Source organism: Chionomys nivalis, chromosome 19 (assembly GCF_950005125.1).
Source record: "Chionomys nivalis chromosome 19, mChiNiv1.1, whole genome shotgun sequence".
Lineage (NCBI taxonomy): Eukaryota > Metazoa > Chordata > Mammalia > Rodentia > Cricetidae > Chionomys > Chionomys nivalis.
This window is the reverse complement of record NC_080104.1, coordinates 6,679,904-6,968,261: the sequence shown is the minus strand read 5'-3', so window position 1 is coordinate 6,968,261 and position 288,358 is coordinate 6,679,904. Positions and strand designations below refer to the sequence as shown.

At 42.6% G+C, this 288,358-nt stretch overlaps 1 protein-coding gene and 1 pseudogene across 2 annotated transcripts; one reads left to right on the top strand and one right to left on the bottom strand.

Annotated features, from left to right (window-relative positions):
* The first annotated feature begins 89,148 nt into the window (after positions 1-89,148).
* On the top strand, positions 89,149-268,220 carry Plcl2 (phospholipase C like 2). Of its 2 annotated transcripts, XM_057794697.1 has the most exons (7): positions 89,149-89,252; positions 89,617-90,182; positions 202,610-205,096; positions 207,510-207,713; positions 230,198-230,273; positions 252,123-252,232; positions 267,463-268,220. In XM_057794697.1, the coding sequence occupies exons 2-7, from the start codon at positions 89,856-89,858 to the stop codon at positions 267,640-267,642; spliced, it is 3,384 nt and encodes a 1,127-aa protein (XP_057650680.1). In that variant the 5' UTR covers positions 89,149-89,252; positions 89,617-89,855; the 3' UTR covers positions 267,643-268,220. The 2 variants fall into 2 exon arrangements, with proteins under 2 accessions (XP_057650680.1, XP_057650679.1); XM_057794696.1 differs by lacking the exon at positions 89,149-89,252 and having other exon boundaries at positions 89,381-90,182.
* LOC130861958 (importin subunit alpha-1-like) lies at positions 214,398-222,216 on the bottom strand (annotated as a pseudogene).
* Positions 268,221-288,358: the final 20,138 nt, after the last annotated feature.

The window sequence follows — 288,358 nt, the reverse complement described above, 5'->3', positions numbered from 1 at the left end:
GGAAAGGATGACTTTATTTTCCTCATTCATAAAATATTTACCTATAGGGTATTGGCAGGATTAGAGTATGCTGTGCATAGAAAATATGTGGCCCAGTGTGGTGCTTTGAATTACAATGGCTCCCATTGGCTCATATGTTTGAATTTGGGTCTCAGTTAGTGGAACTGCTTAGGAAGGATTAGGAGGTGTGGCGGCTTTTTGGAGGAGGTGTGTCACTGGGGTCAACTTTGAGGATTCAGAAGATTCCTGTGTGTTCTCTGCCTCCACTTTATAAACCCAGATGTGAGCTCCCAGCTGTCTCTGTCTCCATCATGAATTCTAACACTTGGGAAATTTAAACTTAATTAAATGCTTTATTTCATCAGATGCCTTGAACTTTGTGTTTTGTTACAGCAGGAGAACAGTCACTAAGACACACAGAGCCTGGCAGGAATAGATCTTTTGTTATAAGTTGGAGTTACTATTCTTGCTAATATTATCCTGTTAAATCAGTGTTTCTCAAATCTAATAATTAGGTTATTGACAGGCTACATAATTTCGGTAGTGAATTAATTGACTTTTTAAAAATTATGTGTGCTATGACAAATACTGGATTTGTGAATATCATTTTTGTTTTGGTATTTATTGCTAGACAACAAACTGCACCTAAACGTAGTGGCTTACCCAATGATGATGTGCCATTCTTTTGGTTTTGATATGAGCTGGACTCACCAGCATAGCTCTGCTCTTCTGCACTCACATGCCCCAAGCTTCTGAGCTTGGTTGACTGAGACCACTGGGTACCTGGGCATTTCCATGGTGACCCAGGGCTCCAGAAACAAGGGTTCTAAGGAGAGATCTCATATGCAATTGTACATTTCTGTTGAATGGAGCTGCGGGCTGCTGCCTGGCTCCTGGCCGTCTGGCTTATGCCCCAAAATAATGACACACAAACTGTATTCATATAAACACTGCTTGGCCCATTTCTATTAATGTGTGTAGCACCATGAGGTGTGCTTACCAGGGAGATTCTAGCCTATGTCCATCTTGGGCTGGAGCTTCATTGCATCTGCCTCAGAGAGGAGAGCTATGGAGTCTGAGCTCACTTCCTTTCCTCCCAGCATTCTGTTCTGTTTACTCCACCCACCTATGTTCTAACCTATCACGCCAAGCAGTTTCTTTATTAATTAACCAATGAAAGCAATGGATATATGACACTCCCACCTCCGTCAAGACTGCCTGCAACACAATTGCTGTTGGCTTTTGGTTTCTTCTGTCAGAGGGGACTTTGTTGTCTCGTGGTTGCTAAGGATCACAAGCAAGGGCAATACACAAAAGAGAAGCAAGCAGAGTTCACTGAGAAATAAAGAAACAGCTCCCTGTAGCCAGAGGGGAGACTTGAAGATGAGTTACCAAGTAGCATGCCAAAGCAGAGTTTTATGTCTTGGGAATGAGGCAGTTTGGTACCATATATAAATTAGGCATCAAACTGGGATGAGTCTGATTGGTTAATTTGAATGCATGTGGGGAATTCTGCTTTGCTGATGGGTCATGGGAAAGGATCCGGTGTAGAAAGTGAAAGCTGGCAGTCAGCTGACATCTTGAGGGTTCAGGGCCTTTTGGATTTTAGTTCTTTGGCCCACCAAATGTGTTGGATATTTTTACATAAGTTACAGTCTTTTTAGAACAGGAAACATCAATTGAGAAAATGCCCCCACCAGATTGGTCTCTAGGCACACCCATGGTACATTTTCTTGATTGATGAATGATGTGGGAGGGTCCCCTGGACTGGTGGTCCAAGGTGCTGTAAGAAAGCAGACTGAAGCTGGGCTGTAGTGGCGCACGCCTTTAATCCCAGCACTTGGGAGGCAGAGGCAGGCAGATCTCTGAGTTCTAGGCCAGCCTGGTCTATAGAGCAAGTTCCAGGATAGGCTCCAAAGCTACAGAGAAACCCTGTCTTGAAAGCAAACAAACAAAAAAAAACCCCAATAAACCAAAACCAAACAAACAAGAAACCAAAAAAGCAGGCTGAGCTAGTTATAAGGAATGAGCCAATAAGCAGCACTCCTTCATGGCCTCTGCTTCAGTTCCTGCCTGGAGTTCCTGCCCTGACTCCCCTGAATGATGAACAAGCTGTAAGCTGAAATAAATGAAATTTCATCCCATGCTCGTTTGGTCATTGTGTTTTATCACAACAGTAGAATCCTCAGACACTGAGTGTGTAGAAGCTATTGTAAATCCTCTGTGTTCTCAGCTCTGGCTAGCACTCTGCCAGAATGTGTCAATATTTGTTTTCCTCGGGACCGCCCCCTCAGTGCTGATAGGATAGGGTCGGGACCGCCCCCTCAGTGCTGATAGGATAGGAATGCCTTGCTTCTGATTTGTATTAATACTCATATCCCATTGGCCAAAGAAAGTCACACGGTCAAGTCAATGGTAGTGGAAGGAGCTGCAGAAAGTGTAACTTTAAGAACCATGGTTATTTGAGGGCTGCCAGTGTATTAAAAAGATCTACCTTAGTTATAACTGACCCAGGCCTCAGAGTTGATAATGGTATAGGCGAAATCAGGGTCTCTTTCAAGGGTTTTTAGTCTCATTAATAAAATGTCTTTAAGTGGACTCAAATGAAAGCAAAAACTTTTTTTTAGAGTTTAAAAGAAAAACCCAGGCAGGCCAACTGTCAAATCCGAGCAGCTACCCAGAGGAAGAGAATGGAGAAGACAAGGGGACACCATGCCGGTTCAGTCACACAGCTGGGAAGGAGTAAGGGAGACCAAAATGTTGAAGTGGGGGTCCCAGAGTGTTAAGGAATGCCTGCTTAGGAAAGACATGGAAGAAAATGGAAAGTTTTCTTATGCAGTAGCTTTCTTCAGAGAGCCCAGTGGAACCCCACAGGCCTCCTACAGCAAGGCTCAGAGCTGCCGCCCCTGCCGCATTCTGAACAAGTCGCAGGCCAGCCTGTATTTGAGGGAAGGAGAAAAACACTAAGATGAGACAAACCGTGAGCATGTAGGAAAGGCGGAATCAATGTGGCTTTCTTTGCAGGCATTCTGCTGTAATACACTTATGTATTAAACCAGCACTGACTTAAGGTATAAGACAGACAGAGAGACAGACAGATACACACACAGTCCCACATACCCCAGCCTAGTCAGGAACTTGCATTGTATCCCAGGATGACCTTGAGTTTCTGACCCTCTTTGGGGTGCTGGAGAGGGAGCAGAGCAGATCACCCAAGCTAGACAAGCACTGTGCTGATTGGCCACATCCCCAGACCTTATTTATTTTAGAGAAGCTTTAGGCTCACAGCTATATGGAGAGGAAAGTGTAGAGATTTCCCACATCTCCCCTGTCCTCACTCATTCATGGCCTCCCCATTATCAACATCTCCACCAGCATGGTAAACATCTTCCAGTTCACGAACATCATTATCATCAAGGAACATCTTTCACAGCAGGGCTCCTCGTTTGCCAGGGACCAGCCTCAACAAAAGCACTACCTGCCAGGGTAGGGGTGTAGGGATTTAAAAAAATTAGTAAAGAATATGAAGACGCATTTAAAAATAATAAAACCATAGAATAGTACTGGGAGGGCATTCCAGGGAATACTGAAATCGTTCACTTTTAATTTTCCATACGGTTTTATACCCCAATAAAAAAGGGGGAGATGGCAACAGACTTCTTTAACATGATACAAAGGATAACTCTAACAGTTAATTGCTCTAACACTTTAAGATATCAAGTCATTAGCACTCTGTTGTTTAGGCAGTGAAGCCACACTAGACCAAGTATCCTGAAGGCAGTCACTCCCCAGGTAACCTCCTATTACAAAAGAAGGAGCAAAATTACGTTTGCACATCCTGACCATTTGTCAGGATGGAATGGATCTACCTGTATGAGCCTTCTTAATGTCAAAAGAACCAAGTAACCACATCCTCAGTCAGGATGCGTAGCTATACTTGCTGTCAACAATTTTGATTTTGAGTAACTTAAAGCTCTCTGACCATCAGAAAAGGTGGAAATAGGCTCACACATTTGGCCTCCACACTCGTTAGGAATGTATATCCCATGAGTTTCACAAGAGACTGTAGAGTTACATAGTTGACCATAACTGTAACAGACAAGCTTTACCGTTCTGAGAACATCTGTGTTCATTTTTTTTGTTTGTTTTTTGGTTTTTGGTTTGTTTTTTTGTTTTGTTTTTGTTTTTTTGGTTTTTCGAGACAGGGTTTCTCTGTAGCTTTGGAGCCTGTCCTGGAACTAGCTCTTGTAGACCAGGCTGGCCTCGAACTCCCAGAGATCCGCCTGCCTCTGCCTCCCGAGTGCTGGGATTAAAGGCGTGCGCCACCACTGCCCGGCCTGTGTTCATCTCCCTTAGAATCTCTGATGGCCACTGATGTCTTTGTTATTTCTAAAGTTTTTACCTTTCCCATATTGTCATGTAGTTGGAATCACACAGTAGGGCATTTTTTCCTGGATAGGCTCTCGGCTTCTTTCACTCAGATGTGTGTATATATTTCCTTTATGTCGTTCCTGGCCTGTAGGTTTTAGAGCCTAGTAGTATCCCATTGTCTGGATACACCTACCAAAGCACATCTTGGTTGCTTTCAGGTCTAGGAAATGATGAGAATAATTGCTAGAAACATTTATTTCAGGTTTTGATGGGCAAACATTTTTAGATCCTTTGGATAAATATAAAAAGACAGTTGTCAACTGAAATTTAAAGGTATTCAAGCAAGGGAAAAAGTAAATAATATTAATAATAATAATATATTATTAAATATATTAATATATTACTAATAATATTAGAGCCATATGAAATTTTTTATTCTACAGATTATATCCAAATATTGGTATTTACAACATTCCATCTACTAGGACAGTGGTTTTAGAATATACGGCAGTTGTGAGGTAGATAACAGTTTAGGACACATGTTTGAATTAAATTACTGGTGCTGCCTCATGTACAATTTAGTTACATCTCAATAAACTCAATACATATTGAAAGTATATCAGAATCGCACCCATAACGCTAGCCCTGGCTTCCCTATTGTGATTGTGTGGCAGATGCAGAGCTGTGGTTTTATTACAACTGCCCGGGCTCTAGAAAAGGTTTTCCATTGCACATCATGGGCTTGGGAAAAAATGAACCATCCAAAGCTGGGAACTATCTGTGCTGTATGTTCCAGCAACTTCCATTGCCTCATGTGTTTCTGTTTTATTAGTATGTAGAAGATGCCTTTCTGAACAGCTTGTTTTGTGGTTTGGAAAAAAAAAAATGGTATGTTCTATACCATTTCAGGAGCCTGTGGATGTAGCCTTCATCAAAGCATCTTTGGCCCAAGGGACCACAAGCTGCCAGAGAATATCTGTGTTTCTTCTCACAGGAATCTTATCAGCTTAGTGGGACCTTGAAACCATTTTCTGAGAGAAGATGGTGCAAGAAATTAGAAAACAAAGAAAATGAGCATTTGTTTCTAAGAAGTTGGCCTCAAAGGAAAGCAGTTCAAGACATTTTTTGTAAATTGATTTTTATTGAGCTCTACATTTTTCTCTGCTCCCCTCCCTGAGTTTTTTGTATATTTTGTAGATCAGACCTCTGATATGGGGTTAGTGAAGATCTTTTCCCATTCTGTAGACTGTCGTTTTGTTTTGTTGACCATGTCTTTTGCTTTACAGAAGCTTTTCAGTTTCAGGAGGGCCCATTTATTAACTGTTTCTCTCAGTGTCTGTACTGCTGGGGTTATATTTAGGAAGTGGTCTCCTGTGCCAATGTGTTCAAGTGTACTTCCTACTTTTTCTTCTATGAGGTTCAGTGTGGCTGGCTTTATGTTGGGGTCTTTGATCCATTTGGACTTGAGTTTTGTGCATGATGATAGATATGGCTCTATCTTCATTCTTCTACATGTTGTTATCCAGTTATGCCAGCACCATTTGTTAAATATGCTTTCTTTTTTCCATTTGATATTTTTTGCTTCTTTGTCAAAAGTCAGGTGTTCTTTTTTTTTTTTTTTTTTTTTTTTTTTTTTCTGAGACAGGGTTTCTCTGTGGTTTTGGAGCCTGTCCTGGAACTAGCTCTTGTAGACCAGGCTGGACTTGAACTCACAGAGATTCGCCTGCCTCTGCCTCCCGAGTGCTGGGATTAAAGGCGTGCGCCACCAATGCCCGGCCAAAAGTCAGGTGTTCGAAGGTGTGTGGATTGATATCCGGGTCTTCAATTTGGTTCCATTGGTTCTCCTGTCTGTTTTTATGCCAATACCAGGCTGTTTTCAGTACTCTAGCTCTTTAGTAGAGTTTGAAGTCAGGGATTGTGATGCCTCCAGAAGTTCTTTTATTGTACAGGATTGTTTTGACTATCCTGGGTTTTTTGTTTTCTATATAAAGTTGAGTACCTTTCTTTTGAGGTCTGTGGTGAATTTTGCTGGGATTTTGAAGGGCATTGCATTGAATCTATATATTGCTTTTGGTAAAATTATCATTATTACTATATTAATTCTACCTACCCAAGAGCACGGGAGAGTTCTCACTTTCTGGTGTCTTCTTCATTTTCTTTCTTCAAAGATTTAAAGTTCTTGTCATACAAGTCTTCTACTTGTTTGGTTGGAATTACTCCGAGATTTTCTCATTTCCTCTTTAAGAATCTCAAACATTCTCCTGAAGTTATACTTTAGGTCATTTTCTTCTGCTTCATCTATGTTTGGTTGTTCCAGTCTTGCTGTTGTAAGGTCACTAGATTTTACTGGTGTTGTGTTGCTCTTTGTGGTGTTGTATCTGTTCTTACCGTGTCTACTCATCTTTTCTTCTAATTGGTGTAGTTGGGGCTGTCTGTGACTCTGGTGATTAATCTTCCAGGTGCCAGTGGACCCAAGGCTCAGATGGTTGTTCCTCGTGGTACAGTCAGTGCCACAGTTCCAGTTACCCCATTGTTTACTCTGTGTTTCTGGAGGTCACTCAGCATTCCTGGGGATTGCTCCATTCCTGTGGAGTTTGCTGTCTCAGGCCTGCTCTAGCCTAGGTTGCCTGCTCAGACCTGTTTTTGTAAATGTACCTGGTCTGGATATGCTCCTGCTCCCATGGAGTTCATCGTCCTAGGCCTGCTCTTGCCTCAAGACAATTCTTAAACTGGGCCTTTGTTTGACTGTGTATTTGAGACAAGGTCTCCTACAACTCAATTGCTAAGGATGACCTTGAACCTTTGATTCTCCTGCCTTTACCTTCCAAGTGCTGGGTTTATAGGTTTCTAACACCCTGGCCCTTCTTAGATGGGGTCTTATAGTGAGACAGACCTTTAGCGATTATAAAAATATACTGTTGACACTTCACAGACTCTGTCTTTCACTACTCTCTACCTTAGCACATACACTCACCCCTATACTTACTTGTTTTTAAATCTGGCAGCCCTGTATAGTAAAAAGAAAGATTGTTACCAAATTGTGTAATGTTGCTATGTGGATTTCCAGAGAAATATCTCAATGTCATTTGAAGGTTTGAGAGTAATAAAAATAATCTTTGGATCTTTGGACTCCTTTAATTTCAACTCTCAGTGACATTTGTAAGAGAATTTTTTTGTTCAAAAACATCATTTAAAAAGATTTAAATATTTCAACTGAACTATGAACCATGTCCAAAAAGCAAAAAGCCAAACCTTTTTTTCTGGTAAAATTCCCTGAAGGAATATTTAAAAGGCCTAAATGTATTCAAGGGGGCTTAAGCCACATGGAACTCCAGTCTCAATAACATATTTGCTTTGCCTTCTCCAATCATTTGATGGCTCATCTGACAGTTGAGTAAAACTTGGTGATAGAGGAGGTTCGTTATGGTTTGGATATATTTTCTTCAGCTAATCAGTGATGGACAGATCTAGAATCATTTAGAGGCCTAAAATAGCACTGCCCTCATCAGCTGGGTCTGCGACCATGTCACTAGCCTTCATCAGGCAGGTTGATGCATAGCCTTCCCATAAGCAACGATTAACACAGAGAATCATGTTTTAAATAAGCGGCCATCTGCTTCTCTTGCTCCCATCTGTGTTTACCTGGGCTTCGTTCTCTGGGGAACACCCCTGAAGATGTTGCCATCGCTGGCCAATGGCTCTGACACTCTTTTCTCCAATGGCATCTCAAGAGCATAAGTCAGCCTCACACTGTGTTGTGTGCTCAATGATCACCAGCAATGTGTTGTATTTAATATGTTTGTTTTCTTCCTATTTGGATACCCTAAAATATAAGTGATTCTATTTAAGAATAATCTTTTCGGGAACAGAAATTTCTTTTGTTCTCAGCCAATCATGTGTGAGGGCTGGTGCATGGTATGCTTGTGAACACACACGTGTGTGCCAGAGGTGTCTGCTGTTCCTCAGGAGCTATCTACCCTGTTTCCGGAACAGGGTCCCACTGGAACCTGGGGCTGATTGATTAGGCAGGCTGCCTGGCCACTGAGTCCCAGGGACCTATCTGTCTGTCTACCTCACTAGTGTTGGGAGTGCTAGAGTTCACCATCACACCCAGTGTTTTAGGTGAGGAGGGAATCAAACTTGGGTCCTCATGCTTGCTTGGAAACCACTTCATCCTCTGACCCATCTTACCAGTCTCTGAGTACAACAATTCTCAGTTCTCTCTTCTTTCCTTCTCAATGTCATTTTGTTTTTATTCTTGCTGTCAAACAGGTTCTCTTGTCTAGACTCAGTTGGCCTCCAGCTAGTGCCCCTCCTGCTCTGACTCCTGAATTATATATTATAGACAAGCACTGCCACAGTCAGCTTAAGTTTTTATGCAAGTTATATCTAGATGACAGATTTGTTTAAGTGATTCCCTGTTGGAATGGCCTGTGATTTAACACTTCCTTCATTCATATGTTGTCCAGACATATTTACTTAATAATCAAAGTGATAGTGTCGGGTAACGCAGACGCTCCTCAAACACGCACATGACCAGCTTTTCCCAAATAGAGCTGAAATTATCTGGCAATCCGTGGATTTCCTGTGGCGTCAGGTTAATTGCCAAACCTTAAAAACCCAGAGAGGAAAATAATACCTGTGGTTTCTAATCATAAACATACAGGTGGGGTGACCTTGAATGATAAATTTCCAATAAGAAACACAAATAAGTAGTGATATCAGGTTTCACAACCAGCCATTGTTCCCTAACCCTGGGTCTTCTTCTCTTGAGAGGCCGTTAAATGAGAGAGAGTGGCCCGTGTCTCTAGATGTCTCAGCACATCTATTTTAACAGTTCCAATTTTCTTGTAAGAAAATGTAATTGCTTCTCCAAAAACAGTTGCCAAGTGTTCTCTGTTTGCTGTTGAGAAATGTGCAAAGCAGGAAGTGAGAGTCCCATGGTCTCTCCCTCTCACCCTTCCTCAGCAGCGACATTCTGGACTTTAGCGTGGATGTACGCACGTGGGGTTAGTATACACTTTGCATTTATTATAGGAAACTATTTTTCATGTCCTGTGCTTGTTTGAAAAGATGAATTATCCTTTCCTTTTTGATTTCTAAGAGTTCTTTGTATGTGATGTTTAGCTGCATTGGATTTGTAAGGGTGAGGGATAAGTAAGTCCTGTGTGCACAGGCATAAGAATAAACCCGCTACTGAGTTTGCTCAAGACATTCTCCACGTGCTGCTTAGAGAAGCCTGTCGTGAGGATACTGTGAGGATGTCCCTTTCACAAGCTGGATGTGGGACGCCACTTCCTTGGCTCAGCTTATGGGACAGTCAGGTCTGGAGCTGAAACCTGTTTCCCAGCAGGCATTGCTTTGTGTAGCTGTGCTTCATCAAGGAGGTGGAGGATAAGACCCATCCTAGGACGGGTTTAGTGCCTGGGACTAAATGGAGAAAAATGTGACTTCCCTGAGGAGAAGTCTGATTTCAGCAGTGTTCAATGGTGTTGGTGATGCACGCTCCTGTATGACTGGGTTCTTCCTCCCCAAACCACTGACCACGGTCTGTGAGCAAAAACTATCCACAAGAACCCAGGCTGAAGAGCAAATATTTGGCAGGTACTTCTCAAAACTATTGTAGTCATTGTCAAAACCAAGAAAAGTTAGAGGAACTGTTACAGCCTGGAAAAGACTAAAATAACATGACTATTGAATGTCACTGTGAAGTTATAGTACACAAAAAGGTGAGGTAAAAGCAAAAGAAATAGAAATAAGTTCAAAGCTTAGTTTAAAATGTGCCCTTATTGAATTATTAGTTGAGTCGGACATTTCCTAGTATAAGACGTTGTTAATAAAGGGTCTGGATGTGGGATGTGTGAGGACACCACCCCTGCCCTAAAGCCATTTGTCATGACTTTCTTTCTTTCTTTTTTTTTTTTAAATATGTATTTATTTATTATGTATACAATATTCTGTCTGTGCGTATGCCTGCAGGCCAGAAGAGGGCACCAGACCTCATTACAGATGGTTGTGAGCACCATGTGGTTGCTGGGAATTGAACTCAGGACCTTTGGAAGAGCAGGCAATGCTCTTAACCTCTGAGCCATCTCTCCAGCCCCCATGACTTGCTTTCTATAGCTATAATAAACACCATAACCAAAAACAACCTGGGGACGAAAGGGTTTATTCCTTCTTATAACATCCAGTACATCAGGACATGAAGTCATGACCGGAGCTTAAGATAGGAATCTGGAGGCAGAAACTGAAGCAGAGGTCATGGAGGACAGCTGCTTACTGGCTTGCTCCTGGACAGTGCCTGGGGCGACACCAATCACACTGAACTGGTCCCTCCCACATCAGTCCTCTTCACAGATGACCCTGCTGGTCAGGCTGACAAATAACTGTTAACAAAAGAAAGAAGACAAGAAAGAGGGAGGGAAAGAGCAAAAGAAAGGAAGAAGACAGATAGAAAGAAAGGAAGGAAGGAAGGAAGGAAGGAAGGAAGGAAGGAAGGAAGGAAGGGCAACCATTTGTTTGAAGCCTTTCCCTAGGCAAACTGTTTAGATGGTTCTGACAAAAGCATCCCCAGTGCTGTCCTTGAGAACAAATTCTGATTCGGAGGTGATTTTCCAGGCGGCAAGGTTAGTGGCCTTCGCGGTTTATGGCCAGTCCAGGATCAGTGTTGTGTTGGTGGAGAGCAGAGGGCGGATCCCATTAAACTATCCCATTTTATAGGTGGTAAAGCTGGCTGAAAGGAGCCTGTGGACATCCATACTTTTCGCCTTCTAAGCCAGCGCTCCTTCTCGCTCTCCATGCTTCTCCACAAGCCATTTCGTTTAACATTTGTCCAGTGCTTTGGTTTTCCTCCTGTTTTTCCAGAGAGCTATGGAGGTGACACGTATTCTAAAGAGACAGAAGAGAGAGACAGAGAACTGTTGCAGTTTGGGTTAAATTGAGTTAGATCGAGAAACTGTGCTCTCTGGGCCTAATGGTCTCTGGGTCTCAGTTTGTTTCTCTAAAGAGCCTAGTCTCTTGGGAGGTGATTCTGCACTTAAAATCCATAAGCATGGTGCAATACACCTATGATCATCTCCGTACTTGGGAAGCTGAGGCAAAAGGATTGTGGTTTGAGGCCAGCGTGGGCCGCATAGTAAGAACCTGTCTCCATAAACAACAAACGGCAACAACGAAAGCACAGTGCAGTCCTGGTCCGACTGCCTTAGTGACATAGGAACACATTTTGGGGTTTTCCAGTAGAAAAGCAGGATTTCTTCATCCTAAATAGAGCAGTGAATTGCACACCAGCTGTGTTTGTCCATGCGCTTTTCTGACCAGGCTCTCCCCTAGAGCTGACACTTCTGTGGGTCTTCATCTTTATCACACACTGATCTCCAGGAGAGCCAAAGCTAATGGGGGGGGGAGCAGTTTACATGGCAAACTAGGTCATGGGATTGGGATTCAAGAGCGAGTCCCCTCCCATGGGGCTGGTGAGACAGAGGCTTCAATCAATCCATCTTAAATCCTAGACAATGATGAATATAATTTGGAGCCTCGAAACATTCAGCTTGGTCTCCGAATATTACATTGAGATGATTGTCTCTTTTTCCCAAAGCTAATAAAAACAGAGATCCACGTTTTAATGGTATTTAATAAGGATAATGTCTGTCTTTTGTTTACATTTTAAATCAAAGGCAGGGCAGGGGAAACAGAGTACGGATGGTCTTATAGTCAGCCTTTGTCACTCTAGCTATTACAGAGGCAAACACATAAAAAATGGGGAAATACAAACCATTATTATATATTTGGGCAGAAAGAGTTCTAAAATGTGATGAGTTAGTAGCTTTCATTGTGGCATTTTTTAGATTTGCATATTCATAGAAAGTTTTATTGGGCCGTATTAGAGAATAGCTTTCTGGGGCTCTTCATTCAGGTCTGTAGGTTCCTGGTAAGTTTGTCTCAGCTGATTATCTATCTGAGTCAGAATAGGCTGTGTGTTGCTGCAGTAACAACCGCCAGATATTAGCAGTGTCAAACAATACAATTCGGCCCTTTGCTTGCATAACATGTCAAACATAGGATTCAGACTGAGAAGGGACTCTGGCCCTGAGAGAGGAAAAGAAAACTCTGTTCCTCTTTTACCAATACCTAACACCAAACCATAAATTATTTCATTTCCAACCATAGCTTATTGTCCAAAACAAGCCATAAAATTCCAGTAAGAGAACCAAAAGATTCCTGGAAACAACATCCAAGAGCCTGTCTGTTGATGCAATAACTTATATACTTCCTTGTGTAATCATGAAACAGATACTTGAATATATGCAAGGCATGGCTGGAAGCCCCGGGCATATGGAAATGACCAAGTAGGCATGATTCTTCTTACAGAGCTTTCTGACCGTCTGCCACGCAGAGCAAATGAAGAAGGATGGATGTTCTGATAAGGAAAGAACACGATGCTCCTGTGTTAGCAAAACAGGGAGTGTTTGTGCTCATCAGAGAGAGCTAGGATGGGAAGGATTTGTCCTCACAAAAGGGACTGGGACAAGCACAGAGGGGGAGGGTCTGGGATAGCCACTGGGAGGGAAAAGAGTCTGGGACAAACAGTACTGAGTGGGGGGATCTGGGGCCAGCGCTGGGTCGGGGGGGTCTGGGGCCAGCGCTGGGTCAGGGGGGTCTGGGACCAGCACTGGGTCAGGGGGACCTGGGACCAGCGCTGGGTCAGGGGGGTCTGGGACCAGCGCTGGGTCAGGGGGGTCTGGGACCAGCACTTGGGGGGAGGGGCCTGGGACCAGCACTGGGTCAGGGGATCTGGGACCAGCACTGGGTCAGGGGGGCCTGGGACCAGCGCTGGGTCAGGGGGGTCTGGGACCAGCGCTGGGTCAGGGGGGCCTGGGACCAGCGCTGGGTCAGGGGGGTCTGGGACCAGCGCTGGGTCAGGGGGGCCTGGGACCAGCGCTGGGTCAGGGGGGTCTGGGACCAGCGCTGGGTCAGGGGGGTCTGGGACCAGCACTTGGGGGGAGGGGCCTGGGACCAGCACTGGGTCAGGGGATCTGGGACCAGCACTGGGTCAGGGGATCTGGGACCAGCACTGGGTCAGGGGATCTGGGACCAGCACTGGACCAGCACTTGGGGGGAGGGGCCTGGGACCAGCACTGGGTCAGGGGGGTCTGGGACCAGCGCTGGGTCAGGGGGACCTGGGACCAGCACTGGATCAGGGGGACCTGGGACCAGCTCTGGGTCAGGGGGGTCTGGGACCAGCGCTGGGTCAGGGGGACCTGGGATCAGCACTGGGTCAGGGGGTTTAGGTCCAGCACTGGGTCAGGGGCATGTGGACAACCACTTGCGGTGAGAAGTCTGGGACCAGCGCTGAGCTGGAGAGTCTGCAGCAAGCACAGGGGGAGAGGACCTGGGACAGTCACTGAAAGGGGTGGCTGGCTCTCTTTATGACTCTTATCCATTTGTATGTGCGCTTGTTTCTTAAAACAGCCATAGCTCCTGGGCAGTGGGGGCACACACTGCCACCTTTAATTCCAGCCCTTGGGAGGCAGAGATGGGGATCTCTGTGAGTTTGAGCTTAGTCAACAAAGCAATCCAGGATTGGCCCCAAAGCTACAAAGAAACCCTGCCTCAAAACAAACAAATAACAACAACAAAAGACAGCCATAGAAGAGCATCCAGTTAGTTCCTGGACGCGGTCATTGCAGTCAGGTCATTGCAGTCATCCTCACTACGCAGTTACTCGCAGGCCATCAGCGTGGGTATCTTTGTGGACACATTGGCTCAAGTTCCCAGAACTCACTTGGCATTGGTATTCCGGATACAGAGTCCAAACTGGCAGTAGGCCGGGAGCCAGCAGACCTCTGGAGATCACCGTAAGGAGGTCACACCAGGGCAGCCAAGAATCCAAGGCCACCTCAACAGCCCTCAGTGGCACTGAGTGGAAGCAGGAATTCAGACAAGGATCCACGGCATGGCTCCCGCCACTTGATTCCAGGGTCTCTGTGGGCATCTTCACTAACCCCTTCTGATGACGCTCGTTCTCAGAGCAGGATGTGTGGCTGAGTGTCAAAGATCACTTCCCGCCATCTTGGCACAAATATTTGGAATCCCCATTTCAGTGATATAATTATTTTTCCTCAATAAAAATCATTCAAAATGGTGTGCTGGGTTTCAGGCCAGCTTTGTAGGCAGGGAGATGGGCTTCTGAATGAGAACTGTGGGGCCAAGCTTTCTGAGTTTGCTTGCCAGCTCTGCGGCTCCCACCTGGGTACCTAGGCCAGTGGCTCTGCCATCCTCTCCCCGCTCTCTCATTTGTGTGTTATGCTCAGATCACGGAGTCCCCCAAAAACCAACTAGGAGACCGAGTCCTGTATGTAAAACCAAAAAGCCTTTATTCTTATTCAAGTTTGAACTCGGTCTCTCTGTGTATCAAAAGTATTGGCGTGATGGAAGAGGTTCAAACTCAGTTGGGGTGTGGTAGGAGGCTGTTTGTCTCCTGGCCACCCAGCAGTTCAGACCCAAAATAATCACACAGAAACTGTATTATTTAAATCATTACTTGGCCCATTAGCTCTAGCTTCTTATTTGCTAACTCTTACATCTTAATTTAACCCATCTCCATTAATCTGTGTATCACCAGGAGGTCATGGCCCACCAGCAAAGTTTCAGCACATCAGGTATTGGTTTAGGATAAACTTCTTTGTCATGGCTGGGTCCTGTAGTGAAGTGGTGATAGTTGTGGTGCCAAAACCAATGGTGGTATGGACACCACTTGCTAAAAGCAAAGAGCTTTGATAGATGCCTTGTAAGTAAGCCAGCAGGGTCCCCACTGTGCCATTGTCAGGCATCACCATTCCTGGAACCCTACTGAAATGTTCAGAGCACACTCCTTTGTGTGAGGGCCAGGGAGGACGAGCAGTTATGTTGCTGGGTGCTTAAGACAGGAGTTCAGTGAGCCTGAACTTCAGACCTGACTTTGGATTTGGTCTTGCCCTAACTATATGGTTTTAGATGAATTACGAAGCTCTCCAGGCTTCATCTCTAAGGGGTGGCTAAGGATTGTAGGAATTCTGGTGGGGAGCAGATGCACACACTCCAGAGCTTAGTACCTAGTGAGTGCTCAGCATCAGCTGGCTGTAAACTGAAAACCAGGACCCAGGAGCCCATGAGTCTGGGAGAGGGCTGTGTATGGGGATTCTGGGGAGTGGAAGCAGGGTCTGAGGAGCAGTCATAGAAGGCACTATGGAACCTGTACCCTGACAAATGGATATGCCATATAACCTCTCTGGCTTTCTTTCATTTGTAAAGAGGAGCTAGCTCCCTGCCTCACAGGGCTCTTGCTATTGCTAGTATAACTGCTGTGCTTGGTTCTCCTGCGTTGGCCGAGCTATTTTTACTGAGGCGCAGCTGATGTAGAAAGAACTGCAGATTTCATATATACAATTGGAATATAGACACATATCTGTGAGACTACCACCATGCCCAACAGCGAGGTAATAAATGTCTCTACTCTAATACCTCCCAAAGTGTTATGTCCCTGAGTGGTAGTTTTTTGCTATTGCTGTTGTTATTGGTGATGGTGGTGGCAGTGGTGATGTGTGTGTGTGCGTGTGTTAGGAATTGAACCTGGAACCTTGTGCACAAGAGGCAAGCACCCTACCTCTAAATTACACTCTAGTCCCTGTATTTTTATTTTATGCATACAGTAAGAGCACTTCATATGAGATCTAGCTCATCAGTAGCTTTGAAGTGCACAGTACCATGCTGTCAGCCATAAGTACTCTATCGCACAGCACTCTGAAGATTGACACCTGGTGAACTTCATTCCCCTCCCCCTAGGGATGGTGTTGTCATTGTGTGCATTGCTTCTGAGTTGACTCTAACAGATAGCTCATGCAAGTAGGGCTGTTGCCAGCAAATTTGATAGCCAGGACAGAGAAAGGGCAGAGTATTGGCTGGTGGCCTGGACTTTTCTGAACCAGTCCTGCAACCTTGTGGCTGGAGTCCAGAGGAAAACACGATGCTTCAACCTGGAAAACAGAGAAAACAAATCGACTTTTTGTCCACTGACTCCTTCCTTCCGAGTGGCAAATTCCTCAGTCGCTAAGGGCTTCACAAATCTACCATGAGAACAGATGTATCGTTGAATAGAATGCTTGCTAAAACACCCGGCCCAGGGAATGCTCAGAGGATAACAAAAAAGCAGCAGCTGCCACCACCTCTGCAAGGCTTTGGTTGCCATAAAAACCTTACCACTCAGTTTCCCATTTCGGGGCAGATGTCATCACACTGACTTCTCAACTGTCCACTATCCATCACCCTCACTTCAGTGATACTAGCGGGTCATCAGCAGAGACATTTATTTGGACAGGTCACTTGAGAGCACAGCTATCACAACAGAGTAAATAAAACCCACATGACTCTGGTCTCATTGACCAGCAGCCCGAGCTGCATTCATGAGGGCAGGGCTATTAATGCATCCTTAGGAAGCAGTTCAGCTGATAAACTCACCGTCAGCTCTGACCTTTCAGACTCAATCTGCCAGCACCTCCGAGGACGTGACTTCTGAGGGAGCACCTTTTAAAGCTGGGAACCGTACGTGAATCTCCTGGTCCCCTATCAGCCTGGATCCTGGAATTGTAATGTGCCAGGGAGTGGAGAAGTCATCTCCTCCCTCCCAACACTGGTTATACCTCCACAAGCACATTTTACTGACTTAAGAGTATTGGGACTTAAAAACACCCTATCACCTTATGATAATTCTTGCTTTTGCTGACTACCATCTGGCTGAATCAGAGACTCAGAGGGCTCCTGCATGTCTTGACACAGACATAGGAGACGTGAGAAGAATGCTAGAAGATGGGGAACGTTCACGGAAGCATGTCGTCACTGACAGATGACCATTCTAGAAACTTCCTGGTGGATCACGAAAACACACTTAAGACAGCATTTCTAGATTTTAAAGAACCAATCGTTCTGAGAACACCTTGTTTATTTCCAAGCTCCTTTCTAGGAGACGTGTGCATTGAAGTCACCAGAGTGGATGTAAAGACTCATGTGACATCAGTTGAACCTGCTCTCAGGTGACTGCAGGTGCAGCTGGCATACATAGCACCTTGCAGGTGCCCATGCACAGGAGCTCACTGAGTCCTCACGACATGTTTCTCACACTGAATAATTGAAGAGGTGGTGGCATAGTGCACTCCCAAGTCGTGCCTGAGATCACCTGCTGCTAGGTTTCCAGGTGCTGATGTGAATCCAGGCCATTTGGCTCCAGAGACTACACTCTTAGCCAAAGGGTTAATTTCCCCCTGAAACATGGGAAACACGAGTCTGTGGCAAAGGTCCAAACTGTAAAACAGCCATGGGGGCCCTCTACACAGAGGCCCGTTAACGCTTCCTGGAAACAGCCTTCCCAGGCAAAACCTTACAAAAAATATTCCCCTAGAAAGTGAAGACGGGTCTCACTCCTCCACGGGCGTCCTGAAGGTAAGAGTTCCCACCTTTCTTCCCATACGCATCCGAACTGAGTGGAGTACTTGACTGTGCCTGAGACGAAGGGCAGGAAGTGGACGCCGGAGCCTTCTGTTTGGCACGCAGCTGAGGCTAGTTGATTGACATGTGTGCATGGGTAGGAAGGGTCAGCCCATGTCTGAAGTAAGATGCTGCTGTGTTAAATGTTTGTTACTACGCTGGGCAAAGAGGGGCAGCTGGAAGGGGACCGCGGTCCTCTGACTCCAACCCCGGGACCCCATACAAGTGACCCCACTCCCCTCTGATCCTTGGCTGCCTCTGTAAAATCAAGAGAGTTGGATTTTTACTTGAGGCCACGTCTCAGTTCAGCCAAGAGGCATGTTTGGTTTGGAACTCATAATGCCTTCATGTTTTACATTAATTGCCAACATATAAAACTGGAACCATTTGCATACAAATGTGTATTTGAAGTCTTTGGAAACCAGCTAGGATCTGTTCTTACTCTGTTGTTGCAGGGACGGGCTGAGAGGCTGCTGATCTCACTGGGGGGTGGGGTCCTTCCAGGTTGTACATCCCCTGACCAAGGTGACATTACAACGTCTCTTCTAGAATGTGACATCTTAAAACCTGTGAGGTAAGGAGCAAGCCTTAGAGAAGAGGCTCGGCCCATGTTTTCATGTAAAGAAAGACAGATCAAAGTACACACAGTGAATGGTGATGTTCTCTGTTAGTTATTTGCCTCCGTTTTATCTTTACCCTTGACACGTACAATTACAGCCTTGGCATTGTCTCACTGCATTTTTATATTCTGGCTCACATAGGCAGAGACAAAATCCATAAAGATGATGAAGATGTTGCTCTATCAAGGAGAAAGAGGTCCCAGGATAATGTGTTCTCTGAAGTCTGGCCTGAAATGGCACAAGCACTACCTGTCCATCCAAACAACGTATCTGAGATAAATTCCAGGAAAAGGAAACGTGTCCGAGATTTCTGTCCAAAGAAACTCTTTTGTTTTGTTTTATTTTTGTTTTCTGAGTCAAGGTTTTTCTATACAACAGTCCTGGAACTCACACTGTAGACCGGGCTGACCTTGAACTCAGATCCACCTGCCTCTGCCTCCTGAGTGCTGGTACTAAAGGTGTGCACCACCACTACCTGGCTTATTTGGACACTTTCAATTATCGTAAGGAAAGTGTTATTGACCCTCATGGCTCTTCAAATAGGACATCCATAACATGCATGCCAATGATAAGTGATTTTAATGTCATCTCATATTTTTGGCATTAATTTTAGTTTTATTGAGCTAGATGCAAAACAAACCCTCAGTTTGTAAAAACACTGAATAGAATAGGGAGGTAAGGAATGAGAAGTAATTACCATTCTCCTTTTCGTTTTAAAAATCATTTTAATTTTTTTTAAGTTTTGAAGGATGAAGGGGCTGGTATGTAGTCTACGCGAGTGTGTGCACGTGTGTGTGCGCGCATGTGTGAGTGTGCGCGCATGTGTGTGTGTGTGTACATCCATGCATATGAAGGGAAAGGAGGAAAGTGTGGGGTGTCCTCTTCTGATGCTCTCTGCTTTATTCCCTCATGACAGCTTCTCTCGTGGGGCCTGAAGCTCATTTCTGCTAGGCTGTCTGACCAGCACGCTTTCAGGACCCACCTGTCACTGCTTTCCAATGCAAGAGTTTATAGGCCCATGGGTCTTCTGCCTCGCTTTTACGTGAGTTCTGGGGATTCACACTCTGGTCCTTGTTCTTCTTAAGCAGTGCTCTTTCTCACAGAGCCTCTCCCCAGTCCTGCTTTCACCTTTGAGTCACTGTGGTGAAACAGATGCAGTGTAACACGGACAGTCTTGATTGCGCTGAGCGCGCAGTGCGCGGACAGTTTTGATCGCGCTGAGGGCGCAGTGCGGTGATGCTCACTGAACTTTCAGTTCACGCTGTTGTTTCCTATCTTGACCCCAATATTCGCCAGACCTACAGCCCCCTGTATCCTTTCTGGAAGTTATAAGCATGCTATTTATTATTTTTACCACTGTAGTTTTTCATATCCTCCAAAGCTTCCACAGCACCACAGACAAGGGTTCTCAGCTTGTGGGTCACAACCCCTTTGGGGTTGTCTGAGTTGGGTTTCTGTTGCTGCAAACAAACATCATGACCAAAAAGGAGTTTGGGCAGAAAGGGTTAACTTGGCTTACACTTCAGCATTGCTGTGCAACACTGAAGGAAGTCAGGACAGGAGCTCAAACAGGGCAGGATCCCAGAAGCAGGAGCTGATGCAGAGGCCATGGAGAAGTGCTGCTTACTGGCTTATTTCCCCTGGCTTACTCAGCCCACCTTCTTCTAGAACCCAGGACCAGCAGCCCAGGAATGGCACCATGCACTATGGGTCCTCCCACATTGGTCACTAGTTAAGCTAGCCTTATAGCTGGATCTCACTGAGACATTTCCTCAAATGAGACTCCTTTCTCTGATGACTCTAGCTTGTGCTGAGTGGACACATAAGCCAGGTGGTGGCGGCACACCTTTAATCCCAGCGTTATGCCCAGATCACGGAGTCCCCCCAAAACCAACTAGAAGACCGAGTTCTGTATGTTAAAGCAAAGAGCCTTTATTCTTGTGCAAGTTTGCAAACTCATACTCTTCATGTGTCTATCATATTGGAGTGGTTGGAGAACCCTGACCTCAGCTGAGGTTGGGTTTTTGTAGTAGCAAAAGTGGGGGTAAGGGATTTCTAAGGGTCAGGACCCCTGATTGGCTGTTTGTCTGTGAGCGTCCCGGTAAAAAGTGACGGGTATGTCCTGGTAGGGGAGTAGTTTCAGTTTGTGGTCTTTCTTGCAACCAGGGTAAACTACTGAGACTCGGGCCTCTTTTGAGCTTGTCGTGACTGGGTCCTACACCCAGTACTTGGGAGACAGAGGCAGGCGGATCTCTGTGAGTTCCAGGCCAGCCTGGTCTACAAGAGCTAGTTCCAGGAAAGCTAGAAACCCTGTCTCAAAAAAAACCAAAGACCAAAACCAAACCAAACAAACAAAGAAAAAAAGTAGACACAGAAAACAGCCTGTACAGGGGTCAAATGATCCTTTCACGGGGTCACGTAAGACCACCAAAAAACAGAGACACTGACATCACAACTTATAACAGTAGCAAAAATACAGTTATGAGTTGTATTCGTGGGTCTCAGGGTCGGGAAGGTTAGAGCCACGGCCATAGACTGACCTTGTGATCCTGTCAGCGTCTGTCATGAATTCCACTCCCGTTCGCAATCCGCAAACCACATTTTGTCTCACCAGTTCTTTATTATTGGATGCTTGAGCAGTTTTGTTGTTGTTGTTTTGTTTTGTTTTTTGTTCTTTTGTTTTTCAAAACAGGGTTTTACTGTAGCTATGGAGCCTGTCCTGGACCTATTTCTTTTAGACCAGGCTGGCCTTGAATTCACAGAGGTCTGCCTGCCTCTGCCTCCCGAGTGCTGGGGCTAAAGGCATGCGCCACCACCATCCGGCATACTTGAACAGTTTTAAAATTTTGATATTTTATAAAAAAACAAAAGCCCCTTTTTGATGGACACATTTGGTACATATACCTTGGGCTGTGTATAAAGATACCTTTTGGGTAATTTTTCAGCATCTCATAGCCTGAGACATTGATTATAACTTTTCCGTCTTATGGTGGCCATAACTCCATTGGGAATTTTCAGACAGAGTAGAATCATCATCACAAACTGTGGAGACAGAGAAAACAAAATGGAATGATGACTCTGAAATCGGATGTCCTCAGTCCTAGAGCCGGCATTGTCAGACTACTCTCTGTGCAGCATGCTTATAGCAATGACCCGCCAAAGTGGGCCAGGAGCTGTGCCTGCTTCTGAGGAAGCAGGAAGAGATACTGACGAACAACAGGCACCATGTACACACTGAGCGCTACACTTACGGCTGAGCGCTACGCTTGCTTATGACTGAGCGCTACATGCATTCAAGTCTCTTCTCAGAACCATGAAACCTGAGGTAGATGCTTGAATGTAAGAACATTCCAGATACTTTCAACTAAAACCCACAGCATTTTATTCTGTAATCCTGTTGCCAAAGCATTTGCAAAGCAGACAGCCTGTTGCTGCTGAGAACCACCCTATAAAGAGCTATGCACTTGGCCATGGGCGCTTGTCCTCTACACGTCTCCGGGAAACCTTGGGCTTCCCTTCCCTTCTCTTTATACATGATATGGGAGCTCCCCTAATTTTTCTGACTTCCCCTGGGACAAAGGAAGCCAGAGCCTAGGCTGAGTTTCTAACTCTTCTTTACCATAAATACCTGAAATCTTTGAAAATTTCTCTTGTACTTTACTCAACAATCTTGACTTTGCTTTGTTGGGTCATCTGACACTTTTCTTTTTTAAATAAATGAGAATATAGTCAAAAGGTCACCAAAGGGGAGCATGTAATTTTGTGAATAATCTTCAGTGTTCTCAGGATCTTGGTTTGTATTGAGGAGCACAAACCAACCCTTCCTGTCCCAAACTGGTTTGTGGCTAGTTCTTTTTGACGTACAGAGGCCCCTTTCCCCATTATGTCTTCATTGCTCTGATCATCAATCTTTTTAAAGTGACAAAAGATGGCTTCGGTGAAGCCACAGGGGCTGGACAGGGAGACATTGTTGGCAGGGGAGAGGCCAGGTGTTGTACAACTTTGGACAGGGCAAAGCCACACAGCACCCTGGATGTAGTAAGTCTAGATGTGTCTTCAACCTGGAGCTCAGTAGCTGCTCAAAAAGCCCCTTAGTGCCTGCTGTAGCCTCGTGACCACGAGGGGGTGCAGTCACCAAGGTTGGAGGGGCAGTAAGGGATCTTGCAGGTTCCCTTAGAGCATGTGCTGCAGCTTGAGTTGCTGTGGAAAGTTACAAATCGTCAGCAAATCTGAGACAAATGCTGGGAAGCACGTGGACAGAGGGAGCCGTATTCGCCATTGGTGGAGGTGCAAATTAATACGGCCGTTGTGGAAACCAGCTGGGAGAGTCCTCCAAAGCCTAAAAATAGAACTGCCATGTGTCCCAGCTATTTTACTCCCGGCATATACCCAAAGAAACCTGTACTCCACCACAGAGATATTTACACCTTCATGTTTACTGCTGCTTCGCAGCTGGAGTTCTCTGTCAGATGAATAGATAACAAAATTTCGTCACTTGGGTATCTATCATGTCATCAGTGAATAGGAGAGTTTGACTTCTTTTCTAATGTGTATCTCCTTGATCTTTTTTTGTTGTCTTATTGCTCTAGCTAGAACCAACCGTTTGAGTACTGCCTTGAATAGGTATGGACAGAGTAGACAGCCTTGTCTCATTCCTGATTTTAGTGAAATCGCTGTGGTGGATATTGCAGTGCAGGTGTGTGAGGAATGAAGTCTCAGAGACACTTGACATTGAGCTTAGTCTTTCCGCGGCCACAGGGGTCCCCAGCCTTGGTGGACTGAAGCACTTTCCCTTCGCCCATGGCGCTTTCATGTTTCCTATATTACACCTCTGCCAGTCGATTTCCATATGTTCAAAATAATCTGAATGAAGCTTCCAAAAGCACAGTGCCCAATGCAAATACCTGATTCAGAAGGTGCTAAGGTTTCCTGGGCTACTCCTAACCAAGTTTTAGATAGACTTTGTATCCATAGGAAACTCCCAGAGATGTTTAGGGTGACAAAAGGTGTCTGTAACACAAAGGATGGATTCGAGCTGTGTGCTAACTCCCGGCTAGGCCAGGTGTGGTAACCCTAAATTCCTGGCAGCAAGGATCACTCCCCTAGCCAAGCCGTGGTGGTACACACCTTTAAACCCAGCACTTATGAGGCAGAGGCAGGAAGATCTCTTAGTATGAGGCCAGCCTGATCTACAGAGTGAATTCCACGAGAGCCAGGACTAAACAGAGAAACCCTGTCTTTAAAAACAAAACAAAAACAAACAAACAAACAAAAAACTCACTCCCCTAAGCAAGTCAAATTTTCTCATACTTTTCATACTTTTCCAAGTACAGTGTATACCACACATCACTTTTTGGATAAGAATATCTGAAAATTGGCCATCCCTGTCAGTGGTGATTTTTCTTGTGATTGTTGACATCCTGGAGGGTGAGGTGGCTGATACTGTGTATTTATACGTTCTCATCACAATGGTATCATGTAATATACCATTACAATATCATGTAATATTCCATAATGTCTAGGAAGTCAGTGTGGTTGCACTCAAGCCTCTTGAAGTTAATGGAGACAGCTGTCAAATGGTAGTAAATCAAGCTGGACCTTCTCCCATGGTTCTCCCCATAAATGGAGGCAAAAACGTGAAATCTTCATTCAGCTGGGAAAGGGGTTGGCAGCTGTTTGTAGAGCTGATCCTTGGCTGAGCTCCGTAGTGATGTTCTCTGTTTGTTCTCTGTTTGTCCGTTCTCTCCTTATCCTGCCTACTCAACTGATTTCTTGCTGACCGGAAACTGTTCTGTGGGATCTAGACATAAAATGAGGGGAGGATGATGAAGACCATGCTTTGCTCTCAGCCCTCAGCCAGCAAATCCGCCCTTTCCCCAGCCCTCAGCTAGCAAATCTGTTTCCCCATTATGTCTTGATTAATAGAACACTTAGAGCGTGGCAATAAAAAGGCTGGTGTTAGCAGGATGCTTGCCCTGGTGGACTCGGTTCCACTGGTGTTAGCGGGACGCTCGCCCTAGTGGACTAGGCTCCACTGGTGTTAGCAGGACGCTCTCCCTGGTGGGCTTGGTTCGGCTCCTGGGAATGGTACGAGCTCCTTACTCGGCTCTGTTTCTTCAGTCGCAGTACTCCGGATGACGGAAATAATATAATACATACAGCTAATGTTTTTGAAAATCTATATGTCAAAGCCACTCAGTCCCTCAGTTCCTAAGGGATCAGTGATCACTGGAGTTGATTGACCCAGGAGGCCATGCTGGTTGACCCCAAGAGTGTCTCCAAGGCCCAGAAGAGAGCTGTAGGTTTCCTTCCTCATCCCTGCAATATGTTTTAAGCTGTGGTCAGCTCCTGAGCTCTGGACTTCTGCTCCACTCACAGTACAGATTTTCTGTGATCTGAAGTCTTGGAGGCTGGCACAGTGCTTCCCTGAGCAGGAAACTAGGAGTCACAAGGACGAGCACTTACTTCAAATCCCTCGGACAGCCACTAAGGGGTCACAAGGATGAGCACTTGCTCCAAGTCCCTCGGACAGCCACTAAGGCTCACTAACCACTCTGGCTTGCAGCTGCTGATTCTCACTTTGCTTTTTGGCTGGGGTTGGGGTGGGGTGCAAACTTTGGCAGGGAGGCTGTGGGGGAAGACTGGTTGCCCCTCCTCATAGCCTTCCTCTTGCCCAACTTCCCACCAGCTGCAGAGCGTCTGGCTTCTCCACATGCATCCTCCCTTCCATGAGGTCTTTGGTAAAAGTTAACTTCCATTGCTAAGATAAAATTGGTGAGGCATAGTGTGCCCCGGGTTCAAACCTAGCAATCACTCATGCTCCCCGGTCATTGCCTGGCTCCTTCACTAAGAGATGAGCTCATATCTTGTGCCCTACCCCAATCCTGTCAAGATTTGATTCACGCAGTAAATATTTTCTGTTGTTGTTTGTTTTCTGTTTGATACTGTGGTAGGAATAGCTGGGGCCACAGAAGCTTCTTCAGCATGGAACTGTCCACATCTGGAATCAAGAGCAGTGTCCCAAGCTAGTGACACTCGCCTGTGATCCTAGCACTCTTCTGCCTGCCAGCAGAAGAACCAGGAGTTCAAGGTTCAGCTATAAGTTTGATGCAAGAGACCCTTTCTTAAACAAAACAACGCAAAAATGTGTTCCTCTGTGATGGCCAGCTTCATGTGTTACTGTGAGTAAGGAAACAACATCACATGACTCAACAGCTCGCCCAGGTGTAGCGGAGATGTGTTCTGTAGACACAGCTCAAGTCCCTTGTCAGTCAGAATTCCCTGATTCTGATCCAATCAATCCAAAGCCTCAGAAGCAGCTCAGGGGCTTCACTGACTATGGAAAGATCCTGTCTGCAGCCTGTGACTGCTAACTCTGGAGCCAGTCTCTGCACTCAAGGGCCGGAGTCACACAGAGCAATGCTCACAGTAACTTATGGCGACTGTTCTGCTGTTCCTGGTAACCCCAAGAGAACCATTCTCCTTAATGCATTGTCCATGTTCGTCTCAGTCACAGTTTGTCAGCTGTTGGCTGCATGTCAGGATGGCAAGCAGTTCGGTGACCCTCATTGGTCACCATAACACTGTGGGAACTGAGGGGCGTCACCATTTTAGGGGACTTGACAGTGTCTGGAATGGGTGGGACCTGGAGCTAGAGCTCAGGATGAGGAATTGAGATGTCAAGCTGTGCTGGCCAGGTTTGGAAAGCCACTGGAAGGCCATTGGCCTTGATGGAAGTCCTAGGGAAGTCATGATTCCATCAATAGAGCAAAACCTATGTTACCAAGTGTGGAATCTCTCCGTTCTAGAGGTCAGGGGTGCCTGAACTACACAAATATGCTTAGAAGGAAAACAACTGCCTGGGGGTGGGGCCAGCAGTCCTTCTGTTGGTGTGTAAAAATGGAGGAATGAACTTTTCCCCAGGTTTTTTTCCTCCTCAAGCTGGAACTCTTCTGCTTTCCTTTGATGAAATTATCAACTTCTACTACTAGTTAGAAAGGTCCTCAAGATAAAAAACTGTCTTCCTGCCATGCGGTGGTGGCGCACACCTTTAATCCCAGCACTCAGGAGGCAGAAGCAGGTGGATTTCTGTGAGTTCGAGGCCAGCCTGGTCTATGGAGCAAGTTCCAGGACTGGCCCCATAGCTACTAGGAAACCCTGTATTGGGGGGGGGGGTTGCTCATAGCTTTCATTGGGCTTTCCTGAGAATCTGTATTGTGGAGAGTCAGCCTTACCAGGAGGCCCACCATTTTCCTGTAACTTTGCAACTCTATCTTTTGAGACACATTTGTGCAATTGGAAAATTCTGCCAACTACTGTGTATCACACCTTCTCCATTTGCCTTCCCAGTACCAGGCTGTGAGAGGAACACCGTCGTTGCTGAGATAATGTTGCTTTTCTCAGAATCTCTGGATAGTGACCTGAGATGTGGGGCCAAAGCTATAAAACCTGCTAGAAAAGGAAGAAAGAAAGTGGTCTTGAGCAATGGGAAGACTGGATCCTCTAAGTTCGACAGAGGTTAATCTGACTGAATAATGAAACACAAGCAGAGTGCAAAGCCTGGTGGCTCATGCCGCTAATCCAGAGCTCGGAACGTGGAGGCAGGAGCATCAAGGCGTTCAAGACCAGTCTAGAAAAATAACAGTCACAAAAAATCCCCTCAAGCAAATACCCCCACCTCTGAAAAATAAAACAAAAAGAAAAACAACCAAGAAATGTCTTGTCAAATGTCCCCGTGGAGGCAGACGCTGATAAACAAACTCACTAGGCCCCCACCGGAAGTGCTGCAAGTCCCGGGTGCATCCAGCGTGTGCCCTAGGGTGGACGGCTTTGAGGCAAGGGTGTCCGACCCAGAGTCCTGCTGTTTCTGAGATGCCCAGGGACTGCTAATCCACCTGTAGACTGAAAGCAGTGATTTGTCTCGCAGACTTTATAGGACTAGCCCTTCAGTCTACACAGATGGGGTGATGCGGGACCCAGGGGCTTTCAGTCTCTCAAGCCTCAAAGTATAACCACTTGCTTATCAAGAGTGGCTTTTAAATTTGAAAGAACTAGATGGATGGACACACACACACACACACCTGCTTCCTGGAGCCTCACCAGGTCCACACCTGCTGGTTCTGTCCGCTTGTTCCTGTCCCAGTTGTCAGCCCTGGAGGACATGCCCAGCTGTCTCTAGGGAAAGGAGGTTCAGACTGGAGGCTCCTGGGCCCGCTCATATTTGCACCTCAGCCTTTGGAAGGGCGGCATGTGTAACAATGGAACAGTTTAAGTCTCTCTGCAATTGTACTCAGTTTATTTCATAGTTCTGTTGTCCTTTCCTTTCTTCTTGGCGTGTTTGCATTTTACCCAGAGTGTATGAATGCGTGCAGAGTCTCCTCCAACAGAGCATCCATAACCCAGCGTGGCATTGCACTTCTGCCCTTTGTCTGTGGTGACATGTATGTGTCTGTGGCGACATATGTGTCTGTGGCGACATGCATGTCTGTGGGTGACATATATGTGTCTGAGGGTGACACATATGTGTCGGTGGGTGACATGTGTCCGTGGTAACATATGTGTTCGTGGTGACATATGTGTGTCCGTAGTGACATATGTGTGTCTGTGGTGACATATGTGTGCCTGTAGTGACATATGTGTGTCTATGGGTGATATATATATGTGGCTGCGGGTGACATATATGTGTCTGTGATGACATATATGTGTCTGTGGGTGACATATATGTGTCTGTGGTGACATATATGTGTCTGTGATGACATATATGTGGCTTCTGGTGACATATATGTGTCTGTGATGACATATATGTGTCTGTGGGTGACATATATGTGTCTGTGGTGACATATATGTGTCTGTGCTGACATACATGTCTGTGGGTGACATATATGTGTCTGAGGGTGACATATGTGTGTCTGTGGGTGACATATGTGTGTCTGTGGGTGACATATGTGTGTCTGTGGGTGATTTATATGGGCACTGGGCCCTAGAACACAAGGGAAGTCTCTTTCCAATGCAGCATTTTAATATAACTCAGCCCATACACAGAAGACCAAAACACTCAGGCACGGGGTTTATCTCTAACATGAAATATTGAAGGGGTTATTTTGTATTACATGAAGCAGAATCATGAACTTGCATCATTTTCAGTGTGGAAAAGCTTGGCTTTGTGTTTTGGATTTGCTTTCCTATTTTCTTAAGCAAACTCTAACAGTTGTTGTCTGTCAAACCTGGAGGACTTTACATTTGGATAGCCTCAGGCTATCATGACTTCATCTTCAATCCAGAGCTATTCTAGAATTCATGAAAACACCATCACTTCTGGCTGCAGATGCCTCGCGCTGGCACACGCTCTTCTTAGACTTGGTGCTTTTCCATTCTCAGGCTTCGTCCTGGTGCTCAAGGTTCTGCTGTTTCAGCCGGGCTTCCTTGATTGCTGGATCAAGTACTTTGCTCGCTTTATGGCATTGGGCTTCTATTTATAACCAGAAGCCAGCATCAAGGACAGTTGTTGTTTGGTCAGGCCCAGCTGTTGGATACTGATTGGTAACTGGCAAGGTGTGGCAGCTGCCATCTGGCATGCCCGGGTCCTGATAGCATTGCTAGCATTTGCTTAGCTCAAGCAAAAGGGGTCTATTTCAGCCGTCTCTGCAGAAGCAAGCTGTGCTGGACACCTGGCCAGTCCAGCTGATTTCTGTTCAGATGGCTTTGGAATGAAAAGCAGCGTTGTCATGGGGTCTAAGCGGACACACGGCTGGCTTCCCTCCCCTGGTTAGAGTCAGTAACAGAGTGTGTGCATCTCCATTCCTTCCTGAAGGGAGCAGTTTAGGAAGGATTAGTATTTTCATATATCTACAGGTTCTTGGAGAGACCGAGAGCTGTAGTAAATCAGTCTACAAATTAGTATAGCGCCACGGATCACCACCTCCCAGAAATTAAGTCAGCCCTAGAAACAAAGCCCAGAATAAGTTACATATGCGTTTCAAGAGGGGAGTTTAAGTTGCTGGCCTTAAAAGGTGCATTATGGGTAATGCCATTGAGTAACTGAGCTTACAGCACTAAAGGCTGGTGGGGAAAGTGTTCACTTTGATACTGACATGACTGATACTCAGAACTCCTGGCAAGATTAGTGGCAACCTGTCTTTGTGTTCACAAACAACATTCACGGTGATCTGTCACTAATCGGCAGGCGTGTGTAGATGGTGACACCGCTCTGTCACTGAGAAGCTATTCCTCAGGACCATCCAGGACCAGCCAAGCTCAGCACTTTCATGTTTCCCAACAGAGGAAACTTTAGGGAGGCCCTCAGAAGTGAAGGAGCCAGGCAGGTGGCATGTTGGGGATCCTTCTCACAGGGAAGTAGAGCACCCTTCCTGGAGACAGATATTTGACATAGAGACAAAAATGGACAAGATGCTGTTTGTTAGTGGCGCCTCTCAATGCTTTGAAGATATCTGTCAGAGGCAACCTAAGCAAACACTTTATTTTGTCTCTCTATTTAAAGCCGTGGTGCACAGCTACCGTACAGGCAGCTCCATGGTGGTGTGTAGGTGGATTTTTCTGTCCCACCTGCCAGCTTCCAAATAACCACACAGAGACTTACTAATTAGGAAAGGTCTCCTGATAGCTTGGGCTTGTTGCTAGCTAGCTCTGACTACTTTAGCCAGTGTTATTCGTTTACTTGCTGCCTCATGGCTTTCTTCCCTTTACTCTGTGCTGCCGTGCTGCTTCCTCTCTCTCTGATTAGCAACTCTCTGTGTCTCCACCTTTCTTCTTCCCAGTGTTCTCTCTGCAACCAAAATTCTGTCTAGCTATTGACAGTTTTATTAAACTACTCTGAGGCACAAATCTTCACAGCGTACCAGAAGGTTATTCCACAACAGTGGTAGACGCCTGTGGCTGGGTCTCCTCACGGCCTTACAGGAACAGGAAGCAGCAAAAAGGGATGCTGGCACAATGGCTGACTCTTTTTCCTTCTTTTATTTAGTCTGGGGCTCCAGATCATAGACAGTGAGGTCCACGTTCAGCGTGGGTCTTCCCTCCTTGGCTGATCCTCTCTGGAAGCACCCTTTCAGGTCCCGAGTTGTGTCTCTTAGGTAATTCCACACCTGGTCTAGTTGACAATGAAGATAACCACCACAGGTATGTTTAAAACTCTCAGAACATAAGCTTTTCATAGTCTCAATCAGCAGCCCTCTTCCTAAGGGTATTTGTATGCTCTGCAGCCAGGGACTTGCAGCATGAGATCCATAAGGCCTGACCTGGAATCCAGGCGCTGCCAGTCGCCCTGTGGCTGGATGCCTGTGGGGAGAGTTGGGTCTTTGCCCTTCAGGCCTTTGCCTCGAGTGAGCTCAAGCTTATTAGGAGGCTCCAAGCAGACAGATTGGGTTAGGGGTCCATCCCATGCCTGAACGCTGCTGTAGTCTGCCCTTGCTCCCCCACTTATCCAGGACAGAATCTGCAGTTAAGCACCATTGTGTGGGCCCTGGCCTGTGCTAAATAGTTATCATTTATGGAATTCAATTTAAAGACATCACTAACAAAATGTCAAATAGTGTTTATTATGCTAGCCTTCCCAGCCACATGTAGAAAGTAGTTCCATTTCTTTTCTTAATTATTTGTTTTTGTATTTTATGTGCATTGGTATTCTGCCTGCAGGCATGTCTGTGTGCGGGTGTCAGATCCCCTGGAACTGGACTTACAGGCAGTCATACACTGCCATGTGGGTGCTGGGAATTGAACCCAGGTCCTCTGGAAGGGCAGCCAGTGCCCTTAAGCACTGAGTCATCTCTGACATAGTTCTGTTTCTAACGGGCTTCGATTTGAGGAATTCCACAGGCAAGAGAAAAATGTATTTGCATTGACTCTTCCACAGCCATCCTAGTTATTTACTCTAGGGTTTGTGCGTATATGTTTAGTGAGAAATTTACCAAAATGGTAAGGGTGCTTTCTCTACACTGTGGCCTCATGGGTAATGAATGCTTTCTGCATTTTCCCAGCTTTCAGCATCCAGCATATAGACATGTTGCATTTTAAAACAGCACTTTCTGAAAAGTGTTTTTCTTTTTTTTAATAAAAAAGGTATTTGTTGTTCTCATGCTTTTTATAGGTGGACAGCTTCCTCTTTATAGTTTCTTCAGACCTGACGGCTTAGTCAACTGGGCAGGGAAGGGGAAAAGCAAAGCCCAGTGGTCACAGAGAAATAAGAGGCGGGGCTCCCTGTCCACAGCAGCCGGGGTCACATGATGCTTGTGGCAGCATCTGCGGTCACCAGTGAAAAAAACATTCCAACGAAGTTGGCAAAGCTGGAGGCATTACCCAACCTAACTGTGTTGGTGCAACTCAGCAGGGAAGACTACCCCAGGGGCTGTTCTGGTAAGAGGCTGGAAGCTGACCCATCAGTCCTGCTGGGTGCAAACCTAGAGGACTAACCAGGCTCGCATGGAGTCTTGGTAGCTGGCTGCCTCCACTGCGCTGAGAGGCAGTCCAGGCAGCCAGGGGAAGGTGGTGGGGAGTCCTGTGTGGGGACTGAGACCAGGCACAAGACTGGGCCCTGCAGGAAACACCCAGCTATTGCTGAAGCGGCTGTGCAAATGGCATTTGCAGGGACTTCCCCACCTGGTTTAGTCATGAGGTGGCTAAAAGCAGGAGGCTCAAAGTACCCCAGTCCCTGGACATGAAGACCGAAGTCAGTGTGTCTGGAGAAGTTGTTCTCCCATGTAGTTGCATTGGCAGCAATAGGTGGGGCTTGGGAAAAGGTGACAGGGTGGTATTCTATAGACTGTTTTCTCCTTTCTCTGGTGCAGCTGCTCCGGTGCTTCTATTGGCCTGCATGAGTCTGTATCCCACGGGCACCAGGGAGGACGCAGACAATCAGCAAACCTATTCTAGTGCTTCACAGGGAGTTCCCAGCACCGACGTTGCCCCTGAGAAGGAGCCTCACCTAGGCTCAAGGAAGCAATGGTGCTGAGTTCTGTCTCGCTGCAGAGCTTCTGACTGCAGACACCACCAGTCACCCAGCGAACATGCAAGCCTGAGTCAGTAGGTCTAGGTGTGCCTGAGAATCTGTATTCCTTCAAGCTCCCAGGGGAAGCTAAGGCTGCTGGTCTGAGGCCCACCTTGCAGAGTGGAGTCAGTTCTCAGAGTCTAAGAGGAAGGAGGCAAGTAGGAAATGAGGAAAGTCAGAGAGGGTGCAGGATGGATCACCGTGTGACCCTGGGAGTGTGGGGGGTTAAACCTTGAGGAAGCTGTGTAACCAACTGCACTGGACTTGTCCCCTCACCCCCGCCCGGTTTCCTTTCCTCTTCTAAGACAGTCTTTCCATTCAGCCCAGGCTAGCTTTAGCTTCCTGGGTGTTACAGTCTTGTGCTGTGACACGCAGCTTGTCACTTGATTGTGTTAGGAGTCTTGGTGGCTGACCTCATCCCTTGAGACTTGGGCTGTTACTCACCTGAGGTGTCTTTTGTGGCTTTTACTCCTCTAGTCAACTTTTCCCACCATGTAGATGATAAGGTCACCAGGGCAAACCTAGTGTATGTCAGGTCCCAAAGAAACTCAGGACAAATTGTGCCTATGAGCACACCAAAGTGTCTGCTTGCCTTTAGGCTCACTCAGTACCTGTGACTCTCTCTGCTTCTCACCCTGCCCCCACCTTAAACTTCCCCAGCCCATGGGGAAGCTCCTGGTCTGTACCTAACCCTGCCGTTTCAGCTACATATTTTCTTGGTTCTCTCTCTTGGTTTGCTCCTGAATCTCTTGGTCCACTTGCCCCACACACCGCCCGCATTCTCTTCCTCTCCTGCTCTCCCCCACTCCTCCACTTGTGGTCCGGTTCAGTCTTGACCCTTCCAGGTGCCTCTGGCTGTTCTCTCCCTCATAGCGACAATAAAAACCTTGTCCTCAACCACAGTGTGTAGCAATCATGCCCTCATTTTCATTCAGTTTAGTAGCTGTCAATACATAAACATGGCTCTCAATTCAATGGGAATACGAGAGCAAAAATGGGAGTGACCATGGCCTGGGAACACAGACAGTAAGTTTGATTTTTATAATATTCTTAGAGTATACATTCATCTTAATGTTATTATTGTTATTATGAAATTTAGAAGATAATTTTAATGAGTTAATTTTAATTGAAAACTCAGGAGGTTGTATATAAAATATAGAAAAAATACGGTTCCTTAGATGTCTAATAGGTAAAATATATGACTAGCTTCTGTTAGAAAAAAGAGAACATTACTTTTTATTTCTGTTTGTGAGGCCTCTGAAGCAGGATATAGTTTGACATTTGTGATTTTATTTCTTTTGATTCACCTGTTTATCTTTGTATAAAGTGTGTTAATCATTCAGCATGTGTTTTATGTGTATGGGTGTTTTGTTTGCATGTATGTCTGTGTACTATGTGCATGAAGATACCAGCTGAGGTGTGGAGAGGGAGTCAGATGCCCTGGAACTGGAGTTGCAGGTGGGTGCTGGGATGTGAGCCCAGGTCCTCTGGAAGAGCAGCAGACAGTGCTCTTAACTACTGAGCCATCTCTCCAGCCCCTACTTTGTCTTTTGTTTTGAACTAAAAATAAAGAAGAATTATTGTCCCAAATATGTCATTATGATATAACATTGAGATTAGCTGCAAACTTCAAGATGTCTTTGTGAGCCTTTGAAGTAGGATTTAAAACGACAATTTTAAAAAATGTTTAGAGTTGTCTTTTGCATAGTTATAGCCAAGATATGGATCTTGAAATATCTGTTTATTCATTTGTTTTTAAAGAGGCGGTAGTGGGAAAAAATCCTTAAAATACTATGCTTCCTCACATACAAATGAAACATGGCTAAAACCAAAGATATAATTCATCCTTTTAATCCTAATCCTAGGAATAAACAGTTTAGTATCTCAGGGGCACCTAGCCACAAGAAAATATTATATCCTGGCATCAGAGTAATCGCCTCTTAAAATTAATTTATATTCTCAAGCAATAGGTTCTATATTGTAGAGCCAGAACTGAGATTCAGATCAAGGAGATAACATTTTAACTAGAACTTAAAAACTATAGAAAATTTAAACTTAAAACTCATGTGAATTGTCCCCAATGAAGATCTGGGACCACATTCTATCCATCTCTGCTTTACCTCAGTGGTCACATGGTTCACTGCTTAAATATATGCTGCCCTTTGATATTATTTTGCCCCTTTAATTTGGACATGTTAGCTTAGTTTCTTAGGGCAACCAGAGTTGGCACATTTTTCTTTCTTTTTTTTAAAATTGTGCAAATAAACTTATTTATTTTAAACATGGTGTATTTGAAAGACAAGGAAAGGATCTAAGGCACCAAAATATTTTTTAAAACAGGCTATCTTAGTTAAGATTTCTATTGCTGTAAAAAAGACACCATGATCACTTCAACTTTTATAAAGGAAAACATTTATTTGATGCCGGCTTACATTTCCAAGAGGTTTAGACCATTACTGTCACGGCAGGAAGCATGGTGCTGGAGAGGAGCTGAGAGTTCTGCATCTGGATCCACAGGCAGCAGGAGGAGACTGTGAGCCTCTAGGTCTGGTTTGATCGTCTGAGACCTCAAAGCCAGCCCCAAGGGACACACTTCCTCCAACAAGGGCACACCTCCCAATAGTGCCACGCCCTAGGAGCCTAGGAGTCCCTTTTCTTTCAAACTACCAATGCTGTTTGTGCTGGTGAGCAGCAAGGTGGCCTGCAACAACTGTGTTCTCTCATGCAAGCCACAGGCCACAACAGTCTTTTGTTTTATGCAACAGTGAAAAAGAGGAAGACAAAAACAAAAGCAAAACAGAACATATGATAATCTCCATCAAGTTTAAGGATGCTAAAATAAGCAACAAAGCAGCTTTAGAATTTTAGTGGCTTTTTAAAGTTTATTTATTTATTTAAACTTCAAGCCATACAGAAGCTGGGCCGATTTAACAACTTGAGTCTATATAAACACTTACTTCCATACCGCTTTGTACAAAGTAAATTATGTAAAAAAACATAGCCACGGGAAGACAGACAGTGCATATATACATATTTATACATAGGATAGACTGTTCTAAGATAAGATTGTCAATGATATTGTTTTGGAGGGGATTATGACTCCTATAATCTTCACTGTGAAAAGGAAGCAACACAAACATCTTCAATAAATTTATATGTTTATTAATTTAAGGAAAAGCTTTACACTTAATAGTTTTTTATCAAAACTATTTTGAAAAAGAAATCATATGATTTTATGTTACCAATTATTATTAAATTAAATAAAAATTTAAAGTGTGTATGTATTTGTATTTAGAACCTGCTTTGAAAGGAAATCCTTACCAAAATCTGTGAATACAACATTAGGTTTTATAACTTGATGGGATCTTTACCTTATAACTCTAATGAATGTTGTTTTCTATAAACAAATAGCATCTTAAGATTTTATGAAACCTTAATAGGTTTGAAGGTGTTTAGAGCACTCAAGTTTAAAAGGTAGTATATATTTTTTAGGCCTTATAATACATAATCACAATACTCAAATTTATAAATCTGAGTGCAGGTTTAATTGGGCATGCAAAATAAAATTATAATTTTAGCACAAAACAAAGGTAAATTTAATAAAAACTGAAGTGGCCATAGATTTTTAAATTTTTTTTGACACAAACAGCATATGAAAACAACCAAAAATATATGAAAAACATTATTATAGGCACATATAATACAATTACATGAAATGTAAGTATGCACACTTGAATAAAAAGGTAAAGATCTCTTTAAAATGTGTGAGAAAGGCTTAGTAACAGAAAAAGTGAAGTTTGTCCTATAAATACAAGTAATGTGTGTTTGTGTGTCTGTCTCTCTATGTCTCTGTCTCTGCCTGTGTCTCTCTGTCTCCATCTCTCTATGTGTATTTCTGTCTCTCTCTCTTTTTCTCTGTGTATTTCTCTGTGTCTCTATCTCTGTGTTTCTGTCTGTCTCTCTGTTTCTTTCTCTCTGTATTTCTCTGTGTCTCTGTCTCTGTGTTTCTGTCTGTCTCTCTGTCTGTTTCTCTGTGTGTATTTCTCTGTGTCTCTGTCTATGTGTTTCTGTCCCTCTGTCTCTCTCTATTTTTCTCTGTGTATTTCTCTGTGTCTCTGTGTTTCTGTCTGTCTCTCTATCTGTCTCTCTCTCTCTCTGTCTTTCTCAGGAGTGGTTTTCCACTGTGCCTCTGGCAGCTTTCTTGGAGGTAAAAGATGGACTAGGAACAGATATGTGACTGGTACAGATGGGCCTAGAAGATGTGGTGTGTGTGTGTGTCAGTGGCACTCAAATATTTAGCAGGTCTCAGATCAGAAAAAGCAGGAAAAATTCCAAGGAAACAGGTAAACCATGTTTAACAGGGTCAGCCAGCCAAGCATCTTTGGGAGGACTCAACAACAATGCTTATGGGTGGAACTCAGCACAATCCTTAGGAATGCTGGCCGTGAGGAGACAGGGACATGCTCCATCTTGGTCCTAAGAAGAGCCTCTCCACTGACACAAAATAACTCCAATTAGACCATGATTGAGGAAGGTCATTGGTTAAAAAATAAAGAAACTGCTTGGCCCTCATAGGTTAGAACATAGATGGGTGGAGTAAACAGAACAGAATGCTGGGAGGAAGAGGAAGTGAGCTCAGACTTGATAGCTGTCCTCTCTGGGGCAGACGCGATGCAGCCAGTCGCCAGGTCAGACATGCTGAATCTTTCCGGGTAAGACTAGTGCTACACAGATTATTAGAGATGGGTTGATCGGGATATGAGAATTAGCCAGTAAGGGCTAGAGCTAATGGGCCAAGCAGTGTTTAAAAGAATACAGTTTGTGTGTCGTTATTTTGGGACATAAGCTAGCCAGGTGACCAGGAGCTGGGACGGCAAGAACACAGCCCTCAGCTCCCACAACAAGACCAGATTAGACCAAATCAAAATGCCCATGTTTAATAAATGCATTGCTAGCCGGGTGGTGGTGGCGCACGCCTTTAATCCCAGCACTTGGGAGGCAGAGGCAGGTGGATCTCTGTGAGTTCGAGGCCAGCCTGGTCTACAAGAGCTAGTTCCAGTACAGGAACCAAAAATTACGGAGAAACCCTGTCTCAAAAATCCAAATAAATAAATAAATAAATAAATAAATAAATAAATAAATAAATGCGGTGCCCCCCCACCACGTGGCCAGGACCATGGGGGGGTGGCAGGGAACAGAGAGAGAGAGCACAGGCAAAGCCCCAAAACCATGTGTTCCTTTTTCCAGAGTGAACCCAAATAGCCTGTGGGAGTGGTCCTGACCCTCGCTGGGGAGGGGTCAGCATTTGGCAGTCTGGGAGTTGGAGTCTGACCAAGCCAACTCCCAGGCCAGGGGCTGGGGTGACACTTCCAACTCAATATTACATTCCAGACTCTTTGGATTTAGGGGTGTTCGAGGGCTGGGGTCTCACTTTTGACCAAACATTCCAGAGTCCTTGAATATAGGGGCATCAACTCAAGTCTGGCTACTTCCTGCGAGCATGGGGGCGATGTGGGAGAGAGGAGAGCTCACACTCAGCGAGAGGTGTGGCTGGAGCAGCATCTGGTTTGCTGTCATCCTGGAGTCCTCGGGCAGCTGTTTTTTGAGAGAGATGAGAATGCACATGGCTAGGAGAAAAAATATTATTATTGGCCCTATGAAATGGGGCTAGCCATGGGATGGGACAAAATAGCAGATAAAACCAAATTTTAGTTGGCAGGTGTTCTTGATCCAGAAGAGTTGGTACCAATGGTGAATATCATCTGTGCTGGAGGGAGACTTTCTAGTGTGGCTGCTTAGGCTCCGGTACTTTCCTGCCGGTAACCCTTCATTCTTGCTCTCCGTGTGTAAGCCCAATAAACAAACAACCGACCCACAAAACCGTAGTCAACGTTATCGTCTGAAAGTGACCCAGACTTGCCTTTTACGGCCCCCACTTTTCATGTTCAGTTCTGTAACATCCTCATCACCCAAGTTCTGGATTTTGCTGTCATTTATGTCCTAAGGGCCCACACTTTAGTCCCGTAACTAACCTGTGCCTGCCAGCTGTAGCTGTCTGCGGAGGAGCATTGCTATTTATATTCCTAACTAGAACTTCAGAAGTCCAGTTCAGGCGATTTCACAGGAAGACAGAGTAAAAGTCTCCTTGTCACTACCATAATAACTAGATGTTGTCTCATAAAACTAGCTCAGACCAAGGGCATGCCCTGCCAAGCCCCCGTATTTTCATATTTTGGCTCATAAGAAAAATTTAACAGAAAAGATATTCAGCATTATGCATGTTGGTGAAGAGCAGATTCAGCAAAGGTGAACGAACACTGTAGGGTCAAAGGGTCAAGGGAAGAGCACCCTGCTGCTGAATTGACCCCACGCCCAAGACCAGGGCCAAGAAAAAGAATCTCACCAATCCCTGAGCACAAAAATCCCATCAGTCCTTGAGTTTATCCCAGAGTCTGACCACAGAATCCCACTAATCCCTAAGCTTTCCCCAAGATCAGGCCACAAAAATTCTACCAATCCCAACCACCCTTGTAAACCTCCCCACCAAGAAACCCTATATAAACCCTGCCCAGCCACCCTCCTGGGTCTTATGTGAGGTGTGGGGTAACTTTGTGGTATTTCTTGGCTCCTGGGTGTCAGGATACTTTTGACTTCCCCCACTGGAGGAGAGCTGTGACACAAATTAGTTCAGTTATAAGCCCTACCCTTGCCACACAGTCCAGTACTTACCAAATGCTGCTGTGCTGACTTCAGCCTTTCACAAAAGTAAGAGTTATTGAAAGTCCACAGAATGGATGAGAAAACCCCAGTGGAGTGGCCTGTGACCAGCATAAGTCAGATGAAGGAGCTGATGCTTGACTTGACTTTGGCATGATGGAAGGCAACAACTGAGTGGAGACAGGAGGGAGAAATGTCGGGAATCCTGGGAGTAGGGATGAGGAATTCACAACAAATTGGTCAGGATCAATTAGCCATCTTTGTAGAGATCCCATTCCACAACTGTGAGAAAAGTCCAGAGAGTACTGATCAAGACGTAAGAAACGTCAATTAAAGCAGAAGCATAAGAAGGGGACAGAAGCCAAACCCAGCAGGTTAGGGCTGCCTTGACAGCAGTGTAGATAAAGGTGGCTGACCTACTTAGTGTGGGATTCAAAACTATCTGTTGATTTGGAACTTTGGAGCTGGTGTGGGAGGGACCAGCTCACTGTGGGGCCACCCCTGGGCAGGTGGTCCTGGGTGACAGAAGAAGCCATGAAGAGCAAGCCAGTAAGCAATGCTCCACCATGGCCTCTGCAGCAATTCGGGCCTCCAGGTGCCAGAGCTTCCCCGATGGTGGACTTTCCTACCCAGGTTGTTTTTTTGGGGTTTTCGAGACAGGGTTTCTCTGTAGCTTTTGGTGCTTGTCCTGGAACTAGCTCTTGTAGACCAGGCTGGCCTCAAACTCACAGAGATCCACCTGCCTCTGCCTCCCGAGTGCTGGGATTAAAGGCATGTGCCACCACCGCCCGGCTGGTGAAGAGAGATGAACACCTAAAAACATGTCTGTCTGAAAACTAGGGATGCAAATACCTACCTCACGAAGGGCTGAGGAGTAAGTGAGGGGCAGGCTATCCACCTGCAATGCTGACATAACCAGTAAATCCAACCAGACTATCCAGGAAGTTGTTAAATGCCCTCCATTTCCTGGGTGTCATAAATGGGGGAAGTTGCGGAGTTATTCCAGGACACTATTGGAAGAACTCTTAAATATCTTGTTTGTTCCTTGAGGCTGAAAGCCAGGGAGGGATGGAGCCTCAGAAATAATTGCACATGTAGGTTTCTGGTCTGTATTTCCTTGTTCCTGCTTCTTTTACTTCTTTAGGAGTAGGACCGCTCTTAGCAATCATCAGAGGGAATGAAATATAACAATATTCCAATATAACAATAGGGGATCCCTAAAAAGCAACGATCCAGCCCTTTTGTATTGTCTTAGTTTTGTTTCTGTTCTTGTGATAAAGTGTCCTAACCAAAGCCACTTAGGAGGCAAGGGTTCTTTCAGTTCACAAGTCCAGGCTATAGCTGATCACTGCAGAGAAGCCAGGCCCACAGGAGCTTGAAGAAGTCACATTCACAACCAAGAGCAGAGCTAAACAAACAGGCATGCTCCTGCTCAGTTTCCTCTGTGTGCTTTATGTTGTATCCAGGATCCCTTGCCTAGGGAATGGTACCACAGCAGACTGGTCTTCCCACATCAATTAACAATCAAGACACGCTCCTACAGACAGCCTACAGGTTAACCTGGTCTGGAATCCCTCACAGAGACTCTGACAGGTAATTCTAAGTGTTAGCAAGTTGGCACTATGTGTTGTGAGCAGCATGCACAGGAGAACTACTGTTATCTAACCCAAGTTCACGTGCTCGCTGACTGCCGTCAGACCACCGCAGACTGGGCTGCTTGGCCTCCACTTAGCTGACTGCCGTCAGACCACCGCAGACTGGGCTGCTTGACCTCCATTTAGCTGACTGCTGTCAGACTACTGCAGACTGGGCTGCGTACCCCAGACTGGGCTGCGTGACCTCCACTTAGCTGACTGCCATCAGACTACTGCAGACTGGGCTGCGTACCCCAGACTGGGCTGCGTGACCTCCACTTAGCTGACTGCCATCAGACTACTGCAGACTGGGCTGCGTACCCCAGACTGGGCTGTGTGACCTCCACTTAGCTGACTGCCGCCAGACTACCCCAGACTGGGCTGTTGACCTTCACTTAGCTGAGGCCACAGAATCGTCCTTTGCTGGCTCTGCCTCACTCCTCCTTCTGTGTCACAATTGTGAGTAGCAAAACATTTGATAGCGACCTTCTGCTTGTCAGGAGCTCTCAGCGACCCCTGCTTTGTTTCCACGTAGACACCTAGCATTATGTTGATGGCACAGCTTCTTTATTCTCTAGGGGCCTCCAGTTGGAAAGGTGGGCACTGTTCACTGTTCCCCAAACTTCCCCCTGGCTCCCTTCTGTGCTTTGGCTAAATACTACACTCTCCTCTGCTAAATCTCAGGCAGCTTCAGGACAGCTAAGGCCCACTCCTCCGTGGAGTCCTCTCTGATCGCCCTACCCTGTAAGCGTCCCCCTTGGCCCTCTACTTCCCTACTTGTTGACAGTGACGAGAAAATTGCCACTTTCCAGCTGTCGACTTTATATTGACGGTTTCAACCAGACCTTACATCTTGCCCTTCAAATCACACCAACAAAACTGAAAGTGAAGGCTCTGACATTTCAAAATCCTAACTCCTGAGGTTTTTGGAGAAAAACCTAAGACTTACGCATAAGGCAGAGGCTTTCCCTCCTCCCATACCTACTCCCAGGCCTGGCTTCTAGAATCCAACCCTTTCTGTACACATTGCACACCCAAACAAGCTTATATTTGGAGGAAGAATCCCTATCTTCGATGTTGTTCTATCACTGTGAAGAGACACCCCATGCTGGTCTTGTAAGAGAAGGCATTTAATAGGGGCCTTGCTTACAGTCATACAGGGTTAGTCCATGATCATCATGGCAGGAAGCAGACAGACAGGACGCTCGAGCAGTAGCTGAGAGCTTTGCATCCTGGCCCAAAGGCAGCGGGGGGGGGGGGGGGGGGGAGGAGGATGAGAGAGAGAGAAGAAGAAGAGAGGAGAGAGAGAGAGAGAGAGAGAGAAGAGGGAGAGAAGGAGAGGAGAGGAGAGAGAGAGGAGAGAGAGAGAAGAGGAGAGAGGAGAGGAGAGAGAGAGAGAGAGAGAGAGAGAGAGAGAGAGAGAGAGAGAGAGAGAGAGAAGAGGGGAAGAGGAGAGGGGGGAGAGAGAGATGAGGGGAGAGAGAGAGAGAGAGAGAGAGAGAGAGAGGAGGAGAGGAGAGGAGAGAGAGAGAGAGGAGAGAGGAGAGGAGAGAGAGAGGAGAGAGAGAGAGACAGAGAGAGAGAGAAGAGAGAGAGAGAGAGAGAGAGAGAGAGAGAGAGAGAGAGAGAAGAGGAGGAGAGAGAGAGGAGAGAGAGAGAGAGGAGAGAAAGAGAGCCAGTTACCTCTTCGGAAAAGGGGAGGGAAGAGAGAGAGCACAGGCTGGATGAGGCCAAAGATCTGCTTACCTTGGTGGAGGCAGTGGAAAGGGGTAGTGGGCGGGGCTTGTCTCTTAAAGGGACAGGGTACCCAGGCCAGCAGAGTGTAGGCTTGGGAGCCTACCCCCATAGGAAGGGTGCTTCTTTCCTTGCCATAAAGCTGGGAATGCAGTAAAGTGCAAAGAAAATAAGAATCATCGTACCACCCCGAAAATAACCTTGTCCTGTGATTTTCAGTTTTCCACGGAACACGCGTGACTAGAGCTTGTCACAATTGAGAGCATTCTGTATGTTAAACTTGGTGTCCCTCTTTGATACGCAATTATAATACAGTCTGCTACTTGTTGTAGGTAGCAATGGGACTGTTGACAGTGGAGCATCCGAAGGCAAGGAATATCATAGTATTATCAACAGATTTCCCTGAGGGATAACACAGCCTTTGGGGACGCTGTTATGGTTTCCACAGGCAGATGGGAAACTAGTGTCCCCGGAAAGCAGACTCTGCGCTGAGATACAGATCTGGGTGGGCCGTGTTTGGAATGCGTCCTTAGACCTAAACATATGCCGAAAGGAAGAACAGGAAGCAAGGGCAGACTCTTCTGCTAGAGTGGCCTGCAGTGTACTAGGCCACAGTGAAAGGGCTGGGGCTATATATTCTGAGTGAACCATTCATTGGTTTTAGGCTCTTTCTACATGAATATATAAATTTTGGCAAAGCCGTCTCTAAAGTGGGCTCATAGCTAATGGTCATCTTGGGTCAGCAATCCTGTAGCTGGGAGACATATTCAGTTTATTCCTGGAGGAGGATCCAGACAGTACATAATAATGCCCACTACAGAGAATAATACTATTAAATCAATGACCAAGAATGGTGGAAATTGTCTATTTACTATTTGACAACATTGAGCTAGGTGACCTTAGACTTCACAAATCTGCAAAGAGACGATTGGTGAATTTTTGTTTTTTCAAGACAGGGGTTCTCTGTGTAGCCCTGGCTGTCCTGGAACTAGCTCTTGTAGACCAGGCTGGCCGTGAACTCAGAATATGCCTGCCTCTGCCTCCCTCCCAAGTGCTGGGATTAAAGGTGTGCGCCACCACCGCCTGGTCAAACAGGTGATTGTTAATGGTGTTTCCTTTCACCAATGAACTGAAAGGTCAGATGTCTAAAGGGGTCCGCCCTACAGGCAGCTATCAGAGGAGTGGGGTTTGAACACTAAACAAGCCTTAGAATTACCAGCTGTGGAGAATGCTGAGGGAGTGTGGTTGGTGAGAACTCAGTTGTCCAACAGCATCTTAGCACACACTGAAATAAAAGAGGGGGCACCACGCTTTCTTCTCATCCTCTGATGTAGCCGGACCAGGGGAAACGAGCAAGCCTGAAATCCTGAGAGCTCATTTCTAAAAGTGTGCACAGGGGACAATAGGGACACTGAGGTGCTCTTTCCGGTTTGCTCAGGTCCTGCTGTTGGACTCACACACGAGTGAGCTGCCAAGAAACCTGGGGTAGGCTGCCTTTCCCTTTCTGCCACATGTGTGAAGGTGATGCTGGGGTTCTGTGTGGTCTATTATGATCTACATTGACTGTTAACTCTCATTTTGAAAAGGTTGTCCAAAAAATAAGAATTGACATTTCATTTTTTTTATATTTTCATAGATTTTAGAATTACTTTGTTGAGTTGAATTTCCATTGTCATCTACATATAGCAATTGTGATATTTGAAAATAAGCTTACCCAGATTTTTTATACTTTTTAACACAATGTTCCAGAAAAGAGAAAGACCACAAAAATAGAATATTTTAAATTGTCTTTGCTAGCCTACAGTCTGCAGTTGTAGCTTGCTTATCAAAATGAATGCTCTTTCAGGGTGGTTGTGTTTATTTATTTATTTAGCCCACTTCAGCATCAACACAAATATTAAAATTCAGGGTCAGTTATTGCTGGGGAATGTGCTCAGCGATGTAATTTGGTTGCTAGGCAACCTGTGGGTGGGTATTACTGAGAGGAAGGGAGAGAGCCTCAGCTTGCCTTCAATAGCAGTGTTGCCTTTCATTGCAAATGTGCTAAATAATAGGGCCCTGCAATTTGCCTCCCTCACCCGTGCTGCTTCCTTTCCTTCTTGAATGGAGAATTAATCTGGTTTAGTGCCGGTAACATTCACAATCGTACTTCCTCTGCCAAGCACTAAAGGGGTTGGGGGTGATTCATTCATATTGACTATAAAAGATGAAAACTACTGGATCCTCGTGGCTTTTATTTTCTCCTTACCTTTCCATCTTTGTCCTTTTCTTCTTTTTTTGTTGTTGTTGTTGAGAAAATGCATCATTAACAACCTTTTTATGTAGGGTGGAGAAAGAGCAGAAGAGAAGCCAGGATAGGACTTTATTTGCAGGGTGCAGCATTGAGCCTGGTGGTCATGAGGTCCTCTCAAGTCTGAGAAGACAAAGACGGCGGGTAACAGGCAGTGATTGGGGAACCTGGGTAAAGATCAAAGCCAACGCTTTCATCATCAGCTGGTGCTGGACCTGCTCTTAACAGAGCACCTTGAGGTGTTCCACAACCACACAGAAACCAATATTCTGAGGTGCCTGGCCTGGAAACAGAAGGTTTTTCTCAGAACAACTACACGCTATCATAGTGTTCAGAGCCTCACGTCATTTCCTGTCTTAACAATGAAGAAGAAGGGAAAAAAAAACCCACCAAGAAACCAAATTGTAGCAAAGGCTGTGAAGCTGTTCTGGCAGCAAATGGACCAGACTCGGGTTTTCCACAGCTGCTCTCCTGTGCTCCGCCTCCTCTGAGGAACTCAGTTCTGAGAGGCTGCTGAGAGGCGGCAGGAATTCTTGCTTCCTTCAAAAGAGATTTAACAGGGGGCCCAGGGCTCAGTAAATCTGTTGACCATGGTCCTGGGCTGAGCATATGAAGATACCAACTTGAGAATCTTGTTGAGAAATCCCTATTCTCACCTCTCATCTTCTCTGCTCTAGACAGTCTAGAGGCTTCCTGTTTCAGGCCTGGCCTGGATCCAGTCTACTGTCTGGCCTCCTGCTGGTAAACTTCCGGCTCCTCCTGTCTCCCACTGTGTCCTTCCACACCACACTGCTTGCAGAATCTTCTCCAATTGCTTGTCAAGGTTTCTTCAATTCCACCTCCACCCACTCTTGATTCCTAGAATCCTATCAGTTCTTCCCACAGGCACAGGCAAGGACGCTAACCCAGGCCAGCGCTTAACAGTGAGAGCTAGGCCACACTGGTGGCCTTCAGAGTTTTCTTCCAGGGTCTAGAAGCCCTTAGAGTCTGAGAAACAGTAACCTTATAAATTGTACCCAAACAGCTCCTCTTCCATTGTGCTGTGCACTTGAGTTCTTTAAGTCCACACCTTAGAGGTTGGGCATCCCAGGGAAAGAGGACTGGGGATGCAGGAGCCAGCTAAGGTCCTCAAGAGGGTCTTAGAGATCTCAGAGAACAAAAGGCACCTTTAGATGACTGAGACGTGACAAGCAGCTGAGTCCAGGAACCGGAAGTGTGACAAGGAAGACGGCAGGAGCAGGGAGGCCAGGAGGGCATGTGGAAGTACAGGCACTGAGCAGGCCAAGACAGAAGACAAGAACCAGCTTTCCCTTCTCACTCGCCTGTGGGACACTTCCTCTCTTTTTCTTTTTGATTTCTCATGTTTCCTATTTTCATTCCTGAAGCCATCAGTCTCCCTCTTCTCCAAAATTTCCTGTCTTATCTTTCAAGTGTTTTGTGAATACTAGGTCTTGACCTATACACAGGTGGTGTAATAAATACTGTAAGTAGTCACAAGCATTTTCAAAGCATTTAAGGACAACTGGATAATACAGGGTTGAAAACAGAGCTCCAAGGCACAGCATTTACCCAGTACGTGCAAGGTCTTTGGCTTGATCCCCAACACCACAGAACAAAACAAACAATTACAGACATGGGAAGGATAGGATGATTTAAACTAGAATGTGCAGAATAATATACAATAGATTAGGAAACATTTGGGCTTGTCTAACCATGAGGGTAGGCTTTCGCTTCTCTCAGGTGAGTGGATACAGATGTCGTGTGTGTGTGTGTGTGTGTGTGTGTGTGTGTGTGTGTGTGTGTGTGTGTATGTGTGTGTGTTTGAACTGTGGCTCACAGTTAAACATTTGAAGAGGGCCAGAAAGATGATGGCTCAGCAGTCAGGAGCACTGCTGCTCTCTCAGAAGACCCGGATTTAGATTCTGACAGCCACATGTTATCTCACAGCCCGCCTGTAACTCCAGTTTCAAGGGATCGGACACCCCCTTTCTGGTCTCCAGGAACATCGGGCACACAGGTGGTACATATATATATATATATATATATATATATATATATATATATATATATGTAGGCAAAACACTCATGCATATAAAAAAGTTAAACAATTTTTTTTTCAAGTTTGAAGATCATAAAATTGCATATTTAGAACTGGAGAAACTGCATTAGCGTAGCTGGTGACGCTTCTCTCAAAGAACCTTTAAGGGAATCATACCGATAAAGTTTTAATATTTCTTTATCTTAACATCTATCCCAAACAAAAATATTCTTGAATTTAACACTCTGCTTTCCTGGAATTTTCCCTTTGTGCATCCTTGGAGGGAACAGCATGGTTTGCTTCTACCCTGAAATGGCATAACAGTAAGTTTACGTAAGTGCTGACTCTCATTAAAACCTCGGTGGTGTCCATTTGCAGGCCGCAGATTGACTCGGTGCTGAATTTGGCTTGGAGAAGGTGAGTGCACTGTCTGTGGTAGGCATTGCTTGAGTGGATGGTAGGGGAGCAAATCTTTCCTTAATCAGAGCCTCTGGATGTTAGCAGTCATGATTAATATACAGCCTGCAGGCTGTTTCTGGTCACTATTGCTTTACTGTTTCACACTTTACAAAAAACATACTTTCTATTGGATTAAAGTCAAATAACACAGGTAAATAACGGAAAGACCAAGACATCTTCATGCTGAATGCCAGCCGCTAGTCTCATGCCTCCCTCCCTTCAGTAGCTCTTGGGCTGACATCCTCTCAGATGCAGGGCACATCTACTGAAAATGTAACGGGCATGCAAGTCACTTGGGATGTTATTAACTGAAAGTTGTGATTCCAGGTAGCTGCTGTGATGGCAGACTTCTAGCAGGGTGCCCAGGGACACACAGGCTGCGGTTCAGAGCTCACACTGACATCCAACACAGGGACTGTCCTCCGTGGAGCAGCCCCTCAAATTGATTAATTTGGATAGGAGTGAGAGTATTTTCAGTCTTTCCTGTTTAAATCCTATGTTCTTCTGGAACCCGCTCAAACATGTTGTTTTGTTATAGTGATAAGTAATGGTATATGGTTTGGGGGCCAGGTATAACTTTTTTGGTTCGTGTTTGATTAAATGTTTCTTTTATAGTGAGAGAAGTGAATATCTGTTTATTCATTTTTTTTCACTTATTTATCTGACACCAGCGTGGCATGTGAGCCAGGGAAGAATGCAAGGCTCAACAATAGTCCCAGATTCCCCAGTGAGAGCGTAAGTTTGCAGTTATGTCCCAGTCAGTGGAGCTGCTCATGAACCACCTTGCGTTTCGTCTTTTCCTTCCTTTTTTATTTCTTTTTTCCTCATCTATAACATCCTGACTGCAGTCTCCCCTCTCTCCCCTCCCCTTGTCTCTCTCCCCCACCTGCACTTTTCTCCAGATCTACCTCCCTGCGTCTCCTCTCAGAAAAGAACAGGCCTCCCAGGGACTTTCACCAAATATGGCATAACAAACTACAATAAGAGCACGCAACCCAGCAGGAGGAAAAGGGTCCCAAAAGCTGGCAAGAGAGTCAGAGACAGCACCTGCTCCCACTGTTAGGAGTCCCTCGAGAACACCAAGCTGCACAACCATGATTTATGTGCAGAGGACACAGGTTAGAACCCTACATGCTCCCTAATCTCTGTGAGCCCCATGAGGCCTGGTCAGCTGATTCTGTGGGCCATGTTCTCATGGTGTCCCTGACCTCTCTGGTTCCTCTGATCTTTCCTCCCCTTGCTTGCAGGACTCCCCCGAGCTCCTCGGTTGCTGGATGATGTGTCTCTGGTCTCTCTGATGAGGATTTTGCTAGGCTCTGGTCCCAGAACACTCTGCAGGCAGTACAAGCTGTAGGTGGAATGCTATATGGCTGGGTTGGTGCCCTAATCCCTCTACTTTATGCCTGGTTACGGAAGATGGCTTGTTCAGGCTCCATTTTGCCCATCTCTAGTAGTCTTTGCTAGTGTGACCCATGTTGGTTCCATGAAGTTTCCATTGCACTAAATTTCCCCTTTGTCCCTGAAATGTCCTCCAGTTCCAGTCATCTCTCCCAGTATTCTCTCCCTCCACCCCCATCTGGTCCCTCCTATCCCCTACCACCCACAGATGGCCCCACAGTCCATCTGTAAATCTATTCTATTTCCCCTTACCAGGGAGATTCTTGTGTCCCTGGCTAAACCTTCCTTGTTACTTAGCCACTGGGGCTGTCTGTGGATTGTAGCCAGGTTATCTTTTACTTTACAGCTAATATCCCCTTATAAGTGAGTACATACCATGTTTGTCTTTCTGGGTCTGGGTTACCTCACTCAGGATGATTTTTTCTAGTTCCTTCTATTTGGCAGAGAATTCACGAACCACCTTTAAATAATAATTAGCTATTTGTTATTAAGAAACACATACATGTACATATAGAGAGACAGAGAGAGAGAGTGACACATACAGAGATCCTACAGTCTTACAAAGATAGATTTTATTTAAACTTATATAGTAAGTAGGTGAAATCCCACCTCCCTGTATGTGCCCAGGGAAATTCTCTTTAATTAACATGGCACTTATAAAATGAATATCCTTGCCTTACAAGAATATTCTTACAGAATGCTGCAGATATTATCTTTAGAAAGCACATATATTTTAATGATTTGATGGACATATGTTTCTGTGCATGACAGCCACAATCCTGATGTGGGTGGCTCCAGCATCTGGTGTGGCACAGTCCCCACTTGGGCATCCCTTCCACTTCTCTTCCCCACCTTAGGCCACCGTGGTTTGAGTTGTACCATTATGGATAGGTTTTTCAGTTTCAGAACTTTATAATAATGGAATTATACAGTAACGCATATGCTTTTGCGTTACTCTGTATAATAAGTGTGAGAGTCACCCTTGTTGTGGCGTGTGTGTGTGTGTGCGCGCTGTGTGTATCATGTGAATGCCTAGTACCCACAGAGGCCAGAGGGCATCAGATCTCATGGAACTAGAGTTTAGGTAATTATGAGTCATGATGTGGGTGCTTGAAACCAAACCCAGGTCTCTGAAAGAACAGCAAGTGTTCTGAATGCTGAGCCATCTTCCCAATCCTTACTTTCTCCCTTTAATGGCTAAGTACTATTTTCTAGTTGGAAGGCATAGTGGTTTGTTTGTCTACTCATCTCTGATGGACTTTGGGTTACTTCCTGGCAGGAGTTACTGTGAACACTCTCCTCTATGTGTCCACATGCATTTCTTGTTGTGAATATGTGTTTTCACATCTCTTGGGTAAATAAATACCTAGAAGCACAACTGCCAAGTGCTATATTTAGTAATTATTTGACTTCATAATAACCTGCCAGATTACTCTCTGAAGAAATTACCTACCAACAGCCAAGGTACCAAGAGCCCCAGGCTCTTCACATCCTCTCCAATATTTGGTATTGTCAGGCTTCATCAACTCTAGCAGGTGTGCCAGGATATTATTATGGATTCAATTTGCATTTCTTTAGTGATCAATAATGCTGTATCTTATTTTCACTCTATTTTGTATAGCTTTCTTTGAAATAAATAGCTATTCCAGTCTTTGTTAATTTTCTTTATTATTGGGTTGTAAAAGCTGTTTAAAGAATTTGAAGATAAAATCCATGTCAGGTACATATACTGAACATAAGATTCATGTCAGGTACATATATTGAACATAAGATCCATGCCACGTACATCTATTGCTCATGATGTTTTTTCTTGCAGGGTGGATTCCCTTCTCCTCCCTCTCTCCCTTTCTTCCTTTCTTTCTTGTTTTGTTTTATGTAGCCCAGGCTGGCCTTGAACTCCTTACTCCTCCTGTCTCCATCTCCCAAGTGCTGAGGTTAGAGGCATATGCCACTACACCTCACTTTTTAAAATTAATTTCTTTTCAAGACAGGGTCTCACTGTGTAGTCCTGGCTCTCCTGGAACTCTCTCTGTAGACCAGGCTGGCTTCGAACTCACTGAGATCCTTTTGCCTCTTGAGTGTTGGGGCTCGGAATAAAGACATGTGCCACAACGTCCAGAACCTTACTTTTTGTTTTTTTTTTTACATTTTTAAAAATGATATCTTTTGAGGAGTAATGTTCTTAATTTTGATGGAATGGAGTATGATTTACATGTGAAAGCTTCCAATATTTCAAGAAATCTTTGCCTGAATTTATCCTAAATTGCAGAGTTATTTTCCTGGAGTCTTTCTTAATAGTTTATGGTTTTGTATATATTTGGGTCTCTGAAGCATTTTGTGTTAAGTTCAGAGTACGGTGTATATAGTAGGAGACCACTTGTTTGTTCCCGGCTGCCCAGACTCGAAATAACCACACAGAAACTGTATTAATTAAATCACTGATTGGCCTATTAGCTCTAGGTTTTTATTGGTTAGCCCTTACTTCTTAATTTAAGCTATTTCTATTAATCTGTGTATTGCCTCGTGGCTGTGGCTTACTGGCACCAGGTTCCAGCTCATCTGTACACGGCAGCTACATGGCTTTTTGTGACTCCACCTTCTTTCTCCCAGCATTCAGTTTAGTTTTCCCCGCCTAACTCTATTTTACCCTATTACAGGCCAAGGCGGTTTCTTTGTTCATTGACCAATAAAAACCACACATATACAGAACAACTTCCCACACCATTCAGAATGACTCCCCACACCAGGTGTAGATAAGGTAGAGATTTGATTTCTTCTATATAGCTATCCAGTTGTTCCAGTATAATTTCTATAAAAACCATAATTTTATTCTTTCTTCATTGAAGACATTTGGCATATTTGTACAAAATCAGATAGATAGATAGATAGATAGATAGATAGATAGATAGATAGATAGATGTTGCATGATATATATGTATGTGTATATACACATCTACACATATATATTTATGTACATATAAATTAAATTTTAGTGTATGTTTAGGTCAGAGGGCAGCTTGCAAGAGTCAATTCTCTCTTGTATCATATGGCTCCTGGAGCTCGAACTCAGGTTGTCAGGCTGGGCAGGCAGGGCCTCCACACACTGAGCCATCTCACTGCCCATCTCTGGTTTATTTAAACACTGGCTTGCTTTTGACTTTGTTTTTTAGTTTTAAACTGTAAATTTCTAGAAATATTAAAAAGCAAATGGAGACATGTTCTTTTACTAGTAAAATGAAATTGACTTGAAAATCTTGGGCATGAGTCATCTCCAATTTAGCAGACAAATCATGAATACTCGTGGGCGAATGACAGTTAAAACCTAGAACATGTTCCCACCACGTATTAATATGCTTATCAATGAATTATGAGAAGTTTTATTTGAATAATGTTATCTTTTTGATGATTTTTTAATTTAAATAAATTTTCTCTTAAAATATACCAGATTATCAGGAAATGCAGGCTGAGATTGTCTGGAGTTAGGGCATACTCGTACTGAACCTGACCTGAAAGGAAACAGCAATGCATGTACTATGTCCTAGTTAACCTTCTGTTACTGTGACAAAACCCCTGGCTAAAAGCAACTCGAGGAGGAGGGGATTTATTTCAGTTCACAGTGTTAGTCCATCATCCAGGGAAGGCAGGGCAGGAATCTGGAGACAAGAACTGAAGCAGAAGCCATGGAGGGGTGCTGCTCACAGGCCTGCTTCCTGTGTCTTGCTCAGCCTGCTTTCTTACAGAGCTCAGGACCACAGCGGGGATGGCACCACTCACAGTGAACCGGACCCTCCTGCGTCAATTGTCAATCAAGAAAATGCACCCTGTCTGAGGCTGGCCCTATCCTTCACCCCATCCAACTACTTCTGTGAGGTCCAAGAGTCCTGGATAAGAGGACCCATTATGCCTTGAGGCAGAACCCAGCCCACAGGATGGGAGGGATAATTATCAGGTTGAAGCTTCCTCGGGTCTGTGACCCTCACCTAAACCACCCACTGGTCATTACTCAGGGGTCATAAGGGTCATTAGTGTAGGGGAAATAAGGGTGCACTGACATTGCTTTATGGGAGTAAACATTTGGTAACAGTGTCTATCACAATTTTACCATTTGCTCGACTTGTATTTATTTCATTTTGATAAGAATGGGAGAGCCTAAAATGTGAAGCTCAGCTGTAAGCCTTGGGTTGGAATCCAGTGCCATGCTCTTTCTGTGGGCCTCCTGAAACTGGCCCAACTGGAACAGTGAGGGAATGAAGAAATGACGGATACCTGGACACAAAAGCTGAGGTCAGGTGGACTGTGCTCTCATCTGGAGAAGTTGCCGCACCCTGAGGCTCAGCATCCTTATTGTGTACAGTTGAACAGGGAGTCGGAATTATTGCATACATCTAAACAAAGAAGTAGGTCTCTTATAGATAAACAAGGAAGCACACCTACCTAATCTCAGTAGGAGCAGCTGTGCAAGCCATGAGCATTCTCAGGGGAGAGAGCTGTGGTGGACGTGTTCTTCACACACCATCAACAGTCACAGCTGGACCCAAGGAAGGCCTTGTCAGCCCCTGAGCACCACAGTGGAAGACTTTGCCACTTCCATTGCCTGAGGCATTGGTCCTTGACGTGGCAGTGACCTGTCAGACAACACACATCCACTCAGGACTTCACCCGCCCTCAACAGCCTACTTCAGTCTTTGCCTGGTGAACTCAGCACCAACGACAGAAATGTTCTTAGTGTCACACAGCATTGCTATGACCACCACACAAGAGCATTCTGCAAGCTTTGTATTCAAACGGTATGTAAAATAGTTGCTCCTCTTGTCACCCCAAAATTACTATGGTCAAACCTGAGCTGTCATTTACACGTACTCTGTTGAAATCTAATGACCTCTAGTCAGCTTCGGGATTCACTGTCTTTAAATGTTTATCAGCAAATGCCTGCATCTTGAATGGTATTCCCAGAAGTTTAAAATACCCTAGAGTTAGTTTTATAGAAAGATAATTGCTGGAAGTCAAGGTCATATTTTATTAAGGGCTAATATTTTGAGTAAGCATTGAAAAGACACAAGCAAAACCAAGGCCAGGAAAAGTTCCCTCATCTATGGCAGATCACAGAAATAAAACAAAGCCTTCCCCCCAAACCACATACACACTTTACTGTAAATACTACAAAATAGATGCCAATAGCTATTTTCCTTTTTGGAAAGATTTAGTTTTAACTATGTGCCTCTGTGTGGATACGGGCATGTGCGTGCAGGTATTCATGGAAGCCACAGCCATTGGATCCTCTCAGTCTGGAGTTACAGCCACCCTCCATGGATGCTGGGACCCAAACTCGGGTCCTCTGCAAGAGCAGCAAGTGCCCTTAACCTCTGTGCCAGCTCTCCTGCCCCTATAGATTTTCTCTCATACAAATTAACTTTAATAAACATTTTGTTGGTGACCACTTTTTCTATTTTTTTTTTTTTTTGGTTTTTCGAGACAGGGTTTCTCTGTGGTTTTGGAGCCTGTCCTGGAACTAGCTCTGTAGACCAGGCTGGTCTCGAACTCACAGAGATCCGCCTGCCTCTGCCTCCCAAGTGCTGGGATTAAAGGCGTGCACCACCACCGCCCGGCTGTGACCACTTTTTCTAAGTATAATATGTAATACAAACTCATTATTGAAAACTTGGCATTCATAGACCTATGAACTCAATGTAAGCTCACTGACTGCTTTTATACGTACAGAGAACCGTTGGTTAAGGTTTTGATGAGTATTTTCCAGCCATCTGTGCTCCTACATGTACATACTTTTAGAAGATATGTTGTTGAAATAGCTTTGCATGCTTTTCCCACATAGTAGCATATCATAAGCCAATTATACAGTCTGTGAGTGTTCTCACAAAGATAATTTTGAAAACCGCTTCATATTTTAGCATATTTGCAAATCGTTTATAGTTCTTTCCAAATTAAGCTTATAAAAATTATTTTTTTATTTAAATTTATAGATTGAATTTATTGAAAAAGTTCTAAATTTGGCTGTAGTAAAGAAAATAATAAATATGTTCAAACACACACATTGTAGTCAAAGGTAGACCATGCATTCTCAGTGCGGGTGGTATAGCAATCAGAAGGAAGTAAAAACTGTTTTGGGACGAGAAGCTTACTTTTTTCTACATTGAACACATGTATTCATAGAATGTACATGGATCTATACTATATTCATAGTATTAAGTTTCCTTGTATGAACTGATGGCAAGGAAAGATGGTTTCCTAGGGGATGAAAATGAAAGAAAGGTGGAGAAACATTGTGATCTGTTCACACGAACCCCGCAGGGTGATTTAACTTTTTGAGAGCGCCTCTCTTAACACAGGTGCTCCTGATGGGAACACGCTCCGCTCCACCTGGGACTGGTGTTCATGTCTGTTGAGGATGCAGAAGCAGGGAGCATGCAGGTTGGAAACTTCCACATGTTCCAGTTGTGTTGAGTGACGGCACTGTGTGATGAAACCATTTGTGGAAGGGAAAATCCCTCCTCTGTGCCTTAAGAACCTAGTTAATCATTAACATATGTTTGAAAGGGTCAGTTACTTTCTTTGTATATTAACTTGACTTCAGTGTTTTTCCAAAAGTAGTCAAATAATCAAAAATTACATACACAAATGTAGTAAAAATAATTCATCACAAAAATAAAAATGACAGCAAGATACCCAGAATTCTTTATTTTTCATAATGTTTTATTGAGTCATAATTGATGTCTATAAAAAGTTCGCCCTTTCAAATCACCCAGTGGTTATCAGTACTCTTAAAGTCATATGATCATCATTATTAATTGCAGTGGCTTTCATCACTCCTAAAAGAAGACCCCGACATGACCAATCTACATCCTGCCTCTTTTCATTGTGGGCTTTTCACTTAAAGACAATCATATACCTTGTGCTGTTTGTGGCTAGCCTCTCAGCATAGAGATTTGAGTGCTCATCCAAGCCATAGTTCACACCAATACTTCATTCCTTTCCATTCCTTAATAGTATTCCATTCTATGTATACCACATTTTGTCATTCACCAGTCAAATCTTTGGGCTGTTCTCCTGGTTAACTATTCTGAATGATGCTAAATGAACATTTTTATATGTTTTTCTGTGAATATGTATTTTGATTTTGGGAAGTACATTTCAAGGTCAAATTATATTTCTTCATTTAATGTTTTGAAAAATTGTAAAACTATTTTGCAAAGAAACGGTTCCACTTTATAGTCCTGTCAAAAATGTATTAGGATTCCAATTTCTCTACATCCTTGCCAATACTTGTTATTGTCTGTATTTTTATTTCGACCATCATGGTGGGAATGAAGTTGTATCTCACTGTTATTTTGATTTACATTTCTCCAATGAATAATAATGTTGATCATCTTTTTATATGCTTATTTCTATTTTAAGCTGAATTATCTCCTCATTGTTGAATTGTGAGTATCCTTTATATATTCTGAAAGCAAATTTCTTGCCAGATGTATAATTTGGACATATTTTCTTTCATTTCTTCAATTATTGTTTTCACTTTCTTCAGGATGTCCTTTGAAGCGTAAGATTTTAATCAGATGAAGACCATGGTTTCAGTTTTATGTCTAGTTCTGTAATAGTTTATTTTAATAAATTATTATTTAATAAATTATTTTACTTTAATATTTCTGGAAAAAGCAAGAAGAGGAGAAAAGGTTTTCTTAGCTCACATTTCCTGGAGGAACTGGTGGCTGTATCCAATAACCTTACCTGTTGACTTGTATAGGCTGGAACACCCAGATAGTCCTTGGAACTCAGTCTGGTGCTCTGCAGGTCTTTCTCAGATACACAAATCAGGAGACTTTAAGAAAAGTCTTGATACTCTGGGTGGTCGTCATCTAATCTTAGAGAAAACTAAGCCTTCTTGGGGAGAAATCAGGCTGCTGGCCTGCCCTACAGATTCCCAGCACTCAATCCACAGTTGCTGAGGTATGTGGACACTGTTTGATTGTCACTGTGTAGCTCATGTTATACCTTACCCATTGCATCCAGAACCCTGTGGGCTTTGGAAAACAAATCACCGCTGCCGCTGAGTGTCAGTGTAGGGGTACTGGTTGCTAAAAGCAGATAGTTAGCGAACGGTGAAATCACTTTCTGATTCTTATGAAGGTTTGCTCCAGAAGCATTTGATGAAGGTATTATGTAAGTTTCTAGGCTGCATTTTCTTTAGCTCAGTGACTTCCAAGCTTTTTGATGCTTAAGTCTTACCATGTCATGCTCAGTCTTCGGCATGAGAGCATTTCAGAAAGACTGTTATAATGAGGTGGGTATGGGCCTTCAGATGGCTATGAAATTGGTAGAAAGCAACCATCAGTTTACTCAGATTATATGTATTACTTGGTATTATTCACAGTGACTTGAGGGCTATGCATCCAGTTTTCACAGCTGGCCCTGCATAAACCATTGAATTGTGTGAATCACAGCCAGCCAAGAGGCTTCTGGTCCCTTAGCTTAGCGCAGGTACACTATATTTAATAATTCACAGCATTTATCCTTTGTATGGACAAAGAAAACAGGAAGTACTTGTTGGGGAAGCGCTTTAGAAAGACTGCCCTCAAGACAGTTTGGCTAAATGAATTTGAACAAATGCAAATCTTGCAGCTGCTATAAAAATACATTTGACATTGATCTAAAATGATTCACTGTGTATCATTTCCACAAGATGCAGCAGAAGCAAAATGAGCTTCATAGAGACTTTGACTCTTGTGTTCTCCCTGGCTAGAGACATGAAGTGTGTTATTCTCTCTCAATGCTGGGCAGTAGGCAGGGGCTGCTGGCCATCGCCTGTGGTGCCACCAGAGTGAACAACTGATACTCTGTGGGGCACTGTGTTGGAAGCTATGGTGATCAGCATCCAGTGGATCAGATGATGCTGACTTAACATCTTCAGGTTAGAATGAATTTATCAGGATGTAATCACAATGAAAATAGAAGAACATTGTTAAATAATATGAAATAAAACTAAAAGATGATTGAAATTCACTTCTTAAATTAATGCAAACTTAAGTTTAGATTATAAAGCTTTTTGTCAGTAGGGATTTTAGCCTTCATAATTTTTATTGTCACCAATACCATAGGGACTGATACAGAGTAGGCATTAAATGTGCCATGAACATATTAGTCCATCAATACTTGGGGTCATTGTCTGAGGAATATTCATTATGACCTAACTTAGCCTTAATAGGTCTTTGCTAAAGTAGTGGTTTTATGTAAACTCTGTCCTTCAACTGTGTAATTGAATATGCTCTTGGTTCTGGGTAGAATTTAAGGTGACCGTGAGAAGAATCACTTAAGGCCCGAAGGGTTGGGCTGGGCTCTTTCTCGGGTGGGGGTGGTTCCTTTATTAGGCAAATCTGTTGGAGAAGACTTGCCTCACCATCAGGGGCAGCAAGCCTACCCTCACAAAAGCTGTTGACTGAGACTAGCCAGTTGAGCTGTCTGCCTCCAACAGCAATGATTGCAGATCGGAGTGATTTCTAGCTCACCCAGACTGACCATAGTAAAAACAATCCACTTCTTGGAAAAGGTAATTTTTATTTAATCCTTTCAGTCAATACGCACAAACAGTAAAAATATATGACTAAGTCATCAAAAGCTGTGAAGTGTAAGGGGCAGTCCTTACCTTTAAGGAATTAAATAAAATCTATCAGACTAAAGACAAAGTGCAACAGACAAGAGCTTATCTTGGCAAAGAATATCAAAAGACACAACTCTATAATCTGAGAATGGGAGGAGGTTGATGGTTGATGTGCATGACCACCCGAATTCAGTCCTCAGGGATGCACATGGTGGAAAGAGAGAAGGAACTCTTGAAAGTTGCCCTGGTGGGGCTGGAGAGATGGCTTAGTGGTTAAGAGCACTACTGATCGTTCAGGTTCAATTCCCAGCATCCATAGGGCAGCTCACACGTGTCTGTAACTACAAGGTCTGACACCCTCACACAGACATCCATGCAGGCACATAACATAAAATTTAAAAAGGGAGTTCCGGGTGGCGGAGGCACCGGCAGGCAGGCCTAGGCGGCGGAAGCACCGGCGCGCAGGCAGGCCCGGGCGGCGGAGGCACCAGCACGCAGGCAAGTCCGGGCGGCAGAGGCACCGGCGTGCAGGCAGGCCCGGGTGGCGGAGGCACCGACAGTCAGGCCCGGCAGGCAGGCCTAGGCAGCGGAAGCACCGGCGCACAGACAGTTCCGGGCGGCGGAGGCACCGGCAGGCAGGCCCGGGCGGCGGAGGCACCGGCAGGCAGGCCTAGGCGGCGGAAACACCGGCGCACAGACAGTTCCGGGCGGCGGAGGCACCGGCAGGCAGGCCCGGGCGGCGGAGGCACTGGATACAGGATAGTGCGGGCAAGAAACAGTGAAGCCTGCACTGAGAACAGATTGCCCCGCTACAATTAAATCAAACCCAATAGATAGCATCGGTAAGAGGAGATGGGCAGACGCCAAGGCAAGAATTCACCCAATAATCTGAAAAACAACATGAAAACACCAGAACCCAATGATCTTACAACACAAGGACTTGAACACCCTATCACAGGAGAAGAGGAAAAAACTGACTTTTTGAAAGCAATAGAGTCCCTTAAACAACATGTAAAAAACGCCCTCATAGAAATGTATGAGAAGTATAACAAAAAGTTTGAAGAAATGAGTAAATACGTAAATGATACCCTGGGAAGCCAAGAAAAAATGATCAAACAGGTAATGGAAACAGTCCAAGAATTGAAAACTGAAATGGAAGCAAGGAAGAAAACACAAACTGAGGACCAGCTGGATATGGCAAATATAGGTCAACGAGCAGAGACTACAGAAACAAGCATAATCAATAGAATACAAGAGATAGAAGAAAGAATCTCAGATTCTGAAGACAACATAGAGAAAATAAACGGACTGATCAAAGAAAACACCAAAACCAACAAATTCTCATCACAAAACATTCAGGAAATATGGGACACAATAAAAAGACCAAACCTAAGAATAATAGGGATAGAAGAAGGAGAAGAGGCACAGCTCAAAGGTCCAGAAAACATTTTTAACAAAATTATGGAAGAAAACTTCCCCAACATAAAGAAAGATATTCCTTTGAATATTCAAGAAGCATACAGAACACCAAACAGACTGGATCAAAAAAAAACGTCCCCTCGCCATATAATAATCAAAACACAAAATATACAGATTAAAGAAAGAATATTAAGAGCTGCAAAGGAAAAAGGCCAAGTAACTTATAAAGGTAAACCGATCAGACTTACACCTGACTTCTCTATGGAAACCATGAAAGCCAGAAGGTCCTGGATAGAGGTACTACAGAAACTAAGAGACCATGGATGCAAACCCAAACTACTATACCCAGCCAAGCTATCGTTCACTATCAATGGAGAAAACAAGACATTCCAGGATAAGAACAAATTTAAACAATACGTTGCCACAAATCCAGCCCTACAGAAAGTAATAGAAGGAAAATCACAACCCAAGGAATCCAACATTGCCAACACTGCCTACAATAACCCAGGCATCTAGCGACCCTTCAATAGCACAACTCAAAGAAGGGAGACACACAAACTCTTCTACCAAAAGCAGTAAGAATAACCGGAGTTAACAACCACTGGTCATTAATATCACTTAATATTAATGGTCTCAATTCACCAATAAAAAGGCACAGGCTAAGAGACTGGATACGAAAACAGGATCCAACAGTCTGCTGTTTGCAAGAAACTCATCTCAACCACAAAGACAGGCATCTACTCAGAGTAAAGGGTTGGGAAAAGGTTTTTCAAGCAAATGGTCCTAAGAAAAAAGCAGGTGTGGCCATACTAATTTCTAACAAAACTGACTTCAAACTAAAATCAATCAGAAGAGATCGACAGGGACACTTTATACTCATAACAGGAACGATTCAGCAGGATGAAGTCTCAATCCTGAATATCTATGCCCCTAATATAAAAGCACCCACTTATGTAAAAGAAATATTGCTAAAACTCAAGGCAGACATCAAATCACACACACTAGTAGTAGGAGACTTCAACACACCTCTCTCACCAATGGACAGGTCAATCAGACAGAAAACTAATAGAGAATTAAGAGAATTGTTGGAGGTAATGAATCAAATGGACTTAACAGACATCTATAGAACACTCCACCCAAATAGGAAAGAATACACCTTCTTCTCTGAAGCTCATGGAACCTTCTCGAAAATTGACCACATACTTGGAAACAAAGGAAATCTCCACAGATACAAAAAAATATCAGTGTCCACCTGTGTCTTATCAGATCACCACGGATTAAAGTTAGAAGCCACCAACAAAGCTACCCCCAGAAAGCTGACAAACTCATGGAAACTGAACAGTCAACTACTGAACCACACCTGGGTCAAGGAAGAAATTAAGAAAGAAATTAAAGTCTTCCTTGAATTTAATGAAAACAAAGAGACAACATACTCAAACCTATGGGACACGATGAAAGCAGTGCTAAGAGGAAAGTTCATAGCACTAAGTGCCCACTTAAAGAAAACGGAGAAAGCATACATTGGGGACTTAACAGCACACCTGAAAGCTCTAGAAAAAAAGAAGCAGACGCGCCCAGGAGGAGTAGAAGACTGGAAATAATCAAACTGAGGGCAGAAATCAACAAAATAGAAACACAGAAAACAGTCCAAAGAATCAATGAAACAAAAAGTTGGTTCTTGGAGAAAATCAACAAGATTGACAAACCCCTATCCAAACTAATTAAACGACAGAGAGAGAACACGCAAATAAATAAGATCAGAAATGAAAAGGGGGACATAACCACAGACACAGAGGAAATTCAGAGAATCATTAGATCTTACCACAAAAGCCTGTATGCCACAAAACTGGAAAATGCAAAAGAAATGGACACTTTTTTAGATAAGTACCATATACCAAACCTAAACCAAGACCAGGTGAACGATCTAAATAGACCTGTTAGTCGCGAAGAATTAGAAACAGTTATCAAAAATCTCCCTTCCAAAAAAAGCCCAGGGCCAGATGATTTCAATGCAGAATTCTACCAGAACTTCCAAGAAGAGCTAATACCTATACTTCTTAATGTATTTCACAATATAGAAACAGAAGAGTCATTGCCAAATTCCTTTTATGAAGCTACAGTTACCCTGATACCAAAACCACACAAAGACCCAACCAAGAAAGAGAATTACAGGCCTATCTCACTCATGAACATCGACGCAAAAATTCTCAATAAAATACTGGCAAACCGAATCCAAGAACACATTAGAAAAATTATCCATTATGATCAAGTAGGCTTCATTCCAGAGATGCAGGGCTGGTTCAACATACGCAAATCTATCAATGTAATCAACCATATAAATAAACTGAAAGAAAAAAACCATATGATCATTTCATTAGATGCTGAAAAAGCATTCGACAAAATTCAACACTCCTTTATGATAAAGGTCTTGGAGAGATTAGGGATACAAGGGGCATACCTAAATATAATTAAAGCTATTTACAGCAAGCCGACAGCTAACATTAAATTAAATGGAGAAAAACTCAAAGCCATCCCACTAAAATCAGGAACACGACAAGGATGTCCACTCTCTCCATACCTCTTCAATATAGTGCTTGAAGTTCTAGCAATAGCAATAAGACAACATAAGGGGATCAAGGGGATCCATATTGGAAAGGAAGAAGTTAAGCTTTCATTATTTGCAGATGATATGATAGTATACATAACCGACCCCAAAAACTCTACCAAAGAACTCCTACAGCTGATAAACACCTTTGGTAATGTGGCAGGATACAAAATCAACTCCAAAAAATCAGTTGCCTTCCTATACACTAAGGATAAGGAAGCAGAGAGGGAAATCAGAGAAGCATCACCTTTCACGATAGCCACAAATAGCATAAAATACCTTGGGGTAACTCTGACCAAGGAAGTGAAAGATCTATTTGGCAAGAACTTTAAGTCTTTGAAGAAAGAAATTGAAGAGGATACCAGAAAATGGAAGGACCTCCCTTGCTCTTGGATTGGGAGGATCAACATAGTAAAAATGGCAATTCTACCAAAAGCAATCTATAGATTCAACGCAATCCCCATCAAAATCCCATCAAAATTCTTCACAGATCTGGAGAAGACAATAATCAACTTTATATGGAAAAACAAAAAACCCAGGATAGCCAAAACAATCTTATACAATAAAGGATTGTCTGGAGGCATTACCATCCCTGACTTCAAACTCTATTACAGAGCTACAGTACTGAAAACGGCTTGGTACTGGCATAAAAACAGAGAAGTCGACCAATGGAATAGAATAGAAGACCCTGACTTTAGCCCACAAACCTATGAACACCTGATTTTCGATAAAGGAGCTAAAAGTATACAATGGAAAAAAGAGAGCATCTTCAACAAATTGTGCTGGCAAAACTGGAAGTCAATCTGTAGAAGAATGAAAATAGATCCATATATATCACCATGCACAAAACTCAAGTCCAAATGGATTAAAGACCTCAATATCAGTCCAAACACACTGAATCTGATAGAAGAGAAAGTGGGAAGTACTCTACAACACATGGGCACAGGAGAACACTTCCTACGTACAACCCCAGCAGCACAAACACTAAGGACATCATTGAATAAATGGGACCTCCTGAGACTGAGAAGCTTCTGTAAAGCAAAGGACACTGTCACTAAGACAGAAAGGCAACCCACTGACTGGGAGAAGATCTTCACCAACCCCGCAACTGACAAAGGTCTGATATCCAAAATATACAAAGAACTCAAGAAATTAGACCGTAAAAGGTTAATCAATCCAATTATAAAATGGGGCACTGAGCTGAACAGAGACTTTTCAACAGAAGAAGTTCAAATGGCCAAAAGTCACTTAAGATCATGCTCAACTTCCTTAGCAGTCAGGGAAATGCAAATCAAGACAACATTAAGATACCATCTTACATCAGTCAGAATGGCTAAAATCAGAAACACCAATGATAGCCTCTGCTGGAGAGGTTGTGGAGAAAGGGGCACTCTCATCCATTGTTGGTGGGAATGCAAACTTGTGCAACCACTTTGGAAAGCAGTGTGGCGGTTTCTCAGGAAAGTCGGGTTCAACCTACCTCTTGACCCAGCAATACCACTATTGGGAATATACCCAAGAGATGCCCAAACATACAACAAAAGTATATGCTCAACTATGTTCATAGCAGCATTGTTTGTAATTGCCAGAACCTGGAAACAACCTAGATGTCCTTCAATGGAAGAATGGATGAAGAAAGTATGGAATATATACATATTAGAGTACTACTCAGCAGTAAAAAACAATGACTTCTTGAATTTTGCATACAAATGGACGGAAATTGAAAACACTATCCTGAGTGAGGTAAGCCAGACCCAAAAAGAGGAACATGGGATGTACTCACTCATATTTGGTTTCTAGCCATAAATAAAGGACATTGAGACTATAATTCGTGACTCTAGAGAAGCTAAATAAGAAGGTGAACCCAAAGAAAAACATATAAGCATCCCCCTGAATATTAACCTTCATCAGGCGATGAAAGAAGACAGAGACAGAGACCAACATTGGAGCACTGGACTGAAGTCTCACGATCCAAAGGAGGAGCAGAAGGAGAGTGAGCACGAGCAAGGAACTCAGGACGGCGAGGGGTGCACCCACACACTGAGGCAATGGGGATGATCTATCGGGAACTCACCAAGGCCAGCTGGCCGGGGACTGAAAAAGCATGGGACAAAACCGGTCTCGCTGAACATAATGGACAATGAGGACTACTGAGAACTGAAGAACAATGGCAATGGGTTCTTGATCCTATTGCACGTAATGGCTTTGTGGGAGCCCAGGTAGTTTGGATGCTCACCTTAATAGACCTGGATGGAGGTGGGTGGTCCTTGGACCTCCCACAGGGCAGAGAAACCTGCTTGCTCTTTGGGCTGAGGAGGAAGGTAGACTTGATTGGGGGAGGGGGAGGGAATGGGAGGTGGTGGCGGGGAAGAGGCAGAAATCTTTAATAATTAAATTAATTAATTAATAAAAAAAATAAAATGTGCATATATTCACATAAAAAAAATTAAAAAGGTTGTTTTGTGACCTCCACACGTGATCTGTAATATGCACACGCACACACAAAGAATGAAAGTGTAAACAAGATTTAAGGGAAAATCAGGAGGAATTTAGGTTTCTTTCCAGCCATTGTTAATTAGTGTTGTTGCAGAGGCCCATTGCAGTGCAGCAATTTAAGAAAACATGGGACTGGAGGGACGCTGGGTGTGGGTGTGGGGAGTGCTGAATTATCAAGGACCAGAATTCAATTTCCAGCACCCATGCTGGATGTTTTCGAACTTCCTGTAACTCCAGTCCCAGGGGATCTGACACCTTTGTTTTGCCTCCTCAGGTATCTGTGCATGCACACATAGACACACACACACACAGACACACACACAGACACACAGACCACACAGACACACACATTTAAAGTTAAAATAAATCTTTTAAAAATAAAACAATGTGGTTTTCAAAATGCCCTCAAATTAAAATTTGCTTATGTTATTAAATGTGGATAGAAAGCCATCTGAAAGGACATATTGAGTGATCAAAGGGGCTGTTTAGAGAAAGGAGACTCTGAAGTGAAGAAAACTCAGACTTGTGTTTTCTTTCTGTGCTTCAGGGCAGCCTAAAATTAGTATTTTACTAAAATATATGCATTATATTTTTGCATTCTGAAGTTTCTAACTATCAGGAAATCAGCATAATCATAAAACAGCATGGGGCAAGCCAGAAACAGAGAGGGGAGTCAGGCCAGAGGCAGATTTGAAAAGGGTGGAGATGGAGTCAAAGTTTGAAGAGCAGGAAGTCATGAGTAAAAAGGAAAAACTGGCAAACCACCTGTGACAGGTCCGTGGCGCGGAGCTGTTGTGTGCACAGTGCAGTTGGGTGTGCCTGTCTGTATGGTCAAAATGGAGGTTAAAATCTGAGTGCTCACAGAGGGGTTCTGTTTAGCACATAAGCAGGAAATCATACAATCTTGTTTACATTTCCCCCTTTTATTTTTAAACATTCAAATCTATGAAAAATTAGGATCAAATATTGTGTACATTTCATGTCATTTGATCAGGTATTAAGATTTTGTAATTCTATATTGTTCTATGAAGTATTTACAAGTAAGATGCAGGGGATGTAACTCAGTGGTAGAGCACTTGTCTAGAATGCCTGGTACAAACTCAGCACGAAAACAAAAAACAGTCACAGCATCCCTAAAATGTTCACATATGCATATATAGTGATATATTCACAGCATGCATGTGAAATACTGTGTCTATTTGTTGTGGTGTATTTATAATCATGCATGTTACATATGTGTGTGTGTGTGTGTGTGTATATATATATATGGAACAACATGAAGTTGCCATTGAACTTCAAACAGCGAGCAAACATAGCGGGCTATGTTCAGAAATATCCCAGTAGGGGATGTCTTTAAGCTGGACTGGCAGACTGGTCCTAGTGCTGGGCACCTGGGTCCTAAAATCGTGGACGCTTGCACCCTGTTTCCCTTTCCATCTTCAGAAGCACAGCGGTGTATGAGCACTTATTCCTATAGCTACAGAGGCACATTTCTGCAACATTTATTTTGCTCTGACAGCACTGTTTTTCTGGTAGAAAGCATTTTTCTATGTATAGCTGCAGAGGCTGTAAAGGAATCCACACCGTACGTCTATTTGTAGCATATAGAGGGGCTTTGTGTATGCAGAGACATCAGCCCAAATGTAGAATATTGAAAATGCAGATTAATACGGTTTATAGCTCAACAAAACCAGAGTGAGGCTCCGTCACACACCCTGCTCTTCGTGCTTCTCAGGACAAAGGCGTTTGGAGGTCCTTTCTGCAGGGCGAGAGGCAGGAGTGATATGAGCTCTGCTGTGTGCTGTGCTAGTGTTTTACTGGGAGAAGACAGTGGCTGGCTGTTTTCAGGAACCCGGTGAGCTGCCGCTTTGTCTGCAGACTCACAACAGCCGTCTTTCAAAGAGAATGCAATCTGGCTGCCAGTATTTTCTTAGCTGAGCACTGAGTTTCCCTAAACCGCTCTGATTCAGTGAATACACAGATTTCATTTTCACCTGGGTGGAAATGACCGCTAGGGACCCAGAGTTACAGTCACCTTAGGACAGGCTAGCAGCATCCTCAGCCAGTTAGGAACAAGGTTAGGCTGACCCACTCCAGACCAGATTATGCATGAAAACACACTAGATATTTGTCTACACTTTAACTTCTTTGGTGGATTTAAAAGTTCTGTCGTGATGAAAAAGATCAATGAAATTAGTCTTCTGACCTATGAAGGGTTGAACTTTGTCTTGTAATTTGTATATTCTAGTGTGATTTAGAAGTCTCTAAATTTCATTCCTTTGTATATTTCTTATCCCCATTCCCAAATTTCCCCTATTGGATCTAACATTTTGGATCTCATGAATTTTTCAGGGATATACATACACAGGATATACATATATGTATATTCCTGAGAAATTGTATGTATGTATCTATGTATGTATGTATCTATCTATCTACCTATCTAGAGATATAGATGTTTGACTTGTTTTGTTTTATTATCTATTTATTTACTCACTTATCACCATGGTCTGAATGTGGGGTTAGAGGACAGCTTGACAGAGACAGCTCTCTCCATCCTGTGTGTGGGTCCCAGGTCCCAGGTTGGCTGAAAGCACCCTCAGACACTGGGCCATCTTGCCAGCCTGGATCAGGACATTTTAATTCTTAATTTGCGGATTACTAGTGAGCATCAGTTGCGGTTCCAGCCTTAAACTTGTGAGTGTAAATCTTCTATATTTCTGCCCTGCTTCCCTCTGTAATTTTACAAATGATCCTTGTTTTGCCAGCCAACATACCTAGGTATATATCTAGCAATGAAAAGAATGAAGTCAACCGGGCGGTGGTGGCGCACGCCTTTAATCCCAGCACTTGGGAGGCAGAGGCAGGCGGATCTCTGTGAGTTCAAGACCAGCCTGGTCTACAAGAGCTAGTTCCAGGACAGGCTCCAAAACCACAGTGAAACCCTGTCTCGAAAAACCAAAAAAAAAAAAAAAAAAAAAAAGAATGAAGTCAGTCTTTTCTGTGGGCCCAACTTTTAAACTTTTGGAAGAGAATATGTGCTGTAAAAGTTGTTTCTTTTAATTAGTGTGTATGGTGTGATTCATGCATGCATAGTCATATGTGTATTCACATATGTGTGTGGAGGTCAGAGGCCAATGCCAGGTGTTTTTCTCAATCACTGTCCTCCTTATTTTTTAGATTTATTTGTGTGTGTGTGTGTGCATGTGTGTGTGGTGTGTGTGTGTCCATGTGTGTGTGAACGTGTATGTAGTTTTGTGTCTGTATACATGCTAAAGATATCATCAATCCCTCAGGACTGGACTCCCAGGCATTTGTGGGATGCCTGGCTTGCTATGTAGGCTCCAGCTCTAACTCCCGTTTTCACGGTGGCTCACAGGCACTCTTACCTGCTGAGCCATCGCTAGCACCTTTACCTTAGTCTTCAGAGCCAAGGTCTCTCACTGAACTTAGAGCTCCACCATTTTTCTAGGTCGGCTGTCACCTAGCCCTTGAATCTTCTTGTCTCTGCCTCTCCAGGACTAGGATTACATACACACACTACATCAGCGTTTACATGTGTCCTGGAGATCAAAACCACATGAAATAACCATAAAAATATGGATTCACTGGATTTTTACATAATGTTGTAAAACACAGAATGAGGGATCTTCAGCCATCAACTTTGTGGGAAACAATTTTTTGATTTTTTTTCTCAGTGTCTTTGCAGTGGGTTTTCCATTTGTGTGTGATATCCTTTCCGTGGCGTTATTAGCCCCCACCTCCCCATTTTCAGTTTGCTCTTTTATAAAGATAATGCTGTTTGACGTAAAATCCGAGATCCAAGGCTGAACTTCCATAGTAGGCAATGGTTTTGAACTTGATTTATGGCCATTTGGCCTTGGGCTGTTTCCATCTGAGTTCAGAGGCTGATTAATCTTCCTGAAAGTGTCTCCAGGGATGGACTGCACTGTGTTGCATTGTCAATGCAGAATTATTCCGATGCCCATGTATTGGCCTTCCTCTGATGGCAGTTTGTTTTTGAAAGTCTTTAAACAGAGCAGCACCTGGAGGAAAAAACACTGAAGGGTAAAGAAATCATAGATACAGACCTTATGTGAAATAATATAGCCCTGGTTTACTGGTAGTAACAGCCCAAGGCTAGGGAAACTGACTTCCCAGAGAATATTAAACTCTCTTCATCCGCCAGTTCCTTTATGACCTGTGGGCTCTTTGTTGGTTGTTGATCTTGGGATGTTCTAGGTACCTCTGCCCTGTTAAGTCTCTAGATGCTACCTCAGACCTTCAGTCAGATTGGGAATTGGAAAGAGCCTGGCATCTGAATTATAAAATATGATATGTACTATAATAATTAAGTGGCCAACATACTTTGTAGTCAGGTTCAAATATTGGCTCTGCCACGAGCTAGATGTTCAACCTTGACTTAATTTACCTTTCTGTGACTCAGTTTCCTCACCTGTACAGTGAGGATGACCAGAGTGTCTAATTTACTGAGTTCTCATGGCAATGAGATACATTAATGTATCTAGTACTTAGAACATTAAACACTGTATTTACTTTGTATAATTAATAAAAGTCTATGGAAAGGGCAAAATAATAGAGCAAGAAAATTTTATTTGGAAATGGGGCCTTATGAGTGTCTTTAACCAATAAACTAAAATCAGGGAATGGTAGGAGACTTGAAAATTTAAGGTCAGCCTGGGGTACATCATGAGATTCTAACTGAAAAAAATCAAGACAAGCCATATTCATAGTAATAATAAATCAGGGAATATCCACTGTTACAAAACTAAAGTCATCCAATATGAGGGCTGCGTGTCAAGCTCCTCTGTGGCCTTATCTATGGCAAAGAACACATCAGATCAGTACTGGAAGTGGGGTGGTGAGCCATGGAGCGCAGGAGGTCTGCTGGATGGCCACATCTGGACAGCATTAAAGTGGGGCTGTAAATGCTAAGAGATATAGTGCTATTGAAAGAAAATAGGATTTTTTGGTTTTTTGGAGACAGGGTTTCTCTGTGTGATGGTCCTGCTGTCCTGGAACTCACTCTGTAGACTAGACTGGCCTTGATCTCATTGGAATCTGCCTGCCTTTGACTCCCAAGTGCTGGGATTAAAGGCGTGTGCCACCACCATCCAGCAGAAAATATGAATTTTAATGTCCTCCAGAAAGGCAAAGACCCAATGGTTAATTTTAGTGTTTTTCAACCTGCTAATGTCACCAAACTTACGCTTGGTAAGGATGTGAAAAACTTTAATGGTACAAATCAGTTACCCACAAGAAGGATCATCATGGTCCTGGCAAAGACAGCCTGAATTGCTCATCCCGATGCAGACAGCGTAGACAGCTACAGAAACAGGTTTAAGCCATGGACAACTGGTATAATTTCAGACAAAAGGAGAAAAGTGAAATCTGTTTTTTTCTCTCTCCTTAAGGTATCCTTTAAACAAAACCCAGTATACTCAAGCACTGAGGCATGCAAACAAAATATGCCAGAAGTTTCACGTCCCCAACGTCAAATCTAAAGTGTGTGTGTGTGTATTCCTATGAGTAGCTGTTCCCAACTCTGTGTTAAGATTAACATTAAAGTATAAGTAAATGTGGAGAGTGGTCAAAAAGAATAATGATGAGCTTGAAGCTTTGAGTCATATTGTCCAAGACTTTCAAGTGCTTCATGCTCTCCATGGGTCTTACATCCTAGCATGATGACTCTCTTAAGTATAATTCCAGTATGTTTTTTTTCTCAACAAATTTGCTATGAAAATTTTTACTGATTGATTTTTTTCCCCCTTTCTGGTTTTTTTATTTGTGGGGAACGACGAGATTCTTCTTCTTTTTTTTTTTTTTTGGTTTTTCGAGACATGGTTTCTCTGTGGTTTTGGAGCCTGTCCTGGAACTAGCTCTTGTAGACCAGGCTGGTCTCGAACTCACAGAGATCCGCCTGCCTCTGCCTCCCGAGTGCTGGGATTAAAGGCGTGCGCCACTACTGCCCCGCTGACAATATTCTTCTTGTTGTTGTTTTGTGTTTGTTTATTTGTTTGTTTTTGCTTATTTTCTTTATCCTGTGATAAACTCCTAGACTTTGAGCATGGGGTCTATGCAGTCTACTAAGCAAGCTGGGGTTGTTGTTGTTGTTTATTTATTTGTTTGTTTTTTGAGATTTCATTCTAGGAGCAAAGAGAGCCCTGAGGGAATGAAGTCCTGGGTGCCTGTGCTGTTGACACAGGCATGGCCATGTCAAGGACTCCAAAACATCACACCCTTAGAAAAAGGGCAAAGGCCCCCAGGCCCCATTAGGCTCAGGGAAATGGCAAGTCCTTCCAAGGGGTTCTCAGTATGGATGCTGATAGTGTGAGCAGAAAAAGTCCACCATAGCTTTCTCCCTGGCTCCATCTGGATATTTCCAGCCTGGGTTCCTCCTACTATACACACAGTCCTGCCTCCTTGTTTATCTATATTAATAACCCATCTCCTTGTCTAGCTGAATGCAATAACCCTGCCTCTCTGTCCAACTCTATATAAAAACATGCTGAGCTTCTGGGGTGCGACATTTTCTCCAGACCACCCGTCTCCAGCCTTTCCTGTGTGTGTGTGCCCCACCCCCAATTACATTCAAGTCCTCTTTGGTTGCATTGCTTCAATTTTCTGTTGGTATACTGTCCAAATAGTAGCCTCTGGTCACACATGGCTATTTGAAATGAACCAAAATTATATTTAAATTTTTCTTCTTTAGTCAAATAGGTAAATCATGAGGCAAACACCAAAACCCATGGCATGAAATCAGAGTGGACAGAATATTCCCATAATCCTGAAACTTTTCATTGAGAAAAGTGTTCTAAGTTCTTGGAGTCTGGTTTTTCTTCAGAGAGAATTACTCACCCTTCTAATACCCTAATGTTTATTTTTAAAGCAACTTCACTAAAATATAATTTACTCTCCCTAAAGTTAACCCATTAATTTTAATTAATCCAGTTAAGTCTACAGCTCCAGGATTTCTCATAAATTTACCAAGCGTCATCCTCTAGCCCACAGAACACAATGTTGGGAGTTGAGCTTCCTCAACTGTTTCTGAGGATGGCCATGGCAGACAGGCTCCAGACCCCAAGGGGAGGAGTTAAAGGTTGCGGTGTACACATGGCTACCTCAGTCATCTGAAACTTTCTTTCTCCAAACCCCCGAGTGAGAAAGGTGAATCTTTATGTGACACCAGCTTAAATGGCATCAAAGGGAGGCATAAGCCTAGCTGGATTTCCCTCAGTCACAGGCACACGGCACAACTGCCCTGTGTCACCAGATCCGGGCAGCTCTTGTGGTCATGATGCAACGTAGCATAGCGTTTCCTCTTCTTTCCCGTAGACAAAAATGTCTCTCTAGCAAGAGAAATCTAAGTCCATTAAAATCAGACCCGTGTAAAACTGCTTTTGATTATTGCAATACACAATATTCTATGTAACAATATATTATTATTAATATGTGCATTACATAGTATGTTACTGTTATAGTGTATATAATTGTAAAGTAGTGTGTAATAGTATTGAACGCTATATAATTATGCAGTATTACTTTGGTATTCTGAATAATTCAGGTTTTTTATTTTTAGCTATACAAATTATTTTCAATTATTGTATAATTGAAAAGAATACTATGCAGTATTTCATTTGGACTTTTTATTTCATTGCAATTTTACTGTTTTTGGTATCTATTCCTAGTATTTTTAGACTTATTTCAGGAATTTTTTTTGTAGATCTTTAAAAAAATTTTTCCTAATCTGGTCTCTACTTAATACTATTTCAATGTTTCCAGTGTTTTGACATAAATAATACCACAATGATAAAATTGTACTTATTTTTCTTTAGCCATTTACATATGTATATACTCATATATGTGTGTTTCATATACAAGTATTTCTATGCCATATTATGTAGGATGTTTCTACTATATGTCAACATATATAGTTTGCTCAACATGATTTTCATGAATGTTATCAGTCATGGTGAGACATGGGGAGCCTGAATAAACATGTACAATACTTGCAAAATGCACACAAAATTTGAAGGTGGATATAAGCAAAGAATGCAAAATATATCAGGTAATGTTCACATTGAATACATTTTAACATATTTTAACATATAAAAGATTATTAAAATTAATTTCACCTGCTTTTTTTATTTTTCAAAATAAGCCTACTGGATAATTTAAGTTACATATATTCTGCTTAAATTTCTTTTGACAACACTAATCTAATGTCCTAAATGTATTTCAGATTTTCTATTCAGTTGATTTTTTTTAAAAATAATTGTGCCAATTTGATAGCTGTGTTTTGTATGACTTTAAGAACTTAAGCTGGGTGTGGTGGCACAGCTTTGATCCCAGCACTCGGGAAGAAGAGACAGGCAGATCTCTGAGCCTGGTCTACAGAGTGAGTTCTAAGACAAGGGCTGCACAGAGAAACCCTGTCTTAAAAAACAAACAGAATTTAAAATATTTGAAATTAACATGAACACAGATCTAAGAACAATTGATTTCTTATTTCAGATGATTTGTATACTCAGTTTACAAAATGTTGCATATTATTTTATCAAAACCTGATTTCAAAGTGAATTGTCCTGGGTGGTTTCCTGTGTCAACTTTGCAAGCAGAGTCATCAGAGGAAGGGGGCTCAGCTGAGGAAAGGCCTCCCCGCAATCCAGCTGTAAGGCTTTCTCATTTAGTGACCAATGGGGCAGGACCCAGCCCGTGGTGGGTGGTGTCATCCCTTGGCCAGTGTTCCTGGGATCTGTCAAGAAGGTGGGCTGAGCAAGCCAGGGGAAGTAAGCCAGTAAGCAGCACCCCTCTATGGCCTCTGCATTAGCTCCTGCCTCTGGAATCGGGCCCTGTTGGAGCTGTCCTGACTTCAGTGATGAACAGCAATGCTGAGGTGTAAGTCAAATACACCCTTTCCTCTCCAACTTGCTTTTCGGTGATGGTGTTTCCTTGCAGCTGTAGAAACCCTAACTAAAAGATGAATTAAACCTGCTTTTCTCTTTTTTGTTGATTGATCTTGTTATTTAACATTTTCTTTCACATATATAATGTATTCTGCTTATTTTCTCCCCTACACTGCCTCTTATCTCCTTTCCTCATAACTTAGAAATATGTAGTCTTCTAAATTTAGGTTTTCCAAATGTCTGATCTCTATTTTATTTACTATATACTCCTTTACTTTCATCTTTGTTTTATGATATTTTAATAACAAACCCGTTCTGTCATTAGCTTCATCTCATTCTTTTCCTAGGAGGACTTCACATTCTCTACTTGCAGAGAAATGCCATGGGGGTCTATCTGTCTTTCTGTCTGTCCTCTCTCTCCTCTCTCTCCTCTCTCTCCTCTCTCTCTCTCTCTCTCTCTCTCTCTCTCTCTCTCTCTCTCTCTCTCTTTCTCTCTCTCTCTCTCTCTCGTTTTGTTTTCTTATACAAGCTCTCACACTGTAGTCCAGATTAGCCTTGAACTCAAGGCTTGACACCTGCCTCAGCTTCCTGAATGTTGGGGTTCTAGGCGTAACCCACCATGCCCAGTGAATTTTGTGAATGTCTTGCATCCCCTTGGCCATTTTTAAATTCTGTCTAATATTTTTCTAGCTTCTGGATGTAGATACATTAGCTTGATAAAAGAAGATTTTAAATTTTATTCTTCCTTGTGTTTGTTTGTAATCTTTCTTTCTTCTTGAGAACACTGTGATGGAACTTATAAGTAGCTTTTGGTGTGAAAATGGCTATGTCGCTGATTTCTTAACTAATTCCACTGATACTAACATTCTGTTCCAGGGAGAATTCTGATTGTTCGTGAGTTGGAACAATGGCTTTGCTCCTGTTTTGCTTGTGAAATGTTGCTTTAGGTTTTGCACTTTAATGTGAATTTCAGGCTCAACAATCCACGCTGTTTTGAAGGAAGCACACCATACTTTGAAACTCTGCCCTGGGGCAGGTTAAGCTATGTAGGAATTGTCCACTCTGTAAAACTTTTGAATGCACCGCTAGAGCTGGGATTATAGCACCAATCTTATCCTATGGTTTTCTATTTGTGCCTATGTGTTTTCCATTACATGCTTGTGCAAAATCAGAAAAGCATGACTATTAAATCAATTAGTCAGACACTTGCAGCTAAGTTCGAAACCAGCCTGGTCTACAGAGCTAGTTCCAGGACAGGCTCCAAAGCCACAGAGAAACCCTGTCTCGAAAAACAACAACAACAACAACAACAACAACAACAAAAATGGCTTTTTTTTTGTTTGTTGTCTCCTTGTTTGCAGGCTGGGAATTGAACCCAGGGCAAGCCCTCTCCCCACTGAGCTGCATCTCCAACCTTGAACAGTGTTTCTTAAAATTTGATCTTTCACTGATCATATTAACTTGCTATTTCTCTCTCTCTCTCTCTCTCTCTCTCTCTCTCTCTCTCTCTCTCTCTCTCTCTCTCTCTCTCTCTCGTTTTTTTGAGACAGGGTTTCTCATTATAACAGCCCTGGCCATACTGGAACCTCACTTTGTAGACTAGGCTGGCCTCAAACTCACTCACAGAGATCCGCCTGCCTCTGCGTCCTGAGTGCTGGGATTAAAGGCGTGTGCCACCACTGCTGGCTCTAGTTCTCTCTTTTATTGGCTAATACTTTGTCAGTTCTACCCATTTTATCACAAGGATACTACTTTCTTTATCAGGTTGCCATCATACTTTCTTACTGCGGTCTGGTTCATAACTTCCATGCTAGGAATTTCAGGTACAGAATAAACTTATGACATTTCTCATCTGATTTCTTTAGTAGTATGCACTGAAAGAGAGAAATTGCAGGATCCCACGGCACTTAGTTTGTGTGACTCTAGCTTCCCCCGTGCAGGCTAGTATAGAGCTTCCTCTTTCCTTTCCATGGCCCGACTCTGCAGAACTCTGTTCTCTTTATTTAATTATAACTATATTGCAGTGTTGTAATGTGAGAATATGGTTTCATCGTTTTGCTGCTTTTGTTTCTTGTGTTTAGAGGAAGTGCGTTTTTCTGTCTCTGTGTATGGTTAATTTGTGCGACTGAAAGGATCAGAATCGTTTTAATCCTTTGTTCTTGTAGACTTCCGCACGCCTGCTCTTCTGCTTCACCACTTCTCTGTCCTTTCCAGACGTGGACTTTCTCTCCTGTTGTCCATGGGTCCGGCCATGTATTTCAGTACTGAGATTGTGTTTCTGCGAGGGTCTTCTACTGTTCCCATGTGTGCTCCATGGGGTAGCTTCCAGGACTTTATGACCTACCCTTAGGCTCCTAGTCTCAGAATTTGGGATATTTCTCCATTGTTACTCTGATGTCACCGTCTTACGATTCTTATTCGTTTCAACACTTGTGTTTCACAGAGAGCCTCCTCAGATGACGTAGCCGAGGCCGCGCAGTCCTTACGTCCCTCGGTTTTGCTGGAATTACATGTTGTCGTTGTCAGAGGTTAATTGGGATAACTTGTTGGATTTTCTAGACAAGTTAGTCCATCATCTAAATGAAATACCTCTTCAACAGGCAGCTCCAACCACGTCCTCTGGTTACCCCACCACCCGACCAGAGTGAAATCGCTGCAAACAATTCTCTCTGTGTCTCCTTCGCTTAAGGTCCAATGTTGCTTTATTGCTTCCGGAGGAGCTTGAGGTCAGGTGTCCAATAGACGGGGCTCAGCTCAGGCCTCACCAGGGCTTTTGCTGGTGTAGCAGCTGGAGTGAAAGGCAACTCTGGTTTTAATCTTTCCCTCCCATCATCCTCCTGCCTTAAGTACACCCTCCCATCATCCTGGAGGAGGTGCAAGACTCACCTTTCTCCAAAATACAGCCCTTGTCTGGAGGATTGACACTGCAGCGGGTGTCACTGTGCTCTCCAGGTCCCAGAGCTGTCCTTGGTGGAACAGGGAGGGCTCACCCACCAGGCAGTTCCCACTTCCATGTCAAGTCGTCCTCATCTTCCTGCCTTCTTATCTTCTCCATAAAATGGAGAAGGCCGCAGTAAAGTTCGTGAGCATTTCTGTGTGGGCTAAGGAAGGTAAGTCCGAGAAGCTTTGAAGTAAACCAGGTGCCTGGCAGGAACTCACTGCTTCCTCCCTGAGCCTCACGGCTGCACCAAGATGGTGGTGGTGCTATGAAGAGTCTACTGTAGTGTGGTCCCAGGAAGAGAGGCGGGAGAGTGGGGTGATGGGCATTCCCCAAGCCGTGGTGCCTGGTGAAGGACCCAGATGACTGACTTGGGTGTCAGAGTTCTGGAAATGATCCTGCTAGCCATACCCACCCGCTCTGTTGGGCTGTACTTCTGTGGAAGGCATCCTGACTGCCCCCCATTCCGGCTTCAGTTTTGCCTAGTTGTGACATAAACAGGCTGCATGATTTCAGGTGTGTTTCAGTGTCTCCGTTGTGAAAGGGAGTAAGTGTGTGCATTATGCCAGTTCTGTCCCTGCTGTGCTGTTGTTCCTCCCTGTCACTCATCAGGGAGGGGTTGTCTCAGGTGAGCCTTCTTTGCTATCACTGTAACTCCCATTGCCTCACTCTTCCGTCCCCGGTTGACTTCTTCTTGTTAAGTCTAGCCGCTGCTGAAGGCTAAAACAACTTCCCCACCACAATCCCACCACCAGATCTTGGAAACAAGGTCTCTATGACATAAGTCCATAGCGCCCAAACGTCAAAGCAGGTCTACCATAAAATCTCTGTGTGCTCCCCTCGGAAGACGGTGTGACAGCCTGCATATAAAGTGACTCTCAGGTGCCCTACTCATCCCAGGGTTCTTGTGTGTCCCACCTGAGGCCTGGAATCAGCTGGACTTGCCAGGAGAACCAATAGATAAGCATTTCCTCCCCACTGTTTTATTCTTGCCAGAGTCGGGCCCTAGAGCTAGCCGCACAGGAAAGCCCTAGTTCCAATCCGTTCCTTCATTTTGATATTGGGAACAACCCTGACCTGCCTTTCTGGATTGATTAGTGAATTTCCCCAAGACATTTTCTGTTTTCTAACTGACTACCCCTCTTTCTCAATGAGATCCTCTGTTTCTCTCACTGTTTAGTTTCTTTCTCTTTGCAATTATCAGTTTAGATTTAGAAGACTAAGACTAAAAAAATCTTTTTTTTTTTTTCTTTTTGATTTTTCAAGACAGGGTTTCTCTGGGTAACAGCCATAGTTATCCTGGAACTAGCTCTTGTGGACCAGGCTGACCTTGAACTCACAGAGGTCTGCCTGCCTCTGCCTCCCAAGTGCTTGGATTAAAGGCAAGTGCCACCACTGTCCAGCGACTGAAATGGTTTTATTGCTGAGTAATGATGGACAAGTCGATGTGCAAACAATCCCCAAGCCAATAGGTCAGCAGGAATCTATTGTTAACAGACTTTTGCGGGACACAGTGCAGACTGTGTTTATATCCATGGTAAAACACGTATTTCATTCTATTAAATGTGGAGATAAGGAGGCCGCTGGCTATAGGACTTTGCACCTAGAAGCGAAATACAGCACATGGAGATGCGCTTAGGTGCCTGTGTGCTGGAAGTGTCCTGTGCATTATCAGGGGGAAAATGCGCTTATGGATTTAAGTTGCTACTTTTAAAATCAGTGTTCATGACATTCTTGAAGGCTTGTGACTGATTCCACCATCCATCCTAGGAAACAGATATAAAGGGCAGTCACTGTTATTTTTTTATTTTTTTTATATTTGGTTTTTCAAGACAGGATTTCTCTGTATAACAGGTCTGGCTGTTATGGAATTCACTTTGTAGACTAGATTAGCCCATAACTCAGTGAGATCTATCTGCCTCTGTCTTGTGAATTATTTTTTATTTTTATTTAAAACATTTTTATTACATTTATTTGTGTGTATATGCATGCATGTGTACATGTGTGTGCGCATGTGTGTGGTGTGTGTGTGTGTAGTATGTGTATTGCTTCAGGAGCTGCTTCTCTCCCTTCACCAGGTATGTCCTCGGGGTTGAAATCTGCTCTTCAGGCCACAAGCACTTTTACCTTCTGAGTCATGTCACCGCTTCCCTACCCAGCTATCATTTTTATTCCCATGTGGCCAAGGTGGAAAAATAAAATCCCCAAGGCTTAAAGGATTTGCTTTACCTCAAGCAGTGACTGACTGCCAAGCAGAGTGCCTAAGGTCTGAGCTGAGTCACCCAGGCAGGGTGCTTTCTACTAGCCTAAGCAGACGAGGGCTTGAATTCCCTGAAAAGAAAGAGGCACAGCAGTAGATTGTGTTTACCGAGCGCTACAGAGGAAAGGTCTTAGGGAGGACCTTTGAGCTAAGCTGCATGCTCAAATGGAAAAAGAGGTGCAGTGGAGACCGTGAGGATGACTTTTATGGCTGAAGTATCAGTGCAGACTAATAAGGTCTTCTTACAGAGATGGTGGGCAAGGAACAGGGAGCTGGCTCAGTGTGTGCTTCTGTGAGGCAAGAAGCCTGACCCTGGAGAATACGGAAGGTTGAGGCCCGAAAGCACCCGCAGCAGAACTGAATGATGAAGGCAAATGCTTCACACACTGTGGTCACATCGCTCTTGCTTTGGACCATATTCCTAACTGTTCCGTTTCAATGGTTATTTCTTTCTTTCTATTTTTTGGTGCTTTGGTGTTTTGCCTATGTGTTTTGCGTCTGTGTGAGGGTGTCGGGTCCCTTAGAACTGTAGTTATAGACAGTTGTGAGCCACTGTGTAGTTCTAACTGCTCTTAATCATCACAAACACAGCAAGCCCACAGCATCAAAGACGTTACTGCATCTGGAAAAAGGTGTCTGTAATTGACCAAGTAATCCGGGATCTCTGACTTAACGATAGAGAGAGGACGGGACCCTAACTTACAAGGTAGGGGAAATGGGCCCGTTAAGTAAACTGTTAGAACTCAGATTCTGGAAATACATGATGACAAAGATATTTGGTTTCCAGATACCAAAACTCCACAGGAGAGAACTTTGCTTTTGGAAAAAAGGCTAAACCATTTCATTGCATCACACCAAATAGTAATTCCACTAAAGTAGACTAGCTAGAGTTGGAGGGGGCCCCTGAGGGCTGCTGGTGGTGTTATGACATTTAATTTGACTTCAATGATACAGTCAAAAATCTGTGATTGAATACCCAGAACCAGCAGGTCAACCCAGAGAGTCCTTCAATGTGACCTTTTGCCTTGGGGCTGGAGCTGCCCCTACCATTCTGGTGGATAATTGCCTTCTCAGTTCTCAAGGGTCCCATGTAAAGGAAATTCCAAAGCTCTAATGCATTCCAGTGACTGAAGGAACTGCAGGGAGTGTTAACCTTCATCCCAATCTAGCTCAAGGTCCATGATTCATATGATAGCATATGAATTCAAGGATTCAAAGTTCACTTGAGTCTACCTCCCCACAGTGCCTTAACAGCATGTAAATAGTATAAGGGCTGTGTGTACAGGACGCTGATGAAGACGGAAACTAAGATGCCCTGTGGCTTGTGCTGTCAGCTTCCCCAGTGTGACCTCTGACCCCCATGTAGCAAGTCAGTTCCAGCACTTCCTCTAAGCCTAGCTCACACAAGCCTGGCTTCCTTTCTGTGTTCCTCTGGTGTTTCTGTCCCCTGGCTGACAGCTACTCTCGGTCTTTTCATTTGCCCCAAACCCCTCCACTGCCTTCCCTATGTCCCTTCTCAAGTCCCATAGAGGGTAGAGTACATTGTGGTGAGCCTTTGCGTGACATGATTAAGCTAACCTTTGTGCCTCATAGAGGCTTCCATCACGAACAAGGTGGACTTTGCCATTTGGTTTTTGTTGTTATTAACATGTGTAACTGGGGGCTGCTCAGGGAAGCTTCCATTGGCCAGGTCATTTGTTCCTTTTGCAGTAGAGCATGGAGAGCTCATCCCCTCTGGTGTTATGTATTGTTTGTGTGGGAAATTTTGAATAATTATGTAGTTGGGGAGTGTGCAAGCTGAAGGGGTGGTGTGTTTGGTCTGATAGGACTTTGTTATAGCCTACTCTCAAATATAGGTCAGGGGTTTTAATGTCCTATAGCGAGGCCTGAACTGCTCCATAAATTTATTTTTAATGGAACTGTTAATGTATATGCAGTAGATAATAGATAAACTCAACATAACCAAGAAAGAGGCCTTAGAAAACAAGAGAGGGGTTTATGAGTATTAATTATGAGTACTAATAGTCATTAACTAATTAATTAATTAATTAAAAAGCCATTAATTAAAATCTGCAAATTTATTAGCAATCTATGGTATATCAAACCATGGGTTGGTGCAGTTTGAGGGTAAATCCTATGAAAAGTCGAAGGCTGACTAACAGCATGGAGCAGAAGCTTTAAGAGGAGCTGACTCATGGGGGAAGGATTCATAAATAAATGAATGAGACATATTTTAATGAGAGCCATTGTGGAGGTATGAACTTAGTGCTTCAAGAATCTTGAAAGCGTAATTAATTATATTTTTGGCATTAAAATATGCTATAAAAGGAAGAAACATGCTTCTTGAAGGATGCCTTCTACTTCTAATGGCGTGAGAAGAAAGGAATTCTATACCTAGCAGACACCACAGACAAGATTTGGCTTTCTCTCAAAGACAGTGTACATTGAAGCAGGAGACTCTACTAGAAAGAAACGTGAATATCCATAAGAAAATGAAGTTTTCTTGAAACTGTTGGAGAGTTTCAGATTTGAAGAGTGATTTCCCCTGCCCTCCCCGGGATCACTCTGTTGGAGTTGGAGAACCAGGTGGCTGGATCCTGGAAGGGAGCAGGGCAGGCAGGGGAAGCAGGAGTGAAACGCCATGACACCGTGAAAGGTTCATTCAGGTGGGAATGGGCTTGAGAGGTGTTTCTAGGCTGATTGTGATGCCTCCGTGATCAAGTGGAGCAACAGAATCAGGAGATGGCTATTGCTGACTTTTTCCATGACGCTACCACATGGGTTGAACACTTCTGAATGACATACAGAGTATAGGAAAATAGGTCTGAGTTTGGATGTAATATATTAAAGCTGATGTGTGGCTTAGTCAGGCCCAGAACCTTGGCAGGACCAGGGAACATGTCAACAGTAGAGGAGTTAGTATCAAATGTTCCAGAAAAGTCAACAACAACAACAACAAAACCCCTAGAGAACAGCACTGAATGTGTTCACTGGGATATACACTAGGATCTCTGTGAGGGCAGTTCCAGAAGGAAAGGGCAGAGGGTAGACACTGCAGCCTGAAAACAGAGAAAGAAGTGAGGCTCACCCAGCAGGGTATTTCCTAGACAGAGGAGTCTCACGTGAGGGAAGGGAGAGCGAGAAGACAGACCGTTAAGGTTTTAGGAAAGGCAGCCTGCGGCATACTAATACGTGGAAGGAAGGTAGCCACGGAGAGAGAAACAGAGTGAAGAAAAAGGCAGGAGAGGGAGGACCTGCCTCATGTCAGTGAGATTAGGAGAGAGCAGCCTCCACCTCCTTCCATAGGTGCCTTGGCCTCTTCAACCCAAGGGTCCACGGGGCTCTGGCATCTCTCATCAGCTGTTGTGAGTACCATGCTGGCTAGGAGTGAGGTGTGGAAGTGTCTTCTTTTCTTCATAGAATGTTCTTTTACCCATACTGCCACAGTGGAGGGGAGCTATGATTGACACAATCGCTCTTAGCTAACACTGTCAGAGACTTAAAACCACACAGAGTAAATTCAAGTTGGCTACCTAGTGATTCTGCCCTCGGAGTCCAGTTTAGGGTGTGTCTGATGACGTCATCTCCGCCCTGAGCTTGTGTGCCCTTCTCATGGCCTCGAGCAGAGCTCCGTAAACCTTTCCGTTCCTGTTCTCTTTTCACTCCCAAAATCTTTATGCTATCCATGTATGCGGGAATATAGATGACATTTACTGATTTAAATCTTGCTGTGTGTTAGCAGGATGTGTTCAATGAAGGAACATCTTCAATGCTTCCCAGAATTGATTGAAAATTTGATTTTATGAATGTCAGTGCAAAGGATACTGCTTTGCATAAATATGTAGCAGAAAATGGCAGATGTATAGGGCCATTTCAGAAATTTCTGAAAATTATATTAATTTCAGGTCAAAATTCATTTAACAGTTAAAAAACGAAGCTCAAACCAACAACTTAAAAGGCAATTTTAAAAACAAATCACTCTAAATTCAACATGATCCAGTACACTAATAGATATTTATATGTGGAGGAAAACATTAGAAGTCATTGTTTTCTGTAATTAAACCACCATTTATCTAAGAGCAGAACATTTCTATCTACACAGCTCTTAGCACATGGCAGTGTCAGGCTGAGCTGCACTGCTCCTGGCAGCATTCCTTGGGGGCGGCACAGGGTGTCCAAGAGTGCAAAATGCACTTTCAGATCCAAGGCTGTGGTGAAGTCACCTGATGCAGCGTGGGCTAGTGCTGCCAGAACCTCACATTAGTCATGCATTTGACCTGGAATGAAATTTTGATCATATGTGCTAAACCTTTTTACCGTGGCCTGATTTTTGTGACCCCTATACTCACTTATATGACCCCCATAGAGACTTGCTACCCATAGTCTAAGAAGCCAGGGTCTTGAGCACAGCTGGAGCACTTTCTTCTTCTCGGCTGGGATGTTGTGCACAAGAGCCAAGTGCCCACCACCAACTGTGGCCCCATCTTCTGGAGGCACCTGCTCTCCTATGCTTTATGATACTAGAGACGAGACTGAGGCTGTTTCCAAAGGTCTTGATTTCTTCTTGTTCTTATGTGTTTGGCACTGGCATGGACCCTATCGGGAAGGGTCCACCTTACACTCAGAAGAAACTAACAAAACTCTATGGTCTCCTAAAGCCCAATCACGTTCTAAGAGAGGCGCCTACTAATCACACCTAACACACAGTTTCTCATTGGAACCTAACTTTAGACCACAGGAGGGGTGTGTGGAGGTAAGGGCAGGCAGAGTGGAGGAAGTTTACTGTCAGTATAAGAATTCTCGGGCAACTGCTAGGGAGCCAAGGGCCAAATCAAAAGACCAGCAGTGTGGAGAACTGAGCAAAGATCTGTGCTCAGTAGCAATGTTGTCTAAAAGCCCCAAGGACTCTACTAGAGACAAAAGTCATGGTTGTCAGACAGTTCAGATAGCTTGGCTACATTGTTTGCTTTAGCTGAGTGGCACCTTGGAGTATGCATGGAGAAGGCCACGATGGCATCTACATAGAGATTTACACTGGCAAAGTGGGCACTGGAGGGCAAGGATAAGAAGGGCCTAGCATGCCAGTGAGAATGCAGTTTTCTTCGACTGCTACTCAGTGTGCTCCCCACCACCGTTCAGGCAGAAGCAGTGTAAGAGAGCCCAGGGACAGAATGGGATGCCTGGAGGATGGATATCCTGTTTAATGACGGATGTGGGAAGGCCCAGCTCACTGCGCCACAGTCCCCAGCTAGTGAGCGAGCAAGCAAGCAGTGTGCGGTATGGTTTCTGCTTCTAGCTTCTGCCTTGAGTTCCTGTCATGAGTTCACACAGTGACCTGGAAGCGTTGTAGTAATTTAGCAGACTCACTAGATAGTAGAAGTTCTTTGACCTTGAAGAATCCTTGTGGAGCGGGGCGGTGGTGGCACACGCCTTTAATTCCAGCACTCGGGAGGCAGAGGCAGGCAGATCTCTGGGAGTTCGAGGCCAGCCTGGCCTACAAGAGCTAGTTCCAGGACAGGCTCCAAAGCTACAGAGAAACCCTGTCTCGAAAAACCAGAAAAAAAAAAAAAAAAAAAAGAATCCTTGTGGAAAACAGTGTCTGTTTTGGTAAAGGGGCACCACAGCCATCTCATGATTTTGGTCTCAAGACACTGAAGGCACACCTGAGGCTCTTATATTATTGTGTATTGCAATAATATGATACATAATAAAGGACTAGAGTCCTGAGGGCATGTGATGCTTTCCTTTAGAAAGACAAGTAAATTAGATTAGGGACCTTGGTATGAGGAAATACTTTGTGTAACTTTCAATAAATATGCCTTTGTATGGCTGTTTGGGGTCAAGTCCACCAGAGAGGCTGGACCTTCCTGCTGCCACATAGGCCTTAAGATTTCATCTTGGAGAGCCTTCTTTCTTAAATCGACCCGCACCACACAGTGCACCCTGACATAGAAGTATAAAGTGAACCAAACCTTTTCTTCAAGTTACTTTTGCTCGTGGTTTTTATTATAGAAACAGAAAGCACATTGGAACGGGACTGAGGAAATGGCAAAGTTTTTGGCTAGATAGTGGGTCTCTGGCTTCAGGTTTCAGAGATGAAATATTTCTAAGGTTGCAAGTGGGAGACGGTAGATGAAGGGAACGGGCTGGAGCAACACACTGCACATTGGATATTTGACTGCTAACATTCATGAAAATAAATGTGTCCTTAAAAACCATGTTAGCATGATATAAAGAAATTCAAGTTTAGAAGGATTTTCCTAAGCTATTGCTTATCATGACATTGAAGGTGAAATGGGAGAAAACAGGTCTTTTCATAAACCTTAGAAAGAATAAAGATGGATATGGTGTCTATAATCCCAGCACCCAGGAGGATTACCAAGAGTTTCAGACTAGCCTGGGATACCTAGTGATTTCCAGATCAGTCTGGACTACAGTAAGTAAGAGACTGTCTCAAAAATATTAATAATAACATTAGTAATAAACACACCAAAACCTTTTTCATTTTGTGATATCTGTAAGAAAATCAACTGAATAAATACCAAGTTTTATATTCCAGATTTATGGCTTCTCTGGAAAAATAAGACAAAGCTGTCTGCTTGGGCCGGCACTTCTCCCCGGAAGCAGTGACCAGCTGCTTCGAGTCTTCGCTCCAGCACATTGCTGTTCCCCACTGGCTGAATGAGAGTATTCATCAGCATGTTCACATCTTCCCCAGAGACAGAAGAATGCTGACATGTTTCTTGTGTCAAGAACCTATGAAAATTAGAAAACCATAGATGAACCAGGCAGGATATTCCTCTGTATTTTATAAGCAAAGTATGCCATTGTTGAAGACTATAAATTCTAGAACTCTATGGACATGTCCATTACCTATCGGGCACACACACGTTTGTGTTTGCAATGCCCAATGACTCCTATAATAAAATAATAACATAAAAGCACTCAAGTATACAAGAAAGAATTAAAACATAGTGTGATAAACAAGTACCTTTGGGGGGAAATTGTATTAGTCTATCATATTGTTGCTTTTAAAATAGAATATTTTTATTGAATCCCCAGTAATTAATAGATTACCTCAAAGTGCCACCTAATTCAATATCCACTGAGGAAATTTGATGAATTCACGAGGTGGTTTCTCCTGGCTGGAAAGCACTGATACAATTCACTGAGTGCATAGTTTCTTGGCAGCCATATGTACTTGTAGAGGACAGATCCGAGGAAAGCGGTTGAAGGTCTTTTAGTGCCAAAGGAGAGTAAGAATATGGAAACGAAAACTTTTGGCAGGTCTAACTTGCCACAGAAGTGCCCAGAGGGAAAGGGTCATTGCGTATTTCTTGTTGTTAATGATGGTGTTAAATAAACACAATGTAAGGTTCAGGGTCATAATAGATGAGACTCAGGAAGCCAGTGGGCACCTTGCATGGACCAGCACTTTGATATCATCTGCTGCTCTCGCAGAGCATTTTGTTTCTGTTCCAGCTAGCCTTCACCTTAGACCTGTGTGGAGCAGTGAAACAGGACGGTCCTGGAACTGGACTGCATCTTTAGAGACGCACAGAAAATAAGATGAGAGTGGGGCTTGGGAAGCCAACGTTGTCATAATACGTTGAGGAGAAAATTATGTGGAGTCCAAGCGCTCAGCGAGTCAGAAAAATCTGGAGTCGTAACATTAGACCCTGTGAACTGGAAACCAGATCCCAATTCCTAACCTGCGGGGTGTAAGTGACAGCGAGGCGTCTGTAAACAGCATCGGGGTTATCTGGGGAGACTGAAAGTTTATTATGGACCAGGGACCCTGAATAGCTCCGGACCTAGCATCAAATTAATAATGCAAACACACGGAAGACAGTCTGGTGAAGAACGACAATTAAAAGCTGAGGTGATTGAAATGTGAAGGCCTAAGAGAGTCAACGTTGTGAGTTGCTGGCACGCTAGAGTGAGATTATAAACGTATTTGTTGACTTTAAACATGAACAAGTTGCTTCTCAGAATTCAGCCATTATTGTATGGATACTATAAACTGACAGCAACACTTAGCGTTATCCAGAAGAGCGAATTTATCAACGACATGAGCATATTTTATTGCTTTGTGCTGAAAATTAGTTGAAAAGAAATGCTAACAGTATTTCTTGAATGACTGCCTTTTGGCTCCTTTTCTAGCTCTAACTTCTATGAATTTTACAATGCCATGAAACACTTCAGCAAGGAGTTTGGCATAATATTTACAATTTCTTTAATAACATTGCTCAGGGAAGAGGAATGATGGGAAGCAATCACTTAGTAACTGCAGAGGCAGAGGCAGGAAGCAGGAGAAACAATTGCTTACTTACTGCACTTGTGATGGTTGAGCTTGAGAAGCAAGTAGGGGTCCAAGAATCGCGTGTCCCAGGAACCAAGTAAGGGTACCAGTTGGCTGTTTGTGGAACAGGTACCTCTCTCACGTGTGAGCAGTGGCTTGAGGGAGACAACCACGTAGGTCCAGGATAAATCCAAACCTGGCACAGACCTCCACCATCATTAGCTATAGCTCTGCCAAGATGCTTTGGGGACAGTTAAGTTAAATGCCAAGTTCATTTCAATGAACTCTCCCTAATATGATCTGTTGGGGACCTGGAATGAAGTAGATCGGTACTCGTTTTGGAGGGGATCAGGAGGGTGCATTGGATGGCAGCATCACAAACCACCACCACCACCACCTCCTCCTCCCCCTCCTCCTCCTCCACCACCACCAGCACCTAAGCAACCCACTCTGGGTGTTCCATCCTCAGCGTGCACCTGCCCAGCCCAGAGCACTCAAGGTAAGAGTTGAAGATACTTTGTTGGTCACAGCGTTCTGTTGTTGACACATAGAATGCAGAGAATTAGAGTGCAGAGAAAGGGCAGGACTCTCCAGGTGACCCTTGCAAACATGCAAATGTCAGTACTAGGGAACTTCGCCAGTAAGACCCCTCCCTGCATGCTGTCCTCTGTCTCACAACATACAGAACCATGACTGCCGATCTGATAGAGCACTTGAGAAACTGAATTATTTGAAAGTATTTCCCTGCAAAACTGTCACAAGACAAAAAAAGTTTTGAAGCTCAACTAGGAAAGCAGTTGGCATGGAGGGGTGGGGCGGAAAACAACAATTGAAACGTTGTCTAGAAAATATGTTAGTGTGTAGGCCAGTTTGACTCTGTCCAGTAGGTTACAAAAGCGTGCCAGAGGATCAGAGGAATGAAGACACCGCAGGAATAACAGGGAAGGTTTTGATGTTTCTGGGGCAAGGGTGGGTATGTTTATGATCGTGAAGCTAATTTCTTTAAAGGCCTCTTGGCAAATGAGGGCAAGGTCTCAAAGTTCAGTCCCAGTGGACTCTCAGTTTCTCCTGTGCTCGGGGAAACAAAAAGGAAATGCACAGTGAGAAGAAAAAAAAAAAACTGGGGTGCCAGAGTCAGGCATGAACTTGGCCCTCGGAGTGCATGGGATGGAAAGGTGGAGCCTCTGGTATCAGCGGTGCAGAGGTCTTGCCAGTGCTTCCGTTAGGCTGCATAGTGGTCCCACCCTCTTCCTTGGCTCCAGGAATGGAGGTTTAGGGAAAGTATTGCATGTGGGAGCTGCACGTTGATCACTAATTTTTGATCCTGTCCCAAAAGACGTGCTTGATTTGGATGGTACCCACGAGGGATTGGAAGAACAAGCATCCTTGGGCGCAGGATTAGGAAGGACACGGACAGGGAGGAACTAGAGTGATACCCCACCCCCGACCGTGGCAGGGCAACCCAGAGGCAAATAAACCCTGCAGATGTCCTCTGTCTCTCAACGCCTGCCAGCCCTACCCCAGATCCTGGCAAGCAGTCATCATGTCCGTTGAGTTTAGCAGTCCAAGAGCACACAAGAGAACTGTTTCTGCATAGAAAATGGGTCCGCTCCACCGAGGAAGCCCAGCGGGAACTGGGTGGGAAGGGACCGGGTTCCGAGTGCTGGGCTGAGGCTGGACACCAGGTGCAGCAGCCAAGCCCACGGCCCAGGACCTTCGGTCGTCCCGACCCGCGTGCACGCTGTGCCTCGGGCCGGGGATGGCTTCCGATGATGACTGACAGTTGGCGGTGGGGTACGACCTGCGCCCGCTGACCCGGCCTGGGAGACCACAATCCTAACGGCCGGCCGCGACCCGGGCCGGGTCGGGTCCCCGCGGCCTGTAGGGGGCGGCGCGAAGCTCGGGAGGCGATGGCCGCGGGTAAGTCGCGGTGGGCCCGGGGGCCGTCGCCAGCCGCCCTGGGCCTCGGCTGAGCCCTGAGGGGACTGACGGGCCTGGGCGGAGCCGGGAGCCCGGGAGCCCCGCGCGACCGACGCGCCTCCGCGTGCCGCCAGCGCTTCGGGCGCCGCGGAGTGGGCGCGAGGGACACCGCTGCGAGCCCGCGCGGACGCCCGGCCTGAGGGGACGCGGCGCGCGGCGGTGGGCGCCGGCGCGCGCGCGTTATTTTTGGCGCCCGCAGCGGCGCGTGTGCCGGGGCGTGTTTTCCTTCCCCAGGTGCCGGCAGCCGCGCCGCCGCCGCCCGAGCTGACTCTCTCCCCTCTCTGTCTCTCCCCGACCCCGGCAGGACCCCAGAGGTGATTCGGCCGGCACGACGCCCTCCGTGCGGGAGGCCAGCTCGCCACACGCGTCACATCTAAATCAGAAAGAGGAAGAAAGAAAAAAAAAAAGAAAAGAAAAGAAAAAGCGGAAGAAGCGGCCGAGGCGGCGGCGGGAGGCGGCGAGGAGGAGGGGCCGCGCGAGGCGGCCCGAGGCGGCGCGGGGACGCGGGGACGCGGCTTTGTGCAGGCGGGTCGTGGGGCGCCCATGGCGGAGTGTGGCCGGGGCGCCGCAGGCGAGGCCCTGCCCACCTCCCCGGGCCCGGCCCTCGGCGCCAAGGGCGCCCTGAAAGCTGGAGCCGGGGAAGGCGGCGGCGGCGGCGGGGGAGGTCGCCTCGGCCACGGGCGGGCGCGCTGTGACAGCGGCGGGGTTTCCAACGGAGACTGCAGCCTCGGCGTGTCCGGGGACGAAGCCCGGGCCAGCCCCGCCAGGGGACCTCGAGGCGTGGCGCTCGCGCGGACCCCTAGCCCGGCCGGTCCCGTCCCCAGGGACAGCAAGCCGGGCGGCCTGCCGCGCCGGAGCAGCATCATCAAGGTAGGTTGGAGACCCGCGCGCGTCCTTGGGCTCGCTTTCCCCGCCCGCCCGGGGAAGCGGTGGCGGAAGGAGGCGATGCAGAGTGAGCCCGTTGCAAAGGGGAAGCGAGGGTGTTTGGAGTGCTGGAGCTGGGATTGGAAGCCTTTGGCATTGGGGAAGAATGGAGAGGTGATCTGGAATGTGCATGAGAGCTGTGCTCTGACGTTCCCAGAGCAACTTGGGGCTGTCACCTCTCCGGATCGACTTGGAATTAAATGGGCCTGTACCTGCCTGGGTAGGACATGGTTTTCAACAGCAGCTTAGCCTGGTGGCACACTCCCGCTAAGGTCGCTGTTGAATTTTAAAGACAGGGATCATGTGAAAATATTTTCTTAAAACCTCAGACAATGAACATATATTATTTAATAGGTTTCTAATCTACATTGTAATCAGTTGCCCCTAGCAAGCAATCATAATTGGAGAATGTAAGCTGTATATCCCCCTCCTTTAATTATGTGGAGAAAGGAAACAGAAGGGCAGATTTCCTCTGTTTTAGGCTCAAAAGCTCTGGGAGATTACAGTTCCCGCACAATTTAATTCCTTCCGAGCTGCCATAGGCAGGCCTCCAGATCAGCAAGTTCCTTTGCAATGGTTTTACTTTTTTTCCCCCCATGGTGCTATTTAGAAAACCACCAGTTGTTTTGTGAATTTTAAATTTCAAGAAGTGACATTAAGAGTTTTTGGTGGTTTCCTTCAAATATTACAGTTTAGTTTGCAACATAAAAATATTTCTTGTGACATGCCGTAGAGAAGAAAGTTGACAAGTTGGGAAGAGCCTTGGGCCTGATCGACCCATTTGACTTGCTTAATTTTGGAGCAGCTATGGATTGTTGCTCATGGAAAATGAAGGGGGCTTTAGGACAGGGCAGTGAGGAGCAGTGCACATCAGCAGTGCAGCTCACATCCCTCTCGCTGATAACCCAGAGAGTCACAGCGGCAGAGGTGGCTCTGGTGGGACTCGAAGTTCAGAAATCTAGTCCTGTGAAAGTGACTCTGTGTTACGAACCTCTGCTTCATCTCTGAAACCCACCGCTTGCTGCTCGGAGGCCGCTGAGAAGCTGTGTTCCCCTTGTCATCTGCTTGCTTGGTCTCTATGTGGGAGGGAGGCAGGCACAGTGGAAGGTTTTAACGATCCGGACATCACCTTCCTGCAGCAAACTTTAAAACCAAGAGAAGTAGTGTCTTCATTGCCTGGGTAGCTTTTAGTGGCATCTTGTCTTCTAGTATGTAGTTTGTTTTCAAGTATATATGATTATTGATTCCATTTGCGGAACTATGATATTTTTGTTTTTTATTGGTTAACAAATGTTTGTGGTGATTTTACATTGTAATAGTAATAAAATTTTATGTGATGGTTTCAGAGACTTGCTTAGTCTTCACAACTTTTCCTTCTGAGGGTTTTGAGGGCTTGTTTTCACGTGTAAAAAGCTGGAATTTGTTCGTCTCCACGTTGAAATTCATAGGGAACACTGATGGCTAGGAGCAGTGTTGTGGTTTTGTTGTTTTGGAAGCTAAGACAGAAGGATGTGAACTTGAGGTTGCGTCCTTGGAACTGCTTCACCACAGAAGGCTGTAGAAACCCAACGAAAAGGGCGCACTGTTCAGAATCACTGCTTGGGAAATGGCGGTGCTACTTATTTTGAATTCTGAGTGTCAAAGTTATGCTTTCCTTTTTCTTCATTTTAAAGGAGCCAGTTAGCTTTTTATTCAACATGATGCCGTAGAAACACAGCGCCAGGCTCATTGCAGGCGCTCAGCAAGTTATTTACTGTAGGGCTAGGGGAATGGGGAGGAAGTTCATGTTTTTTCTCAAAGTGCTTTCTAAAACAGGTGGTTTTGGATTTACCAATCATATCGTAGTATCTTGTACCGAGTAAGATGACTTGACAGATTCCCCTTTCTGGTCTTTATTTCAACTTATTTTTTTCTTAACCGTTCTGGAAAATGATGGAAGTAGTGTTGGAAGTTGATTGTACCTACAATACAGTAAAGAAAGGCCACTCTAGGTAGGTAAGTAGTTATGTGTCTTTGTGAATTGGTGTCTTGGAGCATCAAGATTTTAGGGATTTAGTGTTGTACTTCCTAAAGACACATTATATAGTGTAAAGATAATATCTTAAAGAATAAAGAAGCCTCTTAATTTAATATCAAGTTCCACAAAACAATGAGTGCTGCACAGGTGCCTTTGCCACAGGAGTACAGAAATTATATTTCGCTTTTGTTCAGAAATAACACAGGCGCGTAAGCTCAAGCGGAGCTCATGGGGAAAGACCATAGAGGTGTTGTCTTGGTTTCATAGGTTCTTCCTAAGCTGGGTGCTGAAGACAGCACAGGGCAGTGGCCGAGGGCCAGAGGCTAGTGTGTGTGGCGTGTGTTGGCTGCTGGCAGCCGTGTGCTCCTTTTCTGCCTTCTACTTCTCAGGCTTCACATCCTGTTAGGTCAGGGTCACACTAAGTCAGAGTGAGGGACACACGTGATAGTGGTGGTGGAAGGAAGGCGGAACACTGACATGATTGGCGTGCTCAGAAACACATGGTAAGTGGATCAGAAGTCTACTTATTAAAATAATTTCTTTGGTGTTTCATCTGTTTTATAAATAGCAACGAGCAAGAAATTATTGTTAAATGTTTTTTTTTTTTCCTCCCCAAACAGATACACAGCTCTACAATAAAAGAGCTCTTCAGTTATGGTAGCAATCTTGATAAAATCAAGAGAGGTCTTATAGAACATTTGATAGATGCTTTGAGATGGTATGAAAGTTGTGGAAAGCACTGGCAGATAGTTAAAGCTCTCTTTAACTTACTGAAAACAAAAGTATGTTCCTGAGGTAGTCTGTAGAGTCACATTGCTGGATTCTTAGGGACGAAGTTGTGTCTGTCATCTTCAGTAATCTAGTAAATGAAAACACCACTTTCATTTTCTCTTTCCGTAGTTCACTTGGGCACACTACTCAATACAATCTACTTTATTTTCTTTCTTTTTTTTTTTTTTTTGGTTTTTCGAGACAGGGTTTCTCTGTGGTTTTGGAGCCTGTCCTGGAACTAGCTCTTGTAGACCAGGCTGGTCTCGAACTCACAGAGATCCGCCTGCCTCTGCCTCCCAAGTGCTGGGATTAAAGGCGTGCGCCACCACCGCCCGGCCTCTACTTTATTTTCAAATAGATAATTTGGTTAATTTTTCAGATGGCCACTTATTTTTTTCATACATAGTTTATTCATTAATTAAAATGTGAAATAATATTTGGGGCCTTAGGTTTGTTTTAGAAATAAATGTATGAGTATGACTGTGTTAATTTTGGTGGTTTGTTTTAATCAGAACTAATAAAATACTTTGCACTCGAAAGGGTTCTGTGTTTGCAGTTGCACTTGGTATCAGTTTTATGAGCTGTAGCAATGGATGGAGTCTCCTAGTCATTACCAGAGTCAACCTGCAGAGCCTTTGACCAACTCTCTTCATCCCTCCCCCCAGATCTCTTTGTCATCCTCCCGTCGTCTCCACATTCTTCGAGTGCGGCAGCTTTCGATGCGGGGCCTTTTCCATACTGAGGTGTGCAGCTATTGCATTACTTGGTGTTCAGATGAAGTAACAGTAACCGCCGCTTACTGAACTCTCACTGTGGCAGGACATGTGAAAAGTGTGATGGCCTTCCCTGACTCTGACATGGTCCCATGTCACCCACAGAGGGTGGAGGAGGTAGAGTAGAGAGGCTAGCTCTGTGTCTTGTGCTGGAGCTGCATGCAGTATGTCTCTTGACTGTGGCCATGTTTCATTTTCTTTAGATCACTCTATCCATTTACACTTTTTGTGTAAGTAAGGAAGCCTTGTTGGTCCAGGATACCAGATCTGATTTTCTCTTTTAAATGTACAGGCTGTTGGAGGGGGAGGACTCTGTCTCTGCTGGAGAAGTTGTTGATAGATAACACAGCCGAGCAGCTGTCTCATCACCCGTCCGAACTACGTGGCCAGGCCTCCAGCTTCACACCGACTTTGTTTTTCTTAATATAGGATTGTATATTTTGAGTAGAAGAAAGGGTCTTGCAATCTTTATAGAAACATATATTCTTCTGCCTCGATGCTGAGCTCCTGAGCAGGAAGAACATCAGACTTTTAAAGAACTCTGTTTTTCATATTCAAGCATTATACGGGGGCATGGTTTAGTTAATTGAGCTCTTTGCAGACAGAGACTAGCATTGGTCAGTTCTGCACTGATAAAGTACAGGGCTCAGTAACTTTTTTTCCTTTTTCTGAATTAGAACTTAATGTCTGTATTTAACGTTAGTCTCTTGCTTTTCTTTCCCCTTTTTACACAAGGAGAAACAAAGGCAACTGCTTGCTAGGCACGTAGAAACTGGATCACAAAGTGAATTGTCTGAATAGATAGGCAGATCCAGATGGGGCCAGGCAGCGGCTCTGCACTTTACGCTGTACTGATGCATGTAGACCCAGTAACTGTTGGGGTCAGAGCACGACTGACTGTTCCAGCTAAAGAGCTTGTCCCAGAGTAGTCAGAGTGCGTCGTTCATACGCAGTGCAGTCTCTTGCCCACCCTTTGCGTTTCCTTCTTTTAGTCTTTTATATGATTTGCATTTTAAATCAAATCCATGCAGTCAATCGGTGGGAAATTGTTTAATTAGTTGATTGTTTTCTTAGAATATTCTCTTCCCAAATCAGTTTACTTCCTTCTGTAGTCCAGGCTGTTCTATAAGGGGTTTAACTTATACTGTTTGGTTTTAAGGCTTAAGTTATCAAATTTTGAATTTTTGATAGATATAGCAATACTATTTGTAGCCATAATGCAAATATAAAATGAACATTTGTAGTTTCTTTTTAGATGTATGTATTGGTCCCCAAATCCCTTAAATATTAAGTTTTGGATGGTATTTCCTACTCAACTGCTATACCTCTGTGTTAGTTCAGCTCCTTTTTGTTTTTATTTGTGGTATGCAAGTATTTTCACCAGAAGGACACGTGAATGGCTGAAAGTATTATATATAGAAACCATGTAAGCCACACAACCCAGGGCTTTTTTTCTGCTGATAATAATGAATCAGGAAGGTTATGTTTGGCATATGAGTATGCCAGAGCCCCTGGAGAAATATAGTCACACCCCTCTTTCCCCCTTATGTCAGGATAACTCTGAAACATTGGGGTTCACAAAGCGTATAGTTAATTGCATTGACCTGACAGTCAGGTGAATTCAGGCTGTTGGTAGACACTTGGCACCTTTGTACTCTACAACATCAGAGCAGGGTTCTCTGGCCTGTAGTACTTGACCATGGCAGGGTTTATTAGGTAAAATGTATTCTAGGACCCCTCTCAACTTGGCTGCACCCTGGCTGTGTGGTACTTGTTTGGATTATTCATAAGGCACAGCACTGGAGTTAAATGAGAGGATGGCAGATCATCTGACTCCCCGCATGCTTTCAGTGTGGCCCTGTGTGCCCATATCTAAATGAGGAGGATAAGACCCTCTCCCAGCACTGTGGAGACGCAGTGAGAGGAGGTGTGCTCAGTGCGTGGCAGGCAGTCGGAACTCCCTGAGCATCGTCCAGCATGGTTTTCCTCTCCCATTACTCGCTTCAGGTTGTTCTGTAATGAGCTGGCTCCTTCAGGGTCATTGGAATTGGAGTTCATTGGTACTGTGCCTGTGTTGGAAGGCAGTAACAAAAAAGCGCCGAGAAACTTTCTAGGTCTGTGCTGTTGATGCTTTGGAGAGTGAACTATTTAGGTGCTTTTCTGAATCCTGTGTTTTAGTACAGTTGAACGTGTGTAAGTGGCCACAGCTGCATGACATTCTCATTTGTCTTGACTGGCTTGGGAAAGTCTGGGTTTTTATTTATTTATTTATTTTTTGTCTCTGCAAATATTTAATAGTGTCTCCATTCACTCCAGAAGTATCTCATTTGGAGCTGGGTGGGATGACCTTCTATCAAAGCCTAGCCTTTCTCTGCTTGGAGTACGTTCTCCTCTGTCACTCCTAGGGTGTTGTTTGGTTGGTTGCTTCTCAGTTAGTATGAACCTTCTAGCTCCAGCTTCACCCGTATTTTCATACTGCTCCGCCTCTCTACCTCATAGGTACCTGTGTCTTATTTACTCCCTGACTTTATGGAAAAGTTCAATGTCTTATGGAAAGTGTGTATTTAAGTGTGTGTGCGTGTGTGTGTGCGCCCCAAATGTGAGTTAATAAGTTCTGATGAATGACAACTCAACATTTTTTTTGAAGAGATTATTAGATTTAACTCCAAGTGATTCTCATTGGAACATACCACTTCATGTGCTGTGTTCTTCAAAAAGAATTTTTTCCATGCACTTAATTTTTAAAAATTATTTGAAAATAATAAGGAAAATCTTTCATATAAAGTTGAGTCGAGAAATTTCATTCCTTTCAGAATTGTTCTGATGAGGCCGAATAATCTGTCCCTTTTATGTTCCTGAATCAAGAATGGACCTTTGAATTTTTATGTTTTGGTCTAAGAGTTTAAATAGCATAGCCAGAGAGTGTTACTGTCTGTTAAAGCTCTTAATCTCTTTCCTGGTATTTGGGTTTTTAAAAGCAACTTACATAGTTTCTGCTCAGCTTTTGTTTCTTTTTAAGGAGTTAAATTACTTACACTTTTATTCATTGATATTGGAATGTCAAAGGTGTTTATTGGGAGTGCTGTGGAATTAATACTAAAGAAGCAGTGCAAGGCTCTGATATGCAGTGTTGGAATGGGAATCTCTGTTCTCTCAGTTTGTTTTGTCATCTGATGCTAGAAATCCAGTCCTTTATTGCAGTGGATGGATTAGGTAAAGAGAAACAGATGTTTCATGGTCACCATTTCACACCTCTCTCCCCAGAACTTGCAATGAGACATCATCTTCTTTACAGGCAAGGATTGAGAGTTTACATGGGCAAAGTCAGCATCCAGACCAAATTTGTCTGTCTTTGAAAGTCCATGTGGGCTTTTTTGTTTGTTTTGTTTTCTGTTTCACCATTTTTTTTCTACTCTAACTTCTGAAATATAGATTTTTTTTTTTTTAAATTATACCTACTCATTTAACTCTTATTTGCCCAAGCCATTCTGGCTTCTTAATGTTAGAAGAAACCACATATGCTTAACTGATTTTAGAGTTGCAGTCCTGGCTGCAATGCCCTAAGTTCTGCCTGATGTGCAAAGCATTTTCCTTGACTGTGAAGTCAGTATTTGGGCATTTTGTAGTGTGCTAAATATACTGAGTTGAAAGCTGCAGGTGTAAATATCCCCAGAACTAAGCAGCTGGATTTAAAACACACCAATAGTGAAGACTCATGGTATTTTCAGAGTGGAAAGTGATCACATAAAATCCTGTCACTAGAGTTAGTAAGTATATTTAGGTCCTGGTTATGGTTGAATTAATTTATTTGCATACCAGTATAACAGAATTGGAAAATTTGTTCTGTAATATTGCAGTATGTGGTTATTAATAGAACAAAATGTGGTCTTACAGATAGCAGTTTTGTGGATCTTTTTTTGTGCTGTAGATATCTGCCTGCATACACACTCTACGCATGTATGCATGTACTCTGTTTATAAAGAGTGCAGAAGAGCGAGCTGGCGGGAGTCTGGTCTGTCTCCTTAGAGGACGAGATGGGTAGCAGGTTTCTGCTCTCTGATTGAAAATGGCCAGGAAACGTTGCACACTTTTTATGAATATTGCTCATGAAGCTTTAGTTGCTTTTTACCAATTAGTGTGGCCACAAAAGGGCAAAGTGGCCTGTTTGTAGCCGCCGTTAGAGTCGAGCTTTATGACTGTCCCCCTGTGGTCTCCTGCTTCCTTTGATGTTTCTTCTCTTTCCAAACCTCTTCTCCTGTAGTCATGGTACTTATGATTTTTCGAGTTATTTTATATTTTAATGTTTATTCTTGAAAAGTACTAATGAGTTGTTTAGGTGTCTCCACCCTCCTGCCTATGGAGCCATTCATTCTAGCTGCCAGCAGAATCATTCTGGTCTCTCAGTTCGGGGTTAATGAAATAATGCCATGAAGGATATACTTATTTTTGAGGCATTTAATAGTTGGTTACAAGAAATCTATACATTTCTTGTATAGAAAGCCTTGTTTTAAGGCTTTCATTGCTTATATATGGTCCCATAAATCATTTTTTATTTATTAAAAATACTAATCTCTTTCATAGCACATAATTGTGTTTGCTGTAGTAGACACTGCCAAGCAATTTTCCTAGCTAGTTAAAATGTTTTAAATACTAAACAGGTTGAATACTTCTAATTGCTCCAAATATACATAATTTGTATTATCAGTGGGTTTTTTTTGTAGTTATTTTCATGGCTATGTGATTAATGGAACATTACTGTGGTTTTCTGGTTGAATGTTCTGGTGAGTGTGATATTGAGAACTTTTTCATGTTTCTTGATCATTTGGATATTGTCTTTGTTTCTTTTTTTTTAAAGGCCAGTTTGACTCCCTTGCCTGTTTGAATTTTTTTTAATTGATTTGCGTAACTTTATGTTTTCTGCATGTGTCTTTTGTGAGATATAGACGTGTAAATGTCTTCTCCTGGGTATGGCTTGTCTCTTCATTGTCCTGAGAGGCTATCTTGTAATGAAAAACAATTTCTAATTTTTGTGAAACCAAATTTATTAACATTTTCAGTTATGATTATGGTTTTTGTGTCCTTTTTTAAAGAAATCTCGTTTTTTGACCATGAAGATTTTCATTAATTAACTTGTAATCTTTGCTTTACTTTTCATATTCTATGTGGAATATATACATATTTTATATTATTCATATCATTTGTATGCACTAATATTAAATAAAAATTTATACCATGTATTTATATTAACTAGAAATACATATTTATATTAAATATGTTTTATATATTTACATGCAAATGATTCCCTCAGCACCATTTATTTGAAAATGGGGTCTTTTATTCATGTATTGCATTGCCTTTTTTTGATAAATCAAGTGACTGGTTTTGTGGGTTTGTCTACACATTGCATTCTGGGTCTTGGAGAAAGCCTTCTCAGAGCAGTCATGTTTCCGAGAAGTGGTCCGATAGTGATGCCTGACCGTTCAGCCTTTGCTGAGACAAGTCTCCATTTCCTTTCCTCTTTTCACCTTGTGTTCAAATGACACACCTTACTTGTAGGAAATGCTGGTTACTCAGAGAAGATTGATCATGATTGGAAGGGACAGATTGGTGGTACTGTGGTGCCTTCATTCTGGTGTCGTGATGAGTGAGCACAGCTCCTGGGGTATCCATAAATGTATTCTATTAGTTATAAAGCAGTAATGTAAACTCAGTTTGGTGTGTACTCTGACCTCTCAGTGTGTGCCCTTAGGTTGTCATGAGTCTTGTTTATTCTATTTGGACAGGGTTTATCTTCCACATTCTGTGTGGGAATCTAGCACAGAAGCACACACCTTTCACTTGTCTTGGGCGGGTTCCCAGGAAGAGAAGTAACTGATGAGAAGGCTGAGTTTAAAGGACCTCTAGGTTTTGTCGTTTGGTTTTCTGTGTAGGATGTGTGCTTCCTGTATACGTCTTACTATGTTCAGACCTAATATCCCAGTATACCTCTTCTCTCCCCAAGACTTTTATCATGAGTGGTTGTTGAATTTTGACAAAGGCTGTTTCTACTTTGTCTTTTCATTTTCATTAAAATTCTAGGAATTTTAAAATCTCTGTCTTGATTGCTTCTTCATCCAATTTCAGTTTAGTAGAATCTTCTTCAGCTTCCAGAACCTGTGTACTTTCTGTCTTTTCTTTTGTTGTTGCTCGCCATCTTTATTGCATGGTGGTCAGATGGTGTGGAATATAGTTTTAATGTTCCTCTATTTACTGAAGCTCGCTTTGTATCCTAAAGTGTGGTCCCACAGGCCACTGAGAACATGTATTCTTTAGTGTTTGGGTAGAATGTTCTGTAAATGCATACCTGTTAGAACCATTTGATTTATGATGTCATTTATTTCAAGTTTTCTATTTAGTTTCTTTCCAGATTACCTGCTTATTAGTGAGTGTCAGTATTGAAATTATCACTATAACTGTGTTGGTGTTAATCTATGGCTTTAAGTCTAATTTGTGTGTGTGTGTGTGTGTGTGTATGCGTGCGCATGTGAGATTGGTTACTCCTGTGTTTGATGCATGTATGTCTAGGACTTTAATATCCTGTTGTTTGATTTCCCTTTAATGAGAATAAATTGTCCCTCCTTACCTTTTGCCTATCTATCTCCTTTTGCCTTTTGTAGTGGCTTGAAATTGATTTGGTCAGATATTAGAATAGCCATCTCTGCTTATTTCTTGGTTCCTTTGCTTGGAATACCTTTCCCCCAAAATTTACCTTAAGGGGATGTATATCTTGGTCATGGGGTGTGTTTTTTGGAGTCAGCAAAAACAAAAACAAAAAAACCACAAAACAACTGAATCCTGTTTTCTGACCTGTTCCTCTCATTAGGAAGTAGAAATTATTAAGAGTTACCATGGAATGTTATGCATTAATTCCTGTCATTTTGTTGTTTTTGTGATCTTCTATTAGATCTCTTTTGTTTGAGTGTTCTAGAGTTGTTTATTTGTTTCTTTTGTCTTCTTGGTTATGTCTAAAGTTTTCTTTAGACCTAAGTATTTCTTCTGATATCTTCTACAGAGCGGGATGAATGGTCATAAATTCCTTAATTTCATTTTTTTGTCATGGAAAGTTCCCCTTGCTCCTTCAGTTGTCACTAGTAGTTTGCTGGATACCGCATTCAGGTTCTTAAAAAACAAAAACAATATGGGGTATTTCCACACCATCTTCAGCCCCTTCCTCAACTACCACCTGCCTTTTTCTTGCCCAATTTGTGGCTGTATCTTGAGAGGGATCTGTGTCTTATTTCTCTGTCTCCTCTTTGAGCTACTCCTTGATTGTCTTCCACTGGTAAAGATCATCAGGGCACACACTTCATGCAGTCTGAACAGTTCTCTAGGCCTCCTCCTAGTTCTGGCTCATTCGTGACAACTTTCCCACAGATGTAGCTACAGTTAATTGTGGATTCGCTGGTGAGTTTTAGGTTGATCTCCTGAGCCCAGGTTTTCCCTCAGCACCCTCTTGAGCACATCACCCCCAGCACCTTATTGCACAGAGTCAAACCTTTTCTCACCCTGTTGTCTCCTGCTGTGTAGTCAGTTTCACAAAATGGACCATCATCCATTCTCCTTTCTTCTCTTTTAGTTGTTTTGGGGTTGTATTTGTATGTGGTGTATATGTTTGTGTGTGGGGGTGCATGTGTGAGTGTAGCTTGGATGGGCGGCTTGAGGCTGATAGGGTATCTTCCTCAGGCAAGCGGATTGTTAGACCGAGTCCTTTCCTGAACTTGGAGTGTGCCATTTCAGTTAGACTGGCTTGTCAGCAAGATTTAGGGACCTACCTGTCTCACTAGGGGTTACAGATACATGCCACTGGGCCCAACTTTTTATGGGGGTGCTGGAGATCCAAATCCAGGCCTTTATGGTTGTGAGACAAGCACTTTACCAGCTGAGCCGTTTCCCCAACCCCCATTTTCATTTGTACCCATTGAATCAGTTTGAATGAGAGGGAATTTATTTATTTATTTTTTGAAAAAGAAGTTGACAAGCTTAAATTATAGCTTGTCTTTCAAATAGATGTGATCAGCTCTGATTCTTCTGCTTGCTGTAGTATATGTGTGTTTCCAAAAGGCACTGAAGTCTTTGTCCCCAGGATGGCAGTGTTGGAAGTGATGAAATGTTGAGGGGGTGGGGCTTTGTGGACATTCTTTAAGTCATTTAGTGTTCTCTTAATGGACGTATGGGACTGAAGCCTCACCTTTATTTGCTTCCCAGACATGAAGATAACATGTTCAGTTAGATACTCCCCTCAGGTCTCAGCTAGTATACTGCTAGAAGCCCCAACTTCAAAACTAAGCAAATGAGCTCTCACATGAACTATCCCAGGTGTGTTACTATGGTGATGGAAGTCTATTAGTATGCTGCTATTAAAATAAAATGAATGATTTCCTGTAGCAAGAATTGGGTATAACTTTAAAATTTGTATTTAAATTGTTATGGAAGGAATTATGTGAATATCTAGGTCCTGATATGCCTTCACCCATTAACCTTTGAGGGTCTTGTATCATTTTTCATGTGTCGGTTCACTTAAAATAAAAAAGATTTAATTAGAATCTGCCTCAGAAACATTTACTTCTTAGAAAGAGTATTAGAAGCTAGGAGTGCACAAATTATTTGTATGCCAGAGAGAAACAAATATTGAGCTTTTTGAAAAGGAGAATTTATATGAATTTCTTTTCTTTTAGGTTTTAAACTTTAAAACCTTCCTGATTTAAAGTTTAACCATCTTCTTCTTATCCTGTAATCCACGAATTGCATTTTTTCCATCAGTATTTTTCCTATGACTTTGTAACCCTTCCTGTGGAAACACTTATGCTGAAGTTAGTACTAAGCGATCAGATATCTGGTGGGATCTGTTAACTCTGTGTGGGATCTGGAAGTTGGCATTGGAGACCTTCACTTTCTGGGCAGTCCTATCCTGGCATGCTTGCAGATCCCTGAGAAAGTTCATTAGTTAGGGTTTCTAGAGCTACGATAAATCATAATGACCAAAAGCATCATGGGGAGGAAAGGGCCTGTTTTATCTTAGAGCTGTTAGTCCATCATCCAGGGAAGTCAGAGCAGGAACCTGGAGGCAGGAACTGACTCAGAGGTCATGGAGGAACTCTGTTTACTGACTTGCTCCTCATGACTTGCTTAGCCTGCTTTCTGATAGCACCCAGGACCACCAGCCCAGAAGTGGCAGTGCCTACAGTAAGTTGGGCCTGCCCCCGTCAATTGTCAAGAAAGTGCACCACATGCTTACCCACAAGCTAATCTGATTGTGGCATGTTTTCAATTGAGGCTCCCTCTTCCACAATGACTCTAGCTATCAAGTCGACATAAAAGTAGCCCACACAGAAAGCAGAGTACATTGAACTTCTGCTCTTCAATTTTACTTTCACAGCAGGGCATTTGCCAGTGAAAGTGTGGGATCTGTAGGAGTGGTGTTGTGCCTATCACTGGCACCCGTATGTGAGAGAGGACATAGTCTGAAGGTTGACAGAGGTTGGGTGTCGTGCAGCCAAGTGGAGGAGGGGCCACACCCAGTGGAAAACATCATGTGAAGCTTTATTTCGGGGAAATGGTCAAATTGGGTTTGCGGCTGTGTGCAAAAGAAAAGATTTGCTGCAGATTCTGTAACACGGTGCTGTATACTCAAGGTTCTGAGGTTTCTTTTGTTCTCTAGGGACTTTTGGAGGGACAGGTCCCTTTAGCCTACTCTTGTGAGCCCATTGTTGCGACCCTGTGCTGGTTTTTTTATTATTATTATTATTATTTATGTGTGTATGGGGCTATCCCAGAATTATCTTTTGTGGTCTCTTGGAAAGTGAAGTGTTTATGGATGCCTTCGACTGTGCTGGTAAGAAAATTGGTTCCAGGGAGGAGACCATCAGATGTGGGGAGCTAATCCGGCTTTTCTTATTTAGTCAAAGAAGACAAACAAACAAACAAATACCTCATTTGTCCTGAGTAACCTGTAGCTTTTCACGACCCTGCTCAGTGTTGTCAGTTGTGCGGTCTAATGATCTTGAACAACTGAATGTATGACCACTGGCACTGTTAATTTTGCCAGAGCCAGAGACATGATTTTTCACTTTTTAGCCTTTTCAGATCTTGGTAATGACAAAACAAAACCAACAGAAAACACATTAACAACAAAATAAAGCAGTATAGAATTACCACTGAGCTTTACTGGTTTTCTAGAGAACAGGGTGTAAAGGAATACGTGTGAGTGATAGAGGAAGGACCGAGCTGTAGAGACCTTTCAAAGAGACAGACTGTTTGCAGGGGAAGCTGGCTGCCGGGTTGGCCTATTTGGGCTTTCTGGCCCTGTGAATGAGGTCTTTTAGTTCAGTCTTTGCCTTTGCCACAGTGGTTGCTGTTGAGAAGCGGGGAGAGCTTTTATCCAGCTGCTGCTGTGGAAGCGCAGCCTGGAAGCAGACAGCCTCGTGCATCTGCAGGCTCGAGTGCTCTGCAGTTGGCAGCCTGTGCCAGCACGAGTCGTGGACTCCAGGAAAAACAACAGCATGTCTTCTGAAGTTTCTTTGTTTCCACAGCCTCTGTGGAAATGTGGACTGAGTTCTCTACCTCATGACAGGTGGCATCCCCACAGGTGTCCTTGCACAGAGACCTGTGTAGGGTGCGTGGGCACAGGGGACGGTGCGGGTAGATGTAGACCGAGGACAGCCACTCTGCTGTGCGCACACTGTCCCAGACTGGGCAGAATGGGTCTCATTCTCTACATGGCACCACATGGCTGCCAGTGGACATGCTGCTCGGAAGGGCGCTTCTTCTTCCACTTGCAGATCTTTATATTTTGCTGTTTCCAATTGATTATTCATAGTTTAAAAATCCTTCTGTGTGGAGAAAATGAGTTGTCAGCTCTAACATTTCATGCAAAAATGAACTGTATGAAAAATTTGGCATTTATGAGTATATATTTCTAAATGTTACAAAGGGAAAAGAAACCAAGTACTCTGAGAATGAGAGAAAACTTTGCAGTTGCTGCAGCTCTGGCTCTATGCTGGAGCCTCCAGGCAGTGTCAGCAGCCAGTGGGAAGCCTGCTCAGTCCTACATCCCTGCCCAGGGAAGGAGTCATTTCCCAGGCTGAGCTAGAACACCATTGGCCATCTCTTGCTTTGGCAAGATAACACAGTGCCAGCCTCCTAGGGAGGCTTCTGAATTGGAAGGATTTCATTTGTAGTAGGGCTACATAAAGATTTTTTTGTAGAACAAAATTAAAATTGATATTTTGTTTGGGTATAATGGTAGATAATGTTATATATTGAAACTGTTTTTAATCTAACTGACCTTTTCATTCTTCTCATTCTAGAAGAAAGTAAATATTTTCCTGAATCTTTATTGTGAGCCTCATTTCAGCATTGTGTGCATAGTAGATAAGTTGGTCCTGATGTGAGCATACAGCCTTCTGATTTTCTTACTAACAAGTATGATGAAGATGAAGAATATATAATTGTTTCTTTTTACTTTCAGTCAATAATTTTCAAGCAGAAATTACTAATTATGTTATTTAAATTTAAAGATAATTTTACAAGAGTTAATATGTAACTTGTCATCAGTTTAGATCTGTTTACTAATTACTAATTTTTGTCAAGATAATCATTTTCAAGTTTGGACAAATTTGATTTTTAAAATTCAAATTTTCTGATTTTAACACTAGTAATGAATAGTCTACAAATTATAAGATGTACCCTTCCAACTACATCTGCAGTGAAAGGTATTTTAAGCCCTCTTTATAGCTAAATTTGTGAACATGTATAATACTTTTTACCTAAAATTACTTTCAAAATGAAATTAGCTTTATGTAATAACTTACATATCTCTTTTTGATTCTGAGGTATTTTCTATGAATTCTGTGAGTGAAAATCTATTTTAAAAGACAGGAGGCCATAATTTGTGACCAGGAGATTTCAGAGTGGCTAGGAACGTACTAAGAATAGAAGCTGTGCTTCTTCACTCCACCCAGTCCTAGTCCCGGCCCGTGGCCGCAGACCCCGCGGAGGCCAGCGGTGACTGAGGAAGGACTTGGTCTCTACTTGCAGAGCTGAAGAAATCATGCACTCTTAGAACTCTTGAATTCTGTTCCTTTCCTGTCGCTACTTGGATAAATTATTTCTTATAAGCTGTTACCTTAAAAAGAGTTTGGCCACATTAATATTCAGTTCTTCTTATTCTATTATATTTAATAGTATATTTAAGTGTTGTCTTACGGTGAAAGTGTAAAATCCATTGTGAAGGTCCACAGCTTTAGAAGGCTATTCTAACTATTGAGATATGTAGGCTTTGAGTCTAGTTAATATCTGTGTGATTTTTTTTTTAAAGAATTGCAAGATTTTGGAGTAAAGATTAAAAATTTTGTAATAAAAAAGGAAAATTTGAGATTTTGGGTTTTATTGCTAATTATGTTCTGAAAATTTGTCACTTATAGTTTAAAATTTCCCGGACATGCTGATTAATGCTCATTGTCAACTCTACTTGGCTTGTTCTCCTCTAGAAAACAGTGGGTGGTTTTCATTGGTATTCCCAGAGAGGCCAGACTGAATATGGCTGGTGAATGGAAAGGGAAGCGGAGAAAGCTGGCTGGGACAGCCTTTCCTGCATTCTGCTTCCTCATCTGCCCAGTTGTGGTAACTCCTGACACCGTGAATTGTACCATGGCTTCCTTGGTCTAAAACTGTGAGCCAAGCTAAGTCATTTTTTTAAATTTTTTTATTATTAAATTTTTTTTTTTTTTGGTTTTTCGAGACAGGGTTTCTCTGTGGTTTTGGAGCCTGTCCTGGAACTAGCTCTTGTAGACCAGGCTGGTCTCGAACTCACAGAGATCCGCCTGCCTCTGCCTCCCAAGTGCTGGGATTAAAGGCGTGCGCCACCACCGCCCGGCTAAAATTTTTTTTTTATTAAAAATTTCCGCCTCCTCCCCGCTTCCCTTTTCTCTCCCCCTCCCCCCACTCCCCACGCCCTACTCTCCTCCCCCTCCCTCTCCAGTCCAAAGAGCAGTCAGGGTTCCCTGCCCTGTGGGCAGTCCAAGGTCCTCCCCGCCCCCCATCCAGGTCTAGGAAGGTGAGCATCCAAACAGCCTAGGCTCCCACAAAGCCAGTTCATGCAGTAGGGTCAAAACTCAGTGCCATTGTCCTTGGCTTCTCAGCAGCCTTCATTGTCTGCCACGTTCAGAGAGTCCGGTTTTATCCCATGCATTTTCAGTCCCAGTCCAGCTGGCCTTGGTGAGCTCCCAATAGATCAGCCCCACTGTCTCAGTGGGTGGGTGTCCCCCTCGCGGTCTTGACTTCCTTGCTCATGTTCTCCCTCCTTCTGCTCCTCATTTGGACCTTGGGAGCTCATTCCGGTGCTCCAATGTGGGTCTCTGTCTCTATCTCCATCCATCGCCAGATGAAGGTTCTATGGTGATATGCAAGATATTCATTAGTATGGCTATAGGATCAGGCCATTTCAGGCTTTCTCTCCTCAGCTGCCCAAGGACCTAGTTGGGGACATCTCTCTGGACCCCTGGGAACCCCTCTAGAATCAAGGCTCTTGCCAACCCTAAAATGGCTCCCTTAATTAAGATATACACTTCCCTGCTCCCATATCCATCCTTCCATTATCCCAACCATCCCATTCCCCCAAGCTCTCCCCATCCTCCCCTTCTCACTTGTCTCTCCCCATCTCCCCTTTCCCCCATCCCACCCCACCCCCCAGTTCCCAATTTTTGCCCAGCAATCTTGTCTACTTCATAAGAAGGTGAACCCAAAGAATAACTAAGTCATTTTTAAGTGGGTTCTGCCCAGTATTTGGTGGCAGGAGTGAGAGAAATGATCAGTAATAACCAGTACACTGACATTTTCGTGAGAATCTGGAAAATGACTATTCTTTAAACAGAAGAATAGACTCAGTGTTACAGTACTTGAATAGCATGTGCGAGACACATGGGTTCGATCCCTTCAGTCCCCAATAGCGCACACACGCACACACATCTAGAAGTCTAGATAATGAGCTTATAGTTCTTGGGTAGTCTTAGAACCTGGGAAGGACGTAGTTCGTAGGACTTGTCATTGATCCTGAGACTCTTGGAGAGGTACACAATACAGCAAAGTGACAAGCACTTGAAAGATAACCCGGTAACCTAGTGCTGGGCCATGTATGTTATTAGTCAGATGCTCAAGTAATGCTTCACTGTGACCAGGTCTTGGGCATAGACCAAGCTCATTTCTATAGGGTGCTGCTTTTTGGAAGGAGCGGGGACGTAGTGCTCAGACTCTGCCTGCTAATCCAGGCTGATGATCATCTGTCTGCTTTCCTCGTCTCTAAACGACTGAGGTCCTTGGATCTTTGGAAGAATTGGTCGAGATGATGCATGTAAAGCCCTGTTTTCAGTAATTATTAAAGATTCTTTTTAATTTGTTTTCAGGAGTTACAGAATAGGGTTCTTTGCTTCACAATGTTTTCTACTCATTGGATGAAAAACTGAGTATCAAGTTATGTCATTGCATTAGAGCTCATCTTCAAAATACATTCTATGTATTTATGACACTAGTTTTAATATTTTATTACAAATGATATTGATATAAATATAAGGATACTTTCTGTTACTGTCGAATTTGGCACTGACAAGCTGACATTCTTAGATTATATTCACCTCCTCTCCCTTTTGAATAGTCGCGTGTGATTGCAAGTATATACTTTGTCTCTGCCTGTCTGTTTCAGTCTTTCCGTTTGTCTCTGTCTTTCTGTCTTTCTGTCTCTGCCTCCCAACACCCCTCGCTGTGTGTGCGTGCGTGTGTGTGTGTGTGTGTGTGCTTGCATGCGTGTGTATAAATAGACACAGTGAAGAGGATGGGGTGATAAACTCTATTCATTGTCCTACTTCATTGGTCATAACCTTGTGGCTAACCGTGTTTTCTCTGTATTCCTACTGCTTACCCCTATATATTTAAAGCAAATCCCCTGAACTATTATAACTAAAATTAATAACTCCTAAATTACATCACATATCTAATCTGCATTAAATTACCTAAGTAAAAGCCATGACTTAAAAAGTACAAGTATATTCCCTGTCCTCTGGATTTGTTTTAGAACAGGGTAAACAAGTTTAACAAATAAATAGTCAACTAAAAAAAGTAACTTAATTCAAGTTTCACATATTTGTTTTATGTGCCTCCATATTAAAAAAATTTCATTTATTGAAAACAGATTTTTTTTCCTCACATAATATATCCTGATTACAGTTTCCCCTTCTTCTATTCTTCCCAGTTCCTCCCCATTTTTTCTCCCATCTGGATACACTTTCTTTCTGTCTTTCATTAGGAAACAAGCAGGATTCTAAGGGATAATAATAATAATATATAATAAAATAAAAATGTATGTTACCACAAACTAACACTTTGGAGTTGTATAAACCGCAGAAGGAGAACCCCCCAAGAGAAGGCACAAGAATCGGATTCCTCTCCAGCCTGCCCCCATTTTTACCTAGTGAGATCTGTTTGTCCTTCAGTCCCTTACTCCATACCTAACCTCTGGTTCTATAGATTGTAGCTTGGTTACCATTGACTTAACAGCTAAAACCCACATAAAAGTGAATTCATACCATATTTTTTCTAGTTCCATTTCTTTGTTTGCAAATTTCATGATTTCATTTTTTATGACTGAATAATACTTTGTTATGTAAATTACCATATTTTCTTCTGTTGAGGGACATCTAGGTTGTTTCCAGGTTCTGGCTATTATAAATAGAGCAGCAATGAACATGGTTAAAGGAGTTTCTCTGATAGGATGAAGCCTCCTTTGGGTATATGTCCAAGATGGTATAGTCAGATCTTGAGATAGAGTCTCATCTTCCTAAGAATTTACCACACTGATTTCTGTAGTGGCTGTACAGGTTTGCATTCCCACCAGCAATGGAGGAGCGTTCCCCTTTATGTCCTTGCCACCATGAGCTGTCACTTGTATTATTGATCTTAGCTAATCTGATGGGTGTAAGAGGAAATCTCAAAGTTGTTTAGATTTTAATTTCCCTGATTGCTGAGGATGTTGAACATTTTTTTGTGTGTCTCAGCCCTTTGAGTTTCCTCTTTTGAGAATTCTCAGTTTAGATTTGTAACCCGTTTTTCTTGATATATAAGTTTTTCTTTTGTGCTCTTTATCTGTTTTAAACAATAACCCTGTATCAGATATGTAGTTCGTAAAAATCTTTTCCCATTCTGTAGGCTGTCATTTGTGTGAATGACATTGTCCTTTGTTGTGCAGAAGCTCTTTGGTTTATGAGGTCCCATCTAATTGTTGAATTTAGTGCCTGTATTAAGGCTGTTCTGTTTGTAACTCTTTTCCTGGGTCAAGAGTTCAAGGTTATTTCCTACTTTCTCTTCTATCAGGTTCAGTGTATCTGGTGTTATGTCGAAGTCTTTGATCCTTTGGAGTTGAGTTTTGTGCAGGATAAGAAATATGGATTTGTTTGGATTCTTCTACATGTACCTGTCCAGTTTGACCAGCACCATTTGTTGAAGATGTATTTCCACTGTGTACTTCTGGCTTCTTTATCAGAAAATCAGATGTCCAAATGTGTATGAAGTTACGTCTGGATGTTCATATTGGTTCCATTGATCAAAGTGTCTATTTTTGTGCCAGTACCATGTGGTCTGTTTTATTCCTATAGCTCCGTAGCACGACTTGAAAACAGGGATAGTGATTGCTCCCACACAGAGCTCCCCGTGGCTTCAGTTAGCCTGGGGGACTTTTTTTTTTTTTTTTTTTTTTTTTTGGTTTTTCGAGACAGGGTTTCTCTGTGGCTTTGGAGCCTGTCCTGGAACTAGCTCTTGTAGACCAGGCTGGTCTCGAACTCACAGAGATCCGCCTGCCTCTGCCTCCCAAGTGCTGGGATTAAAGGCGTGCGCCACCACCGCCCGGCACTTATACGGAAGTACATGCAGAGCAGAGCCGAGGTTGGGATACCTCCCACAGTTCTTTTTGTTAGTCAGGATTGTTTCAACGATCCTGTTTGTTTGTTTGTTTGTTTTGTGTGTGTGTTTCCACATGAATCCGAAATTGTCCTTTCAAAATCTGTTGAATTCTGTTGGAATTTTGATGGGGATTGCTTTGAATCTATAGATTGCTTTTCGTAGGATGACTTTTAAAAATAAATTAATCCTACCAATTCATGAGCATAGGAGATCTTTCCATCTTCTGATAAAAAGACTTAAATTTCTTTTTTCAAAGACTTGAAGTTTTATCATAGAAATCTTTCAGTTGCTTGGTTAGAGTTGCCACAAGATATTTTATTTTATTTAAACCTATTATGAAAAGCATTGTTCCCCCGGTTTCTCCCTCAGTTTATTTGTCTTCTGTATATAGAGAGGATATGAATTTTTGTTAGTCTTGTACCCAGGTACTTTTCTGAGTGTCTACCAGGTGTAAGTTCCCAGTGGGATTTTTAGGGTTACTTGTTTATAGTATATTATCTACAAATAAAGATACTTTGTCTTCTTTCTAATTTGTATCCCCCAATCTCCTTCAATAGTCTGATTGCTCTAGCTAAGACTTCATGTACTACATTGAATAGGTATGAAGAAAATGGACAGCTGGGCGTGGTGGAACACACCTTCAATCCCAGCACTCGGGAGGCAGAGGCAGATGGTCTACAAAGCGAGTTCCATGACAGCCAGGACTGTTCATAGAGAAACCCTGTCTTGGAACCCCCCCCCAAAAAAAAAACCTCCAAACAAACAAACAAACAAAAAGTCGGACAGACGTTTCTTATTCCTGATTTTAGCAGAATTGCTTTGAGTTTCTCTTTCTTTAAGTTGATGTCGGCTATGGGCTTGCTATTAACTACCTTTGTTATGTTTAGGTGTGTCCCTTGTATCCCCACTCTCCAGGACTGTTATCATGATGGTCATGTATTTTTTTCTCTTTCAGTTTTCTTATATCTTGGATAATTAAACTTATTGATTTATGAATGTTGAACCGTTCCTGCATCCCTGGGATGAAGCCTACTTGATCATGGTGGATGATCTTAATGTGTTGTTGGATTTGGCTTGTACGTGTTGAGAATTTTTACATCTATGTTCTTGAGGAAACTTGGTCTGTAGTTCTCTTCCTGTGCTGGGTCTTTATGTGGTTTGTGTACAGGGTAACTGTTATAGGTCTGTTTAAATTGCTTATCTGATCTTGATTTAACATTGATAAGTAATATGTATTAAGAAAAATTTCCACTGGGCGGTGGTGGCGCACGCCTTTAATCCCAGCACTCGGGAGGCAGAGGCAAGCGGATCTCTGTGAGTTCGAGGCCAGCTTGGTCTACAAGAGCTAGTTCCGGGACAGGCACCAAAGCTACAGAGAAACCCTGCCTCGAAAAACCAAAAAAAAAAAAAAAAAAAACTTTCCAATTTTATGTAATATAGCATTTTAAAGTTGTCCTTATGATTCTCTGGATTTTGTCACTGTCTGTTGTTATGTCCTCCTTTGCACTTCTAATTCTGTTAATTTGGACATTCTCTCTCGACCCTTTAGTTCATTTGACTAAGGGTTTCTTGTTTGCTTCATTGGTTTTTGTTTGTTTGTTGGTTGGTATTTTGTCGTTGTTTGTTTCTATTGTTTATTTCAGCCCTGACTTTGATTATTTCTTGCTATCTGCTTTTTTTGAGTGTGATTTCTTTCTTTTTTTTTTTGTTCTAGAACTTTCTGGTATAAGCTTATATAGGTACTTTGTGCCTTCATAATGTTCTGTAAGTCTAGATATGTTGTATAATCATTTTCATTCAATTCTAGAAAGTCCTTAATTTTTCTTAATTTCTGTTTTGTTCCTTTTTTTTTTTTAATCCAGCAGTGAGTCATTGTGTTTCCATGAGTTTGTAAGACTTCTGTTGTTTCTGTTGCTGATATTCAGCTTTTATATGTGGCAGTCTATTCCTGCTGGGGACTGGGATAATGCAATGAATTGGGGAAGGAAGTTGGAGGGGAGGGGATATCTGATGTCTGTGTGATCACTGGAGATGGGGGCGTCATGGGGGAGGGAGGCCAAAGCAGGTGGTCTGCAGAGCTGGGGATGAGATGGGCTTGTGCCCTGTGGGGGAAATTGGATTTGGAAGAGGGGCATAGATGAAGTTGGAGCTGTGCAGTTAGTCTTCCTGCTCCCCTAAGTGGCCTGTGGCTTTCCAGGGTGTATTTCTTAGTGTACTGTAATCTAGTCCCATGCCAGCCAGTTGTTGATCGTGAGCAGAAGGCCACACATTCCCTGGGTTAGTTGGGAGCTGCTGAGAGCACTCAGAGCAGATGGCTGATTTGGTCAGAGTACCTGCTGCCTCCGTATTTTAGGGAACTAGATGGAGATCAAGAGAGAGGAGCCAGCATGTGATCAGAGGCCTTGGGTATTGTAGCATGTGCTGGGTAACTGTCTTAGGAGTGGAGAACACTTAACAGTAATATTTGATGTTGAAGTTATTTTCTAGATAATGGTTTATTTTATATATATTTTTGATGTAAGTTTTAAAAACAGGTTACTTAGTCAAATGAAGATAAAGTTAATTGAAATAAGATTTACACAGTGCTTTTGCCTACATTTGTTTTCTGTAGTGTTTAATTTGGAAAATTTTGGTAATATGTAAGAAAGCATGTGGCATCTAAAGTTGCTATGTATCTGAATAAATTATCATATTTTCTAATTTTCCTTTTATTATTAAAGTTAGTGTAGACTTCCATGTGTATGGGTATTCTACAGCAGCCCATGTTATCTGCTTGCTACATTTGACATGAAAGTAAACTTGTACATAAGCAGATGTGCTATCACTGAGCTACACCCCTGTCTTATTTGCATTGTAAATTTGAGACAACTTCACTAAGTTGGCCAGGCTGCCCTTGAACTTTTTATCTTGTCTCAGCCTCAGGAGACTTGTGACTACACACACACACAAACACACACACACACACATCTGTAACCACCAGGCTCAACTTGTTTTTGTAGTTTGTATAACAAAATACATATTCAATATAAAGGTGTTTCTTTAGCAAGGATTGGGGTCCAATTCTAGCTTTATTCCTTAATGTTTACTAAGCAAACAGCACATACTTCCATGTAGTCTCCTCAGCTGTGAAAACAAAGAGTGATTTTAGCATTCAACCCTTCCAGAACTGCTGTGCTGAGTAAGGGCTTGTGACAGGGGGTGGAACTGGGATGGCCGACCAGAGCAGTCTGATTGGATTTTATTCCTTCTGACTTTGTTTGCTTATTATCTTTTAGGATCATCACTTTAAAGTGCTCTAAGCAGGCAATACTATAAAGAAATTAGTAACTTTGTTATTTGGAAACAGGCTTTCACCATTTAGCTCAGATCAGCCTCAAACTCTAGATCCTCTTGTCTCAGCCTCCTGACTGCTAAGATGGCAGTCACAAGTCATCAGGCCTGGCCAGAAAATTAGAAATGCCCACTTAACTGAGATCTTAGTACACCCAGATATTCTTTTATGCTTTGTAACTTCCTTGATCTGAAGTTTCAACCATAGCTTGGCAAAAGCAGGAGTGTGTGGAGAACATTGAGTTGAATGGTGTCTCCTAGGGAACGAGGGAATTCGGGGTTAAGAATGAGGTTTCTTAGGGGACTTGGGGATTCAGGGTTAGGGTGCTTTCTTTCTGCTTTCCCAGGGAACAGCAGAATGAACCTGACTAGTTAACCCTTACTGTTCCTAACTATGACCCAGTATGATGTCTGCCCATTTGTCACCATAACTTGCAGTCATCCTTACCAAGATGCAGTGGCCTGAGTCCTATCTGGAACTGGTTTTCCCATTTCGGGGAAGCTCTCACCCCTTTGCCTCAGCTCATTCCTACAGTACTTCTCCCTGTACCCCCGCACCCCAGTTTTCACTTGTTATTGAACTGTTCCCATTGGTTTAGAACAATCTGACTTCTATCATGTTCTCTTGCTGCCCTTTCTCTTGTTAGCTCTTGTGCAGTTTCTTTGCCTGCCTTCATGACAAAGACTGCTTCGAAGTGAAAGGCTTGTGGGTGTTTCTTTCATAGGATGGCTTTAATGCTGGCGTGTGGCATGTACATCCTCATCAGAGCAGATGGTGCATTCAGTGTGTAAAGCTGAAGGAGGCACATCTGGTAGAACTCAGACAGTGCTGTGCGGGTGTCTTCACGTTTGTGCGGTGATTTCCTATGAAGTGCTTTGTGATCAGAGATTTGGGTTTGTTCTGTGTCACACTCACTTACTAGTTTTCTTTACCATTTTTCTCTGAAGGGGATTGAGACTTAACACTGTATCCTGCAAAGTGATCAACAAAGTTGCTGAAAAAGCCAAAAATAAGTTTGTGGGCTTCTGACTGTGAGATCAGGTGTTCTGAGTTATTCTTCTCTTTTTGTTTTTAGATATACTAATTCAAGCTGGGAGGATATCTTACTGGTTGAGAGCATGTTGTGTTGGACTCAGTCCCCAACATCATAAAGAAAAAATTCATTTAATAAAAATATTAACAAATCTGAATTAACTTTGGCTATGAGAGGAGTCCTGGTTAGGTCTATAAGTAATTCGTGTCTTTGTCAATCCAGGCTAGATAAGATCAGGCTGACGTTATTAGAAGGTGTCTTCTTCCTACCAGCTGACTATGTTCTTAGCTGTCACTCACATCTGTTCTCAACTGTCCCATCGATTCTAGTTCACAGCTCTTGTTACTACTAACAGATGCTTAACTTCCTTTCCTCCTGTCCCCCTGTCCTTTCTTTCAGCACCCAACCCCGACCCTGGTTTGCAGATGAATGTCTGATCGTGGTTGTTCACTTGACACCCGTAAGAGGGAACCTAGTGGAGCTGTTGCCTCCATCGTGTAGCCTGTGGGCACTTTCTGTGGGACGTTCTCTCGGTTACTAATTGATGAAGCCCGGGGGGGGGGGGGGTACCATTGCTAGTCAGGTGGGCCTGGATTGCATAGGAAAGGTATGTACACCTTGAAGCAAGGACTTAGGCAGTGTTCTTCAGTGGTTTCTGCTTCATGCTCCTGCCTTGAATTCTTAACCTTGCCTTCCCTTAACTTCAGTGAAATAAATTCTTCCACCCCCAAATTGTTTTTGTCCAGTGTTTTATCATAGCAGCAGACAGCAAACTAGAACAACTGCTTTGTCAAATTCTTCCACCTGAGTGTTCTATGAGACTCTGCTCTGAGGTCAAAGCCTCATACTTCTTGTTTTCCAGAATGCATGTGCCTGGAAATCCCTCAATCATCCTCTCCTGATTTATCCAAATCGCTGTCCTTCTGAGACACTCGCGTAGGCTGTAGTCCTTCCATCTCTTTCTTCTTGTGCTCTTATCCCAGATTAGATTGGACAAGAGGATAGCCCTTCTCCAGGGCACTTCTCATGCATCAGCTGCAAGCGGCTCTGCCTGTGCCCTATGGCTGGAAGACCCTTCTCTAAGCACACACTTGTCCTCACTTAGAAGCAGGGTCACTAACTACTGTGGCTAGGGAGAAGTTTTTTCTTAACTGTATTAGCAGGTTGTTGCTAGGATTCTGTTATGAGTAATATTAAAATAATGTAGAATTATAGTGTTTACCTTCTTGATGTATTTGCTTCAAATAACATTTTAAATTTGGTAGTAAAGGAAACAAATATTTAATTTTAATAAAAATTTGTGAAATGTTGAGTACCTGTTTTGAAAAAGGAAAACAAAAATACAATTATCTAATAGATATAAATAGATGAAGATATTTGTGCTTATATGTATATATACATATTAAAATAGTTTTCATATAGTCATTGCTTTATGACAGGGTGTTGAAAAACTATATAATCATTTCGAACAGAATATTTGAGGTGTTAGACTTAGAATTTCATGATTTTGTGGAAGAAATAACTGCCTTACATTTTTTTTTCTGTTTCAAAAATGTGAAGGGGCATAGAGATGTATGAGCAGTCCCAAGAATCCTTTAAGTGGGACATTGTGGTGCACACCTGCAATCCCAGCATTTAGGAGGCAGAGACAGGAGAGTCAGGAATTCAAGGTCATCCTTAGCAACATAGTGAGTTTGAGGCTAGTCTGGAGGTCATGCTCCCCGGCCCCCTTCATAAAAGAAGGAAAAGTTTTACTCCAGAGTTTGAAGTGCAGGGCCTGGACAGGTGTTAATGTAACATCCATTCTGTTGTATATTGCTCTTCAGATTGCTATGACACCAGGAATTTCTATTCACCCTAGCATATATTTCCACAATGTTGTAAATTCAGTAAACTCAGTTATATTTGACCAAAGCTAGCCTCTTCCTCCTCCTTGTGTAGTGCAAGGCTTTTTTAGTACATGCCGTTATTTATGAGAGATTGCTCTAGCGTGAGGTGGAACAGTGACGTAGAGGGTGGGCTGCTCCTGTACAAAGCCCAATAGAGTCCACGGTTTCATGAGAACAGTAAAGGGAATTTTATATGTGAGGAATATAGATAGAGCAATGGCAGAGGATGAAAAGTACATTTAATATAATTAAAAAAGCTAAGTGAAAGTTCTTAAATCCATCTGTCATTTAAATTAGTAATTTAAATTGGCTTTTCTGATTATCAATTAAAACTAATGTGCTTTCACAAATTGAATGGCATTTTAAGATTTTTTCCTTTTTAACTATTAAAATATGTAGTTTTCTTTATCTCAATAAATGAGATAAAATTTGGTTTCTTGGAAACTTCATGTTTATTGTGTCTTCCCTCCCTCCATCCTTCCCCTCCCCATTTCCCCTTCTCCCCTTCCCTCCCCTCATTTCTTTATTCTTTTCAAGACAGTGTTTCTTTCTGTGGCTCTGGCTGTTCTGGAACTCACTCTGTAGACCAGGCTGGCCTCAAATCAGGAGATCTGCCTGCCTCTGCCTCCCGAGTGCTGGGACTAAAAGCAGTGTGGCACAGCTTTTCTCTGCTGTGGAATCTCTCTGACAGTAGTCTGTGCTTCTGCCCTGGTGGAGCCAATCATGCTCCAAAGTTCATGATTATTCACTGATTTGTCGGAAGCAGTTGCTTCCCTTTCGAGCAGGTAGGATTCTTTTCTGCTCTCATATTTGTCCTTTAAAATTTTAACTTTTCCCTAATTTTATTCAAATACTGTTTTATCTCTTCTGTGAAATTATTTCTTATTGGTTTATTCTGTTGTGTTTATTCCTTTCAAATTCATTATTTGAACTATTGAAACCCTTGACAATTTCTAAAAATTTTATGCATTCTAAAGGTTCTTTTATAGTAATCAGATGAAACCAGGTTAGACGTCAGGCAGAGGTCACAGCTTCTCTCGTGCTTTGAGAGAGGAGAGGGAGCAGCAAGAGGACTGCTAGAGAGGGGACAGGAAGCATCCAGTATGGTTAAGAGAATAGTCCAAAAGAAACACGTGGCCTCTATCCAGGCAAGTCAGTGGTATTTTATAGAGAGAATACATTTCATATAACTGACCAGCTCTGTAATTTAAAGGAAAGATCCAAGTAGTTGATGATGAATATTTGGAGTAATTTTGGTATCAATTACTTAAAGATACTTAAAATTTACATGTTATAAACGTGATTTTGAAGGTTAAATTGTGAAGATCATTGGAATACTTGATTTTTCCTCGTTGGCTAATTATTTGTAGACTTTCTCCTCTCATGTGTGGTCATACATTCCCCGTGTGTCGTCAGTGGGAAAACAACTGTGTGTTCTTCAAGCCATCCTTCTTTTCCCTTGCCTGTGTTCTGTCTCATTAGCTCCTTGGAGATGCATCGTTAGCAGCTCAACTTAATCACTTGAACAGTCTGTCCTGAAATAGCTGATGACACAGTTGTGCTGGAAAAGCTTTTCCTTCCCTGTCCTCAGCGTCTTTCTGCCCTTCACAGTGAGCATGTGCAGAGGACTCGGGCCATTTTGTTAAGACTTGCATCTTCTGTGTATTTGTGGGTTGATCTTCATTTCAACTGGCATCTGAGAGATCTTTTCAGCCTTGTATCCATCTGACTACCTAGCCAACAAACATAAAAATTGGTCCTTTTTCTAGGTTCAGCTTGTTGTTTGTTTTAGCCAAGACATGTTCTTTTGGCTATTTACAAACTGTAGAACAGACCACTTCAAACTTAGTGTCAGAATAGCAATGGCCATTTTACTGTGATCATGGATTGTGTCGGTGTGTGGTTTGTACAAACACGTTGGTGATGTCCTATCTACTTCTCAGCATCAATTGAGATACAGCTTCTGTTTCTAATATAGTTTCTTACTTACATGTTGGGATAAAGGGAAGGTTGGATTCTGCCGGTGCCTACATATATCCCCTTTATCATGATGATCTTAGGTGCTTGATCATCCTTGAAGTTGAGCCACCAGGAGAACCTTGTGGAAGTGTTATGGCCTCTTTTTTTAAGTTACAAGTTAATTGGTGGCCAATCCAGATCAAGATGAAGGATGTGGGATCCTACTTCCTGATGAGGGAGAAGCAAGCTCATTTGAAGAGGACCATTGTGGTGGTCATCTTGGAAATGTATGCAGAAGGGGTATTGTGGTCACCTTGACACTTTGATAAGACCAAGTTTTAAATTTCCTATGTGAATCATTCAGTGTCTCATTATTCTAGAATGTAGTATTAAGTAGAACAAATTAGACAAATACATGATTATGCCTTCATTCTCTGTGTGCTGCTGACATATAACTTCTGTATCAACTGCAGGGACCAAAGGAGGATAGTGGGCAACGCTCTTGCTTCATACCCTTAAACTGAAAACCTAAAACAGGACTATAAGATTCTCTTGGGTTAGCCGGGCGGTGGTGGCGCACGCCTTTAATCCCAGCACTCGGGAGGCAGAGGCAGGCGGATCTCTGTGAGTTCGAGACCAGCCTGGTCTACAAGAGCTAGTTCCAGGACAGGCTCCAAAGCTACAGAGAAACCCTGTCTCGAAAAACCAAAAAAAAAAAAAAAAGATTCTCTTGGGTTATTGTACAGGAAATAAGGCATTTAAACCTAGAAGATAAATGTTAAAATAGTGGCTTTCCTGTGTTTAATGAAGATTCTATATAAGTTTATAGCTCGTTATTGAAAAATGTGTACGATGGTAACAGAAACTATCACAAAATTTGATTGAGTTTCAGTGACAAAGTAATTCTGCCACTTCCCACTAATTTATATATGAAAATTCAAAGAGCAGAGGATGACTCTAAGAACTACAGAGGCAGGTAGTCTCCGTAGATAATATATGAAACTTGCATTAACACTGATAGTTGTGCTGACTCTAAATAGCATGCTGCGGAGGTACATGCTGGGATTTGATCTCTGTGTTGTGTTACCTTCATAGTAAAGGCAGCTGGCCCACCTATGTAGAGTTACGCCTTTCTGTAAACCTTGGCAAGTTAATGCACCTCCTTGGGCCTCAATTTCCTCATCTGTAAAGTACAGGATTGGCATTTCTTTTAATTATATAATTTTCTGACTTTGCTGCCCTTTGCACTTATGTAACACTTTAATTAAGTTAATAAATTTTAACTATGGGAGCATAAGGATCATTTAGTTTCAGTTCAGAAAGTTCTCTAATTCTGCTAGCCAGTAGGTAATCTGTTTGACTGATATTGACTAATCCCAAAATTTAAACAGAAATACTTTAGGAAAGTTCCAGATTAAGTAAAATTATTTCAAAAGTTTTAATAAAAGAGAAAATCTTTCTTTTTTAAAAAAATTTTCATCATACAATTTATTTTGATCATATTCTTTCACCTCCCCAAGCGCTCTAGACCCTCCCCACCTCACTGCCCAGCACTTATTTTCTTCCTCCCTCCTCCACCCCTCCTTCCTTCCCACTCTCCCTTCCTGTCCTTGAGACAGGGTTTCTCTGTGTAACTGTGGTGGTTGCTCTGGAACTTGCTTATGTATACTAGACTGGCCTCAAACTCACGGAGATCTGCCTGCCTCTGCCTCTGGAGAGCTGGAACTAAAGGCGTGCACCACCACTGCCTGGTTCAACTTCATTTTCTTTATCTCTCTCTCTCAAAAATAAGCAAAGAAAATCAAAACAATAAGACTAAAAATACCCAAACAAAATAAAATATAATAAAAAGCCCACAAACAAAACAAACAACAGCACAAAAACAAAAACAACCAAGGAGTCAAGTTTGTGTTGGCCAGTTTCTCCTAGCTGGCTTGCCCTGGAGTGTGGTTGATATGCCCAACAATGCTACATTGCAGAAAACTGATTTTTCCTTTCTCAGCAGGTAGCAATCGCAACTCATTTCTGGGTTAGAGGTTGGACTTTGTGTTTATCTCCCCTTCTTAGTGCTGGGCTTTGCCTGGTTTGGACCTGTTGTTGGTCCTCTGCGTATGGTCACAGTCCCTGTGTGTTCTTGTATTTATCAGTCTTCTTGTGCCTGGAAGATACTCTTTCTCTGAGTCGCCCACCACCTCACTCTTAGCAGTCTTTCCATGTCTTCTTCTGTGCAGATTCCTGAGCCTCGAGGGGAGGGGTTTGATAAAGGCCGAATTTAGGGCTGAGTGCTCTAAAGTCTTTCTCACTTTGTACAATGTCCTGTTGTGGATCTCTGTATTGATTACTGTAGACTGCAAGAAGCAACTTCTCTGATGAGGGTTAAGTGATGCATGGATCTATGAGGATAGCAATTAGAAAAGGAAGATATCTTAATTTTAGAGCATTTATGAGTGATAACTCTTAAAATTATTTTATTTAACATTGTTTTATTCATTAGAATCCCTATACTAAAACCTACTCATTTTGGGGGCAAATAATTGAATTACTAAGTGATAACTTAATAGGAAATAATTCAATTTAAATTTTGAGACTATACACTGTAAACCTAGGTCCTGCATTATTTTTATGCTGTTTGGTTATAAATTTGTTCTTTTTGCCTGAACTTGCAGATGTATTGATGTAATAGTCATTATATTCTGTTGCCTTTTTTTCTGCCTACTGCATGTATAGTTTCTATTTTTAATACTGGTATTGTTCATTCTGTCTCTTTTCTTGATTGGGTGTACCAGAGGTTTGTCAGTCTTCCCCTCCCCCACTTTGGCTTTGGTGAGCTTGTACATTGTTCCATTGTGTTCCTGTTTTGTTTTGTTTCATTGATCTCTTTCTCATTGTTATTCCCTTTAATCACACTTTCCCGCTTTTGATTATTCTTTTTGTTCATTTTCTGACTGGTTTAGTTGTTTGCTTAGCTCTTTAGTATTTGGCTTTCCTTTAGTGTATTACTCCTGTGGCTCATATACTTGATATAAGTAAATATACATTGTGGTTGGTTGGTTTTTTTACTATTTTTTTCTTTTGCTCTTTGGGGGCCTGTCACTCAGCTCTCAAATAAATCACACATGGAGTCTTATTCTTACTTAGGAATGCCTGACATTAGCTTGGAGTGTTTCTAGCCAGCTTTTCTTAGCTTAAATTATCCCATCTAACCTTCTGTCTCTGGGCTTTTATCTTTCCCTATTCTATATACCTTTCATTCCTTCTGGGTAGCTGGGTGGGTGGGTGGCTGGCCGGCTGGCCGGCTGGTCCCTGGAGTCTTCCTCCTTTTTTCTTTATCTTCCTTGCTTCTTTGTCCCTCTTTTTATCCTTCTATTTATTCTCTCTGCCTGCCAGTCACACCTGTCCTTGCTCCTCCCAGCTATTGGCCGTTCAGCTCTTTATTAGACCAATCAGGTGTTTTAGACGACAAAGTAACACAGTTTTTCAGAGTTAAATAAATGCAACTTAAAAGAATGCAACACATCTTTGCATGATTAAACAAATGTTCCACAGCAGAAACAAATGTAACCCATCTTAAAATAATATTCTACAACAATACAGTTTTTTTTTCTTACCTTTTCTGAATCCTGGCAGGCTCAGAATAAGGGAGAGCCACCACAGGTAGCAAGATGTAATTGGGATTTTTTCTAGGACCTCATATGTTAAAGATTCTGTGAATGTGGAACATTTAGTCAGAATTTGCGAAGCAATTGTAAATTTCTTCAGAAGCGTTTTTAAATGAATAGTAGTCATGTTTTAAATGCAGGTCAGTGAGATAAAATAGCCTGTGTGTTTGAACAAAGTGAAGTAAGTTGTCTGTAATGTTTTGCTAATGGTGCTACTTGTAATTACTTTATTGTTTGTAAATGTCTTCCACTGTGTAGCCTGCTAAGATCACAGCATGTGCTTAAGTCAGTGGACTGGGATCCAGGTTCTAGAGTGGCGTGGAGCTTATAAGGCAGTGACTTCTTGCTGGCCCAGTAGCTTTAGAGCAGGGTTTCTTTGTGCAACAGTCCTGACTGTCCTGGAACTTGCTTTGTGAACCAGGCTGGCCTCAGCCTCACTGAGATCCGCCTGTCTCTGCCTCCCGCGTGCTAGGATTAAAGGCATGAGCCACTTTGGCTATCATTTGACTTTTTAATACTGCATTTGTTAAGATGTTAATCTTATAGGTGATGTAATAACATATTAGTGTGGTGTTATCTGCTGAGAGTATTTCAAATGGTTACGTTGATTTTATAAGCTATGATTATTTGATATATTAATCAAGGACATGTTTATATGGTATATTAACTGAAAACTGATTAAAAAGATCAACAAAGTGTTGAAAAGGAGATATGTAAATGAGGCAGAGAGAAAAAACAAGAGAAACCTTTTGAGCCCCACAGGGGCCTGAATGCTAGTGTGGCCCTTAGTAAGGATAAGAGAAATACTTATGTGGGATTATATTTTGTTCATTTAGATACTTGAGACAGAGTCAAGTCCAATGTAGCCTTGATTTCACTATGTAGCCAAGGTTGGTCTTGAACTCCTAATCCTTCTACGGCCTCTATATCCCAAGTGTTGGGATTATGGGAGTGTGCTACTGTATGTTTCTCTGTTTTTATTTACTTTTAAAATATTTACTTCTAATGCTATGGATAAATCAGAGTTTACTACATGTATAATCATTATATGGTAGCTATTACTGAATAAAAATATAGTGAAGCATTATGAATATTAATTTATCAGGGCCAGATCACAATGTATAAATTATTTTCTTGTAATTCCTTATTTCCTTTATCCTTCTCTTTTGAAAGGAGTTCAGTACAGTAGCCAATATTAGAATTATACCTCCCTTGTTAGTTAAAGTGACTTAGGAATTTTTATGAATGGAATAAAATAGGCCTTTTAAAAATGTGTTTAGCCGGGCGGTGGTGGCACACGCCTTTAGTCCCAGCACTCGGGAGGCAGAGGCAGGCGGATCTCTGGGAGTTCGAGGCCAGCCTGGTCTACAAGAGCTAGTTCCGGGACAGGCACCAAAAGCTATGGAGAAACCCTGTCTCAAAAAACCAAAAAAAAAAAAAAAATGTGTTTAATATTTTTTACTTAAAAGTATTCTACCCACTTCTCTGTGCTAGAAATTGTTTTACATATTCTTGACAAATGTTCTAGGAACCTGGCTCTTAAAAGCATCTCCAATTCCTGAGAAAGTAGAGTCCTATTTTAGCCACCCTTTCTACACCTTTATTTTATAGGGCATTGCTTATGTTTTTGTTTTGTTTTGTTTTGTTTAACGCAGTTTCAGATTTCATATTGAGGTCTCGATGCGTTTGAAGCTGGTTCTGTCTAGGGTGATGGAGGTCTAGTCCATTCTTCTACATGTGGACATCAGTTGTCCTGTCGCTGTTGTTGCAGATGTAGGCTTTTCTCTACTGTGTAACTTTGCTTCTTATCAAATATCAGATGGACATAGTTTCGTGTGCTCGTGTTTGCATCTTCTCTTTTGTTCCATTGATCCCCTTGTCAGTACCATGCTGGCTGTTTCTATCGCTACAAGCTCTGTAATAGAGCTTGAAACCTGGTATGTTAGTATTGTTCTTCAGTATTGTTCTTTTTGCTCAAGATTGCTTTGGCTATCTGGTATCTTTTGTGGATCTCTATGAATTTGAGGGTTTTATTTTCTATTTTATGAAGAATGTCATGGGGTTTTGATTCGGATTGCATTGAATCTGTAGGTTGCTTTTGGTAGGATGGTCATCTTCACAGTGGTCCTTCTGCGGGTCTGTGGGCATAGGCGGTCTCTCCAGTCTTTGGTAGGATGGTCATCTTCACAGTGGTCCTTCTGCGGGTCTGTGGGCATAGGCGGTCTCTCCAGTCTTTGGTAGGATGGTCATCTTCACAGTGGTCCTTCTGCGGGTCTGTGGGCATAGGCGGTCTCTCCAGTCTTTCAGTGTCTTCCTCAGTCTCCTCAGAGACTGAAGCTTTCCTTGCAGAGGTCTTTCACTTCCGGGAAGGGGGCTATTACGAGTGAGAACTTTCCTTTCTATACCTTGTTGCTGGTGTGTAGAAAGGCTGCTGATGTTTGTAGTTGATTTATTGTTTTTCTTTAAAACCCACCACTTTGCTGAATATATTGATCATTTCCGGAAGTTTTCTAGTGAAATTTTGGGGTCATCTTATATATTAGATATTAAGGCCAACAATAGGCAAATGGGGCCCCATAAATCTATACAGCAAAGGAAACAATCAACTGACTGTAGAAGGACCCCTCCCCAGAGCGAGAGAGAATTTTTGCCAGCTGACAGAGGGTTAATATCCAGAATATATATAAACTCATGAAAAATACCTCAACTACAACAAGAACAACTCGGTCTCTCTGCCCCCCCCAAACCCCACAAGATCCATTCAGATACTGGACTCAAGGTCTTAAAGATAATTTTCAAAAGAAGAAATAAAAAATGAAATACCTCACAAACAGTTTTTACCCCAAGCAATTAACAAATAAAAAAAAATTTGAGATTTCATTTTCCCCAATCAGAATAGCAAAGATCAATGAAAAAAATCAACAACAAATGCTAGAGAAGATGTAGGGAAAAGGAACCCTCCTTTACTTTTTAATGGTATTTCAAACTGGTCCAAGCACTCTGGAAATCAGTGTGGAGAATCCTCAGAAAGCTGAAAACAAATGTGCTATCCCCAGCTGTACCACTCCTTGGCATATACCCCAAAGACTCAGCATCCTACTCCACAGATACTTGCTTAGCCATGTTCATCCTCTTCACAGTAGCCAGCAAGTGCAGACAACTTCGATGTCCTCCTGATGAATGGGCAATGAAAATGTGGAGCATATACACTGTGGAATATTATTCAGCTCTCACAAAGATGATTTTTTTTCAGATAGATGGATAGACTTAGGAACTAATATACCAAGTGAGCAAACCTAGACTCAGAAAGACAACCACTGCATGTTCTCTCTTATTTGTGGATCCTAGCTGTGGATCTTTAGACATGCGTATATAACCTGGAGTAACATCAAAAATCTGGAAAGTAAAAGGGCATTTTGGGGAGAAGAGGAAGGAGCTCACGAGAGGATAATAGGACATAGATATTATGAAGAGAAAAATGGGAAAGAGGGTGACTGTAGCTAAGAAACAAGGGGGAAAGGATAAATAATCATAGGAGAATAAGGAAACCTTTTATGTTTACTTTAAAATACCCACATGTGTATATATAAAAGCACATATATACATATGTTAGTACATATATACATATATGTGTGTGTGTGTATATAAATATATATACACACACACACACACATACACACATGCTTGCCTGCCTGCCTGCCTGCCATCTTCCTGAGGACCATCTCTAATAGTATCTGAGGTGCTGTGTGTGCTCTCCAGGGAGCCAGTCAGTAGTGAATGAACCACAGTAATGACCAGCCTGCCATGGCCACTCAGTGGTACAATTGTGGGTAACCAACAGCTGTCTAAGTGATACAAGGCCTGCTCAGTAGGAGAGATTTATGCCTGCTACTGTAAACCTTGCCAGCTTTATGGATGGTGAAGTTATGGAACCTAGAAGAAAACTTACTACTGCCCCCAAACCTAAGCCATTGTAATTCCTAACTCCTTTCTAAAAACTTTACACCCACAGGTAAGTGTGATTCTCACATCTCATCAAAGCAGCTGTTTTATGCAGCTAATGGTGACTGTGCAAGTGGGCACAATGCAGAGTATAGCAGACTGATAGATGACAGTGCATCGCTTATCCTGGCATTCAGTGACCATCATGGAATAGTATGCGCATTTAGATTTATTATGGGTGTATAGTGTGGGTCTTGAGCAAGCAGGCAAGAGATATATCTTTGCGGAAGCTCCCTCTACCCCTGTGGAGAGAAGGTCTTACTGTGTAGTCCAGATTGCTTCAAAATTTTAATCCTCTGTCCCAACCATTCAAGTTCTAAGATTACAGCTGTGTGCACTCATTCCTGATGGACTGTTTTATTTTTAATTTAATCTTTTACCTTTGTCATATCAGGAAGTTTTAAATATAGTGATGAAGGGCTCAAGGGATCCTTATATTAGAGATGTGACTGACTTATTTAATTGTACCAAACATTTCAAGGACTGTGGACTGGTTAATACCACATCTGTTCTTGGCAAGCTGATAGACCATTTAATAGAGGCTAAAGTCATTGAACACATGAGCTGGGGATAATCTTTTGAGTCAAGTGGCATTATGATAGTCCTGAAAAGGTGATGGATCTAATTTCACCTGGCTTTTCAGAATTCTTCAAAGGCTGAGTCATGGTTAGATGAACAAAACAGGAGATGTACTGTCACCTGTATCCTAGACAAATCAGAAATAGAATTCTGAGGTTTGGGGAGAACAGGGCCCTAAATTACTTGAATATACTCTTCATTTTCATATGTGAACATGAGTTTTTTTTCTAAGTATAAATCATTTTAGCATGTTTTTGAACCACTGACCCATATCTGTAAATTAGACAATCATCAAGAAATAATTTGATTATGAAGAATTAAAAAACTATACTCTTAAGGACACAAGAATTGTTAAGATATTATATGGAAGAATCTCATCCAAGACACTGGAAACAGGGAAAATGAAGATGATTTGATTACTGAGTTATATATAGATATATTTAGCAGAACAAAACAGAGTTGTATGCAGCTGTTTAGAAGGAAAGTGCTACAGCAGAAGCTGTTCTTAGTCTCTGTCAAGGTAGAGGAGCATTATCCTTCTTAATGGTTGTAAAAATTAATTCCTACAAAGTAGAATTTTTATTGCTGGACAAAAGTTGGCTCTGCAGTTTTCGTTATGTTTAGACTGATTCAGGAAGAATCTGTTATTCAGACTTCAGCACCTTGATTCTATTCGTGATAGACATGCTAAGCAGAACCTACTGAAAGCATATAATACCTTTTCAGCTTTAAAGCTGTTCTGAAATTACACAAGCAACTCCAGTGTGTGAAACACCTATATGCTTTTCTAACTGCAGAAAGCTTCCTTTGATATAACTTGTGTTTTTAACTCTTATGAAAGATAACTTTGTTTATCGTATCTAAGATCTCATATTCTACTCTTCGTAGCTGTTGAGAAAGCCTCTTGCTTTCTAGTCTCACATGCTTAATAGAGGACTCAGAAGCCATTTCAAGTGCCCATTAAGTCTGCTTATAGATATACTTATGTTAACCTGTTAAATATTATCATTGGCTCTTGGCAAATAAATGTTCTTGGTGCAAAATATAGTGATATTTCATTTGTGTTTGAATAAATAAAACTTGCCTGAAGATCAGAGAAGCAAAGCAGCCAACCACTAGAGAGCTCTTACCTCTATGACATCTCCAGACTGAAAAGAGAGCGAGTTCCTGTCTCATCCCACCTTATATCCTCTCTAGTGCTGGTATTGAAAGCATGCACCACCACCTCCCAGCCTCTATGGCTAACTAGTGTGGCTACTGGGATTAAAGGTGTGTGCCACCATTGCCTGACCTGTGTGGCTGATTAGTGTGACTAACTTTGCACTCTGATCTTTAGACAAGCCCTTTTATTAAAACACAAATAAAATATCACTAGAGCAAAATCTTTTCCTAACTTACCGTAATTAAGATGAAAATATATATTTAAAATAAAGCCTTTTTCTTTTTTTGAGACAGCTAAATATATGACCCCCAAAGGAAGTAACCAATGACAGGGCTCAATAGATGGGGGCTTGTACCTCTTATTCTCTATCAAGGTGTCAGTTAGCACTTTGGTCAAAGAAAATAACTTGTGAAGGCAACGTTTTGTGTTATTAAACCCTGACTTCCTTATAGCCATGTCAAAATTGAACACATACTGGGGAAAACTATAAACGTTCTATAATATTTAAATATTTTATAATATTTAAAATGTTGAAACCTTTTTGAAAATGAATTAAAATATCAGTAAGTATAATTAAACATCTTAAATGGCAACCAAGAGTGATAAAACTTTTAGCAGCATTGCCTTCTGCTGGTAAGACAAGGCAGACCTCAGTATGTACCAGCTGCCCCCCACACCCTTGTGTCTTGAGATGGAGTTGGGGCAGATGACCTTGCAATGATTAGTGGGCAAGAAAAGTGCCAGCCAGCTGGGAAAGGAATAGAAGACAGCAGAAGAGATCAGAAACCTAATGACCAGGTGGGCACAGGTGGTGGTCTGGATTCATCAGTCCATCTCTGTTTTCTCTCAAGGGTCTTCAACACAGTGCTCTCTGTCCATCACCCACACTCATCTCAGTGTCCCTTCATTACAGGACTTCTGCCCTGCTGGACTCTGTTGGTATGATTCCCCCTTCCCTCCTACAGATGAGTAAACTCAGCTGACGTTGCCTGTTTGCTGAATCTTCTTGTAAAAAGCAGAATGTTGGAACCTGTTTTCATTTCCAATCTCTTAGCCTGTGTCTTTTTATAGGTGAATTGAGTCCATTGATATTAATGACCAGTTGTTGTTGACTCCGGTTGTTATTATTTTTTTGGTAATAGAGTTTGTGTGTTTCCCTTCTTTGAGTTGTGCTGGTGAAGGGTCACTAATTGTCTGAATTATTATAGGCAGTGTTGGCAATGTTGGATTCCTTGGGTTGTGATTTTCCTTCTATTACTTTCTGTAAGGCTGGGTTTGTGGCTACGTATTGTTTAAATTTGTTCTTATCTTGTAATATTTTGTTTTCTCCATTGATAGTGAACGATAGCTTGGCTGGGTATAGTAGTTTGGGTTTGCATCCATGGTCTCTTAGTTTCTACAGTACTTCTATCCAGGACCTTCTGGCTTTCATGGTTTCCATAGAGAAGTCAGGTGTAAGTCTGATAGGTTTACCTTTATAAGTAACTTGACCTTTTTCCTTTGCAGCTCTTAATATTCTTTCTTTAATCTGTATGTTTTGTGTTTTGATTATTATATGGTGAGGGGATTTTTTTTTTTGATCCAGTCTATTTGGTGTTCTGGATGCTTCTTGAATATTCATAGGAGTATCTTTCTTTATGTTGGGAAAGTTTTCTTCCATAATTTTGTTAAATAAATTTTCTGGGCCTTTGAGCTGTAATTCTTCTCCTTCTTCTATCCCTATTATTCTTAGGTTTGGTCTTTTTATGGTGTCCCATATTTCCTGAATGTTTTGTGATGAGAATTTGTTGGATTTGCTGTTTTCATGATCAGTGCGTTTATTTTCTCAATGGTGTCTTCAGAGTCTGACATTCTTTCTTCTATCTCTTGTATTCCATTAGTTATGCTTGTTTCTATAGTCTCTGTTTGTTGCCCTAGATTTTCCATATCCAGTTGGCCCTCGGTTTGTGTTTTTTTTTCTTCCTTGTCTCCATTTCAGTTTTCAATTCTTGAACTGTTTCCATTACCTGTTTGATTGTTTTTTCTTGGTTTCCCAGGGTATCCTTGCTGAATCTTCTGATGGCCCAGAGCTGCTAGTTAATTCTAGTGAGACCTTCCCTTTACTTACTGTACTTTTTAATGCCAGAGTTTATGTTTGGCTCCTTTAAATCTTTTTATTCATATTCCGTAGTTGGTGATGCATCAGTTTGGCTCAAAACTCAATATATCGCCCATAATGGCCCAAATTCGTGGTCATCTTCCTGCCTCAGCTTTCAGATTGCTGGGACTGTGGACATGGAGCACCATGCTCCGCTATCTCCTTTTGTTCTATAAACATTGTTATTTATTTTAGTTCTTTGAGCACATTTAAAGAGTTAGAGGATCATTCTACCAAGACATGTATATAGGCTTTCTCAACTATAGATTTTATTAGTTGTCTCTTTTACTGGATGTGGTTACTGTGCTTCTTAGCATGCTGTGAAATTAAATCCCTAAAATTTAATATTATGATGTAGAAACTGCATCAGGTTCCTTCCACACCTCAGGTTTGTAGCTGCTTTTCTTTGTGTAGTAAGTTTTGTTGTGCTGTATTTGTACTGTTTCTGTCTGTGACTGTTGGAGTTTGTTTCCTAGGTAAAAGCAGTGAGCTAGTGATTGGCCTATAATTTCCTTAAAACACAAACAGTTCTCAGTGTTTGCAGTCAGACTCTGTTGACATTAGCTAGCAGTTTACAACTCTGCCTTAACCTTTACTTCCTGTTTGTGAAGTGCCTGAAGGCCCACCAGAGGGAAGTTGAAGGTTATCTGAGGTCTGTGCAGGGCCTACTGTCAGCCCCTGTGAGATAACTTCCTCACAAACTGCGGCTGACTTGCTTGCCTGTCAAGTAGAGGGCATGGGAAATCATCTGTTCCCCAAACTGTTTGCAACAGCAGCATAGAAGGTAGCTTGCCAGCATTGATTAATTGATTAGTAGAAGTTAGTGATCGGAAGTTAACTTTATACTCTTGAAAGCAAGGTTTGTTTTTTATTTATTTTTTTTGAGGTGTGTGTGGGGGTGTATTAGACTATACCTCTGAGGCAGAATTTCAGATTTTATTCAGCTGTATTTTATTTATATAAGTTTTTAAATTATTAAATGTGAATGACCTAAGTCACTGTCACTAACTGATGTCCATATTAAATCCCACAATCCTATTTGTACACTTAGTTATCTTAATCAATTTCATTGTAAATGGGAGCTTTTTTGTTGAATTTCTTTATCATAACTATTCAGAGTGTGTTTGTAATTAAGATATTATTCACATGCTATAAAAGTGACCCTTTTAAAGCACACAATTCATTATGCTTTTTATCACACTCAAAGTTGTATAGCCATTATTACTGCTGAGTCCCAGAACATCTTCATGTCCTGTAAAACAAGCACCTTGTCCATTGGTAATCATTCTCAGTCCCTGGTAACCACTAACACATGCCATTTCTCTGACTGTGTTTTTTTGAACATTTGATATGTAAGTGAGAGTATATGGCCTTTTCTAACTGATCTCTTTTATTTTGTACAATGTTTTAATAATTTATTTCATATCAGTTTGTTTGATTTGTATAGTTGAATAACATGCCAGTGTATATACCATCAGTTTTTTAGTTACCAGTCAAAGGATCATCTATCTCTACCTTTGATTATTATAGTCAAGGCTGTTAACAACATTAGTGCACAAATTTTTGTATGAACATATATTTTTGTTCCATAACTCCTAGAAATGATACTGACAGGTTATATGGTAACTCTGATCTTTTAAGTATATATGTCAGTTTGCTTTCTCGTCTATTTTTAGTTGAGATAGACTTCTGTCACTTCCACCCTCCTTTCGTCTCTCCACCTGCCCCCATCGCCCGTCTCAAGGTGATAGCCTCATTTTCTTTGATTATTATTGTTACAGATGTGTGCATGAACAAATTCTCCTTCTGCAGCCGCCATTAGTTGTCCATAGTCCTTCGTCTAGGAGCAGGACCTCATGAGATTTTCCGTTTTCCATGCTATCATGACCACTGATACTGCTGCTGTTCCAGTCTTGCTTATGCATCCGTTTCTAGGAGGAAGGTTTCAAGCAGACTGCTTGGTATTCTGGCCCTTACAGCCTTTCTGACCCCTCTTTTGAGGCGTTTCCTGAGTTGTAGGTGCCTGAACTGTGACGAAGGTTGTGTCTGTTGAAACTGGACTCCCCACCACCTGTTGCTTTCTGCACTGTGTCCTATTCTGCTTTTCTGTGGTGGTCTCTGTTTGCTGGAAGAGGCTTCCTCGATGAGGTGGTAGTACACTTATATCTGAGGGTTAGTAGGGCTCCACTTCAGTTCCTAGAAATGATATCGACAGCTTATATGGTAGCCTGAACTTTTAAAACCTGCCAGGTTGTTTTCTAAAGAAGCACATTTTGGAAAAGTAGGTCTGAGGCAAAGAACTCCACCTTGGGCGGGAGCAGGATTGAGGCAACAAATTCCACAGGAGTGAGACTGAACCAGCTCCCTAGGACGAAGTGGGCCTGAGGAAGCAAGCTCCATGGGAGCAGAAGCCAGGAGCCAATCCAGTCCCAGGACACTGGCGGATCAGGATTGAGCCAGTGACCTGGTCCAGAGACAGTGAACTCCACTGGAACAGGTACAGGAGAGAAACCACTGAGAAAGTGAGCCAGAATCAGGGACCACCGAAGGTCCAGATGTGAATCTGGGACCTTCAAAGGAGTAGACCTAAGCCTTGTGGCTCTGGCTGGGCATGAGTCTAGGACCTCCCAGGAACTAGGCCTGAGGCAGGACCTCAGCCAGTCTGAATGTGAATCTAGGACCTCTGAGGGAGTAGGCAGGAATCAGAGATCTCTGTGGGACCAGGCATGAGTCTGGGACCTCAGAGGGAGTAGACCTGAGCCAGGACCTCTGCAGGTCTGGGCATTGGTTCAGGATATCAAAGGGAATAGGCAGGAAACTGGAACCTGTGCAGGTCTGAACATGAGTCTGGGACCTCTGATGGAGTAAGCCTGAGACAGTTCCTCTGTGATTCTGGGTGCACCAGAGCCTGGGAACTCTGAGGCAGTAGACCAGAGCCAGGAAACTTTTCAGGACCAACTCCACGCCAGGGACTTCTGCAGGAGGGGATTCAGACCAGGATTTACAGAACCAGGGCAAAGTCAGCAACCTAAGTCAAAGTAGGCCTGACACAACAAACTCCAAGTGAGCAGAGCAAAGCACAGGAGCACTGAGTTATCTCCAGGAACATGGAGTAACCAACAGGGTAACTAGAACTGTGGAACTGACTGTACCATGAGGAACAACCATCTGAGCTTTGAATGTAGGATAAAGGAAACAATCCTGAATTGCTAGTAGAAATGCAAGCTTGTACAGCCACTTTGGATGTCAGTGTGGTGATTTCCCAGAAAATTAGGAAAAAACCTTTCTCAAGACCCAGCAATATCACTTTTGGGTATATATCCAAAGAATGCTCAATCATGCACAAGGACATGTGCTCAACTATGTTCATAGCAGGTTTGTTTGTCATAGCCAGAATCTGGAAACAACCTAAATACCCCTCTACCGAAGAATGAATGAGAAAAATGTTACATTTACACAATGGAATACTACACAACAGAAAAAAAATAACAACATCTTGAATTTTGCAGGAATATGGATGGAGCTAGAAAACATTATTTTGAGTGAGGTAACCCAGACACAGAAAGACAATTATCACATGTATTCACTCATAGGTGTTTTTTAAACATAAAGAAAAGAAAACCAGCCTACAAATCACAATCCCAGAGAACTTAGACAACAATGAGGACCCTAAGAGAGACTTACATAGATCTAATCTACATGGGAAGTAGAAAAAGACAAGATCTCCTGAGTAAATTGGGAGCATGGGGACCTTCGGGGAGGGTTGAAGTGGGGAGGGGAGAGGTAGGGAGGGAAGCAGAGAAAAATGTAGAACTCAATAAAAATCAATTTTAAAAAAACTAAAAAAAAAAAAAGTCACATTTTGCTTTTATGGTGTTTGTTTCAAGTCAGTGAAGCCAAAGCATAGGCCTTAGGAGTTCAACCTTTGCACAAAACTGCCGGTGCAGTTTGCAGGGAGAGTGTTTACGTGGGGACAATTGGACTCCTTCACCACTGTGCTCTTCAGAAGGAGTCACTGCTGATTCTTCACCATAGCTCCGACCCTTCTGTTTATTATGCTTTGAATTGTTCTGAATTAACAAAGCCGCCCCCATTCACAATCAAACTCTCCCAAGCAGATGGACGCAGAGTTGTTTCACTCCTTAGTGGTGTCACTTTGGGGCTAGCTGCCTTTTTGAAAAAAATTTGAATTCTTTCTCTGTGAATGAGATTGTACCCACCTCTAGGTATTTCTGAAGGTGTTAGAATTGGATCCTGTTCAGAAAGACATTGGCCTAGTACTTCTGAGTGCTCAATGGATATTAATTATTGCTGTTTAGGTTATTAATAACAAGAAATTTTTTGGAAAAATGTTTTTAGAAGGTGAAATGAACTTTATTTTAACTAAAAACCAGATTATTTAGGAAATGAAGTCATATATAATAAAATCTTCTTTTAAAGTGAAGAAAGAATGGGGGATGACTGAAAAAAGGCAATTGAAATTATTCTTTGAAAAAACTTTGTATATGAGTGTTTTACATGGATTTATAACTGTGCACTACATGCATTTCTACAGAGACCCAGAGAGGGTGTTGTATCCTCTGGAATGGGAGTTAGAGACAGGTGTGAGCTGCCATGTAGATACTGGCAATTAAACCTGGATCCTCTGGAAGAGCAGCCAGTGCTCCAGCCCTTGAAATTATTTTCATAATTTTCATTTATCTTTGGTATGTATTAAATCAAAGTACTTTTTCTTTTCTTTTCCTAAAGCAAATTAAGTTTAAACAAAGACTTTTTTAAAGGCTAAAATAGAATGCTAAACAAAATCATCATCCCTGTTAGTACTTAAACTATCTTTTAAATAAGAATTGAGAAAACCTTTCCAGAATGTTTGGAAAATATTTGATTGCACAATATGGTGTCAACTGTCACATTTCCCTTTAATTTTTTTGTTTTTTATAACTAATAATCAAATAAAGTTATTTTTCTAGTAATATTTTCCCATAAGGCAATGCCTCAAATGCATTGCAGATAAAATAATGACAACAAAATGCAAAAATTAAACATAAACACATGTATGGACAATTGGAGACAAAACTGAAAATAGCTGAGAAAGTTTCTGAGGCGTCTGATCAGACACTCTCTTGTCCTCTGTCCTAAGTAAGCTGTCCCGTCGTCTCGTCTGGACGTCTTGGTAAGCACTGTATGGTTTCCAGCATCAGAAGCTTTAGAGCTGGGGCAGGGGCAGGGTGTTGATAATCAAGATTGGTCTGGTGTAAGGTTTTCAACCAGAGCACCACTGACATTTTAAATTAGTAATTCTTGGCTGTGGGGGCTGTGCTGTGCATTGTAGGATACTTGGAGCAGTGTTTGTAGACATGTGCTTTAGTCGTCTGAGAGCATATGCAGCACTCAAGGACATTTGCGTAGGTGTGGAAATCATCATTTCAACAACAGATTGAGAGCTTGTAGTAATGTCTTATCTAATGCGAGTTTTCAAGAGAACATATAACATGTCTTAACTAATTTGCCCACAGCCCCATTTACAAAGGGCAGCTTTCAGGGCGGAGCAACACTTCGTTTCCCTTGCTCAACTGTGCTGTTTTCCAGGTTGGAAGTTGAGGCCTATGAAGGTTACATGACTCGCCCAAAGGCTCTGCATTACCTAATTGCTAGGTGATCAGCTGCCTGTCTTTTACTCCTGTCATAGGCCCTGGAAAGAAAGTAGTGGCCCAGCAACTATGGCACGGTGCAGTCATAGTGCGGGGGTGGGGCAGCCAGGATGCCCAAAGAACTTCTAGGAAGAGCCTTTCAACTGAATTCTACAGAGACCTGAGACTGCACTGAGCAGGTGTCAGCTGGCAGACTGGCTGAAGAACCTGACTTTGTGTTCCAGTGCTTAGTAATGGAGGCTAGGAACTGAATGTTGTGTAAACTGAGGACCACTCCATGGTATGGCTAAGGGGAGGTTTCACTTTAGATAGAGGAGTGGGGGCAGCCAGAGACATCAGAGAGTGCAGAGCAGAGACAGAAAGAAGGAACCTGGACACGGACGGTAGATGGGACACATCCAGAGACTTGGAGATGTACAACAGATACTTGTGATACTGAAGGAGCCTGGAGCCTGCATGAGTTTAGGTATGTTAATATTCTGTCAGTGATAGGGAAATGACTCTTTTTGGTCAAGAAGAACTAACTTCACAAGTTTCTGAGGAATGCTGGCTTTTCATCGACTGCTGGGAATCTTCCTGTAGTCTAGGTTGAGCCCGTTTCTGGATATTTGAACTGCCTTTTGTGTTGGCAGAAACTGCCTGTTCGGTTCCCGGCTGCCTAGACCTGAAATAATCACACAGAAACTGTATTATTACAACACTGCTTGGCCTATTAGCTCATGCTTCTTATTGGCTAGCTATCATATCTTAAATCACCACATTTCTATTAATCTGTATATCGCCACATGATCTGATGTCTGTCTCCTATGGCAACCACATGGCTTCTCTCTGACTTTGCCTACTCTCTCTATATATCTCTTCCAGCCTGGCTATATTCTGTTAAGCCATTGGCTGAAAGCAGTTTCTTTATTAACCAATGGCAGTAAAACATATTCATAGCATTCAGAGGGGGAATCCCACATCACTTTTGAACTTTGGGGAATTGGAGTTTCCTTTAGACCTAACATGAGCATTCCAGGGACAAAACCAAGAATACAACCCTGGAGTATCAGTGTTTAAGTATCTAAACTAGATAAGTAGACCCAGTGAAGGCGCAGAGAAGGGAGGCAAGCAAGAGAAGAAGCCAGCTGTAGGTGAGAGTTTGGGCTTCAGAGCTGAGTTTGTGTGGAATTGGACACATAATTGCTGTTTAAAGGCTCAGTTGATACAGGAGGGCAAGTATCATCAACTGAAGAAAACTTGGCTGAGGAATATGAAATACAGAGAATCATGCTTGGCATACAAATGCTCAGTAAACACTGAATGATGTTCTTACTATCAAATAAAACAAGGAATCAGAAACACCTCTTGTATTTATGCCATAGAGAGTGTGGGTGGCCTTGGCAAAAATCACATTTCAGTGGGATGGTTTGAACACAAAGGAGGTGAAAAAAAAGACTTTGAGTTCAAAACTTTCTCAATTAATTGTGAGTGAACTTGACTAACCAGGAGGTTTGTTGCTATAGAGGGTAGAGTCTGAATGCAAGCTTTAAGGGAAAAGACAGGAGAGGCTTGGGAATGGCACAGCACTTGTGGTAAGAGGAACGAGGAGATGGAGGTGTTGAAGCTGAGCAGAGGGAGAAGGCGGCTAGGACAATGATAGGAAGGACAGGGGGACTTGGCAGTCAGTGGCCTACTGCCTACTAGGGCTTTCTCGGAGAGTGTAGATACTACTGCAGTTGAGATTTGTTGATTCCTGAAAATCAAGGTGGAGTAAAACACTCTCCTCTCTGTAAAAACAACATCTTTCCAAACCCTGGTGGACAGGAAGAGAGAATTCTCCTGTGACGAGAGCCAAGAATCAGTGTGCCTTTGGAAGAGGAGGGGAGAAGGTGGGGCAGGAGGACAACTTGAGGAAACGGAATAGTCAAGATGGAGGAAGGACAGAGATGAGAGCAAAGAAAGAGATATCTTGATTGAGGGAGCCATAGTGGGGCTAGCAAGAAACCTGGCACTAGACAAATTCCCAGGAATCCACAAGGATGACCCCAGCTAAGACCCTAAGCAATAGAGGAGAGGGAGGGTACCCGAACTGGCCTTGCCCTGTAGTCAGATTGATGAATATCTTAAATATCACCATAGAACCTTCATCCAACAACGGATGGAAACAGAGGCAGAGACCTGCAGTGGAGCACTGGGCTGAGCTCCCAAAGTCTATTTGAAGAGTGGGAGGAGTGAGAATGTGAGCAAAGAGGTCAAGACCATGATGGGGGCACCCACTGAAACAGTTTACCTGAGCTAATGGAAGCTCACCAACTCCAGCTGGAGAGGGAAGCTACAACATAGGTCCAAACTAGTCCTCTGAATGTGGTTGACAGGTGCATGGCTGGGACAGCCTGAGGGGATTTATCCCTACTGCTTCTACTGGCTTTTTGGGAACCCGTTCTCTTTCGATGGATACCTTGCTTAGCCTAGATATAGTAGGGAGGGCCTTGAACTTTCTCCAAAGCAATGTGCCTTACCCTCTCTGAGAGTGGATGAGAGGGATGGTGTGTGTGTGTGTGTGGTGGGGGGGAGGTACAGGGAATGGGATGAGGGGAGGGAGAGGGAACTGGACTTGGTATGTAAAATGAAAGAAAACAGTTTGTGTGCCTTCACAAAGTCATCCAACAACCTTGGAGTCACCTTGGAATGCAGACTCACTTTGTGATTATGCTTTTGTAACCCTGGGCTTCATCACAGCTACCACAGAAAAATCAAGTTTGGTGGCATATATCTGTAAATCCCTGTACTTGGAAGGTAGCGGCAGGGGGATCAGCAGCTCCAGATCTGTCTCAGCTACATGGAGGCCAACCCCTGGTACTTGAGACCTGCTCTCAATAAATAAAAAAAAGAAAAGTAAAAAAACCCAAAAAGCAAAAAACAAAAATACAAGCCATAACAAACACCCCCCAAACTGGTATGAAACTAAGGCCATTGACTCTTGTCCTAATTCCTGTGTATCGATGTTCCTGCCATTGCTTCCTTCCCTGCTGGCCAGTGATACATTGTTGCAATAGGCATTACAAGCTTTTCCAGTCTCCCTGAAATCTTAGTGGTCTGAGGAAGCTGAGTCCCTATGGAAATTGAAAGGAGGAGCTACTTTGTACTTCCTGGCATAGGGGTCTTGGTGCAAAGGAGCCAGTGGACAACTAGTGTGCGTTTTTACACTGTGGCCTGGCAAGTCCTCTGGGGTCTTGCAGCATTCTTTGTAGTCACCTCCTTAGACTGCTCAAGGGCAGCAGGTGACTTCCCACAGGCCCTTAGGGACTTTTAGAGGACTTGACTGCTATAGAAGATTCATGTGACTTGGGGTTAGTTCATCCTTTTCTTGTCAAAGTGCACAGAACATTGTCTCCTGAGGGAGGGACTTCCCGTTTGTTCCCTTTCTTACAGGCTAAAAGACATTACTGTAGATAAGTATGCCTTAGATTACTTCCCTATTGGATCTGAGGAAGGAACCCCTGATTCCTGGTTTCTCCCTCTCGTTGAGTAGATGGAACACCCAGATTTTCAAGAGTTCTTAAAAACTGAAAGGAAATAATGGGCCTCCTTTGACTCCTACAGAGCAAAGCTAGTGTTGGGAACAGCTGTGTTTGAGTAGCTCTTAATTGTTATTTATTCTATCTGCAAATCTAAAGCCCAACAAACATATGAATAGGATATTTGCTGATCCGATCCCTGTTTTGGTCAGAACTGCTATAAATAAGAGAGCCACAATGTTCTGTTTTCTTAAACTCCTAGGGCTTTGCCACAGTTCACTTTTCTCCTTTGAAATGGCCTCCTTCAGCCTCTGTTCCTTTCTAAGAAACCGAACTGAGAGAAGAAAACAAGTGATACTGCTGTCAATTCCCATAAATATGTATGGATATATATGTGTACGTGTGTGTATGTGTGTGTGCGCATCTGTGTGTGTAGATGTGTGTGTATGCGTGAGTGTGTGTGTGCACGTCTGTGTGTCAGTGTGTATGTGTGTGTGCATCTATGTGAGTGTGTGCGCGTCTATGTGAGTGCGCATCTGTGTGCGACTGTGTGTGTGTGCACATCTGTATGTGTGAGTGTGTATGTGTGTGCATCTATGTGAGTGTGTGCATCTGTGTGTATGTGTGTGATGGAGGAAGGTCATTGGCTAATAAAGAAACTGCCTTGGCCCATCTGATAGGGCAGAATTTAGATAGGTGGAGTAAACAGAATAGAATTCTGGGAGGAAGAGGAAGTGTGCTCAGACTCGACAGCTCTGCTCTCTGGAGCAGACGCCATGCTCCCCTCTCCCCGGCAGATGCGATAAAGCTCCGACCCAGGATGGACGTAGGCTAGAATCTTCCCGGTAAGCGCACCTTGGGGTGCTACATACATGAACAGAAATGGGCCAAGCAGTGTTTAAAAGAATAGAGTTTGTGTGTCTTTATTTTGGGGCATAAGCTAGCTAGGCAGCCATGAGCCGGGCTGTGGGAAGAGGCCCGCAGCCCTTACTACATGTGTGTGTGCGTCTGTGTGAGTGTGTGTAATTAGGCCAGGATTTCAAATAATTGTTCTAATTGTTTTATGAACTATCAACTATAAGCATATGAGACACTTTAAGACTGTTTCCAATATCTCTTTGAGATTAGTAATTTTCTTTTTGTCAGAACAGGAATGTTATTTCCGTTGTTGGTTTCATAAGAGCACTGCTGAAGTGTTCTTCTCATTAAAGGGTTTTGGAATAGTCATTATTCTTTCCCCAAATTTTGGATTCTACTCAATTTGGGTGTCTTTTCAATATGACATGGCAATTAAATTTAGCATTTTGTTTTAGCGGTACTTATTTTCATCATGGGGTTTAAACAGGATGTTTCATAGTTATCTGTTTAAAAATTATCATTCTTTTCTTGCAGTTTATTTTTGGGGACAGGGTTTTTTCTCCAGCCTTCAGCTGGTATGTATAACAGCATGATGCATATGCAGTACAAAGTCAGAATTAGGAGACAGAAGAGATCTAAAACTATTTCCCCATTGTCCGTAGCTGTAAGATTTAGGAAAGTCAAACCTCAGGCATGCCGTATGACTCCATCCATTACTTTAACCCACTGCTAGGGGAGAAGAAAATATGCCTATTTTTACAGAACCATGATGGACATCATTCATGCTAACCAAAAGGTCAGAGAAGCTCTCAGAATGAGTTTCTCTTATTTCTTCCTTTTGTCTCGTTCAGTCCTCCTTTTTTTTGTAGTACTGTGAACTCCAGTAGCACAATTTATGATTAGTACCTGTCAGCTGTGCTGTTTCACAGTCTGCCTTTCCTTTAAGGTTGATTCCAGCACCACTGTCTGCTAGGAACTGTGCTAGTGTTTTATTGCTTTCGAGAAACTGGGGACACTTTATAGTGGCTGCTGTTCACATCACTGTGATGACAGACTGAGAAAGAGAAGAAAGCAGAGCCAAGAGAGAAAGTACCCCTGTTTTTACCCCCAAAATCGATGGAAAGGAAGGCACTGCTGCTTCTGCCTCTTGGCAGCTTATTTAAGAACCCTGGAAGCTTTTGTTTTGTTTGTTTTTGGAGGGAGGAGGGAAATTAGTTTTTGAGTTTTTCCTAAGAAGGGTTTTATTAAATATATGTGCTTAGTTAAATAAAAACCTAAAGCAAGCTACTTTTGAATTATGTAGTATACTAGCAAGACTAAACTAACTGAAGATGAAGCAAGGAAAAGTCTCTCTTTCCCTCTGTGCCAGTCACCCAGCCTCTGCCTTCCAGTGATAGCTGCTACATAAGCACATATTCAAGGCAGCATATTTCAGTTTTGCTTAAAAAAAAACCTTTATACTATTTCTTGAGTTAGTTTGTGAAGATGGCTGCACAGTTCCCCACTGTATGGATGTGTGATATCTTGAAGCAGTTTCCTCATGAGGGACATTTAGGTTGGTACTCATCTTTATTACTAAAGTTCTGGGTTGAAGAAACTGTTTTACAAGTTCCCTTTTTGGTTTGTGAAGGCAGCCTTGTTCAACAATTTTGTTGAAAGATTAATAATTTCTTCTCGACAACAGAATAAAGACAACCATGTGTTTCCAAGTCGACCAGAAATCACATTGGTAGATCTTAAAGGAGAATCAACAAACACTCAAGAACCCCGAAACTGCTTGTACACTATGGTTCCCATATATTAGGTAACTGTGAAGGTGCTGTCTTATAGAAAAGTTAACAGAACACGTATGAAAGGAATACCAGTGCTGTTGTTATAGCATTATAGCAGCCTTCCCGGTGAGGAATGATCGCACAACCTAAGAAAGTATGAAATAATAGCATGCAGCTGGTTCTTGCTAATGCATAAAGGGAATGAGTTTTGAACAGAACATTTTACCAGCTTAATAGGCTTATATATTCCACATGGCTCTGCCATCTTTAGTCTCCTTCAGGTCTCAGCCCCAGGCTGTACTTCAAACAATTTAAACAGTTTCAGAAGACGGCAGGTCTGGCCATGTGTATGGAAGGAGACTGCTCATTTGTTTTCCGGCCACTCACACAGAAACTGTTAATTATAACACTGTTTGGCCAATGGCTTATGCATATTCCTAGCTAGCTCTTACATCTTAAATTAACCCATTTTTATTAATCTATGTATCACCATGAGGCTGTGGCCTTACTGGTAATGATCTGGCATCTTTCTCCTTTGGCACTTACATGACATCTGCCTGACTCCACCTATTCTCTCTATATATCTCTGTTCAGATTTCAAACCTGGCTTTATTTTGTTAAGCTGTTGGTTGAAACAGCTTTATTCATCAATCAATAAAAGCAACACATATACAAAAGGACATCCCACATCACACATGGGTATGGGAGATTTACACAGTAAACACATTGCCAGAATTATTTCTGAAATGCACCTGTGTTGTTTTTTTGACACGGCTGTTCCCAGGGTCATCGTGCCCTTGGGAGGTAGTGTATGCTGTTAGCTTCCAGCTGGTGCCCACCTGGCACAATTATTCTTTGTCTTATAAGAGCACAGGGGACTTAATGGCAGACCAGGACCTGATGGTTGTCACCTTGTGCTGTCCCCTTGAACTGCCTTTTAGAGAGGCATGTTCTTTGATACAGGCCTGGTCCTAATGGCTGGTTGTGTCATCATTGTCTCTTTTTGTTATAGGAGTGAAGCCCAACTGGAGGTCAGTCTTCGTGAACTAACATTAGCAGATTTTTCCTCTGCAACCCTAAGAGCATCCCTAAAATTGTGGCACAAAATTTTCTTTCTATAGGTTTTTATTTTTTTATTTTTCGAGACAGGGTTTCTCTGTAGCTTTTGGGGCCTCTCCTGGAACTAGCTCTTGTAGACCAGGCTGGCCTCGAACTCACAGAGATCCGCCTGCCTCTGCCTCCCGAGTGCTGGGATTAAAGGTGTGCGCCACCACCGCCCGGCTTTTCTATAGGTTTCTAAGAGGCCTGGTTAGTACACTGCTTTTTTCCCAGTTACACTGGAGGCAGTGCACCATTTGCTAAATTCTGCAATTTCGTATCTTATTAGGTAGGGTTTTATTGCTGTGAAGAGACACCATGGCCACAGCAACTCTTATAAGAAAACATTTTACTGAGGGTGCTCTTATAGTTTCAGAGGTCAGTCCCTTGTCTTCATGGCAGGGAGCAGGCGGCATGCAGGCATATGTGTTGCTACAGGAGTAGCTCAGAGTTCTATATCTTGCAGGTAATAGGAAGTCAGTCAGACACTGGGTAATATTCTGAGCATAGGAAACCTCAAAGCCCACCCCCATTGTGACACTTCCTCCAGCAAGGCCATACCCACTCCAGCAAAGCCACACCCCCTAATAGTGCCACTCCCTGAGATTATAAGGGCCAACTACATTCAAACAACCACATTTAATTAGTTAATACTTTATAGCATCAATTTTATTTCTTCAAATGTCACCTGTATCACTGCAGATAGAGGAGTTGTTGTAGGAATAGAGAGCTGGCCTTTAGCCATGTGGTAGCCAGACACAGACTAGAGTTATCTGAGAAAGGGGACCACAATTGAAAATACCCCCACAGTATTAAATGTCATAGGCAAGCATGTGAATATTTTCTTATTCGGTGATTGATGTGGGAGAGCCCATTTCAATTGTGGCTGGTGCCACTTCTGGGCAGGTGGTTCAGGGGTACGTAAGAAAGCAGTCTGAATACACCATGGAGAGCAAGCCAGTAAGCAGTATTCCTCCATGACCTCCGTATCAGTTCATGCCTCTGGTTTTCTGCCCTGCTTGAATTCCTGCCCTCGCCTCATTGGATGATGGGTTGTAAACTGTAAGCAAAATAAATTGTTTCCTTCCCAAATTGTTTTTGGCCATGGTGTTTTATCACAGCACTAGAAACCCTAACTAACACAAAAGCTGACCTGAGATACCTGTAAATTGATGACATATTCACTTATACTCTAACTGCAATGCAGGGTGGTCATTGCTACAGAATCTGTATAAATACAGATTGTGGTGGTGAGTGCCTAAGGGCTATAGCTCACACAGGAGAAGAGGGAAGATGGGCCTGAATAGTGTGTCTGTGGAGAACAGGTTAGGGAGGGAGAATAGTATGGAAAAAAACAACCTGAGAGAATGCGTGCTTAGAGACAAGCCTAGCCCATGGGAGGAACTGCAAGAGTGTCTGCATGGGCTGAGGGGGCTGGCTAGGTAATTAGGGGATGGAGTACATATCTTGCAACAAGTGTTAAGAAGTTTGGACTTAGCAAATAAACTAGGAAGGAATCAGATGATATGATATGATATGATATGATCCACCTGAGAGGTAATGGTGGCCTGAACTGTTAAGGTCGGTGAGAAAGAGAGAAACAGCATGGAAAGGCCCTGTTGACAGTGGTATCCAGAGAATTGTATGTGTCAACATACTCATCTTTCTGCTTGTTTATCTTTAATGAAAATATTATAAACCATGTGCTTATTATTATTCATGCACCCTTGTGAATCTTACTGTTTCTTTTGAGTAAAGCCTGGAAGTAGAGCTGTTGAGTAAAAGAAAATAAATTTTGAAATCTTTTAATGATGTCATGAGATTGCCTCCAGAAAATCCAATTTGCCAGTTTACATGCAATTAGGATGCTGCTTCAATTCATCAAGTGTTATTGCTTTCAGTTAGCACTAATGTGATGGAAAAATACATACTTTTATTTGTATTTTTAGTAGTGGTATGGTTAAACATTTTTCACTAATTATTTCTAAAACTGTTTCCTCCTTCCTTCCTTCCTTTCCTCAGTGCTAGAGAGTGGACTCAGAGCCTGTGTGCTTTAGGCATCTGCCAACGAGCTATACTCCTCGCTGCTTATCTTATTTTTATTTGAGCTGTTTATCATTTTTTCTTTTTTGATTCTGGTGGTTCTGGCAGTATTTAGTTACTTAGCTCCTTGCCTTTTGTATTTTGGCATCCTTTCTCTAGTTTGTTTGTGCTTACTGTTTGTTTACGTTATTTTGTTGATAAGAAAATGTCTTAGTGTACACTAAGATGTACTTGCACTTTCTGCTTACTTTTAGTGTGAAGAAAGCCCTTAGTCAATACCATATTGTGTGACTATTAGTATTGGTGTAAATATTCTATTCATTTCTATTTTCAGCTGTTTTGAATACCTAATTCTTTATCTAATTCTGATAAAAGCACTCTTGTAGGAATGTACCCTCTTAAGTTCCCAGTAGTATTAAAAAAAAGTAAGAAAAAAATTTTTAACCTTGCATCAGGATAACTTAGTCTAACAAAGAATTTTCAAAAAGTATTTTAAAATGTATTTTTATTTTATGTGTATGAATGTATTGCCTGCATGTGTGTATATGGATCATGTGTGCAGTGTCTGCAAAAGCCAAAAGAGGGTGACAGAACCCCTGGAACTGGATTTAGAGGTGTTTGTGCTCTGCCAGTGGGTTCTGAGACCCAAACTTGGCTCCTCTTTAGAAGTCGTGTAGTGCTTTCAAGTGATGAGCCCAATCTAAACTAAACAGTGAATTCTGTGTATTTTTGAGGGGTGGGTGGGTGATGGGGCATAGTCTATTACTGGCTATAAAAATGCTGGAATTTCTGAGACACATTGTTACATTTGATTAAAAGAATAGAATGTTTGAAATTGAGACTAGATGAGAAAATCTGTTTGGTCCAGGATCATACAATGATGGTGGATAGACCACCAAAGTCTATTAAACCAGAAGCAAGTTGTATTTCAGAAAAAGGAAAAAAAAATACCATAAGGCACACAAAACTTATCAGCTATAGCTGTGACCACAGCCGGAGGTCAGGCTCCTGTAGTTGTGGCAATGGGGCCTGGTTCTGGGCTTCCTCTAATAGTAAAATCAAGCACCAGGTGTGAGTCAGAGCTTTTACAACCTTGAGGTTAGGCTTAAAGTCACATTACATTTTAAGTTTACAACTTTTTGTTATAGGGTGATAACTTATGATTTGCGAAAGCCCGTGGCTGACACAGCTGCTTTCTACTGTCCCTGACAGAATGCAAGGCAGAGAGTAGAGTCACATAGGGCACAGTTAAAAATGAAGGGAATACAAGCCAAGGGTTCATAGAGGCAATAGTTTGAAACTAACCTTTGTCTGCAGTACCTGCCTAGCTGGGAAGCTGGGAAGCTGGGAAGCAGGAGACAGATGTTAAAAGTTTACTGCTGTACACATGACTGCCAGGATGTCTGCTCTTAAGGCAGAAAGTATTTGTTTAAAGTTATCAGTGGCTGCCAGCTTTATTTATTTATTTTTTTCTCCTAAAATGTGTTTGGGCTTACAACTTTGTATTTCTCTATTCCTGGACCATCTGGACCCTTTATTTCTATACTCTATTCCTGGACTCTTCTAATTCAGGTCATAACATGTTGCCAGTGTTGCATGTGTCTGCATGCTGTGTTTATCTTGAAGATGGAAAGTCTCCTTTTTCTCTGAAACAGATCAACATAGAAATGACTTTTTTTGGCCCACAGTGACTCTGATCTTTGCTTGTTTAGAGGCTCTTTTCTATGCAGAACATCTAAGACAGCCCTTCTCTTGAGTAGGAAAAGGCAGTCACAAGGCCACAAAAACACTAAAGGAAAGCTCAAAGTGACTAAAGGAATCTTGGGAAATCAAGTGCCACTGTTCCTGGCATTTATCATCTGCTGGCAAGATAAACATTTGAGAAATAACTCCATTGCCTAATGGACTCTTTTTTTTTTTTTAAATTATGAAGCTTAATTTGTTTTTTTTTGAGGGACAGTGCTGCCTTCCCCTGTGGATGAGGAATGAGAGCCTGGAGTCTGATGCTAGGACTGTTTATCTGAGGCTTGCCAACAGGGGCATGTACCATAGGTTCTGGATGCCTTGGCTTCCCAGCAAATGCTGGCTACAAGACTAAGGTGGGTCTCTGTGGTTATTGGCTACTCAGGGTGCCATGTGTGGACCTCAGATAAACTCCGAGGTACATCTGCTCTGTGTTTTTGCCTGCTTGCTTAAGAAAAAAAACAGAAAATGAAAGAAAAGTAAACAAGCAAACAGGCGTGCAGAATGTGTTACATGTTTATCTTTTTACAGGGAAATTGGGAAATTATCATTTAATTCCTGAAAAAACAAAAGTTTATTTCCCTGGGGAGATATTTATGGGAGGAACATGTCAGGGAAATAGAGGATTTTGATATAATTTTTTTTTTCTTTAGAGAAACAGATTTCCTGATACTATTTAGTTACCCTAACCTTAGATCTTAGCTCTGTGGTCTAGGTACCTACTTTCAGCCTCAACTGCGCTGCGTTTTGAGCTGAATAATTCTCTCTGTATTACAGGATGTTTTTTGTTATCCCTGGTTTCTACCAACCAAGTGCTTCAAGCTCATGATGGTAAAGATCATCCCCAGATATCTCCAGGTGTCCTTAGTGTACATTTCCTGGCTGGGGATTGACGGGAGAACAAACATAAATGATGTAGGTAGGCTGGGCCACCGCTTCTCTGACGAGTAATCGGGGAGATGTCCAGTAGTTAAGGGCACTAACTGCTCTTCTGAAGGACCCAGTTCAATTCCCAGCACCACATGGTGACTCACAAACTGCCTGTAATTCCAGTTCTAGAAGATTTGTGTTCTTTTCTGGCTTCTTCAGGTCAGCAGATAATGTCCAGGCAGATAGACATACAGGCAAAACAGCCTTGCCCATAAAAATGAAAAATAAAATTTTGTTTGACTTTTTATTCTTGTTTTGAGACTAAATGAGTATGTAGCTTATCTGGCCTTGAACACACAGAGCTCTCTCTGCCTCTGCCTTCAGAAGGCTGTGTTGAAAGGTGTGGGCTACAATGCTAGGACTCTGTTTGACTGTTATATGGCTACTTAAAAAGCAGATATTTGTTTTCTGAACAAGAATAGTCTCTTAGAAATCAGCATCACTAATTATATTTGTTACATTGAAAATTTAGTGAATTGATATCTGGAGGTAGGTTAAGAGCCTGGAAAGTGGCTTCCTTTCTTCCTTCCTTCTTTCTTCTTTCTCTCTGAGACAGGGCTTCTCTGTGTAGCCCTGGATGGCCTGGAACTCACTCTAAAGACCTGCCTTTGTCTCCCATGTGCTGGAATTAAAGCTGCATGCCACCATGCCTGGCTGGGAGGATCGCTATAGATTCTGGACCAAAAGCAGGATTCATAGGGCAAACCAGGTATGAAGCGACATTGCTTTCTCTGTGTTGGTGTATAAGTCAAAGAACAATAAACGTCTTTTTAAAACATCCCCTGCTGTTCTGGTGTGCTGATCACACAAGGCATGCAGGTTGTGGTCATTTGCAGACTTTTAACCTACTCAGATGAAATGCCCACCTGCCGCAGGAAGCCTATATGATCAACCAAAACCTGCAACCAAAACTCCATTTGACTACGCACTGTAAACACAAGTTTCTGTTCTGCCTGGTCCCACAGCCATGTAGTCCCAAAGAAACACACAGAGGCTTATAAACTATTAGCTCAGGCTTATTATTAACTAGGTCTTACAACTTAAATGAAACCATAATTCTTGTCTATGTTTTAGCCACGTGGCTTGCCTTTTCTCAGTAAGGCATTATCATCTTGCTTCCTCTGTGTCTGGATGGCAACTGTGTCCATTTTTCCTCTTCCCAGAATTCTCTTAGTCTGATTACCTCACCTATGCCTTCTGCCTGGCTACTGACCAGTCAGCATTTTATTAAGGCCTTATCCCACAGCAGTGTATGCTGTAAGACTGCAGGCACACTTAGACTAGAAATCAATGGTGTATGTTTCTTCACGTGTTTAATTTCCTCCTCAATATTGCTGAGTTTTAAAGATGCTGCCTTTTTATTAACACTGAGAATACAGAACAAACAAACACCTGAAGAACCATGTCTGAGATTCAGGCTCAGCAGTGAGTGTCATATGGGGCATTTAATTTTGGATGGCAGGTTGTAGTTTTATTTTTGGTAATATGATAGAAATAGTAAGTTAATTTGAAAGATAATGGTTCATGTATGATCTTTTATTCCATGTTAAAATGCACTTGTCTTAAGATTTTTATCACCACTCTTCAGTGCAATTGTGTCGATTCTTTGTTAAATGTATTTTTACTAATTGCTTAACTGGAATGAATTATACATCTTTTCTCAAAACAAATAGCTTTGCTTATACTGGACATGTAATTAATCATGTTTGGATTTTGATTTTAAAAGCTTTGATAGCTTTATAACTTTTGGATAATTAGGCAGGATGAAATGTTTCTATATTTTAATGTATTTTAAAAGGCTATAAAATAAAATTTGGAACTATAGTCAGTTTCATTTCAGTGATCATGCCAGCCAAAGAAAGAAGAGGCATTGCAGAAAACAAACCTTTTGAAAGAACTACAAAACATTTAACTACCCCTATTTTCTGTTCAATCTTAAACTTTCATCTATAATGAGAGGGGAAGCCACAGCTTAAGAGAAAGCAATCCACTGTGAAAGACTGCTTGAGAGGGTTTCCCCCTCCACAGTTTCATTGGCATTTGTTTGAATACATTTCTACATGAAACCAGAAAGTTATGTATTTTTATTGTTACAGTTATAGTGCAAAGGTAACATTTAAAAGCACTGTTGCAGATAGAGCAGACATCAAAATGTGTTATAGTTAGATGCCTCCTGAATGTGAAGACGACTTAGGATTTGATTTTTCCACATCCCTGTCTCCTTTTATTTGTTTCCACAACCAGGTACCAGTTCCTTAAATCAAGAATTTCCGTTTAGTTTACTGCCTCTATATTTTTCCTGACACAAACCTCCGAAAAGTAGAGGAAGAGAATTCAGAAACATGAACTGTTTACACATTCATAGAAATATACTCACCCTGTTTAAAATTATTACTTAGTTCTAGCAGCTCTAGGGTCTCCTTGAATCATCAACCTTGGGTGTCTAAATCTAGCCATTCTCGGGAATAGTGTTAGTGTGCTTTTACACCCTGTCTTCCACAGCTAAACTCCGTCTGTTCCTGTAAGGAAGGTGGAGGTATGATTCCATTTATAATTTTAACTACCCGGAGATTTGTCTCCGTTGACTCTGACACTGTCACTGGGGAGCCTCCAACATGAGCATCTCATCATATCTCACCTTCTTTGTTGGAGCCATCTCTTAACATTATTTTCTTTCCTTAAAACCTGTCTTCCCTCTAGCTACGCTGGTTTGTGGACAGATGATTCCCATGAACTCCTTCAGCTCTTAGTGTCATTCCATCTCTTTATGACCCTTTGGCAAGAGAGAGTGAGATGCCCTGTTTGTGCTTATCCCACCTTCTCTAGGGGAGAGCCCAGTAGATGTTGGGATCTACTGTGAAGGGTTTCCAGTGTAGTCTAGAGTTCTTAGGTCTGTTGATTTGGACACAAATACAAATCTCTGGCTTGTGGGTTTTATCTTTGTATGATTGCTGTCAGAAACTGTGTTTGTTGAGTTTGTTGTTACATGGAGCTCTGAGTTTGAGTTCCACTTCTAGTGCTTGGCTTTTCCAGACTCCATGAATACACTGTATATCTTGACAGAGGGACTATGTCCAAAGAACATCTTTCATTCCAGTTACTAGTGTTCTAGGAAGACATCAGAGAACAAGACAGACCATAAATTTACACAAAGAGGTGAGTGGATTATTAATAATTACATACAGAGTATCAAAACAGGGAAACAGCCTGTCTTGGTGGCACATGCCTTTAATCCAAGTACTTGGAGACAGAGGCAAGTGGATTTCTGTGAATTCAGGCCAACCTGGGCTATGTGGTATGTATGTTCCAGGACAGCCAGATCCATGTAGAGAGACCCTGTCTCAAAAACAACAACAAAACACCCCACAAAGACAACAGTAACAATAAAGCTGAAGAACACAGTCGAATGACATTAATTTCTATAACAAAATCAATAGAAATGTGTTGGCTATGGTAGAATAAAAATAATTATAGTGCTACCAAGCATCTGAATGCAGACAAGTCCAGATACCTACCCTTTTCCTGTAGTGTCTTAGGGTTCTGTTGCTGTGAAGAGACACCATGACCACAGTAACTCCTATAAAGGAAAACATTGCATTTGATGCCTTACGGTTTCAGAGGTTTAGTTTTAGTTATCATGCACACCAAAACCTGCAGAACACATCTCCCAACACTGAGATTAAAAGAACTTTAGGTAGCCTTGCTTCTGGAACTCAGTTGTTTCCCTCAGTCATTAACCTAAGCCAGAGTGTATACAGATCCTAAAGAGAAACTCGTAAGTCCTATTTTCTATCCTCTGCAGCCCCTGCGTTATCAGGGGTGGGGGCAACACTATATCCTGTCTTTAGCTATATTAATTTTTCCATTAAACTAATCTTTATCATAATGCCTTACTGTGTTTTTTAAAAACCCTTAGTAATCAAAATTCTATTTAAGCTACGCTATTATCGTATTGCTTCAGTTAGACAGTACAGCTTAAGAGGAAATCATTTTTATAATAACCCACAGGTAAAAATGCCCAGTAGAACTGGATATTCCAATGAGATAATCACACTACTTTAAAGGCAGAGGGGATTCCTTACACCCTTTCATACCATGCCAGATACCAGAGAAAAATAGGAGCAGCAAACATGTAAAGAAAGACACTACAGTAGCAAGAGAAAATTCTGGAGCTGAAGTCCATAGGGCCTTTCCTATTTGAGATTCTCCCATCAGTGCTTTGCTTCCTGGTGGGCTGATCATCTGAAGTCATTTATCACCTGCTACTCTTCTGAGTGGCCACAGGCAACTTTGTAGACCAGGCTGGCCTTGAACTCACAGAGATCCTCTTGTGTCTGCCTCCCAAGAGCTGGGATTAAAGGTGTGTGCCACCACCGCCTGGCCATTGTTCTTTTTTAAAAGCATTTATGTAGTGAGAGAGATGGGGCATGTCTAGAATATAGTCCCATGGGAATAACTCAGGCAAGTTCTTTTCTTTGTCCTCTTCTAATCTCAGTGGGTGAAATATGCCCTGACAGAGCAGCTCCTCTCCAGCTGTAGTCCTCTTGTCCTGACTGCCCTCTTACCCCTCGGCTCATCTTCAGAGAGCTTCCTGTAGAGCTTCACTAAATCAGCCCTCTTGTTTTGTTTCCTTCTTGCCATTTTGTTGCTAGATAGGTCAGTTCTACCCGTGCTGTCTCTTTTCCCATGTTGTCTTGTGTTTATTTTTGCAATGGCTCATGTTATAAAATCAGTTATTTTATTATAATCTTTATTTATTGAGACAGGGTCTCATTCTGTCCTCAAATTTATGGCGATATTCCTGCCTCTAGAATTACAGCTGGTGATACCATACCCAGTCCTTTATTCTATTTTTTTCAGTACTAAAGATTGACTTGGGGCCATGTATATACTATACTCGATAAATGTACTTACCCAACAACTAATTTATCCGGGCTCTCTTGGAAAACTGATGTGCCTTTTTGTACTGAACTGATCTGGATATGCTTGCCTTGGGCTGTAAATTCCTTAGGAACAAGGGCCATTTTTAACACTTTGCCTAATCAGAGTCAACAAAGAGTTTGTGAATGGGATCTGCCCATCCTTGAAGAATCAAAGGTGAAGGGAAATAGTACAGCTTGTGAGCCATAAGGTGCTGTTTTGAGATTCTGTGAATTACTGTGGTGAAGTACTGAAAAAGAAAGCCATGCAAGAATGAGCCAAAGACAGCACCTTGCTCCCTCCTGTTCACCCATACAAGTTGTACACACACATGTCCATGGTGTACAGTTGCTGTCCTGTCACTGTGGAGGGCCAGCAGCTCTCATTTTAAGACTGAGTTTTTTTTTTTTTTTGGTTTTTTTCGAGACAGGGTTTCTCTGTGGCTTTGGAGCCTGTCCTGGAACTAGCTCTGTAGACCAGGCTGGTCTCGAACTCACAGAGATCCGCCTGCCTCTGCCTCCCGAGTGCTGGGATTAAAGGCGTGCGCCACCACCGCCCGGCATAAGACTGAGTTTTGACCACACCAGATTGCATAAATGACTTTCAGATCTCTAGGGGAGCACGGAATGAAAAAGCAGGGTGAGGAAAGTTCCTGGTGATTGTAGTTTTCTGCAGGAAGACCCAGAAGCGACCTGGAAGGAGAGTGTTCTTTTCTCCCACCCTCTCTGATGCTTTTCTTAGAACTGGAGCCAGACCAGGGAGCCGGATATGACCCAACCTACTTTTCCATCCTTCCAGGCTGTTCGATTTTCTTTCGCAAATTCAGTATTTATTCTCAGTATTGCATTGACTTTACTCCTCTTCTCTGGAGTAAAGTGCATTTTTCTTCTTCCATCTTATCCCCTAAATCCTTTCTCTAAAGGCAAAGAATTAAAGAAGCACTTTTAATAAGACCTTGAAGGGGAATAAGCTATTAAGTGACTACCCCATTTGTCTACCCCCACTTAATAAGGAAGATAATTTATCATGCTATAGACCACACATTAAAAACCATAGCAAGCTGGATGTAGTGGCACATGCCTTTATTTCCAGCAGAGGCAGCTCTCCAAGTTCCAGGACAGCCTGGGCTACACAAAGAAACCCTGTCTTGAAAAAACAACAACAACAACAACAACAAACCAACCAAACAAACAAAATAATAGCAGTCCTTAAAGGTCTGTGTGGTCTCTCTGTCCTTACAGGGAATAGCTCAGCTTTCTGTCCAGCTAGATGAGTCAGTGAGGACCACGTGTGGTGCTGCAAGGCTGCAGTACTCTTTAGTTAGTTCCTCTCACATAGTTTTCTCTCTTTTTCATGTTTTCAAATGTTTTTACTGGTGCTTTCTTTTCTAATCCTTGCAATAAAGATATATATTTATTTTATGTCTAAGGGTTTTTCCAGCACACCATGTGTGTGCTTGGTGTCTGAGTACTGAAGAGGAAGTTAAATTCCCCGGAACTGGAGTTTCAGATGGTTATTAGCTGCCTCGTGTGTGCTGGGAATGGAATCCAAGTCCTCAGAAGGAAAATCAAATGCTCCTAATTGCTGAGCCAGTTCTCCACTCCCCCATAATCATAACACTTTGACACAATCGACAATCTTGAAAGGTGTGGTACTATTAAAAATTCCATTTGTGTGGTATCCCTGCATTTCTTGAGGTCAGACACCGTCTGTGAAATGCTAATTTAAGTTTCCTGAGTAGTAGCTGTCAGAAGTTATTCTCTGAACTAGCTCTGATACCCTAGCAGTGACAGTGACAATGTGAGTGATTTGGGGAGCAGTCCCTGCTGTTCACAAGAAGTTCCTACTAAGGTTTGGAATGCTGGCCAACCCTAGAAGCCTTGAACTTGAGAGGCGTATGAAGAAAAAGTTATGTAGGAAATAGTTTTTAAAGATATGGCTTGGCAAAAGCATTATTTTTCAGATTTTGTGAACATTAACATTTTACCTATTCCTTTGTAATATGTGTATATCTAGGCATTTATATTTATAAATTATATGTAAATTTAATAGAATAGTCTAAAAGTTTATATTCTTTAAAAATGTAGTCTAACAGATATGTGTGTATGTAATAAATGTATCTTCATACCAGTTTTTAATGGTTTCATAGTATTTTGTTATTAAGATATTCCATAATTTTCTACCAATGATATGTAGAGATAATATGTTAGTATTATAAAAATAACTTTCTAATTAAGATCTGTTCCAGAAAGCTCTGATAAATATTGATAAATATTGGGTCTCATAGTGACCTGTTTTTTTTGTTTGTTTGTTTGTTTTTTTGTCTTTTGAGATAAGGTTATCCTGCAGCTTTGGAACCTGTCCTGGAACTTGCTCTTGTAGACCAGGCTAGTCTCCAACTCACAGAGATCCACCTGCTTCTGCCTCCCCGAGTGCTGGGATTAAAGGCGTGCTCCACCACCGCTTGACCCTAAGGGCCAGTTTTGATTATGATTGATTTTTTTTTTGCCTTCATCTCCTGGCTTTCTCAGGAAGACATGCAGTCAATTAAGGGTGTGACTACAGGAGTCAGAATGTTCAAGCTGAAACCCTGTTTATTATGTGTAACCACCTCTTTGACCTTTGGGCAGGCTGCAAAATCTTGTTAAGCCTAGGCTTCCTGATCTGTAGATGATTGGTAATCCTGACATTGTGTGATGTCATAAGGATTGAATGAAGTTATGTCCTTAAAGCACTTAGCACCACATCTCACTCTCTGAGAAAATACTGTTGTTTACGCTGCCTGTTTATTTGTTATTACAGCCTGAACAAGCCAACATAGCACTCCTGTAAGTCCTGTCTGCGTCCCTTTCAGGGATTCCGACATCTGAGCACATCTGCCACCTTGGTCTATACCAGCACCACCTCTGGTTTGTTTTAGTGGTGTGGCGTAAGTTAGACAGTATTGTTTTTCTGCCTAAACTCAGCCATGTGAAAAACAAGGTGAAATCCAAGCCTTGGCCCATGAGTCATGACATGATGGCCATTTGCTACCATCATCCTTCCTGGTGTTCCTGTTGCAGGCAGCGCACAGCTCTTGTGTTTACCCATGCTCCCTGCCTTGACCACGGGTCCCACAGCTCTCAGTCTGATTCTCACTCAGAAACCTTCTCTGCTTACCTGTTGAAAATTACAAACATAAGTATGACTGTGACTGTACCCGGATTCTGCCCTCATGGAGTAAGAAAGTATGTAACTTGCTGTTTTATTTAGCAGGAGCGCACAGTTAAGATACTTGGAATATCTTAGAGAAACTTTGAACTTTTAAAGAGTTGTTGGAAAGTTCAAACAAAGAAATAGAGGCAATGGATTTGAGAGGAAGCAAGTTGGGAAGGGGAACATGAGACTGTGTGGAGGGAGAAAGGGAAGGGAAAATGATGCCATTATATTTTAATTTCAAAAATAGTTTTAAAAGATGCTGGATATTTTAAAGATTCTTAACTTTTAAAGTGTTTGATCTTTTTAAAAAAATTTTGTGGGAAAAATTATACTTTTAAATGTTCTGTTACTAACATTAGGCCCTGGGAATAAACAATAAAGGAAAGGTTATAGTTTAATAGTTATGTGGTTATGTGTGAAGTTGACAAGGGCTCAATTATGTTGTTAGTTTTGTTGTTGTTGTTGTTAAATAGAACAAGCTAGGGTCATCTTTAAGGAGTAAAACTATCACATTGTCCTGGAGGCAAATCTGTGATTGGTATGGGAGGACCCACCCTACTGGGGGCAGTGCCATGGATTAAGAAAGCAGACTGAACAAGCCAGGGGCAGCAAACCAGTAAGCAGCATTTTTCAGGATCTCTGTTTCCATCTTGCCTCCAGTTTTCTGTCTTTAGTTCCTGCCCTTCCTGTTTTGATGATGGATTGTGGTTAGGGTTGTAAAGTGAAAATAAACCATTTCCTCCCTAAGCTGCTTTGTGTGTCATAGCAACAAAAAGCAAACTAAGACAGATTGTACACATGTACACACACAGAGCAACACTTGTGTTCCCATCTCTTAGTTTACTTTCTCCACACTACTTTTGCCACTTTATGTGCCACACAGTCTACTGGTATTGGTGTGTGTGTGTGTGCGCGCGCGTGCGCGCGCATGCACGTGCATGTGTTATATGTAAATGTGTATGGGTGTTCATGCCTGTGTCTGCATGCAAAAGCCAAAGGAGGACAGTGGGTGACCTGTTGTAGCTCTCTCTGCCTTACTGCATTGCAGCAATGGCTCTCCCTAAGCCTAGTGCTAGGCTGGTGGCTGGAAAACCCTGGGCGCCGTTTGTCCCCACTGCTACAGTCCTGGTCTTATGATAGTAGTATTTTTTTATTACTTTTACAGAATGGTTCATGAGTCATTAAGGAGTACATGATAGTGATAAATAAAGAAAACATTTGGTTTTTTTTCAAGTTTAAGTCCTGATTGTGTATAAAAAATTCACATTTTTTCTACAGTGGTTAACCATCACATGGTTTTTCTTCTTAGAACTTGATGATGTGTTGCCCTCATTAGCTTGACTTGTAAAATTGGTTATATTCTAGAATAAATTATGCTGTACTTGGTACATTGATTGGCTAGTATTTTATTTTAATGTCTTTGAATGTTGGTTCATAAGTACAGGTTTTCTTTTGCTATTTTATTATTGTTTGGTTTATGTAGCAAGGTTATGCTAAACCACGCATACCAGACAGTCTCTCTTTTACCCCTAAATAATGATTTCTGTCTAGGCTGTGGAGAGTACTATTTCAGAAGCTAGACTCATAAAAGAAGCTGTGTGCTTTTCTATTTGTATGTTATTGTATTGTTTATATAGCACAGGAGTTGCATATTCTTAGAAAATTTGCCATAATTATCCTAAAATGAATGAGCCAGATGCCTTTTAAATGGTAGATACTTCAGAACTATTTAAATGGTTTTCTAGGCTATCTATCTTATAATGTTTTTACTGAGCTAAGTTTGATAATTTATTAAAATTTATTTTTGATTTTTGAAATTTATTACATTAAATTTTCTATTGTTTATGTGTGTGCCTGTGCATACATGCTGCAACATACTTGTGCAAATCAGAAGACAACTTGAAGTTTGTGCTCTCCTTTCACCATGTCAGTCCTGGGTGTTAAACTCAGATCTTCATCAGGCTTGGTAACAAATGCCTCTCTCCACAGACACATCCACCATCCATAATTACATTTTCCTTGGAAAAAGACTGTTTTTTCATAGTTATCATTGTATATTACCTAAACTTAGACAGTAATAATTCTATTAACTCTCCTTTAAAAATTAATTTTACCAGAGGTGGGTTTTTGTTTGCTTATTTATTCTTGCAGATTATCAGGCTTTAGTTTTATTGATCAGTTCTACTATTAACTAACTGGTACATCTGCCTTATTATATCTAACATTTTTAATGTTTAATTATTTTGTTTCTGTTTTTGTTGTTGTTTATAGTTTTTAGAATTGAAAATTCAAGTTATTTCTATTTGTATTTTTCAACAGGTCTTTGAGGCTGTATCTTCTCAGACTGCCAGTTTTCTAGTAGCGCGCGTTTTAGTGTAGTGTCTGCCCATCCTTTATTCATTTGAAAACGGTTGATAATTTTCATTTTGATTTTTTTTTCCGGTTTTGTTTCGAAGACATTGTTTCTTTGGAATCATACACTATATATATTACCTCTGGCTTTACAATCTTTCCACATTCTCTTCTTCCACCTAGATCTCCAAGCCTTGAGGGGAGAGGTTTGATAAATACATCCCATTTCAGACAAGACTCTCACTCTCTGCAGTATCCCAGTGATGCGTTTCTGTGTTAATTACTGTCTCCTGCAAGACAAAGCATCTCTGTCGAGAGCTGAGTGATGCATTCATCTAGCAGTATGCCATTAGGAGTCATTCTATTGCTTTGTCCCTTTAACAGAAGAGCAGTGTTAGGTCCCCACAACCGTTACCTATTTAGTCTCCGGTCCTTGGCAACGTTACCGATGTTAGGTATGAGCTCTCATGGAGTGGGTCTTGAATCCATTCTTTAAAAGGTTGTTGTTTATCCCTAACACTTGTGTCACTGTTGTACGATGCATCTTATAGGCAGGTCATGGATGTAGGTTACAGTGTTTATAGCTCGGTGATCCTGAGGTTACTTTTCTCTGCCAGTAGCATGCATAGTTCATTCCAGCCCATGAATTTTAGTCAGTAATGGTGAAACTTCTAGTTGGGCACCAGCTCAGTTTCTCTATGTTTGACAAAGGTAAGTTGTGTTTATAGCAGTAAGGCCTTACCATCAGCTTATGGAGGGTAACTAATTACTGTCAATAGCCTATAATATTTGGGTGAGTTTTTGGAATGCCTTTGGCTAATGGCTCAAAGTAATGTAAACCATTTCTGACACTGGGGCTTTTACTTAGTGGCATAAGATGTCTAGTTGGCATTGTCTCACCCATTATATGGTGATTCCATTTAAATTCTTTTTATATGTATATATTTTAGGAGGTTTCTATATTAGAGTTAGGTTTTCATATGTCTTTTAGGGAATTCACTTGAACCCATTGGCACAGGAAGGACTTTCTCAACAGCATGCTCATAGTTCAGGCATTAGGTCTAACAATAAATGGGACCTCATGAAGCTATACAACTTCTTTACAGTAAAGGACACCATTGTCAGGTAAAGAGGCAGCCTACAGAATAGAAAACGATCCTTACCAATTATACATCCGACAGAGTGTTAGTATCTAGAATATACAAATAACTAAAGAACATCTAAACATAAGAAGTAACCCAATAGTTCTCCAAGGATGAAACTGAAATCACTAAGAAACACTTTAAAAATGTTCAGCATCCTTAGCTGTCAGGGAAATGCAGGTTAAAACTACTTGGAGATTCATTGTAGTGATATTTTGTTTGTGTTTTAACAAATGAAGCTTGCCTGAAGATCAGAGTGCAGAGCTAAACCACTAGAGGCCAGGGAAGGTGGCACACACCTTTAATCCCAGCATTTGGGAGCCAGGCAATGGTGGTGCGTGTCTTTAATCCCAGCATTAGGGATGTGGAGACAGGAGTGATATGGCTGGGAGAGAGGAACTCTTTGTTTGGAGAGGTTTGGTGGAGACAAATGAAGTCTGGAAGTGCAGTCTGAGGACAGGATCACCCCTTTGGTTTGAGCATTGGTAGAGGTAAAAGAACTCTCTGGTGGTTAGCCACTCTGCTTCTCTGATCTTCAGCATTAACCCCTTTATCTGACTCTGGTTATTAAAAACAACTAGAATTTGTGCTACAGTTCATCTTACACAAATCAGAATGGTCAAGGTCAGTAAAACAAGTGACAACTCATTCGGGTGAAGATGCAGGAAAAGTGGACACTTATTCATTGCTGGTGGGAATATAGATTTGTAGGCCACTTGGAAATCAGTGTTAGGTAGGTAGCAAGGGTCCCAGGGAAGGGAGTAGAAATAGGATTTTGTGTTATAAAGAGATGAAGGGAAAACCAGAATAGGAGCACTAAATGGGGAAGGTTTAGGGAGGTTTAGGTAAAACTAACATTATAGTTCATAATTTTTAATTAATAAACCCTTTCCAACTACTTTTAGGGATCTGACTCAAGAAAATGCACATACGATCAGTGATGTTCTTCGACTTTTTTTTTAAGGTTTTATAATCTTTTCTTGACTAAAATTTTTTAGATTTATTTTTTTATTTTATGCATATGGCTATTCTAACTGCATGCATGTCCACAATGTCCATGTAGTGCCTGTAGATACCAGAAGAGGACATAAGATGCTTGGGTACTGGAGTCACAGATGGTTGTTAGCCACTAAATGGGTGCTGGGAATTGAGCCCATGTCTTCTGGAAGAGTGATCCAGACTGCCAAGCCATCCCTCCATCCCTACCTCATCATCATTATTTTGTGTGTGCATGTATATGATGTGTGTGAGGTGGTGCTCATGCATGGTGTGTGTGCTGAAGCCAGAGGACAGCTTTGTGGACTTGGTTCTCATTTCCGTGGGTTGCAAGTGCTTTAGCCAGTAAATCATCTTAACAGCCTCTCTGCATTATTTGCAATAACGAAAAGACAGCTATGTCTCTGATATACAGAGGTAAATAAACACATTTGTAACTTTAATATTCAATGAAAGATATCACACCCACCAAGTGGGTGGTTGTTCTTTAAATTTTTATTTTTCACAGGTATAAAACAGTGATAACATTTTAATGGATGTCATTATATCATAGTAACTAATTTGCTAGAAGTCAAACATTTGGCACTGAGTAAGTGCTTCCTGATCTCAACTAACAAGCATTAATTTTGCTAAAATTTATCTGGAGAATAATACATAACTTGTCTAAGAAAGTAATGCATAAAGTTAGGGAAATTGGGAACTCTAGTGCATAATCTGGGGGCAATCCATTGGATTTGAACAGTTGTATTTTTCATAGCTGACACAGAAATAAGTTTTAGGAAACGATATTAATTATGGTAGGTTATAAGTATCACATGACATTAAAGAGATCCATATACTGAAATTTTGAGTTGTTTTCATTTTCATATAATGTACTGGATACACTTTAAAATATTGTTACTTTATACAATATTAAGCTGTGATTTTTTTACATAATAGGATTTATATCATTAAGCATTTCTGTTATTCCTTCTTTAAAATTTTTAGATACCATAAAATACTAGGAGCCAAGCTAAGCAAAGGATGTGCAACAAACCATTAATTATACATAATTATAAGGCTAGTTTTTAAAAACAATGTTTGTGAAATGTCACATCAATTCAGATTATATGCTGAGTGTTTTCATGTCTCTACATTTAATTTCTGATATCTGAAAATGTGCTTTGTGTACAGTAAATTGTGGGCAATGTTTTTAACAAGGCTATAATAAGGCAAATTAAAAGTATAAACAAAAACAAGTCCTTCAATTTATTCCCTGAAACCTAGCAAATAAGCTAAAGCCATTATTTTCTTTAGATCTCTGCTACATAATTGAGTGTCATCTTGAATTCTTGATAGATCAGGGAGGGGAAGGAGGAGGGGGAAAGGAAGAGTAGTTACTGACTTAATAGTTATTTTATACAGATTTTATAAGAGATTTTCCCTTTCAATCATTTGGAAGGTCATGAATTTGCTTGTGTCTTCCTCAGTCCTGACGTCTCAGGTCAGAGCCGATGACTCTCTTCTGTACATGCTGTTTCAGGAGCTGTGCAGGCCAGCGTCTGGGCCCATCAGGTCAAATTGCTGTCTCTGTTCACTCTGTCCTCCTAGCTCTCTGGATGTCATGGCTGTTGCAGACCTGCTCCCTAGTCTCCTCTTGACTGGGATTAGACATCTCTGCTGTTTCCTGGTACAAATGGTAGTACTTTGCTTCTGCATTCAGCTGAACACCATGGACCTTTTTCACTGGCTTCTTCTGTATCCTTCAGCTTCCCAGCAAGAGGCAGAGAGCAGCTGTACCAGCCTTGCCCCAGTGCCAGTCCTTCCTTTATTCCTGGCGGTGTCGCCCTAGCTCCAGGATCTTTGGTCACTCTCTCTGAATTTAGACTTCCCATCATAATATTCTGTGGCCTCTGGCTCCTATTCTCTGTACTCTAATCAACCCCCTCTTTACTGTTACTTTTTAACTTCTGTTTTTTGCTTTGGCCTTTCTATGGCACTAATGTTGTTGACCATGGCCTTAGTGAAATTCTTTTTGTCATGTTATCATACAGTTCTTCATAACCTTCTGTCCAGCTTGCTGTGCTGGTTCCTGTCCTCCTGCTGCTGATGCTATATGACCATTCATCATAGTTCTGCCCTCGTACCCACAAGCTTCACTGTTGGTTCACCTTCATCATGACTGTCAACACCATGTCCCACTCAGGGGAAGAGCTTTTCAGATACCCCACTGCAATGTTCATTCCAGTTTAAGAAGCTGGGATCATTGGGTGAAAGGAAAATCACCTCCTGTGACACTTGTCTACCAGAGTTCTTCACCTCAGCAATCACCATTATTTTCTTGTTGCTATGAATGGCAGTCACTTTGCAAGTGATTTAACTGATCGCTGGGTGTCTCCTGGAGTCAACTCAGCCTGTTATTCTTTATGAAGTTATGTACTGACTTAGATCCCCTCTTCTAGCACAGGCCTTTACCCTGACTTCTGACTCTGTCTAAGTCCTCTTGTCTAAGTTCTTCAGTGTCCTTGCTATCTCACAGCGCTTCCTGGACACCATTGTACTCAGCCACTCCTTTCCTTTGACATTGGCTTCAGCTCCCACACCTGTCAGGTACCCCAGAAGATCACCTTTCCTGGATTTTCTCATCCACTGCATTGCTGTTCTCCACTGACCTCTGCTTGACTATGTTCCTTGAAGCTTTAGTTTAAGAGGCCCTCCTAGTTGGGATTGCCTGTGTCTTTTAGGACCAGAAAACTCTCTCTGAATCAGTGATACATACTTCGTATTTTAGTACATAGATTATCTTTTCATGTCATATGTGGGTGGATAGCTAACCCTGGTCATAAAACTCACCTTTGTTGAAACCTTTCCATTTTTTACTGTTTCTTTAAATAGTTTGCAGTCTTATTTTTTAACTGTACTTTAGGATTCTTGAGTGTAAGAATATATCTTATCTCCTTCATCTCCTATGAGGGCAATAAACCTAATTTCCATAGGTACTGAGTGGTCATTTATTTTTGGCTTTCATGAACACTCATCACATTAAGAAAGTTTCAAACTGTAATTATCCATATTCAACAAAACATCCAACACTTCTACTGATGGTGTGTACCAGGGCCTGACGTTCTTGAAATTAAGACAGAAGACAACTGTTTCTAAAAGAAAGTTTTGCTATTGAAGGATATGCCACCTTGTTTCAGTGGAGATAGAAAGCCAGCTGGTTCCCTAAAATAATCTAGCACTTAGTACCTCGGATTATTTCATGCTATAATATAGTGGAATCTTTGAACAGTCTTGCTAGAAAAGCCTTAGAGATAACCCTGCAGTAATTCTCTCCACTTACAGTTGACACTCACCGAGAGTTAGTAGCTGGTTATACCACCAGCAGATGCACAGCTAGTGGCTACATTCTGGTGTCGTAGTTCACATGGACAAGCTTTCCAATGGACATGTCCTCATACTTTACACATAAAGTCAGGAACACTATCTCAGTTCTTTCATTCATGTTTGAGTCTTGTGTACCACAATTCTCCAGTATTAGTGATTCAGAGGCAGTTCTTTTTAATAACCTAAGTATAAATAATCAGAGGAGAAAATAAAAGGAATAAATATATTCATTATTTTCAAAACCCTTTCTATGTCCTGTGATATTGCCTGCTATTGGTAACTTGATATGGTAAATATTTTATGCCATGAAATTGCAATGTGAGTGGAGCCAAAGCAAGCAATGGTCTTTTTTAATAAAAAACTTTTAGTGAGTAAATAGATATAAAAAGTGTCACAGCATTTGATCTCACTCTTTCTATTCCTAAGCATGTCTAGAATTAGTAGCAAGAAATAAACATTTGTGTGTGCACACAGATACATATACACATGCACAACAGGTACTTGAAACAGAGTTTTTCCAGACTTTAACAGTTCACCATAAGTATAATGATTTAGAAATAGCTTCTTAAAATAAGTAGCTTATTAAAGAATAGCTTCTGAATTGGGTAGATGTCACTCATTAGAAGTGGTAAAAATAGTTTATAGTTGATATTGATTGTTCTACATACTTATTGAAGTAAGTACTTTGTGGTTAAGTTGTGTGTGTATGTGTCTCTGTTTACACGATAGTCATGCACATGTGTATTTATGTGTGTGCCTGTGTATGCACATGTGTGTATATATGCAGAAGTTGGAGGAAGACATCAAGTGGCTTTATTCCTCTGAGATAGGATCTGTAACTGAACTTGTAGCTGGGCTGGTAGCCAGTGACCCCCAGTGATCCTAGTGTTTCTGTCCCCTAACTCCAGGTGTGCATAACCATACCTTTCAATTTATTCGTGTTTGGAGACCTTGAACTCAGTTCGCTATGCTTATTCAGCATATACTCAGCTGCTGAAACATCTTTTCAGTTCCATGGTTTTGATTATATAAGGCTAGTTTAAATGTATAATGACATAGTATGTGGATTAAATGAAAATATTTTTATTTTGGATTAATTACCTGAATAGAAAATAAATTGCACAATACATTAGAACAATGCTTACCCATATATGTATACATATACAGTCTATGTATTTGAAGCAGTATATCATCAAACTTCAATGTTGTCATAATCATGAATATGTAAAATGGTAGCTTGAGGAGCTTTTGAAAGAAGCTTGTATGTTAGTGATGCTGGCTAGTTTTCCTCTTTGACAAAAGCTAGAGTCATCCAGGAAGAAGGACCTCAATTGAGAAAATGCCTTCACTCACTTGGACTGTAGACAAGTCTGTATGGCATTTTCTTTTTGATGATTGATGTCGGGGGTCCCCATCTACTGTAAGCAGTGCCATCCTTGTGCAGGTGGTCCTGAGTTGTGTAAAATAGCGAACTTAATGAGACATGGAGAAAACCAGTCAGCAAGTAACATTTCTTCATGATCTCTGCTTTAGTTCCTACTTGAGCTCCTGCCCTGATTTCCTTTAGTGATGGATTGTGACCAGAGAGTTGTGATATGAGGTAAACCCTTTCTTCTTCAAGTTGCTTTACTCAGAGTACTTTATAGCATCAAAAGCAGACTAGGCTGGAATGGACCAGAAGTGGGACCTTGCTGGGAAGACCAGATGGCATTGTTCTGAGGATGATGATAAAACGATTTGGGAGCTTTCTGTTGGGGACCCGATAGGTGCTTCAGAGTTCAGTGAGCTCTTGGAAGACATGCAGAGAGCAATGCAGACGGTGGAGGCTTGGTTTGTCAAGCTTTCGAGGAACGTTCGAAGAGGCCCTCAAAGGTTACCAGGACCCTTAGTTTGATACATTGAATTAAGAATCTGTGTTTTCTGGTCAGCTGAATCTGAAGAATTAGTTGTGATTAAGGAAAGACCAATACCACTGGGGCAAAACCTTTGTTTTACTGGGTCAGTTGATGCTGGTTAGCTGGTGATGCTGTGTCAGCTGTAATAAATGTCAGTCACCGAGGCACAGTCTTCAGGAAATTGTTCTCTCAGGGTCAGTACAGCACACATAAACTGCGGTCAGAGGAAGCCAAGACTGCATTTCAAATTGGCAGGAACTTGTTGAATATAGACCATGGGTTGAGAACTTCTGTTTTAGAACTTGGTAGGTGTAGTGTCACTTGTCAAAAGAAGGTAATTGTCAAAACTAGCCTCTCTGGGGCACAATGTGGTTTGTTTGGGGTGTTTGCTTAGGTACAGTACTGTTGTAATATGAGCGGCAGGGCTGCGTCCCCGGCACCCAGCCGCCCGCATGGCTAGCTTATGCCCCGAAATAATTACACGGAAACTGTATTTTTTTAATCACTGCCTGGCCCATTAGTTCCAGTCTCTTATTGGCTAGCTCTTACATATTGATCTAACCCATTTCTAATATTCTGTGTAGCACCATGAGCTGGCTTACCAGGGAAGATCTTAACCTGTGTCTGTCTGGAGTGGGAGAATCATGGCGACTCACTGACTTGGCTTTTTTCTCCCCGCATTTTGTCTGTTTACTCCACCCACCTAAGGGCTGGCCTATAAATGGGCCTAGGCAGTTTTTTTATTATTTAACCAATGACCTTTCTCCATCACAGTACCAGCAATTTGTCTAATTATCATTTTATTAACCTTTCTGATTTGGGGTGCTCAGCCTTTGAGCTGACACTTCAAAGTCAGTTGCTTTTGTGACAGTGGGGATGAAAGCAGGACATTAAGTCCAGCTGTGACTGCACAGTGAGGTCACAGACAGCTTGGGTGACACGAAATGTTACCTAACACCAGGAGGTAGGGTGGGGGGAGGCTGGGGAACAAAACCATATGTTTTTTAAAGGAAAATAAATAAAGCTATATTCCTGGAAACTTCTCTTTGTAACCTTGGGTTAATCATTTCTTAATCATTTCTTCTTGTGTGGTGTTTTCTTTTCTCAGGTGGAAATTAAGCCTTATTGATAGGTATTAATCCCCTATTTGCTTTTGGTTGAAATGAATAATTATATAATTGGTTTTAGATATTCTGATGTGTTAAATAAGAAATATAAGCTGAGTAATTCTAAGAATAAAAATGACTTCTTGTATTTCATGTAAATATTAATGCATTAATCCATAGTAAGCTTTTGCTTCAAATTATGTTTTTCCATATCATAAGTATATTTCTATCTTTAAATTTTCTGGATTAAGAATGATAATGTAACCAGGTTGTGATGGCACACACCTTTCATCCCAGCACTCCGGAGTCAGAAGCAGGCAGATCTCTGTGTTTGAGGCCAGCCTGGGCTACAGAGTGAGTTCCAGAACAGTCAGAGCTGTATAGTGAGACCCTGTCTTGAAAAAACAAAATGAGAGAGAGAGAGAGAGAGAGAGAGAGAGAGAGAGAGAGAGAGAGAGAGAGAGAATGATAAGTACAAATCAAAGAACATTGTGGGCTTTCTGTCTAGTTTTATCCCTCTCACTTAGATACATTCATTCATTCTTGTTACATTCGAGCTGTAAAAAATGGATTTTCTTTATGGTTTGCTTTGTCATGATTCAGTCAGTCTCCAGTCCATGCTCTTTTGTGTTTATAAATTCCTGAATTGGAAAGTCTATAAGTTGTGGCTATGGCTCAAAGGAGAGTCAAGTAGACTGAGATAAAGAGGGTGTTGTGGATAAGAGTCAGTGTCTTCAGAACAAGGCTTCAGACAAATGTGTAGCCAGATGTTCACCACAAGTCTTGTGCAGAGTGTGACAGCCTTATTAAACTCTGAGGACTTGGACGGGGCAGACAGTTCCACTGGAAGGCTCTTTCTACACTGTTTACAAAAGTATCCTCGAGTGTTCCTGGGATAGCATCAGAACAGACCCTTGTTCTTGAATTCATGAAGCAGATGTACCGATGCCGACTGTGCCCAACGCCTCTGTTTCATTTCACAACTGCATTTCAGATGCGGTGGTTTGTGCCCCAGTGTGGGTCAGCCATAGCATTCTTCTGTATATGATGAAGACACCCTGTCAGAATATGTTCTGTAAGATATCCTATTGTTTTGCCAGAAGTCATCTTATTGTCTTTGGTTTTTGAATACATAGAAGTTATTTCATTCCTAAAATACAAACCTTAAGTAATAAACCTCCCCTGAGAGGTATTAATTCTCACTTTTAGTAAAGATGAAGGAAAAATATATGTATATTAGTTTTAAAATTATGATATATTTAAGGAAGAAATACGGTTCTAATAATTCTAAGCAAAAAACCCCAACTTGCTGCTAGCCGTTTCCACTACTTCTCACATAATGATTCTATTAGTGGGCTTGTAACTGGTTATAAAGTTCTGGATTTAGGGGAAAATAAGGTTTTATTAAATAATGAATCATTTCGCTAGGCCTTGGCTGTAAAATTTACAGCACTAGCGGGAGTCTTAAGAGTTTTTTGTTTCTATGTGAATCTTCTCGGTTTCCTTTTTAAAGTAATCTGGCTTCTGATGCTTGAATAATATGTGAGGAAATCTAGCAGCCTAAGGTCTGTCTGTCCTGACAGAAGCAGCTGGAATGTGAGCACTGTATGGCCTGGGGTATGCATGGGGTCCTTTCCTCCCTCTTTGTTTGAAACACAGACAGGACTCCAGCAGGTCCAGGCCAGCATGTATGCCAAGGCCGGTCTGAATCTGCTTACTGACCTTAGAGCACTGTAGATTGGACACATCACACTACTCAATAAAAGTCTACAAGTGAGTGGAAAATCGCAAGGCACAAGACTATTTCAGCAAGTTGCAGGTTGTCAGCTATATGGAGTTTGTCATCTTTACACTTTATTGAATCGCTGAAGTGTGGCACTTAGTAACAGTCTACTCAGGTGCGTATGGCAGCTTCAGGATCTGTGTTTAGAATCGAACAATAGGTAAAAACTGGCATAAAACTCAGAATATGTCACTAGTTTCAAAAATTAGACCAAGGAGATAAATGCTGCATCCAGAGAGAAGTAATCTGGTTATAAGCTAAAAATACCCTTTGAGAAGTAATCAAGTTTGATCCATATACATTTCACTTATTTTTTTCCACAGTTTAAATGTATGAAAGTTACCAGTATTGTGATTTTAAAAGTCACTATCTATCTTCATGAAAAGGACAGTGTTTATTCAGATTGAAAATAAAAAAAATAATTACTTAAAAAGTAGCAAACTATTTCTGTTCTTAGCCAAATAAATGGCAGTGTTGGTTGTTGTAATATGAGCAGTGGGCTACATTCCTGGCACCCGGCTGTCCGCACGGCTACTTTTATACTCGAAATAATTACATGGAAACTCTATTCTTTTAAACACTGCTTGGCCCATTAGTTTTAACCTCTTATTGGCTAGCTCTTACATATTGATCTAACCCATTTCTAATATTTTGTGTAGCACCACGAGCTGGCTTACCAGAAAAGATCTTAACCTGCGTCTGTCTGGAGTGGGAGAATCATGGTGACTGCCTGACTCGGCTTCTTTCTCCCAGCATTCTGTTCTGTTTACTCCGCCTACCTAATTTTCTGTTCTATCAAAGGCCAAGCAGTTTCTTTATTAATTAACCAATGAAAGCAACAGATAGACAAATGACCCTCTTCCATCAGTTGGTAGTGTGTGCTCTGAAGACCTTGTGATGATAAACCTGAAGTAAGTGGCTGGATGCTGGAAGTTCGTTAGCAGTCACATAACTGTGCATTTGTTGTGGGATCTGATGAAAGGTCTGCTGGGTTGGATAAATAAAACCTTAGTTAAATGAGAATATTTTTCACTGTAGTTTAGGGAAAAAATGATTACTCCTGCCTGCTATGGGGTGTCCTTTCTTGCACAGGATAGAGTTTGTTGACTTCAGCCTGCTTTAGTAGATAGGGATCATTTCTATAACTTACCTGATTGCTTTCGTTAGTTTTAATTCCAATACCTTAAGCTTCTTATGTAGCATCAAGCCGAAGCAGTCATTTGAGTAGCTTTTGGTGGTTCTTTCTGGTCTTTTATTATGACCTGAGATTGGTTTTTGATCAGAATTCTCAAATCTCTTTCTCTGTTGCTCTGTCTTTGTCTCTTTCTCCCCCACCCTCATCTCTCTGGTTGGTGTTCTTTCCCTGTGTTTGGTGTGGCTTTTGGAGTAATTTTAGGCATTAGAATTTTTAAAACACAATGATTTTTCTTACATTTTATATTTTAAAATAATTTTTAAAGCCATTTGTGCCTTTCAAGGTATAAGACTCAGAAAACTGATATTTCTTCCCTAACATACAGCTTGGCCTTACTTACTTACGCAAACCTTTTTCCAGCTAGTTCCTCCTGAGACCAGTACCTATTTTCTGGGTGTTTGCTTTAGGTAAAGCATCCCCTAGACATACCAGGGAGACTCCGGGTTTAGTTAGAATGATTCTTGACCTCGAGAAGCCTGGCATCCTGACCTGCACTGCCTGGTATGGTAGCCACTGACTCTCCATGTTTGTTGATCAGGGGAAGGAACTTAGTCCATATTGAGAAAGGTGAATGTGCTATAAATATAAACCATGATGGATGTTAAAGGGTTAACATCAAACAAGAAAACAGAGTATTTCAATTATTTTTTATGTTGATTGCATGCTGAAATTGTGGTGATTGGGTATTGGGGATCAGTAAATTACTAAAGTTTATCTCACTAGTTTCTTTTCTATTAAAAATCTTCATAAATGTAACAGTTCTTTTGGGTGTAATTAATTTATATGACATTCTTTCATCCTTCTATCACTATCTGTAGGAGAAGGCATCCCTGTGCCAAAAGATCATTCAAGTTTTCCCCATAAGTATACATGTTCTAACCACAATAAACAATAGTAACTAAAGTTTAACAGGACAGGAAATCAAGGCATAAGATTTATAAGCCCATTAACTAACTCATTATTGTGTAAAATCATGATTAAGTTGCATATTTTTTTCTTTTGCAATCTGATAAAATTAGTAGTGATACTGGGACAAAGGGTTCTAGGTACTAGCGGGGCAGGGCTAGGGTGGGGGAGCATCCTGGTGGGGTGACGATGGTTTAGTTTATGAATCTGAGACTCGCTCCACTGGAGGAGATAGAGGTGGAAGAGATGCAGCCCAGAACAGGATGATGATGAGGAGGGTTAGTTGTAAACCATGTTGATTATACTTTGTTTTGTTTGACACTAGACAGCAGTCTAGGCAGCAGCATGGTCACTTTGGTCTCTGTTCAGAGCTAGTTACACTGTAATCGTGAAGCAAAAGCTAAGCAACAGCCAGCAGCCATGTTCACCAAGGTGCCTGTACAGATGTGGTCAGTTCTTCAGCACAGCTTCTGCTTCAGCAAGGGATGTTGAGACCACTGACCACCCAACTTCCTTCTTACAGACAGTAACAGAGCAAAGTGTTAGTAGTTAAAACATGAAGCCTTTTCCGGTCATTGTATCGTTAATACCCATGAGACTAGTTTGGATGCTGATTTCAAGTAAACTACCTTCTTTTTCTTTTTCACTGCATAGCTGGTTCAGGTAGATGAGTCTTGAGAACTTGTGCATCTGTGTTGGAGTGGGAGGGCCTAGTCCAATCTGGGTAGTGCCTCTCTATGGTCAAAGAAAGCAGGCTAGTAAGCCAGCAAGTAGCCCTACTCCCTGATCTTTGCTTTATCCTGGGCAGACTTTTTTCCACGATGAACTATACACCATAAGCTGAAATAAAGCCTTACCTCCATATGTTGTTTTTGGTCATGGCCTTTATCACAGCAATAGGAAAAAAAAAAGATACAGTCTTAGTAAGACTAGCCTCTCCTGTGTTTCCGCCTTTGTAATATCTCCTCCTGCCTTTGTAAACCCCACAAAGTAGCCACTTCCCTCATTCTGTGAAATTGGTAGCTGGTGGTTTGAGATGGGTCCTCCTAAGATCACACAGCCAGTCAAAGGGGATCCAGCAGAACTGAAGTCAGAATGGCAGTGTGGGTGGAGACCAGGCGGCCAGCTTCAGGATCTGACTTTGCACCTGCACCTGAAGATTTGAGCACTGAGTCATCCCAGGGACCCAATTAGAAAAACAGTGTTAAAAACACAGAGGCCATCATCAAGGGAAATGTATGTACAGTGGTGGAAGAACCAAGAGGGTAAATAGTGCTGAAGCAGCCAGAGGCTGTGAACTGCAGGGAATTGCCCTGTCCCATGATATAGCTGTAAAGAGCGGATTGTACCAGAGATCAGGGGCCTAGGAACCCAGGGGGTGTACAGCCTCTACTGGAGACTATCTCCCACCCCGTTCTAGGGAGAGAAGAAAGACACCCACTCCACTTTGCCCTTCTTCCTGCCCAGCCAGCAGCAGTGCCAGAGCCAGATGGTATCACCCAGAAAATAATCGGCAGGCACGGGTCTGAGGAGGATTGCAGGGGGGCAGTCGTCAGCCACGTGGAGCTGAACAGGGATCAGGGATGAACATCTCTGCTAGGGTCAGTTATTTAACCCCTGAAATGTAACCTCAACCATCCCAGAAAGGGAGATGGCCTGAACTTCCTAACCCACTCTGGCTGGAGAGCCTCCCTTTGGGCACTGTCCTGCTGGGCTCCTGAGTACTGGGCACCGTACTGGGGTTCGGTTGTTTTTTATTATGGTTTTACTCTCCACACTTTTCTCAAGAATTATCTTTTCTCTTAATTTATAAAGTAAAATTAATTCATAAAGAAAATCCATTACATTTTCTAGATCAAAGAACCTTCTGATTTTGTCAGGCCATAATGGACTGCAAGAGCTGGTATAATGTAGAGGGCTGATTTTCTCATACTGCTTGTCCCAGCTGATTCTAAAGTTATGATCTTATTAAATTAAAAACTGTTCTACAGCAGTGCTTTCCAAAGCAAAACTAAATTAGTTTAAAAAATTTATAATTGGAATAAAATATGGTTCAGCGAAAACTCCAGCTTTTCCAGAGACAAAATGTGATTTTTGTTTTGCCATTATAGCTTCCAGTAAACCTGAGTGAATTTTACATCATATTTGGTTTGGGAGAGGGGGAAAATGCATGAAGTTAGAGTAAAAGAAAAACTTTTTGCTCATTTAATTTTCAATATATGTCTGTAATGTCATAAACTATGCCGCAGACTAACCTTGCAAAGGGTTTCTGGGAAGCTAACTTTTGGGGTGACAGCAGAATGTAGGTGAGTCCTAGGTTGTCAGTGTGGCGCTGCAGTAATGATACCCCCCCGTAACACATTTGTGTCTGACTTAAGATGGATAGGGCAGGGACATGGGGTGGCAATAAACATAGTTTATCACTCGTCTTACCAACTTTCTATTAGAAAATCAATTGGGCCAGCCCATACACCAGTTTCTTCAGCCTCTGGCACCTCACTTCCTTTTGTTTGTTTGTTTGTTTGTTTGTTTGTTTGTTTTGAGACGGGTTTTTCTGTGTAGCCTGGGCTACACAGAACTGGCTTCGTAGAGCAGACTGACCTTGACCTCTGCCTCCCAAGTGCTGGGATTAAAGGCGCGTGCCACCTTTGCCTGGTCACTGCCGTGTTTTATATCCATGAACTCACACACAATCTCCAGCATCTCCCTTCTAACAACTGGTCCCATTGCAAAGGCATGTTATTGCTGTCTGCCCTTCATGGTTCTCCTGCATGCCTTGGTTATCTCATCAGCAAATAGCTCCTTTATTTTGCTCTGACCCGCCTCTGGGCCACACAAGACAGACTTCCTGAGATGTCTAGAAAAACCAGCCTGTACCAACTCCTGCACCCCATTATGTCCTGACAAGATTATCCTAGCAGAGAATGAAGAGAAGGAGTTAGATGTGAAGATGAGCAGCTAGCAGCGCTGGACCTCACCCCAGTCACATGAGCCACTCTGTGCTCCCCACACATTCTGTGCCAGTTAAAGACAAAGCCCCGTTAGCCGCTGGGATTAATCTCCATTCTAGTCAAGTGGGCTAGGATTTAGTTAAGGGCCCCTACCAACAAAGGGCCAGAGGAAGGAGGAACTGTAGCATCCTCAAGATACGAACACAAAGCCATCCTAAGTGGCTAGTTTATGATGGTCCGTACAGCCTGCCCACTTGGTTACAGGCAACAAGACTAACCCCGACCTGGTGAGCAGCTGTAGATGGATCCCAGGCCTGGAAAGAGCTGCCTTCAAGAAGTGTCTAGCCAGATCGACAGTTTGAGACTGCCTATTTGCCAGTCGGAGGATGGTCCTGTAGAAGGCCTTAGACTCTGTTGTACCTGAGTTTCCAGTGTCTGGTATTGCAGAGCTACCTACCCTGTGTTTTAGTTCTTCTGTTGCAGTGTATTTACTAATAGCCACTTTTACTCCTAAAGTGCCGCCTCAATATGTTACCGTCTAAAAGTAGATATTATCCAAGTTATATATCTACTATCTGCCAGAGGCTGGGTGCTCCTTGCTCCTTCTAGGATCCTTCTGCTCACACCAGTTCATCCCTGGATGCTTTCTTTTAGGAAACTCCAGCTTTAACAAGCCAATATGGAGGCATGTAGCTGGTGGAAAGGTCAGCTTCCAACATCAGATCACAATACTGTTTATAAGTGGGTGTTAGTCATGACAGTCTGATTTGGGAATAAGGATGGCATTGTGTTTATTAAGGGGGTTTTGGTGGTTAGTTTGCAAGTAGACTCAATTTAGTCCTTTGTTTTCTGAAGTGTTTTAATGAAATAAAACGCAGTATAATTAGATGTTACGTTTAAAGATCACACTACGGTACTTGTATATAAAACCCAAGCATGCTCTAAACGCCTGTATGTCACTCTCACACCAGTTCCATGAGTATAATACAAGCCTTTCCTGTTCCAGCTCTCAGAATTTAATTTTCAGGATGTATTCTGTAGGATTGCCCGAGCTTCTTGGTTTTGTAATTGGTACAAAATGATGCATAGACTATTTATTATGTTATTTAAAGCATGGAGCATGTTTAGGAAGCTGTACTTAGAATGAATTGTATGTGCCCTGTGAATTGGTTGTGCATTTGTTGCCAATGATTTTCTCCCGAGCCCTGGGACTGAAAATAGTGACACAGATTGATTCGCGGAAGCAGTTAATCTGCTTTAGTTACTAGTAGCACATGCCATTTAAAACACATAAATGATGACACTTGCTCTTTTTAAAACTGCTTTTCATATTGGCTTGGTGAGCTGATTAATTTGGAAAAATCTTGTGGCTTTAAAAAGGTACCCTCCAGCCCAGGGAGGTGGTAGGCCTGGGCCTTTGCAGTCCAAATTGGCTTTCTCTGCTCGGCAAGTGCTCCACACCAGTCTCCCGGGTCTTCTGGGTTTCCGCCATACAGCCATTGACATTTTATTGATTTCTTAACCTAAGTATGGCTTTTAATTTAACAAAACTGGAGACTTGCCCTGGGCATGATATAAAGTTGAGTGTTATGATCCTTGCCAGTGGATGTGGAGAAAGGGAAAGTGCGCGTCAGCAGACCGCAGGCTTTGTCCATCACTTACAAATAGGAATTTACTGTAATGCTCAAGGTTTTTAAGTAAAACATTTGGAGTTGTAGTAATTAAAGTATTTTGAAAAATTATAGCTATTTTAAACATATGTTTAAAAAATGCCAACTTTTCTGTTGTCTCAGATGGCCACGCTTCAAGTGATAATCTTTGTATCTGTCTAGCTGTCCAGGCGGAATTACAAACTGCCATTTAGGTATCATTTATCTTTTAGTTCAGGTTGATGAGCATGGTAAGACAAGACAAATGCCTACATAGGTGGACCGCTGATTCCTAACACTGTAAAGGAAACAAGGCCTTTTCTACTTGTTGACCTTAAAATCAAGCGATGGGTTGTGTTTTCACACATAAGGAAGTGTGACTTACTATCAATTTCATACATGTTCGTATTTGTTCCGTTTGGCGCAGGGACATGTATGTACTCCAGGCTGTGGAAGCCTTCTCCAAGTAGGCGCTCACTCCTCTCGCATTGAGGTTGGCCAGCCCACAGCTCATGCCTGATTTCTCTCTAGTCTGCTTACTCTTATTCTGCCCCATAAGTCCTCACACCATGTAGTCTCTTCCGTACTGTACACCTTTATGCTTGCTGTGTGCTCTGATTACACTTACCCACCTTTCCATTTTCCATAAGGATCTAGTTCAGAAGTTATCCCTTGGGAAAGCTAGTAGTGATGGGGCCATCCTCTGTTGCATTTCCAACGACTTCTTTCCTTTGGGGCTATGTTTCCCCTTTCCTGCATGTTAATTTCCTCTTATTATGTAAATCCCTTTAGACAGAAACCAATTCATCTCCCCATTTGTCCTTCACAAGGGTTTTCTGCCATCACACCCCTTCTCTCTAGGCCTCCTTACCTATTACCCTAAAACTCACTTGCTGAGGTCACAAAAGAATGCTCAGCTGCTGGGTTGCAAACATACTTCAAATAAAGGAGTAAAAAGACGAAATGCACATAGAATAATGGGGCTGGAGAGATGGCTCAGCAGTTAAGAGCACTGCCTGCTCTTCCAAAGGTCCTGAGTTCAATTCCCAGCAACCACATGGTGGCTCACAACCATCTGTAATGAGATCTGATGCCCTCTTGAGGAAAAGACCAGGTCAGTGGTCCTCATCAATTTAGACCATGAAACCTAATATGTCCAGCTTCTTTAGAACTGCCATGTACGGGCTGCTCATGCATGCTTCAGCATTGCCAGGGCATAAACTTCTTTTTCATTTCATTCATGAATTCAACTGTCTAGTACTAAAGTAAAATATGAAGGGATGGAACAGTTTAATCAAGGACAGAGAAAATAAAGCTGGGTTTAAACAAAAGTGTTCCTATTCTGTGCTATCTACAATTTAGATTCACAAGGACAAAGAGTTTAAATATAAAAGGATAGGAAAAGATATATCATACAAACTGCAATCCTTAGGATTTTTAAAATTATTTATCTTATTTGAGATTATGATATAATAATTTCTTACTCATGTTTCATCTTTTTAAGTCTCCTATGTGCCCCTCTTTGCTCTTGCAACTTCATGACCTTTTGAAAAATTGTTACACACACACACACACCATATTCCTAAATACTGTCTACTCAGCCTGTATAGTGTTACATATATGCATTTTTTTCAGAGCTGACCAGTTGATACTGGATAACCACTTGGTGTGCTCTTCCCTAGGGAAGACCATTTCTTCTACTCCCAGCATTCCTTAGTTGCCTGTTAAGATAGAGGCCTCATGGTCTTTCCCTCATTCACTTTGGTGTGTCTGCTGTTGTCCTTGTTCTTTCCCTCATTCACTTTGGTGTGTCCGCTGTTGTACTTGTTCAGCTCAGCTCATGTCTCAGTAGTCAGCATGTTGGTAAGATTCTATGGGTGTAGTTTCTGACATTACTGGGAGATACCAAAAGTCATGTGGTAAGCACAAACAAACTGTTGGTGTCATGCCCACTTGGTGAGCTCGAGGACAGCGAGAGACCATGTGTCAAACGAAAAGAGAATAGTTCCTTTGAGAGATGACGCCTGAGGATGATACCCAAGGTCCTCCTCTAGTCTACACACACACACACACACACACTCACCCTTACACTGGCTGGTTTTATGTCAACTTGACACAAGCTAGAGTCATCAGAGAGGAGGGAGCCTCAGCTGAGAAAATGCCTCCGTAAGGTCTGACTCTATGTGATTTTCTGTCCCCTCTTCAGCAATGTTCCCTAATTCTTAGATGCAAGAGTTGTTTTGTAGATGTGCCCATTTGTATGTTAATACTGCTAAAACTGTATGTCTTCAAAGTGGGTAAGCAGGGCTGGGAAGATGCCTCAGTGGTTAGAAAAAACCTGATTGTTGTTCCAGAGGACCCTAGTTCAACTTCAGCACCTACATGGGCGTTTACAACCCTCTGTAAATTCTGTCTCAGGGGATCCAGTGCCCTCTTCTGCCTTCCTCAGGCATATATATGGTGCAAGCAAAACACCCACATGCATAAAGTAAGTTTTTTAAGAAAAGTGGTTAAGGTTATAAAGTTTACATTATACATTTATTACAATTCTTAAAAATTTCCATTATAAAAAATCAAAGTGTTATATTCTTTTTATTTGATTATTATTGTTACATACCATGTGTGTATGTGTAAGTATACACAAGTATATAAATGCAACCTGCTGAGTGTGTTTTTGTTGTTTGTATGTGTATAGTTTTAGGGATGATCACTTTTTATGGGATAATCAATTGAGGAGTTCTTCTCTGAAAAAGCCTAATTCTCAGCTGTTAACAATTACCTGTAACTTTTTGTCTAGGGCTAAGAACCCCTAAGTCTTCCCCTATTCTGAGGCATTATATTTTAATCTACTTTATTTTTAGGATTTTAGTTACCATCTTTGAAAGTGAGATCATATTAAAATTAGATTGTTTTACTTAATTTACAAGCATAGTTTTACTCTTTATACGATGTATTGGATGACTCTAGGTATAATATGACACTAGACTCATGGAAGACTCAATAATGTAATTTTGCTTTGTTTTGTTTTTTGAGACAAGGTTTCTGTGACCCTGGCTGTCCGGGAACTCACTCTTAGATCAGGCTGGGTTTGAACTCACAGAGATCCACCTGCCTCTGCCTCCTAAGTGCTGGGATTTAAAGACATGTGCCATTACGACCCAGCATAAAAATGTGTTTTAAAATGTGAAATAAATACATGCTTTAGCTAGGGATTGACAGTTTAGAGGGTTTTTTCCTGTCTGTGCAAAACTCACTGTAAGCCAGAAAATCATTTAGAAGAGAGAGATTAGCCCATTCTCAATTACATATTCCCTGATGTCAACTAGATTTCTAGGCTAGAGCAAAATTAGGGTATATGGGATGGAACCAAGAAGTAGCTGATGAACCTGAATGTTTTATTGCAGGAAGTAGTTTGTGTTTAGGGAGAGATGGGATATTCAGGAGCACGAACTCCTACTGATGAGCATTTAGAAAGCCTGTCGGCAGGGGCTGAGTACAGGAATAGCAGTGGGTGCGTGACAGGCGGTGTTGTATTTCTAGCTCTGATTTGCAGATTCTGGGAGCCTGGAGTGTAGTAGGAAGCAGCGGGCTGCGTTCCGCCCGGCTCCCAGCTGCCTGACTAGCTTATGCCCCGAAATAATTACACGGAAACTGTATTCTTTTAAACACTGCTTGGCCCATTAGTTCTAGCCTCTTATTGGCTAATTCTCACATCTTGATTAACCCATTTCTAATAATCTGTGTAGCACCACAAGCTGGTAACTTACCAGGGAGATTCTTAACCTGTGTCTGCCTCGGAGAGGAGAATCATGGCGACTGCCTGACTCGGCTACTTTCTCCCAGAATTCTGTTCAGTCTACTCTGCCTACCTAATTTTCTGTCCTATTAAAGGGCCAAGGCAGTTTCTTTATTAACCAATGAAATCAACACAAAACAGAAGACTCTCCCACATCACTGGAGAGCAGGGGGCGGCATGAGCATTGGTGTAGAGTGATGGAGGGCCGTGGCATTATACAGCCCTGGTGAGGGTTTGGGTTTCTTTCTCTGCTTCTCAAATCCTTAGACTCCTTACTTGTGACATTAAGGTAAACATACTTGCCCTTGAGTTGTTCTGAGGGTTAGAAAGGAACAACCATTAGTTCAGTACAGTACATGGATGGTACTTATTACTTGGCAGAAACTGCAATTGCTATAGTAACTTTTTTCCAATATAATATTTTTATTGATTACTTGGGAATTTCACATCATATGCCCCTATCACATTTGTCTCCCAGTCCTCCCAGATCAACCTCCACCCCTGTGACTCCTCAAAAAAGAAAAATGAAAAAAAGAAAAATAATAAAAACAAAAATGAAAAGAAAGTAAACAAAACCCCTCAAATCTAATTTGTGATGCCCATATTATTAGAATATGGTCTAGTCTCCCAGTAGCTAGCCCGTTGAAGAAAACAGTACAGCTGTTGGTGGTGCATACTTTTGATCCCAGCGCTTGGGAGGCCAGCCTGGTCTACAAAGTGAGTTCCAGAACAGCCAGTGCTGTTACACAGAGAAACTCTGTCTTGAAAAAAAAAAGACAAGAAAAGAAAACTGAGTCTTTTCCCACCAGCACCTCCACCAGAAGCCTTCAGTTATGGAAGCTACACTTCAGCATCTATATCACAATTTTAAGAGTTCTTTCTGTCTAGACTTTCTGTCCAGGCTGTTACTTTTTTGGGGTGGAACAGTGGTAGCAGTTGGCGCAGAAGCCTTCTATGTCCCTCTTTCTCAACTGTGAGTCCACAGTCATTGATGCCACTGCAAAAGTAGCTTCCTTGCCCTTTCCAGTCAGCAGGCATCCACATGGTCTCTGGTGGCAGCGTGGACCACAGGCATCCACATGGTCTCTGGTGGCAGCGTGGACCACAGGCATCCACATGGTCTCTGATGACAGCGTGGACCACAGGCATCCACATGGTCTCTGGTGACAGCGTGGACTACAACATCCACATGGTCTCTGGTGACAGCATGGACCACAGGCATCCACATGGTCTCTGGTGGCAGCGTGGACCACAGGCATCCACATGGTCTCTGGTGGCAGCGTGGACCACAGGCATCTACATGGTTTCTGGTGACATCATGGACCACAGGCATCCACATGGTCTCTGGTGGCAGCGTGGACCACAACATCCACATGGTCTCTGGTGGCAGCGTGGACCACAGGCATCCACATGGTCTCTGGTGGCAGCATGGGCCACAGGCATCCACATGGTCTCTGGTGACATCATGGACCACAACATCCACATGGTCTCTGGTGACAGCGTGGACCACAACATCCACATGGTCTCTGGTGACAGTATGGACCACTGGCATCCACATGGTTTCTGGGGGCAGCGTGGACCACAACATCCACATGGTCTCTGGGGGCAGTGTGGACCACTGGCATCCACATGGTCTCTGGTGACATCATGGACCACAACATCCACATGGTCTCTGGTGGCAGCGTGGGCCACAGGCATCTACATGGTCTCTGGTGACAGCATGGACCACAGCATCCACATGGTCTCTGGTGACAGCGTGGACCACAGGTATCCACATGGTCTCTGGTGACAGCATGGACTATAGGCATCCACAAACTCTGGCATCAGCACATGCTATGGACCTCAGCATGGTCTCTGGTGTCAGTACAGACCATGGACATCAACACAGCCCTCTGCCGCAGCATGTGCCAAGGCACATCATAGCTCTCAGCAGCAGCAGCACAGGCCATGGACATTGGCATGGTATCAGGCAGTGGGTGGCAAAGACCACGGAACACACACACACATACGCACACATGCACACACATGCTGTAGTAGGTCCATGGACCCCAACATGGCAGTAAAGGCCTCATCATCAGAATGGCCTCTGGTGAGAACCTGGACCACAGATACTTAAAATGGCCTCCGGCAGTAGCACGACTACATACTATGGGAGATACTAATATTGCCTCTCATAAGGAACCTGCCCCTGGACCTCCACTCCTAACAAGGGCCTCGACTAGCCACACGGTCTCCAGTGGCAGCCCAACTCACAGACCTACTCATGAACCTTGGGCTTCAACATGGCCTGGGGCAGCAGACCACAGACACCAGCACAGACCATAGAGCTCTTATCTTTCTTCATCTCTGATATCATGTTGCTCAGAATCAGGGTGATCAGGTAGCTGGGCAGCATGTTTGGAGGCTGCACACCACCCTGCCAGCCCCAGCAAGATGTGTTCCCCGTCCACCCTGTTCACAGCAGTCTTCCTCACACCTGTCACCACATCAAGTCTCTAGTTCCGCCTCTCTCCACTGCTCACTCACCTCTCCATTTCTCCATCTTTCCCACCTCCACTGCATGTTTGTTCATCATAGTGGCATTGGAAACTGCATTGTATCACACCGTATATTTTTTGTCCAAACAGCTTTACATGCAAATACTGATTACATTGAGTAGTTGGTCTGAAGCACCACGACTGGACCATTACTGAAGCTCATTTGTCTCAGGTATCCTGCTTTTGCCCAGAGTGGGTGATGTTTCAGCTAGGCAGCAGGTCTGGCAGTTCTCTGTGAGCTCCTACCTTCCAGACCCCTCTCTGCCCTCCATGTCTGACACCCCTAGGCTCACCTGGCTCCACCTTAGTGCTTGTAGCAGCTCCACTACCCCATGGTCTTCCTCTCCCTGCAGGACAAGCAGTGCAGGCAACAGCAGCAGCTCTATGCTGGAGGCCATCTGACAGGCTTAGGATGACATGTTTCTGCCAGAGATCCAGGCTACTGCACTTACATGCCAACCTGCTCTAGGTGCTGACCACCTTTGCTTCACCAAGCATGACTGTTGAGCTTGTAGAATACAGGGATCACCACTGCCCTGTGCTCTCCTGTTGTAGGAGCCTGCTTGTTTGTCCTGGCCGCTCAGAACCGAAATAATCACACAGAAACTGTATTATTTAAATCAGCGCTTGGCCCATTAGTTCTAGCTTCTTATTGGCTAACTCTTACATCTTAATTTAACCCATCTCCATTAATCTGTGCATCACCATGAGGCCTGGCCTACCAGCAGAGTTTTACCACATCTGTCTCTGGTGGCGGCTCCATGGCTTCTCTCTGACTCTGCCTTCTTTCTCGTAGCTTTCTGTTTAGTTTTCCCCTCCTAACTATGATCCCCTATAGCTCTGCTATAGGCCCAAAGCAGTTCCTTTATTAACCAATGATATTCACAGCATACAGAGGGGACTCCCACACCATTCTCCCACCCCCAGCAGGGCAAGCAGTGTGGGCTGCAGTACTTACAGCTTCACGCTGGGGAGTTGGCCTGTAGGCATGTGGGCCCTAACCAGTCCTGACCTGTTTCTTCCGGAGCTACAGGCCACTTTGTATCACCTTGTCTTATGTGACCACAGCTCTTGGCTCATCAGACATGACTGTTGTGCCTGCCACTGATGGCTAAGTTGCCTCATTCTCTGCTGCTCTGTTCTGCTGTCTTCCTTTTCAGTTTTCTGAGTCTACCTTTTAAAAGCATCTTCCCATAAGACTCCACCCTTTCTCTTTTTTAGGGTTCTAGAGTTACTGCTGACTTGGTAGACACTTTTGCCACTGGGTCACTCTTCAGAGCCTCTATGAGTCTCTAGCTAGGGCAGTCTAAAATGTAAGACAAGGCTTGTTCCCTTTAAAAATTTACTTTCTACGTGAGATAAGACTAACTCACATAAAACAATCAGAGCCCCAAATCAGACTGTCATGATGTGTAAATCCCAGAGCTGAGATGACAGACACTGTGTGGTCCAGAGAAGAGATAACAATAATACTGAGAGCTGGGCTAGTGCAGACTCATGAATGCTTTCAAACTTAAAAGAATATTTTACAGAGAGCTGAGTTTCCCTTCCATAGGATTCATTATTTTGTGGCTTTTCTTATTTCTGTTACTTTTACTCACACAGAAATTTCATATGTATGTTAAAAGTTTGATTTTAAAGGACTATAAAAGGTTTTTTCTACAATCTAGAAAAATTGAATAATTATATGAATTCATAGTATAATTTTTGGGCAGTGCCTTAGTTACTGTTCTGTTGCTGTGGAGAGACACCATAGCCAAAGCATCATACTAAAGAACACGCCTGATAATTTGATTGGGGCTTGCTTACAGTTTCAGAGGTGAGTTCATGAGCATCATGGCAGGGGCATGGCACTGAAGCAGTACTGAGAGCTTTACATCTGATCCACAAGCAGGAGGCAGAGAAAGGACCCTGGGTCTGGCTTGGGCTTTTGAGATCTTAGATCCCATCCCCATTGACACACCTCTTCCAACAAGGTTACACCTCCTTGTCCTTCTACAACAGTTCCATCAACTCACACCAGGCATTCAAATCTATGAGCCTGTTGGTCCATTCTTACTCAAATCATCATAGTTATATTTCCTTAAGATTTAATTTTTAAAAATGCTGTAGACTTATTAAAGTTTCTGATGGGAAGGGTGTCTCTTCAGTCATTGTGTTTAATCTGCCCCATGGCATGATACGCTTTCCCTCTTAACTGCTAACTACCATTTGCTATTCCATTTTCCTCCACCCTGAGCAATGCAATATTTAGGATGTAAAAGAGGAGAAGACCAAATAGTCCTTCTACGTTATCCTTGAAATAATGGAGAACCAGTCAGCTCTGGAGAGATACTAGCGCTGGATACAGTATTCTTAGAACTGGCCATGCATGGCACTAGAGGTCACATTTTGTGATCATATTGTGTACCTTTTCAAATTAAATGCAATTTACTGGAAAGACATTAGTTACGCCATCACATCTTTCACTGTCTCTGTGGTATATAAATCAGCAACTTGTAATTTGCTGTATATGAAATTACCAGCTGGGTGTGCTGGCGCTCACCTTTAATCTCAGCATGCAGGAGGCAGAGGCAGCACATCCAGCTAGTAATTTCTGAGTTCAAGGCCAGCCTGGTTTACAGTGGTCAACCAAGGCTACACAGAGAAACCCTGTCTCAGAACAAACAAACAAAAACAATAAAAAATTGCCACTTATGAGAAACACTGACAGTTTCCACATCGAATTGGGGCTGCTTAAGTACCATTATTATAGATCATAAATTAAAATGTCTTAGTATCAGTTTTTTCCTCCTGGGATATAATGTCTAATTTATAGGAGCCCTGAGATATTACTATTAAGTTTTTCATTACTGAAGAAAAGCCAGTGAACTTTATTGCAGCTTACATTAGACATATGTAAGTCATGGTTTTGTAAATTTACTTTGAATAACTGTCTCAGCAGTGATGAAATGTGTACTAAAACACGATTTGTAATGAAAACGCTATTGCGTTTATTGCCTCTGGTTCCATCATTATAGACCTCACTGTTTTAAGGGAGTGTGACCTGTCGCAGCAAATTACGTGGATGCTTTAACCTGACCGTGAAAGTGCCATTTCACAGAAATTGGGCATTGCTTTCTTCCTTAGAGTTGAACACTGTAGGTTCAAGAATTGTCGTAAAGGTGAAATAGAAGCAATAATCTGAAGAGTCTAGTCGCAAACTGCTCTGAGTGGAGTGAGGTCATCAAAGTTTTATGATGACCTTTGCTTCACATATGCATTTTATATGTAGTCATTTATATAGAAATTAAATTGTTGAGAGTAAATTAAATGAACTAGTATGGGCTCAGTAATTAAATTGGTGAAATTAACAGAAGACCTGAAAAATGGTTTGTTTATTTATTTGTTCCCTGGAATGAGGTGCGGATATGCTGCCTTTGGAAGCATTGTATTAAGAGGGCCTCTGGCTGTCATGCCTGCAGGCTGTGTGGTTGCCTCCAGTTGCTGCCTCCACAGGAGCCAGAGGAAGGCGTGTGCAAAGCTAAGTGGTCAAACTATTACCCTTATGGACTTACAGTGGTATTTTGTTTTGCTTTTCTCTTATGAAGAACTCACCTCAGCCTAAAATATATTTCACAGAATCTAGTAATGTTGGCTGTGCAAAATTCTAGGCAGTACTTAAAGCTCCCCCAAGTATGAACTAATTTTATCCTAAAAGCTCTATACAGTAGCTGCTTTACATAACTCAGGAGGGATGGATATTTCTTTGAGGCCTGTTGTACTTTTGGGGAAAGTGAGGCACAGCTAATCATGTAACACTGGCCCACAGTATTCCTGTGGGTGATTGCTAAACTAGAGACTATAAACTGTTGGCTAGATCATTCTAGGAAAATATTTCTCAGTTATTAGATTTTTTTCTGTGATTGGTTTTGTTATTTTTAATAAAATGCTGTTTATATCTCTATATAATTTATGGTTTTCTTCAACCAATTACCTCTTTTTTTCTTTCTCCTTTCTTTTTAATACTGCTACATTTTCTGAACAGTTCTATAAAGCATCTTTGCCTTTGCTCCAGTGTTTAGTAAGGTTGGCATGCTCTCCCAGAGAGTGATAATTCTTTCCTTCGCCCTGTAAATCATTTACTAGTAGTGCATGGTCCTGACCCTCCTACATGAAGGGGGATGGGTTCATTCTTTAGGAGCTACTTAAACAAATTGGGACTCCTCAGAGGCGGACACCTGCTGGGGGACACTCTTGAGAAGAAGTGATTGTCCCCATAAAGCTATCATAATCTGTGAGTGGACAATGTGTGGCTCACTATAAAGACCATTCCTAATCCATGTGAACTGTATTTGTGCTTCTCTGTGTGTAACTTTCTTTTCTTGTCTTAAATCCTTTCTCCTATTAGATTTTCAATAATTTGGTCCTGATATATTTAGATGTGTGTTTGATTCTGCTTGTTCTAATGTAAAAAGTTCCAGGACACCGACTCTTCAGATTTTTTTGGCTCAGTCTCTTCACATGGTAGGCAGCATCTCTTAGATGCACTGGCATTATTTGTCTTTCGTTAACTTTTTCCCTCTTTTCTCTTCATATTTTCATTTGAGTAGTTTTACTGACTTGTTCTTCTGTTCACTGATTCATTCCTTCTCAGTGCTCAGTCTGCTTATTAGCTTATCAAAGGAATCGTCTCAGATGATTTTTGAGTTTTTGAAGTAGCATTTCCCTTGAACCATTTCTCACCACACCATCTTTTTTGGAGGCCTTGTCTAGTACCATGTACCATTCATGGTCCATCTTTCTCAGTGAAGTTTTTCTCTGTGTGTTTCTTTTCCTTTTATTGAAAATAGGCTGTTTTGTCTCATATAATATTCCCTGCTTATGGTCTCCCTCCTATTCCTCCCAATTTTCCCACAGTTTCCTAAGGAATTATAATGTAATATAATATAATATAATATAAGATAAAGCAAAAATACTAACACATCAGAATTGGACAAAGCAAACAAGGGAGAGAGTCTACAAGAAGGTTCAGGTATCAGAGACCAGCTAATTTCACTCTCGGGGATCCTATTGAAACTCTAAACTGGAAGCAGAGGACCTGGTGCAGCCCTGTGCAGGCCTGGGCATGCTGCCTCAGTCTCTGCGTTCCTATGAGCTTCGATCGTGTTGATTTAGAGGACCTTGTTTTCTTGGTGTTCTCCATCCCCTTTGGCCTTTACACTTTTTCTGCCTCCTCTTCTGTGTGTTTCCTTGTGCTCTGAAGGGAGGGATTTGAGGAAAACATCCCTTTTAGGGCTGAATGTTCCAAGGTCTCTTTCTGAGGGCCATGTAACTTTCTGATACTTCAAATTAAGGGTCTTGACACATGAGCCAGAGCCAGCATTTGATGACACGTAGCCTTTGCTCAAATTGTCCTATATTTCTTCACTTCATCTGGTTGATGAAATGACCTTGAGAGAGACCGTTTTGCCCCAGCTCTTTTTTTTCCCATCCCTTATCCTAGCGTCTACACCACAGTTTTAAAGATGTGTGGAAAACTCTCCAAGGTAAGCTGCTAGGCCTGGCATGGCTACTTCTTTCAATTCAGAATTATTATTCTTGAGCTGTACTAGTTTGATGAACTTCAAGTTCTTTCTCATCAGTTGTTGTTTTTGTTTTGCTTTATTAGTTTTTTAAAAGACAGAATTTCTTTAATATGTTTTCAGCTAATCCAGACTTCCCTAATAAACGTACATATTCTGCTCCTTTCTTCTGTGCTACTTCTAATTCAAATGGAACAGCTTCATCCCAAACAAACCACAAATATCAGTGGCTGATTTGTTTCCATGCTTTACCCTCTCACCATCCTGAGATTCCCTTGTCTGTATCCCCTCATACTTAGACTTTACTTTCTTACCATCCTGTGATTCCCTTGTCTGTATCCCCTCATACTTAGACTTTACCCTCTCGCCATCCTGAGATTCCCTTGTCTGTATCCCCTCACTACTTAGACTTGTTCACTCCTTTGCTGGGATACGATCCTGGGTAGTGGCTCAGGATTTTTGCATGGTGTCCATTAAGGAGTAATCAATGTTATGTAACAAATCACTTTGAAAGGTAGGGAAAATACAGCAGGAAATGCCATGCTGCCTGTGTGCCCATGGTTGAGCCCATATGCACAGGTTGGGCTTTTTTCCAGGAGCAACTGCATCAGTGCTCGCCGCTTGGCTCCAAGCAGGAGAAATGAGGCCCACCTGTTTGCGAGCTGGTCGCAGGATGAGAATTCATGAACTCTTGCCCATTATGAAATGGCTGCTGCTTAAATATCACAGATGGCCTTCTACTTATAGTGATAACATTCTCCTAACTAAAGCAGGCAGGTTTTTTTCAGGAAATGCATGTTTTCCATTCTCCACAATGTGGTTCTTTCCACTTGTAATGCTCGATGTGAACCCTATGAAGATTTCTGGTTTTTCCTGAGTTTTGCTGTGGTACAGGCATTTCCACAGCCTCTTGGTAATTTATTGCTTTCTGTAAAGTCATTCTTGGCACAAAATTGCTAATTTGATATTGGTTGCCGGCTTGCTATATATTGCCTTTATTATGTTTAGGAATGTTCCTTGTATCCTGATCTCTCCAGGACCTTTATCAGGAAGGGGTATTGGATTTTGTCAAAGGCTTTTAAGCATCTAATGAGATGATCATATTTTTTTCAGTTTATTTTTATGATGGATTACATTGATAGATTTTCGTATGTTGAACTATCCCTGCATTTCTGGGATGAAGCAAACTTGATCATGGTGGATGATTTTTTTTTTTGATGCGTTTTTGGATTTGGTGTGCCAATATTTTATTGAGTATTTTTGCATCAATGTTCATGAGGGAGATTGGTCTGTAATTCTCTTTCTTTATTGAGCCTGTGTAGTTTGGGCATCAGGGTAGCTGTAGCCCTGTAAAAAGAGTTCGGCACTGTTCTTTTTGTTTCTATTATATGGGACAATTTGAGAAGTATAGGTATTTGCTCATCTTTGAGGTTCTGGTAGAATTCTGTGCTTAAACCATCTGATCTGACCCTGGATTTTTTTTTTTTTTTTTTGGTTGGGAGTCTTTTCTTCTATTTCCTTAGGGTTTATAAATCTATTTAAATTGTTTATCTAGTTTTGACTTAATTTTGGTACCTATCCAGAAAATTATCCATTTCTTTTAGATTTTCCAATTTTGTGGAGTATAGATTTTCAACGTATGACCAAATGATTCTTTGGATTTTCTTAGTGTTTGTTGTTTTGTCCCTCTTTTCATTTATGATTTTGTTAATTTGGATGTTCTCTCTCACCCTTTTGGTTACTTTGGATAAGAGTTTGTCTATCTTAGCAAATCAAAGGGACTCTGAGATTCCATCTTACACCTGTTAGAATGGTTAAGACCAAAACCACCAATGATAGCTTATGCAGGAGAGGGTGTAGAACATTCATCCAAGTACAAGAATGCAAACTTGTACTTGGAAATCAGTATGGTGGTTTTTCGGAAAATCTGGAATCAACCTACCTCAAGACCCAGCAATATGACTCTTTGGCATATGCCTAAAGGATGCAGACTCATACCACAGGGACATTTGCTCAGCTATGTTCATTAGCATTATTCGTAATAGCCATAACCTAGAAACCACCTGGATGCCCCTCAACCAAATGGATAAAGTAAATGTGGTACATTTACACAATGGAGTACTACTCAGAGGTGGAAAAAAAAAAACAATGACATCTACTATCAGTGTGTGGGATTTGATGTGCGATTTAAGTTTTAGTAATGGTTCTTTTATATATGTGGTACTCTTGTATTTCGGGCATAAATGTTCAGAATTGAGACATCATCTTGATGGATTTTTTTCCTGGGGTGAGTATGAAGTGTCCCTCTTCATCTCTTCTGATTGATTTTAGTTTGAAATCTATTTTGTTAGATATTAGGATAGCAACACCTGCTTGTTTCTTAGGTCCATTTGATTGAAAAGTCTTTTCCCAACCCTTTACTCTGAGGTAATGTCTGTCTTTGAGGTTGAGGTGTGTTTCTTGTGTGCAGCAGAAGGATGGATCCTCTTTTCACATCTTTTAACTGTCTTTTTATAGGTAAAGTGAGTCCATTGATATTAAGAGATATTAATGACCAATGATTGCTAATTCCTGTTATTTTTCAGTGGTAGTGTTTGTGTTTCCCTTCTTTGGAGTTTGCTGGTGTGAGTTGTGAGGTTATCTGTTGCCTGTGTTTTTGTGGGTACAGTTAGCTTCCTTGGGTCAGAGTTCTTCTTCTAGTACTTTCTGTAAGGTTGATTTTGTGGATAGGTATTGTTTAGATCTGGTTTTGTCATGGAATATCTTGTTTTCTCTGTCTGTGGTGATTGAAAGCTTTTCTGGGTGTAGCAGTCTAGCCTTGCATCTGTGGTCCCTTGGTGTCTGCAGCACATCTGTCCAGGATCTTCTGGCTTTGAAAGCCTCCATTGAGAAGTTGGGTGTAATTCTGATAGGTTTACCTTTATATGTTACTTGACTTTTTTCCTTTATATTAATATTCTTTTTTGATTCTGTATGTTTATGTATATTTAGTGTTTTATATTATTATATGGCAAGGGAACTTTTTTTATTTTTTTCAGTCTATTTGGTGTTCTATAAGATTCTTGTACTTTTCATAAGCATGTCCTTCTTTAGGTTGGGAACGTTTTCTTCTATGATTTTTTTTGTATGCATGTATGTATTTATTTATGAAAGTATTCAAGCTTACATATGCAAGAGTGCATACTGCATTGATTTCAATTTTTATGGCGAAGCGTTATTATAACACAGAATAAAATAGTCATATGCACACATAAAATCAAAATTTTTAGTAACATTTCACCACTAATATAGAGCGATTTTCATAAAGCTTGCTCTGTTTAAGTTAAAACACACAATAGTGAAGATGTCAATATTAAGGAACAATGGCAACAAAGAAAACTCGCTCGCTGGCTCTCATTGTCATCTTTTCACATTGTGCTTATCTTTTTTTTTTATTCTTTTTTAATTAAAATTTCCACCTTCTCCCCATTTCCCATTTCCCTCCCCTCCTCCCAGATATTGCCCCCTCCCCCCAGTCCCCTTCCCCTATCCCCACTCCTTTTCTCCTCCCCCCACACCATTCCCCCTCCCTCTCGATACTGAAGAGCAGTCCAAATTCTCTGCCCTGCGGGAAGACGAAGGTCTTCTATCTATGTCCAGGAAGGTGAGCGTCTAAGCAGGCTAAGCACCCACAAAGCCAGTTCATGTATTAGGATCGAAACCTAGTGCCATTGTCCTTGGCTTCTCATCAGCCTTCATTGTCCGCCATGCTCAGAGAGTCCAGTTTCAACCCATGCTTATTCAGACCCAGACCAGCTGGCCTTGGTGGGCTCAGAGTAAATCAGTTCCACTGTCATAGTGGGTGGGTGCATCCCTCGTGGTCCTGGTTTCCTTGCTCATGTTCTCCCTCCTTCTGCTCCACATTTGGACCTTAAGAGCTCAGACCGTTGCTCCAAACTGAGACTCTGTCTCTACCTCGATCCATCGCCAGATGAAGGTTCTAAGGTGATATGCAAGATATTCATCAGTATAGGATAGGGTCATTTCAGGTTCCCTCTCCTTAGTTGCCCAAGGTACCAGCTGGGGACATCTCCCTGGACACCTGTTAACCCCTCTAGAGTCAGGTTTCTTGCCAACCCTAAGATGGCTCTCTTAGATAGGATATATACTTCGCTGCTCCCGTATCCTCCCTTCCTATATCCCAACCATCCTAATCCCCCGAGCTCCTCCCATCCTCCCCTTCTCATGTTTCTCATCCCATTTCCCCTTTGCCCCTTGCCACCTCACCCGCAAGTTCCCAGTTTTTGCCCTGCAATCTTGTCTACTTCCCCTCTCCAGGCAGATGACTATATGATTTTCTTTGGGTTCACTTTCTTATTTAGCTTCTCTAGGATCACAAATTATATGCTCAATGTCCTTTATTTATGGCTAGAAACCGATTATGAGTGAGTACATCCCATGTTCCTCTTTTTGGGTCTGAGATACCTCACTCAGGATAGTGTTTTCTATTTCCATCCATTTGCACGCAAAATTCGAGAAGTCATTGTTTTTTACCGCTGAGTAGTACTCTAATATGTATATATTCCACACTTTCTTCATCCGTTCCTCCATTGAAGGGCATCTAGGTTGTTTCCAGGTTTTGGCTATTACAAACAATGCTGCTATGAACATAGTTGAACAGATACTTTTGTCATTTGATGGGGCATCTCTTGGGTATATTCCCAATAGTGGTATTACTGGATCTTGGGGTAGGTTGATCCCAAATTTCCTGAGAAATCGCCACACTGATTTCCAAAGTGGTTGGGCAAGTTTGCGTTGCCACCAACAATGAATGAGTGTGCCTCTTTCTCCACAACCTCTCCAGCAAAGGCTATCATTGCTGTTTTTGATTTTAGCCATTCTGACAGGTGTAAGATGGTATCTCAAAGTTGTTTTAATTTGCATTTCCCTTATCGCTAAGGAGGTTGAGCATGACCTTAAGTGTCTTTTGGCCATTTGAATTTCTTCTGTTGAGAATTCTCTGTTCAGATCAGTGCCCCATTTTTTTATTGGGTTCATTAACCTTTTAAAGTCTAGTTTCTTGAGTTCTTTATATATTTTGGAGATCAGACCCTTATCTGTTGCAGGGTTGGTGAAGATCTTCTCCCAGTCAGTGGGTTGCCTTTTTGTCTTAGTGACAGTGTCCTTTGCTTTACAGAAGCTACTCAGTTTCAGGAGGTCCCGTTTATTCAATGTTGTCCTTAATGTCTGTGCTGCTGGGGATAAACGTAGGAAGTGATCTCCTGTACCCATATGTTGTAGAGTACTTCCCACTTTTTCTTCTATCAGGTTCAGTGTGTTCAGACTAATATTGAGGTCTTTAATCCATTTGGACTTGAGTTTTGTGCATGGTGATAGATATGGATCTATTTTCATTCTTCTACACGTTGACAACCAGTTCTGCCAGCACCATTTGTTGAAGATGCTCTCTTTTTTCCATTGAATACATTTAGCTCCTTTATCAAAAATTAGGTGTTCATATGTTTGTGGGTTAAAATCAGGGTCTTCTACTCGGTTCCATTGATCGACTTCTCTGTTTTTATGCCAATACCAAGCTGTTTTCAATACTGAGGCTCTGTAATAGAGTTTGAGGTCAGGGATGGTAATGCCTCCAGACAATCCTTTATTATATAAGATTGTTTTGGCTATCCTGGGTTTTTTGTTTCTCCATATAAAGTTGATTATTGTCCTCTCAAGATCTGTGAAGAATTTTGATGGGATTTTAATGGGGATTGCATTGAATCTATAAATTGCCCTTGGTAGAATTGCCATTTTTACTATGTTGATCCTCCCAATCCAAGAGCAAGGGAGATCCTTCCATTTTCTGGTATCCTCCTCAATTTCTTTCTTCATTGACTTAAAGTTCTTGTCAAATAGATCCTTTACTTCCTTGGTTAGAGTTACCCCAAGATATTTTATGCTATTTGTGGCTATCATGAAGGGTGATGCTTCTCTGATTTCCATCTCTGCTTCCTTATCCTTTGTGTATAGGAGGGCAACTGATTTTTTGGAATTGATCTTGTATCCTGCAACGCTACTAAAGGTGTTTATCAGCTGAAGGAGTTCTTTGCTGGAGTTTTTGGGGTCGCTTATGTACACTATCATATCGTCTGCAAATAATGAAAGTTTAACTTCTTCCTTTCCGATTTGAATCCCTTTGATCCCCTTATGTTGTCTTATTGCTATTGCTAGAATTTCAAGCACTATATTAAAGAGGTATGGAGAGAGTGGACAACCTTGTCGTGTTCCTGATTTTAGTGGAATAGCTTTGAGTTTCTCTCCATTTAATTTGATGTTAGCTGACGGCTTGCTATAAATAGCTTTTATTATACTTAGGAACGACCCTTGTATTCCTAATCTCTCTAAGACCTTTATCATAAAGGGATGTTGAATTTTGTCAAATGCTTTTTCCGCATCTAATGAAATGATCATATGGTTTTTTTCTTTCAGATTATTTATATGATGGATTACATTGATAGATTTTCCTATGTTGAACCAGCCCTGCATCTCTGGGATGAAGCCTACTTGATCATAATGGATAATTTTTCTAATGTGTTCTTGGATTCGGTTTGCCAGTATTTTATTGAGTATTTTTGCGTCGATGTTCATGAGTGAGATTGACCTGTAGTTCTCTTTCTTGGTTGTGTCTTTGTGTGGTTTTGGTATCAGAGTAACTTCAGCTTCATAAAAAGAATTTGGCAATGACTTCTCTGTTTCAATATTGTGAAATACATTAAGGAGTATAGGTATTAGGTCTTCTTGGAAGTTCTGGTAGAATTCTGCATTGAAGCCGTCTGGACCTGGGCTTTTTTTGGTGGGGAGGTTTTTTATAACAACTTCTAATTCTTCACGACTAACAGGTCTATTTAGATTGTTCACCTGGTCCTGGTTTAACTTTGGTATATGGTACTTATCTAAAAAAGTGTCCATTTCTTTTACATTTTCCAATTTTGTGGCATACAGGTTTTTGTAGTAAGATCTAATGATTCTCTGAATTTCCTCTGTGTCTGTGGTTATGTCTCCCTTTTCGTTTCTGATTTTGTTAATTTGCGTATTTTCTCTCCGCCGTTTGATTAGTTTGGATAGGGGTTTATCAATCTTATTGATTTTCTCCAAGAACCAGCTTTTTGTTTCATTGATTCTTTGGATTGTTTTCTGTGTTTCTATTTTGTTGATTTCAGCCCTCAATTTGATTATTTCGAGTCTTCTACTTCTCCTAGGTGAGTCTGCTTCTTTTTTTTCTAAAGCTTTCAGGTGGGCTATTAAGTCTCCAATGTATGCTTTTTCCGTTTTCTTTAAGTGGGCACTTAATGCTATGAACTTTCCTCTTAGCACTGCTTTCATAGTGTCCCATAGGTTTGAGTATGTTGAGTCTTCGTTTTCATTGAATTCAAGAAAGACTTTAATTTCTTTCTTTATTTCTTCCTTGATCCAGGTGTGGTTCAGTAGTTGACTGTCCAGCTTCCATGAGTTCATAGGCTTTCTGGGGCTAGCATTGTTGTTGAATTCTAACTTTAATCCATGGTGATCTGATAAGACACAGGTGGTTACCGATATTTTTTTGTAACTCTGTAAGTTTGCTTTGTTACCGAGTATGTGGTCTATTTTCGAGAAGGTTCCATGAGCTGCAGGGAAGAAGGTATATTCTTTCTTTTTTTTTTTTTTTTTTTTTTTTTTTGGTTTTTCAAGACAGGGTTTCTCTGTGGCTTTGGAGCCTGTTCTGGAACTAGCTCTTGTAGACCAGGCTGGTCTCGAACTCACAGAGATCCGCCTGCCTCTGCCTCCCAAGTGCTGGGATTAAAGGCGTGCGCCACCACCGCCCGGCGGTATATTCTTTCTTATTTGAGTGGAATGTTCTATAGATGTCTGTTAAGTCCATTTGATTCATTACCTCCCTTAATCCTCTTATTTCTCTGTTAGGTTTCTGTCTGATTGACCTGTCCATTGGTGAGAGAGGAGTGTTGAAATCTCCTATTAGTGTGTGTGGTTTGATGACTGCCTTGAGTTTTAGTAACGTTTCTTTTACATAAGTGGGTGCTTTTATATTAGGGGCATATATATTCAGGATTGAGACTTCATCCTGGTGAATTGTTCCTGTTATGAGTGAAAAATGTCCCTCTCCATCTCTTTTGATTGATTTTAGTTTGAAGTCAACTTTCTTAGAAATTAGTATGGCCACACCTGCTTGTTTCTTAGGTCCGTTTGCTTGATAAACCTTTTCCCAGCCCTTCACTCTGAGTAGATGTCTGTCTTTGTGGTTGAGGTGTGTTTCTTGTAAGCAGCAGAATGTTGGATCCTGTTTTCGAATCCAATCTCTTAGCCTGTGCCTCTTTATAGGTGAGTTGAGTCCATTGATATTAAGGGATATTAATGACCAGTGGTTGTTAACTCCGGTCATTTTTCCTTTCTCTCTTTCTTTCTTTTGGTAGTAGAGTTTGTGTGTTTCCCTTCTTCAAGTTGTGCTGGTGAAGGGTCATTAGATGTCTGAGTTATTATGGGCATTGTTGGACTCCTTGGTTTGTGATTTTCCTTCTATTACTTTCTGTAGGGCTGGATTTGTGGCTACGTATTGTTTAAATTTGTTTTTATCCTGGAAAATTTTGTTTTCTCCATTTATAGTGAACGAAAGCTTGGCTGGGTACAGTAGTCTGGGCTTGCATCCATGGTCTCTTAGTTTCTGCAGTACATCTATCTATCCAGGACCTTCTGGCTTTCATGGTTTCCATAGAGAAATCAGATGTGAGTCTGATAGGTTTACCTTTATAGGTAACTTGACCTTTTTCCTTTGCAGCTCTTAATATTCTTTCTTTATTCTGTATGTTTTGTGTTTTGATTATTATATGACGAGGAGATGTTTTTTTTTTTGATCCAGTCGATTCGGTGTTCTCTATGCTTCTTGGACCTTCAAAGGAATATCTTTCTTAAGGTTGGGAAAGTTTTCTTCTATAATTTTATTCAATATATTTTCTGGACCATTGAGCTGTACTTCTCCTTCTTCTATCCCTATTATTCTTAGGTTTGGTCTTTTTATTGTGTCCCAGATTTCCTGAATGTTTTGTGATGAGAATTTGTTGGTTATGCTGTTTTCTTTGATCAGAGAGTTGATTTTCTCTATGGTATCTTCAGTGTCTGAGATTCTTTCTTCTATCTCTTGTAATCTGTTGGTGGTACTTGTCTCTGTAGTTCCTGTTCGTTTATCCAAATTTTCCATCTCCATCCTTCCCTCGGTTTGTGTTTTCTTTATTACTTCCACTTCATTCTTCAAGTCTTGAACTGTTTCCCTTACCTGTTTGATTACTTTTTCTTGTTTCTCTTGGTTTTCTTGGCTATCTTTGAGATATTTATTCATTTCCTCTACCTTTTTGTTTGTAATCTCTAATTGATTATGGCAGTTTTTCACCTCCTGTTTAAGGTCCTCTATTATTTTCATAAAATTCACTTTTGAGTCGAATTCTTCTAATTCTTCTGGATTAGCGTGTACACTTCTCATTTCGGGATTCCTGGATTCTGGTGATGTCACGTTGCTTTTCAAGTTGTTGGGGGAATTCTTGCATTGGTGCCTGCCCATCTTTTCCTTCAAATGGAGCCAGGAGAGGCCTGGTGTCTTGGACTAGTCTTTGCTGTGACTAACTCTCTGGGTGTATCTCCTCAGTGTAGGGGCAGGAACCGTTCCCTTCCAGATGAACTCCTCAACACCAAAACAGGGATGCCTGGTATTCCAATGACCCGCGGAAAGAAGGCCAAATGCAGGGGGTAGGGCGGGGTGGAGTAGAACACAGGCGACACTGCAGTACAAGCTGGAGGTCCTGTGCTCCCTTTCGGGGGTTGTTGAGGCCTGCCCGCTAGGCAGGCACTCACTGCTCTGGTTGGGTAGCCTTAGTGTAGGGGGGTTTGTGCTCTCTACCGGGACAGTCTGCCCCAGGATAGCACACACTCACCCGTCCAGATGGAACTTCTCAGCACCTACACAGGGGCTCCTGGTAGCCCCAATGAGCCAGGGACCAAGGGAAGTAGGGGGCAGGCAGAGCAGGTCCAGGAGAGCACAGCAGACACTGCAGCCCCAGCAGCAGGGGCCCGCATTCCCTGGCGGGGACCTTGAGGCCTGCCCTCAAGTCAGGCACTCACTGCTCTGGGATGGTAGCCTTAGTGAGAGGGCAGGAAGCTGTTCTACAGCAAAGGACCTTGCAGACAAGGCAGGCTTAGGGGTGGGGGTGGGGGGTGGGGGCCCGTGTGTAGGAAAGAAAGTCCTGCAGCAGGAGCTGGGGGAGGGGCGTTTGTGCTCTCTACCGGGACAGTCCGCCCCTGGATAGCACACACTCACCCGTCCAGATGGGACTTCTCAGCACCTACAGAGCTCTTCTATGATTTTTTTGTTGAATATATTTTCTGTGCCTTTGAGCTGGAGTTTTTCTCCTTCTATCCCTATAATTCTTAGGTTTGGTCTTTTCATGATGTCCTAGATTTCCTGGATGTTTTGTGTTAAGGATTTGTTGGATTTAACATTTTCTTTGACCCGTGAATCTGTTTCCTCTGCCGTATCTTCAACTCCTGGGATTCTCTCTTCCATCTCTTTTATTCTGTTGGTTATGCTTGCATCTGTAGTCTGCATTTACCAAGACTTTTCATTTCCAGAATTCCCTCAGTTATTGCCTCTATTTTAATTTTTAAGTCTTGAACTGTTTAAACTGTTTGGTTTATCTGCTTGCTTTTTCTTGATTTCTTGGCTTTCTTTCAGGGATTTATTGATTTCTTACAATTTTTTTTTTGTTTGTCTTTTCCTCCATTTCTTCAAGGAAATTTTTAATTTCCTCTTTAAGGGCTTCTGTTGTCTTCAGAAAGTTATATATAAGGACCTTTTCTTCTGCTTCTTCTGGGTTAGAATATTCAGGCCTTCCTTTTGTAGGACCACCAGGTTCGGGTGTTGCCATGTTGCTCTTTAGGTTGTTGGATGTGTTCTTGTATTGGTGCTTACCCATCTCTTCCTCCAAGGGGTACAGGCGGGGCCGTACTTCTGGTAGTTGCTGATGTGGGTCTGGGGGCTTCTCTCCAGGTGCAATCAGGGCCAAGGCTCCCATGGTTGTAGATGCAGTGGGACTGCATGTGTGGGGAGGCTGCTTCAGGTCCCTGGGGTCTAGCTGGCTGGAGAGTGGGGCTCGGGATGTGCCTGTGGGACTAGGATCCAGAGAGCTAGGCCCTCTAGCTGTGAACTAGAGACACTCACCTCTCCAGGGGCAGTCAGAGCCAAGGCTCTGGTGGACAGAGATAAGGTGGGGGATGGCTGTGGGTGTTGTCTAAAGGAATCTTTAAGCATTTTTATGAAGTTGTGAGGGAGGTAAACTCTTGAGGAAACCATTTCTCCCCAGTCCAGGCCTTCTGCATGCTCATTCCCTGGCTGTTAGTAAATGCTCTGGAGCAACAGGGATGAATCGTTAGACAAAGTTGTCATTTTCTCCACTCCAGAGGGCTCGGTGATGAGTGCTGGTATCAACTAGCTCTGAGAAGTGTGTTTTAATATTCTTCAAACTATTTGAGACATTGCAGGAAGTTAGATTCTTCTTCTGTGACTTTAGACGCTTAATGCATGCCAGATCCACTTAGTTTTGTAGTTAAAATCTAAAAAGAAAAATAAAAACCTGTATGTGTGGCACATATAGTTTGAATTCTTTCCAATATTCAGTTTAACCCAACATATATTAAGAAACACACAGAGTTCATTCCAGCTCTGCTAGTGGTCAGCTGTTTTAGCCTAGGCAGTGCTAATCGCTGTTGAGTTAAAAAGTTAAGGCCAACTTGAAATAAGCAGGGAAGGGTAGAATCGGGAGTTAGATGGTTTGAGAACTGGTCTCCGGCCATCTCAGCCTAGCCCTCCTTCTCTCCTGCTCAGGCCCTCTGTCTTCCCTTCCTTTGGTCTTGGGTATAGGGAACCCAGCTGCATACATGTCTTGGCATCATGTCCATCTGTTTCTGCTAGCCAGGAAATCTGGTACAGCTAATGAGACATAAATCAAGTTCACACCTGTTCTCCTTATTGACCAAGCATCTTAGGCAAACAATTTAAAAAGCGGAACTATTTACTTTGGATAATAGTTTAAGAGGCTTCAGTCCAGTTGTCTTCATTTTTTTTTCTGAGCCTGCTGTAAGGTGGCTGGGAGCATGTGAAGCCACTTGCCTCATGGCAGCCAGGAAGCAAGGAGTAGGGAGGATCAAGGGCAAGATACACCCTTCAAGGGCTTGCTTCCCTTCCTTCCTTCCTTCCTTCCTTCCTTCCTTCCTTCCTTCCTTCCTTCCTTCCTTCCTTCCTTCCTTCCTTCCTTCCTTCCTTCCTTCCCTCCCTCCCTCCCTCCCTCCCTCCCTCCCTCCCTCCCTCCTTTCTTTCTTTTCTTCCTTCCTGTTTTTTAATTTTGTTTTTTGAGACATGGTTTTCTGTGTAGCTCTGGCTGTCCTGGAACTGCCTTTGTAAACCAGATTGGCCTGGACCTCAAGTAGATCCAGCTGCTTCTGCCCCCCCCCCTCCCGAATGCGGGGAGTAAAGGCTTGGACCACCAAGCCCAGCTCAAGGGCATGCTTTCAATGACATGCTTTCAATGACCTACTTCCTCTAACTAGGCTCCACCTTAGAAAGTTCTCAATACCTCAGTGTCCCAAGTAGTTCTGAGTCTGTGAATGGAATGGTCCTTCTATAGAGTCACCTCCCCAAGGCTTCCACCACACAAGCTCCTGGGGGGGAGGGGGTGCAGTTAAGATCCAACTGGAACAGTTTGTAAGCAAGCGCGTCTTCTCGTGGCTCCTAATGGCTTTGTTTGCTAGTGTGAAAGGAGAGACAATATTTTCCTTCAGGTGTTGTTACGGCTTTGGCTAAGGCAGATCGGGAGGGGAGACTGGTGAAGAGTGTCCTTGCTGCCAGTATTTCAGGCTACGTCTGAGTGAGCACCATGAGTGTGCGTCAGTATAGTCAGTGACTGGAAGTCTCCAGTCAGAGCCTGGCCTGGTTTGTAAAGCCATGGTACAGTGTTGAAGCTCCCGCCTGTCCCACATATGCTGGTGTGGATACATGCATATGTTCTGTGCATTCTGTTGAGGAGCATTGCTGTTGAGTCCTCTCTTTTCTGATAGTTAAGAAAATCATGAATGTGAAATGTGTCTTTTTAACAAATTAGAATTTGTAGCAGTAAATTAATAATCAGTGTAAAAATAGGAGAATAAAAGATGGAAATGCTGAGGAAGTACCATATCTATTTAATGGAGCAGTGGGTAAACACCTCCATTTATCTTTGTGACCTCATTTTACCAGTAGCACTTTGAGGTGTAATTTACAGATTATGAAATTCCATTACTAAATTAGCATGTTGTCCTTATTAAAGCAAAATTTGTCTTTTTAGAGGCAAAGATATGTATTTTGTTCTGACAGATAGGAGATTTATACATTTGCTTCATGGCTGACTACATATTTGATTTCATGCCAACTCACTAAAAAAAAAACAACAACCTATGCTTTAGGGTTTGGAATGACTAAGATACAATAAATCTTACAGATGCAATTACCACAGCTTTTACCTTTCTGTAGTTTATCATTCTGATGATATAGTTAGAACGAAATACAATGCCTGATGGCCTTATTTTTTACTTTGTATCTCAGAGCACGAAAACCTCTATAGTTCATTCTAAAACTTTGAAGAAAATGATACACATATGATTTAAAGATCAAGTTTAGTTACCCTCTGCAAATTGCTTTTGGAAGTATAGATAATAAAAAGGTAAGAATGTTTTTCAATTTCAGATATAGATAGAATAATAATGGCTTTTGAAAATACGGAGATTTTATTTGCCTAGATTCTGTGCAGAGCAGGAAAAGCAGAATTGTCTTTGAATGTGCTTACATGGTTACATTTTTTCCTTTTCTATAATGAGGTTATATAGTCCCACACCCCCGTTCCTAGTCTGTTTTTTATTACTTATTTATTTTGTTATTATTTGTGAATACAGTAAGTTGCTAGAAATGTATCACAGATGTTATACACTTCTTGAGAAGCACTGCTGTCTTTTAAGCTCAGATCACCAAAGATATTTGCAGTCACTTAAGCTTTTTCCCCTCTCAAATAAAGACATCTGTATAGGAAAGGTTTGAGACACATGAGTAAATGTGTGTCAGCTCTTACATGTGAATATGTTGGATTTGCAGGAAAGTGGAGAATGCAGACTCCTTTAGAAATAGGTGCTCCCTGAAGCTTTACTTGGGTAGCACGGTAACCCATGTTCATATTGGAGGTTCCTGAGCAGCAGCATGAAGATGCACAGCAACGGGCTTTAATAACTCCAGAGTAGATGCTCCAGCGTAACCTGTAACTCCTTTCAAGCCCAGCATGACTAGCAGAAATCTGTGTCTACCTGAGCTTCGCAGGACCCTGACTACTGTACTGTGATGCTGTAAAGAGCCAGGGATTTGCGTCTCTCCATTTAACATACACTTTATGGGTTCATGGTTAACCATTTCTAGCCTAGTCATGTATAGTATTGAGAAATAAAATACTTAAAACATACTATCAAACTCAAGTGTCTAGAAAAGGTCTTTCAGGCTGTAGTCTCTGCACCCAGCATGTGGGATGCTGCCTGAATACAGATCCCTGCCACCATCCCTAGAGATTTGATTTCATAGACTCAAATCTTCTTCAACCGAGTAACCTAGGTGATTTTGAGGCATGTAATGCTAAGCCCATAGGAAACTCTGATATGGAGATCTGTATCTGCACAGGTACATGAGTGGTGTAGTTACAAAGGCCCCACTCGCAGATGGGTACTGTGGTTGACTTAATGTTCTTCTCTTGATGCCTTGGGATTCTTGGTATTTTGTGAGCAAAGGAGTTCTGTATTTCCTGAAAATTTCCAGTCCTATGAACATGCCTTTTCAAGCATGAGTACAGTTATTAAGCAATACTTTGTGGCCTGGTGACATTAGGCTGAGTCTCTAAGACCTCTTCTAAACTCTTAAATATGCACAGCCGTCATTCATTCCACAAGCCAGGTTAGAAAATCATAGTATGCATTTTTCGTGGAATTAAAATTTAATTCCTTGTCTGAGCGTGATATCCTAACACACTTTTCTTCCCTCCAGGATGGCACGAAACAGAAAAGAGAGCGGAAGAAAACGGTGTCGTTCAGCAGCATGCCGACAGAGAAGAAGATCAGCAGTGCAAGTGACTGCATCAACTCAATGGTTGAGGGTTCTGAACTCAAAAAGGTTCGCTCAAACTCCAGGATTTATCATCGGTATTTTTTGCTGGATGCCGACATGCAAAGCCTGAGGTGGGAGCCATCTAAAAAGGATTCTGAGAAAGCCAAGATTGATATCAAATCTATCAAGGAAGTTAGAACAGGGAAAAACACAGATATATTCCGCAGCAATGGTATTTCTGAGCAGATATCTGAAGATTGTGCATTTTCAGTCATTTATGGAGAGAATTATGAGTCACTTGATTTGGTTGCCAATTCTGCAGATGTTGCGAACATCTGGGTAACAGGACTCCGATACTTGATTTCTTATGGGAAACATACACTCGATATGTTAGAAAGTAGTCAAGACAACATGAGGACTTCTTGGGTTTCACAAATGTTTAGTGAAATTGATGTAGATGATCTTGGACATATAACTCTGTGTAATGCTGTGCAGTGTATCAGAAACCTCAATCCTGGTTTAAAAACAAGCAAAATTGAGCTTAAGTTCAAAGAATTGCATAAATCAAAGGACAAAGCTGGTACTGACGTCACAAAAGAAGAATTTATTGAGGTTTTTCATGAACTTTGTACTAGACCTGAAATTTACTTCCTTTTAGTTCAGTTTTCAAGCAATAAAGAATTCCTTGATACCAAGGACCTTATGATGTTTCTGGAGGCGGAACAGGGTGTGGCACATATAAATGAGGAAATAAGCCTTGAAATTATTCACAAATATGAGCCATCCAAAGAAGGTCAGGAGAAGGGCTGGCTTTCCATAGACGGGTTCACTAATTACCTGATGTCCCCTGATTGTTACATATTTGATCCAGAACATAAGAAGGTCTGTCAGGACATGAAGCAGCCCCTGTCTCATTACTTTATAAACTCGTCTCACAATACATACTTGATAGAAGACCAGTTCCGGGGCCCCTCTGACATCACAGGCTATATCCGTGCACTTAAAATGGGTTGCAGGAGTGTTGAATTGGACGTATGGGATGGGCCAGATAATGAGCCTGTGATTTACACAGGCCATACCATGACCTCTCAGATAGTCTTCCGCAGTGTCATCGACATTATTAACAAGTATGCGTTCTTTGCTTCTGAGTATCCTCTCATCTTATGTTTAGAAAATCACTGTTCTATTAAACAACAGAAAGTGATGGTTCAGCACATGAAGAAAATCTTAGGAGACAAGCTGTATACAACATCACCCAACATGGAGGAGTCTTACCTACCATCCCCAGATGTCCTGAAAGGGAAGATACTAATCAAAGCAAAGAAGCTGTCTTCAAATTGCTCTGGTGTGGAAGGGGATGTTACTGATGAGGATGAAGGGGCAGAAATGTCTCAGAGGATGGGGAAAGAGATTGTGGAACAGCCTAACCAAGTGCCTGTGAAGCGCTTTCAGCTTTGCAAAGAATTGTCTGAACTGGTCAGCATCTGTAAGTCAGTCCAGTTCAAGGAATTCCAGGTGTCGTTTCAGGTGCAGAAGTACTGGGAAGTGTGTTCATTTAATGAAGTGCTTGCTAGCAAATATGCCAATGAAAACCCTGGGGACTTTGTAAATTACAATAAGCGTTTTCTTGCCAGGGTCTTTCCTAGTCCAATGAGAATTGACTCTAGTAACATGAACCCTCAAGACTTTTGGAAATGTGGGTGTCAGATTGTAGCCATGAACTTTCAGACTCCAGGACTCATGATGGATCTGAACATTGGTTGGTTTCGGCAGAATGGAAACTGTGGCTATGTTCTTAGGCCGGCCATCATGAGGGAGGAAGTCTCCTTCTTTAGTGCCAACACAAAGGACTCTGTCCCTGGAGTCTCACCTCAGTTGCTCCACATCAAAATTATCAGTGGCCAGAACTTTCCCAAGCCCAAAGGGTCAGGTGCCAAAGGTGATGTAGTAGATCCTTATGTATATGTGGAAATCCATGGAATCCCTGCCGACTGTGCAGAGCAAAGGACAAAAACTGTAAACCAGAATGGAGACGCTCCCATTTTTGATGAAAGCTTTGAATTTCAAGTCAACCTCCCTGAGCTGGCCATGGTGCGCTTCGTCGTGCTGGACGATGACTACATTGGGGATGAGTTCATTGGCCAGTACACGATTCCCTTTGAATGCTTGCAGACGGGCTACCGCCATGTTCCCCTGCAGTCTTTGACTGGAGAAGTCCTCGTCCATGCTTCTTTGTTCGTCCATGTGGCCATTACTAACCGAAGAGGAGGAGGGAAACCTCATAAGAGGGGCCTTTCTGTGAGGAAAGGGAAGAAGTCCCGGGAATATGCTTCTCTGAGAACATTGTGGATTAAAACTGTAGATGAAGTGTTCAAGAATGCCCAGCCCCCCATACGGGATGCCACAGACCTGAGAGAAAACATGCAGGTGCGTCCGTGTTTAGATCTCTCCTCGCATGTGTATGATTTGTAGATGTGTGTTTATTTTTTGCAGTGGTATATTTAATTTTCAATACTTTGTAAATTGCAACTGGTTGTTAGAGTGTTTGTTAATTGTCTCGTTTCTCATTGTTTAGACTTCCAGAGCTGTAGTTGTTGAACTGTCGATTGCATGCTAGAGTAAACTGGTCTTGGTGCTGACTCATAAGCTGCTTACCCATGTTCCTCTTATGGCCGGTCAACAGCTATGTTTTCGTTTGTTTGGTTTCTGTTGTTGTTGTTTGTTTTAACACAGCGTACGTGGGAATCTCTGATATTGTTAAATATCATTTCTTAGATTGAACACAAATTGATGACCTATCAAAAAGTAGATTGGTTAAAGTAAAAGGGATGTGTTCCAGATCTTTCTTTTGGAACTCTTGTGCTTGGGAACATCTAAATGAGCCACTGTTCTTTTGATTTTAGAGGATAGATAATTGTTTACATAAAATATTTATGATAACTCTATTTATGAAAGTCTTAAGATGATAACAAGTTTCAGAGCAGTCAGTCAGGAACTGTGCCTGATTAAGGATGGACGACACATCTGACTGTGGCCTAGGACTGGTCAGTCATGTAGGAAGAGATCATACATAGCAGTGTGTGCTAGGTAGAAGATGTTTATTTTTTTAAAAAAAGATTTATTTTTAGTTTATAAGTATGAATGTTTTGCCTGCATGTTTATCTGTGTGCCACATGCATGCCTGGTGCCCACAAAGCCCAGAAGAGGGTGTCAGATCCCCTGGAGCTGGAGTCAGAGATAGATGGTTGTGACCTGACATGTGAATGCTGGGACTCAAACCCAGGTCCTTCTGGAAGAGCAGCCAGTGCTCTTAACCACTGAGCCTTCTTTCCCTCGCCTGTTTGTTTGCTCTTAAGCCACTGTTATAAAAATGGCATTAGCAGTAACTCCTATCCCAGGAAACATTTCAGTATGTTTCCTCTCCAGTTCTGCTGCTACTTCTGGAATAAGAACAGATGTCTGCATGCAGGCATCCATGGTCCTCATTTGGTCACAGAATAACTGAAACTGAAAGGGTTTCTCCACTGTTGAGGGTACAGGCATTTTGGCAAACCCTCAGTTCAAAAATAAACAACATTGTTCCCTGTCTGTGGCTGTTGGTGTGCATATGAAACGTAATTCCCTTTGGAACCTGTTAAGGCTCAACTATCATGCCTTCAGGGCTTCTCTGCCCTGAGCCCCACAGAGCCATCTGCATAGGCAGGCTGGCTGTGAGACTGTGGTGGAATCAATAGATGTCAGCCTGCCCTCCGGGACTTGTGCTATGGGTAGGGGTGGGTAGTAGAAAGGGAAACTACAGGCTGAGGTGACAGATGCAGGATGTGCTGTGAAGAAAAGCCAGGACTTATTGCAGACTGCTTGGGGGAGCACACTTTAGATATCAAAATAATTTATTTCTATACCTGGTCACAAAATAAGTTTGAACAAGATGATGCATAGCTTGATGGCCATGTTTAAAGCAATATTAATAAAAATGAAATGTTTAAATTCAAAATTATTTCCAGAACATGGATTACTTAGAAGCATAGATCTCTAGATCTGCTCCTTCTGGCCACCTGTTCTGTCTACACAGGGCACAAGCATGCCTGGAGTCACACTCCTGACTCATATTCTGACTGGGAAAAATCCCCATTGTATATGTATACATACTTAGGACACACACACACACAGGCACACACGCGATGTGGGATGTTTAGAATAGTTTACAGGCTGTGATTATCTACCAGTGGAAGGTCCAAGAATCAAGTTAATTGTTCAGTCCATCAGACTGGATGTCTCAGCTGTTTTCAGCATACACTGGAATCCTGAAGAAGTAGACTCTAATGCCAGTGAAGAAATGAATTTGCTAGTGAGAGGAAGAACAAGCTGTCAAAGAGAGAGAAAGCTTCCTTCTCCTCTGCCCTTTATATAGATTTCAGGTAGAAAGGGTGCCTGGATTAAAGGTATATCTTCCCACCCGAAAATATCTGAATTAAAAGTTTATCTTTCCACTTCAAAGATCTGGATTAGGAGTGGGTCTTCTCCCAAGCGGTGGTCGTGCACTCCTATAATCCCTGCACTTGGGAAGCAGAGGCAGGCGGATCTCAGAGCTCGAGGCCAGTCTGGTACACAGAGTTTCAGAACAACCAAGGTTATATAGAGAAACCCTGTCTCAATAGACAAACAAACAAATAAATAAATAAAAGGAAGTCGGTCTTTACACTTCAATTGATTTAATTAAGAAAAACTCCCTCACAGGTGTGCTCAGCCATTAGAATTTTAGTTAATTCAAGATGTGGTCAGGTTGACAACTAAGAATCGCCATCACAGTGACCCCTAGGGCCTCTTTTCTGTTTTGCAGAATGCAGTGGTGTCATTCAAGGAGTTGTGTGGCCTCTCCTCAGTGGCCAACCTCATGCAGTGCATGCTTGCCGTGTCACCTCGGTTCCTGGGCCCGGACAACACCCCCCTGGTGGTCTTGAACCTTAGTGAGCCCTACCCCACCATGGAGCTGCAGGCCATTGTGCCTGAGGTTCTGAAGAAGATTGTTACAACTTATGACATGGTGAGTCCTCTTGGTCCTGTTCTTGGGGAGAAGGGTATTTTAGGGTACCACAGCAGATGGAAGAGCAGTCTTTGCTGACCATTCCTTCCTGTCTCGTGTGTCCTGCGTGGGCTTATGCTGAAATAGTGTCTCCCCTCGCTTTGTCGTTCTGGTAGACAATTCTCTTACAATTTTTATAACTCTGAGAGAAATTTTTTTCTATTGTATGCTTATATGTAAGGGATGGAGGGCAATGGAGCATGAGCGTATTGTGTGTGCCAGGGTCAGAGGACAACTTTCAGGACCTGTTTCTCTCCTGTTGTGGAGCCAGTGACTGAACTCGCTCACAAGTCCTCAGGCTCACAAGGCAAAACTTGTAACTGCTGAGCTACTTCTCAGGCCTGCTGAGGAAGAATTCAATTCATGAACAGCTCTTACTTCAAATTCCTAGTATAGGTGAGGCTGTTAGAACCCGGTGTGTCGGCAGTCTGACAGTGCTGGGTGTTCCTCCAGGGTGGGGCACCGAGTGTATCCAGGGGTGAGTGCTGTGCCACCACCTCCTCCACCTGAGAGCACTAGCTCAGGCCAGAGGAAGAAACTGAAAATTAAGTTTCCTCTGATACATCTTGTGTGTTTGAGGAGAGGTAGGATTGGCATCATTTATCCTATCCAAAAGATTTTTGTCTGTTTTGGTCTGAAAGCTGTAATTTAAAGTAGTTGAGGTAATTGAAGGGAAAGACAAACATCTTGGTCTAGCATTTCCCACAATGTGTTATGCGGAATCGTGCTTTCTGAGGATATTAATAAACATCCCATAGGGTGCATAGAGAAGCAGTTTGGGGAAATACTTATCTGAATGAAACTAGTCAGAGGTCATTACTGTCTGCCTTCTTTCTTAGTCATTCCAGGACACCGGCCTGTGGGATGGAGCCACCCACAGTCAGGGTAGCTTTTCCTTCCCTTGTTAAACCCAGGGATGTGTTTCCATGATGATTCTAAAACCTACCAATTTGACGTGGAGATCAGCCATAACACATTACACCAAGTGTTTACCCTCCCTCCCATTTCAGTTTAGATCTCATGGGAACTTAAGATATACAAGAGACTGAGCATTTCCTGCTGGAGACAAGATGCAGAGAGAATCACCCAATGGCGGGAATGCTTAGTTTTGAAGAGAAGGTTAAACACACCTAAGAGCACAGAGCGAATAACCAATTCCAGAACATTGAATCAAAAAAGGTATCTTAAAATTCCATGAAAGTTACAAAATGAGTACAGATTGTTCAGTAATATCCCTTATTATTAATGGTCTTATTCCCCCAATTAGAAGATACATAATAACAGATTGGACTGGAAAACATCCAATGAAATAAAAGAAGTAATTAAGATTTTTCCTAATTAAAAAAGCATAGGGCCGTATGTATTCAAGGTACAGTTTTACCAGACTCCAAAGAGTGACACTGCTATCTATTCCACAAAATAGAAAAGGAACAAAAGCTCCAAGTTATTTTTAATTATAATTTTTTTGAGATTAAGGAAAACTTTTATTAGCTATACATCTGACAGAGGGTTAATTTATAAAGTATACAAAGAATTTTTTTTTAAAAAATATTTATTTATTTATTTACTTATTATGTATACAATGTTCTGTTTGTGTGTATGCCTGCAGGCCAGAAGAGGGCACCAGACCTCATTACAGATGGTTGTGAGCCATCATGTGGTTGCTGGGAATTGAACTCAGGACCTTTGGAAGAGCAGGGAATGCTCTTAACCACTGAGCCATCTCTCCAGCCCCCCTACAAAGAATTTTTTAAAAATTTAAACATCAAGAGAACAATCAACCCAGTTTGAAAAATGGGGCTTGGAACTAAACAGGATTCAAACTATAAAATATAAATAGCTGAGTAATATTTTTTAAATTGTTCAACATTCTTAGCTATTTGGTAGTGCAAATTACACCTGTTTTGAGAGTTTATGTTACCCAGTCATAATGGCTCATATTCAGAAGACAAAGGATGTCCAGTGCTGGCCTGGACATAAGGAAAGGGCACATTATCCATTGCTGTGGGTGGTGACAGGTACAGCTCCAGCTCTAGCTACTTCCTTAATGCTTGAAAGTGCTGGAAGTGTCACAGGTGCCACCTAGCTAGGGACTGTGCAAGCTGCAGCAGTGGCTGGTGTGACAAGACACTCTCAGCCGTGCAATAGTGACATGAGTGCTGCGGCAGTGACCAGGCACTTCCTGATTGGTGTAAGGCCCACTCCATGAGATGGAGCCCATCCATCACAGCACCTTCAGGGCCAAGAACCTGTGGTAGATGGGCCCTGGGGCAGATTCTGCTACTGTTGTTTGCTAGGTGGATATAGTATTAAACCAACTCCTATTAGTTATTGCTGTACTCACAGATTAGCATATCTCTCAACACTTATCAGAGAAGCTTCTTTTTGCAGAGAATAAGGTGTTATAGAGTACTTAGCCCTGAATGGGACATGTGTAACACACCCCTTCTCCTAAGACTCGGGGATATTTCAGAAGAGGAGGTAAGAAGGTTGTAAGAGCCCAAGGTGGTAGGTGAGTTCAGCAAAGCCGTGTTTTCTAGACACAGCAGGGTAGTTGCACATAAGAACTCACAGTAGTTGTGACATCATGCCCAAGACATTTACAAGCTCAGGATTGACAAACTCCCAGTACAGAGGGGCATGTGGTCAGGAAGTCATACCCACCGACCTTGGGTCTTTAGAAGTGTGGTCCTGGTAAGTCCCACACCCATAACACTGATTGGGTCAGATATGGTAAAACTATGCTGCCGCAGAATTTGGTGGTGTGGATGAGTGGAGGGTCTGGGAGGAGTCGGGAAGGGGAAGCATGACCACTGCATGTATGAAAAGTTGTTCTTTAAATATGTGAAGTGAAAGTCTTCTTCACACAACAGTGTTGGCAGTTGACACTGAGCAGCACAGATGTGGCTTTGTGTGCCTTCTCTTGCTGCTGCTGCACTCAGTGAGATTAGTCTCACAGTTAGTGCAGCCTGCTCCTGTGAGTCAAGACGGTGGTCCGCAGCAAGGCCATTGTTGGGCTCCTCTCCTCGTGACTCCTTTTCCACTCACCTTGAAGTTAAGAGCTCCTTTCAGTCAGAGGAGTCACCTGTGGCGACAATAAAAATGTGGGAGCAAAAGAAAGAGAAAGTGTCTAGGGCATGATTGACCTAAAGAGAGGGAAGAGGGGGGAGAGAGAGGGAGTGGAGGAGGGATAATTTGGAATATGAATGCATCTTGCAAAAAGATCAGAAAGACATAGTCTGTAATTTAATTTGGTGGCTGGAGAGGCTCAGCAAGTGATGCTCCCAAAAGCTGCACACCTGAGCTGCTCCGAGTGCTCTCAGTTGCCAGTGGGAAGGAGAGTTTTTAAGGTGGTGTGATGACAACTTCCCACGTGTCGTCCGTGGTGGGGACATTAGAAACTTCTGTGTTATGATGCTTCAGGGCCCATGCACAGGAGATTATATGGCTCTTTTTGATCCAGTTTTGTAGCTTTATGTGTCTTCACAGAATCCATCATATGGCAACTACATGGTTCCTCTCATCTACGGAATCTAACAAATAATATATGTACAAACGTAAACAAATGTGCCTGAGGATATAGGATAACACAACACAACAGGAAAGGCTAACTATTAGGGGGTGAGCAAGGACTGACTGACTGTAGGCAGTGAGCTTGAATTATGAGAGAGGATGCAAACTAGTTGTTTATCTAGTTTTAACTCCATTGTAGATTTTTCATTTTTTGGTGGCAGATAAGTACATAAAATATATTTTATAATGAAAGAATAAAATCCAATGTGAAGCTTCACAGCTTCTGTTTTCATTAAATTTTTTCATTTATTTTACATACCAACCATAGTTTCTCCTCCCTTCTCTCTTCCTGTTCCCTCCCCACACCTCCTGTCTACCCTCCATCCCTCACTATTCTTTCTCCATTCAGAAAGGGACAGGCCTCCCATGGGAGTCAACAAAGCATGACGTACCAAGTTGAGGCAGGACCAAGATCCCCCACTGCATCAAGGCTGGGTGAGACATCCCAGCATCGGGAATAGATTCCAAAAAACCAGCTTATACCTCAGGTCCTGATCCCATCGCCAGGAGCCTCACAAACAGAGCAAGCTACACAACTGTCACCCACATGGGGAGGGCCTAGTTTGGTCCCCTGCAGGTTCCCTGGCTGTAGGTCCAGAGAGTCCATAAATTCCTGTGTCTGTGGGATCCCCCATCATGATCTTGACTCCCCCTTGCTCATATAATCCCTCCTCCCTCTCTTCAACTAGACTCCAGGAGCTCACCCCAGTACATGGCTGTGGATCACTGCATCTGCTTCCGTCAGTTACTGAATGATAGAGTAGTCACCAGTCTGATTACAGGAGAAGGCAGTTCAGACCCCTCTGCTATTGCTCGGAGTCTTAGCTGGGGTCGTCCTGGTAGATTCCTGGAAGTTTCCCCAGTACTGGTTTTCTCCCTAACACCAAGATAGCCCGCTCTGTCAAGACATCTTTTTCATTATTTCCCCTCCATACCACTCCCTACTTGATCAACTGATTGCTCGTATTTCTGGCCCCCATCCTCTCCCCTCACCCCCCGTGTCTCCCCCTCCTTCAGTTTACCCAGGAAATTTCGTATTTCTGTTTCCTAGGGTGATCCATGCACCCCTTGTTACCTCCTTGTTACTTATACAGCTTCCGTCTGCACGGCTTCTCTACCTGTACAGAAGTTCAGTGAGCTGTAGAGTCTTTGTGTCTGCTTAATCTGTGATTTTTTTATTTGCTACCTTTTAATAATAAAGTTACAAAAACCTTTATTTGCTTGTTGTCCCCAAGATGTTATATTAATATCAATATCACAATATAAAACAAACTCCAAACTTTAAAAGTCTCACAATCTTTAAAAGTTCACCTCTTTAACATTCAGAGTGACTCTCAACCCCTAAGTCTCTCCAAATGTCCAGATCTCTAAAGTAGCCAGTCTCTGCAAAACTCCAGAGTCTCTTTAAAAAGTTCAGATCTCTCAACTGTGAGCTCATAAAGTAGGAAATAAGTTGAGTACTTTGTTCAAGAGGGAAGAAGCTGGTCACAGTTCTAATCAAATCATAGTGAAATCAAAGTCAGGAGTATATAAACTCTAGTGCTTGACTAAGACCGAGGCCCTTTAGCGTTCCCCTGGGCTTTAAAGGGGCACAGCACCGGGCGGTTTGTCTCCTGACTCAAGCCAGCTCCACTTCATAACTGCTTCTCTTCTTGGTCCCACGATTTTCGAATCTCTAAAATAACGGTGTCTCCATCCTAATTCTCCTGCACCGTCTCCAGTGACCTTCTGACTGTCAGGGGCTCTAACCTACCACAGGATGCCAAGCCTCAGACTCCTCCCATGACCCCTTCAGTCCTGGAATCCCACAGCTGCTCTGGCTGCACGTTCCCCAGTGTTTTGTCCTGGCTTCTCACAGGGCAACCTCGTGGGCCATTTCCTTAATTCAGGGAACCTCTCTAAAGTGGTCTAGCTTGTGTCATATTGATAAAAACAAACAAACTAACAAACTAGCCAGCACAACCATAGAGCGATTTTTATCATTTAATTTCAGTCTTTGTCACCATTAAGGGAATCAGCATGTTGTCAGATGGTTTCATCGGATATGACAATCTGATCAGTGCTGTAACAGAAAGTCCAAATTTGAAATGTTACAGATTTGGGGTTCTTAAATTGGAGATGGACAACTAGTAAAGTGTATGAAAATATTTTAAAATCTGAAACACAATGGTTTTAGACATTTGGGGTGAGAGATACTCAACCTGTGTGAAGCAAGCCAGTGCTTCACGTTAGTCCAACATAATGACAGCATTCAAAGTCTAAGGAACCTAGGAATCGATAGGTGCATTGCTGCCCAGTCATATCTGTGAGTGGCCAGCTGGAGCCTGTTGTTGGCACATTTCTACTTCTTGGGAGATTTCGTTTGCTCCAGGACTTCCAAGAGAATTCGTGGGGCAGTGATGTGAGACCATGCATTTGATAGGGTCCCCATAGATTTGCTTCTTTGTTCAGAACCCTGGTATTACTTTTTAAAGTGGCAGAGAAGGATTGCTTATTTTTTCAAGCATTTTATTTGCATTAATGTTGTTGAATCTGTATCTGGGGACACACATACACAGTTTATCAGAACTCTTTATGAGAAAGGACTAAAGGGACAGCACTCTTCTGTTCTTCCTGTGCCAAGAGCAGAGATCAGTCTGGTGCTGCCATCAAACCTCACACTGAATACTAGATTTTATTCTTGCTTAATTCCTTCACAGCTTATTTTTCCATATTTTTTCTTAGGACTGTTTTTGTTTTTGTAAAGAAGAGTGGAACTTGATCTTTATTTACAAAACATTGCAGGCTATGAAATTCTGCACAGAATAGGAAATGCAGAGGGCAGCTTCACATGGTTTACAGCTGCTCCAGTATAGTCCTTTGTTGAAGAGTTCTCAGACAGCAGTAAGGGCAATTTTTTTTTGCATCATTAAACAAATATTCCACCACATAAACAAATGTAACACATCTTAAACTAATATTCCATAATACTTCAGTAACATAGAATACATACAAGAGAATAATTAAGTACTAAGAAAATCTATCAATTAAAATAACCAAATGCAGCATCAATAAGTTTGAAGTAAGGGAAATTTATGAGGACCACAGGACGTAGCTAACAACTCTGTGCCTCAGGTGGACATTAGAAGTTAAAGGTCCTGGGGGCCCATCCTGAACTTGGAAGGCAAAGCCTTCAGAGGTTAGTTTCTGGCACAATATTTGGGTCTTTTTCTCCCTCCACTGAGAAGTACTTCTCAACCAAGCTTAGCAAGGCCTTGTCTACAGCCATTTTCATGGCTCTTCAGTTTTGCTGAGGTTTCTGCACTTGTCAATTGTTATACTGGATTTCTCTGTCTCACCTAGTTCCTCAGCAGCCTGAAAGATACTTAAAATGGCATCAAGAATAACCAGAATAATTTTGATATCTTCTGCACTTAAGAGGTTCATCAGAGGTTCTTTTATGCCACAATGAACAAGATACACGATCTGTCCAACAATCCTACCATTTGTATAGTTGGTTACAGCCCACACAGCTTCTCTTTGGGTCTTAAAGTCTACCTTCAAGAGGCACCAACAAGAAATAACACTAACATGATTCACAACTTGCTATATCTGGTCCTGACTGTGATGTTTGGCATTGGTCAGGTGACCTCCTTATGAATATTAGTTTTGGGGGTTTGTTCCCAGACTGGGAAAGACTGTAAGTGTTCCTGCATCTTTCACGATCAGAGCCTGCTCCTATGTCCCAGTGACATAGCTCTTAGTGCAGGAGTACAGTTGGCAATTTAGTAGCTCCTACAAGCTTCACAAGTTGGGACACAACTCCAGTCTTCACAACCATTCAGTGTCCTCATTTGGACCATCAGTCAGGTAGGAAATAACCCAGCAGGAATCTGCTGTTACTTCGGGATCCTTGTGATGCATAAGATGAACTAAAGTAGGAAAATCTGCTCAACAGCTGCTAAAAGGGTGCAAGACTCTTGTTTCAGCAAAGGTCTGGAAGTAGCTGTGTAAGATTACATAAGTGACCACATGCCTAGGATGCAGGTCAGGAGTTGCAGGAAGATCCAGCAGTGGGTCAGCTGTACCATGTTAGATAACTGAACCATCCCTGAAATTCTTCTAAGAGTCCATACAGCTTGCTCACTGATGTGAACATAGGGAGATGCCAAGAGAAGAGAATACTGAGATAGCACCTCCATCTGTCACGGCCATAGTCTGTCCGGATGTTCCGGAAGCAATGTTAGTGAGCACCCAAGTGGATTCTAACTGAGTGGGAGTACGATCAGTTCTACCCAAGAACACAAATTTTGAGATACAATTATCCTGGATGATGTTGTCTATAGGAGGTTGTTTCTCCCTAAAAAGCAGTATCAGAGCAGCTTTAGTAGCTGGGACTGCCTTTCCAAATTGTTGTTGGTCATGCCTTTCACAGTGCCCTCAACAGATCAACCACTGTGCCCTGATTGTTGCAGCTTTCCTGCGGTGGAGGAGTAGCCTCATCAGGAAATGAGCTGATGTTTCTCTCTTCTGCATCTGCTCATCTTTCTTAGCTTTTCTCAAGTTCCTAATTACCTTCTGTTTGAATATCTGTCCTTTCCCCCTTGTTCTTCAATATGTTTAATTGGTGGACATAGTTACAGGAACGAGGGGAAGCTGCACTTTGGGTTCAGTCTTCCATGAAAGGTGGTGCATGGCTCTGAGGCTGCTGGTTAATGGCCCTTGAAATGTCCACTATGCCTCAGCCCTCAGACTTTGTGAAGTGTTTTTTTTTTCCCTGCTGTTGTTGTTTGTAATGTTTATTCATTTTATTTTTTTAATGAGTAAATATTTTACCTGAATATATGTATATGTGCCATATACATGCTTGGCTTGATAGAGGTCAGAACATGGGTTTCAGAGCCCCTGTGGAGTTACAGATGGTTTTGAGCCACCATGTGGGTGCTGGGAAATGAGCACAGGTCCTCTGCAAGAGTAGCAAGTGCTCTTAACGGCTGAGCCATCTATCTAGGCCCCTTAGAAGTGTTTTATATTGGTATTGTGTCTGTGGGTTGAGGTGCCTTTAAAGTGTTGTTTACCAAGTTATTGACCCCTATAAGACTTTCTTCCTCAAATATCACATAGAGAAAGATGGCTGGGGCTGCAGAGATGGCTCAGAGGTTAAGAGCACTGGCTGCTGCTCTTCCAGAGGTCCTTAGTTCGATTCCTAGCAACCACATGGTGGCTCACAACCATCTGTAATGAGATCTGGTGCCTTCTTCTGGCCTGCAGGCATATATACATACAGAACACTATACACATAATAAATAAAATAATCTTAAAAAAAAATTTTAACCAAGAATCGTCCTTTGGGCGAACTGTTTAATTTGCCATTGTGTCAAGATGTGTAAGTTTCTGTGGTAATGTAATTTTATTTATTAGGAATGTCATATCATTCCTTGACTTTAGAAATGCAAGACCTCTCCAATTTGCTATAACTTTGCTTCTCTCATTCCAAATCCTGAACAATAAGAACATTGATTTTATATGAACTCAGTGGGAGATACTATGATGCAGTAAGATTGAGTTTAATTCTATAAGTTTCATTATTTATTAATCTTTATTTATACTGATTAATTTAAAAATAACATAAGGTTAAGTTAAAGCATATATTTCTCTACTGAATATTTAGGGATGAATGTCACATTCTACATGGAAGTTTTATGTAGGAGGGTCTTCATCTATTTATGAAAATTCTTAATTATTTGTAAATCAATGTGGCTCTTTCTAGTTGTCTTTATAATACTTATATTTCCACACTGGAAAGAGGTCAGCTGGAGTTTTTCCATTATTTATGTCATTATAAGACATGAAATCATAAAATAATTTTAGCATTTATATCACTTATCTCATGCCAAAACAAGACAACATAGATCTGTCTTTGTGAATAAGAATAGTTATTTGACTGTAGTTAGACAGAACTGGGATGGCACCCACTAATTTCTGTTGTTGTATATTAACTAGACTTCTTTATATTACCGTAACATAGACTTTTCTTTTACCTGCAAATGTCTTAACAAGTGTTCTCCTGAAAAATGGTAATCATATTTGAATTTTTATGCTCCAACTTCTAAAATGTGCACATAGCATATCAAATCTATATTGTCTTGAATACTTTTAGGTGAATGTCATGTGTCACTTTAGAGGAGAAATCAGAGCCAGTTTATAGTAGTCTGCAGACTAGGAATGGTCTGTACGGTAAATAACTGAAAAGAATTCAAAATGCGGAAGTTCTATAAATTTCAGACCATGGCCACTATTCTTACCAGTTTCTGCTTTCTTATTGTAGGCGGTAGATGGCGACAGGAGTTACCCCTAACCCAAGGCCTACAGTGTTTTCTGTCTGCCCTTTGCCCATCAAGGAGGATCTGAACAATTGTGATACTGTGTTTTCTAAACTACTTTTTGCCAGCATAAACCATGATTTTAAAAGTTTTTCTCATCTAATGTACTACATGCATTTTGCCCTTTTGGTCCACAAGAACGTGATTTAGTTGCTGACCTAGTAAGAGGAAAATATTGACATTGTCGGAGTTCTTCTCACCTGGAGAAAGCGAGGGTCCTTATTGTCATGGCCTTGTCCTGAGAGAACAGGCGTTGTGATTTGGGAGAGGAGAGACAGCTGGGACCAGCGGTGCTGTGAGTTTTTATAGTATGTGAACACGGGATGGTTACGGAAAACTCTGCGTAGAAGCCCAGCAAAACTTGAACCGAAATGTGTAGCTGCACACATATTTAGTGATGGCTGTGGTCACAGCTGCAGTGCTTGGTAATGAGGCACTATAAAAGAACTGCAAATAATTGAATTTAAGTCATGCTCTCTTTTTAAAGCCAAATCATGCATTTCTTGGGCTGTGGTGGGAAGGGCCAGGCAGAGAAAACTGTACGAAGTGGAGTTGCTAAGACTGAAAACCTCATTTCCTTTCACCCTCTCCCTGTTTACGGCAGGGAAATGGGCTCTTCTCAAGTTATTAAATCCAAGCTTTGCTGACAACACTCTGCAGACTGTCTAGGAACCCACTCCCTCCTAGGCAATGGGAAGGCTGCTCTAAAGCCCCCATCCACCTCTCCAGTGCCTGCGCGTCTTATTTTGCCTTCTGAGGGTGAATGGATGTCCTTTTCATCTCAGTAGTAGAAGAGACTGAGATTCCTAAATCTTTGAGGGCTCTAAAGTGGTCTCACCAGGACCACAAAGACATCATGAGGTGCTCGGCAGGAGGGTATGACCAAAGGCAGGAGGCTAAAGACTGAGCAGACAACAGATGAGAGGAAGATAGGCATTGGCATCCATGGACATTCTCCTCTGGATGAATTAGTCTGTGTTCAGACTTAAGATGCTACCCTAATAGTTATATGAGCTAATTAGTAGTCAGTGTTGTACTATACAGTGGTTGTAGAATACAGACTGGGTCGAAGAGAGGAGTGAAGGTTCAAGTCTTTGAAAGATGGTAGCACTCTGTCACCCTTGAAGGCTCCAGTGAGGCGCTGTGCTGCACTCTTGTCCTTCTGGAGATGAAGTTTTGACCCATTCCAGCCAGTTCTAATCCCACCTTGGGAAAGCATTGTCTTTTTCTTTTTCCTTCCTTCCTTCCTTCCTTCCTTCCTTCCTTCCTTCCTTCCTTCCTTCCTTCCTTCCTTCCTTCCTTCCTTCCTCCCTCCCTCCCTCCCTCCCTCCCTCCCTCCCTCCCTCCCTCCCTCCCTCCCTCCCTCCCTCCCTCCCACCCTTCCTTCCGCCTCTGTGAGCTGACTCCTAGGGATGTTCTACAAAGGATAAATCTTAGTAAGTTTAGTAGAATAGTCACAGAGGGCCTAGGTAGGTGTACATGGCGTGGACATGTACACACAACTGTTTTTATATATAAGGATACCATGTCTGACTAGAGGCAGAGGATAGAGAAAGAAGAGATTGCTTTATTTATTTGCTGTTGGGGTGCTGGTAAAGAACATGAGTCCTGATCTCAAGGCAGTCTTTGGTCACTTCCACCATTGTAGGCAAGTCTATTTCTTTATTTTCAAAATGGGGATGAGATCATCGCCTCCTAGGATTGTGCAACTAAGTTTAATTAGCCCAAACATAGTAAATCCTCAATAAATATTAGTAATTATTAGTGGCATTATTAATTTTCAAAGAATAGGCATACCCTTGAAGTTTTACACCTTTTGTACATGCATGTATTTTAACACCACCCTAAGATCCAGGGTAGCTGTCATTCTTCAGCACTTTGAGCATGGAGATCAGGACCCTTATTACGAAATGGTGTTACGTTCAGAGTCTACAGTAGAAGGTTGGTCTCCCCACCACCTGGCTTGGCCTATGGGCTGTGCCTGCAGCAGCAGCAGCAGCAGCAGGAGTATCTGGGCTATGTGTAAGTGCTTTGCCCACACTCCTACACATGTTGTCCTCTGTCGGGGCCAGGGATACCATGGGCATTACACTACACTGCAAATCTTGCCTTCATCACACAGAAGCCTCCAGTTACCTTTCTCTCTTAACTGATATCTATTCCTGGTTACCCCAGACCTCAGAGAAACAAATGAAACTAGAGTAAGACTGAGAGTCAATTACTTTCAGTTAATTAGGAGTTTCTTAATCACTTTAATCTCCTTGGAGAAAAGGAAAGGTGTGATATAAATAGACAGTAATCGTATTATGTTTAATTCCAATGTTTTTTTTAAAAAATTAATTAACTTAGTAATAACAGCTTTGAACAAGCATGTCAGCATTCTAGATGGCTCTTCGACTCAAGACTGAAGTTCCTGGCACTCTCCAGCAGTGACTTACTCTGAGAAATCTCTTCAAGCAGCTCCGATTCACCCTTCCTTTTGTAGAGTGACTTGGGCCAGGCTTTGAACTGTTTTCTCTGCTATTCTGTATGTAAAATGTGGCCTCTAAAGAAAGCTGTCTCTTAAATATCTGAGACCAGATGAGACAGAAGGACGTGGCCTGTATTACATACCAGAGGCAGAAGCCTCTGGATATAGCCCCACAGACCATACGTGGCTGCCCACGGGTCCTGTCAAAAGTTCCTTCCGGTTGCTTAGTCTCTTCACTTAGCCACACCCCTTTTTTGCTCAGAATACTGTAGAGAATATTTGGGTGCAGTGCACACTTAAGTTCCAAGCTGCCTGAGCAATATGGGGCTGGTATGTAACACGGCGTCATTACAGTTTAGATAAGCAGTGGGTAAGAGGCCGGCCTGAACAAAGGCCCAGGACAGGATGGGCTTTGGGTGTGCTCATCTTTAAGGTCAGCAAGTTGCAAGATAATTTCTTTCCTGTGCTGGATAGTTTAAATCTGTGAGAATATGGCATAAAAATAGTGATCATTTCTAAAATGATATGTTGCATACCAAGCTCTTCCCCAGCAAGATATGTATACAAAAGAGTTTGATCATTAAATGGAATAATAAGTTAACTGGGACAATTTATACATACATAAGTTTGCTTTCCTGGTACTCTCTATATGGAGAAATCACAAGAGAAGAAACTTCTTGAACTGGTAGAAATTATGTAGATTAGATGGAGCTAACGTTATAATTCATGGGGTTCTTTTTTTAGCATGTAAGTTCTGTTTTGATGCTTATATTTCAATATTTTTTCCTTATGAATATAATATTGTGCAGAATTAGAAATAGAACAAGATCAAATCTAAAATTCTGCTTTCTGGAAATTTTGTTTGAAATAACATATTTTTAAAAAAAACTTGTATTTTTAACATTTTGGTTTAAAACTAAACTAAAATTTAAAATTCAGGAATTTAAAATATAGCCAGCAGTTTATAGTGGAATAAGTGTCTCAGTATATTGACTTCATAACTAACTTGTTGGGTAGGGTTAGAGGCCCTGGTTCTCCTGAGCCCTTTTCAATTTTCCTCAGGATGTTTTGCACAGCAGACAGGACGCACCAGCCCCTAGCCTATTTCAGTGTGTGTGGTAGCCCAGGAGATGTCTGGTGATGCCATGTCCCCATTAGGCCAGGCATAAGAGGGGATTTCTTTTAACTAGAAGCTTTGTTTTGACTTTCATGTATTCAACTGGTTGCATAAAATATTTCTTGTTGTTTCAAGTATAGATACTGGTGAGACGACCATCGTATGCGTTCAGTTTTGGGTCTCTAAGTCTCCAAAAGTAGTAGGTTGTGACTTTTATGGACTTGCTGTCAGTCTGTCCATCTGCCCCCCACCCCCCGTTTATTCTTTGTGAAGCGATTTCTCTTACAGCTTTCCTCTTTGTGCCGTTTCCCCTCATCTCTGCTCCTTTCTCTCCACCTCCTTGCCTAGCAAATGTGTATTACTAAGGACTTCTAGTGGTTAACTCTGGAAGTGCCTCTCAGAAGAATCCACAAACAGTTGGTCTGTGTGTTACTGTAAGCTACCCACAGCAACTGGCAAGAAGTGAGATTCCTGGGTTGTAGAAAATTTTTGCTGAATTCAAGTGTTTTTTCAGTAAAAAGAACCTATGCTGTACTGTGGATGGTAAGCATTTGGTATCACCTTCTGTTTATTTGAGTCAGTTCAGAAACCACATTGAAGTTTCATTGACAGAGACATTTTCTACGGTCAAACAGACTGTATAATGTGACAATTCAGTCAGATAAAATGGAGTAGTGTACTGATATATGAGCAGAAATCCAGCGCGTAAGAGGCTGTGGATATGCTTGTTGTTGCTCAGGTGACAGTCAGGGGACATGAGGCGTCCACAGCCCCTGAGAACCACCCTCACCGTGCCATGAAAGCGTGGAGTGTTAGAGCAGGTTGGAGCCAGGGGTCACTCACAACCCCCAGGCCCTGCATAGTTTCGTAGCACTTGGCATCTTCTCTGGCAGACATGAGAACAGCTGAGCGCATTATGTAAGCACGGGTGTGTGATGTCATCGCTAAGTTTTGGTTGATTCTGATAGGAAATGGAATAAAATTATACTTTATTAAAAAAATCAGAAAGATTTGGAAATATTCTCCTCCATAGTGAATACTGGGATTGCACTAGATTTGAAAATGCAGATTTGTTCAAATTTGTTCCCAATTGATACATTTAGGAACATTTTGCAAATAACTTGAATGTCACACCTCCTTAGGCACAATTTTGTTTGAAAAAAACAAAAAAACACTGGATGAACCAGAACTGTGCCTGGGTGAACTGAACATCAACCCCTGCCAGTTCCCTGGGTTCACTGAGTATGTTCTGAGCTGTAGGCTTCCGTATATTGGGGTTCTGCTTCTGTGAGATTTCAGGTGCCCTTCTTGCACTACCTTGTAGCAGCTCACAGCAGAAGCCGTAGCCTTCCAATGCCTGCTTTCACGTTAGGATGTGGAATACGCCGCTGCTCTTGTCTGAGCAGTGTTGGATTTGATCCATGTTATTTCGCATTTTTTTCAGTATTGTGCCCATAGCCTCATTTTTGTTTTTTAATCGTGCAATTTTATATAGAATAGTAATTTCCAGGGCTGCATGCGCAGCATTATTAAACCATTATTGATACTGCAGTTGTGCTGTCCGCAATTAGCGAAGATTACCAAATGACAATGCTGCACTCCCTTGGTGGTAGACTTGACTTCTTTTCCAGATTCCTCTCGCCCGCCAGTGAATGCTTGCTGATGCTCTTGCTCTCTCCCTTTTCTTATTTGAGAGCCATTTTGATTTATATTCTCCCCCAGCTCTTCCTCAGATCTACCTCCACCCTCCCAAATTCATGTTTGTGTTCCCCCCCCCTCCCTTCTGTCTGTCCCTCAAGTATTTTTGGATGTGGGACCCACCCCTGGAGAGTAAGTCAACCTACTAGGGGACCTACCAGGGGTTGCACCCATGAATAAAACTGACTCTTGCTGTCCTAGAAGCTATCAAATGCCAATAGCTCCTCAGGTGGGTAGTCCTTAGGTGTGTGCTCTGCCCCTTCACGCGGAGATTTTTTTCCCAACCTGCGCTTGCACACATCTTGTGCATGCTAACCGAATCTCTGTGTGTCCATCTGTTCTGTTGTGTCTGGAAAGCACTGCTTCCTGAGAACCAACACCACTTCCGACTCTACAGTCTTTTAGCCTCCTCTTTACCAGTGATCTCTGGAGGCTCATTTATCTTTGAAGTTCCTTCTTGACAAATTCAAACATAAATCTTAGCCACTATAGTTACGCAGAATATTTAGATTTTTCAAATTCCAGAGCTAAACTTGTCTGGTTTCTAGTGAGTACTGGAGGTTCTCCCAAGGCTTTCTCCCTTTGCTCCCATTGCTGCCTTCCACAGAGTATTTGTGGGTGTGAAACTTTACTTTGATCACAGCACCATCTCTGGCCAAGAGTTGTGATGAACCCCAGACTCGACAGGTTTCCACATTTATCCAGGCTAACTCTTCTCCCTCCACATCCATAAACTCTACTTTTCTCCAATGTGAATTGAGACAAAAAAGATTTTTTTTTTAATTGTTTAAACCTTGTCCCTCCTTTTGTGCCTGCAAGAGTCTTGTATGTAGTAGCATCCCAGTATGTTGCTCTCTGTTTGAAATGGCTCAGGCAGATTGTCAGGGTCTTCCAGAAGTTTTATTTAGGCCCCTCCTATAACTTTCAGTAATTATAGTGAAAACTCTAAAAGTAGAGGTGAGGCATTATGGAAACCAGAACGACTTGCTCTGGGAAAGTTTGTTATTTAAATGGTGTTTTCACCGTGATCTTGAAAAAGTTGACCGTAACTCCAAGAGATCATGCAGACCCTTTGAAGGTGACTAGTCCCCTGTCTTCTCCCTAACATTTGGGTGTGGCCACAGTCCTCTTCCATTGTGAGATAAAAAGAGAAACTCGATTTCATTGCAAACATTTCCAACAGTATTAAGCCATTTGTGCCCCAGTTAAAGTGAATAACTTTTATATTCTGTTCAGGTATTACAAGCTACGTTGTGAACTAGGCACACACATTTAACCTAGCACTCTGGAGGCAGAGACAAACAGCTGTAAAAGTTCAAGACCAATGTTGTCATCCGTCTCCAGTGGGCAGGAGGGGAATAGGGGAGGAGATATTGTGTGTGTGTGTGGGGGGGTAGATTTAGTTTTAAATTGTGTGTGTGTGTGCGCACGTGTGAGTATATTATAGGTACCATGGGAGGCAGAGGCATAATAGGATCCTCTGGGAGCTAGAGTTACAGGCAGTTGTAAGCTACCTGACAGACTTGGGTGCTCTGGAAGAGCAGTGCACACTCTGAACTGCTGAGCCATCTCTCCAGTCTTCCCCTTAAAAATGACTCTAAATCTTGTGTGTGCATGTGTGTCTGGGTATGGGTGTGTGTGTGAGTGCATGGAGGCCAGGAAGAGCGTGTCAGGTCTGAAGTTACAAGTGGTTGTAAGATGCCCAGTGTGGATGCCAGGAGCCAAACCTGAGTTCTCTGAAGGAGCAGCCTGTACTCTTAGTCAGCAAGTTGTCTTTGGTTCGACATTGAGCTTTGAAGACTGCCTCAAGCCATTGGTGCTGCCATGACTGGATACCTCTGGCTGGGTAATTCATATTCCATTTCTGAGGGCGAGAAGTCCACAGGCACCAGCAACTGGCAAGGAAAGTCTTATTTCATCAGGGCATGGTGGAAGGCAAAAGGAAATAATTCTTTGAGCACTGTTAGGAGCCCCTTTTTATGAAGCCCTATTCCTTTCACCTGAGGAACTCCAGGCCCTTTTAAAACACCCACTTCTGAACAATGTCAGTTCAGTAGCACATTAATCTTGGAGACACACATTCAAACCACACACCAGGCGTCATTCACACGGTCCTGATGGTGACAGAAGACAGCCGTAGATTGAAGTGGTGCCTGTCTTCTGAAGGCCTCATCTTCATTTCATGCTTGCAGCTTTGTCCTTGCTCCTGGAGTCCTCGGGCATGGTCTCATCCTCCCAGGGTCTTTCCCAAGCTTGGTCGTGCCTGAACACCACTTGAGCTAACATGAACCTCCAAGGTGGCTTCCGAAGTCTAGGCATGTTAGTGTGGAGGGTTAGGTCCATTCAGTGACCAGCATGTTTGTAAACTATGGTCTCCAAACTATGAGTTTTGGGGAATTCTTCACTAATAGTTATAAATAATCATGACTCCACATTAAAGAACAAAGGCCTTTGCTCCATAGTTGCTCTAGGATACCCAAGACTGTGCAGCCTTCCTAGCACCACAGCCATCTCCATGGGTTGAGACGGGCAGAGGAGGAAGGGCTGTTTGAGAAGGTAAGGGAAAGCCTGTAGCTCAGAAGATGTTATCGAGATTGTCACCCAAAGAAGATGAATGGTGAACCACTTGTTACAGTCTGTGTTCCTTAGTTGACAGAAATTGACTAAAAAACAAATATAAAGCCGGGCGGTGGTGGCGCACGCCTTTAATCCCAGCACTCGGGAGGCAGAGACAGGCGGATCTCTGTGAGTTCGAGACCAGCCTGGTCTACAAGAGCTAGTTCCAGGACAGGCTCCATAGCCACAGAGAAACCCTGTCTCGAAAAACCAAAAAAAAAAAAAAAAAAAAAAAAAAAATATATAAAATCCTCATATGAAACCATTAACATTTTTATTCCAAAACCAAACTTTTCTTAATTGTTGAGAAACAAATTTCAAACAGAAGATAAAGCAGTAACTGATACCAACTTAATGTGACGTAGTAAGTTCTTCTGTGGTTTTATTTACAGACCTTACATTAATATGGGGAGTTACTTTCAAAACATAGCTCTCTTATGAAGGCATTTCGGATTTTTAGTAGAATATAGTAATTTAATAAAATATAAATTTTAACTTTTTCTTTACTTTTAGTTGAAGTTTTTTTTTTTCCATCTGCTTTAGTTTTGTATTAAACTTTACATTAGAGTTGAACAAATTTACTAGGTGGATTTCTGAGCTATGTTAAATTCACAGTTTCCTAGTGAATTAGTGTTAGAAATTTAGAAGCTTACTAGTAAACAAATAAAACTAACAAAAATTCGTTAGCAGTGACTGTATAAAGGTATTTTGTACAGAATAAACAGTACCTATGCCCTGTGGCTCATTATTTCATCTGGCAGTGGGTGCTGTGCCACGCCTCTCTCCTGATAGACATCGAGAAAACCCTTTCACTTGAGTTCTGTAAATAATGTTTATAAAATCAGCCACTCTACCTGACTTTGCATTCTGTTGACTTACCAATGTCATATACACAGAGAAGACAGAACAACTTGAGGGAACTTACTCATTTCACACACACATTTTTTGCTTTTGTCTGCACTCAGATTTCAGATGTTTATTCTAGTGCTTTCATATTAAATATACATTATTTCTTTTATAATAACAAGTTGTTAAGCAGTGTAAAATAATTTGCTTATTGCTAAACTATTTTAAACACGTGTTCTGAGTGTCGTATTGAAACATCATCTGAAAGGATGGTTTGCTCTTGAAGCACAGCAGCAGTATACTTTCTGGCGGGACAAGTTCTGTGATCTCCAGCACAGAAAAATAAACTTGAAAATTTAAGAAGAAAACCAACGACTCTGAGCCAGTGTCAACGGTGGGCACAGTGCTTCCTTTCTGCCTGTCTCTCAGGAGTCCCCTTGGCTTCTGAGTGTCCTTCACTTGTGCAGTCGCTACTCAGAAGGTCATGGTGTTGTAGGACAGTCAGAGTCTTTGAAGGCAAATGGGATGGCCAGTTTATCAGTTTCAGTTCCATTGTCCATAGTACCGATGGCCCTGAGGAAGTGGCTCACTGCTCTGTTCACATCTGCGAGACAAAGAGCCTGACTTCCTCACGTGGTCGTGCAAGCCGTCCTGTGAGGTGCAGCGCTGACACTTTGTGTGGAGGAGGCGAGAATCCCATCTTGAGCATCTCTCTCCAGCATTCATACTATAATTGCTGACTATAAACTAGCAGACCAGGTAGGAATTGCTTCTTACTGAATCAGTCCTGCTGCGCCTGCAGCATCCTCAGAGCCACATGTTTTCCATTCAGTCCAGTCGCCCGCTGACTGGGCAGCAGTGCATCGCAGTTCTCTGTCTTCTTTCCCTACCTAGTCTCAGCGTCAACAGCATTTCTCCATTCTGTATAAGCACTTAGCTCAGATTCTGGCACAAAGAGTGAATAAAAAACAAAAGGATATGACTGCTTCAAGCTATGGAGGAGGAGGTTTCTTGTGGATAAAAGGAAGAGCATAAGCAGGGACAGTGGCATCTGGGAGAATCCTTAGTGAGCTTGGCCAGACTGAGCTGGGTCAGGTGAAGAGAGAGGGAGTGCAAGAGAGAAGCCACTGACCAAGAGGGGCAAAACCTTTCAGCCTGCACACACACACATAGATATACCTCATGTGCATGTGCACACACACACACATGCATTTATACTCACCCACGTGTGCACACACGCGTGCACAATTACAGAATTAGCAAGCACAGAAAGCAGAGGAGCTTCCCAGTCCACACTCTTGAGATTTCTCAAGGCTTTTTATGCACTGTAACCTGGGGAGGTAGAACAATTTCAGCTCTGGTGGTTTTCCTTGGAAGGTAATTCTCATAGTGACCTGTGCTGTGTGGATTCTCTGAGCTGCACAGCAGACTCCCAAGGAGCACCAAAGTTAGTCACATGCTGGCAGCGTTGTCAGTGAGCATATGAAAAGAAGGCATGCTCACCAGCTAATTTTGAGCTTGCAGAAAAACGTTCTGCCAGTTAATGGAGACCATGGCAGCCACCATTTGCAAGTGTCTTCCTTGAGCCAGTTTTTTAATCCTCACATTATGAGGTGTGATGTCTTTAATAAGCTCCTTTTATAAGATGAGTGTTATTCTGAAGGATTTCATATTGTCCCCATGATAGGATGCAGCAGGACCAGAACTCATAAGTACACACTTCTCTGCCCCTGAGTTCATGTGTGTGAGAGAGCCTGTGCTGATGCTGTGGCTTTGTTCTCCATCCTGCCTGCTCCCCTACCTCACAACTGGGTTCATTTTATTGCCTGTGTTTTCCTTTCTTCTGCTTTGTTGACAGACCACTATTAGCCAGTTCCTTGATAATGATGTGGCAAGCGACCTTGCTAGGAAGAGAGCTTGTTTCGTCACAACTCTAACGTGGCTCAGCATCAAAAACGGAACAAAGGCTACTGATAATGGCCTGGACCTTTTCAGTATGCAGATTTGTAATGGCACAAGTGACTTTCTATCAGCACGATGGGTTCTTAGCTCTTCTTTCATCACTACCTGCTCCATACGTTAAGCTGTGAACAGAATAGTTTAATTTCCATGAATTACTCAGAGCTTGAAGAGTGAATGCTAAATAGAATTCTTCTGCGAGGCCGTGGGCTCTGCATCCTCAGTGAACACAGAGCTCTGCTAAACTTGCCGTTTCCTGTCTTAAAGCACAGGAAACTGTCTGTAAGAAAATAGTGCACTTAAAAGGCATGGTGGATTATATTTTAAATGAATGTAACAAAAATGTGGTTTTCTCTGATCATGCAAATAATTCAATCTGTATTTACTAAAAAATAATTGTGCTGGCAGTTAGTGATAAGAAATACAAAGCAAAACAAGGTAAAATTAAAGGAACAGATGTGTTCAGGTCTAGTAGTCTCAATCAGGTTCCTCTGCCCATTAAAAAATTAAAAGGCAGGAAAAATCTTGAGCCAAAAGTAGCAGGGAAGAAATATCAAACTCAGCAGACAAAATCAGAACTTGAAGACTTTTAGCCGAGGTAAGGAAGCACACAGATACAGTAGGCACACAGAAAAATGGGGAAAAAGGACCCCCCCAAAAGCAGAGGAGATAGGCAAGGACCTGAAAATTTGGTGTTTTCTCTGAGGTTGCCTTTTAAAATCTCTAAAGGGTCTTCTTTCCCTTCAGAGTATGGTGGTTTTAGTTTGTAGAAGAACAGAATGGCTGCTTTTCCTAAGACTGTTGCTTGACACGCCCTAATCTGGCCTCAAACTTGTTCAGCTGGGGCTCTGCTGGCGGGAGAAACAATCCACAAGACCTTTGTTCTGAGTTGTCACACTGTCTCAGGGTTGGAGGGTGAAGACGAAGGCAGCCATTTTGAAGTTCACCATCTTTACTGCCTGGTCATGTCCTTGTCTTTATCTGACTCCTAGTCCTCAGCAAGGTACTGAATCAAACCATTGAGAGAAACAGTTTTAGGAGATGTGGTGTTTCAATACTGTTTGTGGTGAATGCCATCACATACTGCTACTGGCTTCACCTCTCTCCTCCTGTGTGCGGGGGTGCGGGGGACTAGGGATTGTTCTCTACCACAGTTACATCCTTAGCTCTATTATATTTTTAAACTAATTTTCTTATGAAAACATTTTGGCTAAAGTGGGTGGAAGTTTCTATGTGTTCAGCTGTTTATAAAATGCAGGGGTGCCGGGCAGTGGTGCCGGGCGCACGCCTTTAATCCCAGCATTCGGGAGGCAGAGGCAGGTGGATCTCTGGGAGTTCGAGGCCAGCCTGGTCTACAAGAGCTAGTTCCAGGACAGGCTCCAAAGCTACAGAGAAACCCTGTCTCGAAAAACCAAAAAAAAAAAAAAAAAAAAAAGAAGAAGAAGGGGGGAGGGGTTAGAACTCAGGTCAGTGGCAGGCACAGTGCCTCATTCCTATATTCCCAGCCTTTAAAAGGCTGAGCTGGGAAATTTGTCGGACTTTAAGACCATTTGGTCCACCGAATGAGTTCCAGGTCACCCTAAACTACAGTATAAGACCAAACCTCAAAAAACAGACAAACAAACCAGAAGAGTCCTTAGATAGGTTGAGCACACCCATTGATACCGCCCGAGGCAAGGTCAGTGTATACCACGTGAATACCCCGGAGTGCAGTTCTACCCAGTCCATCTGCCTGTGAACCTGTCTGCCTGAGTTTAGAACCTGGCTGTCTGGTGTGATCTCACGTGTGGCTGTTCCTTTACAGATGATGCAGTCTCTCAAGGCGCTGATCGAGAATGCAGATGCTGTGTATGAAAAGATTGTGCATTGTCAGAAGGCAGGTGAGTGGGTTTCTTTAAAACAAAACTACCACCATCCTGTTTCCACAAAATTATGTCCTCGTTTTGCTACTCTGAAGAAAACAAATAAGACACTTATTTTTCCATGGCTAAACCCTAATGCAGTGGTTCTCAACCCCAAGATGATGGGTGTCCCTGGAGAGAGACTTCAGATACATCAGCACCTGTTGACTAGGAGGCCCGTAACTACCAGACTGCTGATGGTCTGAACCGGGTGGCTTACATCGGTAGGGCCAGCACTTGGGACGCTGGGGCAGGACGGTGGTGAGTTTGAGAGCAATCTGGGCTACAAAGTGAGGCCTTGTCTCCAAAACGCAACCACCTCCAGGCGTTTCTAGCATGAAGCTATGATTAAGAGCCTTTATTAATCTCTTCCTTGGTTCTGTATTTGCTGGGAAGCCTCCCGGCCGTCACCAGTGAGCTCCTGATGTGGTGAGGGTGACTGGAGTGAGGCATGGCTCTGAGAAAGGAGAGCCCCTTTACTGTTAGTGTGTTTGCGTTTTCAGGTGTTGATAGAGTACCACACTGTGCTGTAAAATGCCTCTTATGTGAGGAGCCTCTGTAGACAATGGGATTATGTTGCAGTAAACATCTTGTACGCATAAAATGCCATATAGAGAAAACACACTGAACTCGCCACCCTGCTGAGCAGTGTGGCGTAGACGCACCGCGCACCGCAGAGCATAAGATGTTGCCCATGAACACGTAGCTGCGACCTGCAGCTTGCTGTTGCTGCTTAGCCTTGGGAGTGAGAACGTTGGAACTTGCACTGTGTATTCTTCCCACTTTCACTCCATGGCTGTGTTTAAAATCACAAGTTTGAGCCCTCATAAATCAGGAACCATCTGTAGATATTTGTAGTTGTAATACTTTTCAAGTGTCTTATATTGTGATGAAAATACAGTGTTTTCAGTTGTCCAGTTTCAAGGATCAGATTGTAAGGTTCTAACATGAAGATAAATTCAAGTTGGAAGGTTGACCTTGTTTTCTGGGGTCTCTTTACAATAAAGAGATTTCACAGTTGCTGTGCTTTTTTAAAAGCCACTTTTTTCAGAAATGAATTAAAGTAGATAGGAAATAAAGGCATGTGTGAAAAGTTTTGGTATTTATTGGATGAATATTCATGTTTGTGACTAATCAACAAACTCCCAAATCCACATTTTTTGTTGGTAAAATGCTGTTAGCAAAATGTTTTTATTTCTGGTCCTTTCCAAGCTAGTTCTCCCTACAGTATCCATCCAAATGCCATTTTGGCATGTCATTATCCTACACAGAATAGCAGAACATGTGATGCTAATCTGATCTCCTAACTCACAAACGAGACCATCAACCAAGTCTCCCACCATGTTGCCAATGTTATTGAAGATTCGTCGTATACCATCTGCTCCCTCATTTAATAAATACATTTTGAACTTTTATATGCATAAGGCTCTTGATAGCTCTTACATACCAAAATGTGAAAAGTCTGTGGGTCTAATTCTATCTTTCTAGAATATTCACATCATGCAGAAGATATGGTTGGAATGTTGGGTACTTAGAGCAGTGGTTCTCAACCTTCCTGACGTGGCGACCCTTTAGTACAATTCCTCATGTTGTGCTGACTCCCAACTACAAAATTATTCCGTTGCTGCTTTCTAACTTTAATATTTTTAGAGATAGAGGTTTGCCAAAGGGTTTGTGACCCGTGGGTCGAGAGCCACTGCCTTGGTGTGTTAGTCAGTATTCTCAGCTCACTCGAGAAGTGATGCAGAGCCTCTGTGGTTTGTAACAAGACAAGAGGGTTACTGAGCAAAAGGCTTCAGCCGTGTGCGGAGAATTTGAAAAGACAGAATTAGTTGGGGACATTGTCAATCTTAAGAAGGTACTTCTGCAAGCAGGGAGGAAGGGAAGGAAGTGCCCTGTCGCTCTGCAGGCCGCTCTTCCCCTGCTTCCCCTTCCCATTCTCACAGACTTTCCCTCCAGCAGGACTCCGTCGCTCTCTGCCAGGCTGTAATACTGTTGAAGTTGCCCAGTGTTTCTGAAGACCTTTCATGATGCTAGGGTTTGTGTTACTAAAGCGTTCTGTTGAGTCCTTCAGTCCACTTTCTCCCTTCAGTTGGCAGAACTTCGGTTGTGCATTTTATTAATGTATTTCATCTTCCAAATCAGATCGCTTCCTACAGCAGCAAGGTTGTATGGTGTCTGATGGAGGTGGGTCATCTTCCTATTTGTTGTTTCATTGGTTAAGTAATAAAGAAACTGCCTTGGCCCATTTATAGGCCAGCCCTTAGGTGGGTGGAGTAAACAGAACAGAATGCTGGGAGAAAGAAGCCGAGTCAGGAGTCGCCATGATTCTCCCACTCCAGACAGACGCAGGTTAAGATCTTTCCTGGTAAGCCAGCTCGTGGTACTACACAGAATATTAGAAATGGGTTAGATCAATATGTAAGAGCTAGCCAATAAGAGGCTGGAACTAATGGGCCAGGCAGTGATTAAAAGAATACAGATTCCGGTGTAATTATTTTGGGGCATAAGCTCGCCATGTGGGCGGCTGGGTGCTGGGGACACAGCCCTGCCGCTCTTATTACAACAGAGTGGCACCCAACGTGCTAATGAACTCCACCTAAAACCTGAGAGGGCTTAAAAAGGACACAGAGATAATTTAAGACAGCTTTTTGCTGTTTGTGGGTTGCGCGCGGCAAAGAAATTGTCCTGACTCAGCAACAGGAAAAAACTGGCTGTTTTAAAAATGCCGGCTTTATGGGCTGTGCCGCCATCGCGATCTCTGTCTGGCTCCTGTGGGAGACAGAGTCTTTGAATGGATCATTTGGAACAAAGTGCTATGGCTTGCTTGATGGCAATGTGGACTGCAGTGTGCCTGGAACTGTGTGTGGCTCAGGGGCACCAAATGGCTCTGAGGCAGGAGTGGCTCAACTCCGCCATGCTGAACTATGCTGGTCTCAGGCAGGAACTACCGTAATTACCATAATAACAGGGCAGTTAAGGTTTAGACTGAGCAGGACATAGGTGGTACCGTATTACCTGTACATGGTGCAACTTAAGTTTTTAAGAAGTGCTTAACATTTTAAGAAATGGTCCTGGATAGTAAAAAAATTACAGATTCACAATAAAACAGATTCAGACATAAAAGACCACAGTGTTGGTGCCTGTACGTAGGCTTGAGAGAGAGAAAAAACAAATATAGAGAATAAAGTTAATGGTTTAAAAAAAAGGGTAAAGTCTTTAAAGAGACAGAGTACAGATAGTTGTAGATTAAAAGAAATAAAGAAAAATAAGCCACGTAGAAATGGAAAATTCACAGAGAGTCTGGATTCTTTGTATTATTGTGTTTTCTTTAAAATTTTTGACTGTAAAGGAGCTAAGTACAGAGAGACATTTCATTATATGGGCTGCCAAGCTAAACCAGAATGGATATAAGGCTATTATGATTTCAGAATTTGGGTCTAAGGATATGATGCTTTGGAGAGGGTCTGCTTTTGTTTTCACAGAGGATGAGACTCTGTGGATTGCGTCTATCCCGATATGGTATGATAGACCACGCCCTCCTGAAAGGTTGCTGTGAACACCTTCAGAAAATTTCTTCACTCAACTGCCAACCGAGATGACCCTGACACACAGGTTACACCATAAAAGACCTGAATAACAGCGCCCCCATTCAGCATGAAGCAGTTTGGAGAGAAAAACTGCGCCCATGTTCCCAAATATGGTTTATAAATGTTCTTTTACATTTAAAGGGGGATATGATATAGATATAAATAATTTGCATTGGTGTGGATTTGAAGGTCAATTTTGTTATATGTATATGCATATTTCTAATCTTGATTAAGGTATTGTGATTGTATAGTTCATTTAAAAATGTAATGTAAATATAGGTTGTTAATGGATAATCATCAATAATTGTCAAGCTTTGTAGTCATGTTAGTTAGATTTTCTAGATATGCATAGGTATATTTCAGATAGGCATTCTTCATATCTTTCAAAGGCTACAGAATATGGCATTTAAGTGTTTTAATAATTTAGGGCTTTTTATGACAGTGAGACACGTCTGCTCCTGGCAGCACCAGTTACTTCAAGAGGAAGATGGGCATTAAAGAGGCTCCTTAAGGAATTTGATAGCCATTTGGGCATGAAACTGCTCATGCCTGGACTGTTGCATAAACTGGACACAAAGAACCCGCAGAAAAAGGACTGCTGAACTTGCCTAAAGATGAGATGGTCTTTCGGGGTTCCTGACTCATAAAAGAGTCTGCAAGACATTCTGCAGGACACAGCAAAAAGTGACTGAACTGTCTTTGGAATTTCCTGCTTGATGAAAATGTCTGCTGGATACTATGGGCCTGAAGGCTGAAGATGGATGCCCCAACAGTACAAAAGAACTTTGAGTGACTGTCCAGGCAGCAAGATGTCTCTGTCATTTCTAGAGTTTTGGATCTCTTGTTTGCTTAGGTAATATTATATCCTTCTGGAGTCTTTGATGGAGTTGAAGAATGGATAGATAGTTATAGTTTTCCTTAGTTGTGATAAAATAGATATAAATATTATAACTGTAATTCTTGCTTGATAACTGTTTTGCTATATGTAATCTTACCATGTTAAAGTGAAAGCCATTTTTTGTTTAAACAGAAAAAGGGGAAATGATGGAGGTGGGTCATCTTCCTATCTGTTGTTTCATTGGTTAAGTAATAAAGAAACTGCCTTGGCCCCTTTGATAGGACAGAAAATTAGGTAGGCGGAGTAGACAGAACAGAATGCTGGGAGAAAGAAGCCGAGTCAGGGAGTCGCCATGATTCTCCCACTCCAGACAGACGCAGGTTAAGATCTTTCCTGGTAAGCCAGCTCGTGGTGCTACACAGAATATCAGAAATGGGTTAGATCAATATGTAAGAGCTAGCCAATAAGAGGCTGGAACTAATGGGCCAGGCAGTGATTAAAGAATACAGATTCCGTGTAATTATTTTGGGGCATAAGCTCGCCATGCGGGCGGCCAGGTGCCGGGGACGCAGCCCGCCGCTCTTATTACAACAGAGTCACACTCTGTATCTTGCCCAAAACATGCGCTCTAAGATTCTGTGCAGGTGTTAACTAAAGAAATGGGATTTGACTTTTGTTATGTATTCTGTTAAACACATGTATGAGTATGTTGAATTTTGTGAAATTTTAAACAGGAACTCTTTATTAATTCAACTATTTGTGTGGAATTTTTTCTTTGCAGATTCACAGGTTTATGAAATTAGATAACTTCTATAATGGGCTTGTGTTGTGCAGCATGCTTTTGATAAGAAAATGCTTGCTGCATGCAGTAGAATGTTGTATAGTAGGAGTTAGTCTGATGAGACGTGGAGGGTGACCACTGTGTGAGGCTCCAGGTTAGCCCTGGGTAGAAAGCTACAAATAGGCAAACCAAGATGACCTTTAGTTTAAGTTACCCTTGCCACTGTGCAGGAGTTCTTAGACCCCTGGTCTTTCATTCTTCATGTTCATAGTTATTGTAAGGACATACAGTCATTAGTCATATGAAGTCATATTAGTCAAATGAAGAATTGCTAATCTGTATCGAGTTCAAAAGACACTTGTGTAAGATTTTACTTTAGAAGTAATTATTACTCCACTTGTAGAACTTTATTTCACAGGAAGGTCAGGTCACCAAAATGTCATAAAGAAGGAACTCAAACACATTTTTAGCTTTTAAATCAAAATTCATATTTTTATTAGATACCATTTCATTTAAACAACTCAGTGGAATAGCAATTTCTAGCCAGCATCTACCTATCACTTTTTAAGGTGTGTGCCTTGGCTTACACTCCTTGAGCTTCAGTAGATTTTGTGGGAGAGAAGTGCATCGTTGGTGTTGTGGAGAGAGAGTTGGGCAGGCCCCATTACTCTGAGGAGCAGTCAGTCTGCAGGCCCCCAGGAGGACAGAGCCTTGAGGGCAGGAGAACAAGCCATGGGAACAGTACTGATGGGTAGCAAGGCTTCTCTAGTTTATTCTTTCAGGGAAAGCTTGTGTCAGAGAGAATTGGGGGGTAAGAAAAATGTTTAATGAGAAAATGCTTGTTCATGGGAATCTGGAGGACCCAGTAAAGAGGAAGATGTTTAAACACACGCACACTTAAAATTAAAAACGAAAATGATGAGGTGAGGAGGGATGGATCTTAAGAAGACTTGATCTTAAGAAGGGAGCAGACCCTTTTCTGAGACAGTAGAAACAGTGTGACTTTTAGAGAAAGGATAAGACCTGAGGAGGGCATTCGCTTGGGCAGCTGCACAGAGAAGTGCTGCCCCAGGGAGCCTCAGCTTGGGGAAGCAAGTGGAAGAGGAAGCTGGGGACTCCGTGGGTAGATTTGTTCAGTCAAGGCTCACAGTGCCACCTGAAAAAGCTGGTTACAAACTGTATTGTGCAAGGCACTGCAGGAAGCACCATCTGAACACCATATGAATAAGACCAAGAAGTAATGACAGACAGAACTGCTCAGAAATAAGTGTGTATGACTTAGCACACCCTTTCTCAAGTGAGCAAGTGTAAGGAACACATGCAGGAGAGCTGATCAGGAACCTGCAGAGGAAGAATTATTTTTAAAACATATATAAACAGTGATACAATCTGTCAAATTCTTCTAGAAAAAAAATTATTTCCTCCTCGTCTCTATTTCTTTTTCTCTTCCAGTGTCCGAATCTATAGCCCCGCTTTGTCGTATGGGTCTCCTTCTCATCCTGAATTGCCACTGAAGCTCAGGGAACTAGATGGAAACACATTTTTATCAGGTAGTTTTAAGTGGAAAATCTTCTCTGGAGGAGACTAAGTTATGTACTTCCTGTTAAAGAATTAACACCTTTGGTTAATATTTGTTCCCTCCTGAAACCTCATTAAAATGACCACAGGGGCTTTTTTTAATGCAGAAATCCATAAAGACAAAGAATAGGAACAGCAAAATTTCAGGAACTGAAAGCAGCTAAACAAGGGACAGTGAACCAATGAGTGGTAATTGTTTATCTGTTGCCCCGGGAAAGCTGCATAGAAGCTGGCGTGGTGGTAGTAGATAGGGTCCAACCAGCAATTTCATTCACACCGCACACTACCTGCTTGGATGTGTAGATGCCCAGCCTCCATATGTGGAAGCTCCAGGAGGTTCACACGCAGTCCAGTTCCTAGCTTCAGCGCCCCTGAGTAAAGGGTATAAGGCAACCCTCCAGAGAGTAAAAGCTTTCATTGCCTTCCTCTTAGCTAGTTAATGGAACTTCATCTAGAATGAGTCCTTTATAGCTCTCTATCTTAAATATGTTTCTCAAAATCTGATTTTGAAGTTTTGTGCTAATGACTGAGTCATCTTTGTTGACAAAGGTTTCTGTCCCACTTGGTCCTGCAGCTGTTCAGTCCCAAAGAAACACACAGAGGTCTACGTTAGTTATAAATTGGATGGCTTATTAGCTCAGGCTTTCTTATTAACCAACTCTTAAATCTTACATTAACCCATAATTCTTGACTGTGTCAGCCACGTAGCTTGGTACCTTTTATCAGTGAGGCGTTCTCATCTTGCTTCCTCTGCATCTGGGTGACAACTGCAGACTGAGCCTTTCCTCTTCACAGAATTCTTCTGTTCTGGTCACCTTGCCTATACTTTTCTGCCTGGCTACTGGCCAATCAGTGTTTTATTAAAACCAATACAAGTGACAAATCTTTATAGGAACAAGACCATTGTCCCACAGCTCTTCCCCCTTTTTTTCAAAGCAAAAACTCTGAATCTAATCTCCCTTGTTTAGCTTTCTTTCTGACCATTATCCGTAACAACTTGCAACCAACACTCTAAACAAAGAAAAACATCCATAATCCATTTTTGGGGAACATGGGCATAGTTTTCTAGGCTACTTTCTGCTGATTGGGGGTGCTGATAATCATATGGGGACCTAAAGAAAACTTAGGATTATGGTCAGATCCTGACTGGAATATTTTGTGAGGCTTGATCATCTCAGGCAACAGTCTTAAGGCTGTTTTTGATGTTCTTGATCTCAGAGGAAACTCAAACAAAGGTCCTCTGAACTATTGGATCATTTGGGCCATCCGCTCCTATTGGAGATTTTTCAGAGTGTCTTCCTTGATAAAACTTGATTTTTCTTAACATAGAATGAATCTACGGCCTCCCATTTCCCAGGGGAACAAAAGTGAAACCTCTTCTCCAAAGTAACATATCTTTTCACTTAAAGTTTGAAGTCAAGGCATCAAAGACAGCACAATAACATACAGTATCCAGATTCTCTGTGTATTTTCCATCTTTATGTAGCTTTTTAACCTTTATTTCTTTTATTTTTAATTTTTGGTTTTTTGAGACAGGGTTTCTCTGTGTGTCTTTGGCTGTCCTGGAACTCAGTCTGTAGATCAGACTGGCCTTGAACTCACAGGGATCCTCCTATCTCTGCCTCCCAAAAGTGTTGGGATTAAAGGTGTGTGCCACCACACCCCCCCCCCTCAACTTTATTCTTTTACTTTTCTGTCCCAATATATTTTTAAACACACTGTAAACTTGTTTTTGTTTTTGGTGTGAATCTATCTTTATTGTATATATCTTTTTTTTCGACCACATGAGTCTTTAATTTGCTAAGTGATATGGCTAGAATTAAAGCCATGGCTTTGACAACTGGATCCACCCCATTCCTTAACTTTCTGAGAGTATAGCTTCAATGGCAGAGGTACTAGCGTGAGCCATGTTTATTGTCACAACTCTATGGAGTTTCAAGGTCTCTGCCACCACCAAGGTCCCTGCCACCATCAAAAAGCATGCTGTCAGTTATTCATAAACACCGTTTAAGTACCAACTGACTAGTGAAAATTAGTGAAAGCTTTGGGATGCCAAGAGGTAGCAAGGCCAACAGCATTCTTGCTCTTTTCTGCCCCCTTCTGTCATTCCTTTGTCACTAATACACGAGTATAAGGGAAAGGATCACAAAGGACAGCTCATTCACAGGACAGTTAGCAAACAGCTGGTCTCTCGAGCCCATGACTCTGGCATATTGTCCTTACTCAGCCTTGACATCACCCTTTGCACTAGTGAAGCTTCAGAGGAAAGTCCAAACCTCCTGGAGCTACCATCCCTCTAAAATACCACGCAGGAATGAGTTATCATGAGCACACTACAGTTTGAGCATGTCTCTTCCCAGGGAAAAGTGGAGAAGACCTTCTGTTGCATCCTTGGCCCCGTGACTTTTCCCTCCTCCCTCACGGGGACAGGGACAGCTCAGAAGCAGACATAGACTCCTTTTTTGTATGTAACTTCCATTGGTGACGTTTCTCTCTTGCGACAAACAAAGGGGAGGGAAGTTGCGGGGGTGAGGTGGGAGGTGGAGCTTGTCCTTCCTGGGGCACATGCGCTGTGATCAAATTCCAAAGCTCTACTGTTTGGCCATGTCTTTCTCTGCTTTCCTTTGTAAACACAGTCTCTGAACACATCCTTTCCATCTAAATAACAACTTGATGGTTTCCACGGCTCTGAGTGTGAGGTCAGGTGTAATCCTCCTCAGCTCTTAGCGCTGCCTCTCTGGTAAAGAACTGCTCTGGTTGCTATGTCTATTATAACTGCCTGGTACCACCAAGAACCATAATTTAAGTCCACAAGCAAGTCACAGTTTCTCACACAAAGACTAGGATGTTTTGAAAATTACCACATGCCAATAATAGGTATCATCAGATCCAAGATAAATTAGCCTAGATGATTTCTGAGGACTTTTTAGCTCTCAAATGTAAATCCTCATAATGAAATCATTACAGTATAATATAATATCATGTGATGTAACAGATCACACACAGCATACCCCAACATAATATAAGAAGATCATAACTGCTGAAGGATGGAACATTTTAGGTGAGCAAAATTTAGAGGGCTTGATCATGAAGCCGAGCTTGGGGTAGAGGCGAGAACTATGTAAACCAGGCTGCCATCCAGTGGGGGAGCTGCCGGAATAGGAGAGTCCTGGGAAGAAGTGCCGGAAGTCCTGGGGCAGGATCCGTTCTGTCAACTTGACACAGTCCAGAATTCTGTGGGAGCTTGTCTATATCAGGCTGGCCTGTGGGTATGTTTCTTAGAAATGGTCTCTATTCCTCATTAATTTGTATGAGATCACCCATTATGGATGGCACTGTTCTCTGGGTCTTAGTCCTGAATTGTATGAGAAAGAAAGCCAGACGGGCGCTAGGCACACATGCAGTTGTTTCTCTCTTCTGGTGGCTGGAGCTCTGATGGGATTGGCTGCTTCAGGCTCCTGTAACTCCCATGCAGGGGTACACTGTGACCTGGAACTGTGAGCCCTATAAACCCTTTCCCCCTAAGCTGCGTACTCCACATGTTTTATCACAGCACAGAGAGGAAGCTGGGCAATTATGAAAGCTTAGCTTCTTTACACCGATGGCTGACCCCACCCCACCTTGTCTTCCTCTGTAGCGGTCATGACCTTCTAGCACACCTTGTATTTGTAGACAGTGTCTGTTTTCATTTTTTTAAGGTGCAAAGTCCTCAGGCTTTTTGTTCATAGCACACTCCTGACACCAAGAGCAGTGTCTGGGGGAGCACGCACAGAGTCACGTGACAGATGAGGCTGGGATACAGGCAAGGGGCTACTGAACTCTAAGTCAGCAAACATGGTTATTAGACACAATGAACAATTTCTTTGTGGCCCAAGCTAACTATCTGAAGGTAAGGTTGATAGTATTTACTAATAAACTGCTTATGGGTAATAGGATAGAAAGAGGGGAATGAGAATGACTTAAGATCTTTGTCCCTCCTTGAGAGACAGAACTGCTTTTTACCACTGTAGGAGACGTGGGCAGTGTGAGCAGAGAAAGATCAGGGCTTGTTTGGGGTTAAGCTGCATGTGACATGCCTAGCTGATTTCCCGGTGTAGGGTTGAGAAGAGCGGTCTAGACTGGAGGTAACGAATCTGGAAACCATAACTACAAGTGCGACTGTGGGCTGACACTGTGAACACCTGACCCTCCAGGGCTTCTGTGTCAGGAGATGCAAAATAAGTACAGGCACTTGAGGTGCAGCCGCCTGAGTGTCTATGGAGGGGACAAGGCATGCTGAAGGGATGCTGACACACTTCATCAGATCCAAGTTGAAGGCACCTCAGCACCCACTACATGCACCTTGTGATAGCTTGGTGAGGGTGTCGGGGAAATCTCATGGCTGGTATGTGAGTTGGGTTCAAAGTTAGGAAAGTCATATGAGAAATTTCAGAATTGCAAAATGCATCTATTTTGAGTCAGTAATTCTATTTTTTAGAGTCTTTGAAAAAATATGATTATATACTTAGCAAAGTTTTCTTTGTAATGTTGAGAACAATCTAAATATCCAGTGAGAAGGCTCTGCTAAGATACGTTATTCATCTGTATAATGAACATTAGATATAATGTGTTTGCATGTATGTATATATGTTTATTCACATACTTACATGTATATGTAAAAATATGCACATGCTGATTCTATAAAGATACATGTTATTTATAGTATTTATTTTATAAGAAGGGTCTAGAAGAACAGAGCCTAAGGCTGTGGTACATCCTCTGGAAGGGTTCCTCAGAGGTAACAGCTCTGCTAGGAGGGACTTGAAAATTGATAGATGGAGAAAGGAAAGACACTTTCTGTGTATTGGTTTGTAGGTTCATGCTTTTGAACTTGTTGAATCATATTACCTGTCCAGAAGTAAATAGAATGTAAGAGCTGCAGACAGGCCTGGTGAGGAGACAGGCCTGGTGAGGAGACAGGCCTGGTGGGGAGACAGGCATGGTGGGGAGACAGGCATGGTGGGATGGGCTCTGCATGATGTAGCTGTTGATGTTAATAAACAGATGTGTGTGTGTGTGTCTCTGTATGTGTGTGTGTGTCTCTGTGTGTGTGTCTATGTATATGTGTGTGTGTGTGTCTGTGTGTGTGTGTCTGTGTGTGTGTGTCTGTGTGTGTGAGTGTGTGTCTCTGTGTGTGTGTGTGTGGTGTGTGTGTGTATGGGTGTGTATGTATATACATATCTATTTTTTTCAGTGTTTTGGAACAGACCTGAGGGTTTGCTAATGCTAGGGAATGTCGGGCAACGGGGAACAAGCCTCATCTTAATAACTGGTAAGGTGGCCCTTGAGTGTGTCTGTGACAGGACAGGAGTATCTGCTGAACTTAATGTGAACTGCATGTTTGTGCATGGCAGTTAAGTTCCACAAAGCATCAAATTATGCTGCTTCACTCACCTAGAGTCACCCAGATGGGAAATGCTGGCAGAGGGAGAGAGCTGCATGGAACTCATTCACAAATCGCACTGCTGTAGGCTTGGCATCACAGGGATCTTGCCATCCATCTGGTTTCAGGGCTATATTTAAGAGACCTGGTTTATCTATTCTATCTCATGTGGAATGAGATTTAACAGTTCAAAATCCATCTTAAAATAGTTTGGCTTCTGTTAGTGCCAAGAGTGCTTTGGGAGGATGGCCAAGAAAAGGAGACTGCTGACTGTAGCTGTTGGGAGGAACGAGGTGTTTCCACCTCCACAGGATGGAGACGAGGTCCCTGTGCTCACCCTTGGCCACAGCAGACCTCACCCTGAGCTGGGAGAGTCCTTGACCAAGGCTGTCTGTCTAAATGTACTGTGTGTAGACACTTAAAGGCGACATTTGTTCACAGGCAGCGGGGCGCTGGCTTTCAGCCCCTAACACTGTGGTGAGTTGACCTTACTTGGGTCCTAACTGTCCCTGTCTTATAGATTATATCTTCTGGGAACAGCCCACTCTACCTAATTTGGAAAACGAAAGTAAATTAAAATTAGGCCATCTAGTTAAGTTTTGACAGGATTTAGAAATGTGTACTCTTTGATTTCGGTTGTCACTGTTTGAAACACACACACATACTCTTGTGCCGATTTTGTCAGCTGAGAAATAATTGTTAGTATGGCTACAGCATTTCTGTCAGCAATTCACTGAACCCGCAGATACAGAATCCATGGAAGCAAAAACTTACTATACTTAATTCAGTAACTTCAGTAGTTTCAAAGGCAAAATAAAGCTAATTTTCAAGTACATCATTTTAAGATCAGTTTATCTTATGAGTGTTTGGCCACATGTTGTATACTGTATTTAATCTCCTGTATTTTGAATTTATAGAAGAGACTAACTACTGTATTTAAAAGGTCACCTGCTTTGTATTTGATTATGAAAAATGGCTCTAGTTTTAGTGGGATGAGGAGATGATACCTTCTTCTGACTTGGCGTCATCTGCTTTCACAGCAAGACCTGCTGCTTTGTGACTGTATTAAGTATATATGCACGTGTGTGTGTGTCCAGTGTGTTGTGTACCTAGAAGTATTTAGGTTTTATTTAGTGTTATCTGTGATGAGAAGTATAAAACAATAGAAATCGAAATTCCTCTTTCGTATACTCCCAAACAATTAGACACAGTTTCAAACACGGAGGTGCACATGTACACACATGCACACACACCCACGTGAACACGCCCATATACCCTACACACTTGAAGGAAATACTTGTTTTCCCATATAGTGTGTTTATAGATTATTTGGGAATTTCAGATAATGTATGTACCCTGATCACACTCACTTCCCAGTCCTTCCAGGTCCATTTCCTGACCCTGGTGACTCTTCCCCTCCCCCCAAAAAAGAAGAAAATATACCAATTTGTATTGCCCATATACTCACTGGGGCGTGGCCAAACTCACAGTGGCCAGCCCCTTAAAGAAAACTGAGTCCTTCCCCACCCCCATGTCTGCCAGAGGCCACCAATTGCAGAGAGCTACAGTGTTTATTTATGTAGAAGTCTAGTGGACATACTTTTATATGACTCTCCAGCTAGAAGCTAAAAGTTTAAATACCTTGTGTAGTCTCCAGAACAGACTGATAGCCCTAATGTGGTTCTTTCTCGTGTGGCCTATGATTTCCATCCCTTGAAGATCAGAATTAAACTCTTAGCCATCACCTGACTAGGGGTTTTCCATTCACCCTTTCCTTAGTTCTCTTTATTAGACTGAGAACCATTCGGCAGGGTTTGTTTAGGTAGTGCACCAGAAGTAAAATGACATACTGTTCTTTCCCAAGAACAGGCTATGGGACCAAAGGAGTCTAATTGTAGGGTTTAGGGGCATAGAACAGCCAGGACTTAAAAGCAGTCCTCCCTCCCACACTGGAGACATGACTCCGCGGTTAAAGAGCCGGTGCTGTTCTCCCAGAGGTCTTGAGTTTGTTCCCAGGTACTTCTATAACCCCGCCCAAACACACAATTTAAAAAATAAGTTTTTAAAGAGCAGATATCCCAGGTCCAGCAGGTTCTCTTTGTGAGACCCTGACCATTTGCTGACTTCTGCGCTTAGCTACCTCTAAGTATAGATCTGTGTATCTCTGTGTTTTGTGTTTTGTTGGGGTTGTGTAATGTGTTCTCAGCCTGCAAACTTGGATGCCTTTAAACAAGCTGACTGTTGAACAGCATAGCACATTGCGTCGTGTCAGCCTTCCACGGGACCATGTCCTCATACACACAGTAATGCATCATGTCAGCCTTCCACGGGACCATGTCCTCATACACACAGTAATGCATCATGTCAGCCTTCCACGGGACCATGTCCTCATACACACAGTAATGCATCATGTCAGCCTTCCACGGGACCATATCCTCATACACACAGTAATGCATCATGTCAGTCTTCCACAGGACCATGTCCTCATAAACACTCAGAATTAACTGTAGCCTCTGACTTTATATGGTGGCAGTATGCTGAAGAACCCTGGTCTCTTTGTCTCTCCCTGTCTCTCCGTGTCTGCCTCTGACTATCTGTGTGTCTTTGTGCAAGACAGAAGACTAATTCAGGTATTATTCCTCTGACACCACTTTAAATAAAAAATAAGACAGGTACTCTTCATTGTCTGGGCTTATGAAGTAGATCAGGTTGGCTTGTTAGCATGGCCCAGGATCCCCCAGTCTCTGTCAACCCCTCCCCCACCAGCACTGGGATTACAAACAAGGGCCATCACACCTGACCCTTCTACATGGATTCTGGGGACCAAACTGAGTCCTTCTGCTCGCATAGCAAGTGCTTTGCTGACTGCGCCATCTGCTCTGCCCTCTTCTGCCTCCTTAGCAGGTGCACCATGGGGTCATTTTCCTTTAAAGAAAACACGGACTACCCTGTGCTTTCAGTAGAGTATGTCATGTAGTTTAAACCAAACTAGTGTTTGGGGCACTGCCTAATAGGAAAAATGTAATCCAAGATAATGTGACAAGTTATGTGTGGCTCTACAATGTACAAAATTACGACAGATGTGTTCTGGAAGAGTGTTTGGAAGCTAAGCAGACACAAGAAGATAGACCTTGTTCCTGAGAGAAAAAGGGCTGTGTTCCTTTCTCCCGTTATTGTTGGCCTGGTTTCTGTTTCTGAATGTGAAGATTCCCCCACAGCAGGATGCTTACCCCTGCCTCCACACAGGGCCACAGCAGACTCTGTTACTCTCCACAGTGTGCTCTTTAGAACGTCAAGACTACTTCGTACACAATCTAGAACTTCTCAATACAGATTTTGCAGATGAGTATCACAGAAGTAATTTTCTCAGGTTAAACAAAATTCCAGTTATCTTCAAACTACCTGTGTTTTGTTATCTCTAATCTTAAGAAAAATACTTGAGTCTTTAGCCTGGAAAGTCCCATGTTTCAGTTCCTAATGCTGCAAATGAGGGGGCAGGCACCCAAAACAGACTTTTTTTTTATGTGCATCTTTCCCCAGTGGTAACAGCCCAGAGGTGTCTGCTGATGGATTGACCTCAGCTGTTTCTGGTCTTCTTATCCCAGAAGAAGCTACTTTGGGTAGTTCTTCATCTTCCTGTCCTACTAAACAGGCCTTATGAAAAACCTGTGTGGGTGCTACCGCGGTGTGCCACAGTTGAGGGGCTGTCACTAAACATCTGCAATCCAGACCACAGGGATAGATGCAGTAGTCATTGGTGAGCATAGAGGGGTTCCTAGCGTAGCTAATAGGAAGAGGAGAATAAGAACTGTCTTCCACCAGCTGACCCAAGAGAAGCCCCCAGAGTAGCAGTGTTGTTTCTGGACAGAGAGATATAAACTGAGAGGCCTGGGGCCAGCCTGCCAGCACTCATCACTGAGCGGTTCTGCCTGCTCCCTGCCTGTGTCCCAGGCTCGGAGTGGCTTGTGTGTGCTGGTGAGGGGCACTTAGCACATAGCCTTATTTCACAGAGCTTCATGTGGGAGGGGTTGACCAGTTCTCTTGTTTTGTATGATTTCTTAAGTAAAAGCATGGTGTTCTTTCTTAGTGTGATGGTTTAAAAGAAATTGCCCCCAAGGAAGTGGAACTACTAGGAGGTGTGGCCTTGTTGGGGAAAGGGTGTCACTGTGGGGTGGACTTTGAGGTCTCATAAAAGTTCAAGTCACACCTAGTTGCCTACAAGTCAAGATGTAGGAGACTTGGCTTCTTCTACAGCACAATGTCTGTCTGTGTGTTGCCATGCCAACCATGATGATAATGGACTAAGTCTCTGAAAGTGTAAGCCATTCCAATGAAATGTTTTTATTTTATAAGAGTTGCCATGGTCATGGTGTCTCTTCACAGCAATAAAAACCCAAACTAAGGCACTTAGGTTTTCATAAATGTAAATTTGTCTGATTACTTTTAGTTTGTTTTATTAGAATAAAATAATTTTAAATAACCTACTATTACAATTTATCTTAAGTTTTACATTGTGCCACATGGACTTTCTTCCATATGGCATGCTTCCTAGTATAAAAATCTTAGTTGATATTACACATACACGTATTTTGGCTCTGGTTTCAAACAAAGTCATTGTTATATATTCTTGTGTCATCATTTTAATGCTATGCCATCTTGGCTATATGATACCTAAAATCTTTGCCATTGAGTTCCTTGACAAAATTATGAATAGATATGCTGACTGCCTAACTACAGGTTTCTGTTCTCACTCTGCTGGGCATGCATCTTTACAGAGTAGTTGGTATGTCTAAATAATGAGTTTTGGTAGTGTCTGGTATGACATGTAATCATGCTTACCAGTGGTATGTAATTAATAAATGTTATTTGCTGACCTTATAATGTTTTCATTTCAACAATCAAGAATTACTCTCATTATGCAAAATGGTGAGATTTTTTGTTTTAATATCAGAGATAATTGACTACTGATCTACAGAAACAGGAAAGTGCTCTAAAACACTCACATGGCAAATGTTCCCATTTTCTTCTTCTTTTTTTTTTTTTTTTTTTTTTGGTTTTTCGAGACAGGGTTTCTCTGTAGCTTTGGTGCCCGTCCCGGAACTAGCTCTTGTAGACCAGGCTGGCCTCGAACTCACAGAGATCCATCTGCCTCTGCCTCCCTTGAGTGCTGGGATTAAAGGCGTGCGCCACCACCGCCCGGCCCCATTTTCTTCTTGAAGTAACTGTTCCTCTTTAAGTTTCATGTTAGAGCCGGGCGGTGGTGGCGCACGCCTTTAATCCCAGCACTCGGGAGGCAGAGGCAGGCGAATCTCTGTGAGTTCGAGACCAGCCTGGTCTACAAGAGCTAGTTCCAGGACAGGCTCCAAAACCACAGAGAAACCCTGTCTCGAAAAACCAAAAAAAAAAAAAAAAAAAAAAAAAAGTTTCATGTTAGAGGGCTGGAGAGATGGCTCAGCGGTTAAGAGCACTGACTGCTCTTCCAAAGGTCCTGAGTTCAATTCCCAGCAACCACATGGTGGCTCACAACCATCTGTAATGAGGTCTGGTGCCCTCTTCTGGCCTGCAGGCATACACATAGACAGAATATTGTATACATAGTAAATAAATAAATAAATATTTAAAAAAAAGTTTCATGTTAGAATCTTAATAAGTGAAAACACTGTTGAAGATAATTTAAAAATTCATGTCTTTGTGAGGTAAACAGTGAGTAGAAACAAAAAATGTAGATTCTTGCCTGCCCCTCCCCACCTACTTCCTATCTACCCTTCTCTTTAAGTTTAGACAAAGTTTACAGTCTTGTGATCCTAGATCTTCAAGGTTGTCACTCTGAGCCTGGCTCCAGTGTGTACCTGCTGCACATGCTCTTGAGGCTGTCCCAGCTTCCTACTCTCTTGCTCCAGCTCTTCTCCAAGAAAACCTTGCTCTGCCTTCTTGTTAGAGCCCTTCACAGCACTTGCTAAAAATGCCTATGGCTCTACCCATCCCAAACTCCTAAACCATAATCTTCCAGAGGTAGAAAGTCTGCATGTTAGGTGCACTGGGGGTGATGAGGTTTGAGATTGTCTCCCGAGTCCTTGTACTCTTCAGTGACATCTGTCCCCATCCTCCTCTGACAAGCTGTGAAAGCCCCCCCCCCCAGCCACATGTTCTGTAAAGTTTCTTAGTGACCACACCCACTTCCCTGGATGTCCATCAGCTACAGACTCCTGCCCACCACTTCTTCCTCCCTATGCCCTTTACTTCCCTCTGATTTAACAATGGGGGCTTTAAAAACAGATCTGGGACAGGCTGTATGACTTAGTTTAACATTTTTGTTTATCTGATTGTTACCAGCCACTGTAGAGTTTGCCCTATTCTTTAAACAGAATTATAAATGTTTTATAAAAAGAGAAGGAACCCTATTTTTAAGTTTCTTAATAAGATAGGGTGTTTTTCATTGAGTTAGTTCTTTTCTGTAAATATTTGGAAATAGGTTACTTAACATCTAACCTAAGCAAGTCCTTTATGTCTACTGTGGAACAACAATCTTAAAAAAAAATACCAAAACTGTGACTTGCTAGAGTAATTCCTGGTAAGTTATTGCCAAGGTGTGTGTGTACATATTCTTATGAGTGTGCGTGTGTATGGAAGACAGAAGTCACCCCCAGTTCTTTAGCCACTGTTCACTAGTTTTTGAGACAGTGTGACTTACTGGTCTGGAGCTCATCAATTAGACAAGTCTAACTTGCCAGCTAGTTCCAGGGATCCCTGTCTCCACTCCTCAGGTACAAGATCACAAACACACATCATCACAGGACTTTTGTGCACAATTTCTCACAAGCGCATATGCCATCACACCTGGCTTTTGCACAAGCTCTGGAGATCACACTTGGGTCTTTATGCTTGCATAGTGTCTTAGGGTTTCTTTTACTTAGAAGAGACGCCATGACCACAGCAACTCTCATAAAGGAAAACACCTACTTGAGGTGATGACTTATAGTGCAGAGGTTTTAGTTCATTATTATCGGGACAGGGAGCATGGTGGCATGCAGGCAGATATCTTGATCAAAAGGCAACAAGAAGTGGACTGTGACATTAGGAGAAGCTTGAGCACAGGAAACCTCAAAGTCCACCCCACAGTGATACACTTTCTTCACCAAGATCACACCTACTCCGACAAGGCCACACCTCCTAATAGTGCCACTCCCTTTGGGGGCCATTTTCCTTCAAACCACTGTTTCCACTCTCTGGCCTCCAAAATCTTATAGCCATAGCATAGTGCAAAAATGCATTCAGTCTAACTTCAAATGTCCTCATAGTCTATAACAGTCTCGAACTTATTTAAAAGTATAAAGTTCAATGTCTCTTCTGAAATGTATATAGTCTCTTAACTGTAAAATAAAAATAAAAAAGCAGATCAATACTTCCAACATATAATAGCACAGGATATACATTACCATTCCAAAATGTAAGGAAGGGATAGCAAGGAAATACTGGACCAAAGCAAGACTGAAAATCAGCCTGGCAAACTCCAAACTCTGCATCTCCATGTCTGATGTCTGAACGCTCTTCAGATCTCCAATTCTGTTCAGCTTTGTTGACTGCAACACACTTCTTTCTTTTGGGCTGGTTTCCACTCTCTGTTATCAGCTCTCCTTGGCAGATATCCCATGGTTCTGGCATCTTCAACATCTTGGGATCTCCAAGGTAATCCAGGCTTCACCTTCACAGCTTCACACAATGACATCTCTGGGCCACCACTCAGGGACACCCCTGACACATGCCTGTCTTCAAAGGCTTTTTTTAGACACACAGGGAGACTCCATAGCCCATTTCTTCTCTCTTTAGCTCAAAATCCAGAACCACATGGCTAAAGCTGCCAAGTTCTGCTACTTTTGGGGACTGGAACATGGCCCCCCTTTTCAATTACATGCTCACCAGCTTTTGGTTATCCGTGGTTTTCATCACTGCCTAAACTTGGTTGTCCTAGAACTTGATCTGCAGATCAGGCTGTCCTCAGACTCAAAGATCTGCCAGCCCTTGCCTTCTTTGTGCTGGGATTAAAGGTATGCACCACCACACCCACCTCTAAGCTTAGCTGGTGGGGTCTTGCCCTCACTGCAGCCCCATGTATCAGTTTCTGATTAATGTGTACAGACACTAAGAAATAACGTTGTCAGTCAGTGTATGGAGCTGTTTTGAAGTGATGTCAAGTAGGAAGGGAATTAGAAGATGGAACACTCAACCAACAGTGAAAGCAAACGGAACAGCACAGAAAGGCAGGTATAACAGCAGACACCTGCAGTCCCACCATTCTGGAGGCTGAGTTAAGAGGACTGAATTAAACTTGAAGGCCCAGTGAGATGGTTCAGTGGTGAAAGGAATTTGCCACCAAGCCTGCCAACCTGAGTTTGGTCTCAGGACCTACATAGTGAAAGAAGAGAACATACTTGAGCAAATTGTCCTTTCATGTGATGCTTGCACATGTAAACACACACACACATGCACACACACGCTCAAATCGCACAAGTACACAAATATATAAATGTAAAGAAAATAAGTAAATAATAAAACTCAAAGTAGGGCTGGTGATACATCTCATTATTATAGTGCTTACTTCCTATGCATGAGACCCATACAGTGTCTAACCAGCTTTACAGTAATTATATATTCTTGTAAATGCAGTAACTAGCAGACATGCCCTTTCTCAGCATCTGTCAGTAGGCACTGGCCAGCTCCACCCTGGCTCACCAACAGTTCAGGCCCTGTGACTGTGAAAATGTGAGCCAGAGCTCTATACCTGTGCAGTGAGCTGCACTGTGCACAGACAGAAATGGGACTCCAAGCAGCACGTGTGGAGAGGGGGACTGTGAGTGCACTGTGGATTTCTGTTGACACGGAGAAAGCACAGTGGAAGATTAGTCCCGTGCACTAGAAATGAGCAGGAGGGCAGAGGTAGAGGACAGCAGGTGGGAGCAAGACCTACCCGAATATACCTTGATAGCCTTTGGAATTATGCTAAGTTTTGAATAAATTTTGTAGATTTATTTTTGGAAAACATTTTTTTGTAAAACAAAAGCACATACATACTGACACAAGCAAACAGCGAGCCAACAACTGAACCTGATTATGCTTTGTCCGTGAGAGAGCCACACAGATGACAAGACAACGCACATTCTTGGTAAGACCTGCTCTAAGGACAAAAGTGATGGAGCTAACTTCAGCTCTATAGTCTTACCATTAGACAAAACTGACATTGACCTTTCCTGACAGGAAGTGCGTGTGTCTTTGCATCCTGCTCGTCGCCTGTTCCAGTGTTGGGTCCTCAGTAGAGATGACCCTAGATACTTATGTCGGTTTTAGCTCCTTTTCTGGTTGTGGGAAGCCTATCTAAAAGAAGCAGGTGCAAATGACAATTGTAGACCTGCAAGGAACATTCACTGGCCTCAGAGATACTCTCCATCTCTCGATGTGTGGAATCTCCCATCTTTCTTCCCTTACAGTCTTAAATAGACACATTGATGGAATTCCAGTGCATCTTGGGATTGTTGTAGATATGCCTAGAAAATACATGTTCCCAGTTCATTGTCTCCTATAGGATGGGGAAGTAATAACCTCCATTTGTTTTTATTTCTCTCAGCCATGGAATTCCATGAACACTTGCACAGCATAGGCACCAAGGAGGGACTGAAGGAACGGAAATTGCAGAAGGCGGTGGAGAGCTTTACTTGGAATATTACAATCTTAAAGGTACTGTATTTGTTACTTTTCTGTTGCTATGGTAAAATACTACAACAAAGGCAACTTATAATATTTATTTTTCCTACCATTCAGAGGGATGAGTCCCTTAAAGCAGGGATGCTCAGTAGCAAGCAGGTGTGGCCAGAGCTGGAGCCTGGGAGCTCATATCCTCAACCACAAATATGAAACAGAGCAATCTGAATTGGGACAAGGCTGTAAAACTTCAAAACCCAGTCCCAGTGACATATGTCCTTCAGCATAGCAGCACCTTCTAAACCTCCCGAGCAGTGCCTCCGGCGGGAAGGGAAGTGCCTGTGCCTGTGCAGGGTATATCTCATTTCAGCCATCACATTCCAGTCTCTCGTTTCCATGGGCTCATGGCCATAGCGTAGTATCAAATGGATTTAGTATAACTTCAGAAGTCCCCATAGTCTTTTACAGTCTTGACATTTTAAAGTCTCCTTGAGGTTCAAAGATAATTTCTACTATAACCCCTGTAAAATAAAACATAAGATTATATACATCCAACATATAATGGCACGGAATATACATTACCATTTCAAAAGGGAGGAATGAGATCCATATCTATCGCCATGCACAAAACTCAAGTCCAAATGGATTAAAGACCTCAATATTAGTCTGAACACACTGAACCTGATAGAAGAAAAAGTGGGAAGTACCCTACAACTTATGGGCACAGGAGATCACTTCCTGCGTATATCCCCAGCAGCACAGACATTAAAGACAACATTGAATAAATGGGACCTCCTGAAACTGAGAAGCTTCTGTAAAGCAAAGGACACTGTCACTAAGACAAAAAGGCAACCCACTGACTGGGAGAAGATCTTCACCAACCCTGCAACAGACAAAGGTCTGATCTCCAAAATATATAAAGAACTCAAGAAACTAGACTTTAAAATGCTAATTAACCCAATTAAAAAATGGGGCACTGAACTGAACAGAGAATTCTCAACAGAAGAAATTCAAATGGCCAAAAGACACTTAAGGTCATGCTCAACCTCCTTAGCAATAAGGGAAATGCAAGTTAAAACAACTTTGAGATACCATCTTACACCTGTCAGAATGGCTAAAATCAAAAACACCAATGATAGCCTTTGCTGGAGAGGTTGTGGAGTAAGGGGTACACTCATCCATTGCTGGTGGGAATGCAAACTTGTGCAACCACTTTGGAAATCAGTGTGGCGATTTCTCAGGAAATTTGGGATCAACCTACCCCAAGATCCAGTAATACCACTCTTGGGAATATACCCAAGAGATGCCCTATCAAATGACAAAAGTATCTGTCCAACTATGTTCATAGCAGCATTGTTTGTAATAGTCAAAAGGGAGGAATGGGGACACGGGGAAATACCTGCAAGATCTAGCAGGTGGAATGCCAAGTCCTATGGCTTCATGTCCACTTTCAGGAATTTTAATTTTAAGGGGTTTAGATGGCTCCTTCCCTCCAGCTTTGCTGGAGTTCACTCAGAATTCACTCGGGTTGATTCCGTGCCCTGTATGCAGCTCTCCTGGTACCCCATAGCTCTGTCGTCTCTAGCCCTTTGTGATCTCCATTGCATCCCAAGCTTTCCTTTCCGAGCTTCATATGAGGGCTTCTCAGGGCCTTTACAGAGGTGTCCCCTGCCTGTGTTGCGCGGCCTGAGAGGCTCTGACACTGGAGGAAAAGACCTGTCTCTGCTTCACTCTTGCATCCTGTACGCCTCGAAACCCAGCGCCATTTGGATGGCACTGCCAAGTTTGGCTGCCGGTTTGGGATGGGCCCTGCACCTTTAATCACATTAGCAGTCACTTTTATTCAGTTGCTTTCTTGGAATTGTTGGAGATTTAGCTGGGTGGATCTTGCCCTGAAGACAGTCTTCCCTTTGTTCCAGCTCAGAGTGGCCCTAATCTGAAAGGCCAATTGTCCTTGATAGTTGTGGCCTCTCTTCCAGCACAAACCTTGGCTGTAATAGTAAGCTTCCCAGTCTTTTTTTTCTTGGTATATTTTATATTTCTTTCTGTCCTACTTGTACTTTTTCGTAGAGGACCTGCATAAGCATTTTCAGCAGTAACGATGCCATAGACCCAACATGTCTTTAAATTTATCCTGCCAAAAAAAATTAGTCCTTTAATTTTTAAATTAGCCTCAGGACATGGGCAGATGGCAACCAGATTCTTTGCTACAATATTTAAATTTCATGATATTTATAAGCAATATTGCTATATCTCTAAGCATTGTTGCTCTGTTCTGAAGTATAGCACTTGCCATTAATCTTGTCTGGTGTATGCAGTGGGTGCGGGGGAGAGAACACAGCACCTGTTGATGCTGGACAAGCTCTACTGCTGAACCGCACCATCAGCCCCTTCCTTTCTCATACCCATCATGGTGTCGCCTTTACTATCTATCCCACGCTTACAATTGGCTTGGAGCTCCCTCTACCCCAGCTTCAGACCCTGAATTACAGTGACTGCCCTGAATTACACTCTGCTCAGTTTCCTATCTCTGAACTGGCCCCATGTCACCAGCCTCTTCTCCCCTTCCCTCCAGTTGTTTTATTCTCAGCTCCAAACACAGAACATTGAAGACCATCATTAAATTTGGACTTCCCTTGTTTGGTTGAGTGTAAGACAGAATTTTCTTATAGTATTTTATGGTTTCCAGTCTAAGTGTCATCAGCTTTATGAACCTGTTAAATGTCGTGTGGTGTTACATGTCTGTGATCACAGCACTCGGGGATTGGAGCAGGAAAACCAACTGCGAGGCCATGTCACAGGAGGTGGCAGAATTCCATGGTGGAAAACCCTGGTGCAGCTGGTTATCAGGAACAAAACTTCTCTGAGACTAGAATGGATGAGAGGTGTTAGCACACACGGGAGATCATGAGAGACCTGAGGGAACTCTGGTAACATCTGTGTCTCTCAGGGCCAGTGCTCTGCCGGCTCTGCTCTGTGCATCTCTGCATTCTTCCTGCTCCTCGCTCCTGCTCATCATCTACTGCTTTACTGCCCGGCCTCTCCTTGGCCCTCCATGATGTGATAAGGGAGCCTCTATGGTGTTTGCTGGCCCAGCCAGGCATCCCACAGTGACAGCCTCCTCAGATTGGCTCTTCCCCAGCACCAATCCACTGGTCCAAAGATGGCTACCTTCATTGGCTATTCCAGGTTCCTACTGCTATGTAACAAAACTAATGGCTTAAGATGCCCCCCCCCCCAGTTCTGTGATTAGCAAAAGTCAGCTGTGTGCTTTTCCTGACCCATGTGGTGTTGGCCAGAGCCACTCAGAAGACATTGTTTTGTTGGGAGCTCAGCTGCCTTGAAAATAGGGACCATGGCTGGACTCTCACTTACGGGCGGGTGCAGAGCACTCGTATAGTGAGTGTTCAGTGGGTTAAAGAAGCTGGTTCAAACCCAGCTGCCATCACGTGAAATGCCCAGCTGGTTCCGTGTCCTGTGCTCTTTGCCCTCAGAAACAAGGATAGGAGCAAAACTCCAAAAACAATTAGAGACTTATTCTCTCTAGGAACATACAACTTTTGCCAAAAATAAGTCAATTGACCAGATGGTGTCTGTACAGGCATAATCTAGATCTTCTTTGTTTATCCTAGGTTAGTGCTTCCCTTAGAAACTTGCAGACTGTCTTAAAACGTCAGTGTGATGGCCCATGGATGACTGTTTCCCTTTCAGCAGCAATTCTCAGATGCTTCAGTTACTGTTGCTAGTGATGTCATGTTCCCAGTTTTTCTGCAAAGCTATACTTGACTGGAAGCTAATTTCTAACTAAGTCATGTGTGAACAGTAGTATTCATCGTTGGGCAGGCTGCTCTTTCTGATCTGTTTTAAACACAGCACATCCCAGGGACCATACCAGTGTGCAATGATTCCTCGGCTTCTGTGTGCTCACACAGAATGTGCTGAGAACCCCCCACATTCCCCGTGTGAGGGAAGGGTCCTGTGTGCTGCTTCGGGTACCCGCAGAGGTGTGGAGCTGGTCCTGGCCCACTCCTCCCCACCTGTCACCTGAGTGCCTGTACTGTGCCATAGCCTGCCTGCCTGTGACAGATCAGAGCCAACAGAGAAAACACTGTGGTCGATACCTCCTCTGCAGTGCTGCCTAGGAACCTCCATCTGAGGTGATGCAAGTAGGAAATTGCATTCTCGAGAGAATGGCATTTTTTTCTTGATTTAAATTAAATTGATTTTTTATTTGAAATTTTATAGAGCTTTGGTAAGTTGGGGGATAACCACAAATTAGATAAGAGCCCAGAGTGATGGTAAGAGTTTCAAGACTCAAAAGCAAAGTTGAACCCTGCCGTCCTTGTATGACCAGGATGCCGCACTGTAGAGTTGAATACGCCCAACACTGCCTCTCCCAGGGCTGCTGTAGGGTGAGAGGGGCAGCCAGAGAGCGGCGTCCTTTCACTGGCAGTGCACGCTCACCCTGAGTCACGAGTGCCAGTGAGGGACCCACAGGATGGGAGATACACGGGCACATTTGGACAGTGCTCAGGCCTGGAGAGACGCCTGTGCCTGTTGCTCCAGCTGCGAATTACTTGATGTTGGGTGACCTTGTTTCCTCTGTGAGGTTTAGTGAGACTTCATTGGAAAGTGGGCCTGACCAATAGGAGGCCTTCCTCTGGCTTCCCCGAGAGAGGGTGGTGAGGGATGCTCCCACAATCCCACTGTTGGAGTCACACATTGCTCATAGCACACAAGAGCTGAAAGTCTCTGTTTCCGCTTCAGTATTTTAAGTCACAGAAAGCGTGTGTATGCTGCAGTGGCAACACTGAGTCCATTGAGACGGTGGGGATTCCGTTTCCTTTGCCTCAGTGAGTGAGGTTCAGCTTTCCTTAGGTGGGGCTCACATTTACCTGAAAGGAACACAAGACACACACGTAGGAAGCGAAGTGTATTTCACTGTAATCTGCTCTTCAGATTCTGCCTTGGCCAAAGTCTCTCATTTGTCCACATTCAGCTTCCTTGCTATCAGATAGGAGCAGAAGAGTGTCTTCACGGACACATGAGACTGTCATGAGCAGTCTTTACAACACTGACTACAGCACCCGACACTAGGCAGTCCTTCAGTAAATGGTGGCTAGTGTTCCCAGAAGGCTTTGCTCTTTTGTCTGACATAACTGAGCTTTGTGGTTTCAGACTTAGCACTGTCATTACGATCCAGAGCCCTTCTGAGCTACTTTCAGTTGCAGCTGAAAGAAAGGCACTAAGGCCGGAGCAATGGCTCGGAACTGACCACCCTTCCAGGAGACCCGGTTTTGAGTCTCAGTACCCACATAGCAACTCACAAACATCTACAATTTCAGTTCCAGGTGGTCAGGCACCCTCTTCTGGTCTCCACAGGCACTGCACATACATAGCAGTAGGCCTTATACCCATACACATAAAAATAAATATTTTCTAAAAAAAAAAAAAGTAAAGAAAACATTTAAAGTACCCATGTTTTTAAAAGGTCTTTTATTTATTTTATTTCTGTAATGTTTAAGTTTATTTCAGAGTTGAGAGGCAGGTTTCAAGGTCTCCCATATGCGTTCATCACTCTGTATTATCAGCATCTCTGCCAGAGTGGTGCACTTTGTGAAGTCATCGGGGAGTCTACGTCAACATTCCATTAATGCTTAAAGACCATATGGATACTAGAATTCGCTCAGTGTTGTGCCTCAAATAGATTGGAACAATCTGAAGTATAATATCTCATTATTTTGTCTACCCATTTTTCAGTTCTCAAGATTGGGTCTGGGGTTTTACACATGCTGAACAAGGACTCTAGCCTGAGCCACATCCCCAGTCTACTATCTATAAAATTTATTTTTGGTTGTACACATTTAAGGTGTCTAACTTCACGTTTTGATTGTGCCTATAGTTGTATCGCACAGGATCTACACGTGTGATCCGATGCTCTAAACAATCTCTATGTTCTCCTGATGTACCCTGATGTCTGCCACCCGCTGGTCTCCATTGTTTGTTCAGAGCTTTTGAAGGGGGCTTGGGCCTTTGGCTTGTAAGGTTCTAAATGCCTATGATGTAGGAAATTGAAGCATACTCACTTTGTAGATGAGTCTCCCGTCTCCTAAAGCAGTGACCATAAAATACTTACTACAGACTTCATGGCGTGACTGCCTGCTTAAATGTGTAACCACTTCCTGCTATCTTGGCTGTGTGTGCTGTCACGAGATATATGTTGGATTTTGCAGACTCCATTGTCTGGTTCGCTTTGCAGAAGATTCTCATGAGAAATGGCATAGCAGCTACACTCACTGTGTGACATCTCTGAGGGACACAGAAGCATGGCCCTCTTGCATGCAGATCTGCAGGATAGAAAATGAGATGCATACAGATGTAGTCACCAAGCGGGGGCAGCGCATGGCTAGGCCTGAGTTTGTAACTGGACTGAAGTCTGTCTTCCTGGGCTTTGGTGCTGTCTAGGCCTCAGCCTAAGTTGGCACTGTCCTGGGGCGTTGATGGTATTTATGGATTGCCATAGTCTTCTGTGTTTCTAGTGGATAAGAAGGTCAAAGCAGAGGCTAGAGAGATGGCTCAGCAGTTAAGAGCACCAGCTGCTCTTCCAGAGGTCCTGAGTTCGATTCCCAACAACCACATGGTGGCTCACAATCGTCTATAATAGGATCTGATACCTTCTGGCATGCAGGCATATTTATAAATTAATAAGCATAAAATTAATTAATTAGGAAAAAGCAACAAAAAAGAAGGTCAAAGCAGGGTATTTTTTTTTTGTACACTTTGCTAGAAGCCCTAGGGAGAGGGACAAGTACAAATAATGCCAAAAAATGTTTGGAAAGGCCTTAAGAAGTCATGTTATTTTAAATTTGCCCAAAATAATATATAATACATACATGTCTGTATACACACATACATGTGCTTTTAGAGACTATAATAGGATTCATTGAGGCTTCATCAGACACCCATGGCGTGGTTGTCTCTCCCTCTTCTTTCCTTCTGCATTATTCTCCTCACGTTTCCATTTCCGCTTCATATCCCCTGCTAGTCCCCTTCTCACTCCCCACTCCTGACCCCTGTGGTCCCTCTGTGCTGTCCTGGTTTCTGTGTTTATTCCATGTTATATAATGACATATGAAGATTTGGAGCTACAAAACACAGATGGGAGAGAACATGAGGTGTCTGTCTTTGCAGGTCATGCTTACATCACTCAATATAATCATTTCTAGGTCCATGCACATGCTTGTACATTTCATGTTTCTCTTCCTTAAAACTGGATAGTACTCTAGAGTCTGTGTGGACCATGTTTTCATGGTTATCTGTTGAAGGACATTTAGGTGGTTTCTATTTTCTATTGTGAATGGGGGACAGTGAACATTGCTAAGCAACTGTCTGTGGAGTGGAATGCCAGGTCCTTGAGACAGACACCAAGAGCTAAAGAAATGGGTCACATGGTGGTTTTAGTTTTAGCTTTCTGAGAATTCTCCACAGTGATTTCCAGAGCGGCTGCACTAGTTCCCAGCATCATAAGGAGTGAGTGGGGGCTCCTCTTCTCCAGAACCTTTTTGGGTGGAGAACCAGCAATTTTTTGTCCACTTTGCCACTCTGACTGGGGTGAGATGAAATCTCAAAGTTGTTTTGATTTTCATTTCCCTGGTTGCTAGGTATGGTAAACATTTTTTTTGAGATAGTTCTTAGATAATCATGTGATTTTGTCTTTAAGTTCATTTATGTTATGTATTATATTTATCAGCTTATTCACCTTTAACTAACCCTGCATGATAAAGCCATGGCTGATGTTCTTCTTTATGTTGTAGTGTTTTATTGAAGATTTCTGCATCTGTGTTTCCCAGGGGCAGCAGTCTGTAGCTTTGTCCATTGTGTCTTTCCTTAGTTTATGTGTTAGAGGGCTGCTTGCTTCATAGGGTGGTCTTGGAGTTGAGGAGTTTAAGGAGTGTAGTGCATCATTGAAGTCTGGTAGAATTCTTATAGCGGCATCTTTTAGAGGTTATTTTGTGTGCCAAAGTAAAAACCTTTAGCATTTTGACCTAAGTTTAGTAGAGTTCTTTTGAGATAAAAATCAAATAGAGTAAGTTACAAAATTCAAAACAGACTTTGAAACTGAGTGCAGTGTGAGTTTCTCATCTGAAACCACTATAAAGCAGCTTGCAGAAGTCTTCAAAATTGCTCACCCTTGGTCAGTGGGCAGCAGTGTTGTTAGGACTTCTTGTTCTGTAAAGGCTTCAGAACGAGGCTGTGAGCGCAAACTCAGTGAGTACTGCCTCTGTCAGACTCTGGTCTTCACAGTGGAGAGCTGAATGCGGTAGTTCATTTCAGAAACCACATGGACAGCATCGGGGCCAGGTGCAGCTGCCCCCAAACTTAGATGTGTTGCCTGTGAGCCCCTTTTCAGCCTCATGGATAGTGGTTTGACACCTGATCAATCTGTTTCAGATGCCGTAATGACCCACCTAAATTTGGGTAACAAAAGCAGCCAAGAGCCCTGTTATTACACAGAATTCTGTGCTTTTCAGGGTCTTTATTTTTAAAACTCCTTTAATCATGTGGTAGGTCTATATATGCTGACAAAGAGCAGCAAGACCTGGTTTCTTATTCTTAATGTGCATTAAAAATAAAGTATTCCTCTGTCACAGGTACAAGCACAGAGAAAGGCAGAACTGAATGTTCTAGAGAAGAAACTGCATATCTTTGCTGTGCATTCATTCAGCTGTCCTCACTGACCCCTTACCAAGTAACTGCTAATGCCCTAGGCTCAGGGGTCCGCACACTCCCAAAGCCCCAGCCCAAAAGCACCTCAGGTGGTTGCGAGTATGGAAAGCTCCTCAGGAAAGGGCCCGGAGGGCTGTGGGCAGGAGTGACAGTTCAGTTCTGGAAGGACGTACAGTGTTGTGACCTGAAGGAGGCGCTGGTTCATTCTGCACATGGAAGGCCCACGTGGAGGGGACCTGCTGGCTTCAGTAGCCTAGAACAGTGAGAGCCAGGTGAGCGAGGCAGGAGATGTGGGGTAAAATGCCAGCAGTGGGGTAGGACTCAGACACACACAAGGACGGTGATCCTCACTCCAAGCAAAACTCACTAAAGGGTTGTAAGCGAAGAAAGAGAAGATGTGTTATGACCTGGTCATGCTGACAATGGAGTCAGAGAAAGATGACGGTAACTTAGAGCGCCGCGGTGCGAGTGAGGCTGGCACGAAGCTGAAGAACTTGATCTGAAAGCCCAGGCAGAAGCTGCTCCTTGCAGGTGCAATGGCTGAAGTGATGGAGGAGCCAGTGGCAACACCAGGGTCATTGTGTCAGGGACGTTAGGAATGGGGTTGCTCTAATGAAGGGAAGCTTGTGCAGAGAAACACGGGGTCCAGAGCTCAGTTTGGAACATGTTAAGCCCTAGAGGGTATTACAGCTAGACATTTTCACTGAATACCAACTAATTTTCATTAACAAAAGTAATATTCAAGTAGTAATCAATAGTGTTGAAAACATAAATAAGTTTTAAAAAATTAACAAGACAAAAATCTGTTTAATAAACATAAAAAAATCAATAAACCTCTAGCTAGGCTGAGTGGGGAAAAGATATGACAACAATTACTAGTGGATAAAATAAAAGAGTTTCATATCCTATGGGCATTCAGAGATTATCAAGGGAAGATCGTAAAGCACTCTGTGTCCACAAACTTGGTGACATACAGGGAATGGACCAGTTTCTTAAGAAGTGCATTCTTCCAGACTCACGCTGTAAGACTATCACCCTGATACTCAAACCAACGACAAAACCCTAAGTATGACCTGATGTTCTCAACGGTGTAGGGGAAAATGTAAAACCTTGTGTCATATGTATTGAAATATGCAGTTGGAATATTAGGGATCTACACTGGATATTTAATTAACATTAACACACACATTAATTCGTGTAACAGCACATTGGGCTAAGAAGGAAAATGCAGCCATAGCAGTGGATGCAGATGATTACATGGATCCCAGCACCCACTCATAGCGTCCATACACAGTAGAGTGGGGGAGGAGGTGCGTCAACACCGCTAGGATATTTGCAGACGCCTGCAGCTCACATACTAAATGTTTCGTGTAAGAACCTCAGCAACACCATTACTTCACCAGCTTTCAGCACTGAATCAGAAATTCCAGCTAATGCAGTAAGATAAAGGGCGCAGATAGAGAAGGAATAAAAAAAACTTGTTTTGTTCAATGGTGAGATGATTGTTTATATACAATATCTGAAAGAATTAATAAGTAAAAATTCCTTGAACTGTGTTCTGATCTGTTTTATGTTGCTGAGATGCACTGGTTAGTTTTGATTTCAGCTAGACACAGACTAGAGTCATCTCAGAATAGGGAGCTTCAGTTGAGAAATGCCCACCAGTTTGACCTGTGCACAGCCTTCGGTGCATTTTTTTTTGAGTGAATTAATCTTAGCATTTTAATATATGTTACTGATTTGACCCATAATACTTAAATTGACCTGCTATTTATGCTTAGAAAATTTTCAAGCCTGCCTACTTAAACAAACAAAATAAACAACAACAACAAACCCAAAACCAACATCAAAAAAAAAAGAAAAAACCTAAAAATGACAAACTCACATAGGAAGAAAGTTTTTGGTAGAGATTTCAGGTAAATACGATTATTATGACTATTGTAACAACATATAAATCCTTTTTTTGTTTTAAAAGGGTCAATTTATAGAAGTTCCAGAATGGAGTCATTTTATGCATACTAATTTTAAAGAGCATTGTTTTCGAAAGTGAAATTCATAAAAATTGTGCATTGCTCGGCTTTGGGTTTTCAGGTCAATTAAAGTGTGTTTGGTGCATTTTCTTGATTGGTGATTGATGTGGGGAGCCCAGCTCATCGTTTGTTGCTTTACTCTTGGGCAAGTGGTCCTGGATGCTTATATGAACACAGGCTCGGCAAGCCATTGGGAACAAGCCAGTAAGCAGCACTCCTCCATGGCCTCTGCATCAACTCCTGCTTCTGGGTTCCTGCTCTGACTTCCCTGGATGATAAACTATAAACTGTAAGATTAAACAAAGCCAGGCGGTGGTGGCACACACCTTTAATCCCAGCACTTGGGAGGCAGAGACAGGTGAATATGAGTTCAAGGCAGCCTGGTCTACAAGAGCTAGTTCCAGGACAGGCACCAAAGCTACAGAGAAACCCTGTCTTAAAAATCCAAAACAAACAAACAAAAAATTTAAATAACTCCTCTCCTTCCTAAATTGCTTTTGTTTTGATGTTTTATCACAGCAGTAGAAAAGTAAGACATGCTAAACACTATGATCAAAAGCAGCTCTGGGGAAGAAGGGTTTATTTGAGGTTACAGGTCACAGCCTGTCATGGGGGAAGCCCGGGCAGGAGATGGAGGCAGGAACCGAAACTGCTCCCTGGCTTGTTCAGCTTGCTTTCCTACAAAGCCTACGACCATTCTTCTGGTGGAGACACTCACCGTGGTTTGGGACCTGCTGCATCAATTAGCAGTCAAGAAAATGCCCTACACATGCCATAGGCCAATCTGACGGGGACATTTCCTCAGTTGTGGCTCTCTCTTGTTCCCAGATGTGTGAAACTGACAGCTGAAGCTGACTGTCACAGACTGTAAAGTCAGTGTTTTAGCTGACAGCTGACTGTCACAGACTGTAAAGTCAGTGTTTTAGCTGACTGTCACAGACTGTAAAGTCAGTGTTTTTAGCTGACAGCTGACTGTCACAGACTGTAAAGTCAGTGTTTTTAGCTGACAGCTGACTGTCACAGACTGTAAAGTCAATGTTTTTTCGAAGTTGCAGCATGCAGTTACTATACAAAAACCACTTCTTCTACACCAACAAAGAAGGGGAATTGAATTAAAAAGCACATTAGCACACACATAAGTAAAATCTTTAAGTATCAATTTAGAAAAATTATATTAAACTAACATGAGGAAAACTATAAAAATGCTGGCCAAAAAATCCAAAAGGACTAAACAGTGCAGAGGTATTTCATTTTTCTATTTGCAGGGCTCTCTAGAGGAGCAGGACAGACAGGATGGATATACACAAACTAGAAAGGATTCATTAGGCTACAGCAGCAGTCTGGCTACATCAGTCTGGCTAATCCAACAGTGGACCCTGGCAGGGATCCCCAAGGCTGGAAATCTCAGCAGTCCCAATCTGGCTCAGGAGTTCCAGAGGATTCCCGGAGAGATGCTGGCCTTCGGACTGTGATAGAATGCCAAAGAGTCAGCTCTCCTGTTAGTGAAGTAACTCCTCCACAACAGGATAGGTGAACGAGTGTGAGGGCAAGCAGCAAAAAGTGAAGTCCTTCCGTGTCCTTTTCTATGGGCTGCTACTAGAAGCTGTGGCCCAGATTTATTGTGGGTCTTCCTGTTTCAAATGATCTAAGAGTTGAGTTCCAGATGTAGTCAAGTCACATCCAAAATTAGTCGTCATAGCGTCCATAGATGTGACTCCGTGTTGGCAAGCGCTTGATGCTGTTCAACTGGACTTGTAGATTCATTACAATTCCAACCAAAATCCCAGCCCCTTATTTTGCATATACCAACAAGCTGATTCCAAACTGCATGTCAACACTGAGAAGAGCCCGGAAATGCAACATTTAAGGGGAAAAAAAAACTATAGTAATATTATTGAAGTTGGGGTGGGGGCATTGAAACTACCTGACTTCGAGGTCTGCTGAAATTTTATAGTAACTAAGACACCGTGGTATTAGCAGAGCTGCAGACAACTTCAAGGAGCCCAATTGACTGAGCAGAGGCGCCTCAGTAAACAAGGCAAAGACTCTTCTCAGTAATTAATTCTGAAGCGACCTAATGTCACATATGAAAACTTACTTGGGGCACAGGGACGATGGGTCTGAAGGGGAACCCAGAACTAATGCTAAAGAGACAGCGGGCAAGTGTGGTAGTCTTGCGTGTGACAGTGATAGCCGCCGTAGACTTGCCACCGTAGACACTGATCTCGTCATAACTAAAACTGCTCTGTGAAAGACAGTGTCAAAGGAAGAAAATCCTTGCCATCAGATAAAACAGTGATTTCCAAATAGGTGGCGTTCTCACAGGTCGGCCATTAGGGCTCAGGTCTGGCTTTCAGACAGCCTGAAGACGAGTGGCCAAAAACAGTATCCAGAAGATGAATGAAACAGTGTTCAAAATTGTGTTATTATAAATTCAAAATTGAGACAGTGAGTTGCCAAGACATTCTTATTAGGCAGCACCAAATGCTGGCTGGGAGGCAGAGCGGCAGGACTTGGTCCACTACTGGCCGGATAGAGAATGGTGCCTGGGAAAACAGTGTGATGGCGTTGTAAGAAACTGTGCATGTCTAACTAACATGATAAAGCTGTCACACTCCTTGGCATTTATTAAAATGTCTTGAAAAATTATGCCCAAAGACATTTATAGTAGATTTTAAAAAATAATTGCCAGAATGTGGAAGTAGCCCAGATGTCTTTGGTAGGTGAGTGGATAGTGGATAAGTAAACCATGGCCTGTCCAGACAAGGGTGCGTCATTCAGCGCAAAAACACAAATAGGGAAAGCTATCGGTGGCAGGCAGTAGATGTTGACTTGTTGGTCACCGTGGGGAGCACTGTGGCGGCTCTGCCGTCTCACGGGGACTGCGTCTTAGCAGTGCACAGACACTTTTGGTGTTACAGTGGAGGGGTCTTATGCTATGGGAATGAAGACAGAAGAGTAGTCCTCTATACCCAAGGTGCACATGGCAGCCCAGCCCCCAGAGCCAAGTGAGGAGGTAGGCAAACTACACAGGCCCCCATCGGCCCGGATTTTAGACCAACTGTGCCAGTCTCTCCCCGTTTTCTTCCTGACATGTGTTGGTTACTTGTGTATCAGGCCAATGGTCAGACTTCATACAGGGCTAAACTGGGCTGAGAGCACAGAGCAGCGGGCCTTCCCTTCCCTGTCCACTGCAGACTCAGTGAGGGCTGCTCTGAGCTCACTCAGCACTTTCCAAGGCCAGTCTGCAGGCTGATTTCACAGCAGGGATGTCAGGGGTAAGGGAGGTAGAGGAGAGGTGGAGAGATCTTTGTAGCCCTGGGCTAGTGTGGCTTAACTGCTTGAAAGAAAGTAACAAACAGCTAAGGGGCACACTGTGCAAATGTCACGCCCTGGTTCTGATGTACTACAGTTGTGTGCGTTATCACGCAATATGTCTGAGCATGTGCCGCACAATTTTTCATGTAGAAATTCTTTTTTTTAAAATAAAAATAAAAAACTTCCAGCAAAATCAGGAATAAAGTTGTTTACTAAATACCAAAAAAAAAAGAAAAGAAAAGAAAAGAAATCCTTTTTTACCCCTGGTGACAGGAGGCTGGTGAGGAAGCACAGAGATGACTCTAAGTGTGGTTGGGTCTCCTGTGGGCTTTGCAGGCAGCTCCACCCCAGCATTTGCACGGTGTTTTAGTTAAAGTTTGAATGTGAAATGCCCCATAGGACACCCTAGCCGGTGGCACTGTTCTGACGCTGTGTGGCCTTAGGAGGTGGAACCTTGCTAGAGAAAGATCACTGAAGGGCTGGCTTGAGGTTTTATGGTCCAGCCTGATCTCCAGTCTCTGCTTCCTGGCTACAGACACAATGTGAGGAGCTGTTCCATATTCTTGCACCACCATGACCTCCCCATGATGATGGACGCTATCCTTAAACGATGAGTCTAAATAAAGCCTTCTGCCTGGCAGTGGTGGCACACGCCTTTAATCCCTGCACTGGGGAGACAGAGACAGGTGGATTTCTGTGAGTTCAAGGCCATCCTGATCTACAGAGCAAGTTCCAGGACAGACTCCAAAATTACAGAGAAGCCCTGTCTCAAAACAAACAAACAAAATAAATAAAAATAAATATATAAAGCCTTCTTCTCTTGAGTTGTTTCTGTCATCTGTGTTCTCACAGAGTGAGAAAGGTAACTGACTGTCCTTGGCACAGTGACATAAGGACATAAGTGTCGTCAGCTTCCCAGGAACGGGGCTACCCCTCCAGGAGGGGAGCATCTATAGGACAGTTTATTTCAGGGTTTTAAAGCAAGCATTAAAAGGAACAATCAAGATTGGACTGGCAGTCATTGAAAGAGCTGACTTAAGCAGTTCAGAGAGCAGTCTGCTCCCAGAGAGGTGGCCATGTTTTAAGTAGAAGGCGCTGAAAAGTTCTTGTATTTGCAGAGAATGTCTGTGCTGCAGAGCCCAGCAGTGGTCATGTCTGTCTAATGCTGTCTAATTGCATGTTTTGTTCTAGGGACAAGCGGATCTTTTGAAATATGCTAAGAATGAGACGTTGGAGAATCTGAAGCAGATCCATTATGCAGCTGTTTCATGTGGACTGAACAAACCAGGCACTGAAAACTCTGAGGCCCAGAGGCCACGCCGGAACCTGGAAGTCATCCCCGAGAAAGCCAGTGATGAAAATGGAGACTAAGGGGCCTCCCTGTCACTGGACAGCCACAGCCCTAGGGCCAGTCACTAGGGAGACTATGGGGTTTCAGAGCACAACCGGAACACCCAACTGCAGTCTGCTGCAGCCGTGAATGGCTGTAGCCACCCTTTGTGAAGGCAAATAAACTCGTTAACAAGAAAGTCAATCCCTGGCCCAAACATGCTGTGTTTGTATACAAAATGCCCTGAGTTCCACTGTGAAGAACAGTGTGTTTGCTCTAGTTCCACAAGGAGCAGACCATCCCTATGTGAAAACAGTTGGCTCAGGTGAAGCGGATTGGATTGCTAAGTTTATATTTATTAGTGAGAAGGCTGATCTGCTGTCTTACTGTGTGTGCTTGCCAGTCTTGGGGCTGCGGAGGGCTTGGTGGCATGCTTGCTGAGCCATAACTACTAAGCAGAGTGTCAGAGCCGGAGAGCTGAGCACAAGGAAGGCACAGTGGACTAAGGCTGCCTGGCTGAAGATGTTCTGTGTCAGCGTGGGCAGCTGGGTGGACGTGGCACCTTGTACATGGTTTTTCATTGTATAATGTAGTGTTCACATTAAAGATATCTTTTATGATATTTCTCCAACAGCAGTGCATGCTTTTAGTGCGCCATTACCTTTGTGAACATTCCTCTTCCAAGCTGCTAATCACTTGTTAAATGACTGCTGAAACTAGGTCACCTAAGTCGCTGTCTGGCCTTTAGGGTGGCCGTCACAGTCTGAAAGAGTCTGACATTTAAACTGTAAGCTCACACTCCACTACTGCAGCTTGGGAGTCCAGCTCCCAGGACTGCATCCTGGGTAGCAAAAGCATGTCTTCAGAGCAGTGAGGACTTAGAAAAATTTCTTCTTTGAAGGCTAGACTTTTTCTATCTGAGGGTAGATAAGGAAACACGCTTTCAGATGGTAACCTAAGAAAAAAGGAACAAACACACTTTCCTGATGGTAACCTTCTCTTTTACTTCAACTTCTGAAAACCTCTGTCCACAGGGCTACATCTCTTTACAGACAGCTACCTAGCACTTCTCTCTGCGTCTCTCAGATTTCTGCACACTCAGCTACATCTTCCCTTCAGTATATGTGCACACGCAGGCGTGCGCGCGCGCGCGCGCACACACACACACACACACACACACACCCCTCTCACATTCTCTCCTACTTCCCCTGCAGCAAAGCCCCTGGACAAGTATGAATCACATTTTCGGGGCCACACAGCACTTCTTGAGTAAACAATAAGAAACAGAGCCAAACTGACCCCACAGTTTCCTTCAGGCTGGGGAGGTCACGCTGACCAGGCATGGTGAGTAAAGTAAGCATGTAGCTCTGCAGTCAGGGTTCCCAGACAGGGAATGACACTGAAATTCAGGACTAGAACAGTGAGCCTTGAGGTTGGGAGTACGTGCAGAAAGTCCATTGCTGACAAAGTTATGACCTTGAATCAGCAATAAACACCTGGGAAATTGTCCTTGTGTATTCGTCTCCAGGGGCAACCCGTTTGCTTTGAATTTTATCTGAAGTCTAAAATTATCTGTCTTTGTGACTGAGAATACTATTACTTCCCTATGTCAGATTGAGTAATGAAATATCCTAGTACTATTTCTATTCATCAGAATTTTACAGGTAAGGCAGGAATCATCTTCCTGGCCATCCACAGCTATGTGTGCCCATAGATGGAATATATGCATGAGATAAACACACAAGCAGTGGGAAAATTACCCATAGCAGGCACTTGAGGAAAACTACAGACAGAAGTAACCAGTCATTTACAGTCAGTGACCCTACGGTCATTTCCACGTGGGGCTCCCCATCAGAGAGTTACTCATCTGGTAGGCCAACCTGCTGAATACTAATTGTCACCTGCTGTGTACGCTCATGGCCTCCAGTATTCCACACTTTCCCCTGCAGATCTGAATAAAACCTCTAGCCAAGGGTGCCATGCTGTCTGCAATCTGAGCAGGAGTGGCCACACTGGGGTTAGGCCACACTTTCCTCCGGGGTCACTGATGACAAATCCCTCAGTTCAATCTTAGTCTGTCTCTCCTTTATAGTGAAGGGCACTTGTACCAGTTAAGTTTTTAATCTGACCTTTTATTTTCAAAACCAATGAAATTTCATGGTGCTTTTGAGAGACAAGAACCTGGATGCTTCCCACAAGTGACACTTCCTTTCCCTCTGGAAGAGTGAGGCTCTGAGCATTCGGTGGGCCTTGGTTTCTTTTCGGAGATTCAGTCATTCACTTACCAATAGGTGGCCTGACTGAGCATCTCACAGTCCTTCCTACCTGTGGGCCTTTCTCACTTCCACTTAGAAGAATTGCTTTGCTCTGGTTGAGCCAGGAGCCCTCTAATCATGCCTGTTTCCACTGGTCGTTGGCCAGGCATGAGTCTCATTGGAAAATGCTTTCTCAGATGATACCAGATAAACACCAATCATTGGCTGAGGCTCCTGACTTAGAGATGAGAAAAATGAGTGGAAAATAAAGAATAATTTATGGAAACAGAAAGTAACGGGTGACTTGTTAGCGACTCAGCAAATAACATTCAATTGTGAGTTAAAAAGTTTAGAAATCATCTCTAAAGAATGTAGCTATATTTGTGATAATGGCTATCATACAGTGTGCGAATCAAATAACTGTAAGACGTGATTTGTTGTGCTTTGTTCGGGTGTAGAACCGGTGATTTTCGAATTGACGGAACAGAAGCTGCGAGTGCCTGTGATCCTGGCACTCCAGAACTGTAAGACCCTGTAGCAAAACAACAGGAAGCTGAGGAAACTGCTGGCTTGTCCTTTTGCAGATATGGAAGCTTTGTGTTCACTGAGGCCATATTGGTGCTAATTAGACAAGCTTCTTTCAGCTACGTTTTTAATATGCTAAGTGTTGGGGAAGAGCGGGCACAGTGTCAGGAGGGGTTCCTAAGGCAAATGCTATCTCTTGTCTGTTCTGTCCTGTGGAACATGCCACCTGTCAGTGAGGACAGTTCAGTCAGCAGTGCCTGAATTCAGTTCCCTTGTCCTCATTCAAATGGAAATGAAAGACATTTGTCAAACTAAGTAGAATCAAGGATATAATTTACAGACTCCTGGGAACAATTCTGTCCTGTAAAGGTCTTACTAGCTCACTCTGCATCAAACCTGTGGAGGTCTATACTCATCCCACTGCTAGACAAAAATAAGGCCCCTGCTTTGGGATTTTAGGAATTGTAGTGAAAATCAGGGTACTATGTTGGGTGACTTCCATCCAACATCAGCATATGTTCATGGGGAACAGCCATGTGAGTCACCTTTGGTACAAATCCCTGTAGGTTTGATAGTGTATTGACTGAGTTGTGTGTGTGTGAGCATATGTGTGTACACACACATACATATGCACAGAGAAAGAGAGAATTTTACTCCTGTTTTCTAGGGGAGTGTGTAATCCAGGACAACAGGAACAAACAGGTATCTTTATTTAGGATCCAGGAAAATGAAGACCAGGGCCAAAATGTGCAGAAAATGGCAAGCACCTGCTCAGTCCTATGGAAATAAAAAGTCACATTGTATTTGTGACTGAAGCCTGGGTAAGGGCTCTAGCTGTCACAGTGATGTCCTACCCACAGAGTAAACTCAGGGGCATGTGTGATGTGTTAAGCATTCTGTCACCTCTGCACACCAGGCAAATATCTTCCACATAAGTTTATCCTGTGTAGATATGTCACCTAGGGAATCCACCTTCAGTGTAAGTTTATCCTGTGTAGATATGTCACCTAGGGAATCCACCTTCAATGTAAGTTTATCCTGTGTAGATATGTCACCTAGGGAATCCATCTTCAATGTAAGTTTATCCTGTGTAGACGTGGCACCTAGGGAATCCATCTTCAATGTAAGTTTATCCTGTGTAGACATGGCACCTAGGGAATCCACCTTCAATGTAAGTTTATCCTGTGTAGATGTGGCACCTAGGGAATCCACCTTCAATGTAAGTTTGTCCTGTGTAGACATGACACCTAGTGAATTCATCACCCACATAAGTTTATCCTGTATAGATATGGCACCTAGTAAATCTATCTTCCACATAACTGTATCCTGTGTAGACATGGCAAGTCCAAATTGCTTTGGCTAGCTATGGCTTCTAGGTAATGGCAAGGAAGACATGAAGACCCATCTGCTTACCTCTGCCACATCAAGACAGCAAGACCCAGGAACCAGACTCTGTGTGTATGTGTGTGTGGGGGGGGTGGTATAATGGATTATTAAAGATTGCTGTAGGTCCCCAAGTTGCAGGACCAGCGGGCAAGCAGTGGGCAGGGGGTCCCGAGAGCAGTCAGTCCTAGGCAGGGACTGTGCATGAGACCACGAGGCAGGTCTCTGAAGGTGGCTGGTCCCTGGGGGCATCCCCTGCAACGAGCCATGTGGGCGGTGGGTGAGAGACAGACAGATAGGCACACCATGCAGAGTGAGGTTGGATATTTATTTAGTGGTTATGGAAGGGAAGGAAAAAGGGGAGAAGAATGGAGAGGCAGAGAGAGAGAGAGAGAGAGAGAGAGAGAGAGAGAGAGAGAGAGAGAGAGAAGAAAGACAGAATCGGCCTCTCTGAAAGGGAGACAGAAAGAGAAGAGAGAGAGAAGCAGGAAGGGAGTGGGCATGGCTTGTCTCTTAAAGGGACAGAACAGATAATTACATTCCCATCTCTTTTTTATAATAAAAAGATGGGAGATTAGGCACCACAGGTTAAAGAAATTGGGTCAGTGGATTCCCAAGACTTCTTCCTGCTTATTTGTGGGCGTCATCTTTGGGAGAAACTTGAGAAGGCTGGGTGCTGGCCATATCCTGGCATGGTTGGTCTCTTTGCTCTTGTCCAGTGTTTGTGGTATGAAAATGTCTGGTGTCTCTTATACCTGTTTGAGGTATTGGCAGAACAGAGGACAAAGTTAAATTAAGGAAAAAAAAATTAAGACCAGGGAATTGAGGGGGATGTATCTGACCTGTTTAAGGTGGATCCTTTAACTCTGCTCCCTGGAACTCACAAGAATTCTTTGGGTTTGTGAAAACAGAAGTTTTAGACATATACATTGTATAAACAGCATATTTATGTCAGAAATTTTTGCGCGATGAAAAGTATTTTTAAGACTATGAAAGGCATCATGAGAGAGAAATTTGATCTGAAATTTGTTTGGTGACAAAAACCTCTCAGCTGTCAAACTGCATCAGAGATCTTTGAGAAGGATAAAATTTTACCTGAGTTACTGATTAAAAAATGACAGAGAACTTACTTGGTTGGCACCCACAGCTACTACTCAGGGTCCTCCATGGTCTCTGGAGGGGGCATTTGACTTTTGCTGTTTAGCTTAGGGCCTGCCAGGCTCCAGAAGATCCTGTGGACTAAGAAATCTGTAGGAAGACAGGCCTATGTTGACCTAATCAGCTACGCTGTCGATTCCAGCGATTCTGTCCACATCTGGAAATCTTCAGTTTAAATGAAAGGCAGTTTTCCCCAGTGGTCAGTTGGCAGTTGAAGCGAATTGCAGATGGACCTTGTTCTGTGCCCATTTGTCTTCTTTGGAGGAAATAGAGTGCTGCTGCAGGAGCCAATCTGTCTCTTTTTGTTATGAAAGTTTTTTTAATAATTAAATATTTAAATGTCATATTCTCCAGATCTCTGAGCAGTTGAGGGCTATTTATCAGGTATAACTACAGTATAGAATCTGCCTGGAGAACTGGGTCAGAGCTTGACTGTACTGGCTCTTAACAGGTAAGATTTACACTCATAAAAAGACAAAAAGAAGAAAAACTGCTTGCAGTAGAAGGTTAAAGGCAGAACTAACAATAGTAGAGAATAGCTTAATATATTTTAAATGAGGGTTGGATTAAATACAAAGTATTTTTGTAAGAGACTTAAAAGTACATACCAGTTTAAAACATGAGACTTATTGTTTTTGTAGTCTGAAATGAGAGGTAATGAACAATTATAACATTTAATAGTAAACATGGGTGCATTTAAGTTACATGTATAAACACACACACAGAGTAAACAAGAATTGGGGAAAGTGGATGCTCTTGGTGGGCCCTACCAAAGGCATGCCACTGCACAAAACACCCATGCAACAGAGTCATCAAGAGGAATTTAGTGAAAGAAAAAAAACATAAGTAAACCGGGAGACAAGGCAGGGTATACTTCAGTAAAGATGGGAGAACCTGGTCACCTGACCTGGCTCTCAGTTAACAGAGTTAACATTGGGGAACCAGTGTTATTCCTCAGTAAAAATGGTGGAACTTGGTCACCTGACCTGGCTCTCAGCCAAGATGGTGGCGAAGTCACCTGACCCCAATCAAAATGGCAGCGGTCACATGTATGGAAAAGCCATAATTTTTGAGCTACAGTGATTTTAAGCCTAATAAGAGAGACCTAGAGGTGTGATCTGCCCTGTGGCTGAGCCGCCATGCCACAAGCCACAGAGGAGAGCAAAAGGCAGGAATTGAAAAAAGCCACCTTGTGGATCCGACCAATCTTGTTGGCAGCAGTAACCATGGCAGGGTCCATTTGCCTGTGCACTGACAGACAGTAGTCAAAAAGCTCCCATAAAAGAGGAGCTGGCGGAACACGGGCAGAGTGAGGGTAGGTCATTAAGGCTTGTGGTTTTGGGGCCTCTAAAAGGCTTCCATCCCGGGAAGGGGAGGCATGGATGGCTTGCTACTCACAGCAAATTGTGAAAACCCATGAAACACCACAAGGCCTATAATGGGATGTCTCCCCCTATAGGCAGGTACAAATAGGTGTGAACACCACAGGGACCCACGGCAGGGCATCCCCTGCCCCTGGGTGGGGTGCTATGGCCTGGCTGGATCCTTTTGGGGTGACTCAGAAGCCAGAGAGGCCAGAGGCCATTCCGAGCGGCCTTTTACGGCAAGGGGAAAAAATAAAAGAAATGGAAAGAAAGAAAAAGAAGAATCAGAGGGACCCTGGGCCCCCAGTCGAATGCACCGCACAAAGTGTGCAGTGCTAGCACGGGCTGACTGACCCCGGGGTCAGTCCAAACACAATTTTAGCTGAGGGAAGCAACCATAGGAGAAAGGGGGAAACTTACCAATCGAAACCGGTGGTGTGAGTAGAGATCACACTGTAGAAATTTCGCTTAGGCATATGGAATATGTGGTTGTGAAGAAAAAAAAACCTGGTTCAGGATCCCAACCCCCAGAGAGAAACTGGGGCGGGAGAGCCTCTCGAGTCTCAGCACCAATGTAATGGATTATTAAAGATTGCTGCGGATCCCCAAATCTCTTGCTGCAGAATCCCAGAGGGCAGGCAGTGGGCAGGGGTCCCGAGAGCAGCCAGTCCTAGGCAGGGACTGTGCATGAGACCACGAGGCAGGTCTCCAAAGGTGGCTGGTCCCCGGGGCATCCCCTACAGTGAGCCATGTGTGCGGTGGGTGAGAGACAGGCAAAGGCACACCATACAGAGTGAGGTTGGATATTTATTTAGTGGTTATGGAAGGGAAGGGAGAAGGGCAGAGAGGGAGGGGGGGGAGAGAGAGAGAACCTGCCTCTCTAAGAGGGAGATGGGAAGGAAAGAGAGAGACTAAGGCTGCAAGCAGGAAGGGAGTGGGCGTGGCTTGTCTCTTAAAGGGACAGAACAGATAATTATGGGGGTATAAATTCTTAGGCTGGGTGTTTAAGATACCATAAGGAGGATGTCCTTGTCACCCACATTGAGTAGGGGCCCCACACAGGAGGGAGAGTCACCAGTTTTCTAAGACTCTTTTAACATGCTGTAAATGTGAATTTTCATATACTCTCAGCATAGTCCTGCTTCAGCCATCCAGTGAGGATGTCAGACATGGATAGGTCAATCTGCAGTTCACATGTGGTGCTTGGGTTTGTGAAGTAGGGGTTCTCCGTTGAGGCTGAGTCAAGGGATGTGCTTAGATCACTCACTTTGTGGCAAGTGAGGTCTTAAATGTCTCCCAAAGGTCCATGTGTCACAGGCTCAGTGCCCAGTTTGGATTTTGGGAGATCTGAAATCATTGATATCTTCTTGAAGATGCTGGAATTCCGGCCCTTCCTCTCCCTTTGCCAACTGATTACCAGTAAGTGAGCACTTTCCTGTGCCACACACTGATGCTATGATGTGATAACTTCCACGGGCCTTCAAACAAAAGCACCTTTCCCTTCAGTAACTTAGAGAAGCTAGCATCTGTAACGCTAACCTGAAGAGCACTCCTGCTGAGGAGTGCCAAGACAGTGACCTGGGCATGAGGAGGGAGGGGTGAGGCTGTGGCATGTAGGGACCCATGGTCCTCCCCAGATACCTAGCTCTCCACTCTTCAAAGCAGTGGTGAGCATCAGCTTGACTGATTTACTCCATTGTTTTATTGGCCTTATTTAATTATAGCAAAAAGAATTTATCAAAATGTTAGATTCTGCTAAATATAAATTTAGAAGTGCCTGTGGTTCAGAGAAGTGGCTCAGTAGGTAGAAGCTGTGTCAACCGTGATGACTGGAGCTCAGTTTGAGGACCCATGCACTAAAAGGAGAGCTCCAACTCCTGCCAGTTGTCCTCTGACCTCCCCATGCATCCCATGGCACATACAGACACCAATAAATACATTTAAAAGATAATGAGAGTGTGTGCCCATCTCCCACTCCTCACAGGAAATGGCATCTCCAGCTCCTTCATAGAGATGCTCAGATGCCATCAAAAATGCCGTCCTTTCTCCGTGAAGTTCTTTAACCAGTTGTCTGGAGAAGCCGATTCCCTGTAAGATCAAGAGCATCAAGTACTTAAAGACCAAAGCTGTGACTGAAATTGAAAACAGGAATTTCATCTCGACTACAGCTACAGAGGGAGGAGAGAAGGTAGGGTAACTTGTGTTTAAATATGACAGAACTTACAAGAACAGACAGTAACGGGGAAGGGTCTACTTAGATGGCTGCACTCTACAAAAATATTCGTCAAGCATGAAAAAGAGAAGGCCTGTTCATATGGACAAAAGCTAATGGAGTTGACGATATTATGGCATAGATGGTTCCAGATATAGAAATGGATCTACACAAGAGGTAATGGGCAACTACACAACAAATAGATTTTAAAATTAGTATTATTACTTTAATCTTTTTAATAGATCACTGGCTATTTCAAAAGAACACATTATGAGACATCTAAAATGCTCAGTATGGCAACACCAGTGTCCTAAGAGAAGAATTGAGGGAGCCTACTGTTATGATTTCAGCCAAACTAACATGGCTGACACTTCCGGGCCAGGGCCATGCATGTGCGGACAAGCCCTCAGGTGTGACCCACCTGCGGGATGGTTTCATCACCTATGTTTGACGCAGCAATGTGAGCCCTTACGCACATATGTGAGCTCCGTCATCTGCGTATGACATAGTCATATCATCCCCCTGTACACATGTGCTAGGCAGCCTTTAATAGCTGGCTGCGCCATCTTCAGCTCTCTCTGCACACGGACCTCACCAGGCCTGTACATCCCCCCAAGTAAACTCCTAAGTGGGGTTGTTGAGTATTTCGTGTTTCCTTCTCACTCGCGCCAGGTAATTTCAGCTACACCGTGATAACAGCATGCTTAGTGTTCTGTTGTGGTGAAGAGACACCGTGGCCACAGCATCTCTTAGAAAGAGAAGTGTTTCACTGTCTGTTATCGTCATGGCAGGGAGCATGGAGGCAGACACGGTCCGGAGAAGGAGCTGAGAATTCTACATCCCCGGATACACAGCAGTAGGAAGAGAAATGCACAGAAACCTCAAAGCCCACCCCCAGTGACACACTTCCTCCACCTGCTCCCACAAGGCCACTCCTCCTAATCCACCACAAATAATGTCACTTTCTGATGACTAAGCATTCAGGTACATGAATCACTGGGGGCCATTCTTATTCAAACCACACATTTCACTCTTTGGCCCCTACAGGCTTGTAGCCATATCGTAATAGAGAAATACTTTCAGTGCAACTTCAAAATTCCCTTGATCTATCAGAGTCTCCTCACTGCTTAAACATTCAGTCTCTTTAGAGACTCATGGCAATCTCATAACTGGAATCCACTTTAAGATCAAAATAAAAAAGCAGATCGCATGCTTCCAACATGCAATGGCACAGGTTGTACATTGCCATTCCAAAAGGGAGGAAACAGAGCATGGTGAGGAAATACTGGACCAAAGCAAGACCAAAAACCATCTGCACAAACTCAAAATTCCGCTTCTGATGTCTGATGTCAAAGCTTTCTTCAGATGTCCAACTTTTTTCAGCTTTGTTGACTTCTCTTTTCTGTGATGGTTCCACTCCCTCTTAGCAGCTTTCCTCAGCAAGGTAGCTCATAGCTCTGGCATCTCTAACCTCTTGGGGTCTCCAAGGGCATTCAGGCTTCATGTAATGACCCCTCTGGGCTTCCATACAGAGATATATCTGATCCATGCGAGCCTCAGTGGCTTTCCTTAGCTTCAGAGATTCCACAAGGATTCTTGTATCCTTGACTCTAAAGCCAGAACCCTGTGGCTGAGGGGCTTGCAGAGGTTGGAACATGGCTCCTTTGCTCAGTTTCATCTGCACTGACTTTCTGTTGTTAAGGGTTTCCTTTACTGCTCAAAGCTTTCTTTTTTATTCCTTCACAAGTTAGAAGTTTAGCTGTGTGAGGCCTTCCCTTCAGGCAGGGCTGGCTTTCCTATCTCTAATCACGGCATCTATGGCGGTGTGTTGTCTTTTGAACAGTTTTTTTGTGAGGCCTCTCCTTACCTGTTCTAATGTGTGCTGACTACTTGCTGGGGTGATGCATTCATCCGTGCCTTTGAACCCACCCTACTCCTGCCTCCCAGTTTCTTTCTTTGAGTGCATCAAATAGTGTTTATAAAGGGTAGATTTTCAGTCTTGTTCAGAAATTTTGTTTTCAGATTTTATTAGATGTTTGGCTAGACATCTAATTCTTGTTTCAATTTTGAAATTCCAGTGCATTTTTCTCTATGTTGAAATGATTTCTTTGTAGCTTACTTTCCCCTTTCTTGGGGATTTTTTTTGTTTGCATTTATTTTACATTCTGCTATTTACTGTTGTAGTGATGTAGGCTTTTTCATTCATCTGCCCCCAAGAGTGTGTTCTATATTTCTAGAGTGCCTGAAGGCTGAGAGTCTGAAAATCATCAATTCGACTCTCCTGGATGTCACCTTCTGGGTGGCAATGAGGGGATGACCTTAGAGACAGATGAAAGGATGAGGGAAGCTTGAAGTGTCAGGGGAGGGGACCTTTCCGAGGTGACACTTAAGCAGAGTCATGAATGATAAGGACCCATGAAGGGATATGGGGTAAACACTAGAAAAAGCAAAACACAGCCCAAAGGGTTACCGTGGGAATGGACAGAGTGAGCGGCGGCTGGGAACACAGCTGGAAGGGACACAAAGCCCAAGGAACCGGAGAATCTGGGAGTGGCAGATAGTCTGCCTGCATGGTAGAAAGTGACGCAGGAGAGGCTTCAGGAAGCCTCTGCTGTGAACCAGGCAAACCACAGGACACTTGGATTAGCGATCAACTAAGGCAGGGACAAGGCAGGAGAGAAAGTGAATGCGGAGAACCTCAATTCTTCATCTGGCAACTAGGTGAACAGAGGGGCTAATGCAGAGGAGGAAGGCTTGCGGAGAAGCAGGACCGGATGATAGCACTAGGAAGTACTGTCTGGATATGTCCAGACTGAATCGGACCTGCTGTGGATGCAGGGCAGGTTGGGCATCGACAGTGGGTTGGTGCAGTAGATGCCCTGGGTGGCTGAACATTAGGTGAACACTCTGTGTGGTCCACTGCCCACTGCCCAGAGCCCTTTACTGGAAGATCTTGGTGTCCTCAATTTTAACTTTCTCCTATTGTTTATTTAGCTACCCACCCCCACCCAATTCTGTCTATTCTTTCCAGAACTTTCCTTGATGGTCATAAACCTGGATCAATTCATGCTTACGGTGTCTTCATTTCCCCCATTTCCTCATTTGCTTTTGTTCCATGTCTTAGCTTAAGCTTCTTGACTCTTGAGCTCTGTTTATCCGTACCTCTCATGGCTGTCTGTTCTTATTCTGTGGCATTAGGACCCACGTAAGCCCTTGTAAATTACTCTCTTCCTGCAGTGTCTGAGCAATTCCATTTGCCCTAGTCTTGGTACTAGTTTTCCAGTTTAAGTCAGGAGGCATGGGACTCAGCTTATCTTTCTAGAGAAGTACTTCTGGGCACATGTTTGGGATGCTGTCTTCTGACCTTCTAAGGTGAGAAACTCCGGTAGTATGTGGAGTGTGTCCATGAGCTGCAAAAGTGGGAACCGGCAGGCAGGCAGGCTGATATTAAATGGTTTTCAGCTTCAGGAGGTGCAAACTCTTCCAACAGAAAATCAATGACTGATCGACAGCTACTCTCATGACTTCCTGTGTCCTCAAAGACAGTGGACATGATAGCTCAGAGCTAGAAACTCACCTGGTTTGGATTCTCAAGAGATGGGGGCTCCACTTCCGTGAGAAAAACTATGCTTCTGGGGGTCCCTCAACGGTGCTAATTGTGCATTTTAGCTGTGCCTGGTGCTTTATGCCTATAATCCCAGAAATGAAAGGTTGAGGCATAAGAATCACTGTGAGTTCAAAACCAGCCTGGGCTACATAGCGAGTTCCAGGTCAGCCGACCACAGCAGTCAACACACATGTAAAATTAGAACCAATAAACTATCTATAAAATCTTTAAGTCAATTTTATGAAATTTCTACTAATTGTATAAACTTTCAGAAACTACCTAAACTGTGGGAAAGTTCCTACTAAGCTGAATTTGGTAGGAGGAGAGTCTACTGAGCGCTTCCTTTTCCAGCAGGGGAATCATGAACATGGATCTGGAAATGGGGACAATAACACGTAAGAGAGAACCTTTGGTGAAGGTTCCGTTCCTGGGGCCATGCTTTCTACAGAGAATAGGAAGGAAGAGCAATTCTCTGATGGTGTTAGGACAGTGTGTGAAGATCTTTGTGTTTTTTTTCTCCTATAGCCACCAATGGCTTATGACATTTTCTAATATGAAAAATCAACATGAATGATAAGGGAAAGGCTGAGTAAGGCGAGATTGACTGAGTGAGCAAGATAGGCCACTGACCTGCAGGTAACTCCCGACCACAGTGTGTGAGGCCACTGCCTTTGCTGAAGTCAGCAGGGATGTCCTCCAGGATACCGTAGGGTGAGGGCACAGTCCCAGTCGGTGGGGCTGTCTCAGGATCCGCACCCACGCTGTGCAGCTCTCAGAGATTTGCTGCCCTCATTCATTACTTAAAACCCAAATCAAAATGAAGGCTAGCAGTCATTCTGAATCAATTAGCTTTTCTATCAGCTGCCATCTGAGAATTAGGTGTTCTCTGGAGCCAGGAAATTCCGAGACTCCTCAAGGTGGTGTCAGACTGGAGCAAAGGAGATGTTGTGAGGAAAGTGAGATGTTCCGCCTCCTTATTCCTTCCGTCGCCTCCAGATACCTCCATCCATGATGGCAAGTGCGCCATAAATTCCTTCACAGTAACAGTCCAGATAAATAGGCCGGAGATGGGCTGTTGGGATCTCCTCTCTAGGCAGCTGCTTACTGCGTACTGAAGAGTGTCTGGGCTTTGCCTTTGGAGATTTTTAAGTTCAGGGTTGGTCTAGATTTCTCAAGGAATTCCCCAGACTGAGCTTAGCTTGTCCAATTGAAATCAAATCAGTTCAGGTCAAACAGCCTTTGACTGTCTGTGCAGCATTGGGCCCTGGTTTGCTGAGCTGTGGGCTTGCCTGCACACACCATGCTGACTCCTGCAGAGAATAGGAACAGCCTCTGTGAAACAGAGCAAACTGGCTTCTGCCGTCACACGAGATGAGGGGTTTCCAGCAGCCAGTGGCTACTCTAGGCAACAGGTCCACAGTAAAATGGTTGGCAGGAAGATGTCACATTCATGAGTGAAGTGTCACTTACCTAATGTAACTGAAGGTAAACAGTGCACACATGTTGAGGTAAAGGCACACTGAGTTGCAGACTTTATGTCATAATAACTGAACTTCAAAGTCAAAAAGCCCAAATTAGGTGAAACCTTTATGTCTTAAAAATCAATAAAACAGTTTGATGGTGTCTTAGAGTTTTTATTGCTGTGAAGAGACAGCATGACCGTGGCAACTTTTTTTAAAGATTTATTTATTTATTCATTCATTCATTTATTAAAACAACCTTTTCTCATTTTACATACCAATTCTAGTTCCCTCTCCCACCCCTCCTCTTGCTCCCCCACCTTCCACCCTCCCCACACCCCAGTCACTCCTCAGAGAGGGAATCAACAAAGTCTAGCACATTGCTTTGAGGCAGGACCAAGGCCCTCCTTTCTATATCAAGGCTGAGCAAGGTATCCCTCCAAAGAAAATGGACTCCAAAAAGCCATTTCAAGCACTGGGGATAAATCCTGGTCCCACTGCCAGTGTCCCCACAGACTGTCCCAGCCACACAACTCTCACCCACATTCAGAGGGCCTAGTTCTGTCCTATGCAGGTTCTCCCACTGTCAGTCCAGAGTCAGTGAGCTCCCACCAGCTCAGGTCAGCTGTTTCTGTGGGTGTCCCCATCATGGGCATGACCCCTTCGTACCATTCCTCCCTCTCTTTGACTGGAGTCTGGAAACTTGGCCCATTGCTGGCTGTGGATCTCTGAATCTGCTTCCATCAGTTGCTGGATGAAGGTTCTATGATGACAATTAAAGTAGTTATCAATCTGACTACAGGGCAAGGCCAGTTCAGGCACCCTCTCCACTATTGCTTACGGTCTTAGCTGGGAGGCACCCTCTCCACTATTGCTTACGGTCTTAGCTGGGAGGCACCCTCTCCACTATTGCTTACGGTCTTAGCTGGGAGGCACCCTCTCCACTATTGCTTACGGTCTTAGCTGGGGTCATCCTTGTCAATTCCTGGGAATTTCCCTAGTGCCAGGTTTCTTGCTAGTACCATAATTAATATAGCTTCTGTGTGATTATTTGGGTCTGGGTGGCCAGGAAACAAAGGCATGGACAATGTCTAAAAATGGTGCCCAAACGTTTGGCAACAATTTCCACATAAAACCTGAGAAAGCTTTAGAAGAGTCAAGAACAGCTTCTTGGTAACTGACTTTTCTCTGGTTTTTTTGTTTGTTTGTTTGTTTTGGTTTTTTTTTTTTTTTTTTTTTTTTTTTCCGAGACAGGGTTTCTCTGTGACTTTGGAGCCTGTCCTGGAACTAGCTCTTGTAGACCAGGCTGGTCTCGAACTCACAGAGATCTGCCTGCCTCTGCCTCCTGAGTGCTGGGATTAAAGGTGTGTGCCACCATCGCCCCTGACTTTTCTCTGGTAGGCTCTGTTTTCTTGCAGTGAGCAGAGGCACGGCTCGTCTGAGAAAGACTTCCTAACTCAGCATTTGCAGCAAAAACCTCACAACTCTTTTAAGAGGCTCAGCCACCAAACACATAAATGGTGTTTATGAGGAGCTAGCTTTTTGGTGGTGGCATGGACCTAGAAAATCCATAGCATTGTGACAATAAATCTCCCACCAGGACCCTGGCTCTGGGTAGGACCTCCACCATGAAACTAGACTCTCAGAAATCTAAGGAATGGAGTAGAGTCAGCTGCCAAAGCTGCAGCTTTAATCCTAGCCATGCTGCTTAGAAGATTTAAGACTCATGCTCAGAAAAAGATAGAGATATACAGTAAAGACAGATTCAGACCTCTAAATGGTTTAGAGTGTGTTTAAAAAAAATATACACAGGCTTTAGAAAGAAAAAAAAAGGAGAAACTCCTTTAAAGAAAAAGAAATAGAGTAGTTGGGTGTGGCAGCACACAGCTCTTGAGGGCAGAGGCAGGTGAGTCTATGTGAGTTCAAGGCCAGCATGGTCTACAGAGTGAGATCCAAGATAGCCAAAGATACACAGAGAAACCCTGTCTCAAAAAATCAAAAATTAAAAAATAAAAGTAAAAGAAGAGTAAAAATAAAAAGCCCTGTAAAGATCAAAAATAAACTAAAAGTCTGGATCATATATATTATTTTGTATTCTTTGAGTTTTTTGACTGTGAATGAGCTAACTACAGAGAGATATTTCATTGTATAGGCTGCTAAGCTAAACCAACATATATTTTAAAAGTATCTTGACTCCAAAATTTAAGTCTAAGGACATGTTACTTTGGAAAAGCAGTTCTGCTTTTGCTTCAACAGAGAATAGAAGCTGTGGGTTCCTTGCTGGCTAACATGGTTTGATCAAACGAGACTCCCTAAAGTGATGGCCCAAGTGGTCCAACATCCACGACAGTTTCAGCACCGTGCCTAAGATGTATCAACCACATAGGATACCCCATGAAAGTCCTGATTAACAGAACCCCCAAACAGCAGGAAGTAGTCTAAAAACTATGCCCAAATTCTCAAATATTGTTGATAAACATTTGTTTTCATTTAAATGGGATTGATTAATTGTTACAGTCAAGGTCTTTCTAAAGAAACAAAAATGGGATATGATATAGAAATAAATACTTTACATTAGTATGGACTTTAGTTTATTGATAAAAATTTAAGGTCAATTTTGTTATGTATGTATTTTTCTACTCTTGTTTAAGCTATCATATTTTTATAGCTTCTTTAAAAGTGTAATGTATAATTAAAATTATGGATTAATAGTCATCTATAATAGTCAAACTATAATCATGTTAGGTTTTCTAAATGTACAGAGATATAGTTCATGTGGATAGGTATTCTTTGAACCTTTCAATGACCTGCAGAATATGGCATTTAAAATATTTTAAGAACTTTTCTCAACAGTGAGACATGTGTGCTTCTGACATCACCAATTACTTCAAAGAGGTTAATAGGCATAAAAGAAACTCATTATGGAATTTGCGTTCAATGTGACAAGGCTAGCCATTTGGGCATGAAATTGATCTTGCCTAAACTGCTTGATGCTATGCTGTATACACTGCACATGCAGGACCCACAGAGAAATGACTGCTAAACTTGACAAAAGAAGGTGAGGCGGTCCTTCAGGGTTCCTGCACATGAAAGAGGCTGCCAGACATTCTGCAGGACACAGATGAAAGTGACTGACAAACTGCCAATATAGGGGAAACTGACCTTCAAATTTCCTGCTTCATAGAAAAGTCTGCCAGATACTATGGGCCTGTAGGCTGAAGATGGGTGCCCCAACATTACAGAATTTTGGGTGGTTGTCCAGGCAGCGAGTTGGCTCTGTCAGTTTTAGAGTTTTGGAAGCTGCTTACAATGCACTTTCTGTTTACTTAGGTAATATTATATGCTTCTGGGGTCTTTGATGGAATTGAAGACAGATAGTTATAGTTGTTCTTAGTTATAATAAAAGATAAATTATATACTAAATTTTAGACTCACAAAGATATATGGTAGAATATTTTCTTTAATTTTTGCCCAATACAAATAGACTAAATATTATAACTATAATTCTTGCTTGATATGTTTTGTTATATGTAATTTTACTATGTTAAAGTTAAAACCTTCCTTTATATTTAGATAGAAAGGGGAAATTATGTAGAATGTGTGTTGGCAGAGGCTGCTTGTTTGTTTTCCAGCTGCCCAGACTCGAAATAATCACACAGAAACAATATTAATTACAATACTGTTTGGTCAATAGCTTAAGCTTATTTCTAGCTACCTCTTACATCTTAAATAAACCTATTTCTATTATTCTGTGTATTACCACAAGGCTCATGCTTTACCAGCAAGGTTCCAAGGTGTCTGTCTCCTTCAGTGGTTACATGGTTTCTCCCTTACTCTGCCTTTCCCCTCTATATATCAGATTTCCTTCCTGGCTATATTGTGCCCTGCTATAGGCACAAAGTAGGTTCTGTATTAACCAATGGTAATAAAACATATTCATAGCATACAGAGGGGAATCTCACATCACCTTCCCTTTTCTGTCTAAATGAAAAGAAAGGTTTTAACTTTAACAAGTAAAATTACATACAACAAAACCATTACCAAGCAAGAATTATAGTTACAATATTTATATGTACTTTATCTTTTATCATAAATAAGGAAAACTGTCTAGGCAGCAAGATGTCTCTGTCAATTCTAGAGTTTTGGAAGTTATTTACAATTCACTTCCTGTTAACTTAGGTAATATCACATCCTTCTGGAGTCTTTGATGGAGCTGAAAAATAGATAGTTACAATCACCGGAAGTTCTTCTGTAACATTGCGGCATCTGTCTTCAGACTACAGGCCCATGGTATCTGGTAGGCTTTCCCATGAAGCAGGAAATTTGAAGATCTCTTATGCCTTGTACTGGTAAAGTTTTTCAGTTGCTTTTTTCTGTGTTCTGCAAATTATCTGGCAGTTCTTTCATGAAGCAGAAACCCCAAAGGACTGTCTCACCTTTGGGCAAATTTAGCAGTCATTTTTCTGTGGGTTCTGCATGTCCAGTTTATACAGCATACCATAAGCAGTTCAGGCAAGAACAGTTTCTTGCCCAAATGATTAACCAACTCCATAAGAAACCTCTTTGATGCCCATCATCCTCTTGAAGTAGATTGGTGCTGCCAGGAGCAGGCATGTCTCATTGTTGAGAAAAGTTCTAATTTTTTTTTTTTTTTTTTTTTTTTGGTTTTTCGAGACAGGGTTTCTCTGTAGCTTTGGTGCCTGTCCTGGAACTAGCTCTTGTAGACCAGGCTGGCCTCGAACTCCCAGAGATCCGCCTGCCTCTGCCTCCCGAGTGCTGGGATTAAAGGCATGCACCACCACTGCCTGGTGAAGTTCTAATTTCTTAAACATTTTAAATGCTATATTCTGTTAGTCTTTAAATACTATATTCTGTTAGTCTTTGAAAGGTTTGAAGACTATCCATCTGAAATATATCTCCATACATCTAGAAAACCTAACAAACATGACTATTAACTTGCATTTGTTAATTATACGTTATATTTTTAAATGAGTTGCACAAACACAATGCCTTATAAGATTGACTTTAAATTTATATCAATAAATCAAGATCCATACCAGTGCAAAGTATTCATGTCTATAGCATATCCCCCTTTAAATGTAAACAACATTTATAGGGGGCTGGAGAGATGGCTCAGTGGTTAAGAGCATTGCCTGCTCTTCCAAAGGTCCTGAGTTCAATTCCCGGCAACCACATGGTGGCTCACAAACATCTGTAATGAGGTCGGTTGCCCTCTTCTGATCTGCAGTCATACACACAGACAGAATATTGTATACATAATACATAATAAATAAATAAAAACATTTATAAAGACTATTTGGGAATTTGGTCATAGTTTCCTCTAAACTGCTTCCTGCTTTTTGTTGGGTGAAGTAATTTTGGGGTTTACACAGACCTTTCAGGGGTCTTGGTCCATCAAATCACATTAGCCTGGGAGGAATCCACAGGTTCTCAGCTTTTGCAGAACCTCTTTTCCAAAGCAATACATCCTTAGAACCAAATTGTGACATCAAGATGCCTTAAAAGTATATATGTTGGTTTATCTTAGCAGCCCCCAGAATCAAAATCTCTCTGTACTTAGCTCATTCAGTTAAAAAAAAAAATCAAAGAAAACACAATAACATACATAATCCAGACTCTTTGCACATATTCCATCTTTACGTGGCTTATTTCTCTCACTGTATTACTTTTTCTACAAGTTTTCTATTTATTATCTTTCCTCCTTTGATGTATGACTGTCTGTACTCCTTTTGTATTAGAACTGTCTATATTCCTTTTCCTCCCTTTCCCAGGCCTATGTACATTTTTAAAACACACTATGTCTCATTTAGGGGTCTTTTATGTCTAAACCTGTCTTTCTTGTGTATCTACAATAATTTTCTTACCAGGAGCACTGTTAAAATGGTAAGAAGCTTGGTCGCATTGGCCATGGATGCTGGCTCTGCCTCCCTCTGGCTTTCAATATGGCGGAGGTTGTTCACCACCAGCTCTGGGACTGCTGGGTGGGAGCCGTCCTCACGACCTCACCTCTGGGTGGCGCTGTGCAGCACATAAACCCTTTGTATCTGAGTAAAAGCTAAATCTGCCATGCAGTGCACTGTGTGGCCTAGAAATATCTCTGTGTATTGTGATGGGAATCTGCCATGCTCTCCTGGCACACCTGCTCCTGCCACCTGCCCAGGCAGAGAGCACTGAGCCTCAGGCATGGTCTCAGTTATTTTACTCTCGACGCTGAGTTATTTTACTCTTGAAAGAAGCACAGGACCCGAAGTGGGTGGCAGTCATCAGCTCCAAATGTTTGGGTGTCATTCTGTAAGTGGAGGCAGCTTGTTCATTTCCCAGCCACCCAGGCCCAAAACAATCACACAAAAACCATATTAATTAAAACCCTGCTTGGCCAAATACTTATGTATATTCCTAGCTAACTCTTATATCTTAAATTAACCCATTTCTATTAATTTGTATATTGCCATGTGGCTGTGGCTTACCGGGTAAAGTTCTAGCAGCTGTGTTCTTTGGCAGCTACATGACTTCTCCCTGACTCTGCCTATTCTCTCTATATCAGATTTCCTGCCTGGCTATATTGTGCTCTGCTATAGGCCAAAAGAAGCTTCTTTATTAACCAATGGTAATAAAACATATTCATAGCATACAGAGGGGAGTCCCACATCAGATGTCCTTCTGTATGTGTTGATATTTCTGCCAATGGCTTATCAGAGTAAATCCATGCAAGAAATCCAAGCAGAGATACACAGAAAAAGAAGGTGGAGTCAGGTCAGACACCATCTAGCTG

Bases quoted from the DNA above. Each gene is read 5' to 3' on its own strand.
- Plcl2 (XM_057794697.1), top strand. From the start codon at position 89,856: ATGGCGGAGTGTGGCCGGGGCGCCGCAGGCGAGGCCCTGCCCACCTCC. The intron at 205,097-207,509 runs GTGCGTCCGTGT...TCTGTTTTGCAG, and splicing joins ACCTGAGAGAAAACATGCAG to AATGCAGTGGTGTCATTCAA. The intron at 252,233-267,462 runs GTACTGTATTTG...GTTTTGTTCTAG, and splicing joins GGAATATTACAATCTTAAAG to GGACAAGCGGATCTTTTGAA.